Raw genomic sequence first — 287,853 nt, 5'->3', positions numbered from 1 at the left:
TGTTTTATGTACTTCATATTGTCTAACAGTTGTGGATAACAGAACTACCAAAAATAATAATGTCATAATCAAAAGGCGAATACTAATACCATCACGTTTAACTATTTGTTTAAGTCTGATATAGAGAAAAAAGTTTATTCGGCATCGTGATTTTTTGAGAAAAAATGTAAAAGACAGAAGAAAAAAGGACCATGAACTGAGAGAGAGAACGCAGAAACAAAGAGATCGAAATAAGGAATTAAAGCTGGAAGTAAAAAAACAAAAAATACATTTTATAGATTATTGCAATGAAAAGCAGTTTTTATGTATATTTACATGAGTTAAATCCTGACAGAAATAAGAAAAACTTTAATAAAGTTGAATAGACAGCGAAATGCAAGTTTAGTACGATTATAACACAATGGTGTCAGAAGAAGTGTCCAATCTCAACAACAACCCACTTCCCTTTATTATTATTTCTACTGAAAATAAATTATTTTGTGTTTCCTTCAAAAATTAAAAAATAAAATAATTTGTAATATTTCCCTTCTTGTGCCCTAAATTATAACCTTGATTTTTGACTGAAACCAAGAACAATGAAAAACGAAACTTCTCACATTTATATATAATGTCCAAACATTGTACATATTCCTTGTATATCATTTTTATAGCATTTATTCATAAAATATATTTTCGCATAGGAAAAGAGAGCAACCATCTTGACTGAAGGAATTAAAGATAAATTTGTTTTATGAATCTGGGTTGTAGTAGTGAACAACACAGAGAAGTAACGTAAACAGTGATGAATCTGGGTTGTATGTAGTAGTGAACAACATACAGAAGTAACGTAAACAGTGATGAATCTGGGTTGTATGTAGCAGTGAACAACATACAGGAGTAACGTAAACAGTGATGAATCTGGGTTGTAGTAGTGAACAACATACAGAAGTAACAAACAGTGATGAATCTGGGTTGTAGTAGTAAACAACATACAGAAGTAACGTTAACAGTGCTTTTTTATTGAAGGCATGTTTGCATTGTAAATAAAGTTCACAAAGTCATTGTATACAAAACTAAAACTTGGAAGATAATAACATCTTTTCAGTTGATAGTAATAACTATGAAGTAGTTATTGGTGTTTTCTCAGTGCAAAGGTAGAAACTAAGCTATTTGCATTCTTTCTAACGTATTCGCGTTGTAGGTTCATAAATTTACCATTGACACACAAGAGAACGTGAAAAAGTTATTTCAAAATCACAAGAGTCCTTTAAAAAAGAAAAATAATTGTTATAAGTTACATAATATTTGTAGTGGAGCAAAATATGAAATAACTACTCAAACATTGTAAGCATAATTTTTAAATATTTAAGAGAAAATCCTTTTTCGATAATGTTTGAATTCTCGTGGCTTTTGAGTATTTCGCGTAATTTTTTATAGTTTAATAATTTTATTTTTATTACAACTAATTTCAGATATTTAGCTTTTGTGAATGTATCATTAAATACGCGATGAAATTAAATGGTGGCCAAAAAAACTGCCCGATTATGACAAACTTTAACAGGTCTGAATATTAGCAATTACTATTTCACACTTTTGGCTGAGCAAAACCAAAGCTTTTTGTACTTCAAAACGCTTAAATAACTCGCTATAGACATATTTATGGAGTGAATAAAAATTTCACTATTTCAACGAATTTTCATCTAAATAAGCAAGTGACCTTTTCAGACAAGTGTACAGAAAAAAATGACGAACCTTACCGCCGTAATTTGTTCTTAGAGCTCATACTTCTTGGGTCCTAGAAATTCCTTTATTCTACCGAAAAGGACCCAAGTTCATATGTAAAAATATAGCTATTGAAAGGAAACAAACAAATACAGTAAAAAAATCAACTTTTATAAATATATATATAATATATATATATTTATATACACGTTACCTAACCAGCTATAATAATACAGAAAGATTTAATGTTACAAAAAGTATTGTAAGAAGAACGTAAAAACTGAGTAAGCTAAAACATAAATTTACAAATCCATATATAAATATCTTATATATCGATCACTATAAAATTATAAAATTAAAAATAAATTATACTTGTGTTATCTGAGCATTCTTACATGTTCAAACAAAGGTAGTATTTACGTTAATGTAAAAATGGTTTAAGCTGCCTCAGTTTGACATCACTCGCAAAATACATCAATATAAGTTTCAGAAAATATTACATTAACCACTGAAGATACCATTGATAGAACACATATTTCTAACGCAAGTGAAATTTCTATCACTGACATAAAACTTAATTCTTTTAAAGGAATGAAAAACTAAATTCTTTATTTTGTTTTCAATCGAACATCGTATTGCCATAGTAAGCTAAGTTTTCACTTCATTGATTATGAGAGAAGGAAGGGATTTAGAAAGACTATTGAACCTCGCCAATCAACTTTTAATGCTCAGCAACCATTTCTTGTTACTTCTTTTATTAAAAGTGGCCGTTTTCATAAATTGTTCAGCTATAGAACTGTTAAGAATCGTACATTTTTTTGGTATTTTTTTTCTTCTAAATATAAGGCGAGATCTGAACTGAGGAACTAAGTAAATTGATGCTTTAGTCAACTATGCTACCGAGCTTGGTATGCCGTAACTCTCAGTTTTCACTCCATTGCTTCTACCCTCAGTAACCAATGGAGTGAAAATCTAAGAGTTATGTCATTTGTGACGCAGTAGTTTAGGTGGCTCACGTATTTATCTACATGCTTAATGGGGTCGCAAGCTCGATTTTCGTGTGATCTGTTTTTTATTTATTCGGAAAAGTTCGAAGAAAACTAAGTTTTAAAATTGAGTTTAACTCTTTCTTAAAACAATAAGGAGTTGTTTACAATTTTTAGTAAAATTACAAAGGAAGATATTACATAAAATAATCAAAAATTTTAAATCTAATAAATTTGTGATAAAATATTATGGAATTTAAAAAAAAACTAAGAACAAGTATTGTCAATTTAAAATGTAAAAATATGCTCTGTGATAAAGAGTATTGTTACAATTGATAATGGTTTAAAATACATTTATCAAAATTGATTTATATTACGGTTTTTTGAAATTAATATAAGATAAAAATATTAGTGTTATGAAAAACTAGTATAAGTTGAAAATTTATGCTTGCTTCCTAGCTATAAATGCAGTGTCCATTACGTACACAACTCACTCATAAAAAAAGGATGTTATATTGTTTTATATCACTTTAAATAACTGACAGAATTATTTAAAATAAGGGGAACAAAAATAATCCAGATTTCAAAAAAAAATCTCTATAATGTGAATAATACATTGTTCTATAGATAAGGAACAAGGAGTTCACAACATGTTGTTCAACCCTTGCCTCATGTTCTGTGCTATTACGGCTTTACAGATGTGTTACTCAAAGGATAAACAATAATTATAACTAGCTATGCAACATTCTGAGGCCATTTCAGCTAGTGATGTCTGTATGTAGCAGGCACGTCGATAAAAGTAGACTCTAAATGATTTTCAATCAAAATATTACAAAGAGTTTTCCGAAGAAGTTTGCATACTTATCGCTTATATAGTCCGGATCCAAAATACTGCACAACAAGAAACATGAACATCTTTAATGTCTTACATACATTTTGTAGAGAAAGTCAACTGAAAACTCTATTAGCTTTGAAGAAAAATAACAGATGAAGATATCTAAAAATGTTCTTTATAAATTTTGTAGACAAAGAGGTCACTTTGTTTCATGTACTTTGATAAAAATATGTTTATGTCATACTATATAAGAGATCTAAAAAGTTGTGACCGTTCGTTTATAGAATTTATTAACATTACTTTAGAGAACTTACACACTTATGTACAAAATTTAAAGGAAGGGGACATATTATGAAAAACATTTATCCAATTATTTTTTAACAGAGTAATTGCATACAAGCATCCTTCAGTCTGAAAATTACTAGTTATTGTAAGAAATGTACGTAGGAACTCTTTTATGAAACATTTATTCTCCAGTACTTGAATTGATACTATAAATACACGCACATAATTAAATAAAAATATATACATACTATATACTTCTTTTATAGGTTTAATTATATATATCTTTATTCCATATTTCAGTTTTTTATAATTATTTTCTCTATTATCCCCAAGTGGGACAGCGTTAAGGTTACGGACTTACAATGCTGAAATCCAGGGCTCAATTCCCCGCGGTGATTACAGTAATTAACACAATTTGGCTTCAGTATAAAAAAATACAAACTTTTATTTATTAATTATTCCGTGCCTTGATTTTGTTTTTCAAACTACTCTAAGTTTGGGCTAGAAGAGGACATTTTATTTTGCAAGTAGAATGCGAATAGAATAAGGAAACAAGTATTAACTAACAAAATCAGAAAAAGCATCACAAGTAAATCAAATTTACGATGTTTATGCAACGCGCCTGAAAAAGATTTTATTGTTAGTCATAAAAATTGAAAATTATTCACGTTAATCACCATTAAGCTGTATTGTTTTACTTTTATTATGTAAGTTAACGTTTCTGATTGGAACTTAAGAGAGTATTTGTATAATCATAGACAAGCTTCTGTGTATGGAGATAATAGACCAATTAAAATGTCCTTTTTTATGATAAGTAATCACTTATTTACGATTTCCTGATCTTGCTTTTATAAATTAACTCATAAATTAACAATTATAGCAGAATATAGGCTAAGCTAACAGTGTAGATACTTGCCCGGACAATAATCACTGTGAGTAGATAAGATTTTGCTCTAGATTTGCGTGTTTTAGAGCTGCCTTAGGGGAAAGCGAGTAGAAATTATGATGCCATGGCACCAGAGACGATGACATTGTAGTTCCACAAAAAACAGAGTGATTGCTGCTACGCTAGATGTCATAGTTCAATTTCTTTACATTAGAGAATGATGACGTCATAAGCGGCAAAAGTTATTATGACAATGGAAGTTGTCCAGAAAATGTGTTACCAGTTCCACAGAATGGAACAAGAGGGCTCTTTGGTTGGCTGCTATGTTGGTGTAAATATAGGTATCTAGATGTATCTCTACATGTAATCAATGGCGAGATTCAGCTATGATCTAAAAGTAATATTTTCTCATTACGCATAAAACACTTGATTAATTCTTGAGTTTTACATTTTATCATACTTTCCTACATTTTCTTGTCTTTTATATTTAATTACATTACTGTAATTTTGTCCTGAAAATGACACTTATTTATCATGCAAACTTACAACATTTATTTTTCACTAGTTTACGCCCCCCGCTAGTACAGTGGTATGTCTACGGATTTACAACATTAAAATGAGGGGCTCAGTTCCCTTCGGTGGACTCAGAAGATAGCTCAATGTGGCTTTGCTATAAAAAGATACATACACACTTGTTTATTTTTATGCTATCCGAATAACCACGATTTTTATTGTCCTTGACAAAATATTTCAAATTTTCGATTCTTACAATAAATGAAAATAAAAAAACGCAACCAATTTTTATTTAATATACTGATTATAGTTTTAGTTTCTATATTTAAGGATACTTTTTAGAATTATTACTCAAAGAATAATACAAAAACTCTTATAATGAGGCAGCTGTTATAAACAATAATTTACTTTACATATTTTTGTAATACTGAAACTATTTATATGGCTAAAATATGACGTAATTACAATATCTTACTAAGGATAGTGTTACTTTAGGTAGATAATGTTTATATAGCTCAATTGAATTTTAACACATATACTTTATTACTTTCACAACTAAATGATAGAACGATTATAACACATGTATTAGTTTATAGATAATATTTACGATTTGAATAAGGCAGTTATTAGAACCAATAATTTATATTACATACTTTTATCATACTGAAAATGATTTTAATTTAATTATTTATATAATTTCGCTGCATAATTATATACTGACATATAAAACATTATAATGTCTGGCAAAACACATATTGTTATGTTAATCACCAATGTATGATTTCATTAATGCCATTTTGGTATATCTAAATTTTATAAATAAATTACTTTGTTTTTAAAGAATCTACATAAAATAGCCACATTTACTGTTCAATTGACGTTCTATGCAATTAAAACTCGTAAAACGTTGAGATAAACCTCCATCTAACATCAAAACCACTTGTTAGGAAATAAAAAAAAAGTCGTGACGTAGTCACTCTTATAAATGTGGTGAGCTATTTCAACATATCAGTTTATGACACGTTTCGGCATTTTAACTTTAAATCAAGTAATTATTTTGCTTCTTCACAGCAGAAAGTGTATTTTCATTAATAGAAACTTCATTTAAATTTATCTATTTTTAAATACATACAAACATAACACAAAATGACTTTCTTTTATAAATCATGTTGTTATTTAAATGGCATTTCCTTCACAAAGATTTTGAAAATATGTTTTGGTGACATGAATTATAAAATTCAGAGTTCTTAGACAAAACTCATGCTTTATCAAAGCCCAATATACTATCATGTAAGAAAAATTAACAAGTGTTACACATACTTAATAAAAACCAAGGCAAAATAATGTATTATAAGCATCTTAGTTTATAAATGTATTAGATTATCATTCATGCAAATTATGTTCATATTACAACTTGTTCGTCACAAATAATTATTTGAAATTTTACATAGTTTATAAATGATAATGAACAATTATTGTATTTTGCAACATTTGGTCAAAAGTTCTGTTTAATTATTATTTGATGTTACAAGTTTCATCGATGTTTCATACTTTAAAAATATAATTAACACATATAATTTTTAAAACAATCCTACGACAACGCCTGATATTCATTGTTCCTGTATATCAGAAGAAATATTACATATCAATAGAATGGGTCGAGCTTATTGACAGCCATATGACAAAGATCAGTTCTGAGTTCTTTAAGTGTATTAAAACACCTTGTTGCAATCTGTGTACTTATTCTTGAAAATAAATGATTCAAATTATACATAATCAATTTTCTCCATACATATAATTTTCACCATGCTTTAAACAGAGGTTTTGTATGTTACTGAATTTAAAAGTCACTAAATAATCAACATGTGAAATAAATGGGATTTACGATTTTATTATACAATACAACGAATTACCTTTGTTGTAATTGAAGTGTAACATAGCTGTTTTTCATTGGTATTGATAAGCTTGATCAGAAATTCAGAAATATCCTAATTTTTAATATTTATCTACAGTAAACAGGCTAAAAATGAGTGAGACTTGATTTACTTTTCAAATGAGAAAACCCTGTTCCTTTCACTACTAATAATCAGACTAATGTATTTATTGTACATAAAAGAAAGAGTGGTGAACCAGCCTTTAAATTTTAGTATATTATAACGTATATTTCTTTGCTTATAAATCTAATTTCTTTGTTTCTTTCACATGGTAACATTTCTTTTCAGTCACATTCATTTTAGTAAAAATAACGTTTTTTCTTTCATTTGAATAATTATATACTATATTATATTATATTTTAATATTTTGGGAACAAAAAAAATGATGCTGATGTTAAGGAAATGGCGAATAAAATTTAATTCAACGGAAAAGAAAAACCAAAAAAACTTGAAAACGACACTACAGCATCTCTACTCTTATACAACATGAAGAAGCATTTCATTCATCTCATGTTTGTCCTATTAGGTATCTCTACTCTTATACAACATGAAGAAGCATTTTATTCATCTCATGTTTGTCCTATTAGGTATCTCTACTCTTATACAACGTGAAGAAGCATTTTATTCATATCATGTCTGTCCTATTAGGTATCTCTACTCTTATACAACATGAAGAAGCATTTTATTCATATCATGTCTGTACCATTAGGAATGATCATCACATCATTCTCTCAACTTACGACAATTATTTGAATATTCTTTTTCGACAATTTAAGTATTTTGAAAACTGAAAACTATATCAAAACAAAAATATATATAATTTTTCATTCAACAGAATGGGAGGAATTTAACAGTGGATCTCATATATTTCCATCAGTGGCACAGCGGAATGTCTACAGATTTAGAATGCTAGAAATCGGATTTTAATAAACATAGTTGGCAAACCAGTGATAGCCCATTGTGTATCTATGTGCTCATTTACAAACAAAATTTCTAAAATATTAATACAGCTGTACAGGAATTTTCATCAATAAGACATAATCGTGTGACTTATGTTGTGTGGTAATAATATCTCCTCTATTTCTTTGCATAAGATTTGATTATAACGGTACGGAGTTTTTGTTTGTTTGAAATTAAGCACAAACTACGCAATGTGCTGTATGTTCTCTGCCCATTACAAGTATGGAAACCCGGTTTCTAAAAGGCTAAAAACATACTGCTGTGCTACTGTGAGGATAGTGATGTTATTGATCTTTATTTTATCAAATTCAGAATGGCAAAATGAAAAATTAATTGAGTAGCTATCCTTTACATGAAATCAGGTTATAAAGAAAGTTCTTATAAATCTACATAAAAACCATGTCAGATAATCACTAAAGTGACTACTATATTTATTTCTAGAGTCTTACCTTTTACATATTGTTACAGAAAGGTAAATTTACATTTATTATCTTCCCAAAATTTGATGGTATAGTAAGAAATTATTTTCTATTCGTAAGTTGATACTTTCTGTTTCGACCTAGAACTAACATATATGTAGGTTTAAGTTACCATTGTTCACAAATACAACTCACCAAGAGTTATGCATAGTCTAACTTCTTCAAAATTCAATTATTTAGATGTAATATCATTTCATTTTTTACATTTAAACGTCAAGAACGTTCTTACACGATTTACGAAAAAGTTTGAAACGTTCACTGTAGTAACAGAAATAAGTCATTACACATTATCACATCGTTAACTTTAAGTTAGTTACTTATGTTTTTACACTAAGAATAAACGGTGTCTAGCAGAGATGAATGACTGTTATCTTCTTTCAAAGATGTTTTTTAATCATTGTTAACACACGATAGTTTGATGGCAAATAAGTTAACAATGTTGAACATATTGCTATTACAGTGTTACTTGTGTCAACGAAAAGGAAAAAACAACAACACATAACCAGCGTTTGACAACAGCTTCAATGGTTCATGCTAAGACAATCCAAATAAAATATCAGACAAACACTGAGGTAATCAGAGTTTTCCCTTGTAAAGACCTACAATTTTTTTATTCAATCTACACTAAATGTACAACGACTTTCTCAAGCTACGAAAACGTTCAAATGCATGATAAGTCTGACGTCAGTGACTAATGAGACCTGTCGATAGTAGCTGTTCGTGAAGAACACAGCCCATATTATATGATGATGGACAAAAGTGTTATTTCTTTTCATGTCTAAGCAATTACATTTTCAAAATGTTAAACTATGTATAGATCGTGGTGTGTTATATTTGTACAATTATATTTAAATGACAAATCTATGAGTTCTAGATCGAAAAGACAGTAGTAATTTAGAAACAAAAATGTACCTTGAAATACCAAGAATTTCATTAAAAGATATTTAAAGGATATTTAATATTATTTTATATTGTTATATAAAGTGCACGAGTAGATAAATTTGTTTAACTGACTGTTAAACTGATTGATACATAAAATACATTCTTCAATGTCAGAGTTAAAGTGTAGTGAACATGGAGCTTATTTTGATTTTAAAGTATTTTCTGTAATTATAGACAGTGAAGGGAGTTATGAAATGCGAAATATATATATATCTTACCTTCAGAAATAACAAATTGAAATATTTTGTCTGAAACGTTTCCATTATTATCACAATAATTTCACAGATTTCGTTTGGTCTTAAAATCTTTAAAGGTAGGATACAATCACATTATATCTGACAAACCTCGGACAAAATGGACTTTATTTACACTATCCCAGAGAGTTTCAGTGATAAGACCTGATAAATTTAACTGTGCTATTCTATGATTAAACAAGATTTAACAGTAAGTGTATTCACTCTTGTCAATATGGATCTCAAATATAACCATACACACTCATCATGATTTAACATGTTAGACGAATAACGGGTTTTACTAATATATTCGATCCAATACTAGTCTTTTTTCAGTGCTTGTAAAAGAGAGTACCATTGTTCAGCATATATATAATAAGACTTTATTTAACCTGATTATTTACTTACTTTAATTACAAACTGTAAAGCATTTAAATAACTAACAAATTTAGAAACCAATACACACAAGTGTTTCAACTTTAAATTTGAAGAAACAAAACAATATCCTATCAAACGTAATATCAAATCGATATGTGACGAAAATATAGGGGGCATTATTAAGAAAAGCAATACGAGTTACACTATTCTGTTCTTCTAAAAATATTTTTTTCAGGTTTCCTCTGTACAGTTACATTAACATTTGAGATCCACTGTTTTAATTCAAGTAATACAAAAAACTATATAAAAGAAAACAGAACATAAATTGACACCTGTAAGTAACCCGACTATGAATCGTTGTAATTAATATTTAATGATTTATTTATAAAGTGGAACTGTATATCAACGTTAGTAGTTTTAAGTCGTTGTTATTATAATTTAATGTTGATCTATTCCCAATGCGTCTTCTGGCGACACTTCGTGAAACTATTACATCATCTAGACTGTAATCCATATATATACTTAATTTGACAAAAAGTAGACGTACGTGAAATGGCATAGCTTACATATTCATTCACTAACAATACAGATTAAATATTGGTTAACATGCGTGTATATTTTTATTTAAAAGAAAGACACACGATTAATTTGTACATATAATTAGTAACAGCTTTAGGAAAACAAGTAAATCCCTGATTGGTGCTGTAATTCAAATGTTCCAAACACAATGTAAAATGATTTCGCTATATACCATTAGTTTCATCAGATCTATCTATGTTTATATTGTTATTATAATTTAAAGGGGAAATTTATAAAAATAATTATTAATTAATGCAATGCCAGACTCATTATATTGTTAAAACTTTATATTTTGAATTATGATTGCATAAAAAATCGATCATACTTCAGCCGCAGTTTAATTTATCAGTTTTATCGTAACGTTTCATAAATGTATAATCTTGCAATGTTCTGCTTAATTAACCAAACAATTGATGAAACTTGGCAACTGGATGGCAACTGCCTGTTGTGGAGACACAAGTATAGAGGACGACAACAGTTTCTGTCCATTCTACAAAGTTTCATCATGAATACTCTGCCTAAACAATCTATCAAATAATAACCAAACAATTTTCATGTGCATAATAATGACATACATGAAGAAGATTTCATCTCCGGATATCAAGTAGTAGATTATCCTTCAGAAATACGAAAAAAAATGAGATGTAACTCACAAATAATATAAATAGCCATCTACTGAAGACTTTTGGCTTAACAAGTCAGCGGGTTTAATTATCAAATGTATCTTTAGCGTCAAAAACTTTACAGATTTTGTGTCACATGCCTTTCAAAAAATAATATGTGTAGAGTCTCAACTAAATGTTTGGGTGTTTTAAATTAAACAGGGCTTATTAAATTTTCTTATTTGTTTTCGTCAAGTTATAAGGTATGTAATATGCAAGAAGAAGAAGCATAGATCTAGATTTTAATATATAATCTTTGAAGGTTTTACTTCAGATTAATGTTCATATTGTACACTGAACCTATGCTGAATTCCATAATCTATGGAAATAGTTTATCTCTCGGTTCTTCTTTTATTGTTCTAAACAAACACGAAATAGTTTTAGAACCCTTGAGATTTACAGCTTTTAAAATTTTAGATCGTACATAAAAGTTCCCTTAAATCGTACTAGATTAAGTCTTGTTAGGACTAAGGAGGTTCACTAGGGATTTCTTGTCACAATAACAACAATTTTCTTCCGCGTAACAGTATTTTGCTTGACATGCTGGCAGATCGCATCTCGAATAAAAATAATCCCTGACACTTCGGGAAATGTCAGATTCTTAGATACATGGAAATGCAACGAAACTGAACGCAGAAAGTGAAAATTCCTCTTTGTCAAGTATTAATTTCGTTTCTCAAAAAATATCATTTTAGAAGTTTTTATTTTGCTGTAACAAGTTTTATCTATAATTCCATTGTAAAGAAGCTTTAAATGAATCACAATTTCAGTATTATGAAACGACAACCTATCACGAAGAATTACCATGATAGGAAGTCAAGTTTAAAATGTTTGTTAGAAGATAACGCAAATTTTTGCTGTTAAAGTCTGGTTTTAATTCATGTTTTCTGAGCTTGTTTGTTTGTAATTAAGCACAAAGCTACACAAAGCGATATCTATGCTCTGCCGACCGCCGGTATCGTTTGTTTGTTTGTTTGTTTTTTGGAATTTCGCACAAAGCTACTCGAGGGCTATCCGTGCTAGCCGTCCCTAATTTAGCAGTGTAAGACTAGAGGGAAGGCAGCTAGTCATCACCACCCACCGCCAACTCTTGGGCTACTTTTTTACCAACGAATAGTGGGATTGACCGTCACATTATAACGCCCCCACGGCTGGGAGAGCGAGCATGTTTGGCGCGGCTCGGGCGCGAACCCGCGATCCTCAGAATACGAAGCACACGCCTTAACGCGCTAGGCCATGCCGGCGCCCTCCCCCCCTCGGTATCGAAAGCCGCTTTTTAGCGGCGCGAGTTCGGAGACATACCATTGTGCCACTGGGGGGTATATATATGTTTTCTGAAAAGTAAATAAACTTCAAATTTATTTATCAAGTACAGTCCTTTTTTTTTTTCTTCTTTTGTTGCTCAAAGCTACATTTGAGCCTTCTGCACTAGCTATCCATATCTTTGAACAGATAGAAAAAAGATAAGGCTGTCTGTTACCAACAGCCAACACCTACTGCCAGCGATGGGGCTATTATAATCGAATCTAGAAATATGACATTCACTTTTGTAACGCATCTATGTCCCCAAAATGTAACCTCTTGTTAATAATTCAGCGCACTAACCAGTAGACTACTGTCATATGGCGTACTGTCACACATGGTATTATTTTCAATCTTAATTATATGTATTGATTAAATACCAAATTTTACATTTATTTTATTGTATTTCCATTCATTTATTATTATACTGCTTCCAAGGTCACAGCGAAATATCTCCGGATTTAGATCGCTAAAAACCAGGTTTCCATACTTATGGTGAAAAGAGCACAAATACTTCTTTGTGTCGCTTTGTGCTTAACTATAAATAAGCAATTATATTGTACTGACTTTTTATTGTATTTATAGATCACAACTCTACGTGAATTTTTAATTATGTACATTTCTATTATGTACTCTATCTTGTACATTTTTATTTCTGTTTTATATTGAAACCCTGTTTTCATCTTCTGCTTTAGTTTCTTCCTTCTTATGTATAAGTTTGGATGTAGCCAATGGTTAGCATTCTGGTCTGTAAATTCGAGGATTATGGTTCTTTTTCTTTATAGCCTAAAAATATATCTTTGCTCTTTGAGGCTAGGATGCATTATACTCTCTATGATGTGATCCCAATATTCGATTAAAGTACCCCAAGTACAATGACTGGTAGTACATTTGAAGACATACACGGTTTAGATACTCGTATTTGGCACAGCAAGAACACCTTATTGTGTAGTTTTGTAGCTAATACCAAACAAACATTTCAAAACTATGGAAGGCTAACGCGAATATTCTTCCTATAGCTTTTCTAAAGTATCCGAAACAAAGAAGCCAACATGTCTTACTTAAATGTTGTACATTACTTTAAGTAATAGCTTTCCTACCTAAAATTGATTTTTCTTTCAAATTGCATTATGAGGTTTTCGACCGCTTCTCTTCTGCTATTTTCGTTTAAATATTTTAAATTGTTCATGAAATCCTAGCCAGCGACATTGTCTTTGCTATTTAATCTTAATAGGAAAGTTTTATAATGGTTACATGAATTTCATATACACATGACATCAGAAGAGTATCTTCTGCGATGTAGAGCATATTCAATTTTTGCCAACATATTTGGTAAATGCCCAAGTAAAAACAGGAAAGAAAATAGCCTATGGTCGGAAAAACATGTACAAGTTGTTATTCTGGTCTGTATGAGTTGTTTTAAGCATTTGTTCATCAAACCACGCATAAAATTGTTTAGTATAAAAGAGTGTGCTTTTCGTATAATCCTTATCGAACCATATCAACGACTTGTGCAGACAATTTCGCAGTACTTGGTGTAGAGTCATGTCTCGTCACGTGCCAAAAGTTATAGGGCATCAAATCATTCGATTGTTCAAAAATAGTATATTGCAAATGATCATAGTCAGAACAGTAAGGTGGCCCCAGTGTACTGTATACAGAATCCTGAAACGTCATCGGATTATAGGAAACGTTGTTAAACAAAGTTATATTTATCGACACCGAAAATGTATTGTCAGAGATGATCGTATATCGATCAGGCTAACCCGTCAAGGTTTAAAGAGATTTTTTAACATCTTACGGCAGGAATAGCAATAATACATTGATTTTAAAATATCCACAAGGTCATTTTGCAATAAGGAATATCTGCAAACCAATATTAACCAGAAGATAGTGACGTCACCATCAATTCAAAAATAAGACACTGGTAACATATCAATTTTAAAGTGGGTTATGTTTCTAGTTTGTTAAAGCTGAGGTTAGATTCGTGTTCGTCGTTTACCTGGAGATCAAGTAAGAGAAGACTGTCCTACCCACAGGTGGGTATACAGGAAGTCATGCAGTACATGTTTGGGTAATTGTTGATCAATTTATCATGGTGAAAATCTGCTCTTCATTTCCTCCAGGAAAACATCAATAGTATCTCCTACCGGTATCACATGGAAACGACAATTTTTCCATATGCTTCGGAAAGGTTTGGCAATAGCTTTGTGTTCCAGGATGACAATGTCACTAGCGGAAGTGGACGTATTACAATATTGGTATGGCTAATGTACAAATGGTAATTCCATTAATAACTGTTGAGCAGAACTGAGCCGGAAAATTGCTAACCATGATTCTATATCAGCTGCTGTAGCTGATTTGCAGCGCATTCTAGCGAAAAGTTGAAACGAAATCGCGCTGTAATACATCAATAACTTTACTGACAATGTGCCACGTCACTCTGCGGAGATTACTAGAGTACGATTAGGACTAGCGAAGTTCTGAATATCTATTATAAGATACAGACGCTATTTATGATTAATTTATATTATATTTTATCATTACTTATGCGTTGGTAAAGTTTTGTTGTGAGGAGTGAAATGCTTAATTACACATCTTTCTACAGGTGTCTGATAAAATTGCTTACTCTACTAATAAATTGTTCACAATGTCCATATAGCCTCTCTTATTATGCAAATTAAACATTTAGATGTTTAATATAATATACATTTCTCACTTTGACAGCACCAAGTGTATTTTTATTATATCTTAATAACAATGATCTTATATATTACAAACTATGCAAATATTTTGGGAAAGACTGTATCAGCTCATTCATATTAGTTGGTTAGCTTTATTGTAATCATGCGAGCCAACATCTTTCTTTTATTTTTTATCGCTGTCATGATAGCATATAATTTTCCGCATTGCTTAAGTATTGATAACTGTCTGAATCTAAAAGAAATTTAATAATTTCCTGTTGCATTATGTTATCCGTTTCGTCTCTGTTATCTAGCTTTAAGTGAAAAGTAATTTTCTATTGCGTGAATTATTTATTTTTTAACGTGTTTCTTTAGAAAACCTTTTGGTATTATTTGGCATCATATTACGTTCTATGAAAGCATTAATCGTTCATCAATACTAAAACATTGATAACACTGCACAAAATTTTTTTTGAAAATTTTGCTTCCTAAAACGTTTTTACTGATTTTGACAGGTACCTGGTGGGTATGCACAAATATAATCTTGGTTTTGATTCGTCACGTAGGAACTCTGAGAAATAGACAGTTAACTGTTTACCAGCAATAACGTATTTAATTGCGTTCATGTTTCTAATACTCTGTTAAGTTCAACATAATTAAAAGTGTTTCGCTCCTGATTTTCGTTTGTATTCAATGTCCGGTGCATCACGTTGCAGTGTTCAACAGTAGTCACCAAGTATTGACGGATTCCAGTTGCCCTGATATCGTTTCTCTATTGTAGCAAAACTGAAGATTTTGATGAAACGGTACGTGATGGGCAAGTTTGAATGTAATTTCGTGATCAGCAGCCAAAAATCTATAAGGAACACCCAACAGTGTTCAAGAAGCAAAAACTTTGTTGTGCAGTGTAACCTACTGGAATGTGATGAGAATCATTGTTTATAACTTTGCTGCATACATCTATAACACTTGCTCGATGAACATAGACTGCATGCAGTGAAATTATCATTTCATATGACGTGTGATCAGAAGGAACTTGGTGCTTTATTCTGTGTCATTTAGGTTTAATTTGAAATATTTGCGGGTAGTGTTCCGTGTTAGTAAACGATCATTACGATTTATACACTTAGGCAGAGCTCAAGTGTTTAATGTTGTTGTCTTATTTTTATACCAGCATACCAAGAAGAAAAGCGTCAACCTTATAAATGATCAGTATGAAAACTCTATTAATAGTTTTTTGGCCTGTATTATAAAAAAACAACAACCTTCACTGAGGGGATATCAAAGGGATTATCCTTTCAGACTGTCATTATTCTACAGAGTAGGGACAGAGGGCAGATAGTTTCATGAAGTGATACCAGCAGTCTTTCTTGAACCAATTTGAATCTGAAGGTCAAGCTATTTCAAGCAGCGCACCATCAAAGGGCGCATGGATGTCATCTAGCCTCAATTTTTAATTATCGTTTAAATAATTCTGTTTTGACCGCTGCTGCATAGGTGTCAGACAAGAAGGAAAAATGTTCTTCGGTATGACGACGTATTTAAATTTACAGTATAATATTTCATGAAGTTACAAATAGGAGCAACGTGACACTATTTTTCATTTATGAATTCATTTTTCCATTCCTCATTAATAACTCTAATAATCAATATGATGCTCTTATATCGCGTAAAAGGAAGAATGACGAACCTCTCAGAAAATGTTAGTATATCGTAGTATTGTTTACTTATAGATTCATGTTTTATTTCTGTATTTTATATAATATTGAAAAGTTTGTTTCCTGTCATTAGCGTTATTCTTGAATAATGTGATTGCCTCTTACACATCATTTTAGTCTACAACTTCTGTGAGGTGAATAACTATTTATGATAATCAGAAAAATTAAAATTAAAACCAGTTGTCAAGCTGATCCAGTGAAGTAGGAATAACAAAAGCCAGATTCATAAGGTATTATATAATGTGAAGCATCCGGTTAATCTTATTAGAAATTAATGTTGTATCATTCTAGGAACCTTCAAGAACAAGGATTTTGGAAAAGAAAAAATGCATCTCACCAGGAAAGGAATTGTCCTTACATCAAGTGAATGGGTGGTTAAAGCAGTGGATTCTAACCATTATTATAGTTGTGCAAGATAAAAGTGAAAAAGTATTTTCTTAGATGAACGGAATAAGGTAGTTGGTGCTTCATATGCTTGTAACATTCCCTTTATTATGATTACGCATTATTTTGATTAACAAGATATAAAGTCTGATAAGTTTCTCATTAAGATTCTCGTTAAGGTTCTCATTGTATTATCAATTGTATTATTATGTATGAGTTAATATTTACGACGTCGATGCTAGTTTAATTTTTTGTTGTTGTTGTTTTTATAATTTTGCACAAAGCTACTCGAGGGCTATCTGTGCTAGCCGTCCCTAATTTAACAGTGTAAAATTACAGGGAAGGCAGCTAGTCATCACCACCCACCGCCAACTCTTGGGCTACTCTTTTACCAACGAATATTGGGATTTACCGTCACATTATAACACCCCACGGCTGAAAGGGCGAGCATGTTTGGTGCGACCGTGATTCGAACCCGCGACCCTCAGATTACGCGTCGAACGCCTTAACCCACCTGGCAATGCCGGGCCTGCTGGTTTAAGTACTATTGTTAATGTTCATAGAGATAAGATATTGGATGATTAGTTTAAACAACTTCTAAACCCTACTTTATGAATACTGAAGATAAATATTGTGAGATGTATGAAATCAATTATTCTAGTATAGTTTATTATACATGCATCATGTTCGACCACGATTAACATATTTTGTTATACTTGAGATCGGCAATAACATTAATTGTTAAAACTATTATCACTTCGTGTTTATTTAAACAGTAACACAACTGGATACTTCGGAATCTATTGAGAATACTTTCTGGAAGGATGGAGAGAAATAGTAATTTGTCCAAGATTTGTTCAATGTAACGTGTGTCTTCATCTCAGAATTTTAAAATCAAATGTAATCGATGACCAAAGAAGGTCAAAACGTTGTTCGCTCCTCTACGTAAAATATTTTCTCAACCCAAACGAGCCGTTTTTACATATATCAATGAAGATGCGCCACTCTTTCGAGTTACAGGCAATTCCAATTGCCTCGCACAGGCCGAATACATTGTGGCAGAAGCAGAGCCCATCATGACGAGTGAAGAAGCTTGAAAAATGTCGGTGACGCTTCCTCTGACTTGCGACTTGCACATTTTTATCTAACAAACCACACTCCTTTATCCTAGATGTCAAAAAAATCGGCATACGACTTTGTTAGACCAAGATTTCTGATCAAGTCATTGAGGTCTCTTTGGTTGGTGTAGTATGGGTTTCTGTCACCAACGGCACCTTTGAAATTGTAATCTGGATCTTCAACGTCTACCTCCTCTTCTGATTCGCTGTTCTCTTCCGAGAATGGCTACTTTCTCTCTGGCGGAGTAGGTACAGGGAGCTCAGGGCAGTGAGGCGCTAAGGCGATAAATGATTTAAGGTCCGGATACTTGATAACAGATGCATTCTTGCTAGCGCAACGTTTGTAAGGATCCACCATGCAGAAGTAGCAATTGACTGAGTGGCCAGTGGGTTCATGCCAAATTCTTGGAATAGCAAGCTTCGTGGCTCTCTCCTTCCTCTCTGTATCATCCTGTAAAATTGCAAAACATAATTGTTATTATGAAAAATAAATTTATTTCATCCCCAACTAATGTGTAAGTGGTTCATTCAAAATATTTTATATGTGATATTTTTTCTATACTATTGAAATTAAGAAAAACAAATTAAAATATATTTAAATTTAAAAAAAATCTAAAATTTGTATATAAAATCTTATTATTCAAGTAAGAACATTGTCTGTCTTACATTCTAGAGTTTGTTTCCAGTGCTCCCAGGTAAAATGAGGTGCCCAGGGTTTGTCTTGATCCCCGATAGGTATGCCGAAATATGCCTTGCTTATTTGTCTTGCTTCACATATTTTAGCAGATGCTGTCACAGAGTACATTTTCGCTGTTGTCTTGATAAATTGGCTACATACATAGCAGAATGCGTCTGGAGAATGCTTGCAGCTACTTGATGCCATCTCTGATAAAATCAGATAGGTCTATATGTTCACTTCAGCAACTAGAACTAAACTGAAGCGGTGAGTGGTGAGCCCCTGTATATAGATATATATCACTATGGAAAGTTCTAGAAAATTCTAACGAGTTCTTGAAAATTCTCGGTTCTACAAGATTCTAGAAAGTTATTGAAAATTCTTGTAAGTTCGAGAAAATTCTCTATCAGCTACTGACTCTACTTGGAATGATCTGGAAAATGGGTAAATTTGAAAATTTCATAATACAGATCACAAAAGCAAAGTTTGAAAAAAAAAGATATTTTCCATTTATTTTAGGCATAAGCAATTGGGAAATAACACTTTTTACTCAAGAAAAGGAAAAAAATTACAAATTTTGTTACATAGTATAATGTAAGTGTATTATTATTGTTTTACAACATATATGTAACTAAAGAGAGTATCTAATGAACATCTCGACAACTTTAGCGATAATATTATATGCTTATATGCATCCAAATGTGACCAGCTTTTAAAATCTGAAAGTTTTAAAGTAATACAGCACAAAAAATCTATGTAAAACAGTACTAAATGACTAGCGGTCGAGGCTTTATGTTTAGAAATAAATTTTATTTTGGTGGTTGTAATGCGTAAAAATAAACAGTTCTGAGTTTTGAAACCTTATTTGTAACTTCCTAAGCCTGCAGCCTTACTTCTGAGAAGTAAAAGAAGAAAAAAAAAAGAATTACAAAAGCTAAATCAATTCAGATAATTTGACCTATATATATGTTGTTTTGTAGTGAGTGTTTAGTTGAGCAATATTTATTAAGTTTTCTGCTTGAGAAAAAAAAACAAACAACAAAGTTTTAGACCAGAAACGGTGTTTATTTTAGTATCAATTTTTTTGGTGTATTTTTCGTGTTGGAAAACAGATTTTGAGAACACATAAAAATTATTCCAAGAAAATTGTTACTAAAATTGACACCGTTTCTTCAAAACAAACCAAACCATTTCTGACTTGTATGTGAGTTGAAGTTAAACGTTTTGAATTTCGCTAGCCGTCCCTAACTTAGCAGTGTAAAACTAGAGGGAGGGCAGCTAGTCATTATCACTCGCCGCCAACTCGTGGGTTACTCTTTTACCAACGAATAATGGGTTAAGCATCACATTATAACGCCCCCACGGCTGAAATGGCGAGCATGTTTGTTGTGACGGGTATTAGAACGAGAGGTGGGTGGTGATGACTAACTGCCTTCCCTCTAGTCTTACACTACTAAATTAGGGACGGCTAGGGCAGATAGCCCTTATGTAGCTTTTCGCGAAATTCAAAAAAATTCTAAAGCCGTCACACAACCAGTATTTTCGGTCATGAGTATATTTTTAAACAAACATTAATATGATTTTTTTAACTTCATAAATGCAGGCTAATTTCAGTAACATGTTAGATTTATGAATTTAACATTGGGTTGATGGTATATTATCAGCACGTTTTCAATAATGCGAAATAGTTGTATCTGTATGAGATTTAGTATATTTTTTCCTTACAACTGAAACAAGGTGTGTAATTACACTGAAGCTTCAATTCCACAATTTCAGACACTAATGGTTAATAGTTTTACCTTATACCACACCCCATGTAACAAATGGATAAACGGACAATTTCTTTTGTAAACCGCACTTTAACCACTAATTTCCATGTAGCATCGAAACGCTAATCATATAATTCACTGATATACCAAACATACACCCCAGTGAAACAACAATATGTCTGCAGACTTACATCGCTAGAAACCGGGTTTCTATATCCTTAATGGTTATCTATATTGGGAATTCGAGAGATTTTGTGATTAATTAAGTGTAGTGTTGTCTGAATTTAATGTGTGTCCGTTATACCGATTGTATTGATTATAAGTGCAGTCTCCTTCACAGTGGATATTGAAGAACATTTTAAAGAATCATTTTAGTCAAATATAAATTAAAATGGTTTGACTGGTTAGATCTTCATTATTATCTCTTTTGCTTTAATCAGTGACACTGTTTAAATGGAAAAACAAGTAGTTTCTGAGTTGATTCATCATGACGAGAAATTCACTCGAAGTAAAAATGTATTAAGTATTTGAAATGATAAATCACCTGTAGATGCAATGGGTGTTAGAGAAATATTAGGTTTGCTTTCAATTTAAGGATACAAGCCTAAAGATAATAAAACAGTCATATATAAGGCAATTTTCTTAACCTTTGCTTAAGGCTGCTGCACACTTGTTTTTAAGCCTTATTACTACAGGGGTTCTTTTAGATAGAATACTGGGATTTTTAAAATCCTTATAGATGAATGTTTGGTCCGACATGGCGCTCGACTCCTAATATAAGGGTCGCGGGTTCGAATCCCTGTCACACCAAACATCTTCACCCTTTCAGCCGTGTAGTTGTTATCACATGAAGCTCGATCCCATTAATCTTTGGTAGAAGAGTAGCCAAGGAGTTTGAAGTGGGTGGTGATGACTAACTGCTTTCCCTTTAGTCTCGTACTGTCAAATTAGGGACATATAATTCTCGTGTAGCTTTGCGCGAATTAAAAAAATACATATCTATCACACTTTTGGATGTTATCACCACAGATAATTTCCGTTATGACTTTAAGATTACGACTAAGAATTGGCAATGAAACTAAAAATGAAATTAATTTTAAATCTCAATTTATATTCAATTTATTATAGTTTTATAGTGATGATTTTATTCGTCTCTTTACAACTAATGCAATTAGTGTAATAATAATTCTGAAGTTATTTTCTTTACAAAAAGGTACATATAGTAAACAATATTGATGAACATGTTTTAACTAGTAGCATACTACGTCTTTTCCACCTAGACTGGTTTTGGAATGGAAGTTTTATGTACTTCAAAAACGTTAAATTATCCCATATAAAATTAAAGAAACACCATATATATTTATGGTTTCATCAGTTACAAATAAGATTTAAAAAATTACAAGAAAAATGTCATATACTTCCCATTGATAAATCTAACTATAACATTGGTTTAATTTGTAAAAAAAAAAGTTTTATGCATTAAATATGATAAAAAAGCAACAGTACACAAACATTTAAACTTATTAACCTATCTAAAAAACAGTAATTAATAATATTTCATGTTAAGGAGAAACCAACTTTAAGTAAAAATGTATTCTAAAGAGGGCTGGTATAGGTATTAAAACTTTATTTAAAATAAAGTACAGAACAACATTTCGACCTTCTTAGGCCATTTTCAGGTTAACAAAGAGGGTTCGTGATTGACCGTTGCTGAAGTACAGTTACAAGTTTCTGTCTGATTAAACGTATTCGAGTGAGCTTTTAACATTACTTTAACTACTACAACATACTGCTGGCGAGATTTGTGAACCAGCTTCAGATCACGATTTTTGATGAATGGAGAATAGTCTGACATGTTACCTTCTAACATATTTTGGTGTCTGTGCCACGCTGAGCCAAAGCAAAAAAATCCAAATTATGAGAATGTCAGTAGTCAATCAGTATACAGAAAAATGTTAATGAAAATAAAGTAACTAGCTGACATTTTGTGGGACTAAAGCTTATCGAAGTTTGATTTATTTATTTTATTAGTGATGAAACAATGGCGAATAAACTCGAAAGCAAAATAACTTTCATACCTATCAAAATAACTGTGTTTGATGTAAGAAATAAATGTAAAATAAATTGAAAGACAAGTCTGCAAGTCTTCAGTTTATATAATACTGTGCAAATGTGTTAGAACAAAGTCAGAAACTGAATTTTAAGCTATTTTTGAAGAACAAAGGAAGGTAAATCACAAATACCAAAATACTATAAACAATCATATTTAATACAACAGAAACTGAGTGGAAGTGTTTTAGTTTAGCATGCAGTGAATATTTTATGTGTCCCTCTCTTGCTTTAATAACTGCATTCAGCTCGTCAGACAATCTTGCAGTAAGTTTAATGAAACTATTCTTTGAGATTTTCCTCTGATACACTCCCATAAAGTTTTAACAGAAACTTTAGATTTGTCAAGTTTTTGACCTATCAAATCCTATATCTGCTCAACTGGTTTGAGATCGGACCTTTATGGGGCCACTGTATCATTTGAATGACATCATCAGCTTAGTTTCTTTCATAACTAAGTAATTTCTCCACAGCTTGAATGAGCATTTAGGATCACTATTTTCTTGGTAGTAGAATTCTCTAACAATAATAAGCAAAACACTGGGTATATCATGACGTATTAGTATCTAATATTTGTGCTAGTCCATTATTCCATCTATTTTGCATATATCTCCTGTGGCTTCAGAAGGAAAACATCTACAAATCATCATAATGCCTTCCTCATGTTTCATGGTAGGTGCTATGCATTGAAATAAGTTTATATCGCCTTTCTTCCGCCGGACGTAGAACCTACGCTTTAAACCAAATATTTCAAACTTGGACTCGTTTAACTATAACACTATTCAAATTATCGATAGTTCATTTTTTATAATTTTTGCACATTTCAGTCTGTTCACAATATTTGGATATTAAAGTAAGGTTTTTATCTGCTACACGACCAGATTTTCCATTCTTATTTAAACTCCTTGATACTGTAGATCTAGACACTTCTCTGACATTTAGTAAATTGTTATTTATCTCATGTTTGATAACAGTGACAGTCTTTCTTCTGTTCCGAAGGCTGCATAAACGATGATATTTAACATCAGTAGCATTGAGTTTAGGTGTTTTGCCTCTTCTTTTCCTATTTTCAAATTCATTTGACTCGGTCTTACGATCTAGGGTGTACTTGACAGTGTTTGGAAAGCATTTCCAAGTCTGCAGCAAATTGTCAGAGAGTCAAACAAGCATCATGTAAAGCTTTTATTCGAACTCTCAGCACTCTGACATTACTCAATACTCTATTGACCGTAGCATGACAACAAAACTTATTATATAGTGTTAAACACTGTTTTTACTAAGATTTATTTGTGGAGTCATTTATTTATATGCTATTTCTTATAGCATATATCGATACCATACGCTCCTTGCTAGTTTCTTTCTCTATAATCAAGACGTTGCATGAGGTACTATGACAGTTACTTTTGACCCAAATTTGATCAGTCTGTTTATTCAAGCAGAACGCTTATGACATGCCCTTTATACACGTATATAAAAATTTTAAAGAATGATGAATATTCTCACCTTGGCTCATTCAATTATCAACAGGGATTAATGAAGCATTACCATAGTGTTCAAATTTACATTTTGAAGTAGCATGGAAGAATCAGCCCCATGAAAAGGAAATAATCAGAAAACATTCTTGTATCCTAACATTTTTGCACAATACTGTATAATAATAGTTAGGTCAATATTATTCATCTAAATGAAACAAGTTTCAGTACGTAAAATAAATTTTAGAGCCTCGTCACATTGTTAACATCTGTATTGCCAAATGTTGTTAGGAAAAATAACAATTTAAAAATAGCTCTGCAGCACAGGTTCTATTACAAAACCCCACTAGTCAGGCTATCACGTTCAAAACATCCCTTCCACAGCAATTTCTAGGACGTCATTTTCTCAGCTGCGTTTCAAAAGTCTCAACGCACGAAAATGTGAATGGGTTGTGTGTTTCCCAACATGTTTTCGTTTGTAACAGAGAGAATACCCATTTGATATCCCCCATCTTCTATCTCAGATATACGTTGGTTGAACGGGCATGTGAAAGCACTCTGTGAATGCTTTTTCAAATAGAGTTCCTTTTCAATTATCTTGCATAGCGTTACCTGAGACACGACAACTGCTTCTGCCTATGACCTTTGCGTATATGAATTCTCGCATGTTACGAAACGCCACAAATTGTTTAACACGGCTGGAGTATAACTAGTTGCAGATATCTTTCTAGATGGGCTTTGTTTCCATATTTATTTCCTTTTACAGTATCGTTTAGCACAAGGAATATTTCATTTGTGAACATTTCGTTATGATCTTAGTTTGTGTAGGAAAGAGCGGTTATATACACTTCCGGGAAGTGATGAATGGTATCGTGTTATCTAAGTAACACCAAACACTCTTAAGATATAGTTCTGATACATCCTGTTTTACCACAACTTTATATCGGCTATTATTTCCACGTGAGTTGCTGATTTACATATTCAAAGTGGCTTTACTATAACATAGTCAGTCAATGTTTGCAACTGTTAATGGTAGGAAATTATCTAACTTGAATGTAATATAATTACAACAGCATCACACTTTTCTACGAGAGGTTAATATTTCATAACTTTATTAAAAGGAATATGCAATTATATTTAGAATAAAATCGTTTCTTTGTGTAGGTTTACATATCAAATAATTGACTCTTTCCAAAAATCCAACATATTTTACATATTTTTTCCATCATTTCGTTCAAGAAAACTGCGTGCGTCGTATTTTAAACTCAGTTATATTTTACGTATTATTATTGTTCTAGTGCGACTTTAAACAAAATACGTATGACGTTATATTAGTAAAACATATATACTTATTTGATGATATTCAAAACATGCACATTTTAAGTCAAATATGTTTTACGTATTATTATTATTGTTCCAGTATGACATTAAACAAAATACTTGTAACGTTATGTTAGTAAAACATATATATCTATTTGATGACATCAAAAATATGCACATTTTTCTCCTCCTGCTGTCCACGGTTGATAAGCTCTTGTCACTGATAATGTAATGCTCAGTAGACCGTTAAACTGTTTTCAAATTAATTAGTCAAGCTGTATGATTATCATTTTAGCTCATTATTATAATCACCGAATAGAAAAGAAATAAGTTAAGTAATTATATTGAATAGATTACTGGTAATTCCAATTTGCATACATGATATTGTGTAATGTACTAAACTAATTCTTTTGAAGTGCAATTAGAGAGCAATACAGTCGATTAGGTGTAAAGTTTCTAAACCAAAGACTTAAATATGACACTAGCACTTTCAAGTAATGATCATAACCCGAGAAAACTCACTATATATATATATATATTTTATATCCCTTTAGTCAGTAGTACTTTCATAGCTACGAAAATCTTTAATGAAGGGATTTTACAGTGTGACAGCAAATTTTAAGATAAGAGATATGCTTTAAATTTCTTATTCGGGTTAATACATTTTTTTGACTTATACGATAACTGTTTTTGTAGAATAATGCCAATAGTTTATTTTTATCGACTAGTAAATTTTAGCTTGTACGTTTACCACCGTAATATTTTATTTACTTGAAATTTTGTACGAGGGCGCTTAACAATTCTTATTAGTTTAGATAAAAAAAGAGATAAATCAAAATCAAAAGAGATTCAGAGGTTCTTTTTATTACCTTTGGATCAAAGTAGATACTTAAATAACTAAGAACTAAATTATTACCCTAGTAATAAGCATAGGTGACTTAATATAACGTTCCAATTTATAACGATTACAATGCGATTGGGTACCCTCACTCGTATCAATATTTTTGTTCGTAATCCCAATAATACATCACGAAGCTTCGTCAGCTTAAGAAAATTAGTGAGTTTATATTAAATTAACAATACAAAATTAAATTAACAATATATAGTAAATATTATAAATAATCCTGTTATTAAAGCTATCATTACAAAAAATTGTTACCGTTTATTTACAAAATGCAACTTCTGTAATTCTTGGTCCCTTTCAAAGTATGGCGTCAATATCCACAAATCTTTATATAATCCTCCCCAAGGCTTTTACTTGTACAAATGCTTAAGATCTATGATAAACTACTATCATACGTGATTCTGTTTAACTGCAGAATCAAATAGTAGAACACTAGTAGTGTTAAAAAAATACTGGATCCATGAAGGTCAAAAGTAACAATTATTAATAAGCAGGCCCGGCATGGCCAAGCGTGTTAAGGCGTTCGACTCGTAATCCGAGGGTCGCGGCTGCGAATCCCGGTCGCATCACACATGCTCGCCCTCCCAATGTGACGGTCAATTCCACTATTCGTTGGTAAAGAGTAGCCCAAGAGTTGGCGGCGGGTGGTGATGACTAGCTGCCTTCCTTCTAGTCTTACACTGCTAAATTAGAGATGGCTAGCGCAGATAGCCCTCTAGTAGCTTTGCACGAAATTCAAGAAAAGAAAATCCACAAAGCTTTACCAGCTTATTTGTGGAATACTCATTAATAAATGTTAATATAGTAGACATAACAAGGCAAATTTAACATTACAAGTCAATCATAATCATCACTGTTTTAGATCTTTATATTATAGCATCTTATAGAGTATAACACAAAATATAACATCATATAATGCTTTCATATTAATATCATTCTTATTAACATCACTTGAATACATGTTAAAAAGTTAACACAATAACGATATCAATCATATTTGAATGAACTTGGCATTCTATAATATTACTGGTTATGAACTGCAATTAATAGCGTGTCTTTTAAATTCATATTTAATTTTCCAATTTCATTTATACTTAATAAAGTCCTGGGCAGTTAGTTCATTATATATGATATTTTATATACTTTTACACTCTTTTCATGGTTATTATTATAATTTCGAATTTCATAATATTTATCTTCTAATATTATAAATTAGGTTTTTAGTGCTTTATTACTTGTATTATAATAGGAATTTATAATAATCAAATATTTATAAATTGTGTTAACGTCGAATAATTGATTTCCTATGAATATCGCGTTTATACGGCCTCCGGCTAGTACAGCGGTAAGTCTACGGATTTACAACTCTAAAATCAGGGGTTCGATTTCCCGCGGTGGGCTCACCAGATAGCCCGATGTGGTTTTACTATAAGAAAAACACGCACACACATTTGTACGAAGTGCGTCATTTCTGTCTAAAATTATTATTAACTTCTTTTTTTTTAAATTAATTCATTTTTTGACTTCTTAAATCATAGATTGTTTGTTTTTTTAATTTCGTGCAAAGCTATAAGAGGGATATCTGCATTAGCCGTCCTTAATTTAGCAGTGTAAGATTAGAGGGTAGTGTTTTCTTATAGCAAAGCCACCTCGGGCTATCTGCTGAGACCATCGAGGGAATCGAACCCCTAGGTTTAATGTTGCAAATCCATAGACATACCACTGTACTAGCGGGGGTTAAGATTAGAGTGAATGCAGCTAGTCATCTTCACCCACCGCCAAATCTTGGGTTACTATTTTACCAACGAATAGCGAGATTGACCGTCACTTTAAATATCCCCACGGCTGAAAGAGCGAGCTTGTTTGGTGCGACGGGAATTCCAAACTGCGACCATCAGATTACGAGTCGAGCGTCTTATCCACCTGGCTATGTCGAGTCCTTAAGTCATAAGATGACTATATATATAATAAATAACAGATTCTGCTAAAGATACATAAATAACATTATATCATAATTAATCGTAATTTTGTGTTTTAGTATTAATGTTTTCGATATACATACAAATAGACCCTGAATATCAATAATTTTCTGTAAGTATTACATCTTTTGCTGTGATATTATAATAAATTTAACTATATTTGTATATGGTGAATGAATAGTTATAGGTTACTCTTACTAGTATTCATATATATTTCATACGTACTTAGCGTATGTTCAAATTCATTAAAATCAATTCGTAGGCTTTCGTTGTCTCCTTCCATATCAACATAAGTTATAGTTAAAGCTTTAATATATGCATATTGATTTATTTTACTCTTTAAACCTATGTTTACAATACCATTAGCAAGAAGATTGAGCAGTTGTGTACCCAAAATTCAGCGTTGTTAAACGTCATATTTCATAGTCATTGAATCACTTGTTACTCAAATAATTACGTAGCTTCATCCTTTATACCAGTCGTGTATAATTCAGCCAACAATATTCTATTATTTAATACATGGAAAACATTATTTAATAGAAGTACCAATGATTTTTAATCCAATTGTAAATTTTCATAGCTTTAAAACCTAGTGGACAAGCATTGCTAAGCCATTATTATATTTTCTTAACTATAATCTGACATGTTAAGCCCTTAACTGTCTAGAATACTGTTGGTTCCTCTTAATATTGTTGTATTATTTCATGCCTCTCCAAATTGCTTCTTTAATCATGTTATAAACTTGGATCAATATTTTTGAAGTTACTGTTTTGAGTATTATTAGCCTTCAAACTTCCGCATATACTTTTAGTATGTTGAGATCTGCTTTGTGTTTAATTTGTTTTAACAATATTTCATAATATTTAGCTTTAAAATATTATGGAACTTTTAATTTCATCTTAGCCCATTCTTATTTCATATGACATGTTAAATGTTTACTTATATTTTAAAACATAGTAAATACAGTTGGATTCCATGAATCACCATCAGTTATATCAAGAGCAGATTGACGTTTTACAATATTCTCTGGGCCTCTAGTTTCAGTAAGTTTCAACAAATTATTGGTTTCTTCTACATTTTTGTCCCGGCATAGCCAGGTGGTTAAGGCATTCAACTCGTAATCCGAGGCTCGCGGGTTCGAATACTCGTCACACCAAACATGTTCGCCCTTTCAGAAGTAAGAACGTTATAATGTGATGGTCAATCCCACTATTCGTTAGTAAAAGGGTTTCCCAAGAATGAGAGGCTGAGGGCAATGATTATCTCCTTTCCCTCTAGTCTTACACTGCTAAATTATGGACGGCTTGTGCGGATAACCCTCGTGTAGCTCTGAGCAAAATGGAAAAAAACAAACAAACAAACCGTTTTCCTGAATTGCTTGAGATAACTCCAGATTTTAGAAAATATTTATCCGAAATAATTTCCGTAAATCATTTCTTGCCGTGAAGTTTATTATGAACCCGAATTTATCATGTATTACAATAAGTTATTAGGAAGTGAAATTGAAAAAAAAACTACGTTTTTTCAGGTTATTTAAAAATGATGATACAGTTTTTTGTAGTTCAGCATAAAGCTACAGAATGGGCTATCTGTACTCTGCATATCACGAGTATCAAACCCGGTTTCTACCAGTGTAAAGTCTGCGGATTTACACTGTTATAATTAATTCTTTATTAATCGGCCCTCATAGAGGGGTATAAGCATACATCATAATTTCAGAATATATTATGTTAATAACATAACAGTATAATACATAACAAAAGGCAATATTCATATCAGAATACATTGCCGATAAGAACACTGATGAGAAATTTGTTAACTAACAAGACAGTAAACACTCACATAATATTACTGGAACTTCTTACACAGTACGTATCCCTGTAGACCCTCGCTCACCAAATGACCATGATCCCTGTATATATTATAAAAGTCTGATAAATTGTCTTTGAATTTGAACTACAGGAAATCAAAATATATTTTATATTTAAATGAAACCTTAAAGAAATTTACACCACATGTCAAAATCTTATCGCGTGAAAAATATACCACAAATTTTGCCAAATACGTACAAACGCAGAACAGTTTGTAATAATGTAAATTAAAACCATGTAAATATTCAACCAAAGCCACCAGTCGTTTCTCTTTATCCAATAAAATAGAACCCAAAATTTTCCCCATCAAGCTAAACACTAGAGTCAACTAATCCTGTACATTGGGACATTGAAAAACAAATTATCTATAGTTTCTCGAGTACGGCTACAGAATGAACACAACCTTACCAGATGTCGAAACATGTGAACTAATTTTACATTTGTAACCAACACATGATACAAATAAGATAGTTTAAATTAAGGTATCGATAACCAACAAAGGAATTGAAACAGACTTTCCAAGGAGACGGCTAATCAGTATCAAATACAATGTCTTTCTAGAATTGATGTGGTACATGAGGATATAAATTGTCCTGCAATCCACAAAAAATCCTTCCCAAAGAAAGACCCTGAAATAAAGTAAACTCAAATAATTATTTTGTATAAAATACAAAACACGTGTAGGCGAACGCACATCGGAAAATAATGCAAACGTAGGTAAAGATATCCAACGTGAGGGTGACATCGAATAAATTTGACGGAAACTTGTAGTAACAAACTCCGTAACTGGTGCACTATCGTTGGAGAAAACCAACTCAGTAACAGCTAATTTCTGGAGAAAACGAGATATAACTTCATAATGTAAATTTCGGAGTCGAGTGATTTCCGTAACAACAAATTCAGAAAATTAAAGCTCCTGTTCACGGTTATTCATAAGATTAGGGTTAAAATACAAAGGTTGTTCCAAAATATAAATAAGAAAAATCCCTTGACAGATGATTAAACTCACCCGACAAAAGTTCCCATCCTTTAAAAATCTCAACAACATATGGAAGTAAAAGTCGCACGAAACCTGAGACTGCTGGACAAGAAAAGAAAACATCAACACCAAGCTGGGTATCATCACATAGTCCAAAATAAAAGTCCAACAACAACCGTGATACTGTCCCGACAAACAATTTTGAAGCAGTTACAGTCTATAATCATATTAAGAAACCTAATATCTACAAAACTAAGTCCACCCTCACGAACTGGTTTAACGAACACTGTGAATTCCACCATCCCATAGAAACGTCGTAAAAATCTCCGTAATAAAGTAAGAGCACAGACAAAATTCTGAAGAGGATGCTCTTATATAGAGGCCACTAAAGCATTAACCATCAGCACCCGACCTTCAAAAATAAATCTCTGTGACACCAGAATTTTAAAATACGAATGACGCGTAGACAAATATCATGCCAAGTTAAACCATACATCATAACACTGTCAAGATGAATCTGGATATAAAGAACCTTTACCGGTTGGGAGGATACTGTAATCCATTCTAAAGGATCCGCTCTTCGGGAACCCAATTCCCTGGCCACAGATCATTTCTCTTATCATATTAACCAGATTACCTGAAGTTCTTCCTTAAAGTTGACAAACTGAAGCTTTAGAAGTGACATCACTGAGTGTCAAAGTTGTACCGTTAGTGAGTTGATACATCAACCTCGTACCTAATGAAAATGTAAAAGCAGAAGTACTATTATGCTTAATAATCATGTTATGGAAAGGTTACGCACAATAATATTCAACAGTGCCTTTGTTAAATTGCACTTCTTTTAATCATTATTCTTTGTATAATTTATTTGCATGTTGTTTGATTTTCGTGTATGAGAATATGCATGTTAAATCATGTTTTTAAATAGCTAGACCCTGATAGTCTTAAGACATTTTTTCTAACCCAATATGCATGCACTTGGTGTCGTATTGTATGCAAAGTTTATGTATCCATGCCTGACGTGCTTAAGGCAGTCTGTTTAGCAAGCCTTATGGTTTTAAGGTAGTGTGGGAAACAAAATTAATACACAGAAAAACACGATTATAACACTAATGGTTAACCTGTGTGAAAAAGGATCATGAACTTTCATTTTGGTGTCAGCCATTGCCAAACGATTAGTTTCACTGTTTCTGTAGCATTTACAAAATGACAGTAACTTGCGATAATAGTGTGAAACAACAACTCTTGAAATATGCACAGAAAGATAAACATGAAGAATTAACTCATGATATGCTTAATATGTATTTAAAAACGGCTGGTATTGGTAGAGAAAGCACTAGTAGAGGATCGAACAACGTTTGGACCTTCTTCGGTGTGAACCTGACGATTACCGAAGAAGGTCGAAACGTTGTTCGCTCCTCTACTAGTGCTTTCTCTACCCATAACATCCGTTTTTAAATATATAATTTTCTCTACAAGTGGATTTTCTCGTCATTACGAATGACGTGCTTAGTTCTAATCAGTTTCACTTCAGACAGTAGGTGATGCCGACTAGTTGCTTTTCTTATAGTATTCTAAATCATTATTGATAGCTACAACTACGGCTGAATAATAAAAGACTCTGATCTGACAGTTAAGTTGTTCGGGTGAACAAACAAATAACTAAACTCACTATAAATCAAACGTATCTTAAGTGGCTTATTTTACACCACTGCTATTTTACTGACAAGCGCTGTTTGAAAGAAAATGGTGATTCTGCTGCAAGCTCCTGCGTGTATTTGCGAGACGTAGCCTTATTCAACAATTTATAAGCAATTTGTTTTTATTTTTATGCTGTATGCTCATTTTTAAAGCAAAACTGCATGGGTACATCGCTGGCTTTTGCCTCACACTGTTGTTTTTTTTATATCATCATCCGTTACAAGATACCGCATTTTGCTTCACAAAGCAGAAGTAAGACTAATTTTAGGTCTCTGTCTTCATAGTCCTGATAGTTCAAGCTGATCCACGCTCTTTTCTTTTCTAATGTTATTAACTACAAGAGTAATTTAAATTTCTCTATCTGAATACCTTTCTGTTGTAAATGTGGATATTTTGCGCCAATAGAAAGGTTGTAAGTATCTTTCCAAAAATTGAAAAAGTTTTCGATATCAACGAATTACATGCGAATCGGACTGTTTAACATAAGCCCTCATCTAATATGTTATTTTTATCATTTACTTCAAAACAAAAGAAAAATATGCTAACATTAAATTTTCATAGTGTTCTATAACTAAGGTGCATGTATTCAATGTTAAATAAACATTCCTTATAAATGGTAAAATCATGTTGCATCTGGATCTGATTCATATTTTAATAAATATTACTAGCACGTTTGGTGGTTTATTTTTTACAACGCTTTTAGATTAATTGGTCAATGAACGCTTGCTGTTAAGAAATTAAATGCAACTATGAGAATTTACAAGCGATAAATTTATGCAAAACTTGTTTCGGTTATCGGAAAGTTTTATGTTAAAGTTTAAAAACAAACATCAGTAATGTGGATGGATTGATATTCTAACGAAAAGTTATCCTTAGACTGTTTTTCTCTGACATGTAATTAAAAATCAGTTCTCAGAGAAGATGAAAAAAGACATAAATCAGTTAAAGAAGTTACTGACAGACTGCAAGTTTAATTCTCTGTTAGAGAGGATAATACTTAGATGAATAAAAAGACATTTCTATATAAATATGTATTTGAAAATCCTGGACAGTTGGTACAATTTTTGAAGTGGTTGTCTTTGCTGCTAGACAAGAAATGAAAGAAGGAGCAAAAGCGACGTTAATTTTTACCCTTTCATGCTACATTACATATCTCTATGGTGAAGAAGAAATTCGTCTACAGCTAATATTCAGAAAATAAAATAAAAACAAAAGTTGATGCAGATCTGTCATGGCTGCTATCGACTTTTCATTTCATGTGTGTAGGAAAGTAATTTAGTTTATTTTTTATACAAGCTTTTGATCTACGACTACTACATTCAATGTTAATATTAAAATTCAGCTTTATATATCTAATGCTTTCAAACTGAAAATCAGTATAGATATATGATTTAGAAAGAAAAATAATAATCAAACATTTAGGAAATATCTTGAAGACCTTCACTAAAGCTTTAGTATTCTGTTGTCTTTAAACATAATATATATTATATACATGAATTCAAGCAGTTTCCCGCTGGGATAGCGGTACGTCTAAGGATTTACAACACTCAAATCAATGGTTTGATTCCTCTTGGTGGACTCAGTAGATATATTGATGTAGCTTTACTATAAGAAAACAGACACACACTTCAAGCAGAGTTAAGAAACCGTGATGACGAGAAAATCCACTTGTAGAGAAATTTATATATGTAAAAACGGCTGGTGTGGATAGAGAAAGCACCATGTAGAGGAGCGAACATCAATCCGTTTTACATATACAAGAGTTAAAAAACATATCGAAGTCTGAGGTTAATAGGAAAATTATTATTATATCATGCCTGAAATTAACAAAACTGTTTACAACATGTAAAGTTAATTATTATTCTACACCTATTTAAAGACAAGATAAACTAATAATGTCATCGTAATGGTTTATATCTCTAAAGGATGAATTTGTTTCTCGTATTGCATTTTTTTAGAATTATTATGTATGATATTTAACGCCTTACACAATATTTCAAAGGTTGAAGAAATATGTACACATTATTTTGATGTTTATAATATCTAGTCAAATATAATAGCACCCCTAACATACATCAATAACGGATACTAAGCAATTGACGTCTTATTCAATTAAAGCTCAATCTCAAGTTTGTTTTAAGAATGAAATGACATACGTGTTTGACGACGTGCCGCAAAAAAAAAAAATTAATTATTATTTCGCTATCTGACTAGATCTGATCTTATTTCAAACATTTCTCTTAGGTTATATTTTTAATCTATTGATACTTCCAATTCTTTGAAATAATTTTACATATCTCGTTTGGCTTATTTCATGTGTTAAGATTAAAAATACTTTGTAATACTGAACTTTTAGATACAAGCATTACGTGAGTCTCCAGTTTATGTTCTTATTTTAAAGAGACTTTACACGTTCTGTGACTTTAATCGAGTCATATTTCGTTAACTATGGCTCTATACAGTACAAAATTTAATTGAATACCAATGCCTAATGAGCATCAATTTAGCGGAATGTTTCAAGCTGGTCCGTACTTACCCAAAATACTATCTGAATACATATGAATGACGGCGCTGCTATCTTTGAAAAGGTTTCTGTAAACCATTAGTTATACAGTGACTGAGAAAACTTCAAATTTCACTTATTCGTTTACTCATTTGCTTACAACTAAGAATAAAAGTGCTGGAATTTTACACATTTGCAACCATTAGTTTCAATCCTGAATTAATTCTTATCCAAGTCACTAGGTGTAGGTTTTCGAACGTACTTTTTGTCTCTGTTAAAAACTAAAACGTTATTGTAATATATATTAGGTACCGTTAGCATTATTTACTACATTGTGTAACTTTCAGTTCCAACGTTCAAGTTATTAAAAGGTTCCAATGGCATCACACACAGTATGTACGATCCTTCCTAAATGTGAAAGCACTTTTAATACTCAAATATAAAGCCTTACTCATGGTGAATCAATGGAAGCCTAACAGATTATCCAAACATTATCTATACAAGTGAACAGAACTTGAAAAATGCGTGTTAAGTTCACATACCTGAAGCATCTCAGGAACTTAGCGTCCCTCTTTCTCATTGTTTAATTTTCAGTGTTGGCATTGCTGAAATAACTTTACCGATACTCTAAGTTTCAGTTATTTCCTATTTGCAACTGATAGATAAAAATAAACTAGCTGAAAATTGTATTGTTGTTCACCTAAAATTACACACAGTTATTAACACGTATGAAAATGAGAGGTTAAATGATCTTACCAATTGTAGCTTGAAAACAAAAAGCAAACATTGTTTACCTTAAAGCTTCCATATTGTATTAACAAGGGTTTTCATGAGAGATAGCACTAGCAGTTTTATCCAAAATACGTTGTGAGCACTGGGAGAGTTTTAATTTTTTTTTGTTTTTAGTTCACTCTAACAGAACATCGTTTTTGTAGTTTTTCTAGCATTTGATAGTATGGTTGCAATTTTTCTCTGTTATATACATTTTCTTTAGTATACGTCAACACTCAGACTAAATTCACACGAAGCTGAATGCGAAAATTAATATTTCCAGTTATATAAATCTACATAACCATTTCAGGATGATCAAAAAGATAGTGGTTATACAGCTGTCTTCATACAAGCATTTCATCTAGCATGAATTACACTAATTACTTCTAGGTTTAGGATGCCCAGAACATAAAACCATGCTACTTAATCTGTACAGTTACTAAAATATGACATTTTAATTCTCTTTCGGTGACGTGTTTTGCATGGTTGAGTTTAACGCATACCAGAATTTTTAGTCACATGTATAAAAGGTTCACCAGGTTTTCAAGAGTAGTGCTTTTAGTGTTAACTCATATATTACAGTCTCCTCAGTTATAAGTAGCATCTGAGAATGGGTTTCTTTGATTTTGAATTTCGCGCTCAGCTACGCGAGGGCTATCTACACTAGCCGTCCATAATTTAGCAGAGTAAGCCTAGAGGGAAGGTAGGTAGTCATCACCACCCACCACTAACTTTTAGGCTATTGTTTTATCAACGAATTGTTGGATTGACCGTCACACTGTAACGGCCCCACGGCTTAAAGTACGAGCACATTTGGTATGACAGGGATTCGAACCTGCAACCCTGAGATTGCGAATCGAGTGCCCTAACCACATAACCCTGACTGACACTATGAGGATGAAGGGAGACGAGTTAGTGGACTTTATTTACTATTCTGACGTATTCAGTAGGCCCGGCATGGCCAAGCGCGTAAGGCGCGCGACTCGTAATCCGAGGGTCGCGGGTTCGCGCCCGCGTCGCGCTAAACATGCTCGCCCTCCCAGCCGTGGGGGCGTTATAATGTGACGGTCAATCCCACTATTCGTTGGTAAAAGAGTAGCCCAAGAGTTGGCGGTGGATGGTGATGACTAGCTGCCTTCCCTCTAGTCTTACACTGCTAAATAAGGGACGGCTAGCACAGATAGCCCTAGAGTAGCTTTGTGCGAAATTCCAAAACAAACAAACAAACAAACAGACGTATTCAGCTCGCGTTTCTGGTCTGTGAGTCACCAGTGAATTGGAGGACATGCGCATTTAAGTGAAAAAAAGGTTTAAGAGAATTATCGTCCATCCTAAGAAACACTTCGACTCACTAAAGTTGTTGACAATCATAGTATTCATTAACTCTGGTTGCACATCAGCTCAAGAAGTTGGAGGGAAGGCGCGGAGAGATTGGAAAAGCGATCAGCTGTGGTATATTGTGGTTCATGGGTTTTCTGGGTATAACATTATTGCCAAACAAATGAAATCAGTTTACTTTTTGAAGTCCAACTTAGTCCTTCAAAAAAAGAGAGTTAATATAAAAATTAACTTTGCTTATACAAACTGGAACGAAGCATCAGAAGAGTTTTGAAGGTTTTTCTTACTTATCGAGTGTGGGCACTGATGGAAGTAACGCTAAAGACAATTAAAATCACTGTTAAAAAATCATCCACACATTTAATTAAATCAAAAGTGGCACAGATACTTGTCTGCAAACTCTTAATACTAGAATACTGATTTCGATAACCGTGATGAACAAATCACAAATAGCTCACTTTGGGCTTAATTTGAATAAACCAAACCAGAGGTTTGATGTAACCTATTTTTTTAGTCTCATGATCAAACAAAAAAGTTTACACCCCGCTGGTACAGCGGAAGTCTATGGATTTACAACCCTAAAATTAGAGGTTCAGTTCCCTCGGTGGATTCAGCCCATAGCCCGATATGGCTTAGCTATAAGAAAACATGCCCAGCCACCAAATATCATATTTCTTTTATTTTGTGTAAAACAAGAATTGGATAAAAATATCCTATAACTTGAGGTTCTTAAATTTGAAACCTAATTGACAAAGCAGTTTTTGCCATTCATTTTCATTCTTACTTACAGTAAAAAAGTAAACAAAAATACACTTAGACAATGAGGTCCAATTAAAGGAAGAACTAACAAGAAATTAACCTTGTGGAACAAAATAAAAAAGACAAAATATTGTTCTATTAATGTTCCCCACTGATACAGCGGTAATTCTACGGATTTATAACGCTAAAATCAAGTGTTCCATTTCCCTCGGTGGACTTAACAGATATCCCAATATGGTTTTGCTATATGAAAACACACACGCAAGCTCTATTAATATTTTATTTTTGCGCCATCTATGGATACAATATTTCACTACTGCAATAAACCATAATAAACTTATGATTTGTCTGTAGGAAAAAAACTGAAAAAACTGGACCGTAGCCAGATAGTCGTAATCTGACCACCCACCACAAACATTAAGAAATTAGTTGTAATTCTCTTTACGTACCTACAGTTTAATATGCGGAAAGTATTTTGCGGTATCCTAGATTCGAATTCAGCTTGACAGAAATATATTTTTTTTAAACGCCATTGATTTCGAATATAGTCATTAGTTGGTTAGAATGTAATTGATATTTAGGTGTTAAAAATAATTGTATTCATTAGTTAACATGTCAAAATATGCTTTTTTTTATTTATCTGAACCTCACCAGCAGCTGTAGCCACGAATGATGAAGTAAAAGTGAAACATAAAGAAATAGATACATAACTTACATATCTTCGGAAATATTCCAGCACATCAACGTCTTTTGAAATGACCACCGTGAAATTTAACAGTTCTAAAGTGTTTATAAAAAGAAACAAAGTCACTTAAGGTGTTAATATAACCGAAAATAGAGAATAAGCTATCAAGTATCAACTTCTAAAGAGTACTAATAGATTAACTAGTAAAAAGTTTACTTATCCTACGAATCCTGGGAGTGACGTGCAACATGATATATTTATTGAAAAACATTGATAACATAAATTTAATATACACACTGCTCTCAGTAAACATATTTTCTTGTTTCAAGAGAAACCTAACAATAAAACTGTTTTAAGCTTTCTTATGTATATATTTTCATAAAACTGTTACCATTTTGTACAACGAAAATGCAGCTGTATTGTTTGTTTGTTTGTTTTTTGTCATCTTGAAATTATTTGCTTTTCTCAAGTAAATTCTGTTTTAACAGGAAAATAAACTCTAAACGTAATTTGTATAAATTATGGAACATTCACAATTTGAAAAGATTTCTACTTGAAAATCTGGTTTATTGTGCTAGTGGTATTCTACAAATGTTATGCTTGATAGTGATAGATTGTTACTCTCAAGTTGGATTTAATGACCCGCTGCTGTTCGTCTGAAAAACAATTTTACATACTTTAAATTTTGATTTATTGTCAAACGTAGCACATAGATGGCAGCACACGATAGAGTGAGAATTTTATTTGATCGGTGACATGTTTACTGAATTTTGTGGATTATAAGTTTTTGACACAGGGAAGCATATTTTGTTTTACCTTTAATATCGCAACAGTACAGAAATGTAGTTCAAGTGAGTCAATAATAAAAGTGCTTATATACTAGTAGCACAGAATAGATAAGCGCTAGGTTACAATAGCTAGTAATTATTTGTAAACAAAAAATTGTATCCTTTGAGTTGCCTAACTACCCGTTTTAAGAACTTGAAAAACAAAACTATTAAATCGAAATTTTATTAGGGGTTAATTTTATTTCTTATTCATAATGGAGAATGTTTACTTACTGTTAATTTACTGCGACACGCCAGTGGAACAGCGGTATGTCTGCGAACATACAACGCTAAAATTCGGGTTGTGATTAATATAATAAGCAGAGCACAGATAATCGATTGTGTAACTTTGTGCTTAATTACAAAGAAACAAACAAACTTTAATGTGACAACTTGAAATAGAGAAATGTCTATATTTTCAACAATCTGGGTAAAGGCCTGGAATTTGAAGAATATTGTTTTAGGTCACATGTACGAGTAGCATGGCGTGAGTACCCTGGTTTTGTTAATATATTTGTATTCAAAACGACACTCTTTCTCGTTTGACAAATTTGTCACACGTAAAAACAGAGATCAGATTTTTTGTAACAGATCATATGTTTGTTTGATTTTTTTTTATTTAGCACAAGGTACATGAAGACTATCTAGATGGAAGGCAGCTAGTTATCACCATCTACCGTCGACTCTATGGATACTTTTTTCCAACAAATAGTTGGATTGGCAGTCACTTTATAACGACCCCGCAGCTGAAAGGGTGAGCATTTTGGTGTGACGGGAATTTAAATTCACGAACACCATATTGTGAGTTGACCGTCCTAACCACTTGACCATGCCAGGATTGAGTACTTACAAAGGTGGTGCTCTCCATATACAACACCCTCACTATAAACAACACTATGTAGTTAAATAGCAGGAAAACTAAGTAAGGTTTATTAGCAATCATAAGCCAGTTGAAGTGGGCATGTAAAGTTATGTTTGAATCTCTTCACAGATGTGGCCGTGTATAAGTAAAATATCATATTTAAATCATCCCCTATATATATAATGTAGAATGCACGTTGTTGAGAACTTGTTTGTTCGTTTGTTGTTTAGCACAGAGCTACACAAAAGGCTATCTATCCTGTGTCCACTATTGTTATAGAAATTCAATTTTTAGTATTATAAACCTTAAGAGTTACTGCTAAATCACTGTAGGTAGTGCGTTGAAAAAATGGATTTATTGTTATTAATTTTCCTATTTCATACTGTTGAAGAAAGTAGTTGTTTATTCCATTATAAATTAGTTGCTATTGATTACTGGATCAGTTGAATCACACATATCAGTTACATTCTGTTGAATACAAACGCTTTTATAACAGGTTCCACAATATTAGACATTCTTCTCGCTTTCCTTTTGCATATTGAATACTGAAATTATTAAATTACAGTTGCCCGCTATCTGTGAAGCAGATAATTCGCACTTGTTCATTAGATACTGTTGAATATTGAACATATTCATCCATTACATACATACCCTGATGCTTTAACATATGATCTCTAATTGTTTTTAGCACTATAACTGCTCGTTTAAAAAATGTTATTTTGACATTAAAATTATATTAAATACCTGACATTTGTTATCATACTCGTCCTTTATTTTCTGTGGAACACTATGATTGTTATACTTCATCACTAGAGCCGCTATATCACATACGCCTATTACACAATTTTTAATACTAAATTAGCTGTATCATATTCGCCTATTATATGTATTAATAAATACTGGAGATGCTGATTAAAACACGTCCATTACACGTTGTTCATACATTTTCCGAAAAATTACATGATATTATAAGTTAGAGGTGTTGGTTGACTTTCTTTCCTTACATAATAGTGTTTAATGGTCACTTGTGACATATTTGTTTATTGTATGTTGTTAAACACTGGAGCTGTTGTTTGATGCTCATATATTATAAGCTACTTTACTTCGGACCTATTGCATCACCGTTACTTATTACATACTCTTAAGGCCGACTTGGCTAGGTGGTCACGGGTTCGAATCCTTATCACACCAAACATGCTCGCCTTTTCAGCCATGGGGGCATTATGATGTGACAGTCAATCCCACTCTTCGTTAGTAAAAGAGTAGTCCAAGAGTTGGCGGTGGGCGGTGTTGACTAGCTACCTTCTCTCTAGTCTTACACTGCTAAATTAGAGTCGGCTAGCGCAGACAGCCCTCGTGTAGCTTTGAGCGAAATTCAAAACAAACAAAAACATACTCTCAAATGCTGGAGCTGTGATGTAATGCCATACTCTCCAATTACATGAAATTTAACATTAAATATGATGCATAAAACTATTAGATCTTATTACATGATGTTGCATTTTAATTATTATTTCAAACATGTTCAATTTTCATAAAATGATTTTAGTTTATCACTTCCTTTATTTATGACTTTTCCATTAACAAAATTATTAATGAAATTTATTACTTTTATTAAGCTATGAAATGCTATTTAACTTAAGAACTGTTAGAAAAGATATAAATTTCTTTCTTCTATTTAGAATCTATAATTATAATATCACAATTGTTTAGCAATGAGACCTTCTTTCACTATAGGCTATATCACTTATTAGATTTATTTTAATGATTTTTACCATGCTGGAATATAGTTGCAATGGTACGTCGCACGTGTTACCATATGCAAGAATATAAAATTGGCCTGTGATTTGTAATCTGAGGTTGTGTTTTCGCGCCAGTATCTTGTAAAATACATGCTCGCCCTATAAGCCGTTAGGGTTGTTATATATTATTACGGTTACAATAAGTTATTAAACTTTACTTTTTCTTTTTTGAAACATAGAACAGTGAATAAAAGAATAGAAAACAATTATCTCTTTTATTACAAACTTTATGCTCTCTTGCTATTTGCCGTAAGTTGCCAGCTTTACTAAATAACGCACGCGAATATGAAACGAAATAATTTTCATGTTTTACAAAAACACTTTGAAAAATCAAAAGTCATAAATTACTATATAAATGCCACAGACTTCCACTATAATTTATCAAGCTTAGCACCTAAGTTGTATTTGGGTCTAAAAATATGATTTCTGAGTTCACTAATATCTTACCTTACGGATTTTAATCTAGCATGGAAGAAAACTTTTGCCATATAAAACTTTGCAGAGACCAAGAAAATCGCTAGGGGACATTCTAAACATTCTGTTGTTATACACATGTCCTTAGGAAAAGTAGGTCTACGAACGCAAGAATTTAAAAAAAAAAAGAACGGAGAAGTGGGTAAGGCCACTTTGGTTGATTTAATAAATATATTAATAACTCAGAAAATAGAAAAGGTAAGGAGCTCCTATCTTATTTGCTCGTCTCTCAATTTAATAATTTGATAATCTAATTTATAACAAACTATAGGTTATGTATTTAAGATATCACAAACGTCTAATTTCAGCCAACATTGCATTGAACATATCACGTTACAAACAAAAATTGATATTTAGAATAATTTCAAAATTTACTTTAAAATTAAGAAATTAACTAACGTATAGCACTGAAAATTGAATTATAAATTACAATTTGTTACCAAATATGATAACATACATTTATTAGATAGTAATTCAATAAAATTTTAAATTTGAGTCTACAAGTGCGATGACTTGGCTATTGATCTGTGACTCCATAGACATTCATGTTAGCAGAAATAAATATCATCTTTCTTAGCATGCGTACTAGGTCTTTCCCATATACTTTAAAATATCCGACGATAGACATCCAACAATATGATATAAATACACTCCGTATTTTAACATTTTACTCATATAACTGCAGACACGAAAAACCTAAGAAATTTAATAGAATCGCTCATAATCCCAAAGAAAAACATATATATTGGAGGTCATGCTAGGAAGACCAAAATACGGTCACTTAGCCCGATTATACGAGGTCTGTTCAAAAAATACGCGGACTGGTTGAATTGCGCGGCTCCAGTTGGTTCCAGGGGAATCCGCTTGGTGTCGCTAGGTTTGCACAGATCAGCTGATTACGACGCCATTTCTCGATTGCAGATATCTTCATTTGTGTATTAGCTACGCGGTTTTAAGTGAAGTGCGATTTTTTCGTTTGGCGGATTTCAGAATGAATGACCTGAAGGAGCAACGACTTGCTGTGAAATTTTGTGTTAAACTTGGAAAATCTGCGACTGAAACTTTTGCTATGCTTAACACGGCTTACGGTGATGTTGCTATGAAGCGTATGGCATGTTTCAAGTGGCATGAACATTTTAAGGATGGTCGACAGTCCATTGAAGATGATGAGCGTCCTGGACGTCCTTCCACGTCAACTGACGACCCACACGTCGACAAAATCAACACCCTGGTGCGGGCAAATCGACGTCTGACTGTCAGGGAGCTTGCTGAAGAGTGTGGGATATCAGTTGGATCTTGTTACGAGATTTTGACCGAAAAATTGAAGATGCACCGCGTTGCTGCGAAATTTGTGCCTCAGAACTCATGAGTTTTTGGCCAAACACTCGATCACTGTTCTTCCCCACCCCCCTACTCACCTGACCTTGCTCCTTGAGATTTTTTCTTGTTCCACAAACTCAAAAGACCCTTGAAAGAAATAAGATTTGATACGATTCCCGAGATTAAGGCAAATGCGACGAAGGAGCTGGAGGACATTACAAAAGAAGCGTACCAAGACTGTTTCAACAAGTGGAAACACCGTTGGGATAAGTGTGTGCGCTGGGGAGGAGAGTACTTTGAAGGGGTCCCAGACCTGTAACTTCTAAATAAAGTACATTTTGTTTTATGATGTCAGTCCGCGTATTTTTTGAACAGCCCTCGTATGTGGTGATTAAAAATGTTTTTGAGAAAAACATACAGCGATATGCTTCGTTTTTTTCCGTATCCGGAGTAATAGGATTCGAGAACAGAATAAATAGCACAATAGAATGTCTCATACTGCGACCCTTAAAAGTAAAACTGTAGAATTTTATTGGTCAAAAAAGTTTTTTTCTGAAAATTACAATGAACATAATTATTCGGCCAGGAGTCTTAGAGTCCTTAGTGCTATCAGAATGTTTGAAAGCCTTCTTCTCACATAAATCTGATTTCACTCTATGAGTTTACGATTCTTAGACATGTCAGCCCTTGATAATCACAGGGTGGCTTATCAAAATTACGTGCATTTTATAAACTGCTAGCTATACCTTATATGTTAAGCATTTATTATTTTTGTGGTTTATTATTTTGAAGATGATAAAATAAAATATGTATGCATTTGGCAAAATAATTGTTTTTATGCATTACTTCTGAAGAAAAAGTACTTTGCTTAGCTTAACACCTATATCGTCTATATGTGATTAGCAAATACCTGTATCAGTCAATACTTATTAAATAACGTCCATCTCTTGACTGATAAATGTTGATATCACAAGTAATAGATATTTGTTAACGTTATCCATATAACAATAACGTCAGTGCCATTTGATAAATGAATGTAACTACTTTTAATATGTAGTAAATAAACGCCACAATCTTTCACCAGTGATGACAAAAATTGTACATTTAGTGAAAATATTAAATTAATGGCTATATGCTTGAATTTATGGAACATGGAACGTATTTATATTGATGATAAAAAAGCTTAAAAACGAAATTTAAGTCAAAAGCTAAAAGAGTGTTTCTAATATTCTATTTTAGAGTAACTGAAGCATGGAGTTATATATCATCCCTCGCTTATATTCTTGTAAAAGTATGATGTGTTTCAATCTTTAGTAATTTTACTATAAAATTTATACCGCAAAGATCCTTAGAGATTTCTTTTACAATCTAATACATCTGTATTTTGTTGTATAAACGTAATAGTGTATAGTATGTTGTTATTCATTCTTTACCTTTCTAAAATTGAATTTTTGTTTGTATAGCTTACAGCCTAATTAAACGTAGTAATTATACGAATACAACTAAAAATGAAGAAGAAAGATAAAGAAAGATCTTTAGATCGTTAGGGACATGTGCCTAGCATCCTTTATTTTTGACTCTCAATCTTTGTTTTCCTACATTAAAAATCATTATCTGAATAATTACGATTAACTAGTTACGTGTCGTTGGTTTAAAGGTTTATTATAATGAAGCATGACTTTGCTCAAGTTACATTTCTGAAATTTAAGATAAATTTTCTATCCTTTTTAGTTTGTTACAATTTTATTATATTCGCATTTTGGTTTTTATTCTTATGCCCGTTAATATTATTTATATTGTATTTATTTCTGTGAGGAGTTAATTCATACCGATGTAAGCAGAACAAATTGTTGTTTCTTACTAACACCCACTACCACATAAATTTAGAAATAGGTTTTGTTTCTAATGACAGCATATTATTTTTTCCATCGCTTCTGTTTATTCGTTTTTTTCGTAAACCTGTCAGTCTCGTTGAACACCTGTATTCTATATTTCTTTCTCAAACACGTATTTAACCACCCTCTTTCTTTCTAGCTTTGAACATGTTTCCTGTATAATGGATTACAACATTTTATAATCATAAGAATGTCTTTTACTCTCCTGTTGATTGAACATAGGAAAGCGACCTCTATACCAGCCTGTTCTAATAATTTTTTAATCATTTAGGATGCTGTAATCCCTATAATTTCTTAGACATTTACCAAAGACCGACTGCTTGCTCACACTTTTTCAAGTTCAACTGGTGTTATCTTACACCTACCTAAATAACAATGACATGAATAGAAAATAAGTCATGATATGAAACATTTAAATTCAATGCTTAATTCCACATTTAATCAAATTAAAACGAAAAAAGGTAGCAAGCAGATTGCGTAATGAAAAGCGTTGTCTTAGCATGTGAAGCCATTGTTTATGCTGTATTATCACATATAAAAAGTAATTGCGAATTCTAAGCATAAACGTCACAGAATATTCAAGTATTTAAATGGGAATTTGGCAAAGAATGCAGAAAATCATTGACGTAGAAACGAAGACAAACGATGAAGCATTAGGAATTAGTGGTAAAATAAAAAAGCTATGGCATGTAATTAAAAAAGAAAGCTTAGAAGGGAAATAACCATTTGAAATAAAGGGAATGCAGCTGATCGACGAACTAAAAGAAAGAAAAACGTATGATGATTTCTGAAGAGGAGTATGGAAGACAAAAATGTGAAAAAGAATGAACAACAAACAATATCATTCTGAATGATAATCTGTGATTTGAATCCAAGACCAGCCTACAACCCATGATGATGAACATTACCATACTAACTTCTAAGAAGAGTGAAGGTGTTGAGAAGCTTATAATATGACCTCGATGATTTCGATGATTTTGTTTTATCTTTATGATTTTCGACATTAACTAAAATGTTTGATATTATGCAAAATACAAACTATTTAACGTCATGTTTAATGCTCTTCAAACAAAACACTTGGTTATTTTTTTCAATAGAGATAATTATTAGATAAATATTATGTAAATTTACGGCCGCTTATATAATATGTCCTTACAGTTGATAAATTGATGTATGTAGATCTTCTTATACATTAGGACTTACCTTAAGTGACTTTTGATTAAATGACATGCAATGCTTTGTATCAACAAATATTAGAAAATGACTGTTTCGATGAAAATATTTATGCAAAGATGCAAATATAATTCTATACGGTATTTTCAAAGAAAAGCATTGCAGTAACAAATTTTAGATGAGGGTGGCTAACCAGCCGCCTTTTTATTTTGTTCATAATGTTTAAAATTCATCTGTGCATGGATGGCATGAAAAACTGAGTACGACATCAATTTAACGACAAAATAGTAACTTGTTTAGTGTTCCAATTTGTCAATAGATGACGCGGTATTATGAATTGTTTTTGTTATAACAGGTATACAACGATAAGTTGAAATTAGTTACATAATATCGGATGTTGCACACTATTTACTTACACAACTAACCAATCTGTCGACGGTCTTGCTGGGATGGAATATTTTTTACATTAAGACAGATAACTGAGAAATTTGTTGGATGGTAGACTTCGAGAGCTAATTATATTAACTTTCGAAACTTTAAGAAGTTTCATAGGGAGTCCATGATGTATCTGAAAAGATACTCTTAAAAATATTGAAGGACCGTGTTTGTGCTGTTAGACCCTGGTTTTGACTAGGGAATTACTTTATAGTTATCACATCTGTTAAGCAAGGCTACATCTTATATCTGTTGTTGTTTGCCATACAACTGACTGAGTGATAAGAAGGACAGCTTAACACAAAGCAACACTATAACAACATTAGTTACATTGGAAAAATAGGCAAATAAAGAGGTCTTGCCTGATTTAGACTTTGTGGAATACATTGCTGTATTCAGCAAACATAAAACAGAAGCGAGGAACGTTCAAATACACTCGAATGAAACGAGTATTCTGATAAAAGATAAAATAACATGTTAAGGAGTTGTGGTAGCTTGGAAATATTTTGGACAAATGTAAGATCTTATCAACCTGCTGTTTTGTCCACATCCTATATAGATGTAAAACTTAAGCATTGACTGTGAATATTCAAAAAAGCTAAAAGCTGTGTACCAGAAATGCTTTAGAAAATCTCGATGTATATCATGGAAGAATAATATCACAAATGAGGAAGTACGTAGGAGGATAAAGCAAAGATGTGTTTTAGGTATCATCAAGAAAATATGATTAAACTGGCTTCGATATATATATCGTATGAAAACGGATAGATGAGCTAAACAGGCGGTTTTGTGCTTACTAGAAGGTGAGAAACGTAAGAGAGAAAGCACACATACGTATTAAAAGATAACTGTCCAGAATGCTATGTATTCTGCTTTATCAGTATATACGGAACCACAACAAAGTGAACGATAACAGAACGAGTGAAAATGTTGGATTGTCTGATGTATCAATAATGATGTAGAATGGACCTAAGCCTAGGCTTCATGCAATCTGTCATTCAGTTCATCTATAGAAGAAACTTCCATAATACTTGGCCATACTTGCGTGGTGTCATGATCTACTTTGTCAATTCAGTATAAGTCTGCCTCTAGATGTTGTTATCTTGAATAGTTATTACAACTTTATACTAATTATTACCATAAATACCTTCATTTCTGCTATCTATGATTCAGCCTATCTGCTAAACTGCACATGGGATTTATGTAATGATGTAAGGTATTGAAGATATATCATATCCCATACCTTGAACCCAGTATATATCCAACTCGAGTTGAAGACCAACCGTAAGAGTTGTCGTATTTTCATACACAATACCTTTATGAACATTATCCTTTAAATATGTTATTAAGATTAACTTTCGACTTGTACAAATATCCTCCTTGATACTCTGAAGAGCATCATGACCTATACCTTCAACTCACTCGCATACTTGTGGTTGCCTTCATTGGTTATCATGGTTTCATCAACAATACTTATTCTAACTAAACGCCAACAATTCTCGTGGATTGAAGGAATATATCCTGGTTCAACCTACAAAATAAAAAAAAATAATACAAAGGTAATGTATATATTTATATATATAGAGAGAGATTTGAAAATACGCAGAATTACCGTAAGGTTTTAAGTAAGAACCGTATTCCTTACAATATGTTTCTCTGGTTTGTTCGCTATAAGTTCCAATAATAACCAAACATTGGACTGTCTAGTTGTTTTAAAATAATATGTTGAAACAATTAAAACGTATACAAATGCGACAACATCACAATACACAATCCATAAGAGTAGAATACACAAAGTATGGCTTATACACAGCTAGGTAAATAAACCTGCAATAAACTATCGTTTCTAAAAAAATAGCTAAATTTAACAATCACTCTGTATAAACTATAAAAATCATAATACTTACATAAAACGTAAACTGAAACAGTCGTGTATATCTAACAATCACAGACAGTGTGTATTTTTAATTTTCTGCCATTAGTGTATGAGCTTTTATTTACATTAAACTTGGTCTACAATTATTTTTATTTCATTCTTAATTTTACGGTACTCACAATTTATTTTTAACTTAATGTATAACGTTGACAATAATGTCACGTTTCATATATTCTTCATTAAGGATATTATGATAAATTATTCTATAAACTAACATAATTACGCTATCTATTGATTATATATTTTAAATTTGTCTGATGTAATTATAACTGAAACTTAGCATTCCACCTCTCAGAGTTATAATTTTATTCAACCTTAACATAAGGTATGGTGACTCAATTGTTTTCCACCGTTTTATAAATAATACACTTCACAAAGTTAATACAAAAATAAATTATTTATTTATAATAAACGTACACACTTCAACACAATGCTAAGCATTAAACATTTGACATTTACAGTTGTTTTGAACTTCAACAAAAACTATAGTGGTACAGCGGTATGTCTACAGAATCACACTACTAGAAACCGGATTTCAATACCCATGGTGGACAGAGTATAAATAGCCCACTGTGTAACTTTGTGCTTAATTCCAAACAAACACACATTAACTTAGTTTTATTAGATAATTTATATATTTGCTATATAATATAAGTAATTATATTTATCCTAACCTTATATACTTTAACATAAGTCTAAACAGCTTTCAATGCCAAATTTTCTAAAATTATCTTTCCAGCTTTAAGAACGAATTACTTTTAGTTTGTTTCATTCATAAGATCATTTTACAGCCTGACTGCTTGAAATACACACTTTATTAAGCCTATTTTAAATACATTAATGAATTAGAACAAATAGAACTTCTGCAGTAGTACGTCAAATACATAAGGCTTTTGTAATGTTCTGTGGACATCTCGCTGAAACATTTTAGACTCTACAAATGATGTAGGTTTAATGTGTTTACCCTCCAGTGGCACAGCGGCATATCTGCGGACTCCCACCTTTCGAAACAGGGTTTCGATATCCGTGGTGGGCAGAACATCGATGGCTCATTATGTAGCTTTGTGCTTAATTCCAAACAAACAAATACATGTGTTTATGTAACTTACAATATTAAATTTAATTATTTCAATATTAATTCTAGTTATTAATAGTATTAAATACATTTAATATATGTTTGTTTGTTTGAATTTCGTGCAAAGCTACACGAGGGCTATCTGCGCTAGCCTTCCCTAATTTAGTAATGCAAGACTAGAGGGAAGGCAGCTAGTCATCACCACCACCGCCAACTCTTGGGCTACTATTTTACCAACGAAAAGTGGGATTGACCGTAACATTATAACGCCCCCACGGCTGGGAGGGCGAGCATGTTTGGTTCTACGGAAATTCGAACCCGTGACCCTCGGATTATGAGTCGAACGCTTTAACCCATGGCCTGGCCATGCCGGGCCTATTTAATATATGACATTGACCAGATGTAATAATGTTATAATTATAATTCAACATTTAAGATTCACTAAGCAGGACTTGTAATGCTAAGTACTTTATGGATGAGGCTGATAACACACCTAACAGTAAGGTTACCCAAATGATGACATACACAAAGAAGGTATATTGGATTTTATTTTTATATTTATCTGGCATTGATAATATTAAAGATTTTATCAACTTTTCTGATGAAACTATTATATCATTACATTTACATTTTTTTTTCTTTCCTTTACCCTGTAGACTTCTTGCTTTGACCAGATCTAAAATACATATTCACCTCTAAGAAAGATTAGAAAAAAAAATTCCATGTGACTCAAAGATAAAATCGTGCGTGGAATGTTATAAACTTCTACCTTGTAAGTTTTTTTACTGGAAGACATGTCCAACGTTTGGAAATGTAGGTTGGTAGGTGGATTGTGTTTGTATTATTAAAAATCAGAAATATAATTAATGGAATATTTACTGCATGGTAAGTTAAGGCGTTCGACTCGTAATCCGAGGGTCGCAGGGTCGAATCCCGCTCGCATCAAACATGCTTGCTTTTTCAGCCGCGGGGGCATTATAATGTGACGATCAATCCCACTATTCGTTGGTAAAAGCGTAGCGCAAGAGTTGGCGGTGGGTGGTGATAACTAGCTACCTTCCCTCTGGTCTTACACTGCTAAATTAGGGACGGCTAGCGCAGATAGCCCTCGAGTAGCTTTGTGCGAAATTCAGAAACAAACAATATATACTGCCTTTTGATAGGAACTAATTAAGTAAAATCGTGCTACTTCTATTGTTTTTTCTTATTTTTTACCCATCAAGACATTCTTCTTCACACTTGACTGTTATTTTAGGCTAATACTTGAACTTATCGTGTTTATCTTTGTACAATAATAATAACATTTTAACTATCAAAGCTTTAAAGCAAACCACTCAACTAAGCTCAACAAAAACGAAGATGTAATATCTACCTGCTGAGTATACAAAAAAAACTGGTATGTCTCAACTCAAATAATTTACATGTTATAGAAATAATGCGTAAAAATTAGAACATTAAAGTAGCAATACCGTAGATTTAATGATACTTTAAAACCACTATTAGTATAGAAACGACAAAAAAGTGTCCTAAAGAAAAGATAAGTGAGAGCCAATCAGTGGTAATGATACACTTAATATCAGCTTTGACAACTATTCTTATGCTTCACATCCGGAAATAATATAAAATAACAAACAGCATATATGGGAGTTCAAGTCCATACCTATAACTGGCATTTCCCATCTCGAATCAGTTCTTGAAATAGAATTATACCAAATTAAGATATAACTGGATTTGGTAATTAAATTTACCTCTTGAAGTTGACGTAGAAACAGCCATAAAGACTACAGAAAAACTAATACGTAAAGTATGAGAAAGGCTACTATAAAAAAAAAAAAGGAATACCACGGAATTAATGTATATTAAGTATAATAGTACTGTCTGTTCTGTGTCTACGGAACTACTTTGGAGGGTGTAGATGAATATTTACCAAAATTTGTGTGGAGGTTCAGTAGCTTCATGAGGGGATGCACACAGATTTTCAGTTTTGAATTTTGCAATTTGCATCACAGTTTTGCTCCCTGTAAATGAATCTTCACGATTTGGCGTGAAGGTTTGTTGGGTGAATGCAAAGATACATATAATATTTCTGTTTTGCATTTTGTGTTTTGCAGTTTTTATGACCATTTTTGCGATTTTTTTTTACAATTACATATAAAAGAAGCAACTAATCATGTCCTAAGATAACCTTTCGTTGATCATTACTTTACATAGCATTTATTCATCGGACAGCTATTCCAGCTAGTGAAATATATAGTTTTACCTCCAAATTCCTTAAAGAAGGTAGCTAGTTAGGTGAGACTCTTACTCCAACACAAACACGCGTAAAAATAGAGCATTAATAATTAGATATGTAACATGTTATGGATAGACACAATTTACAGAATTTTCATGCACACATAAAAATATTATTTATAATTCTAGCGACACTTGTATACAAAGGAAAAGTATTTACGACAAAGAAAGCATTCAGATAGAATTGAAAAACCACAAAAGTGGGGCGTTCATTTCTTTTGCAGTCTGCTACATTTCCAATCTAAAGAAATGTTTTCACTGACCTTGTTACCACTAATCTTCATATGGTAGATCTGTCTGCTGTAGTTTTGTGTATCTGTAAAGTTCATTTACGATACACAATAAAAATTAGTTAATTACTCTATTCCTGTCTACAGTTGTAAACTTTTAATTTTTTAACACGTGTTCTTCCATTATAGCCTCCCAGTAGCTCAGGGATAAGTCTAAAGAATTTTAACCCTAAAGGCCATGTTTCGATATCTGTAGTGAGCACAACACAGATAGTCTATTGTCTAGCTTTTTGGTTATCAACAAACAAACAATTCTTTCGCTTTCGATATCGAGAAAATTTAATCTCTTATTCTGATGCATTCTTTGGTGGTCAAATGGTGCATTACAGTGCCACTTCTGTAGGCAATACTTTTTTTCTTTTGCACATGATTGTCTATGTATTCACGAGTTGCTCCAACACTTCTGTACAAATTATAAATTACCATGTATATTGAATGAAGCGTTTATTTGGTTAACTCCTAACATCGAGTTACCCCATATTTTACTTACATAATGGACTGATTTGTGCGTAGTATACAATACAGGAATAGTTGCACATACGATCTACAACTAGTTCATAAACGTGTGAAGATAATTACTGTAACAACTCAGAAGACCAGTTGCTTTGAGTTCGTAAACTGATTTAAGACCTCACGTTTGGCTGGATTTTTGCTTTATATTATAATATTTGAATATCGTTTGAGCATCAGGCTAGAAGTTCTTAATTTTAGGTTAAACAGCTTTTAATTAAAACGTGAATGTAATAAGTATTTTTATTAAATTAACAAAATAGGATAAGTTCTCAAATGAAAATATTCTGTAGAGTATTATACCACCTCCCAATATCAGTACAATCAGCTTGAAACATTGTGGTTTTCTTCATGTTTATCTATATAGTTAGCACACATAACTGTAAAATCGTCATAACACGTTTACACGTTTTTATTTATTTATTTTTAACATTTTATTTTGTTAATACAATTAGAGCTCTGTTTTCTCTTTCTATTGATCGTAGAAACATCTATTAGACAATCACTCTCCATAATATTCATCTGTAAAACTTAGAGTTCTTTGTTCTTATCAATTATATTGTAGAATAACTGTGATAAATCTAGATCTCATAATTTATTCTGTGGTGCTATCGCAAATGTATATTTTACAAACGTGCATTTGTGAGGATCCGAATAAAGGGATCAGTCATTGTAGATAATACAATACTTGTAAATCACTGACAGGTCTAATGTAAAATATATAAAAGTTCAGAAAATATATAAAAATTCATTTTAAATAAGTTGTTTAGTTAGAATAGTAAAAAATGTTGGTAAATAATTATACTCTGAATTATAACAAGCCCCCCATATAACCTGATTAAAAGGAAATTGAATAATCGATTTAAAAATTACATATTGTTATTATATTAATATTGAAGATAAATGGCTTAGAAATCGGTTATTATACGTTGCGATGAGTTCACACTTCTCGACCTTTAAAGCCTTTGATGTATTTTCACCAAGTTAAATTTGATAAAATAAACATATCTGAAATCGCTATAGTCTGACATAATGGATGCATCTAAGAAGCATTGGAATTGAAATATGTGCATTTCATTGGCATTGGATCTTACATCTTAAAAATATTTTTAAACATTAGATGTGACTATTATTTACCTTGTACCAAAGATGCTCGCCCTTACAGCCGTGGGGGCGTTATAATGTGACGGTCAATCCCACTATTCGTTGGTAAAAGAGTAGCCCAAGAGTTGGCGGTGGGTGGTGATGACTAGTTGCCTTCCCTCTAGTCTTACACTGCTAAATTAGGGACGGCTAGCACAGATAGCCCTCGAGTAGCTTTGTGCGAAATTCAAAACAAACATTATTTACCTTAAATACATTTTTAGCTCATTGCAGTATACTACGTTGGCATATACGTTTAAAGGGTTTAGAATGCTTCAATGAATCAATAAATATCTGTATTTTGAATGCCTTTAATTTAAGTAGCTTATGTACAGCAAAATTTGTCTAAGGCGGAATCGCACAGGACTGAGTAAAATTTCAGGTTTAGACAGTGAACATGCATTTTCTTAATTATATATAATTTCTAAATAAAGTTATTATTTTGTTTATGCTATATTTATTAGAATAAGAACAAAAATAGACATTCATAATATACATAACTACACAAAATCTTAATCAAATTTATTTGAAGAAAGTGTCCAATTTCAACTGTTTCATTTTTTAATGGACTTTCTCTTGCGTTTAAAATAGAACACCAGTTCTTCGGCCTTTGCATGAAGTTCACTTTCCCCTTCATTTTTGCATACAATTTGATAGCATTAATATAACTTAACTCTTGCAATGAAGTAGGAATTTCTATTTCCTCACTATCTTTTCCATTTTTTTTATCTTCTGAATCTCTCACACTCTTATTATCTTGTGATTCTATTATAGATTTTAAATCAATTTCATCAGTTTCTGTTAAAACATTCCTGTCAACGTTCACAAAACTTTCCGCATTCACAAAATTATCTGCATCAATCTTCTCAATCAAAGTTTGATTTCCCTAAATTTTAAAATTAGGGAAGACAGGAATTCATCTTTTTCTTTGAGAATTATTTAAAGAGTAGGATTTTGCACTTAAAAGAAAAATATATTTTTATACATTATGAATCTAATTTAACTGCAAAAATAATGACTGCAGAAAAAATAACAGAATATATTTAACCAATACGTACTGTAATAAAATATCCGAGAATTTATTAATATTTAAAGAAATTATTAATTAAACAAGAATTTATTAATATTTAAAGAAATTATTAATTAAATAAGAAATTAATATTTCATCAAAAACATTTTTCTGCCTTACTCAGGTTCTAATGCTACTTCTTATAGATGAGGTAGGTGAAAGAAAGGTTTTCGTCCACGTTACGCAGTTTCCGCCGTATAGAAGGCCTTTTATAATAGAAACCTTAAGATAATGCTGCAAAATTTTGATATTTCCGGTTTGTACAGGTTTTCACCCTTTGCAGTTTCCGGCTTAGAAAGGTTGTACTGTATTATAAAGCTACATATGGGAATTAGTAGTTTTCGTGTTGTGGTGCCCCTTGTCAGTTTTAGCCAAACTTTATATGTTAAAGGTTCATTTCTAAATTTCTATGCATTACTTTTTCTCACTTTTATGGACATAATAAAGAATATTGAAATCGTAACTACTTTGGTAACAACTGTTCACGCTTATAAACTTACAGCTGTCAGCAGAATTGTTGGTTTTCGTTGCAAGAATTAATAAATTTACCAATCATGAAATTATAGCATAAAATTGACTGAGTCTATAGTATAATCAGTATTATTCTAAAGCAGTTGCATATGTCTGAATAAGTGGACCAAGTATAAATTTGTCGTTTACGTTATAGTTGCTTGGATCATACATTAAAGGTCGTTTAATACAATGTGGACTTATATAAAGAATGAAAAGCTTAGGACATTGACTTAACACAAGCCGGACAAAAGCAATATTTTTAGTGTATGTTAAAACTAGAATTGGCTGAGTGGTAACGAGCATCTTAAACAAATTCTCAGATAAGATAGCAGAAAAAAAAAAAGTAAAACAATTAGCTCTGTCATGCGATAAATTGAAAACACTGACCCTTCTAAGTAAATGCTAATCTAAGCCCCTAATGATACAAAATTAAAAGTATACGCAGACGCAAGAAAACGACGCATAAAAACTAAACATGGTTTACTGTTTAATATCTAAAATGTGAAATAATATATAATCAAAAAAAATTCGAAAATTATTTAACCACAATTAAAAAAAAATAGACAAGGTCTTCCGACATTATACTATAAAGTTTGGTTTGAATTTTGTGCAAAGCTACACCAAGGCTATTTGCGCTAGCCATTCCCAATTTTGCAGTGTAAGATTAGAGGGAAGGCAGCTAGTCATCACCACCCAACACCAACTCTTCGGCTATTCCTTTACCAACGAATAGTGGGATTGCTTGTTACATTTTAACGCCACACGGCTGAAAGGGCGAGCATATATGTTGCGATGGGGATTCGAACCTGTGACCCTCAGATTAGGAATCGGGTACTTTAACCACCTAGCCATGCCTTACTATGAGATAACAAATATATCGAATAACACTTGAATGGTATAATCACAAATAAGATAATCATAGATTTAACTTCTCAGCTGTTTAACGCATATTATTAGTGATAAATATTAACACTATTCGCTTTACCCAGAAGACACTATTCATATATTCAGAGATATTTCCAAAACATTATATCAAGGATATCCTACCTACATATTCGAAAATATTTCCAAAGTGTTACATCTAGATTACATTAAGCGTATGTCCTCAAAACGTTAGTTTACAATACACTAAATATACGTTTCTTTAGGTATTTTCAAAAATGTTATCTATAAATTACATTAAACGTATTTTAGGAGATATTTCCAAAACGTTTATTTCTAGAATACACTAAGAATATATATAGATATTTTTTTACACTTTTTTGTAATGAATACAATATATATTGTAATAATTACAATAGATATTTACCAAAAGATACAGATAATTCATCAGACTAGTAGAGGACTGCATTTAGAGTCAACTCTTTCTTCAGACTTTATTAAATTTCATGCACATTATTATTATAATTCACAATGATTCGTAAATTTAAACAAGTCAAAGGTCAGGGATATTTGCAACTTACATTTAGATGCTGAGAAAATTGTGGGAGTTGTTCCATTAAGGCACGGAAGCCAAAAACTTAAGGAAAATGAGTTTCATGATCAGAAGAGAATTATACAAGTAGTAAACAGAAATATAAGTTAAAAATGGAGAGAAACTCATGTGACGAAACTTACTGCATCTTAGGGTTTCAACGGTAATTCTGTAGTCTTACGATGCTAAAATTCTGAGTTCGATACTCAAGATGGAGAAAACCCTGATAGTCCATTGTGATAACAACTAAACAAACTAGAAAAATACTTCACTAATAAAAGATACGTTTATAATAAATATGTCTGTAGCCCTTAAGAGTTTCAACTTATTTACGTTAAACAACAGGAATATTCTGCAAATAACAAAGGTTTCTTGAAAGATTTTAGAGCTAAGTAAAATATATTAATATGAGAGAATAGTGAAGTGGTTTGATGTATCATTAACTCCTCACAGGAAAACAGATTTATATGAGATCCCAAAATACCTACCAATTTCACTTTCGAAAGATTTAATAAAATAATACCGTACGTTTTAAAATAATTATATTGTTTTTTATTATAAATAAAAAGCATTGTTGTTTGGATTAAAAAAAACTTTAAGAAATTAGAAATTTATGAAATCTCTCAAATTACAAGGGCGTATGCCAGAATTTAAAATATAAATTATTCACTATTTTTGCCATTTTCTTGATTATTTGTGTTTACCCCTAGCGGAAAGTCGACTAGCCTCCTCTGTGGAAAGTCCTTCGGAGGATGGCACAGAGCTTCCTCATTCTGCAATCTACTCTTTCCGCGCAATAGCTTCACGTTAGCTATTAAACGTCCTGACGACAATTGGAATCGTTCATAGCTTTACAGTTATTTGCAACTAGTTGCAATTCACTGCTACTTTTAGCTCAATAGTTTCACTGATGTTTATATTTAAATGAAACTACAGTTCGGACATTTTACATTCATCTTCTATGCAGGTCTCGAATAATATCCACAAACTGAGCAACAGAAACTGCTTTGAGAAGCGAATTATTGTGTGTTAAAAATCACATACGTTACTGTGTGCTCTAGACTTGAATGCATTAGATGAAACAATTTGGATCTATTTCTGACTTTTAATTAGGGGAATACTGTGCCCATCGCTTCCAAAGTGAAGTTGGGTTAATAGTGTCAAGTGAAGTATTAGTTCAGACAAGATTCTCAGACAGAACCAGCCAGACCGTGTTTGAAATGGACTAATGCCTTATGAATAAATTGGTAAGAATTTGTATGTTTGTTACTTTATGTGTTTTTTAAGATAGTGTGTATTTTATTATATACGCTACAGCATTAATAATTCGAAAATAAGGGAAATGTAAATATTATAGAAACATATACCATGAAATGTCATCACCTTTACTTCAATAAGGCATGCGTATGTATTCACGTTCGCCAACTTGTAGCAAGATCACGTTCAATTGTACTTCCAATGGAAATAAATTCATTCACTTACACTGAGAAATACGTAAATAACTTGTAAGCGAATGTATATCACTCATAAAAGCAGAATTCATGAACTTTAAGTGAAATAATTAAACAATTTTGTTCCCCCGTGGAACAAGTTACAGAATAACTTAAATATTTCATTACTTGTTGATATTTTTACAAATAGTACTTAGATTTTTACCTTAAAATCAGTTTTAAAAACAGACTACTTAAAAAATGAACAATAACTTTGAGTTATACCTTAAGGTGTAATAACACAAAAGTAGCGCAATTCAGTATTTTGTGAAATAATTTTACACGACTTTATATATAGATGTATATCATTTAAGATTAAGTGCTCTTTGACTTATCACACTTGCCATTAGCAACACTTACATAAATATCTTGGTGTTTTGACCGAAGGAATACTATGGGCAAATTGATCTGAAAACAGCAGAATTTCAACTAATAAGTCAAAATGACGCAAACTCTACCAAATATGTGTTTTGTAGTGGTTAGTTGAATTTAATTCTAAACACCAATTCTTTCATTAGGTGGTTATTCAAATAATTCAGCATTATATTAAAAGTTCTGCATTCATGTCTAAGGAGATTCAATGCACCAACTACATATAATTGATGACAAAATAACTTGACTGTTTTTAATTGTATGTCACCCTTACAGTGAAAGGATATTGAAAGTTAATCTTTGTAAGTAAGTTTCGTTAGAAATGTTCATGTGAGATTAGTAAAAGGTTTATTGAAACACTGATCTAAATAATTTTCAACAAACACTTTCTGGCCTCTTCAGTGATTGATGTTAAGAAAGATAAAGTAGGTATCCTTAAAATAAGAAAAACATAAAATATCAATTTACTTTTAATGTTTTAGTCTTTCTATTTTATATTTTTTATTAATTTATATTCTTGGCTAATTCTGGTAAATACACATGTAATTTTGAAATTAGTCAGTGAATGCTGACTGCTAAACTGAAAACGCCTGCTACAGAAATATGAACATTCCGAAATTGCATCACGTGCTCATATTAATATAAGTTCTACAGTGCGCTAGAAATGAAGTGTGGCACACGTACACATAATAAATTAGGGTATTAGGTCAACCCGTTTCTTATGTACAGACGTAATTTAGCCAGTAATAATAAAGTCATTATATTTATATGTCATGAAAATTCTAAGTAATTAAGTGAAACTTGCGAATAAATCCAGTATCTATAACGATGTTCACATGGAAAGTGAAATAGACATTAAGTAATTTAATTCTTGATGACGATAAACCCACTCTTTTCTTTCTTTTTTATTATCCTGAAGATGACCTCGGAAGGTCGAAACGTCGTTTTCTGCTTATCAATAAAAGAGTTAATACCTATACCAGCCATTCTGAAATACATTAAATCATTAAGTTTAAGTGGTTGGCAAATATTTTTCGTATTTATATTTGTGTTATTTCCTGGATAGTATTAAAATAACTAATACTGCATAAAATTATGAGTGACTTATTTATTCATTATGTAATATTATATGAAAAATAATAAAATAACTCAAATAAACTATAAGTTACTTAAACGTGTGACCAAGTACAACATTCGCTAATTCCATATTAAATATTAGTGTCTACATCATCAAGATGTTTTAAGTTATAGTATTCCTATTTTTAACTACCTTAACTGCTAGTGATTAGAGGGATGTTAATAAAAAAAAAAGAAAAATAAACAGATGTATGTTTTCTACATGAAACTACAAACAAGTATTTATAATGTTAAAACTAGATAATACTCTTCAAAATAAACCTTATTAAATATAATGTATTTCTCCAATAGTTATGTGATTGTAATATGCTGTTTAGGATTTTTGTTTTAGAACAAAGCCACATTGGGCTAGCTGTTATGTCCAATGCAGAGAATCAAATGCCAGATCTTAGCGTTGTTAAGTCAGTAAACTTACTACCATCTCAACGAGTAAACTGCGGTAGGGTAAAATACTAGTGTAGTTTACACATAAACCTGCAAATAGCTGATGTAAGAACATCTTTGTTTGTTTTTGAATTTCGCGCAAAGCTGCACGAGGGCTATCTGCGCTAGCCGTCACTAATTTAGCAATGTAAGACTAGAGGGAAAGCAGCTAGTCATCACCATCCACAGCCAACTCTTGGGCTACTCTTTTACCAACGAATAGTGGCAATGACCGTCATATCATAACGCCCCACGGCTGAAAGGGCGAGCATGTTTGGTGCAACCGAGATTTGAACCCGCGATCCCCAGATTACGAGTCAAATGCCTTAACCCACATGGCCATGCCGGGCCCAAGAACATCAATTCCCCAAAACTGTTATTTACACAGTTTGCCCTTGACATGGCCCAAATCAGTTAAAAGTCGCAGAGAAGATTTTCGTGCCACAGACAAGGAATGTTCATCTAAACATCTCACAGCGCTCATTACAGTACTAGAAAATTAATAATGTAATAAAATAATTTGTTAGCTACAGTTCACTGAATCTCTAGTGCAAGGGAAATAAAGCTGCTTTTGGTTTTGAAAATTTCTCATAAAAATGATAAACAAACAAACGATTAAAGAATGTAAAACTGAATTGTGGTTTTAATAAGACTTCACAATGAAGCTTTATACTACCAACCTTTTCAGATGACGCAAATACGGTTTACGTTTCCTCTAAAAAAAAGAGAGAGTTTGTTTTGGAATTTCGCACAAAGCTACTCGAGGGCTATCTGTGCTAGCCGTCCCTAATTTAGCAGTGTAAGACAAGAGGGAAGGCAGCTAGTCATCATTACCTACATCCAACTCTTGGGCTACTCTTTTACCAACGAATAGTGGGATTTACCGTCACATTATAAGGCCCCTACGGCTGGGAGGGCGAGCATGTTTAGCGCGACTCGGATGCGAACCCGCGACCCTCAGATTACGAAGCGCACGCCTTAACGCGCTAGGCCATGCCGGGCCCCAAAAGCGAGGGAATATTTTACAGGTATTCACTGTAACGCAATTTTAAAGCCAAAAAATATGACAACTGTATAACATGTTTCACAATTTACGCCAGTTTAATCGAGTTTTCTTAGCACCGATTCTAAAATATGGATGTGAAGCAATATTTTCGTACTCTCTTAAGGAGGTAACGAATAAACAACACATCTCGCCAAATTACAGACATTAATATATTATTGTTGAAACCAGGCATAACGATAAAAGCATATTTCTGACAGTGTCATTATAAATTGTTGCACAATTTTATAAAATAGGTTATGATTAAGTTATAACGGATACATGGCCAACTTATTATTGAAGAAGGAACTAATTATTCATTGTCCTTCCAATTTTTGTATACATTTGTGCATAGGCACAACTTGAGTGTTGATTTAACTCTTAATCGAATAACTGGAGAAGCAAATATTACAATTAATAATAAAATGGGTAATTTCATCATTTATCTATAGTTAAACGGAGTTGCACATACACTGCTGGCCAAAATCTTTAGTCCACTGAACATAAAGAAAAAATATGCATTTTGCGTTGTTAGACTCAACCACTTATTTGAGTAGAGCTTAGAAAGATGAAAAATAAAAATAAAAAACTGTTTTAGCATTTAATAGAAAAAAATGTGAACACTATGAAATTAGCCTAAATACTAGCTGGTCAAAAGTTTAAAATCATACCAAAAATAAGTCCTAAACAGGGTAGGAAATGTCCAATAAGAGCTTTGGCATGGTCGATGTAAGCGTTTGCAGAAGGCTGGCTGGAATGTTATTCCAAGTGGTGAAGATGGTTTCATGAAGATCATGCACTGTTTGGAATTGACGTCCATTTCTACAGACTTCCCTTGCCATCCACCCTCAGACATTTTCAATGGGGTTCAGTTCGGGCGAACACGTTGAATGGTCCAAAAGAATTACGTTATTCGCCATGAAAATTCCTTTGTCCTGCGGGCATTGTGGATTGCAGCGTTCTCCTGCTAAAAGATCCAGTCATTTCCAAATAAGCGAGGGCCTTCAGTCAATAAGGATACTCTCTCCAACATACCAATGTTGCCAGCTGCTGTTTGACGCCCCTGTATAACCTAAAACTCCATTGTTCCATGGAAGAAGAAAGCACTCCTGATCATGATTGAACCTTCTCCACTGTGTCGTGCAGAAAATGTTTTCGGTGGGATATCCTTATCGTGTCAGTAACATTGGAAGCTATGTAGACCATCCAGGTTAATTTTTTTTCTCATCAGAAAACAAAACCTTTGTCCAATTTTCTATGTCCCATGTTTGGTGCTTTTCAGCAAAGTTTAACCGAGATGTTTCGTGGTGTGGAAGGAGGCGTGGCCTTTGAAGACGTTTACGGTTTATAAAGCCTTTCTCTCGTAGATGCCGTTTTACTGTTCTGGAACTGCATTATGCGTTCGTGAGGACCTTAATCTGGCTCGACGATCGGCTGGTGTCTTGCTGAACAACCCGTCGAATCTTCCTGCACAACGCTGGCGATATTTTCTTTGGCCGACCACGTAACATGGTCGTTCGTATCCCTCAGCGTCTTTTAAGAAATTTGCAACAGCAGTTTTACTACGCCCAATCTCACCAGCGATGGTACGTTGAGAAAGACCTTGCTTTAGCAGCTCGACAATTCTGTCACGTACAAACTCTGTCAACTCTTTAGCCTTTGCCATGTTTTTACCCAATGTAACACAGGAGATGTCAGTAGGAAATGTTGACAACGCTTATGCTTGAACACAAATGACTAAATTTCGTTACGTGTTTACCGATTAATGCTTCGTTTCATGGTCTTAAACTTTTGATCAGCTAGTATTTAGGTTAATTTCATAGTGTTCACATTTTCCATATTAAATGCTAATTTTTTTTATTTGTATTTTCCTTTTCCTTATTTTCATCTTTCGAAGCTCTACTTAAATAAGTGGTTAAGTCTAGCAACGAAAATGCATATTTTCTTTTCATGTTCTTTGGCCAGCAATGTGTCTCTATAAATTAGCTGTCGTTTAACTGGTACACACTTAGTGTTTGTCTGTTTAACTGTTATGCAACAGTATGTCATTTACTGATTACTTTGGTTTAGTTGAAATTTTATAGCAAATAAAAAACTAGCGCAGACTATTAAATCTTTCACAAGTTCTGTATATATTCGTAAGGGATTACCTATACTACATGAACATATTTTAGTATTTCTGTAGTTTATATTTTAGTTTTAAAATAAATAAAACTTTCATAATTCGCATAAAGGCCCAGCATGACGAGGTGGTTAAGGCACTCGACTTGTAATCTGAGGGTTGCTGCTTTCAACCTCTGCTGCACCAAACATTCTCGCTCTTGCAGCTGTGGGAACGTTATTATGTGACGGTCAATCCCATTTTTCGTTGGTAAAAAAGTAGCCCAAGAGTTGGTGTTGGGTAGTTATGACTAGCTGCCTTACCTCTTGTTTTGCACTGCAAAATTAGGGACGGCTAGCGAGGATAGCCCTCATGTAGCCTTGCGCGAAATTCATACGAAACCAAATTATCATAAATAATATGTATCTGAAATTATATCACAAATTTGACTGATATATCTGATTTTCTAGATTAATCTGTTCCGTGAAAAAGATATATTTATGAATATATTTTTATTATTGATTGGCATTTTGTATTGTATTTTATTTTTTAAGAATGTTGTGTAGAGATAGTTTTTATAATTAGATTTTGATAAACTATTTGATCAGGTTTATATGTAAGTTAAAATGTTATCTCTCAAATACGGCAAAAACTCTTTCATCTCCTTTTGTTTCAATTATCACCTCTTACGATAACACACAAAATAAATTGGTTATCACAAAATGAAATACCAAACATATAACTGGTTATAGATTTGGAATTTAAATCGACTTTAATAAGAAAAACATATGCATCTAGACAAATGTATATAAATATGTAAAACAATAAATCTTTTCTTCATTCAAATTGAAAGGAAGAACTGTATCTCTAAACATCCAAGGATAAGCTTCAAATAAGGGCTGATGTAATCACCAACGATGCGAGTTTTGCTGCATTCATAAAGAAATTACTTAACTATATAACCTTCGTCGGGAGGAAAATGTTTCTTTCAACAGGAAGCTGTAACTCATTTGGATAGAATAATCCTGGAGAGCAACATTTCCAGCTGCTTCTAATTGGTTTCAGATGAATATCTGCTACAGCTAAGTTATAATAATCTCCCATGACTGATAAATAAAATAAAAGTTTTTCTGATAATAGTTTCAGTTTAATTTGATTTAAATAGCATCTGCCACTCCCACATTTTAAATTGACAGGTGAATAAACAAAGACAAAGCTATTATATTTGCAAACTCCTATTCTTTTTGTTACATTACCTATTAAGTACTATTTTAAACTTTCTGGGGTTACTGTATAGGAAGTAAAAACTGAATAAAGGACAATGGTAGAAAACGTTCCTATTTTTTTTTGTTATAGAAGTCACTAATGGTCTCATTGGGTGCTAACTGTGTATCTTTCTTTGTCGAAATTAATAATTGATACATTTAACTAAGCGTTTGTGAATTTAGATTCAAATCCAAAAGACTATAGATAAATAAAAATTTGTTCTATTTCAGGTTCGTTTTTTTACTGTTATCTTCCTTGGACAAAAATTGCCAAACAAGCTAGTATTTGTACACAGTTCAACTGTTTCCAGTTGCTATACAAAAAGCGATAGCAAACGAGCCAGAGAACTCTGGGTTGTACAAGTCAAAATTCTATTAAAAAAAAGAAACTTGTTTTATTACAGAGGCTTTTGTATCCTCCCTTCTCTGGCAAACACTCTAAAATCAAATAACCTATAAACAACGTCAGTCAATTTCTAGTTACAATACAATAATTTACGGTAATCGGATAACCCAGCACTGGATGGTGGATGGTAACACATAACCAACAAATGATGTATTATATATTACACATTAAGTTCTACAATAATATTATAATAATTAATAAAATATATGCGATGCATTACTTATGTAATAATTTGCCAAAAGTTTAGCAAGCTTTTTTTTTTAAATTAACAATAGTTCATGAGCGATAAATGTTAAAAAATGTGGTTTGTTTTGTTTTGAATTTCACTCAAAGCTACACAAGGGCTATCTGCGCTCGCCTTCAGAATTTAGATATAAAAGATTAGAGGGAAGGCAGCTAGTTATCACCACCCAGTGTCAACACTTTAGGATACTCTTTTACCAAAGAATAATGGGATTGACCATTGTATCATAACGAGCTCTCAGCTGAAAGGACGAGCATATATGGCGGAATTCGAACCCGCGACCTTCATATTGCGAGTCGAGCGCCCTAACCAGCTGTTGATACCTGACCCTTAAAAATGTGGAAATACGTACTTGTACTGCTAGGCCAAACGTTGCTAATACAAACTTAGATGTATCTAGAATAATAAGTTTGGAAACATAGATGCATGAAATATGAATAAATACAGTACAATTATTGCTAAATAAGTAATCCAAAGTTTAATAGATTGTTTGAAATTGAGTACACAGGAACATAATGGGCTGTCTATGCTCTGCCCAACACAGGTATCGAAACCCAATTTCTCGCGATATGAGTCTGCAGATATACCACAGTGACACTGGGTGACCCATATTTTAATGATAAATACATAGGTAATATACTTATCTGTTTCAAAACTCCAGACTTGTTTATCTTAAATTTACTTGGTAAAAATATTTTTATTCTAATATTATTTCCTATTTCTTATATCCGTCTTCTTTGATTCTTACATCTCCGAAAGGTACTTGTAACGTAATGAAAGCTAAACGCTAAGCCCAATTTTAAGAAATTTACTCCACGCTTTTAAATTAGATAACGTTTAACGAAACATAAGTTTCAGATGTCTAAGTTTAGTTTGTACAATCTGCTCGGTATGAATTCCAGTGCAACTTTCCGAGGTTTCTCTCAATTCATACTTCTTCGTATTAATGGCAGGATGTCTACACAGCAGATCTTTTTCCAAAATTGTATGACAACATTTTGTGAGTTGAAAAATGGAAACGTTATATTATTTCTTCAACTTCAAAATCCATCATACACAACACGACAGTTCCCTTCAGTGTGTCCTCAGGAATCAAGATTTTCAAAAATCTTACCATTATTTATAATAAGATATCGACCTTGTAGCCAGGCTTGTACGCACAGTGTCTACTTCAGTTACTGTGAAACGACTATGACCTCGCTCTAGAAAACAACACAGAACAGGGTCGATCAAGTGTAATCCCTAATGGAGAATCGTTGAAATACATAACTTTAGTAAATTTAAAGATTAATGCATGTTTACGAGATTTTACATCCGATTCATAAGGAGTTCCCTAAATGTACGTTGAAATCATGCATACAATTTGGAAAAATATCCTGAGTATAATTTGTTTGGAATTTAAGCATAAAGCTACACAGTGGGCGATATGTGTTCTACTCAAAACGGGTATCAAAACCAGTTTCTCGCGCAGTAAGTACGTAGACATGCCACTCTGCCACTGGGGCTATTATAATATAGACGAAGGTTATTTACAAGTCATGGAAGGATACAATTTGTTAAATTATAAAATCGTCACAGCAAGACTTCACTATTCTTTCATAAGTACGTTTACTGAAAGCTTTGCTTTAAATGAAAGGAAGGCCAAGCGCGTAAGGCGTGCGACTCGTAATCGGAGGGTCGCGGGTTCGCGCCCGCGTCGCGCTAAACATGCTCGCCCTCCCAGCCGTAGGGGTGTTATAATGTGACGGTCAATCCCACTATTCGTTGGTAAAAGAGTAGCCTAAGAGTTGGCGGTGGGTGGTGATGACTAGCTGCCTTCCCTCTAGTCTTACACTGCTAAATTAGGGACGGCTAGTACAGATAGCCCTCGAGTAGCTTTGTGCGAAATTCCAAAACAAACAAATTAAGTGAAAGTAATTTTAAAAATATCCATAAAACATATCATTATTATAAAGCTTATTAATCTAACCATGCGTAGCCGGAAGTTAATAATGTCTTAACATTTAAATCTTTCGATTTTGTTTAATTGTTGGTAAAAGTTACCAAGTAAAGAAAGAAACTTTAAAAAATCACTTGTCTAGAGTATAGTAGAAATATCAATTTTATTCATTCCACAGTTTCAAAGACGTAGTGCGGTCGATTACCGAAAAACGTATATTTTACTTTTAGGGAAGAAATATGTTTCGAAAGTATTTTTGTAAGCAAAGGTGCGCTTTAAACCATTTTAGTGTACAATCTACCTTTTTTTTTACTTAAATCCTGAGGATAAAAGAAAACGAATGTACTCAAAGCTTGTTACAATATTTTATATTCGTTTCAATCCATTTCTAGAAACAGTTTTTTTTCCTATTTACTGAAACTCCTCTTCTGTATCGATCGTTTGTTTTCTTTATGCAAACACACTACTTTTACTCTCTCTATGTTGATGAAATTAAATATTTTGAGATTGTGCTGGCATAAATCCAAAACAAATTATACTTTATAACGAGTGTTCTTATAACTCACCACATTTAGTATTTATTAAAATAACTTTTTCCCTCTTGAAAGGTTAAAAGTATATGTTATATCAAAATAAAAACTAAAAGTTATTCAAGTCAGCTCAGCCTCCAACGTCATGTAGTATGTTAATCTCTTTTTCACTCTGGTCTATTGCTTTAATTACACATTTATCTCCATAAGAAAATGTAATTTATATCTGCAGCTTCGATTCAGACAATTTAATCCCACATAATATATCATTAAGTTTAAAAATTGAAATTTATTATGTTAAACTGTTGTTTTTCTATTGTAGTTAAGCACAAAGCTGCACAATGGGCTGTTTGTGCTCTATCTACAAACATTCCGCTGTGCCACTAGGGGAGGTTACGTTACGCAACAACTTGTGAGTGCCTTTAGTGATAGGCATACCAACCGTTGTGTGTTTGTGTGTTGTTTTTTTTTTAGAGCAAAGCCACATCGGGCTATCTGCTCAGCCCACCGAGGAGAATCAAACCCCTGATTTTAGTGTTGTAAATCCGGAGACATACCGCTGTACTAGCGGGGGGCTCCAACCGTTGTTAGATATATTTTTATTTCAAATTAGTTTCTCGTCATCAAGAACTTGTTGGCGCGTTATTCAGAATCCCTCTTTATGCAATATTTGTCGTTAATTGACATCTTTATAATCTAGGATAGAAAACAAATCATGGCTACAACAGGGAAAATAAGAAAATTAACTTAAAAGTAGCATAATACTGTACATATTGAAAGGAATATAAAAATAATGAAAAGTTAAAATTCAAAAGTAATCAACCAGCTTCTAATTATTTAAACAATAAAATAACATCTTGTTGATTACAGAGGGCTGAGCACGTTATATTATAACAATTGTGGAGCCTCAAAATTCGGTTACTCTTTATTTGATAACCATTCATCTTGAAAATAACTCAAGAGTGTAGTTTCTATTACAAAACTCTTCGTAGTAAGATTTTCATGTCCAACTCATACCACTACATGCTGTGATCTTTCCGTAATCTGTCCAGTTTATAGGACGACGGCTTCTCGTTGCCCGTTTCTAGAGTTCATTCACACAGAAATTTAGAAACACTGCGTCCAACAACTTATTCATTATGTTTCTATATGAAATAACAATAATACATAGTTCATCATCAAACAGTTTGAGTTACGTGAAAGTTGAATCCGAGGTATAAGTAGAGCGCTTATTTGGTGAACCTATGCTACAGTGACCTCATTTTCGCATAAAGCCGATATTCATGTATTGTATAAAGGGTCCAGAAGAGTGAACTAATAGTAAATACAGCTGGCCTCGACTATAATATTTACTACAATGATAGCTAACTTGCCCCTAGCTTAGTACATAACAATTGTCTTAAATTCCTTTGAAAATGTTGCAAAACGTGTTGTGTACCACTTTTAGAAGGAAAACAAACGTACTGCTACATTTCTCCTGCTAGGTACTTTTCTCACAATTTATATTCCTTTCCTAGATGTGTCATGGAAGCAACTTCTGTACACATGTTTTATGTCAGAAAAGACAGAGATATTTCTTGATTATCTTGCATACTATTTCTTAAGTTTGTGAACAATATTTGTCAGTTGTGTTCATAGATTCCCACCTATTACATTTGGTTAACACTTGTTACAGATCTCGTTTTTTGGGAATATCCTTATACCTCAGTATGATCCATTTTACATTACTTCCAATACTATTAAGTTCCAGGGACTTCCCCATCTTAGACGTTCTAAAGCCCCAATTTTAACACTACGATATAAGTGTAAGGATATTTTGCATCAGCAAAAGGTGCTACATACCCTTCAAAAAGCGATCAATGTTTGGTGGCTGGTATAACACTAATTGCAAACACCAGCCAAAATGTAGTTCTGATACATGTTGCTCAAATGCGAATTCATATCAGCTGTTGTTCTAAAGCGACTTACTAATTTGCATATTTAAAATAGTTTTATATAACGCATTCAACTCTCTTTAAAGCAACGAGCAACGTACTAGACAAAATATCATCTAGAAAAACACATTTCAAACAGAAAAATTTTGAAAACTTTCTTTTGTCGACTTCGTTTTAAGATCAAGTAAAGAGAAGTCGCTATTATCTCAACACATTTGTTACAGTTTCTTGGCATTTTACATAAATGGATAAAATACGCTTGTTTTATAATGCAATGTGAAATTGAGAAGTGGAAATACTAATCAAAACAAACATGCTTATTCTATAGAAAATATTTAACATAATAATCTGCTATGGCGTTATCCAACACTAGAAATGCTGTCACTAACATATATAATTACAAAAAAAAACAACTTAACACAGACAGTTGTTACATGCATGGCTCTGACACGTTCTGATTGTAATGACAAAAACTCATTATTTTTTACGGAATTTGTTGAATAGAGGGTGTTAAATATCTCCTGTCTTTATAGTTTGTATTTTTAAATAAAAACTGAACATATTTTGAACCTTAAAGGTTCAGAAGAATTTTCTTTTTTTTTTTTTAATTTCGCGCAAAGCTACTCAAGGGCTATCTGCGTTAGCCGTCCCTAATTTAGCAGTGTAAGGCTAGAGGGAAGGCATCTAGTCATCACCACCCACCGCCAACTCTTGGGCTCCTCTTTTACCAACGAATAGTGGAATTGACCGTCACATTATAACGCCACCACGGCTGGGAGAGCGAGCATATTTAGTGCGAACGGGATTTGAATCAGCAACCCTCGGATTACGAGTCGAACGCCTTAACACGCTTCGCCATGTCGGGCCGGTTCAAAAGAAAGGAATCGAAATTAGTAAATTTAATACAATAGTACTTTTTCTTGAAACAGACACTATTCCTATTAATAAAATATCGAATTATACTCTTGAATATTTTTATAATATCTCGTTACGTTAACACTGGATTTGAAAATAAAATTTAGTGAGATTAAAGGTGTCAACAATATTTATACAATATAAAATTATCACGATAGAACACCTCTAACTTCATTTTACATTGTAACGTATAACTAAAATTTATGTATTACACCAGTATACCCTTGTAAAAAGTTTCATGTAAGAAAGTTAAAAATGCATTCATTATTCAAAATAAAAACATCTGCTTTACAATATAGCAGAATAATCTAAACTATTATATATATTATTCTTATCCTAATGCTTCAAATAAAAAATACTTCTTAATGGTTATTTTGATATTGTCAAATTAAACTACAGTAAAGGGTAAATTCGACTATGATATGTCGATATTTATAAATTATTGTTACCTAAGTGATTTTTAGTCCTTTAATCTTATCAAAATATGTCAATAAGATCTTAGGTTCTGGAATGCAAAGAAATGAAGATTAAAAACACTTAGTAATAGTGGAATGAAAATATGTAGAAAACAAACAAAGCACTTGACCCTGCTTATGTTGTTCTACCATTTAAAAATCTTGAAAGTGAAGTAATCGTACCATGAACGGTTTATAATAATTTTTCATAGTTTTTTTATTCCTCCAAGTGAAATATATCATCAAGTAAAATCATCACCTAGGGAGAGTTTTTTTTTTTTTTTTACTTTGCAGTGGAAAATAAACATTTTAGAATGGAATTATTTTAAATATCATCCACGCACACTCTAGTTGTAATTATTGAATAAGTTGACGTACTTGTATTGTACTGTTATTTTTTTTTTCAAGTACAATCACTGGTCCTCAGTCTGATTGAATATTTTTTGGAATGAAATTAAATGTCGCTTTTCCGATACAATATAATATTTAAACATGTATATACATATATACATGGTTTACATTTTTTTTTATTTCAGTGGTTGTGTTTTTGCTTTAACTACCCCTTTAATTAAAACCAAAAATATTCATTGTTGTTCAAGGAAATTCGGCGATAAACAAATCATATTCTTTGACTATTAAACAATTTGAAGATCATTTCCCTTTCATTAAAAATAATTCCTGGTAATTCAGGTGTAAGGCTATACCAGCCATTTTTGTTTTAACTACTTTCCTTAGTACAGTCTAACGACCATGTAGTTAATTATTCCAATTATGGCTTTAGTAGGTTATATAAATAAAAGTATTAAAGTATCAAACTACCATAAGCCCTTTTATGTACTTCATACACATTTTTCTTTTATAAAAAAGCTTTGATGCGACGTGCAAGAATTTCTCTTACACTGTCTGTTTGCCTGTTTGTTTGTTTTTTCTCAAAGTGCACGTATAATCGTCCTTAATTTTTTTTTTTCTGATAGGTTAGTCAGCGGCACCCACCACCATCTCTTGAGGCAACTTTCTTCTGACTATAAAATCAGATTTCACAGTACCACTTACAATGAATTACTCAAAGGGCCCAAAATACGAAGTGTATTTTTGCGACAATGGGATGTTAATCAGGAATTCTTAAACATTTATTAAGGCAGGCTAACCACTTGATCTACTACACGTTTCTTTTAAACCACAAATTTATTATATGAAAATACACTGAATATACACCATTTCTTCAAAGTGTCACAAAATATTCTTCTTTTTTCCTGAAGTATTATGTAGTGACATGATAGCAAAATCTTGTTAAATGCGTAAATTTCTTTAAACTATGATAACGTCAGACTATATGACTCTTATTAAAACGGTGTTACAGATGTAACAGTCTGCTATTTCTATTTTACGCAAGCTAAATATCAATAACACAATAATATCAATAATAAAACATCAAATTTTAAAATAATTTAATGCTTGAATGTAATACTTATTTAAAAAGACACAACATAATATTATCGTGTAGGATACGTTCATTTAAAACACGCCTTATTTTCACATTTAATTTTAATGTTTTACTATCTGTCGACGTTTAAATACTTACAACGTTAAAATTCATTTTTAACCGCTACTATTGATTAAAAACTTTTATTTCGTGTATAAAAATTATTGTTACTCTGATTACTGAACACACATATGAAAAAAGCAGCATCAGGTACAAAATGGTTTATATTTCAGTGTTATACTTTTATATTTTATATTATATCTGCTTTTATATCGTTTTACCATGGAAATATGATAATGTAATAAATATATATATAATGTGATGACAGCTGATGTGCTGCTAACATTACACACAACATACTTCAAAATTTCTGACCCGAACGTCAACGGACAAGAGTTGGCGGTGGGACTGGCCTACACTTGATAACACCCTTCCCGGCTGACATAGAGAGCATATTTGGTGTAACGGGGATTCGAACCCGCGACCCTCATATTTGATATACACTGCAGATATTATAGTATTTTGTTTTCCTGTGATTCTAAAAGAATGATTGATCAGAATATTGTATGTATTTTTGTTATTACAAAAGGAATTATAGGGTATTTAAAGAACAAACACAGATATACATACGAAACAAATGCAACACAAAAGGAGCTTTAAATTGTTGTACCCTGAATAGACTTGTACATGCTGTTCTTCTTGTGAAAAAAACAACACAGAAAACACAATAACACATTTTGCGTATTATCAACAAGTACCATAATAATAATATTAACTTTATTACTGCTGTTTACACCTAGCTCGGAATTATTAATATGATCAAATACTTCTGAGAAATAGACTTAAGCTGAAAGACACATTATGCTCAGATTCCAACAATTTCAAATTTTGTTTGGGGAATTGGACTAAACACAAGAACTAAAATTTCCAACGTTAAAATAAGTGTTATATTTGGTATGTTTAATAACTGAATACCTGCTATTGTGTTTTGTTTCTGTGGAATTAAGCACAATGTTATATAATGGACTATCAATGCTCTGCCGACCACAGTTATCTGAAGCAAGTTTTTAGCTTTGGTGAGTCCGCAGACGTACCGCTATACCACTGAGAGTTGTTACTATGCATAGATAAATAATTCTTTTAAATATTTTTTTCCAATTTACTATGCATAGATAAATAATTTTTTTAAATATTTTTTTTCCAATTTACTATGCATATTATAACATTATTTGTATTCACGGTATTTTTCTTACATATTCTTAAAATAAAATTTCATTTATAGATTGATAAGTATCCATATTTAACATCAGATAAATAACGTAGAATTTCTAATATGAGATTGAGATTGCGAACAATAATTAATTTCTTCCTAAGATAAATATAGTATCAGTTATGTTTATCTCAAGAAAACAAATTTTATGTGATTCACATTTATTTCGTTTAAATAACTTTTAAAACTTTTTAACAATATTTAAAAAAAAATTCATAAATTAGATACTGCTATTACCCTGTCCTATTTTGTATATCTCGGCCTGACATGGCCGAGCGCGATAAGGCATGCGCTCGGAATCTGAGGGTCGCGGGTTCGCATCCGAGTCGCGCTAAACATGCTCGCCCTCCTAGCCGTGGGGGCGTTATAATGTGACGGTCAATCCCACTTTTCGTTGGTAAAAGAGTAGCCCAAGAGTTGGCGGTGGGTGGTGATGACTAGCTGCCTTCCCTCTAGTCTTACACTACTAAATTAGAAACGGCTAGCACAGATAGCCCTCGAGTAGCTTTGTGCGAATTTCAAAACAAACAAACAATTTTGTATATCTCATAATAATAATTTCTTAAGCAAATAATGTTTCATAAGAAACACTATATTGAGGACACTGAATGTGCTCCTCAAGTAAAGACTTATATTTAAACAAAATAAATCAGTTTAATGAAACAGAAAACAAACACTTGAAGTTTATCCTGGTGAAATAACGGCTCGATATGGCCAGGTGGTTAAGGCACTCGACTCGTAATTCGAGGGTCGTGGGTTTCGAATCCGCATCGCACCAAACATGCGCTCCCCTTCAGCCGTGGGGACGTTATAATAAGACGGTCAATCGCACTTTTCGTTGGTAAAAGAGTAGCCCAAGAGTTGGCGGTGGGTGGTGATGACGAGATCCCTTCCCTCTAGTTTAACACTACTAAATTAAGAACGACTAACTAGATAGCCCTCGTGTAGCTTTGCGCGAAATTTAAAACATATCAATCGTGAAATAACACCCGTTTTATAGCACTAGCTTAATTTACTTACACCTGTCAATCTGTATGTCATCAGTTTCTACTCGAAAAAACTCATCTAAATATTCGTACTTCATAGCTTCTGAAGCAGTGAGAATAACATTCAAGTTCCCGTGAGAAATAACCTCACATTTTACTTCTTTAATTTCATTTTATGACTTGCATTTTATGTTTGTAAAATTAATTGTATATTTTTACATAATTTTGTCCTAATTTATAAAAAAAAGCTATAAATATAAATCACAAGTTGATGAATAATTTACTTGATTTCAAACTATAAATTAATTTCATCAAATATGTTTCAGACAACGCAAACAAATGAAAGTGAAATAAGAAACGTGTTAAACTATATGATAAATATTTAAGAGTAAGTATGTTTATGTACATATATATATAGATATATATAAAAGCACAAGAGTGAAACACAACTTAGAACGGTGAAACAACCATCAAACCTTTTCTATACGTAGACTTTGCCCTTTCTACTCCTTTTAAAAAGATCTTACATTTAGAGTGTCAACTCAACAGCTTAGATATTGCCCTTTTAGCCTAGAACTTCCAGTACATTACTTGTAAATATTAGTGGAGAATGAACATGTTTTGATACACAATACATCGCACATAATTTGGGTTGTAAAGGCATATGCTACTCAGATTTACCTACATTTAAGCTTAAGAATATGGTTGGACTCTAGGAGGAAAACATTAAAGCAATTAAAACACACCAAAATATTTTCTATAACTAATAGGAAGTCATCGTCATTGACGCACGTTCATTCAATTGAAATAGAAGTACAAATACATTGGATAATTTAACTAAGAAATATATATTGAAATATTAGAACAATTATTTAATTTATACAATGAGTGTGTGTTTTCTTATAGTAAAGCCATAACGGGCTATCTGCTGAGTCCACTGAAAGGAATCAAACTCCTGATTTTAGCGTTGTAAGTTTTTAGACTTACCGCTGTACAACCAGGGAACTTGTACAATGATAAATTATGCTTCTTTTATTAACAGAATGAACATACATAGTGAATTTTAAGACTCATCTATCCAACATCTGATTTTATTAAACATATAGTTTGACCTACATAACGTTACGTTAAATTACTCTTATTTTTAAATTGAATTTTAAAACGCAGAACAACAACAAAACAGACAATACATGTAGATTAACAATAACGCGTTTTGAGAGAGAAAGAAATAGGAACTGTGTAATGGGCTGTAATATGATACAGCTGTGGTGAGACTCCCACGAGATCTGTATGTTTAATTGTCGTTTCCCTATACATATTTAATATCCCGTATACCATTCCACTGGTCTCTCAAACATAACTTGTAGAAGCGAAAGTCTAAAGTCTAAGAGTTAAAATTCAGAAAATTCTGACTTTTGACATCTGTGGTTAAGGTCACGTAAAAAAGGTTCGTGTTGTAAATAATCCTGGCCGTATCAGCGAGTGAATGGCTGTAGGAAAACTGATTGCATAAGCGTGTGGGAGTTAGTTCGTCAATTATCGAATCTAGGTCATGATTTTTGTTGCTTGCATGCAATTTCAATGAATCACATTGAAAGGATAAATTCTTATTTTGCATGTACAGTTGTAATAAAGAATAAATAAAAATTAGAGGTAAGATACCTGATATTTTGAAAAATAAAATACACAAATACAGAAAAGTTTTATGTTAGTTATATTCATCTCATTTTCAAGCGTTTGCAAAATTTAAATATGTTCTTTAAAAAAGCTGCCACTTTCAAAATAAAGTGTTTAGATTCAGACATATATTTAGCAAAAAACTACAAGGAAAGTGTCATTTTAATAATACATCTGAGAGCAGTTTTCCATTTATTAAACAGATTAGAGTTTTATCTTTTTATGTCTTAGCAAAATTGTATATAAAGTAGATTTTCATACTTTTACATTTAAAACACCGAAGAAAAGAATGTTTAGGTGTTCCTCATAAACTGTTTACATTTTTTAAAAAACTTCAGCTATACAAAGGTCTGTGTGTGCTCTCCCTACCAGGAGTATCGAAACTCGGTTTATTGCTGTATAAGACCGCAAAAAATATTGCTGTGCTGCTGACACAGACTTTATTAGTTTGAGAGGGCTCGCGCCTTGATATTAGATGAAGTGTTTTGAGACATCTGGGTCAAATGTTCTCTGTGCCACAGAGGAGGCTTTGGATTGAAAATCCTTTAAGAAATATGAGTTCCCATAATAAGTCTCACAATTTGAACTAGAGAGTGAAATCTATAAAAAACAACAAAAACTACGTGAATTTAGCTACACGTTCTTTAGAAAATATTTAACCCTGTATTTTACCGATACACAGCAGATCAGTCAAAATAAGAAGTGGTACACATAATCTCAAACATCATGGAATCACCACAACAATTAACCATCGGTTTTTTAATGTCAACAGAGAGCGTATATTTTACAATCGTACAATTTACATTTATATAATATTACCACTAACTATATATGGTTTCAGGATCTTTCTTATAATTATCGCAACTAATAAAGTATGATAAATTAGTCACAGACATGACTTTATCAGTGCACATAAGAAACTGAGTGAAAAATGCTTATCTATGACATTTAGAAATACACCTTCTGGTCACATTACAATTATTATGAACTTGTGAACCTATTGTATTTCAAATTCTAATAAAATGTTTGTAGAATCTGTAATAAATAAATTTCTAGCTGTGGTAGAAAGCGTGTACACATTTGGCCTGTGAGTATCCTTCACCTTGTTTATTTTTGTTCAAGACATCAATGATGATTTTGGATTAAGAGGTTCTTTATCGCAATAATAACCTTCAATTATTACTTGAGATAAGATGTGATTTCGAAGCCAATTGTTATCTTAAAAACTTTGCTGTTTGAGTATTTCTGCATCCATGAAGAACATTGGAAATTCCTTTCTTTAAAATGTTCTTTCCTTGTCACTGTATCATTTAACAATCTCCATTAGTGAGTATTTCTATTCGGAAAGAATATTTTCGTACCTTCTTAGCTACAAGTACACTCAAGCAGCAGCGCATTATCGAACAACTAGAAATTATTTATGATTCAATCATTTTATGCCACTTTTTTCGGTCCAAATGAGCGATTAACTGGAAAAGATAAATTATACAAAAGAGATTTCTTCCTCCTTCTACGATGTAAGAAATTTGTAGACATTTGGTTTTACATTTTATACATACTTAATAAAATAAACTACCACATTTTGTAAATTTTGAATGGTTTACTCGGCATTTATAAAAATCACACTAATGACACACATTATAGTAAGTCTACAGATTAAAATATTGATATTGCTCATTTTACACAGAAGTTCGTATAATAAATAAACTGTCCAGTCTTAAATTGAATAATAACATGGAGTATAATGTTATCCAGCATAAAGTTTGTTAATTATGAAGTCAGAGAAAGTATAAATAAGCGACATATTACTTTAAGTAAAAGTAGGAAAGGTGTTACTTAACCCTCGTAGCATTGCATGATGAATTGGTAAATGTGACCTAACAGCTCAGTCGTTTTAAGCAAATAAATGAACAATAGTAAAGTATATCTTGTACAATAGGAATGTTTGCTTAGTCGTGGATAACTTAGCTTAGTATACGTTTTTCCATAAACTCTTAGAATTATGCTTACTCATTTCAGTACAATGTTATAGCACAACCTATCCATATTCTTTCCACCAAGTTATGTAATTCATCGGTAAAATGTCTACTTGTTATCACTTCATCAGTAGAAGATCTACTTATTATGTACTTCATCAGTGAAAGGTCGACTTAATGTATTTTTCATAAATAAAACATCTGTTGAAATCAGATTTTAGTGTTGTAGGTCCGTAAACGTAACGCTGACTCAATGCGGACGAATAAAGATTATTTAGAAGCAAATAAAATACCTGGAACACTCTTTCAAATAACAAAGCTAAAACAGAGGCATCTTTATTACAAATATGCCACGCTTCGTCGGAAGCTTTTCTATGGGTGCATAATAAATGCTGATGTACAGTGCCAATTATTAAAACCTATAATTATTATTTTTGTCACCTAAGTGATAGATCAAATGTCTTCCTTCATTGTTTTTGTTGGTTTGAACTGTTGTAAATCTCCCATTTCTTATTGAATTAAAAAAAAGATAACTCTCTGTTTGTAAATTGTTTTCCAAATTATGTCTATAGAGTTTGTAAGGTTCATAGATCTGTATCTATTAGTTTTATCCGCTTTTATTCTTTCTTGATTTGTTGTAAAATTGGCTTGCATCCAAGAAAATGATATATATTATGTTTTGGAAGATAAATCAAAACGATTGCTAAATGGTGTTGGAATAAGACTGATTTCTCTTAGACTTTGCCCAGTTAATTATTTTTATGGTGTCTGCGTGAAATAATGTTTCATTAACTATTATATATTTTGATCTATAACACCCTATTGTGTGATGTTTCGGCACGAAGGTGTTTGTTTTAAAAGGAAATTTTCATATACCTTTCGTTAAGTGTTTTGAAAGTATTTCGAATGTGTGTTTTAAACTTGTGTGATTTTTAAAGAAGTTTCAAGAACACGCCTGTGTAGTTGTTTGTAGTCTAGGAACAGAAATATTTCATCTCATTTTAATAAAATATAATTTAATGTGAGAATACTAAATTAGTCCCATTAAATTTCGATTTATTTTAAACTTATTGAGAATATCCTACCATGTGGTAAGAAGTAACCGGTTCTTATGTTTTTAGCAATATATATATATATATATATATATATATACATATGATTATAACATAATATTTTCAATTATATTTCTATTTTCTGGTGAGTCAGCGAAAAGTTTACGGACTCACAACTCTAAAATCCGGGTTTGAATTCTTACGGTAAGCATTGTTTGGGGGTAAAATTATAATTTTAATTTATTTCAGCAAACTCTAGCAGCACATTTGCAGTTGTGTTTTTGTTTTGTTTGTTCGGAAACAAACTTACGATTAATGTGTTATAAATAATTTTAAAGTAAAAATATGTTTTTCGTTTTATTATGTTTTGTTCTAATCAGTTGGGCATGACTAACTTTTTGGGAACCACTAAACTGTATGCTGCTCAATAACAGTGGATTGTGTTATCGTAGGTGTTTTTGATTATTAAGAAACATTACGAAATACCAAGAGATATTTAGTGTTATCAACTCATTACAACGTTATATTTCTTTGGATTATTTATTCTTCAGTTTGTTCTTCTGTTGTGAAAACTTAACAAAGGAAACTGTATCATCTTAAGGATACCGATAACATTGTTTATGCTTCATGCAGTGTTAAAGAAGTTTCATACAATAACATCATGATCATTATTAGACTGATCATCTTGGATTACCTAAATGATTAAAGCAGAGGACATAACTAGTTTCTAGACGTGAAAAGTTCATTAAAATATTCCACTCTTCTCAACTGTGAAAACCTTTATAACAAAAGAAAAGATAATCAATGTTACCTGTACATTATTCTTGCCTATGGTTATTTATTTTTTGACCTTTACGACTCTTACCAAAAACATTAAAGTATTTCAACATATAATGTCTGTTATTTATTGTTTTACTCACTGGAATTAATTATTTTATAGTGAGAAATGTTACAAGATCAATAACAGCTAATCCATTGGCGAATTAGGTCCTTAGGAGACTTGGAACATCTAAGCGTATTGTCACTGTTAGAGAAATTGTTTTCTGCGTTAACTTGTAATTATAATATTCAGCATAAATTTATCACAATATACCATCAGTTGAGAGAAAAATAAGACTTTGAAATGTGTTCATAGATCCATATCACATTCGTAATGACGAGAAACCCACTTGATGTAAAAACGTATCTCAAGACGGCTGGTATGGGTATTAGAACTTTTACTAAAATAAAATAGAGAACAACATTTCGACCTTCTTAGGTTATCTTCTGGTTAACCTTGAGATTCATATCATAATTCTTTGGTTAAACATCTTAGCCTGTAACAATTTGATTTATATTAGGTTTCTCAAGAAAGCACGGAGGAAAAACTTGTATTTCTAAAGTATGTCAGATATATTTTGTTTCCCATAGATACTCTGATAACACCTCTCAATATTAGTATGAAATAAAAGATACAACAATATAAAAATATTAGAAGAAGATATAAAACATCCTGCACAAACCTTAGCAATGCACTGAATAAAGCACATGCTAAACAAAAGTGTAGTTGTGACACTATACAGAGAGAGAAATGTATGTTACTGTAATTTAGTTTCAAAAAGTTATCAGTGTGTTAAACTGAGACCCATACTTCGAATGATCTTCAACTTAAATTCAGTCATATGATACTTAACTTCTTAATGAAATTTATATTAAAACTAGGTCACAATCTATTTGTGTTTAAGGTCTATGAATGATGTAAGGGAACTTCACACTGTTTTGTGAAGATTACAATCATCTATCTGAAGAAATAATAAGAATGATTAACTTAATCTAATGAAACTCAGAAATTTGATATTTTGAACGCCTGTCATTAGAATACTGTAGTTTTGTCAATGACGAAAGTTTCACTGTATATATAACCAATTATTATACTTGTAGATTTTCAACACGAATTATTGATCATGTAAATGGTGGCTGGTAAATGAGGAATCAGGCCAATCCTTATCATATCCATATACTTGAAATTTAAAAGTAATATATATATATATATATATATAAATATATATATGTATAAAACTGGATTAAGGATAATCTTTTTTTTTTCAGTGAGTGTGAGAATAACATAATATTACCCATTTAGTTTTCTTTATTTGATTAACTACACCAAAACACTAATATTGGAATAATAGTTTACTAAAAAGATTACTGTAGGACTGTGTTGTTTATTTTTGCACACGGATACGTTAGCAGTTTATGTGGCTCTCGCATTTGCTTACGCACGTGTGAATACTTGTCTTTGGTTGTACTATATTAATATATGTAAATGTTGGTTGTTTTATATTATAAAATGTGAAGTGCTTTATCTTGGTAAGAAACAGTAGTAGTAATTTCGTTGTTCTGTCATGATATATGGATAATGTTTTGAGCATGACGAATAAGCAAATGCTGTTGTTATAATTTCCATATTTTTATTTGTTAGTAAACGTTTTGATGATGGCTATGTGGTAAAAAGTTTAATTCTGATATTGACCAATTGAAATAGATTCCTGCATAAGATAGAGACTATTTTTGAAGAGTTGAGCAAAGTCATTTCTTCAGTAACTATGCTTTGCTGCTTATATTGAAGAAGATGCCATGAGAAATATAAAGGACTATGTTAATGATTTTTGGTGTTTGGGCACATGTTAAACTCTGCCACCTTGGCCTAGTATTTTCATTTATAAGAAAAGCATGCTCAAAATTTAAAACGTAGAAATGTGTGAACATGTATGTAATTTCTTAGCATAGTCTATGTAGACATGGTTTTCTACAACAAAATTAATACCACAACAGTATAGATCTGGTTTTAATTCATAATCAAGTGAGCAATATACTGTTCCATTGGCTTTGTATCATACTATTAACGTTTTGTACCTGGGTTTTCCAAGAGCTCTGCCCTGTTATTCACTCTCACACCCAGAATACCTAATTTAGGTAGGCTAAAAGATGTGATCAGACATTGACGTATTTAAAAATTTAATTTTGACAAGATTTTATCAGTAGTAGAATTAAAGAGTTATCACATTCGCAGGACCAAGGGGAACGTGCAATAATTTACACTTTGTAGACGTCGATGGCTATTGAATGCAGATACTATTAGAAAAGAGGAAAAGAAATTCCTTGTAACTTAGGAATAATGGCTGAAAGTTCACCGTTTATATGAATGATGCAACACTAAAATGTCATATGAGCTTTATAAATTGGGAAAGTAACTTCATTCTGCATCACAACATTGTAATAGTAGGGCAGAAATGAATAAAAACCCTATAACCTGCTCGCTTTAGAAAAGTGAACCTTTCTCTGCAGAAGCAAATTGTATTTTGTTATACTACATCCACAAATCTTTATTTTCCAGAATGGAAGTCTTCCTAAAAATTATTTAAGTGCTAAGAAAATACTTATGTAGGAACCTCAGCTTGAAGTCATACTGGGTGTATTCATGATGTCTGCCACAATTTTTCCATCTTACGATTAGCATCACACACAATCTTAATGGCAAAGAGGAAAAATGTCGCTCATCAATTTTTTGTTTAAAGTTAAGCACAAAGTATACAATGGGCTATCCACACTCTGAGCACCACGACTATCAAGTCCCGGTTTCTAGCGTTGTAAATCTACATACTGTACCACTTAAGGTCTGCTTATCATACATACCTCTGTTTGTAATTAAGCGATTCCTGATGTATCAACAAATTCCAGCTTTAAAATGTTATAATCAGAAAGAAGCAGTTAAGATTACAGAGGATGGACCTCTCAGATGTTGTTTTTTCCATTTACCGAAATCTCTGAAACTCCAATAAAGACGCTATCTTGTACAAATATACTCACTTTGATTGTGTTTGAACACTTAATTAAAATTGTTTTACAATATTATACACTATCATACGTTTCTCATCATTTTCAATTCAGTCAAATTTCAAGAATACTGTTTAATTCTGCATGTAATTTTTTGGTCTCACCTTCAGTTATTTTGGGAATTATTCGAAGAAAAATCAGTGCTCCTGAAAATGCTAAATTCTTAACGTGGATCTTCAAAGTTGCAGACTTTGGTTATTTCTATTATTTGATCTTACAACACATAAAGTTTCACTAATTTGCAATTTCAGGACGTTATGTGAATTGGTATATTCCACTAATGGAACACACGTGTGTGTGTGTGTGTGTGTGTGTGTGTATATCTTTTTACTGTATTTATTTTTAACAAAGCATTATTACATAAATGTTTAATAATATCGAAAAAAAGTACGTTGTTAGCCTAGAGATGATGTATGGAGACCGAAATGTTGTTCTTTACTTTATATTAATAAAAGTTTTAATATCCATACCAGCCGTCTTGAGACACATTGTAAGTACATTATTCAGTAATACTTTGTATCCAAAGCAACGTTTGTAACAGAAATTGAACACGTATTTTATAATGTTATAATTTTTTTTTCTGAAAATGACGTACTTTTATGAGGCATTAAAGACTTCGCATATCTATATATGTATGAGTGAATTTAAATTTTGAAAACTGAATCATGACATATAAATAGTACATTTAACAAGTTGTTCAAAAGCACTCACAAACTTTTAAATTTTGAGGATAAAGGTTTAAAAAAGGTGATACAACAGTATAAATAAAAGCAGTTCTGATAAAAGTGTTGTCATCGAAAGAGCATTTACACCAATGTAATGTTTTCCAATGTTTAATTTTTATTTTTGGATTCCTTAATAAAAGTATTATCCCTGCTGTGAGCGACATGAAAAAAGATATAAGTAACACATTCATTGTGAAAATTTGGTTGTTTATCTTAAAAGTAATATCTTTTCGTAATGAGTTACATATAAGTGCATAATTATCCAATAGTAGGGGATTCATTACATCAGCTACACAGGTGGATACGTAGATAAAATGACTTAAGAGTGTGGCCTATTGATTAGTTAGAGTCAGAAAAAAAAAGATAATCTGGCTAGTAACGTCTTTGTCTTATGTGTATGCATGTGCGTGGTTGCTAAGAGATCAAGGTGAATGACAGCCTCGATTGGTAACATCTAAAAAGTGTTGTAACTTTCAGACTTTATTGACATGTCACAATGAAATAATTCCAAAATAAAACTTAAGTCTTAGGAATATATATATGCAAATTTTGATATATTTAATACGTTTAAAAAGATTAAGATTGTGGCACGGAATACCACAGACTCGGAAAATAAATAAATGTGTCTATGTATATCAAATGTCATTCAAAGACATACCGGATAATATCATAAATTAATAATGTATGCTATTAATTTTAGGTAAGATTCGTCTAGATTTCAAATTCTCTCAGTAATGAATGAGCCTGTATGTTTCATGATTATCTCACAAATAAACATCCTTTTCATTGCATCTCAGAAGGTATTGATTAGGATATTGTATCATATCAGAATCTGTAAATTTTGGTGTTTAAAAAGGTTATAAACAGGCAAAAAATTCACAATTTGGTTTTGTGGTTTTCTGAGATCAACCTTGTTTCAATGTTACAAATAAAATATTGGAATACTATGTAGTTAAAAATTAAACAACAACAGTATATCAAAATGTAATTTTGTCGACAAAACTCAATATATATGTAAGTAAAGTTTCTAATGCTTCATTAAGCAAATATGTTTTTAATATTCTGTGTTTCAGTAAATTAGATCGTTATCAAATATTATAGAAAAAATTCCAAATACGTAAATATGTTGTAACTATAATAATTTAACTCTACGAGTGCGTAATTATTTTCTAAGTAATTCACTATTGCGTGTTATTGATTGCATTAAAACAAATAAAAAATAATTAATTTATTATTTACAATTTTACAATTAACCAACTGTTAAGTACAAATATATATATACATTTCAATGTTATCCTCTTTACAGCTGTGAAATTAATATTTGGGAATCCATTAACTCGGAAGCACAAAAATGGCAAATCTTCAAGCATACAGCTTCCTGAAAATTCAAACATTATTCATCATAATGTCTATCTGTTGTACTTACGTATCAACAGGTAAGTTTATTTAGCACCATCGTATCTAACAATGATACCATATGACCATTATTATATATTTTCATGTATACTTCCAATACATAGTATTCCATAACTGTGACTAGTTAATCTCTTATGATAAATCATAATTATTTTATTATTTTTAACCTTCTTATTATAATATATCTATTTAATAATCTTCAAAGCTTCGTACCAAGAAAAACAAAATACTCCTTGATTATAAATATTACATTAATGCTTTTAATTAACAAGAGACTAGTTAGAAAATAAATTATTGTTTATAATAGCTAACAAAATTATGCGTTAGTTAGTATTCAAAAAGTTATTGCTACTCAGTGCTAGATTCGTCCATCAATTAGTAATTAACTAGGTATTACTTAACATAGATATATACGATTAACAATGAAGAAAGCATGTCTACCTTCCAACCCGCTCTGAGGTTCGGCTTCTTATTTTGTCATCATAGATATGTATGTGTAAATTATTTGATACAAGTCAGTGAAGCTTAGGCAACTGTAAGTATTAAAAATGAATATAAATATTTTAATTAAAACATTTCGTACTTACGATTGTAGCGTCTTTTTTTACGGTAATCACACCATGAGAATATATTCGTAATATTCTCAGGAAAAGTTTCAACAGCGACATGTTACAAAGATAAAATATGGGCGAAGAGAAATATTTCTATTTACTGATCATCAATGAATTAACAAGACTACAATGACTGGATTTATTGACTTAATCTAGTAGCGCATTTTAATTGAAATAAACTTATTTATACAATGTGCAAACTTTCTTCGATATATTTCGATTTGCATATGGTTAACCCGTAATGGAAAGTGTAATCCAAAAGGCAAGTACAAGGCTACTAAAGTAACTACTGTGGAAAGCAACCTTGGCTTGAAACAGTGATCTCAAACAAATCCATGACTACCGACATTGATTTGACGAATACGAGGCTAAATGCAATAAACGTATGTAAAAACTAAAACAACTTAAATTCATGAACTACCCCCCAAAAAAAAAAGAGAAGTATTTTTATTCTTGTTTTAGAAGCTTTGAATCTGCCACAGCATTAGCCAGTCACATTGATTTAGTGATACGTAGTTTAAGTATTTTCTTAGAAAACAGGTATTATAAAAGCATAATCTACCGAGAATGGACAGTCTCTGGTAGAAATTGTTATAAAAATGTATCATGATAAGACTTGAGAGACTAATAGCCTAATTACTTTTTATCACGGTTATATAAAAGTTCAGAGTAAGTTGTGAAGATTGCTCGAAACATCTATCATAGAATTTTCAACGAAAGCTAAAAGGGTGTTTAGTATGTTAAAACTAATTACATCAAAATTAAGATTGTTTTGCTACAATAATGTTTCATACTGCTACCAGGTCTGCAGATTCTTTTTGGATAATTTGTTCTCATAAACAAAGGTTTAAATATTGTCATTTTTGCAGCCTCTCTCTGACCAGAAGAATAATTCTTAATATTGTAAACTATGATGAAATGTGGATGGTCATGTGAAATATAGACTTGGGTGATAATTGTTAATTTATATTCTGATATTCTACTTACTTATTAATTTTTCAATTTTCTCTTTCCACCCTCTTAACTAGTATTTTACTGCCATCTCTTCACGGATGATTTAAGAGCAAAATGTTTTTGTTTTAATTTTATTTTATATTGATATTCATTAAAATGTGTACTAATAAACTATATTTCAACGTATTTGACCGGCAAAATATAGGCTTCCACATAGCTTTTTACTTGAACTTACCTGGAAAATAATGTTAGTGCAGTGTTCTTTCATCAAGGGCCCGGCATGGCCAAGCACGTTAAGGCGTGCCACTCGTAATCTGAGGGTCGCGGGTTCGCATTCCTGTCGCGCCAAACATGCTCGCCCTTTCAGCCGTGGGGCGTTATAAGTTACGGTCAATTCCGCTATTTGTTGGTAAAAGAGTAGCCCAAGAGTTGGCGGTGGGTGGTGATAACTAGCTGCCTTCCCTCTAGTCTTACACTGCTAAATTAGGGACGGCTAGCACAGATAGCCGTCGAGTAGTTTTGTGCGAAATTCAAAAACCAAAAACAACTTTTTTCATCAAATAGGCCCGGCATGGCCAGCTGGGTTAAGGCGTTCAACTCGTAATCTGTGGGTCGCGGGTTCAAATCCCGGTCGCACCAAACATTTTCGCTCTCTCAGCCGTAGAGGTGTTATAATATGACAAATTCCAAAACAAACAAACAAATTCATACTTTCCCACCTTACTTTATCTCCTTAAATAAGTCAAATCAAAATACAGGAAAACTCCCACGTAAAGGTAAACAATCTTCAATGAGCGGGAACGAAGAAGAACCACAACGCTCCTGAATACCCCTGTTTGGGAGATAATTTTTCTCCTTCTCTAAACTAAACCTCTGCCAAGGTTTTGTTTTGTTTCACACATACTGATCTGAAGACAAAAGACGGAAGACTTTCGAAACGTTGTTCTCTACACTTGTGTCTCTACAACAGGCAGTTGCTGTCCATTCTACAAAGATTCATCATGAATACTCTGATATTAAATTTCTCAGTATTTTCTGCTACTTCTATAGTATTATTTTTCGTATAATGGTTGATTTCTCTCACATTCATTCAGAGTCACTAACATTTTGAGTGATTCTTTGTTACCACTTCAGCCGTTGTCTTACTTCTTTCGCTGATCTTTCATGATTATTTATAACTAGGGGATGTAGCTCGGAAATTCGGTCTTATATATTAATTAAGCATAATTAATGTTTCACAAACTGTCAAAAAACTAGAATTAACGTTTTAATTAACGTTTAATTTATAACAAGATACAAAATTAATATAGCTTTTATATCTTTTTATAAATCGTTTGGAGAATACATTAGTATATGCTTTCTGACGCATGCATAGTTAAAAGAAACATATATAGCACTTTGATAATAAAGTCGTGATTTATGCTTACTTTACATAAACATTAGACTGCCAATTAACCTAATAAATAACATATTTACCTTACCTTTGAGATAAACAAAAAGTTGCAATGAAAATTCAAAATAGAAGCTCTAGAAACCGTATACACTCCACGCTAGCCTTCATATAAACAAAAATGACATGGAAAATGTGAAACAGCCCATTAAGCATTTTAAATACACGTTTCACCTATTGTTCATGTTTCTAGCTAAACATTGAACAGCAGTTACATGACTTATCATTCATTATTCAATTTTGATGATAAAATTGTTTTTGTTTTGTTTCTGGAATAACATTTAATAACATAATTATATTTGTTCGAACTGTGGAAGAAACGAGACTTTAACTTCAATTCCAGTGCACTATTAATATCTTTTTTTAGCCATTTATTTTCACTGATTTGAACTAATATCATGTTCTGCACAAATCAAATAACTTTTTTATGGACATTAAAGTTTATATTTTGTTAAAATATACTTATCTGTCCTCACTTGCAATCATTTTTAAAACACCTTAAATTGTTCGCAAAATGACTTTTGCGCATAGGAAGTTAATTTAAAACTAAAAATTAGTTTCTATTGCTAACAGTTACATTGTACGTGAGAGGAGCATTTTTTCTTTTAGGAGTTGTTTTACAAACTTTTTTTTTTTAAAACACAAGAAGTTATAATTTCAAAATCTGATATAAGTCCAATATTAGTTTCCATAACTGAACAAAAAGCATATTAAATTGTAAATAATATATTTTTATCTAACATAATTTATAAATAAAATCTGTTTAATAAATACTCTAGGTTGTATACATAAAAGTTTTTTTCGTTTCAATAACACAAGCACTCAAAACTTTACTAACAAACAAACAAAAAAGTTTTTAACTGATCTAAGCGAAGAACATTTACTGTTTATATATCTCTAACTCCATTACTTACAAACTAGAAAAAAAAGTTTCCCAACTGATGACTTCCGTGTGCTTTTCACCTGAATTCATAACATGACAAGACTGAATATACAACGTTTAAAATATCATAAAAATTATGATATTATAACACTTTTGCTATTCCACAAACCCCTATGTTTTAGCTGTATTGAAGCGTTATGTGTAGCAATAGAATTAAAATTTAATAGTTCTTGCAACATGTTTAAGTTGGGACAAGAATACGAAGCCAAAATGGAGTGTCCTGCTTTCGTTATATGCTTTCTTAACGTAACTGAGATTAGGCGTAGCTTCCGAATTTCAAATGATACCAGCGAAATAAGTGTGTTTTTTGTTTCTCTTTCGGAGATTCGTTTCAGTAAAAATACTAAAACAATTAAAGCCCAAGGGGTTTAATGATAAAAGAAGGTAGAAAGTTTTCTAGGTCGGTTAATTAAGTATTTTTTTGTTTCTTAAGATTAAGGACAAAAATACAGAATCAATTACATCACTTATATATTTTTTTAATTACATGTAACTATAGCTGAATGTTATGTCAGAATATTTGTATTCATGATTTTGTTTCTGCGCATTTTCATCGGGTCATTCACTTCAGTTTATTAAACAATATCAAACATCATCTGAAGTATATTTGAAAAATGATATTTAATTAAATATTTCAATGTGTTAAAAGACAGCTCGTAAAAAACTGAGTATTGGTATTAATAGTTTAGGCTTAAAAACACATTTATATTTATTTTGTTGTAATTAAATGCTAAGATCATCACACTTAACCCTCTTAAACACAGTTATTTTTCAGCATGATAACTAACGTTCATTGAAGATTTAGGAAAAGGAATACACTGATGCATATGAAGTTCAAAAATCATTCTAATAAAGAATTTGATGAAAGTTTGTTTGAAATTCACGCAACGCTACTCGAGGGCTATATGCGCTAGCAGTCCCTAATTTAGCAGTGTAAGACTAGAGGGAAGGCAGCTAGTCATCACCACCCACCGCCAACTCTTGAGCTACTCTTTTACCAACGAATAGTGGGATTGACCGTCACTTATAACGCCCCTACGGCTGAAAGGGCGAGCATGTTTGGCGCGACCGGAATACGAACCCGCGACCCTCAGATTACGAGTCGCACGCCTTAACACGCTTGGTCCTGCCGGGCCGGGGATAGTATGAAAATGACGGGTGAGAAAGGAGAGCGAGACAAAGGCGGCACAAGGAAAGTAGGCCAGGCCGGAGCCTGCAGTACAAATAGCCGGATGGCAGACGAGACGAAACATCAACTCAAACAGCACAGTTCGGGGCCAGGCAAGGATGTTGCCTTGACTGGGATCTAAAGATCCAATGCCTGAGATTTAGTTGTGGGGAGAAACTGGAGTACCCCGAGAAAACCAACTTTCACGGCCAGAGCGCCGGATAATCTGCCCAGACCGTCCCCGAAAGTAGTTGGAAAGAAAATCAAGAAGTGTATACATTGTGTGTGTAAGGTTTTACTGTATACAGTTGTGGTGATTTGTCTTGCTTGAGTATGTCAAGAAGTAGAGGAACAAAACATTCTACCGTTTCTTGACATATTCAACAGCAAACAAGCAAGACAAATAACCACAACTGTATAAAGCAAACCCACCTACACTTCCTTCCAGTCCTATTATCCAACCTTGATGAAACGTGGTTCAATTCAATGTCTAAACAAGAGAGCAGAAAACATTTGCGATAAGACATCCATTGAAGCAGTACGCTAAAAGATCGTATGTAGAGTTTTAAACAGAGTGGTTACATCTCCCCCTTCATCAAAAACTCCTTAGGAAGGCCATGACAGAAAGAAAAGATCAGAAAGTTACCATAACTACTACTATTAACCTACCATACCTGCAACATTTCAATGAAAAACTCAAACGCATAGCCAAGAATTCAACATAGAAGGCTGGTGGAAATCCTACAATACTTTAAGGTCCATCCTGGTAAAAACACAAACAGCGACCTACCAAAGAGAATCTCAAAAACGTCATCTACGAAATTCCGTGTTCCTGCAACGATACATACATTGGAGAAACAGGAAGAAAACTCCCGATAAGAATAAAAGAACATAAAGATAGTACAAGACTCATGAAAATACAAAATTCAGCCATTGTAGAGCACGCCACATCAACTGGACACAGAATAAACTTGAAGAAAACTAGAATCATCAACACAGACTAATTCTGGAAGACAAGACAAATCAAAAAATCATTTTATATTAGCATTATTAAACCTACACTAAACAGAAATTTCGGATTAGAGGTGATTAACCTGTAGCTGCCATTAGTTAAATGTACAGGAAATTTCCCTCCAATCAGAAACCAATCACAAAACGCTCTCCAGAATCCACCAGGTCACTATAAAAGACCAATAACACCTTACACACACACTGGCCTGAAGACGAAAGACGGAAGACTTTCAAAACGTCGTCCTTTACATTTTCATCTCCACAACAGGCAGTTGCCGTCCATTCTACAAAGTTTCATAGAGAACATTAGGTACAAATCTATGAATAAGATATGAGCAAAATGGCACGAATTTTCTTAAAGAAAGTTTGTTTGTTTGAAGTCAACTGCAAAACTACATGTTGGGCTATCTGCACTCTGCCCACCAAAGGAGTATCGTATTTTAAATGTTAAAATTAAAACTAAGTTTACAGAGGATTAATTAGTATCATTAAGAATGAAAGGAAAGAAAAATTACGAAAAAACTAATTCATATTGGTTTCTAATTAATGCTAACGAATTTAAGTAATACGTCACTACCGATTACATTTTATTTTTATATTCCAATCATTCTTAGTAATTTTGAACTTAGTTTGGTTTTGGTTAAGTTCAAAGCTACATAATAGAATACCTCTCTCGTGCTTTCCTTTATTTATGCTGGACCCCCAGTGACATAGCGGAATGTTCGCAGACTTAAAACGCTAGAAACCGGGATTCGATATCTGTGGTGAGTAGTGCACAGATCCCCTATTCTGTAGATTTGTGCTTAACTCCAAACAAACAAACAATTTCTTTATTTTTATGAAAAGACGTTGAAATAATGTGTTTATGGAATGGTGAAGAGTTTTTTTTTTTTTTTAATCTAGCAATAAAGATTAGCAATAGAATACTTAAAATGTTTTTAACAGGTGAGTGAAATGTAGATAGATCCGGCATGGCCGGGTGGGTTAAAGCGTTAGATTCGTAATCTGAGGGTCGCGGGTTCGAATCTCCGTCACACCAAACATGCTCGTCCTTTCATCCGTGGGGGCGTTATAAAGTTACGGTCAATCTCACTATTCGTTCGTAAAAGAGTAACCCAACAGTTGGCGGTGGGTGGTGATGACTAGCTGCCTTCCTTCTGGTCTTACACTGCTAAATTAGGGATGGATAGTGCAGACAGCCATCGAGTAGCTTTGCGCGAAATTCCAAAACAAACAAAAAATTCAGAATAAAACAAACAAATGTAGATCTGAGAAGTTAAAATAAAACGTTTAATATGGACTTAAACATTATGACCAACATACAGTATGAAACTGATTCAATTTTGCCGTGTATTAACTGAATATGCCTTTTATAGAGCCATATTACCGCCAACCGAACAATCACATTATTATAAGGTGTGATATTTCTATATATAATTTATAAATTTCATTTTGATGGCGTTGTCAAAAGTATATTACACTTTGCTGGTTTAAAAAGTTTCTAAAAATTTGCGTCACTTGTTGAAATAGGAAGTTATGAAAGAATATTCAACTGATCTATGAAAACTTTGTTAGAATGTACAGTTGAAATGGAATATCAGTTGATAGTCTTAAAACGAATAATATATATAACATATTTGCCTGATTGGGATATTCGGATAATTAAAAATAAGGGGGATTTAATAAATATTCATTATTTAATTTATATTTGAATATTAACTGTTAATGGCTATTGGGAAATGAGGACTATTATGTAATGTCGATGGTGCTCAGTCAAATGATCACCATTGTACCAGACTCCGCTATTTCTATGTTAACAAACTTTTTACGAGTAACCGCCTTGTTAATCTTAGACAACACATCTTCACAAGGTTTTCACAGACCCTCCATTGTTCATCTATGTCAGCTTCTAAGATCACTTTTACGTAAAACAAATGTACAAACATACGCGTGCATTCGAGCGATTAGACAAGTGCATTATATATATAATGATAGCATGTAAGTCTACTTTAATTCCATATGCTTTGTTGAAACATTGTTGTGGGCTTAGTCATAGGATTTAGTGCTTTATCTTGAGGACGTTGTTGACTGTACAGTGTGTTAACTTAATTTTGCATAACTTGTATTAATTTGTTATTTTGGAAGTAATTAAACTTACCTCTTCTCTTTTATGAAAGTTGTGAAGTTTACATTTCTTATTACATGAGAACATTTTCTTTAGATTCTCTGTACTACGTTGGAAAGTCTTTATGATTTAGTCGCCCAAATTGTTTAGCAGTGTTTCAGTATAACTAGGCTGTAACCGATATTGTAACACTTAAATCTTTCTATAACACTCGGATCATTTATCTCAGAATTTTCTGCAGTTTATTTTGTTCTAAGGCCTGGCATGGCTAGGCGGGTTAAAGCGTTAGATTCGTAATCTGAGGGTCGTGGGTTCGAATCTCCGTCACACCAAACATGCTCGTTCTTTCAGCCGTGGGGGCGTTATAAATATACAGCCAATCCCACTATTCGTTGGTAAAAGAGTAACCCAAGAGTTGGCGGTATGTGGTGATGACTAGCTGCCTTCCTTCTAGTCTTACACTGCCAAATTAGGAACAGCTAACGCAGATAGCCCTAGTTTAGTTTTGTAGAAAACAATTTTGTTTTCACCAACATGTCTGGTGTAGCCATAACTTACCTATCTTTACAAAGATAAGATATTTGTGAATTACCATGTGTATAATTGATAGAAATAGATACAATCACTTTCTGGATGAGGATGGATTTCCTTAAATTTTATTTTTTTGAATTTTGGCAATGGTAATGTCAATCTTGTTTATGTGATATGACGTTCGAGTGTTATGACATTCTTTTTCCAATGTTATTAACTGAATTATAGACAGATGGTATTAAAAATCGGTATACTCAGTTTTTTTTCATTTTAATGTTTCACTTTACTATCAATAGTTAAAAATTCTCTGTGAACCAAATATATCGGCACTAAACATGTGTCCTCCAACTCCAAAGATATCATCAGCTGTGGCGGCACACAAATATGTTAGCTTATGTGAATCATTCTTATAAAGCGCTTTCAATTTTCAGTATATTTTGATGGTTATTCCTCTGAAACTCAAATGCAGAGTCAAGTCTTTTAGAGCACAAATAACTCGTCTTTGTTTCGACATTTTATAGAACATTGTCCAACTCATTCTTTCCACTTTTGTTACATTTCACAAAGTTTTGTCGCTTTACTATCGTTATTTGAAAATATTGTTCTTTCTACCTACACATTTTATATGCAACCCATAGTTCTTACAAATCCCTTACTTCTTCAATTTATTCCGTAGGAGTTTTGAATCAATTTAATATTGGAATTCTCTAAATGTCACTATAAGGAAGTTTATTTTGGACGTCGCTTCCTTTTATTAGACTTTAAATCCTCGGTTGCATCAAAATGCTCTCATGTTATTTGAGCTGCACCTTTTGAAATTCTACATTCTTTATTCGTATATCCTAGAGATTTCACTTCATTATATAAAGCAAAGATGTGAACTCAATTTGGCTGCTGAGTTCTAAATATTATTCTTATTTTTGTTTCATCTATGTTGAACCTTATAAATCTTTGCACATAGGTGGCACTTTACGTCATTCACTGTTATTAGCTGAAGTGAAAGAAACTCATCTATTTTGCATTTGAGTGACGGCTCTGTAGAGAAGTGAAATTAATGTTATTATTCAATATATAATAACATTTGGTTATTTAATCTAGAAAAAAATAAAGAAAATAGGTTGAACAGATTATTCAACATTTCGTGTAATATTTCTAATAATTACATTTCTTTTATTTAGAGAAAAAGTGAATAAGCAACCAATAATTTTTTACCTAATCTGAAATCCAAACGTACAAAACCAGTGTATGATTTATTTATACAGTTAATGTTTCGTCTGTTATCAGCAAAGATATGTTATTACGTTTAAGTGAAATTAATGCTTACACCTTCTGAGGTTAAATTGTTCTTGAGGTATCATCAAATAACGAAGGTTAATATAATATCATGGTGATTTGAACAGTTTCGTTGTCGACAGCATGTTTGCGACACATTTATTATGTTTATCAGTCATAAAATTTCATGTTAATTAAAGTATAAAATACTGAAACTTAAATACCCAGTCAAAGTTTACAGTTAAATATGGAACTGAATTCAGTTTATCTCTTCGTATTAGTTTGGTACATAATGAGTAAAGCAGTTCTAAAAGTGGCACATCACAACTGTATATAATTTGCAGGTTATCTTATAATAATAAACACTTATTAATTGCCATATTAAGAAACACCCTAAATGGATGTTTTAGAAGGAAATTAATTTTATATTAACTTTACTAATAGTATTATCAGTAAAATGTACAAACTCTCTCCACCTCTAAAGTTTTAAAACTTGCATGGTCCTCAAAACTAATGATAAAGCAATTACATTACCATATACATAGGACAAATTTTTAATACTTTAAATATGTTGGTCTTAATCTCAGGCAGACTGTAACCACATAATAATATTAGCGGTTTGTTTAATTTTTTTTATATATATATATATATATATATGTTTCTTTTAATTTTTAAGATGTGTTCCCTGAAACTATACATTCGTTTATTACCTAAGGATTTCCTTATTATAGCTGTACAGAAAAATATTTAGCTCACTACACGTATGAAACGACTTACTGTGGACTACCGCACAGTATAATGGTATCAAACACAATATAAGTCATAACCGATACTTTTGTGATAATTAGTCGAGCAAAGAATGAGTTTTACAGATTAAGGAAATGGTTATCAATCCTATTTTGAATAATCAGAACTCGGCCATAACATTTTCAAATTGGAACCATTCTAAATTTTAGAAGAAAGTTTGGAAGTTTAAAACAAGCATAATATGTAAACATATTATCATGAAAACAAGCATTTCACAACTTAGTAATTTCACTACACATTTACGGTGCTTGAAGTGAGCTGAATAAATGTTTTGTTGTAATTATAGATAAAATACTTGGTAAAGAAAACAACAAGAATTGCTTGCCTTAAGCTTTTGATCTAAAACTACTAAAGGGTTATCTAAAAACAGTGTTCATAATTGTGAACTGATAAACTAGAAGGTAGTCAAAGGCAGCTATCGCCGGCTTTTAGGCTATTTTTGTTGTACCAAACAGTGGAATACGACTGTCTTTCTTATGATGCATTGTTGGTTTCAAATATAATAACACGTTCTTTCCACAACTAGATGAGACCAACGAGGGCTCAGGTTTGCAGTCTGTGCTTGTTACAAATAGGCCTCACCCAGGCTAATAGAAACTGTTAATATTTAAACAACATTGGTTTTTATTCTCTTCATATTCTAGAACAAAATTACTTGTTTTATTTATTATTATTAAACCCAGTCTTATGAAAGATAATGTATATTATTAAATAAGTAATTATACATGTTTTTTTTCAATTAAATTAAAACTTAACCTTTAATACGCAAAGTCCTGAAACTTACCTTATTAAATTTAAAAGTGTTTAATAACTGCTAGTATGGTGTCTTTCTTTGGTATAAGTAGAATAACTGATGCTAGATTCAAAATAAATAATATGATGACTATAAATAACTGTGTTTATTTAAATTCAGGGTAGAATTGCATAATAAAATATAGTTGCTCTGTTTTTATAAAAAACTACTAAATCAGGTGTAGATTAAATTTACCGCTTATTTATAACAGCAAAAACTCCTTTTGTTGAATTTGGGTAAAATTATTATAACATTAAAATAAACTGAATGATAAATTTGGATCATTATTTTAGGCGATTACGTTACTTGTTGAAAAGCTTAAACATTGGCAAAAAAATATTTATATATCTGACCATATTTTACTTGATATATTTTTCGATATGCTAAGTATTTCTTTGAGAATAATACATTGATGTGCAATATTAATATGGCAACTAGTGATATATATATATATATAGCGATTAAAAGAGCTCAGAATAAGAGATAAATCAAAGTTCACATTGGAATAGACTACGCCTACATAACATTACGCTATAAATAAATTCTTACTTTTCAGCATCATTTTGTCTGGTAACATGTATTTTAGAACATCCATTCCCTTGCTACACTTGGCTTTCATAAGGTATTCACTACAAAATGCTATTGTAACGAACACTTGACACTCACTTTTCTACTTTAGTGATCACGTCCACTTAAACACTCATTTAAAGCTGTCTTCCAAAATCTTGTATCCCAACTTTGTATACAACATACAATCAGTAACCTGTACTTTGAAGAGTTTGTTTGTTTGTTTTTGAATTTCCCACAAAGCTACTCGAGGGCTATCTGTGCTAGCCGTCCCTAATTTAGCAGTGTAAGACTAGAGGGAAGGCAGCTAGTCATCACCACCCACCGCCAAGTCTTGGGCTACTCTTTTACCAACGTATAGTGGGATTGACCATCACATTATAACGCCCCCACGACTGGGAGGGCGAGCATGTTTGGCGCGACAGGGTTGCGAAATCGCGACCCTCAGATTACGAGTCGCACGTCTTAACACGCTTGACCCTGCCGGGCCACTTTGAAGAGATAAATACTTAAAAACAGTGTTTGTTAATCAACTGCATGTAGTGTGAAGGCATTTTTTCAGCTTACTGTTTTGTACTGTTATATGCTCTAAATAACACGCTTCTTGTGAATGTATGTATTTGACTTAGCTTTCCTCTTGTGACTGTACTTTTATATGAATTTTAACGTGTAATTAAAAATGTTTTAAAGAAGTCTCCATTAATATCTTTAATTTTTGAATTACTTATAAAGAAGAATTGTGAAACTAAAGAAATAAATTCTCACAATCCTAGTTTCTGAATGCAAGCTGTTAATCAAGTTTCTCGTGTCAATCCTTCCAGGGTTTCATGATCTTTAATTCTGTTTCTGTTTATAAAGATTTTCGTATCATTACTAACTTGTTAAGGAATTTGTGCCTTATTTTAATGTTCCATTTAAGTTATTTATTTTTAATTCAAATTAACACAAAGTTATATAAAGATAAGCAGATACAAAAAATAGATTTCATTGTTTTATTTATTTCGCCAAAACAACAAAAAAAGATTTGAATACATTAAGTGCAAATAACAAGAGACAGTGGAAGTTCACACATCATACAAAGTGATTAAGTGATGAACTTATCTCAATTTTTTAATAGGAAACTTTTTTACAGAAAATCCATTCATCTCTAATGCAAAAAGTAAACAGGGTATTCAACATTCAAAAGGATAGAGAAACATTTAATAACATGATGATTTACGATGATGATATACCAATAGTTGTCTACTTACTATTTTATTTCTTTTATAAAGATTTTAGATTCATAAGTGAGATTGAAATGTTACACGCCAACATGAGTGTTGCATAAATATATTTTAAATCTAGATGAGCTGATGTTAACTTTTCAATGATGTATTGTCCCACCTTCAACTTAACAAATCATATTCATTTGTGTTTCCATTGCAGTAGTCCAACACTGATACAAAAATGAAGCCTTCAGTTCATGAAAGAATTATTCTACCTACCATTTCAAAATAACATCAAAGCTTTGGTGCTACACCGGAGGAGTTAATTTTCTTTAAAGTAGTTTGGTAACTCCCAGTTCCATAATCATTACAAACAAATATATATTTATTTTCTATAACAGAAACTTTATAACTAAATATTTGGTGTGTTTGGTTACTTTCAATTTCATAATCATTACAAACAAATGTTTCTTTTTTTTTCTATAATACAAACATAATAACTAAATATTTGGTGTGGTTGGTAACTCCTAATTCCATAATCAATATAAACAGATGAAACTTAAATGTTATACAATTTATTATTATGACCAATCATATTTAATGCCATGTTTTCTTGAACTGAAATAACGACACTAAAGCGAAATATTTGGCTACAAAATGATAATTAATAATGCTGAGAGCAATTGTAAGTTTTACATATGTTTTGTGAAATTCAGATATCATGACTACACTTAACATGGAATAAATATACAAAATGGATAAATAGAAATATACAAGTAGTTTAGATGTTAACTTTTGGTTATAGAAAAAACGCTGTACGTGTTGAAATTTTCTGATAATTTTTATTCATTTTTTTCAAAATAACAAGGGTTAAAACAAAATACAAAATATATTTCTTTAAAGTTTAAAGATGAAAAACAAATGCTAGGTATTATTATAAGGAATCTTAAATGGATTGAAAAACAATATACATCTTGTTTAAGCTCTAACATCACTTCATAATCATACATTTAGCCTTGTATTTCAATTGTAATACAGCATTTTGTATGAGTATCTCTTTCTATTTATAATGTTAACGATTCTGAGTATTGATATCCATTGTTTCTATTTATAATGTTTAAAGTATTAGCCGCGGCATAGAGGTTCATAGAATTGCTCTGACTTTTTGTTTTTTTGTTGTATTCAGTACCAACCTTTAGGTCGTAGCTTTGTTATCTCTTGTCCAATTTGAGAGTTAATTACACGTTTGGACTCAAGAGATCAAAACATTTCATTTGATGTATCTGACCACATCCTAGGTTTTATAGATTAATTTACTCTATTCCTGCCTAAAAGAAGTTCAAGCTTCGTTGCTATTGAAGATTCTCTTGTTACTGAGTGTGTACTGTGGTCTACAAACATATATTTGATGGAAAGTTTCCTATTTCATACTTCAATGTTAGCTACTAGAACGAGTCGAAATACATCCACTTCTAAACTAGTCTTCAATGGAGATATTGCATGAGGTTCTGGTTATTTGTAGCATGTAAAGCTTTTTGTAAGCTTAGTATACCATAATTATTTGGATGAGAAATGAACATGAGTTTTAACACATTCAAATTTAACATGATAATCTCAAACTAACGAACTTTTCTATTTTTAGTGGACATTGAAATATTTCTATACCTAACCATTTATTTGATATCAGATCACACAGTCTGTAATTAACCGTAAGCTAGTTATTGTTTTCTCGGCTTTAAAGCAGAATAGTGAGTTTTATGAAAAACCTCAGTATAATCCTAATATACATTGGAATTTGATTGATATGACATCTTATGTATATATATTTTTTAAATTATTCTTCGATGGTGTAAAATGTATTTTCGAAAGAAATACCAAACCCTGAATATATTCTGACGAATGACGAATTAGTAACGTAATTAGAATTTATTTATATGTCATTTCAATTACTACTTACATAGACTGAATAATAAATCGTAAATTTGTAATATGATATTAAAGACAGTTACGTTAGATATTCATACAGTAAACACGTTTTTGTTAGTATTATTAATACTACCTCAGATAAATATTTCGATATATTGTAAGTTACTGCATCAGTCTTAAATTTACCAAGTCATAAGCTATAACATAAGTTATAAAATATGCAAAGTAAACTTACTTAGTTTATTTATTCTTTTTACGAATTGCCTGTGACTATGTAAACTATAAACGAGCTCAGAATGTCATTGTTGACATTTTAATCTTTGTTGCCGTAATTCTATTCTCCAATCAGGTAGTTTCTTATGTTCAATACAGCTTCATTCAGCGGTTGAGATTAATCTTATGTTTCCTTTTTTTTTTCAGAAAAACAGAATAAGATAATTTTCACTTCATCAAAAATAAAGTTTGATATGTTCATCATATATATATTCGATTATACATTAAAATAGTATTATTAAAATATAAATAGTAATTAGCAACCATATAATTATATTTGGCTCAAGCAAATATTAGTCAGTAATATACGTTGAATTGAAAATAATCAACACACCACAGTGTTTCATTTGGCGCCAATTTTACGTAAAGTGATAAATTTAGACTGAATAATATGTTGAAAAGGGGTTATCATTAATTGCAATAATAATATAAAATTAACTTAATATATTTTAAACTTTTTTTAAGGACTTGCAGTAGTTCCTTATAAGTTTGACTTACAAAGACCTGTTGAATCACGAGTTTTAATCAGAGCAAAATACACACCATTATTGAGTAATATTTATCAATTGTACGCATATCATCAGTAGAAACAGCACATCGTTATCAACTGGGCGGCTTATTCCTCCCTAAATGAATGTTTTAGGCTTAACCAACTTTTTTATTAATTCTATTTATTATTTGTTTTGATTTTATGTAGTTGATTACACACTTTCAAATGAAACACACTGCCACTATAACCTCTTTCTTTGCTATTTGTAGTGGAATATATGAGAACCACATACTATATATATAGATGTGTTTCTAATCACTAGAGAACCATATATATATACATATTTACTTTAAAAAATATCAAACTCTGCTATCCTTAAAATTGAACACCATCAACGACGAAATGTTTGTTGTTGTTTTTCTTGAATTTTAAACAGTTAAAATAAGCTAATACCTTTAACATTCTGCTATTTTATTTGCATACATGTTGATTTTTTATTCTAATAATAAACTGATGAATAGCAACAAAATCATCGAGATCAGAACATATACGTTTCGGTTTTTAATAAGATTTTATATTTCTGTGTATAAATCATATGCGTTTTCAGTTTTCTCTCATATCTCTTCCTCTAACGTTGAATCGCATCGTTCTGCGTATATTAAACTAACGACCATAAGTAGTTATGTTTCCATTTTCTTAAGTGACATTTTTACTACACTCTCTTCAATCAGGTATGGTTCGATGTAGTACTGTTAATTGTACCAAAAGATAACATCTACTTCATACTAGCTAAAGGAAAGGGTTTGTTTTATCACATTTACCTATTACGAAATATGTCAGCTAGAAATTATAATATCTGATATTAATCATATGTGTTCTTACTGAAATTTTGAATTATTTGTGAATTCAAGTTTGAAATGTTTTGTTTTGGAGTGTATCCCACTTTAAAACAGCTTCGAAAGGCATAGTTGTGCCAGTCACGGCTATTATAACTTATAGTATTCCTATATACCCGTCCTATGCTTAGGGCACAACAAGTATAGATATTAAAAGAAAAATGAAGGTCGTATAGATTGATTTATTCGAATCCTGTGTAAAGGAATTCTAAGTGCCGCAGCTACTGAGAATTTCCTTTTGTTTGACTTTTAAATTTGTGTTGGGTGACGTTGCCACGTTATTATCCCAAATGTTCCCATAAGAACTTTGAGTAGTCATTTCACAATCTTCTATGTAGTTTATTTGGATTTCTATGTAATTATTTATTTGTTCTCTGACCAGTATATATATGTGTTTGAATCGCAGGTCACCATAGAACGTCTGAACCTGACTTCATGCAGTAGAGCGTAGCTCATTTGCTGTTGTTTTTTTATTTCATAAAATTAATCAATACAAACAATCATTCGAATAAATAGCGTTATTTTAAGGGAAACTGGTGACAACTGAACCAGCAGTTTCCTATTTATAACTAAAACGATTTGTTCTTTAAACTTCAGTAGCTCACCGTCACCTATATCTTAATGGGTGTTAAGGTTGTGACATAGGTGACGTATCTCCTTGTAAAACTTTGTTGAAGAGTATTGCATAGTTACAGAAGGATGATCAATATAAGATAGTCTGACACATATCTGAATATATTTATATATTTGTCTTGATACTGTAAAATTCTGTTCCAAGAAATATCTTGTTTTCAACATTTCGTTATTGCGTACAAATTCTAATTAAACTGTAAATTATAAAATACTAATTTTTAGTAAGTTAGATGTAGTATTTTAACTGAAACTCCACCAAAACCTCTTGTGAAGTCAAAATATTCTGATCCATTTCGTCTTTCAATCTGAAGCATTTTTCTCATGAAGAAACTATCTTACAACAGAAGCCAAATTACAACAAGAAAACTTGTTTTTTTACATTTATAGTTGTAAATAAAGCTAAAAACGATATATTCAAGATAGGATTATTTTGTCGTTTAAAGAACGCTTAAAGCGAAATAAAAAGTTTACTGGAAAGAAAGATGCAAAAAAAGTATAGGGTCGTAAGCTGGTCGTACATAATTGGTGCTAAGTGTATTGAGGTAACGTATTTCAAGGTCTTTAGTATTTATTATTTAAAAATATTTCAGAGGAATCAAGTGCACTTCAATATATTCTCTTCGCTTCAATGTATCTAACCTCAGGTTATTCACATTTATCTTGAAGTATTCAACTTTATAACAGTGTATTCGCTAGTAGTACAGTATATACAAGTGTACCTAATCGTTTTCAGTAATGTCTCAAAATATTTGTTTGCACCTCGCTGCCTTCACATCACCTTTTGTACTTAAAGATTTGGTATATTTATGTAAGTACCACGCTAGTGTTGTTTATGATATTCATATACTCTACAGTGTATCAAGAATATCTAAGACTGCAGTGGTAACCATGTATAAAAATCTATTTAAAAATACTATGTTATATGTATAAGTATGTGTGTGTGTGTGTGTGTGTGTGAAAAGTAAGAAAAATGAGATCAGAACGGGTTTCGTGGCACCTAGTAATATCAATAACCATATAATTTCATAATTGGATAGGAACCGTAACGAACACTGCCAGTATCGATGAAAATTAATGTGACAAATTAGTCAAGAAGTTGTAATGTAGCATGTATATCAATCTTAAAAATAAAAATAGAATATTCTATATAATTAATAACATTGGAATATATTTTTAATTTACTGTTTGTTATGTTACTAAAAGTATTGGGAGTACCTCCACAAAGGGCTATCACTTTTGCACTTCTGGTGGGTAATTAAAGCTTTTTAAACTATCTTCAAAAGGCATGGGACTTCGTGAACTGTTTGTTTCTTGGGCAACACTTCAAAGCTCAATATACCATGTGACCTCATGTATATTGTGTGTATGGTTGTGATGAGAGATTAAACACTAACATCATAAAGTTTTTTGTGCATAATGAATACGCTAGTTAACAGTCATGGGTGAACGATTTAACAATAGATGTCATATTTACTTTTATGCCGATATTTACTATTCTCAACCTGAATAGTGCCTTATGAAACAGGTGCGTTCAGCAAATAGGTCAGAGTCAAACGGTTTGAGTGTACCCATTCTTAATTTAATGGGAGAACCAGTTAATAATATTCGTTGTTATAAGAATACCCCTAATCAAACACCTGAATTAACTGTTATGGTTATAATGTCCGTAATGTCCCAAAAACTGAAGATGTAAGCTATGTTCAGTGAAATATTATGGCTCGGACCTTGTATATTTTTATCCACTGCCTAGCATGCGAGTGAAGTTACTATACTACACCTGATTATTTTACGTCAGAGCTCTGAGTTGATAAAAATGAATTTTGGTTTCTCTTTGTTTATTTCAAATCACTGGTGAATTTAGGTAGTGGCATGCCATGATGTATCACTATGCTGTAAAATGTATGGACCAATTCAGTAGATTCACATAGATGTTGGTATTGCAGCATTCCTTAGAAATCATTACAGCAAATTATTTGTATCCGAAACAATAAAACAGGTTCGTGATAATAAAGTAACACTTTTCTTTAGGATTTGAGAGAAAACCTATTTTTGATATATTTTCTAGTTTACTGTTATAAGTCAAATCTATATTTAGAATAAAAATGTTTACATAGCTCAGAATGCCACGCGATGACTTTTCCATTGATCTTTATTCAAATTGTGATACTCATGATATCGTAAAACCTCATGCATTACATTTATAGCTATAATAAGAAATTAAAATATAGCATCATAGAGCTTCTTGTTGAGGAGTTATCCAACTGTCATGAAACGTAATTAAAGACCTGAGTGAATGATTTAACAATAGATGTGGCATTTAATTTCATAACCAATTTCAAAATTATACGGATCAAAGTACAGATAATTTTGTGCAAGTGGATCTATATTCTTCGTCAACACGTTGTGTGGTCTTCCCTTTATTCAGCATATATAATAGCATCCAGTAAGTTTTAATAGATTACTAACATTATAGTATTCTTTATTGTAAGCTAAATGAAATGTCTTTTAGGGATTTTTTGTTTTAATAATTTTGTACTTAAATGCTTAATCAACAAACTACTATAATAGTAAAAATTTATATATATTTGAATAACACAATGGCATTACTAAATTTAAATATATACATATATATAGTATATTATGTATCTACACATTTCATGGCTTTATATTTCTGCATGTCATATATTTTTTACTTCACCCTACAAGAGTCATTAATAATACTACCAAATTACTGTTCCTTCCAATATAATTGATTTATTTTTATTTTTTTAGATCTAAGTCTTAACTTAAAAACACACATTAGATAAACGTGCTTGCATTGTTCAAACTGCTGATTCCTCCAATTAATCTATTTTATCTTAGTATGTACTTGTAGTTGTCTTGTTCTCTTTACTTAACACACTAATTAGGATGTTAAGCTTTGGTCATCAGTGATCCTCGCTTTGTTTTCGATTCAGTTCCAAAGCTACTTCTAGTATATAGTCGTATTTCAACCTTAATTAGACGTTAGTTTTAACCAGAGAAAGATTAATTTATTTGGGTTGTATATTTGTATTTGAGAATATGTTTTTGCCTTTTTGAACATCTTGTCAAATGGTAGATGTTGGAAGTTTTACATTGTTGAAATATAGAGTTATTTATTTTTAGTTTAATGTTATATTTAAATAGTAAGGGTAACTAACTTTCCACAACTGGCTGAAACAGCAAAAGGCAGTAAGAGTTGAGCCGCCGCTCGTTTAAGTACTCAACTTCTGATTCTTAACTGATTTTCCTTAGATTCTTTCTCGTTTGATATGGGTGTCTGGATCTTATCAGATACATGGAATATCGCGAACATCTTTGGATGCCACGGCCATAGACATAATCCGTTATGAGTTTTAATGACAATAACTAGTACTAATAAGAGAAAAAAATAATTTTTATTTTTGAGTGTCTTTGTAATGTTTTTTATTTACATTAATATCATCATTATTGATTATATTGCTGTTTAACAAATAATATAATTGATAGCTAGAACAATATATTCACGAATATCTTCGTTAGTCGTACCCAACTTTAGTGAACCGTGTATCAAACTAAAACATTTACTTTCTTAATATGAGCATGACATTGATTTTTAAAACATAGATTATCTTCGTTCTTTTTTGTTATAGGTAAAGATCCATGCATTCAATGATTAGATTCCTTAAGGCAGAAAAGAACAGATGTTATTTAAGCACTAAATGTATGTTAATAATTGTTAATATACACAATCAATCACGTTTATTTTCAGGTTTCGATACCCCTGGTGAACAGAGCACTAACTGTTTCTCTGCTTGATTACAGATTAATATATCATATTAACGTTAAATTTAATTCGCTTTTAGTTAATAATTAAGATAGTTTTATGTAGTGTAAAAGTATATAGTTTGTCAACGCTTTGTGACATAATTAGATTTAAAATGCCATAGAGTTTCACAATAAAATACACTTTTATAACATTTGATAACAGAAGAAAAATGCATAATAATTAAATTCGTAACTACTTTAAGAATTCAAAAAGTATTTATTGCTCAAAAGTTTTGTGTCTAGTAAAAAAGGATAAAACAGAGGGCGTGTGAAATATTTTCTCTTATCATGAGTATGTAAGAAAATCAGACAATCAATAGGCTTTTCTTATATCATTAAAACAGTACAAAAGCTATACCACTGTGTTTTTCTCAATAAGCTAATATGTCATGGAAGCTAATAAACGAATCTTTCATATTGTACAAAAGTTGATTTGTTTTAGAATTTCGCGCAAAGCTACTCGAGGGCTATTTGCGCTAGCTGTCTCTAATTTAGCAGTGTAAGACTAGAGGGAAGGCAGCTAGTCATCACCACCCACCGCCAAGTCTTGGGCTACTCTTTTACCAACGAATAGTGGGATTGACCGACATATTATAACGCCCCCACGGCTGAAAGGGCGAGCATGTTTGGTGCGACGGGGATTCGAACCCGCGACACTCATATTACGAGTCGAACACCTTTATCCACTTAGCCATGCCGGGCCGCAAAGTTGATAATTACGTAAAAAGTAACATCTAATGTCTTGTGTTTGAGTTACACACCAATAAAAATAACTAAATCTGAAAGGTTCATTTTCTGTATAACAACAAGAATGTTTTGTTGAAATGCAAAACTTAAATAAAATACTTAAAAAAATATTTTCCTGTAGTTAAAGTGCTGATATTTAACGCATAAGATAGAAAGGAGTTTTTATTCATAATGTCAGAAAAAAAAACATAGGATCAATAAATCTTAATATAAAATGATAAATACCCTATAACCCCAGCGCCTTTGAAAGAGTTCGGATTATAGGGTTTTTGTCGTTCTATAATATGTTTTTAGTGAAATATGATGACTTGTACGAACAGCGAACAAAAACTGTGTTTATATAAAATATACCAAAACAATTAGGTTTTAATGGATTCAGAGTTTTGAATGTAGCACAAATAACGGTGAAAAGTTTATTATTATAATTTTTGATATTCAAAGGATCTTATAAAAGGCATACAATAACAAGAAACATTATATATTTAAACTTACAGTTTATAAAATGCACACATTCTATAACAATTTTTCATATCGTTTCTATTCCTGCAGAATACTGTTTATATTTTTCTATAATAATAGGTGTTGTGGAGCAATCAGCTTATTCCTGGAAAACGTCAAGGAAGTGTTAGTTCCAATTTAACTGGACAGGAATGAATTCTATGTTAAAACTTTGGTGTAAAAATATAAATGGCTGTAATCAAAATACAAAACTATTAAGAATTTTCAATTTTATTGGTTATATGAGATGTTAAAAATCGTAACTGTTCATATTACAAAATTAGCTTTTATGCATGTGTATAACTAAAGGAGAGATTCATAATGAAAACGTGATTCATTTCCACAACAATTGGGTGTATATGTATATATAACTGATTAATACATTTCTTTCCTCATATACGCCACGATCTATTTAAATATTACATTTTCGTTTAATAAAGGCCATAGAGATAATATCTAATATTTCTCGTTACATCAAATCTTACTCTATTTCCTCCATTTCTCATATGAAGAAAATACCTTCTCAATGAAATACATTGAACAAAAAATAAGAGTTCCTACATTATTTTAAATATTTTTTTTGTTTCATACCACCACAAACCTACAACTTATTTTTTAGGCTGAACTTGTGCTTATTATTTGGTAAGAAATAATTCACAACGTTATTATATAAAGCGCATAAAGCCGTTTAAAAAGAAATGAAATTTGTAATAATAAACATATGATAAGGTAAAACTTTGCAATAAAGTAATGTTAATCGATCCGACATTCGTTTTTGTTTTGTTATTTTCTGTTAATGAGGCATCAAAAAATGTAAAAAAATTGCTAATTCATCAAATTATATTTATACTGATGTCGTTTTTAGGAGAGCTACAGAGCTGAAAATGCTTCAGATTGCTCATGTATCATAACTAGACCTCTGGTAAGATACTTAATTACCCCACTCCTTTGAAGAGTCACGAAAGCTAGTTAGACAGACCACGCTGAAACAAACTTATTACAAGTGCCATGGGTAGAATTTGGAAGTACCCTTAAACCCATAATACAGCTGAATAGACTATTCAATATTGTATATTATCATTTACACTCAAGCATATGCGTCTAGAGGTCATTGTAACAACAGAATACTTGCTACGAGACTGAGTTAAATGTTTGCTAAAAATAACACGGTACACACACAGCGCGTATAGCATAAAACCGGAGAAGTGCAGCGGCCTCGTGCACATTCCAGTGGACCAACTATAGGTGGGGAAAAATCAGAATGTGTTCCCAAAACACTGACAATCTTAAAACTATTTTTCACTTCTTTATCATATATTACAGTTTAAGTGACTGTTAATAAATCTGTTTCATGAAATTAACGAAAACAGCGTCTTTGTTTTCGTACTCTCTAGAATGTTGTTTTCTTAGGGTCAGACCTCAGTGGGATGTCTTCAGCTGCCAGACGAAATACTGGATGACGTTCATTCTGTTTTTGTAGCATCGAAGATGAGTGTTGGCGTCTCTTCTCTTAAACAACAAGCGCCTCTTACCACTCTTCTTCATCCTTATAAAGACGGCCCATCAGGATGCTCAGGCCACATTTTACCGTAAAATTCTCCTTTATTACCTTATGATCCTGAATACAGGATGTTACCGTTTTAAGATATGTTGGGGGTTCCAGAGACTGTTAGCGATTGGCACTTTAGCCTTTTGATCCAGATAACTGATGGAGAATGTCTACGTTATTCTCTCCATGGCTAGTGATAGCTCTCTAGATCCTGAAAACTCTCTCTCCTAGACTTTGCTATATTTTCATACAAAATCCTCACTTCCACCGAAGCTTCACCGCTTCTGTTGTATGTTTAATGGAGTCTCAGAAAGTTACCTTTCAGGATAAAGTGATTTACAAACTTTGTTGTAAGAGAAAATGAATAGAAAAAAGAAGTATTTCAAAATAACCTCTACGACAACAAATTAGAATACAAAATGTGCTACTTTTCAATGATTTTTTGATAATTCAGGTCGACTGACATCCAACGTAAAAGCAAAAGGATCATGAAAACTGAAGTTCATGAATGTTTACTGAAAAAAAAATTAAATATGTCAATAAAGAAAACTGCGTAAACACAAATGTAGTTTGACATATAAAAATTATTTGGGAAAAAAACATTCTTTGATTGCTGGAGATATAGGCAAAAATTGAGGTGATGTCGGAAGTTAATGACAGAACACAGAAAATACCTGGCTTACAAAGATAGATGAATAATGGATCACAGTGTCACAGTTTACACGTTTTGAACGATGTTATTCACACATTCTCAAGTCAAACCAGTAGAATATGCTTATTTATTGAAAGAGATATCTTTCAAGTAATACAGAAATACATGCATGCTAAATAAAAGTTAAGAACAACCGTTGCAGTATATTACATTTAACTATGTAAAAGGATTAGCACATGCTTACTACATTTAGACAACTGGTTAACACAAGTGTTGCTAACTACGTGAAGAAATCGCGTGAAGCCTTTAAGATTTTTTCAGTTTATTTTATTTATTTTAAGACTGTTTTCCTCCATGAAGAATACAATTTACTATATTCTAATGAATACTTTAATATTTTTTTCTAAGTTTAATCATGATGTTTCAGAACAAGAATATTTAAAACTCTTGTAAATTTGTTACAATTTATTGTTTCATTTGTTTCAAAGTAAGTCTTCATGAATGGGCTATCTGCTTGTGCTCATTGTGGAAATGAAACCTAATTTTTAACGCTTTTAAGCGTGAAGTTTATCATCACTGAGCCACAAGAGGGCTTAATCATCAGAATTTACAGGCAATGAATATTTTTTAACTAGTGGTCCCTAGTTTGAATTGAAATATTAATTGAAAGGACCTAGTCAGTACCAATCACCACCAACTCTTGAGGCTACTCTTATCTGACTGAACTATCTCGAATCGTATAATTTTATTTGTTGTTATTTTTATAGTGCAATCACAGCCCCAAAAGTGTTGCCTGTGTTTATACACTAAGAAGTCTCATTATGAATTTGTCATAATTTGTCATTTGTCTCATTAAAATTTGTCTTTGTGGAAATCAGTTTGTTTCCCAGTGGCAGAAAAGTAGTTCGGTGGACTTACACGCTAGACGTCTAGTTTATTTTCTATAGCACACAAAAGTATAAACTTCTTTGATATTAATTAACTGTTAAATACAAATTTATAAAATAAATACTTGATATATTAAAATATAGTACACTGTTATACTTCAAAAAATACTTTTAATGTTATATATAATCTCGCAGTGCAATCTAAACCATGTAAACAGCTGTTTATATTATTCTGCGAATAGAGTCATTTCACTGTAATTTTCTCAACAAAGCATGGACCACACATAAACGTTAATTTTTAAAGTCCATTCCCAGAAACATGTAAATAGTTTAACGGTTTTCTGTATTAGAATAGTTTTTTTTTTAGTTTTAGTAGAACTAGACAGAAGCTAAAACTAAGGACGAACTTATACTGAACTCTAAAATAGTGTTAAATATAAATAAGTTACTAACACAAATTAAAAATGTGTAAAAAAATAATATCGAAACAGGAAAGTCCAAATTCTGTAAACAAGTACAGAAATGTTTCCGGTGACTTCTGTTAAATCGGTCCCAGTGGCTCATCAATAAGGCTGAAGACTTACAATGTTCAAGACCGTGTTTCAACACTCGTTCTTGGCACAGCACACTGTGTAAGTTTGCGTTTAAAGCATAAAAAAACAAAGAAAATCTTCTAACTCGGAATATAAACAGAAATCTTACATCTATTTGCTACATTCTGTGGGAGTTCCGTAAAGTATATATATTTCCAAAGTCCCATCCAGGTTGGTCGAAATATAAATCAATAGGAAACCAAAACTTGTGATGTTTTGTAATGTTTCACCCTTAGGTTCTAAGTAAAAATGTGTTTCTAAGTAACAACAACAACAAAAGCGAGTCCGGACGTATCAGCTCGAGGTATCTGGCTTTCAAGTTTCAAGTCGAGCAACGTAGAAACAAAGATTGTTGTTCTTTGTATTTAAGCACAAATCTACAAAAAGAGTTATCTTTGTTTTGCCCAGCCTGGGTATCGGAGCCCCGATAACACAAGAGAGACACGGAAGTTTTAATTACTAGAAAGAAGAAGAAAGAAAGCTAGGAAACATATAACCTATACATATAGTAATTTATTGTATTTTTGAAATGGAAATTGACATAACGGAAGGCGAAATCGTAACTCTTGTTCGTCGCGAAAATACACATGTAATGCAGGAAAAATGTTTTCTTTGTTTGTGAATTTCTCGCGAAGCTACACGAGGAATATCTGCGCTAGCCTCCCTAATTTAGCAGTGTAAGATTAGAGAGAAGGCAGCTAGTCATCACCACCCACCGCCAACTGTTGGGCTACTATTTTACCAGCGAATATTGGGATTAGCCGTAACAATATAACACCTCCACGGCTGAAAGAGCGAGCATTTTTGATACGACGTAGATTCGAACACGCGACCCTCAGATTACGAATCGAGCGCCTTATCCACCTGATCATGCCCAGGCCGGCAGGAAAAATAGTTATTTCCAAATTATTTTTGGGACAAAACATTTATAATAATTTTCCCACTTACACATTTCCAGTAATATTGAAATTATATTTATATAATTACTTAATTACTCTCTTGCAAGTCTCCCACGGGTAAAATAGTAAGTCTATGAATTTATATCCCTAAAATCACGGGTTTGATCTTCTTAGTGGACACAGCAAATAGCCCGATGTTGCTCTGCTGTAAGAAGACACACAAAACACACACTTTGTTGGAAAGTAAAGTGCAAAATACCAGTATATGCATATTTCCTGAACTTATAACATTTAACACTCCTACGAAAAGACGTTTCTAGTCCTGATTTCTCCAAGCCCGTTCCCCTGGCTGTGGTTTCGCTAGATAGTAGATAGGGACAGTGGGAATCTCGTTAATCCATTCATTAATGGATTTAAATGGCAATTTCATTTAAATACAAAATTATTAGCCTAATATTAATAACCTTTCAAGTTGCTCTGGGGCCTATTAGGCCCCACTTTTCGTAGGAGTGTTAATGCACACAAGCAATCATTAAATCTAAATAGTTGACTCGAGGAAGTCTTAGGTTATTATATAACATGTAGATAAACAGAGAAACTTGAATAATCGTTTCAGATCATTATAAGAACTGAACAAATAGTTATTTGCAAATAGCCATACCTAATTTTGAGTTGATGTACCAGAAATGAGACTGCTATTCATCATCACCCTACTGCTATTTAGGCTAACTGATTCACTACCATGCATTGCCTCAAAATGCAGAGCACGTTTTTGCGATCCACGACCTATTGCATTCATAGTCTGAGCTCCCTATTCACCCTGTTTATTATTGTAAACATTAAAAGGATGTAAATAGGCTATATATTTAAACAAGTTTAGACTATAAATCAGAGATAGAAAATGAATGAATAATAATAAAAAAATAAAACCTGAATTATAGAATAAATAACCAAACGTATTAGAGTGAAACTAGTCAAATTATTTGGTGTTGACGATCATTCAACTTTTGGCTTTTTTTTTCTGTTATTAAAAGTATACTCAACCATGCATGCAAACGTAACAAAAATACTTGGTTCTCTAAGTGAAAATGAAACAAATATTTCAATAGCTCAATTTTTTTGAGTAAGAACAATATTTTATCAACTTCGATTGTTCATTTTACTGACGTTTCACTGAAAAAAAAGGAAGAGTTTAGTACCTACTCAATGAACAATCAGAAATTATTGTCATTAAGAAATACGTAAAATTGAGAGCAAATTTTAATTATCTTACTGTAAACATCGAAAGTAAATAAGTGTTCTATGTACTCAACTCAATTTTAACTATAAATGAGGAATAGAAAATGAGCGAATCTTGATAAGAAAAATGGAATCTGAATAATATAATAAATAAAACGTATCATCAATTGATGGTACAGTAACAATATACATTAACTTCTCATAAGACAAGTTATGTCTTAGCGTAAAACTAATCTGTCAGTCAGTGTTGCTAATTTGCGTTTTTACTTATAAAGATAATAGTGATTCGTTTTATCTGGTGGTTACGTATAGAGTTAACAATATTTTTTACGTTAATATCAGTGAACCTTAGGAAGTTCGAGACGCTTAGAAAATTTAGTTTGTTAACAGTGTAAAACAATCTTTATAATAAAAGTATAATAACAGACTAAAAAAAGTAAAAAAAATCGATAACATAAAATATAAAATAGTATGATTGATACTGTTAATGAAGGAAATAATAAAAAAATAACACAGTATACCTTACTTATGGAACAAAGAAGCACTAGCTGTTGGCTTGAACTACTGTCGTAGAAGTTAATTGCTTTAAAAATGTAACCTTTTTTTCTCTATCTATCTCTTTCTAGCATGTGTCTTGAAAAAAGAAAACTAATTAAGCCATCCTTTCTGTCTAACGCTTGTGACAGTTTATGAGACTCATGTTACTTTTTATACAGAGTCGAGTTAGTGGCAATAATATTCTTATAGTGCAGCTGAAAACAATTTTCATCAAAATACAAAATAGTATCTAAAACATAAAATAACATATGAACTGTCCATTTAAAAGATAATAATTTGAAATGTAATAGAAACAAAATATCTTGCTAATCATAATAACTTGCGTGTCACGCTTACTTTAAGTAATTTCTATAATAAACATTCACAGGAGCTGGTTATAGAAAGTAATAAATAATATTAAATATTATGTAAAAGAAAACATGATAACTCTCTAACAGGTAGAAGGTTCGATAAAAATAATAATACCTAGAAATTAATGTCATAATACCAATTTATATCACGTAGAAAATAATAATAATAAAAACTATGCCAGTAAATTAAAGCCACAATAAAGGTGGAAACGTTATATAGCCAATATTAATTATGCATATGTGTGGAATAATAATAGTATAAACCAACAGGAAATAACACGACTTGTGGTGAATAAAATTAACTGTTTCATTGTTACCCTAAACAATATCTTAATTGAAGTCTAAAATTAAAATTTTGAAAAATCGTTATATCCTGTAAAACTTCTAAATCCGTAGTCTGTAATACAGTATTGTTGAATTTTCTATAGAGTGAATGAATTTTGCAATTAAAATGCATAATTAAAACCATGGTTATGAAAAATTAGGGTTTACAACTTTACAAGGTCTATCTACAAAAGTCTTGTAATGAAGAACAAATTTGTTTGTATCCATCAAACTAAGAGTAGTAAAAATTATGTTATAATTTGTATTAAACATTTGGGAATGAAAAGTTTATAACATCAGTGCTGAAAATGTTCATTTTATTTAAAACTTCAAATGGGTATTTTCGATACACTGGTATCTAGACTTATTCAAAATGGGTTTCTCGCTAATGAACACTTGCGTATCAGTCGTCTTTAAAGCATTGTTGCACTGTCATTGGTTTACAAAATTGTATCATACGTTGATCTTCTGTTCTTCAACTTACCAACTTCCTCATTTTATTACAAGCGTTGTTTTATACAGGTATATGTGGAAACCCATCAAGCACACATATATAACCGGTAAAATACTACAATCGAAATAGTGAAATTCGTTCTCGTCCTGTACTAATTTTTGGATTTCACTTCAATGTGATAGACTTTTCGTCGTCTATGGTTACTGTAGATACCCCTTCACCTTAAGAAAGGTTAAATAATAATTAAATAATATATAATATCACATCTGTAACAAAACTTAGGAAAACTGGATAACTTAATTATTTAGACCTCTGTTGTAATTCATTTCGAATCAAGATATCAGATAATAAAACATATTTCCACACGTTGTCTTAAGGACTCGTGTTAGAGAAATATATTAAATTTGTTTAGCAGAAAATTTTCTAAATAATTTTAAGATTCACCTTTCGGGTTTGTACATATTTATTGATATCTTAAAAAGTTAAACGTTGAACACTGACCAACAGTAATTAATTGCCTTCGTTTTACCAAACGCTAATAGGCTGAGTACTTTTTTACAAATATACTTTATATTCGGTAAGGTTTTTAAAATATATCTATCGGTTCTCTCTTGTAAAGTATATTAAATTAGGTTAGTTCAATTTATTTTAAAAGACAGTATTTTGATTTCTGGAAACACCATTATTGACTAACTCCTTATATTGTTGAAAATGAGTTGAATTATTATTATTATGAAGGATTATTTATTATAATTTCCTACAATCGCTTAAAAAACAGTAAAGCTAATTGGTACTTGTTGGTCCTTTCGAAAATCTGCGTTCGATCAGCTATTGGAATTTAACAGTTCTAGAAAAACTCCAAATGTTACTAAAAATATGTCCTGAAAATGAATAAACTACCGCGAAGGAGTGTTAGATAGAGATAAATCGTACACAATTAATAACAGATAATTTCGTGTCTCTAGCAGTTACATTGTTTTAATTTGCATACTTATTTCTAGCAGCTAGAGAGTACACTGCATGTAAAATATGTTTTTTCTTAGTAATTTCTTTCTTACTTTCTTTGCAGTGATAGGTATAATAATAATGCTATTCAACATTTCAAATTCAATGGGGCACTTAAAACGTTAGAAGCATTCTGTAATAAATCGCGAAAGATAAGAACCATGCACACGATGTCATTAAGATGTGTTTTAATGAAACACTCGATGGATAATGAGGAAAACTCAGTAAACAACGACAGAACTCATTGTATCTATACTTCTATTATACTTCACTAATAAGTTTTGGCGCTTATATACCAATATCTAAACATTACTAAACTTTTGTAAGAACAAATACTACAGAATCTTTAATGTTTATTATGAATAAAAACACAGGCTTACGCTTAACAACAAGTAGTTAACCGGAAATATGTTGACAATATATTAAAGGCATTTCGAACATCACACTGATGCAGAGCTGTGGTTTTTTAAACAATAAACTTTTCTTAACACTCTATAATCTTAGAAGATTGAAGTGTTCAGGTAATATAGACTTATTGATTGACTCGAAAACCAAATTAATTCACTCATATTACTTTAAATATGTCACAGAGTTATTTAGAAATTTAAAATTTTACCTTTAGGGATCTTTTGGCTTTGGCAGTAACTTTTTAAAACCCCATAACAAGAAAGTTAGTCAACATATTTTCTTGATGCGTTTACTGTTTCAAAGTAAAATCACAAATGTTACTAATAGTTTATAATTTGTATAGCCTCTTGTGTAGTTTTCTATTTTTTTAAAAGACAACTTAAAACTATTGAATGTTCTCTCTCTAAGTTAATACAACTGAATAATTTTCTGCCAGTTAATTCCATTACATATTTTTTCTAGTTATTTGCTTTATTTGTCACGTAATGCAACTATATTTTTTTTTCTATATAACATTAATACTTAAACTGTAGTTTTTCTTCTTTCTAACTTTTTTTTTTCATATTTGCATTGGCCATGTATCACCGAGTTGTATTATGAAGACAAACGAACTTTTCAAGTATGGTTATTTATAAATAATACAAATGCACATAATACGGTAGCTGACGCTCTCCCCGGCATGGCCAGGTGGGTTAAGGCATTCGACTCGTAATCTGAGGGTCACAGGTTCGAATCCCGGTCGCACCAAATATGCTCATCCTTTCAGCCGTGAGGACGTTATAAGTGACGATCAATCCCACTATTCGTTGGTAAAAGAGTAGCCGAAGAGTTGGCGGTGGGTGGTAATGACTAGTTGCCTTCCCACTAGTCTTACACTGCTAAATTAGGGACGGCTAGCACAGACAGCCCTCGAGTAGCTTTGTGCGAAATTCAAAACAAACAAGCTGACGCTTTTTCTGTAGGAATGCCTTCATTTCTAGCATTTGCATAATTTCTACCTGCATCAACACTCACATTTCACTTCACCTCCATAATTAGGCTTAGATGTTTAACACCTCCCCAGTTCTTGGTGTTTTTGTTCAGAGTATAAACAACATCAGCTAGTAAAACTAATTCATACAACTAAAATTTTCTGTTAGAATTTTTTTCATCATTTGTTTATTTGATTTTGCGCAAAGTTACATGAAATCCATCTGTGTTAGTCATTTCTACTTTTGAAGTTATAAACCAAAGAGAAGACAGCTGGACAATATCAGCCACCATTAACCTTTGGGCTAGTTTTGATAGGCTGAGTACTTAGATTTTACCGACTATTATAATGCACAATATGTTTCAACTCACTGGACCAAATGTGTTTCAGTAATAAACAATAATTTTAAAATTTTAAATTGTGCACACACTTTCGGTAAAAGATCGTGTCTCTGCCATTAAGGTAATTAAAATAATACATATCTTAACTTAACAGCGCATTAATTTTATTCAAATATAGTTGGTAAAGATATGCAATAAATAAATCTTCGTCTCTACCTTTTTTCAATTCCTAATATTTAAAAAATATATTTGATCCAAAATACTACCCTATGTTCGTATTATCGTTTTCTCCTTAAAACTAAGAATAACGTGACGAATTAGTTATTTTAATGAGACAAGAGATACGGATACAGGAGGCAACTTCAAAAATAACGAAAGTTTATGAGCTAAGTTTCATTATACTTAGTAATATAACGCTACTATTATAGGATTACCTAAGTTTTCGGTTTATTTAATTACTGGAGCATGCGAAACTTCCAGTGTAGTAGGTGGGATAGGTTTAAAAAAGCAAATGTACAATATTATGAAGATAAGAGACGAACTGGAATTTTGTTTTATATGCTGCTAAAAAAAATTAAAGGAACAAGTACATATTTTAGTATATCTATATCATAATTAAATTTATGTATAAAAATATATCCGTTCGTCTACAAGTGTATTGTTTTTTTAAACTTGCGAGTGAAGTTTGAAACAACTCAAAATAAACTCATCTCACTCAAGGATAATACAATTCAAGGTACCTTATATAAGGCAGTTACGTGAAACTATGCATTCCTCATTAATTCTCGAAACAAATACCAACATGGATCTCTTGTGCTCATTTTGTCAGTGTGTACCTGCATTTTGGGTACTCAAGCAGTCGGGTGCCATTTGATAGAGAACATGGTAGCCAGGGTAGTCCAGATGCTGGAGGATGGCCAGACCTAAAGGAGGATAGCACAGCGTGTCGGTGTGTCACTGATCGTCATCAATCGACTTTGGCGATGCTACCAAGAGACGAACTCTTATGGCAGGAGACCAGGTCAAGGCCGTCATCACTGCACAACAGCCAGAGAGGGCCGCTACATCGTGACTACCGCTCTATAGGATAGGTTAGCTACGGTTCGGTCACTGTGAAATTACCTTCAGCATTCCACCGGAACCCGTGTGTCAAACCAAACAGTTCGCAATCTTCTGCACGAAGGACGACTTGAGGCCAGGCGGCCTGCAAGAGACGTTCTACTTACAGCGCGATATCGTGTAGCCAGGTTGAGGTTTGTTCGTCAGCACCTGTACTGGGAACATCGTCAATGGGCCGTTGTACTGTGGACAAACGAAAGCAGGTTCGTTTTGTCTCGTGATGATGGACGTACGAAAGTGTGGAGACGCCGAGGAGAGCAATTTTCCACCTGTAACATTGGGCTAGTTGAGGCTTTTGGAGGAGGTTCTGTAATGGTCTGGGCAGGCATATGCTTGGGTGGCTGCATGGACTTACTCATACTCGGCAGGGGTGCTCTAAACGCACGACGATATAGAGACAAAAATCTGGAACCCATTGTGAGGCCTTTTACTGGTGCTGTCGACGACTGGCTCATTCTCATGCAGGTAAACACACGAGCCCAAGTCGCCAAACTGTGTATGGACTTCCTTGGCGAAGAAGGAATAAAGACTTTTATGTGGCCTGCTAGATCTCCAGATTTAAATTTGATTGAACATTGTTAGTATATTTTGTCTTACACTGCTAAATTAGGGACGCCTAGCGCAGGGAGCCCTAGTACTTTTGCGCGAAATTCAAAACAAAAACGTAGTTCCCGCTTGCACGTTCTGAAAGGAAAGGTCGTTTAAATACACCACCACTTCCGAAATTGTGATTAAAGAAGTTTTGCTTTATATGATATTATACATTATTAAGAGTTGAGACAGGTCTCGACGAGCCTTGTGAATCAAGAAATAATTCTTATTAGACAAGTTGCTTCAAGTCTTGTTCTGTTATACGAGGGCTGTTCAAAAAATACGCGGACTGTTTGAATTGCGCGGCTCCAGTTGGTTCCAGGGGAATCCGCTTGGTGTCGCTAGGTTCGCACAGCTCAGCTGATTACGACGCCATTTCCCGATTGCAGATATCTTTATTTGTGTATTAGCTACGCGGTTTTAAGTGAAGTGCGATTTTTTCATTTGGCGGATTTCAGAATGAATGACCTGAAGGAGCAACGACTCACTGTGAAATTTTGTGTTAAACTTGGAAACTCTGCGACTGAAACTTTTGCTATGCTTAACACGGCTTACGGTGATGTTGTTATGAAGCGTACGGCATGTTTCAAGTGGCATGAACGTTTTAAGGATGGTCGACAGTCCATTGAAAATGATGAGCGTGCTGGACGTCTTTCCACGTCAACTGACGACCCACACGTCGACAAAATCAACACCCTGGTGCGGGCAAATCGACGTCTGACTGTCAGGAAGCTTGCTGAAGAGTGTGGGATATCAGTTGGATCTTGTTACGAGATTTTGACCGAAAAATTCGTTGCTGCGAAATTTGTGCCTCAGAACTCGTGAGTTTTTGGCCAAACACTCGATCACTGTTCTTCCCCCCCCTACTCACCTGACCTTGCTCCTTAAGATATTTTCTTTTTCCCCAAACTCAAAAGATCCTTGAAAGAAAGAAAATTTGAGGCGATTCCCGAGATTAAGGCAAATGCGACGAAGGAACTGGAGGACATTACAAAAGAAGCGTACCAGGACTGTTTCAACAAGTGGAAATACCGTTGGGATAAGTGTGTGCGTTGGGGAGGAGAGTACTTTGAAGGAGTCCCAGACCTGTAACTTCTAAATAAAGTACATTTTGTTTTATGACGTCAGTCCGCGTATTTTTTGAACAGCCCTTGTATAACGTATAATATTATAAATATATAATTTGATTGAATTTTTAATTATAGTATTTGTGAAACGAACTAAATTGAGTTAGGTTTCAAAAGAGGATTCTTTTTTTTGTAGAATATTATATATTGTTTGGTTTTTTTCACAAACATTATTTCTCTGCTACTAAGCAGGAAGAAGATTAGTTATAAACGCTTGACGACTCACGACCAAAAAGGAAAAATTGATAAAGTTATTTTTATATATAATATATCGTCTTATGTGAAGACGATAGATCGTATATGTCCAGGTCATGTGCAATTTAAAACTGATACAAATTATATATAAATCATTAAATCAAATTCCTTATGAAATTGGAGTATATACATATACTTCATCAAAGTGGATTAGGCGTTTAGGAACGAAAAAACAAAATCAGATGAACGTATCAGATGTCTCATAAAAGGTTGAAGTTCGTTTTTTTTTAGAAACTTTAGCGTTGGAAATTTACAATACTGTATCCATAAAAAAATATATTTACAACATGTCTGGTTCGATCGCTCTTATTAATACACTAAATTCTAAGTATCTGGTTATTTTTATTATTTCAAGTGTAACAGCAGGCTTGAACACTTTATCCCTAGTTAAGAAAAAAAGCACAAGGGAACTTAACAGTCTTCATACTAATTATTTCTTTCTAACTCACGATATGTTGACTAGGAAAGAAAGTTTATATGTGGCTCAGCGGTACCTATTTAGTGGTTATAACAAAAAAGTTGATGTTCGATTGCTGTAGTAGGTATTGCACATAGAAGGACATTGCTTGAATAATAATATTATGAATAGAAAGCATGTAAATTATTTGTATGAAGTTATTCCATTCGGAGAAATAACAGTAAATAATACAGAAGCTGCGAAAGTTATATGAAAATAATATTGGAACATCATCAAGCGATAATATTTAACGTCAGCACATCTGGTCATGTTCAACTTGATTACCATGCATCTTAACAAATGGTCTGCAGTGTAGTTTCTATTTCAAAAGATACCGAAATAAGGTTGTCACGTCAAAAGCACATCACAGTTTCCTTCTTTCTTTCCATAATATATCTGGTGCACGAGAATGACGGTGTTTCAGTGCCAGTTTCCTAAAGTCCGATAACAAAATAATCTATAAATGCCTTGTCTGACAAAATATATGGTACGTCTTCATATGGAATTGCATTCTCAAACTATTTCATATATTAGAGGTAAAACAGATATGACGTGAAAATTACTTGTGTGCACAAAACGGAGACCCTTGTTCATTATACTGCACAATTCTTTCAAGTACATACAAATTCCTATTGTTACTGCCTTGTATGTTCCTATATTCTCACCTGTTACAGAAACCCGCACATTCCTTTTCGTGGGTAAAAGTATAGCCTGTTGTAGGACTCTTTCTGATTGTTTCAGGTATCCCGTGTTGGTTCTGTTTTCTTTATTTTCCACTATGAGTAAGTACAAATGATATTTCTGTTTAAGAAAGTTTAAGTTCCCTATTTGAACAGCGCTTTATGATCTGAATGTATGAATATTGTGCGTCGAGAATAGCGTTATATGCCTTTCCAAACACGATGAGTTTTCCGTGGCATCAGACTTCCTACGAAATGCTAAACAATGTCAAAATATAAATCTGATACATCATTATAAGTGCGTCTTTGTATCGACAGTAATTGTTACACAACTAGCTGACTTACATATTCTAAATATTTTTATATTACTTTATCACTCTTTTATATATTTGAATATTTCAGGAATTACTACTATTTTATAAAACATTTTCAATTGCTGGAAAGTAAAATTCTCTTTGCAACTGTACCCTGTTTGTTTGTTTATAGTTTCGCGCAAAGCTACACGAGGGCTACCTGCGCTAGCCGTCCCTAATTTAGCAGTTTAAGACTAGAGGGATGGCAACTAGTCATCACCACCCACCGCCAACTCTTGGGCTATTCTTTTACCAACGAATAATGGGATTGACCATCACATTATAACTCCCCCACGGTTGAAAGGGCGAGCATGTTTGGTGTGAAAGAAATTTGAACCCACGACTCTCAGATTAATAGTCTAGAGCCTTAGCGTACATGCTAGCCAGACTGCTACTACTCGTTTTCCAAAGATAACTTTTGTAAGAACTTTTGTCATTATAAAAAAAATATAAATCAAATTGCCAATAAATGGTTCATACTCCAAAAGTAGATTTTGTATTTATAAATTACAATGAAAGAAGGGTGCTTGTCGCAAAATAACTTGTAATCTGATCGCACACATGTTCAATCAATAATTTCATTTTGTATCGTGAAGCAGAAATTCAGAAATAAATCAAAACTAGGCACAGATAAATGTGTAAATATCTTAGTCATTTCGGTGTCATCAAGCTGAAACAATGGAACTATCATAGTGAACTTGTTTATCTGTGAAATTTTAACAGTACTTCTCTTACGCAACGCATTTTAAAAGCATTCTAAAAATTTAAGTCTTTCTTGTCTGAGGATCTCCTACTATAGTACTTTTGGCATTTAATTAACCTACTATGATTTCCAATTGAATAATAAATCTGAAAATGTCAGATTATGTATATGTAAATTAAATTTATTAGTTTTAAACATTTAACTTAGTAAAACCTGTTGGCAGCTTACTTACACTGTGAATCTACAAATTGGTGTTTCACGACCCTTCGCAATAACAACAAGCTACAAGATAAAATTAGCGAAATAGTTTAATAGTTTAAGATACGTATTCTTGATTACCTGTCTTTCCTCTAATTTTTCACTTCAAATTCATAGTGTGATGACATTCAAAACTCATCGTTTATGACGTTATAGGAAAGGTATGTAAAAGTTAGTTCCGATTCAAAATGTTCCTACATTCAAATCATAAAGATGTGATGAGATCGGGACTTTCAAGTATTTAAGAACAAGATATGCTCTGGACTTAATAAAATTGAAAGAAAGCATAATATTATGAATATTACGGTAGCTGCAAGTAAAAAACCAGGTTGGCTCACCAACGGTATAAAAGATAAAATTAAAGAAAAACATCATAAATTTACAAAATTTAAATTGAGTGGTGTTATAAAAGATTAAAAAAGTTCTCCAAACAGAAAATTAGGACATCTAAAAGTATGTAAGAAAAAACATGGCTGAAGTACAACATAAAGGGCTTGAAAAGAAACGTATCTTTATAGGTATGGGGATAACTTAACTAATTGGATAGAAGAATGGCTTGATGGAAGAAAACAGTTTAGTCAATTAATATTGCAAATTGTGTACCTAAGGACTCAGTCATAGGACTATTGCTATTTGTGATTTACATTAATGCTATAGATGAAGGAATAGTCAATAAATTGCTTAAAGTTCCTGATGATATCAATGTCTTGGGTGTTGTTGGCTGTGAATAAGATACTACTGCTTTACAAAATGATTTAGATCCTTTAGTGAGTTTGAAATATAAATGGAAGATGGGGTTTAATTATGATGAATGCAAAATATCGCATATGGGTTGAATTATAAGTATAACTTGGATTGAATAACCTTAAAAGTTTCACAAAATAAAATTATCTTGGTGTAATGGCTGATCAGTCTCTTAAACCATCCAAGTAGTTTACTGTTGCTAATGGTAAAGGAAATAGAATTTTAATTTGTATTAACAGAAATGTTAAAGTTACATCTAAAGAAGTTATAATTTCATTGTATAAGTCACTGGTTAGGGCACGTCTGGAGTATTATGTTCAGTCTTGGATACCTTACCTTAGGAAAGACATTGAATTGTTGAAGAGGGTTCAAAGAAGGGTTACTTAAATGGTACCTGCGATAAAGGAGTTGTCATATGAGGAGAGATTAAGATCCTTAGAATTGTTATATCTTGTAAAAAGAAGAGTTAGAGGAGACTAGATTGAAGTGTTTAAGGTTGTAAAAGGAATTGATAATGTTGATACATCGATAATATATTTTATTTTTAACAGTGAGAATTACAAAACTAGGGTACACAAATATAAATTTAGTCAAAATAGAAACCGTCTTCAGCTAAGACAATTTTATTTTTCAGATAGAATGATTGGCCTAGGGAATGGGTTGCTTTATGATGTTGTGAAGTCAGTAAATTTGAGTTAGTTTAAAAGAAAGTTTTATGAATTATAATGTCCGAAGCTATTTTTATTTATTTAATAATTTTTAGTTTGGCTTAGGTGATGGGATAGTCGAGGTTAACCAACAGGTCTCTTGTTGTCACTTTAACATTATGTTATGTTATTGTAAACACTTCGTAATATATTGTAACATAAATTACGTGTACACAAGCTGTTTCCACGACATTTCCACTCAACCGTCACATACCTCAAGTAAATATAGAATAAAACTGGTATTCATGCTAATTCATACTAAAACATACCGGTCAAGTCGTCGGACTAAGCACCTATGTATTTGCATATCTTCGGGCTGTGACGACATTGACTGTAAAGATGTGATAAAGCTTCAAAATCGTTTTAATACACATACTCTATCTCCGTATACACTGCCAACCAATTGCTTAAAACATTTTAGAAGATACGGTATGTGTTATAAATAAAGTAATCATTATATTTTGCTATTACTATAATATACATTTAGAGGAAATGTAATAATTACAGCTTAAGGCAACAAAAATAAAGTTATTTTAACGTAAATCCACTGCTGTTTTTTAGCCATCTGGGATAGTACCACCTTCTTTTATGAAAAAGGTTTTATGGTCAGTCACAGTCTCTCGTAATTGTAAGATATTTTTAATTTATTTTCCAAGATTTTCAGTTTATTTACTTGCTGTTACGTATAGCACAAAGATATACAATGGGCTTTCTGTTTTGTATCAACCAATATATCAAAACAAGATATTTAGATTTATAAGCTTTCAGACTAACCTTTGTGTCAACGCCACCGAAAGGCAATGTCAAGATAAACGTACAACATTGTAAATCAGTTATTCTTAAGCCCAGAAAACTTTATCATTTTCAGCATAAGATAATCTGAGTTTGAAATTCCTAATAACTTACCAGTATTATATTATACTATATAACTTTTGTTTGTTTTTTGTTATTGTGAACTTCGTGCAAAACTACTCCAGGGCTATCTGCGCTAGCAGTCTCTAATTTAGAAGTGTAAGACGAGGGAAGGGAGCTAGTCATCACCACCTCCAGCTGTGGAGGCGTTATAATGTAACTGTCAATCCCACTATTCCTTGTAAAAGAGTAGCGCAAGATTTGTCGGTGGGTTGTAATGACTAGCTGCCTTCCTGCTAAATTAGAGACGGCTCGCGCAAATAGCCCTCGTGTAGCTTTGCGGGAAATTCAAACCAAACCAAACCAATAACTATATATATACCTACATGGAGCAGTAGAGTATTGTCAGTTTAGACGTATTTCTTCAGGAACATAGAAACTCGTTGCTCTTATAAATGAATAGCGAAAGGTAAAATATTGGGTTTATTAATTTAATTAGAGCTATGCATTTTTCCCCAATGCATTTCTAACATCAACGAGTATTACAAAATACCTGAAAACAATCGACTTGAAAAATAATTTACGAAATTTAAGTATATACATCTAATTTATTTCTATCCATAAACACCTGTTCCGTTCGAGCGTAAATTTTACAAGACGTGTTTACCAATTTTCTTCGACTTACATCAGTATTATGATATTTGGAATTGCATTTATTTTTACAGTCACGCAACTACCATTAAAATGCGTGAAACTACCTATGAACCATTTATCTTTCAATATATTGTTGTTAATCGTGCAATAAATTCATAGTTAAATCACTTACCCATTTCAAGAGTACGGTATTTACACGTACAGATAAAATGAAGCTCAGGCGTACATCTCATGTTCCTTTTACAATGCTACCCACTGGCACAACAGTATGTCTGTAGACTTGCACCGTTAAATAGTAGGTTTTGATACTCCTTACGGGCAGAGCACAAATAATCCATTGTGAAGGATTTTGCTCAACTCTAAAGAAACAAACAAAATATTTTCTAATACAAATTTCTTTTAATTCCTTCTTGTATTTTAATATTTTTTACTTTGGTATAAAAAATGGTTAAATTTATTTCAAGTAGTTTACTTTTCTAAGAATATAATAAGAAAAGATAAAACTTGTTGAGCTTTTACACAGTTGTAGAGAGGAGAAATATAATATTTTATTGATTAACTTGAACCTGATAAAATTACATACTTACGTTCCTAATTAAAGAATATATTAATCTGATTGACAGGGAAATATAGTTTTTCAATATTACTTTCTTTAGCTGTTTGATACACAGTAAAAGCCATAATAAATATGCACTACCTTTAATTATACAAGTAATCAAATTCAGTAAAAAAACAAGTTTTTATTCTATAATAGAAACAAGCACAATAGGAAAAAAACAGCTTCTGAGGAGAGTTATAAACTGGTTGCATTTTCTTAATTTCCAATTGCTTAGTTTTTTACGTATTATTATTTGATCATATGTACGATGCGTTTTACAGATTCTGCTCCACAGAGATTTATAAGGGAGCCCGAAGATAAGACTGTGATTCTCGGTGAAGATGTTCTACTACCGTGTAGAGTCGAAAATAAGGTTGGAATGTTGCAGTGGACACGAGAAGGTTTTGGACTTGGATCGGACCGAGAACTGATCGGATTTCCTCGATACACCATGGTTGGAAATGATGAAGAAGGTTAGTACAAGAAAAAATACTTTAATGCTAGTTAAACCTATTCTATTATTAGAATATTTTACTGATTTTAGCTTCTACAGTAATATTTAAGAACATTATCTAAAATCGGTAATTTAATTTAAATCTGTAATCTTGTGAGGAGTTACGCTAAAAAGAGTCGTTTTAACCTCATGAAGACATGACCGCAAACTAATACAATAAAGAAAAAAAAACAGATTTTATCTAATCTCTCAAATATCCACAGCAAAACCTTTTTTTTTTATCAACAGGTAAACCTCTTACATCATGTCGTCATGCGCTCACCACATATCTATGTTACATGAGAGAAGTAGCACGTGCATAACAGATAACATGCGTTCTGCCGTACATTAAAATATTTAAGATCATTGATTAACCTGTTCAGTGCCGTAGACGAGATAACTCGTCTAAGCCGATCGGTAACATAGTGCCACGGACGAGTTAATTCGTTCTCAATAATACCTAACTTCAACGCTAGATTTCAGTACCATACATGCATTTGACCTACTTACAAACTGTTTCACTTGCGATCCAAAATGGCGTCACGAAAAAGTTACAAAATATTGTTTTAGCTCGTAGGCAACGTTGTATTTAGCCTGAACGACATGGATTGCCTACGTGACTGCTTATTGCATCGTGAGTGAAGTAGTAACCTCTAGATATTACCTGAATTACAACTGAAGGACATTACTTTGACAACCTTACATAAAAGGACGTATTAAAGAATGTACTGTTAGCGTAAAAACAAGTATTAACCATTTAGAAACAATAAAGGAACAAAGGTAATTTGAAAAAGTAAAAAAAGCTCAATTTAATTGTTTTCTCAAGCATGTGTTACGCGAAACCTGAGCATTATTGTGAAATATTATTATTTGTGTCCTGTATTTACCTTCTGAGTTTACATATAACCCAGTTACTCTTTAATACTATCCAAAGCATGACGTCAAAAAGAATAAATAATAGTTGGAATTGTTCCATTGTTTTCTCTGGTTTTTTTTTTTTTTAGTTATTGTTGCACTATATTTGTTGCTTTCTTAATACCACTGGAAGATGAATGTCTCACTAACTGGTCTTGTTTCTGAAGGAATGACGTGATGAATAAGAATGCTCACATATCTGTTAACAGTTAACAGTGTATTAACATTCAGTAGATATCCAACACTATTGGATAGTATGGAGTCTACACTTGTATTTGTTCCCCAGCATTTATACTTCAGAAAATGTTGACTGTGACGTTTCTCTTTTCTCTCACATCGAAAGAAAAAAGCACCGAAAAACTTTAATGACTGCTTGAATCCAAATATGGTCTCACCTATAATAGGAACCTCTTATTTATTTTTACCATCCCATTGTTTGATGTATGCTGCTCATTTTATCTCTTTGATTTGGTTTTCTCTTCTATGATGTTCAGCATTTACATATACAATAACACCATGTGTGCTGTATTATTTTAAAGATAGCATTTATATCTGTGATTACACCTAGGTCATTTCTATTAAATTATTATTTAATGTAAGTTTTGAAGAGCTTGAGCGCTTTTGCTGTGGCCATTTCTATTATCAAGAACACTAGTTTATTGTTTTCTAACCATGAGTTTCCATATGCTTTCTACAAACAAATACAACTTTGCCCTGTTTAATCGTTTAAAATTACAAGCCAAAACTTTGATTTCAAAAAAATATTTATGTTACACATTTGTGCTATGAGCCATAAGTGTATTCACTACGTTATTGCTCTTAATCGTGTAATTTTAAATGATTTTAAAGCAATTGCATCGGTGCAGAACTCCCTTAGTGGTTGAATGACATTCAATCTCAAAACATGTAACTTTTCTACAGTGTATTTACGTTCCATTATTTACATTTGCATGGCATAACTTTAATTACTCAGTGTAAAAAGGTATAAACTATATTTTGACAAATTCCTCAACCAATATTTTTATGAGCACAAAACCCGAAATGGCCTCAGGTACATTGTTTGAGTTTTAGACCAAATATTTATGGTAGCCAATATATTTTGTTCGTGAATTTTGATTAAAATGATCCATCATACACTCCGAAAAGTATAACGACAGGCATTATTTTGGACTGGAAGAAAATCTGGGACGATTAATTCCGTAGAAAGTTGTATGTGGTGTCTAATGTCACGACAATTTGTTTTTAAACAAAATATATTGTTCTTTATGTGTTCATTCATTTTCATACTGTTTTGCACCCCTAACTGAATCACCAACAAAACAATTATGTTCAACAACAATTATTTTACACTCCTGTTATGTAAAGAGATCCAATGTGTCGTTGGTTCAGACAGTTATTTAAACTGTGGCTTAGCTATGAATGTCTAAGACGCCACTAATGTTAATTTCGGTTTTGGTAAATTTAGTAAGTCTAAAATGGTTTGTTGTTGTTTGTAATACTTAAAGAAGTTTCGTCTCTATCGCAACTGTAGTAATATAATTTTCCAATAAAGAACTGACAATCACTACAAATGTCCTAAAACTCATGTTAAATTTATGTAAGCAGTGTAATAGCTATTTATAACGACTGTTTTGTGCAAATAATGATAACTACGTTGTGCAATTAATCTTCCACAACCATGTTTAGGCTGCGTAGTACATTAGTATTTTTAAAGCGTTCTCACATAATACCGGCAACCTGGATTCGCCAAGAGGATAAAACCCTTATGTTTGTGTGTGTTCGATGTTAAACGATTTAAAGTTGAACAGTTTGCACTTTTATCAAAACACCCAAAGCGAAAGGCGTGTGACATTATCACAGAAATATACATTCGAAGTCATAATAAGTAGAGTGAAGCTATCCAAAAAGATTATGTTAGTAAATTAGCAGCTCTGAACAATTTGTGGTAATATCTCTCCACTGCACTACTAATTATAAAATTAACCAAAACATTGGTTCATTCTTATAACGGGCCACATGAATCGTGCCCATCATTACAAATAACTCATTTTTTAATACTTTATTTAAGTGTAACTTTTCAAATTGCATTAAACAATATCCTTGTTTATAGTAGTCTTAGTTTTCAAATGTTAAAATGATTATCAGCACGTTAATGGCAATTATTACCCTGAAAAGGACTTAAGTCATGTATGTCGCGACAGAAAAAGTTTACTTCCTTATTTTTATAAATTTCGTAGTGTTTAAAATATTTTTTCATTCATGACTGAAAAGAGGAAGAATAATAAGTCTAGGCAATACATAATAAAAGTTTGTGCAGTACATCTTTTCGAAAACTATAATTTTCTATTTTCTTCAGGAGACTTCTCTCTGCAAATTGTAAATGCCCAATTAGATGACAATGCTGAATTTCAATGTCAAGTTGGAGCAGCTGAAGGAGTTAAAGGAATTAGATCCAAAACAGCTACAATTACAGTCACGGGTAGGTGCAAGCTTTTATCTATTTTGCTTTATGTATTGGTAAATTATTGTCTGAAAATGTCCCTTAATATACCAAACATTAAACAGTTTTAACTCTGGAAAAAACTAAACAAACATGAATTATACTATATCTTATAAATATTCTGTGAAACCAAAATAACGGCTGAGCTGGATTTAAATCCAGTAATATGTTTACTACAGAGATAAGCATCTCTCGCATAACAGGTTCGTAGTTTAGATTCCTTTGCGCCCCAGTTTTTGTTTATTGAACAAAAAGAAGTAAAGTCTAGGATCACGAAACATTGACCCAAGCAGAAAAAGATATTTACAACTAATAACACAACTATTAGGTATTTGACGAAGGTTCACAAAAACGTTCTTGACTTTTTTTGTTTTAAAATAAACTTGTGCTATTCAACTGTTATTTTTACTCAAATCCTCATTAGATTAAATTTTTGACACTCCAAATTTATTCTCTAAACCTTTTTAAAAGTATGATCCAAAGGGGAAGAATGTTTAAGTTACAAACTTTAAATATTAATAGTGCCGTGATACAACGGTAAAGCATGATGAGCTTTTAATCTAAAAATTTGCAAATAAATCTAATTTATCTCTAAGTTAATAATTTCATAGCTAACACAGGGGTAAACTGATATATTTGGTGACTTACCTTGTATGTTTTGCATGAAATATCGTGAATACATGTGTCATTCTTTAGCTGCTCAAGTTTTGTGATGAACTGTTCAATAAATATTCATGGATGTAACTTGTGTGCTTACCGGACTTACATTCATTTTATTATGTTGCATACTGTTACCAGATGGGAGGGGTGGATAGATCTTGGTACTAATCTTTCTGCTCCTGTATTATTACTTGTTATAAGTCGCTACACTTTGCTTACGTCTGTAGTTCAACTCTTACAGGATGATTCTGGTGTCCAAAGCTGTTTGTATTCCTTTGTTTACCAATGGCATTATGTACAGAGGATATCTGGCCTTTTAGGTTTTATATTTGCTACCTGAACACAATTTATTTGATCTGAGTGTATGGATATTTTGTGTGAAGAAATGTACTTTTTCATACTCTTCTCAAAAGTTGTCAATTTTCGATGTTATCATACTACCTAAAACACAACAAATAAACCTAAAATATAATTCTGATATATTCGTTCTACCACGACTTGACTTAGTCTTTACTTGTTACGTGACTTACTGATTTATATATTAAAACTATTCAGCTTTATAAAATAAATTGTGTATAATTGTATATTAACAAATTTGGTATTTCTAGGTCAGACATCTCTCATTACTTACTTTGACATGTAATTTAGGAATGCATGTAAATAATCACTATGGTATTTGGAATTCTAAACAAAGATTGTATATTAACTAGAAAAATGTGCCTAATGGACTTAATCAAGGCCTAAAAACATATTAAAATAAGATCATTGTTAAGTGAACTACATCCACTTCTTTGATTGTTTTTAATGACTAATTTTTATGCAATTACTATCTTCAATATAATATCGAATTATTAATATTAAATGATATAATAAGAGTTCAGAGTGCCATTATTTTCAACTTTCAAAACAATTAGTTTTGTTTTATTAACCATTCTGGATGAGTCACACTATGTTGTGAAGTGTTATTAAAATGGAATCTTTTAAAATATTCCAAAATATGCTCCACGTGAGTAGTAAGTCTATTATCAAATAATTCTATACCTCAAACCATAACTTTCAGTTATTCTTTAACAATGAAGTTAATTTACTGACGTTACTTTGTTTGTATTATTTTGGTAAAGTATCATGAATATGTTTCTCTTACTAAAACGTATGGTCAAAAACAACATTTATCTCATATTTTCTTAAAATTACATAAACAAAATAAGCTTTTTCAATATTTTGGGCAAAGTTATTATACCGATCTACACACAAGATTTATGTATGCATAGCCGACACAGAATTGAAGCTCATGAGCAAAATGATCGAATAATTTGATTTTATGGATATTCCTATAGCACAGTCACGACTGCAGAGACATACAAAACACGAACTTCCAAACCTTAATTCAGGGCAAACTAAACAATCAGTCACGCTCTGCTCTAGTTCATATATAACATGAACATAAAATCTCTAAATATATGAAAAATATATAATGCTAAAACGTGGACAATAAATATATAAAGCGATTGCTCAAGATAAGGCATTTGACATGTGGGTCTATAAGTAGAGTGTTGAAAATATTTTGGTCAGAACATAAGAGAAATGAATAAGTATCAAGAATTATGAAAGAACTGTTATCAATTATCAGTGAAAGAAAATGTGAGTCTTTGAGCATATAATAAGAAGACTGTTGTTAAAGGGCAAAAATGAACGGGAAAAAATAAGGCAGACAAAGAAATATGTGGATTGATGACATGAAAGATTGAAGGGAACATAATATAGTAACTATAATAAAATGACCAAAGAATAGAACAAGGGTGCTCCATGAAAGTCAACCTGCTTCCAATAGAAGACTCATTATGATGATGAACTATAGAAAAGGAAGCTCCAAAATGTGCATTAAGGTGATATAATGAGTGTTATAGAAATATATGCTGGAAATATAGAACGTGTATGTTTTTATTTAACAAGGATGTAATAATAAAATCCAGCTTGCGTTCCTAAAGACCAATGATATTAGAATTCAACTAAATAAAATTATGTATGTACTTATGAATTATTACTTTAATTAAGGCAAAAATAAAACTGCTTAAAGGTATCTGTACCTGAAGATTTAAATAATTTCCTTGAAATTTCAATTTTCTTGGTAATAGTATTTTACAAGTTCAATTCTTGGATCATCAAGAAACCTGCTAATTGTTTTTGTTTGAAAATAGTTATTATTATTCAAACATGAGCTATTTTCTTCCACTTCTTATCAATTTTGTCATTATTTCCTGCGGCCCCTAGTGGAACAGTGGTGGGTCTAAGGACTCATAACACTGCCATCTGTGGATGTACAGCAGAAAGTTTACTGATTTACAACTCTAAAATCAGAAGTTCGATTCCCCTCGGTGGGCTCAGCAGATATCCGGTGTGGCTTTGCTAAAATAAAACACACACACACACATAGCACTTATAGGACTCATATCACAAAAATCCGGTCTACGATTCCTACCGATGAAAACAGTAACCAGTCCAAAGTGGCTTTGTTCTAAAACAAGCAACCGTTTTATATAAACTACACTGTCATATAATTTAACTTGTCGTAACTACTTCCATAGTAATTAAATTACTCTTTTCTTTAAATAAATAGAAATACTGGCTTTAAAATGTTTTGTGTTGTTAAGTAACTACAAATAGTATGACCGTAAATTATTATGCAATGCAATTTAAAAACAAAACAAAAAACTCTTAACATATCATTCTTTAAATTCCGAATTTCTTTTCTTTGTGGATTATTGTTTGATTAGTTACTTAAATAAGGTTTATCTAATTTTGTGAAACGTAACTGACACGAAATGTAATAATAAAAAATATTTGAGTAATCCCTGAATGCAACCTCACAAGTAATAAATTTATCCCCTGTAATTTTCTTTTTTAAAAAGTTTCTTATTATTTCCAGGTCATTACTTTTCATGCTCCATTTCGTTCATTTTCTAAATATATCGGAAAATAGAGATAATCAAAACTCATTGCTTTTGTTGTGAAGACTAATTTGTTTATTACAGGGAGAGAAAAATACGAAACTTCAGTTGGTCTATTTTATAGCGCTATATATTTCATAAGACTGATTTTAAGGCACACACAAACTACATTATTATAAGTTCTCAATTGATATTCATTTCATTGGTTTGCAACTTTTTTATTGATTAGTGCCATGAAACTGTTAAACTACTTTATGAAAATCAGTCAATATTTATTTATTGTTTAAATCATAAACACATAGCACAGTTGAGTGAACTTGGTCATCTATCAATAAGTAAAGATTATTTTACAGTAGGTGGTGGATTGAAAAGAAAAAAAGATGTGTTTAAGTCTATAATAGTTGTGACATATAAGGATAATCGATTTTTTTCACAATGTAAGGAAAGAAAAGATGTACACGTACCTTTTAATTCCAGACGAGTACGTTCCTAAAACAGAAAATGGATAACAGTGAATGTCAAATATAATTGACTTACTAAAGAGAGAAATAAATGCTATAAATAATTAAAACTGATAAATATATCAAAACATTTACAGAACTATATGAAATATAACTGATCCTGAATATTCTGTAAGAAATATTGGTATTGACATGAATCGCGAACATATTAACTTCTTGACGTAAGTATAAAGACTAAGATATTAGAAATACAGTATTTAAAACACCGTGTCCAGATAAGAAGTAATATTTCTGATGAAAGGTATCAGGTTAGGTGGGTTTCTTTTGGTGAATACATGTGGGTTTCATATTATTATATAATATTTCATTAAATTGTTTTGTAAGGCTTCTTTTATTAGTCTCTTTAGGATATTTCTCACTACAAATGTAAAAATAAATGTTCTATAATTTAAAGAACAAATATTATTACCATTAAATCCCCAATTACCTGCCCGCTCTCTAGTATTTGTATTATTTTTATTCACTATAAAATTTTCATTATCTGCATTGCGTTACATATTCCCAGTATAATTACAAATTGTTGTTTTAAATGGATATTTTTCTAGCACAAACAAACAAGAGGTATGATAATTTACAAGGTAAATGTGCGCCCAAAACAAAAAGTTCAGGTATGAATGCAACCGGGATGCACAGAAAATGGTTTCTCTTCAACACCACACTGGACTAGAGGTTATTTAACAATTATTAATAATAATAACAATAATGATAATAAATATGCTAATTATTTGTTCTCGTGCTGTTTAAAGCAAGCAAAAGAGTGGAAATAACCACAGGAGGCACACTTTCGTGATTGTAGAGTACGACAAAAACAAACCCGAGAATAACCAACCAAATAGATCTATCCGGGTATTGCTTAAGCTGTGAGTCTGAAACGAGAAGTGAAAGACTTAGATGATTAACATGATATATACTAATTAATACAGATGTAAGATGGAGACTTGTTGGTGCGCCATGTACTAGATGTTGGAGCAGACACTGGAAATCGTTTTGTCAGTGTTCTTAAATTGGCTATCCAATAGTATATATTAGCTAATATATAAACTCTTTTCTGGAAACGAGATAGGACATTTAACGAATCTGGGTAAATCATTGGGTGTACTTTGGTAAGTGAAAAGCTACTAGAATCACTCGACTTTGCAGGGCTTCAAGTTCCCAATTACATTAACGACCTTCTTACATCTCACCATGCATCCGTATTCAATAAGCGGTCTGATGTATGATTTATAAATGATTAGAATGGTGTCAGGCGCATAGCCTTTCTGAATACTTACAATTTTCTCGAAAAACAAGATTCGTTGAATAACGGATTTGCAAATATTTTTGAAATGGTCAGTTCAATACGGTTTTGAGAAGAATGCTGGTGTAGAAGATCTCTGATTCTCTAGTTATCCATCCAGACGTGAGTAAAAGAGTAGTATAGTAAAATCAGCAATATAATTACTAGATCAATACAAAGATAGAACCCAGGTGTACTAGATCGAAACGTCTAGAGTCCAACTAGTCTTAACGTCATAATTATGTGGAATCATAGTTCTTTCCCAGACCTCTTCTTCATGTTACATCATATACGGTTATTCGTATCAGTATGTAATTACCAATGTTAATTCATGCTGACCATGTTGGCTTATGTATATTTCATAGGATGATTTTCATTAGTATTGCCTGATAATTTTTGTTAAAACAGTTTAAAAACATTTATAATATTAAACAGCAAAATATTTTGACAAATACTACTTACATTTTCAATGTATCAGAACTATTGTATGTGTTAAATTTGAAGCCCTCACTTTGTTTACTTTGAAAGAAGAGTGACGATTATAAACAAACTGAGGAAAAAATTAAAATTATGAATTTAACACTTCTTTAATAACTTATATAAATCTATACGCTATCTTGAATAAACGCCCTCATGGTACAGTGGTACATCTCGGGACTTACAATGTTAGAAAACAAATAGCTCATCATTTAGCTGTGTACTTCATTTGAAACAAACAAACAAAGCCTTCAAATAAAGTACAGCATTGATCTCAAGATAGTGAGGGTCCAATATATTAATTATAATTGCTACGTTCTAGTACAAGAGAAAAGAATAAATACTTTATTGTAATTACAGGGTGTTAAATTAAATTAAATTACAGGTACCAAAAGTTATTATTTCAGAACTGTAAGATATCCACATAATTGTTTTAAATAAAGTTGTTTATTTTGTTGAATAATTTTCTTTCATAAGCATATCAATTTGTTAAGTATAAACCTAACTATTACAAATCGATCGTATAATGTATTAAAAAAAATAATAAGATCGGAATCGACAGTGCCTAATGGATAGCATGTTTAATGGTTAGACTCTCGATCTGGGATTCATTATTAAAGTGACACTAAAAATCCACAATTCCATTAGAATGTTTAAAAATGTTCACAATTGACATTGTTGACTCTTTCGTTCCTCAAGGCCTGGCATGGCCAAGCGCGTTAAGGCGTGCGCTTCGTAATCTGAGGGTCGCGGGTTTGCGCCAAAATCGCGCCAAACATGCTCGTCCTCCCAGCCGTGGGGGCGTAATAATGTGACGATTAATCCCACTTTTCGTTGGTAAAAGAGTATCCCAAGAGTTGGCGGTGGGTGGTGATGACTAGCTGCCTTCCCTCTAGTCTTACACTGCTAAATTAGAGACGGCTAGCACAGACAGCCCTCGAGTAGCTTTGTGCGAAATTCCAAAACAAACAAACAAACATTCTTTCCTCATGTCTATCTGTTTACATCTAGGGACGGCTATGTGCAGTTAACCATTGTGTTTTAGTTAATTAAAACATGGAGTAATAAAATCTAATTAAACAAACAAACAATTAATTATAGATGTAATCAACTTATTTAAATACTGTAATATATGACTATTGTTATCAAAAATCCAGAAATATTTTTCTGGTAATTCAATGATGCAATTTTTAATTCTTTGATCTAAAATATACAAGCTTTTATTTGATAGAATAAGAAATGAGTTCAGGAGTATTGTAATATACCTGGTACTCAATTTATTGTAATCAAGGTTTTAAATATTTTAGTAACTGTTAGTATACATTAGTGTTGCTTCTTAACATCAATATCGCTAAAATTATATACAATAAAGAGGAGACCAGTGTAAAGTGGCATCCCACGTAATTATTACGTCAATAATGTTAATAATACCTGCTTGCATCAGAAGAGGTAGCATTGTTTGTTTGTTTTTGAATTTCGCTCAAAGCTACACGAGGGCTATGTGCGCTAGCTCTCCTTAATTTAGCAGTGTAACACTAGAAGGAAGGCAGCTAGTCATCACCACCCACCGCCAACTCTTGGTCTACTCTTTTACCAACGAAAAGTGGGATTGACCGTTACATTATAACGCCCCTACGGCTGAAAGGGCGAACATGTTTGGTGCGACAGGGATTCGAACCCGTGATCCTCGGATTACGCCTCGAAAACCTTAACCCACCTTTGCATGCCGGGTCTTAAAAGAGGTAACATAGGTATACGATATATTTTACTTTATAAAAATATCAAACAAAGCTTTTTTTTTAAATTACAGCAAAATGTGCCAACAAATTAATACATGATCATTTATGTTGTAAATGTACAGCACAAATATTCCTTTTATAATTACTTATTTGGTATCAAAATGTGTTTGAATAAACAATCACCGCATGACAGCGCTAAGTATAATATTAATTAAATTTATGAAACAAAAAACATCTTGCATGGTTACTAAACGCGTGAACAACTGTAAACACGAACTTTTTTAATAGTTCGTCCTTACTTCGATAGTGAACAGGAATGTTACAAAGCAAACCAGCATAAAGTCACTATTTTATTGTTATTAAGCTATGTTCTTTTTCTAAATTCTGTACGTTTTATTCAAATATAACGTCCAACGCTGACACAGCAGTAAGTCTATGGAATTACAACGATAAAATCAGGGGTTCGATTCCCCTCGATGGACTCAGCAGATAGCCCGATGTGGCTTTGCTACAAAAAACACACACACATACATTCAGATATAAACAGTAATCTGGTACGTATTTGTTAACTGCTGAAGCATTTTATATAGATAACAAATAACTTGGATAACGGCTCCTAGTTAAATACTTTGAAAAATAATTTTGCAGAACGATTAATTTATTTAAAATACATAGCTATTAAACTTAGGCATTTTGTAATTTTTATAACATTGTGAGTTTTTGTTCTTTAACACAGGAAAATACAAATTAAATATAATTTAAGGAAAATATCCTAGGTTGGTTTTATGAACAACTTTCTTGAAGGTTGCTTGCCTACAGCTTGTCACTAATTTTGTTGGTAGAATGACAGATACTTCTAAGCATTACAGTTATTTTTCTTGTTTAAATAAAGTTACTTTTGAACAGATAAAAATAAATGTTTTTAATACTTATTATTTACAAGCTCGTAAAATCAAATATTTGACAAGCAAAATCTTATTATGGCAAAATGTATTGGCAGCAATTTTAATTGTTCAATGCGTTTGATTCTTTAGTAGCCTTTAATTTCGGATGCAATAAATCCCGCCAATTTGTTTTTCTGATCAGTTTGTTTTAGAGTATTGTCTTAATTACGTTTTTTTTTTTATATTACTTTGCTGATCTACAGATCTGAGGTTTGAGTGTTCGTGTTCATAATATTGAACTTATTTTATTGGGTTTTCTCATCGTTTTGCCATTACGGCTTTACGGGAAGAATATAGTTTTTTTAATACGGGAAATATTGAACCAAAATAGTACTAATCAGCTCTAAATAATAAAGTAGTGAGCTCGGAAATTAGGAAAAACATATTGTTCACAATACATGTTAATGGGTAATTTGAGCTTTGTGTGTTAGATGATAAACTGCAATAATCCGTGAAGGAACACAGTGTTTCTGGTCAGATAAATGGTAATAGATAATGTTTCACGTGCTTTCTTTTTCTTTTAGAATGTTTAAACTTTAATAAATATTTTACAAAATCGTATTTTTTCAACTCTGGTTTGGCAGATCCTGTTTTGTTTCGAGCTCTAGTATTACATTAAGAAAGGATAAAAGTTTTTTTTATTTTTTTTTATTTTTCTAAATCAGACTCCTTTCTTGTTGAGGTAAGAGAGGAAAGAAATTTCAATTTAAAAAACAATTGGAAATCATTTCGTAGAAAAGAATAACACTTAATTGTAAATTTAACCAAGAAGATGATTTATGAAAACTTGAATTTCTCATTATAAATTATATTTTCAAAAGTTAAATATTTGTTGCTCACGTTTTTTCATTAGAACAAGTTTAAAGTGTTTTACATTGGTTTGCTAATATAATTAGCATTTTTCATTTTCCTTAAAAGAAGGTATTAGATAATTTCACGATTTTAACTATTTTAAAATACTTCAATTTTAGAACAATGCAGTAAAGATATAAATTATAACATAGTACATTGGACAGCAATGTAATATATTTTACTCTATGAAAAGTAAATACAATTATTTTAATTGTAAGTTTACAAACAACATTACAATGAATGCAAGAAAGATGGTTTTGCAATAAGATACATAATTGGATACGTATGGTATCCACAACGATAGTTGGAAGATGTTATAGACCCCCGCTAGTACAGCGGTATGTCTCCGGATTTATAACGCTAAAATCAGGGGTTCGATTCCCCTCGGTGGGCTCAGCAGGTAGCCCGATGTGGCTTTGCTATAAGAAAAACACACACACTTATTGCCTGGAAGATATTACCAAAGTTTTTCACCTGGAAAATATTTCACCTACTTTAAATAATTTTTCAGTATTTCGTGATTTCATTTGTTATATCTAAATTTTCTTTACCATTTTGTGGTGCTAATATATATCACTCATTACAATTGTTGTTCTAGTAAAGGTTTCATACAATGTTTATTAAATATATACACATATTTACAGGTCCGGCTTTCATTTGTGTATGCGTAGTTTTAAAATATACGAGTTTACTTACGTTTTATATGGATTGCTATGTCCTACAAAATAGTTAGAAACTGTTATTAAAAAAATATTAACGTTAAACGTATAAAGCAAATTTATATACAGAGTAAACATCTCTATTTTTCAGTTCCACCAGAACCACCTCAAATCGTACAAGGCCATTATCTTGTGACAACAGCTGGAAATACTGTACAACTAATTTGCGAAGCTCATGCTGGAAAACCGCCTGCAGAGGTAATGTACTCTTTATATTTTAAACCTAGTCGATTTATCAGTTTCCTTTCAAAATACTTTTAAACAGTGAAATAGCAAAGTTAATACGTGAATATATATATTTTTTACAGCAGAGTAAAATGTTCAGGCCACAACATTACGAGTAACAATATTTATGTTCATGGTTTCTATAAAAATGACAATAGCACTATGTTTAAGATTAATGACAGTAATTGTCCTCTTGAAGCTGTATTTAATATAGTTTCTGGCCATTTCTGGCAGTACTAACAACCTCATCTACCATGTTAACACTTTCAAACCAGTGTCAATTTCTTGATACTTTTGATTCTATCCTGTCCTTCCAACAATGGTAAGAGTTGTTAGTTGCAGTTAGGTCTAAACTACAGCTCACTAAAGTTAATAATTTACGCCTCACCATTTATGAACAGTTCATGAAAATCATCAAAACACGTCAACCTCTGGAAGAATGTATAGATCTTCTCCTTAAAACTACATCAATGCTTGAAAAGTAAGACTATCTCTAATGCCAAAATACATTGAGATAGTCGCAATAAATGGACTAGATTTACTAGCTAACAAAGCTACCAACCGTAATACTATCCTTTACTATTTTCTAAGTTGGCTTCAAACCCATATACCACCGTACGGTATAAAACTTTTGTGCCCAGATTCGAAACTTTGTGGTAAAAATGTCCACTCTTCTGAGCTCCAATTCTTAAAATTTAGGCCCACTAAGTCAAGGGACTACATTTGTTTGTGGTAATTAGCGACTTGTGAACAGCATTTGTCCATAGGATCCAAAATAAGTTAATAATTAGTGCGTGAAAGTGAACCATGCTTTTCTGTTAATTCACTCAGTGATTGTTTGAATCCACGAATGCCTGTTTCTTTTTGTGTTGTTGTTGTTGCTTTTGTTTTTCTGCAACCAAACATAGTAATGTTCGATTGAAACTAAATAATTTCGAGCGATTTGATCTATTTTCAGTAGCTACTCCCTCTGTGGCCTTACATTATTTCAAAAATACATCACAAATATAAAATTATGATAGAAATAACCCCAATATACGAACCACCAATGTGGGACACAATCACCATTCTATTATAAACTCTTATCCTTGTAGCACCTCACCTAAATCGTATTTTCTTAGTATTTGCTAAAGTTTTATAGAAAACTTTCTATGTAGAATCTTTGAAGGAATATACCAAATTTGTATGGATTTTCTATTATTATCCGGGCTTAGGATGTCGGATTATAGTTGGTCAAATTTTATAGTAGGCCATTACTTTTTATTTATTTTTCTCTCGACTTAGTAAGATACCAAATCTCCAACAAACGTAATGTTGCTTTAACTTGCTTGTTTATAGAATTAAGTTAATTGCATATTGTAAGGAAATGTTTAACATTATTGATGCTATGTCACCTGTAGTTTATCCGTTACTTCTACAGTTTTTGTATCTTTTTGATATTCTTTGTTGTGTATGAAATTGAGGTAATTTTTTTATTCTCCTTGCATTTTCTACTATGATGCTTCAAAGCAACCTGCGTGGTATGTGATTGTTATGACACAGTGTAATAACAGGACCAGAAGAAAATAGTAGAATTTTTTACTTAAAAATGTATACTTATTGTGAGCTTTTGACTTTTATGTCACATCGTTTGAGAGTTAATTAAATATTTTAGAGAAGAGAAAATTAAAGCCATAAGACGTTCAGAAAAAAGTGCTGTACTTGTCTCTTTCAGATATGTCTTAGCATTTTTATACAGTCTGAAGTAACAGTTATAAAAAGAACAATGAATTTTATGCAAAAAATGGGTATGTAAGACAAACAAACAATTACTTTTCACGAAGATAAATAGCTTTACTTTGGTAATGCTTAAATTGCAGTTGATTAACTATGGTTACCATTTTATTTCACAATGATTCGGAAGATCCAATTCTCAAGTCGCGATTTCCCACCGGACACATTTCACGCTTTCAGCTCAAAATATGTCATAACTGTTACAGTCAATCCGATTATTAATTTAATAGAGCCACAAAGGCGACTGGTTCCTCTGGTAAGAAATGGTAAGGAAGAGAAGATATGCTGACTTGGTATTTTACTCTAGTGTCATCTAAGGTGCTATTTAGGTGAAAAATGTCAATTGTCTTTACATTATTGCTAGGTTTAGCTTCAAGCAAACACTATAACTGTCACATAAATAAAGTATAATAATAAATTTTTTGATTTATAGCTCACACTATGATTTAAAACATAACACATACATTTTACTTTCCAATCGAATATTAAGTTGAAGAAACTACACAACGTCTCTGCAAATTACATTTTACAAATGTGTAAATTTATTTTAATAACAACTATGATATAAATTTTGATTGCTTTGAAAGTGGGTTGTACAAACAAGTATATACTCAGCTCTTGTCTTCAATAATTAAAGCCCGGCATGGTTAGGTGGGTTAAAGCGATGGATTCGTAATCTGAGGGTCGCGGGTTTGAATCTTCATAGTACCAAACATGCTCTCCATTTTAGCCGTGGAGACGTTATGATGTAATGTTAATCCCACTCTTCGTTGGTGAAATAGTAGCCAAAGAGTTGGCGTTTGGTGGTGATGACTAGCTACCTTCCCTCTAGCCTTACACTGCAAAATTAGGGACTGCTAGCGCAGATAGCCTTCGAGTAGTTTTGCGCGAAATTAAAAAAAACATAATCTCCTTAACACAATCTTTTGTATTGGCTTTGTATTTAAAATGTATTACTAATTTCAATGCAGGCGTTTTCGGTAAAGAGCAATGTGGTCGCTATTCCAAAACCCGGCTTTCTCAGTAAACTTTCGACACTTGTATTCTCTTTTACAATTTCGAATATATTATATAGAGTTAGCATTTAGTTTTCTCAGTTCATTGTTTTAGTTGGTTTTGTTCAATAGTAGAATTGTAGACATAGATCTCAGGAATGTAAGAAATCAATTATTTCTACTTTCCCATCTTTGCTTGCTTTGACACATTTCAGTTTCTTACGCCTTTAGGTCATGTTGGATCTCTTTTATCCCATATCATATATAACTTCACATAGCCTATTGGTTAAAACCCTTAACTCGCAACTTTAGGGCCGTAGGATGGAATCTCTTAATTAAATATATTCTGTCTTAGCTGTTGAGACTTTATAATACGAAGGTATCAATACCCCTTTCTGTTGGTAAAGAATAGCCCAAGAGTCACCAGAGATATTGACTAACTGCCTTCCTTTCTTTCATTTTTAACTTATGGACGGCTAATTTAGTAGCCCTCAAGTACTTTGCATAAAAGTTAACAAGTAAACACGTGTGATACGTCTCGTAAGGTTGTTGGTATAAGGTGCTGGAATTAGCAAAATTATGGTTTGATTGGTTTGTTTTGAATTTCGCGCAAAGCTACACTAGGGCTAAATACGCTAACAAAATTATGAATTAATACTTTACATAACGTGTCACCTTGTATTCGCAATGGTCCTTTTTGTTTATCACACATTATACCCATCAAGTTTAATAAATATGTTTGTCTTGATTGTACTAAGGCGAACATTCACTCAAAATAAGAACTAGTCACGGCGACGACTTTTGAATAGTAAATCAGGTAGTTAAGCGGTGCCAAAAATGACTCTTCAAGTAGTCGTTAAAATCGATGACTATCTCATATGACCTTTAATAATGAGTCATTTGTACTATTGTGTAGTCGGAAAATAGTCAGATGATGGTGGAAGGGATACCTAGCAGGTAATAAATTTGACTGCTCTATGATAGTCGTTATGACTTTTGTTAGGTAGTCATTCTAACCAATGCTGACTACCTGACAAGAGTCTCATTGTCTATCTACAAACCACTACAGAGAAATCATGACATAGTCAGTATAACCTTATTTGCCCAAGGAGCTGTTGTCATTATGACCATCCAACGACCCTGGTGGATAAGTTATGTTGACCCGGTCAGGACCACCTCTGCAATGTCACTGTTAGACAAAGAGACCATCGTCAGTCAGTTTTGGTCAGCAGAACCATCATTGAGCAGTCAATCCCGCTGTCATTTGATGATTCAACCTAAGTCCCAGTAACCTGCTACCATCCTGAAAAATATAAAATGCATTTTAGCAGCATCATTTTTATTCCAAACTGAACAGAAATGTATATCAATATACATGTACCAAAATAAAATTCAAAATGCAGCAACAATTTGAAAATAAACGACTGAACTTTGCACTTGGTTTTTGCAAATTCACCCTGGATCAAATGCTCATAACAAGTTACTATTACCAGATCTAATATAACCTTATGGCTTTGAACACTTTCCTCTTCCTTTACCTTTGGACGTTTTGACAGATTTCCCGCTGCTATATTTTTTGACATTCAAGAGATCAAGCAACTGAAAAACACATCTGTCTGCATCTTTTTCAGATTCGGTAATTTTCCTGGACTGATCATAGAGCTTCAGAACAACTATTTCAACAAAGTTGAACCTTTTCTTGAGTTTTGTTGGAAATGCAAAGTTAAAGATATGTAAACTCCCTACATACATAGTGAATGCTTCCACAAAATCTTCAGTAGCACAAATATCAAAGCCATCAACATATAGTTTGAATTCCTGATCATAAAACTGAGAAATTGACCCACATTGAATGTATATACTACTCTCAGCAGATTCCTTAACTTCAGTACCAACTATGATACTTTTACTTTCTTTTAGAAGAAAAGGGGTACCAAGAATGGCAATACTAGATGTAACATCAGGCATGTGTGAGGACTGTTTCATAAGAAATGCTAGCAATGGACTATTTTCTGGTGATATGTTTCTGTCCTGCAGATGATAATTTACTGAGTCCTTATATTGAGAGAGAAAGTTGACTTTTTCTGCATCATTTCCTAGCCGCTTAAAGTCATTCAACAGCTGTGCTGGTGATACCACTATGAAATTATAATGCTCTACAAGTTCATTGACAGGAGTGTTGTCAATGACCAGTTTCCTACGATCATACAGAGTTTTGTCCATAAGCAAGTCCACTTTACAAAGATCACCCTTTTTTCTGCAATGCAGACGGGTTTTCATCCATTCCTTGTGTTTTTTGGTTGAAGTTTCATCCTCCCCAACAGGGTTTTCACACAAGTATTGCTTTAAACCATATAGCCTCTGTTCTGAGATGTGGTTTCAACTGTTGCAGTTTTCGTCTTTTTCTTTCTTTCTTGGACTATAGGCAATGATGAATCCTTCCACTTTCTATTATTCTGGAATTTCTAACGAAGCCTCATCTTCCACAGCTCCTGCAATTAGAATTAACAAAATTAGTTCTATTGAGAATGAATAACAAAACTGCCCTGGTATAACTATAATTATTTTAAACAGTATTTTTTTAAACCACTTTTGGCATTTTTCAGGTTTAATCTGAGAAACTGAAAGTCATACACATACTAGTTAGTAAATCAATTGTACGAGTTCATTTTGACAATGTATTCTCTTTAGAGTCAAATTAGTTGTGTTTCATTAGTTGAGTCATGTTACATCGTATACAAACAAAACAAATATTTGAAAGTATCAAAGTAGAATTTTCTACAGCCCCTCCTTGGTAGATATATGTACTTGTGTCTATTTTAAAAAAATATAACTTCCCACAAAATTTTCACTTGTTTCTTCACTGATATTATGCAACACAAAAAATACCCTTTAATTTTTTTTTGCAACTAATGAACATATTTCTTGCAGAATACATTTACACCATTACAAGTGATGATATGATCATTCCTGTTATGCACTTTAAGACGAATTTTATTGGGCTCATTGGCTTTTGTGCTCATAAAGTCAAATGTATAGATAAAAGAATATATTTGTGATGAAAATATATTTCACAACAAACATAACATAATGCACGTGTGGATAGTACTTACACGAACACCTTAGGGTGTTAGATTTGGAGCATCTGATAGCTGAGGGTAGCGCTTAAATAATTCATCCACTACTTGGTCATACTGCTTTGAAGTGGGATATCTGGAAAATAGAGGTTGGGCAGGCTATCAAGCACAGATGAAGACATCTGAAGAGATATAATTACACGCTTGCAATCAGAAATGGTACACATGGTATTCACTGCACAGCACTTACAAGGTATAATTGGAAACCTCAGTGTAGACTGCATCTAGTAAATGTAAGCGACCTTTTTTCTCAACAGGCTTCCCTTGCGACAACAACAACGCAGTAGAACTAGGCAGACTTGATAAACATTCCAGCTTAAAGGGTACTCGTCAAGGCTTGAATGCTAAGATGCTGACCAAAGAAAATATTAAATAGTTCAAAACACTTACAAATTGGGGTTGATTGATTGCATTGAATTACTAACTGAGGCCTAATTTTCTCAAGTGAAAGATGAAACTATTTTTTAAACAGATTCAAATATCTGTTTGACATTTATTAGGACATATCCTACCATTATGATATGGATTAAATTTGTTCAGCTTTGGGACCGGGTAAAAATGCATTTTGCTTGCTTGAAGGCATTTCAGGGTTCGGTGGATTCTGTTCAAAAATAAAATTTTAACGGGTCTAAGTTTGTAATAAAAAATTAACTACAGTAATTGTGCTATGTTGAATAATGTATATTGAAAAAAATTACTTCTCTTCTTCGAAATAAAGTTTACGCAGAGTGATTTTTAATGACTACATAAATGAATATAATCACTCAAATTAAAATGGGTTGCACATTCTTACAAACGACTTACCACAACAGCTATCTCTCCGTCAGAGGCCCCAGCATTAGAAATCAGAGAAACGCGCAACTTTGCTCGTGGTTTTGGAATATCAGACCATTGAACATCCACCCAGTCCTGCCAGTCTTCCATGTACACTTGAGCTGACAAGTTGGTAGCACCTACATCCAGATTTATGTTGTCAGAAATCTTACTGAGTAACAATCCCATATCATCCACTGGCACCACAGTTTTTTTTTTCATTGTAGATAATGTGGTGGGATAAAGCCATCTCTCTGGAATATAAAAGTATGGTACTGATAAAAAATGATTTATATGTATACACATGCAGAAAAGTTGTCATTGAAGAACAACTACAAAACACCAAAAAGATATATTAAATTTCCATAAATTTAACATCAGCAGGAGTGGTATAAATCAGATAAATAAGTAATTTGGTGTTTTCCTAACAAATAGTAACCTTAAAAAGTGAAATCAAATATAAGTAGTCTGACCTCAACAGATGGTGATAATAGTGGTGATTTTGGTGCAAATATGCATGATACATATTAATATGACACAAGTTCTCTCTGAAAATTTTGATGAAATATGTCACAGAAAGGCAAAAACAAATTTACATAAAATATATCAAACATTTTGATGAAATTTGTCACTGGAAGGTACACACCAAGTTACATACAATAGGTTAAAATATACCACTGATTACCGAGTTCCTTTAAAATTTGTCATCATTCAGTCGCCACGAATATAGTGATGTAGGATGATTATATTTTCACCTTTGTTCACATGACAAGGCAATGGGTAATGATCATAAAGATTTGGAATGCTTAGGAGTTCATAGCTTCTCATTGGCTCTACAACGTAAGCATGAAAATGCCTGTGATAATCAACAGTTTGGTATTTTTGACAATACAAAAAGATTTTCCCCAAAGAACAAAGCAACAGATCACTGAAGAAAATTGAAAGCTGTCGAATTCATAGCTATTGATAAGCATTGTCCCTGTGTTGTATGTGAGGCAGTTGACTGTACAATCTGATGCTTTAGAGACAAAATCGCCTTCCCCAACAAATTCACTGAGAAAGTTTCTCTCTTCTCCGTGTGAATTCATAGGCAATCTGACAGGATTAATCAGGTCAAAGACATCTATTGCAAGAAATCCATTGCTTTCCAAATGTGAGCAGAGTTTATACTGGTGTCTCATTGCCATTTTTTGGCTAGATTCCTTTTGTTTTTGGTACGTCTTGCAACATCAACAAAAACAAACTATGTTTGGCCTCAAATCTCATGGTCCACACATTCCTCAGTAGACCAAATTTGAGGGTCATCTCTGGGTAATGGAAAGTAAAATTTTCCTTTGGCTTGAGAGTTCTATTTGAAAATTCTTTTTCATAAAGAGAATGGAACTGTTGTATCACATCATTTAAGAATTCAATGCTTGCTTATGACATTGATGGACACATTATCAATTCTACAATATCCAGCAGAGCCAACAGAACTTCCCATTTGTTGTTGCCTTCTGGTACTGTATCACCCACCAGTAATCGAAATAACCTTAAGAGATACCAAACTTGCACAGCTTTTTGCTTAATGTGTACAGACCCTCTCAAAATAACAAACTCAGGCCTATTGTTTTTATCAGTTCCTTTGTAGTGGAACTTCTTCACTCTGCCTGCAAGGTACTGAAGGCTGACGTATCCAGACAAGACATACTGATCTATGATTAAAACTAAAATTTCTGACATCAAACCAGATTTGAAAAGGTCATGTAATATATCAGGTAGTAGAGCATTTGTCACGTGAAATTGCTGCAGAACGTTCAGGGTCGATCTTTTTTTAACCCCATATGTACTTGACAAAGTCGGTTCTGTTTCGACCAATGCAATTTGGTAATTATAGGATGCAATAGATCTTTCTGGACGTTTTGAAACATCAGTCAACTTTCTTAAATCATCCCGAGTTACCATGCAGAATCTACTTGATCAGAGAGCAAAAAATGATTCAAGAAACCCTCCAATAGTATGGCTTCCCAAATTATCTGCAACAACAACAAGATGTGCACCTCTGAATTTGAATGTTTCCTCTGGTGTGACAATGTCAATGCCAATGTTTTCAAGAACAGATAGTTCTTCAATCAAAGGTCTCATCACTGTATTTAGCTCATGTTTTTCACATTTTGGTTCTTCACCAAGATTGATGAGAATATACAATGAAGCGGAGATCTAAAAGCAGGTTCAATATTGCCTAACTGATAGTAGAAAGCAGCATATTTGTAAGCAGGAGCTCGTATTCCAGCCTGGTTCATAGCTGTAAACTCATCAAAATAGTGAATGATTTGAAGGGCAAGAAGAGTTTCCTGTCAGAATGGATGGTTTTTGAAATGTTCACCATCAACGAATCTCTAAGACAATCATCAGCTGACTGGCAAGGATAAACAACCTGGCTAAAAATATCATGTTTAGTGCAGACACTTCAGAGTATCTAATAAAAAAAATACACTGCATTGTGTCATGTTTCCCATCACCAGCAATTACCAGGTCACACTCAACAGGTTTTACAAATGCCAAATTATCTTCAATGTAAGACTGGAAAATATTGTGGTCAGTAAAATTTTCAATCATGGAACGAAAGTCAATACTTTCTTTCTTGCAACCTTCCATCACTGTAACTCTACTATTTCTAGGAACCCCTCTCACTGATCAATGTTCTTTTTATGGTTTGGAATAAATGTTCATCTTTGGCAGCCATAATAGAACAGGACAAATTTGAAAAATTACTTGTAGTTTTGTAAGTTTTTTTTTTTCATTTTTACGCAGCTGCAGAATTGTTTTAGCTAAGGTTCTTCCTTGGTCTGTGACAACCATCTCCTTATTACCATCAACTGCCTCATCACTGTCAGAGTTTTTATACCTCTGTTCCATAAAGTACTCGGAATATTCACCACCAGCTTCATTATCATGCATACTGGTAGAAGCAAATCATCCATGCTTTTCATTTATATGTCTTTTCAAACATCTGATGCTTTTGAATGGTCTTTCACATCCATTAACCCCACATGGGATAACAAATCTAGGCTCATGCTCATGAACCATAGAAAAATGTGAAAGAAGCTTGCTAAAATGCCTGAGCTTATAATTACATTTAATGCAAGGGAAAATATTGAAAACTCCTGACTGTTCTGCCATATTTAAATCGAAAGTTTACCAAACTTTACATTGTCTATTAATAAATATCATACAAGACATGCATCCAAATGTCACGGGTTTTCATTCTGGAACGTAAAATGTATCTTTTATTTAACTAGATTTAATGATAAATTTCAACAATAACAACTAGCAAATGTAGTTCGCCCGCGAATCGACGGTGTATCCTCGGACTTGCCCTTAATCTAGCGAATAAAAACGTACTTCAAAATGCAAATTCTTGCGACACATCCCCCCGGGTGGTCAAAAACATTCATTGGCCAGACCTCAACCTAACTAACATATTCACCAAATTGGACAGAAATCCGAAAGGAATTGTGGACTGTAGAGTGAACACAAGGAAATCTCTGCAGACGCACACGCATGTTGATGCGTGATCCATAGTATCCCCCGATTTTCGTAAGGGTATACAATTTTTATTATTTTAACTACACAACTCAGTTGCTCGTGACTCGATGCAATATCCCCCGATTTTCGAAAGGGTATACAATTTTTATTATTTTAGCTACACAACTCGGTTGCTCCTGACTTGATGCAATATCCCCCGGATCCTACATTTCTCTCACTGGTATGGATGTGGTATGGATTATGGGAGGGCTCCAAAGTCTGAGAAAGTTTTCTGGGAGCAAAGAAGGGTTGGGGGGAATATTTTGCAGGATCACAGGCCTTCTATTCATTGTGTACGGCCTAGCGCTGCCTCCTATCTCGCACCATTCGATTTCAAAGTATAGAGTTTAAAAATTTAAATACATTTTGTACCTAAAGAGATTTCTAGATAGTTTATAATATTAAATTAAAAGAAACAAACATTAAACACAATATATGTTTCACTTTTTCGCTGCTATCAAATGATTTGTCTTGCCGCCCCCATTTGTAACTCCATTGTTGGCTGTGTCAGTGGATCCCGCCATAATACACACGTTGCATAAAGTGTGTAAGCTTTAGCATTTGTAGCTCTGCTGATATATTAAAAATAAGGATTTATTATTTACGTATTATCGTATGTCATCTTTCATTATTAAAGGTCTATAAAATAATAACAGATAAGACCCCTTTTAATGAGTATACAACTTTCATCTGTGTAGTGGTGGCCATTACAAATCTTTTTAACAGCGGTGTAGTTGGCGCTAAATTTAACAGAGCAGCAACATGGATCATTGCAGGATTTTGCTTCTACCATAGGTTATGCAATCAAGATACAAAATATGTGCATTTGTGATGTCAAGACTGGGGAATGTTTTCGATTTCATACTTGCTTCAAAACATTACCTAAATATAAATATTCCTACTCTACTACTACTATACTACAGTAGTACAGATCTACACAACGGGCAACCGTCCTTGTTTACACATAACGAGTTGTACAAAAACATACGGATGGATTCACTTCAGCTAATGTAGAAAGTTAAAAATTTGTATTATTATATTGTTTTATTGAAACATAGTATAGGAAAATAAGACGTAAATATTAAACGTTTATGTCGTTTCTATAAACGTCATATGTAATTCTCCAATGTGCGACAAAATATTGCTGTGTGTGATTTCTTCCCCCTCCGACCCCTTATTTCAGTCATAACTTAGATCGTTGTGGATTGTAATAATAAATATATCGACTATTGGATTTCATATTTGAATATTCCAGCACACGCACTCAACAATATAAAAACACAATTGTCAAATAAAACAGTGAAGAAATAGTAGTGGTCGATAAATAAGATTTATTGAGGTAGGATTTATTTTGTGTGAAAGAAATTTATTCCCCCCCCCACAAAATAAAAGTAAATAAATAAATAAATTCTTGCAAAGTTTAGGCCTGGTCACGTTTCAATTGTTGCATTTATGGAACAAAATGCATATATACAGTCATTTGCTTGAACTGCGCCTCAATGCTATAAGAAACATCAAATTCGTGAGTTAATGCTGACTATGTAGTTGGTTTTCCTGACCACAAAGTAGTCCTTAAGACTAGCATAGCAGTGCTCCTATGAAGTAGTCAAGGTGACTGGAAAATGGTCAAACAGACTGGGACATGGTCATTCTGACTGGGAAGTAGTCAAACTGACTAATTGATTAAATTGACTAAGAGTCAGTCAAACTGACTAGTAATAGATCATCCTTACTACTTAATAGTTAATTTCATATCCACGACTACTCAATGATAGTCATCTTGCTTATTGATACAATTTAGATAGTCAATTTGACAGCGACCACGATATCTCTAAAGCAGAAAATAAACGTGACTATGCCCTGGTAGTCGTAATGAACAACTTTTATTTAGTGTTTGTTTGTGACTATAATCACAGCCTAAACTTTCATAAAATATCTTCAACAATTTTGCTGTACCAAGAACGTTAAAAACCTTTCCCTTTCTCCTTCTGACGTTCTCTTTGAAATCATTAGTAAGGGTTAAGCTACTTTTTTATATTTTCTAACGGATATACATTTTAATGAACCTAAAAGGATGTAAGAAGTTTGAAAATCGAAAAAAGATTTCTAAGTGTCAGGAACTTGTGTTAGCTTAGTATATTTTTACGCATTTTGGAAGGATTTATTATAGCATTTGAAATACTGTATCCTTAAATTCTCTAAAATACTCTAAATAAAGCTCTACTTTAAAAGTATATTATTTTCTACTATACTTTTTCTTGTGACACTAAACCGCTTATTTCTTAAAAGCTGTAGTCATATTCCAGGCTGATATGTCCAAAAATTTTCATTGGCATTCAAGTACCTTCTTTCTGACAAGTGACCAGTTGTCTGTTTTCTTCACTTACTTACTTATTATTTCTCATAAAAGATATTGTCCATACATTGGCATTGTTTTTATCTGGTGTTGTCAATATTAGTTTTGATGTGTTTTATATCTTCGCTGCCTGTTTGTTAGTCAAGTTTCAAATGTCATATTTATATTATATTATTCATGTTTCAGTTATAAAATATCTTTATTAGCTGATAAAACCAATGAATGAACTGTCAATAACTCATATACTTTTGATTTCACTTAATAGTGATCTAGGCAAAAGTGTCTCAGACATAGATATTCGTATTTGAATGCTTTTGACGACAGCTTTTGGAAGTATTTGAATACTTTGGTTGGGAAAATTGTAGCATTTGTTTTCAGATTCAGTGACATAGCATTTGTATTCATTGAATTATTTAGCGCAAACTTAATAATGTAAGTATAAATATCAACTTTTATATTAATCAAATTTATTGACTATCAGTATTACATCCGTAGCACGTTATTTTGTTTTAATCGAAGTTTGTTCGAAAAGTGGAATTATTGTTATCCTTACAGAAAAAAAAAACACGTAATATAATAAGTAATTTGTAGATGAAAACATTGGCTTTCTGTTGGTTATTAATGATATAGTATTGAACGTTGGAGAAAATCATTGACACATTATAAAAAGAAGGTATGACACTTGGGTGTGGCAAGAGGGGTTTGATTTTCTATTTTATGGCTATGTAACCAACGAAATTGAATGCTATGAAAATTATGCATTGTCTTAACGATGACAAAATTATAATGACTAATTTACGTTAAATTACATACTTCTCGGAGGAGGGGTAAATAAGAAAAGTCATATTTTTCATTCTAGGGAAATTCAGTTTTTTTTTACAAATATTGCTCGTCAAAAGTAAGAATAAAATTATACTATTAAAATATGGATAATTAGTTACGACGTTATATTAGAGTAACTGGTATAACATGAACAAATCTGCATTGGTGACCCTCGCAATTTAGAAGAAATCAACCTTCTAGTTGTAACGGATTTATTATTCGATATTTATTTTAATATCTATGCTCGTTTCAGTTCAGTATATATTTAGAAATGCATATAACTCATATTGTTAAATTAATATTGCAAAAGACCCGTCTACTCTCCAAATTTGTAGAAAAATATCGAATGTAAGAGTCTACAATATAAGTTTTACGAAAGCATTAGTTTATCTATGAACACTGTTGCTAACTGAACTTTTGACAACCTCACTCTAAAAGTTTTAAACCGATGGGCAAAAAGACGTTTTTGTATTGTTGGTTTGCTACAGTCAGTATATTATAAATCTCTGAAACTATAACTGTGATAAACACTTATTATTCAGAAAACTAGAGATATTTGACCAGGAACATTTATAGATTTCGAACATTACAAATCTTTTAACTTCAGTGAATTATGTTCGGATGTTAGTATTTCTATAAAGATATCGCACAACTTTAGCGGAAAAACTCAAAAATGAAGATATAGCTAGCTTTCCGTCAAGTGAAATGCCTGTGTATAAACATAGAAACGCACATAGCTTTCGAGTAGCTTTGCGCGAAATTCAAAACAAATCAAAATCAACATAGAATTAATTCACTCATCGTGAACCGTCGATAAAATATTCAATTTCAAACGATATTTGAAGAGTCAGTATTGTTGGTAAGTTTGTAAAACCTTTGTATATAGATCATCAATTGTAATAACTATTTTTATAAACCTTTATTAAAAATTGTATTAAAATATATTTGTATTAAGAAAGATATTTGTGTTTATCCATCTTGTTGGTGAATATCGTAAATTTGATACATATCGGCATTTAATTATCTTCTAAACTTAAATTTAAATTCCAGCTATTTGAAATTAAAATACGTAACGTAATAAACTGAAAGCTCGTAGGAGATAAAGCAAAATACGTAATAAAGGGCATTGGAAGAAGAATGAAATCTCTTCTATTCTATCTATACTAGTCAAACGATTTCTGAGTGATTAAGCATTCTCTGCTCCAGTTGAGTGTTTGTTTGTCATCGGAGGCAAAACCCTCAGGTCTGATTCTTGCCGATTCACTGACAAGACATTTGAGACATTAATTTTCACAAACACAATGAACAATATAATATCTATAAGTGTCTTTTAAAATTGCTATTTGTTCTAAAACTTTGTTATTGCATTGTGAAAAAAATACTAAAATATTATTATTTGCTTAAATTTTGTCTGTTTCAGTTGCAAAAAAGTTTGTTTTATATATTGAAGGTACTGAAATTTTATCTTATTGTTTTCTGTGTTATTATTACATGTTATCTGATAAAGTTTTCATAAAGACACTTCTGTGTTTTCGTATTTGAATACTTAGCATCTTTCCTGTATTAGTTATTCTTATTCATAAAATTAAAGAGTTTTCCTATTTATATATGATTACTGATCTCCATGTCTGATGTGTTTCAACGACAGTAACTGTTTTGACTTCATTTTTATTTTTATCTGTTATATAAAATTTATTGTTGTTTTCACTAACAATCAGATCAAAAATTCCTTCCGGTCAGATACAGCCGTATCGAATTGTTAAGTATTGACCACAAAGTTTGTTTGTTTTTGAATTTCGCACAAAGCTACTCGAGGGCTATCTGTGCTAGCCGTCCCTAATTTAATAGTGTAAGACCAGAGCGAAGGCAGCTAGTCATCACCACCCACCGCCACCTCTTGGGCTATTCTTTTACCAACGAATAGTGGGATTGACCGTCACATTATACACCTCCACGGCTGGGAGGGCGAGCATGTTTAGCGCGACGGGGATGCGAACCCGCGCCCCTCAGATTATGAGTCGCACGTCTTAACACGCTTGGCCATGTAGACCAGAAAGAATTAAAACAATTAATCTTACTCACAGTAAAAAAAAAAAAAAGACGTTTTTCAACCAAATAACATGTGATAGTGTGAAATATTTCTTCTGATAACACAAATATAGCCACGAACTTTTCATCTGCATCCCGACATGCCAACCATTAGGCTACGTCTCGTCCCACTCGAAAAAGAAACAACTTTTTTGATATTATAATGAAAATAATATTCTTACAAGTTCAAGAAATCTAACGAATCATTGAAGGTTAACCCACAAAACAATTTAATAAAGATCTTATAATTACATAGAAGTAAAAATAAAATAATATTATAGTTTAAAAAGAGAGCACTGTTTTTTGTACAGTTGGCAAACTCAATTCTAGCTTAACTTAACTGGAAGCAGCTAACTTAATACTATTTAAGCTCGAAATTACGCAAGTACCTGAGATTAAAACTAAAGCTGTTTTAGATTAAGCTACATTGACATCAAAATCTGTTTATTTTGGAGCTTCTTCTCATAGTCTATAAATATAATAAATATAAGCATTTATGATAGATAATGTGATGGGAGGGTGTCATTTGATTTGCTAATGGGTTTAGAGTTTAGGTACATAAATACTACTGGCAATACGTGTGAGAACGAGAGGGTCAAAGAAATACTTGAAAAGGATTAGTCGTTTGTTTGAAATTAAGCATAAAGGTCAAAATATGCTATTCACGGATATCGAAATCAGTTTCTAGCGTGTAAGTCCAAAACAATATCATTGTGCCACTGGGGAATAATTGAAAAGAAAGCTGCGCCAGTTGAAAAGTGGAATGTATTAAGGTTTTTAAAGTATGAAATCTATAAATGGCAAATAACTAATAAAATTCAACCTACCTTATTTAAACGTTAATTTAAGGCCTATACATCAGGTACGGAATACAATTAAACTGGAGTTCTGAATATAAAGGAAAAAATAAATATAAATGCGGAAACAAAGTAAAACATTAATTGCACATTCCTACGATTATTAATGTTGTTTTCAATTTAAATAAAAGGGTTAGAACATAGAATCACACAGAAAGGTAAAGATCCAAAACTCTAAGTCTTTCGAATAGTTGACTAATTTGTTTCTGTTAATCCGGCATGACCAGAGGGTTAGGGCTCTCCACTCGTATTTTGAGGATTGTGGGTTAGAATCCCCGGTCCACCTAACATGCTCGTCCTTTCAGCCGTTGGAGTGTTATATGTCAGGTCAATCTTACTATTCATAAATAAAAGAGTAGCCCAAAGGTTGGTGGCAGGTGATGATGAGTCGCTGCCTTACATCTTTCTCACACTGCTAAATTAGGGATGGCTAGCGCAGATAACCTTCGTGTATTTTTCCTTGAAATTTTAAAATAAGCAACTTTTTTCTGTTACATTTCGTTTTTTTTTTCGGTTATTTTATGTACAAGTTTCTTTATTTGAAAAGCGTACTAATTTGCCTATATGTTGCATTTGTTTTGAGTTTGCTTGCTTATGATTATTATTATTTACTAATTTGGGCTAAGTGTACTATAACCCATCACGGAAATCAAATTCCAAATATTAGTGGTATAAGCCACCAAGCACGTTTTAATGTAAATAACACTTGGCTGGATTTTACTTGTACCCAAACAGCGGTTTCAATCATTTTGTTATAATGAACTTGTTTACGGTTAATGTTACTTTTATTACTTGAAACTTTAAATATATTTTATTTGATTTTTCATGTTTTTATTCTTACATGATTACACGTCCCAACTACAATTAATATTTGATTTTTGAAATTTACGTTGATTAAACATGTTTATCATATTGCATTTTTCAACCTGAATAGCATCTTATGGCGATATATGGGCTAAACGACAAGGCAAAGACCTCTAGGATGTAGAAATAGACAAACTGTATTTAAATCGAGTGTTCAGAAGGAAAGCAAAGAGTAAACACCATCCGTTATCAACTATTGAATAAATACTGGGATTGATTATCCAAGCTGTTACGCCCAAACAGCTCAAAGTACGAAGTAAAAATTGGTAACATTACCTGTCACCATTATAAAGTCTTTCAATAGCAGAATGTATACAAACCAACGAAAACACCCTACATTTGTTCAATGACACTATATAATTTCTGGTACATTATATTACTAGCGAATGAAGGACTTACGTCAGACAAGTTTGTCAAAATATAATTACATGAAACAATTTTCTTCAACTGATTCATTATTTTTATTATTTACGTTTCATATTTTAACCTGAAATAGAACTGTGATTTTTAATGTGAATGATATATTGTAGAAAGAAGGCTAAATGACTAGACCAGAGACTTCCTGAATACATTAAAAGCAAGTAGCTAGCTTCACCCTTACCTAATGACTAAGCTCTTTCAGCTGCAAAATAGGATTTTCGTTCGCTCTTATTTATACTTCACACACATGGCGTTATATGTTTAACGTTAGACTCCTTGATCCACAATCTGATATATTAACAACAAGGGTAAGCGTAACACATTTCAAGTTGAACAGAATTGTATGCCATAAATGGGTTATAGAACTCCCAGGTTCAGGTTTATTCATCCCTAGTTTAGAAAACCTGATAAGTAACTAAGTATAACTTGCCAGTTATGATGGATTAATTATCAACGCAACAGCCTACATTCAGTAGGAAACAATAGATAGTTAAAATACAGTGCTTAAACGGAAATTGAGTTTATAAAAATACATATTTAAATATGAACTTACATGAACATTAAATCCTGAATTATGAATATATTTTATTAATTTTTAATCAAGCATTTATTTACTAACTGAATAGACGAAATTATAGCAAAGTGTTGCTCCGTAACAAAAATTCAGAATAAACACTTGTTGCCCATGATTTACAGAACAGAGAAACAGAGAGAGAAAAGTTGTGAATTTTATTTTTTAAAGTCTAATGCTACTCAATATATATATTTTTATTGTGCTCTCCACGAGTATTGAAACGAGATTTTTAGCGTTATAAATATTTAAGATCATAGTAGAGTCACCACGGTGTTATGAATGAAATAAAAATTATCTTTGTTGTGTATTAGCACCAAGCTATAAATGGGTTATATGTGCTCTGTCCATTACTATTTAGTGTTGTAAATCGATATATTTATCGAAGACACATAAAAGAAGAAAAAAACAAAAACGAAATGGATATCTGAGATGTGCCCATCACGGGTATCGAAACTTGATTTTCAGCGTTATAATGTCCTAGGGCTTATTAAATGAACCGCTTGGGGCTGAAATAGGTTATCTGCAGTCTGTTCGCCAGGGAGAATCGATTCAATGAATTTAGCGTTTCAAGGCCATAAATACCGCATATCCATTGGGATACAAAAAATAAAAGTAAACTGCCTGTGATCTAAAGGTTTGAAAATTGTAAGATATCTTAGCTCATTTCTTTTCAACTGCGATCCCCAGTACTTTCTTCATTTACTTCTTTTTATATCTTTGTATTGCTCTAAACTCTACACCGTTGTAGTCAATAAGCTAAATATGTCACGTTGCAGCGAAACTGGTAAACAACCTTAAAGAGAGAATAAAACACTATTCAGGGTCAGATGTTACTCGAAGTTATTACCTTATTAACGAAAACTGTTCTTTGTTTATGTTCATTTACTTTGGTGCTTAACAGTTATAAGTTTTTTCTTTGCTGTGTAATTTGTATGTACTAACATAATGACAGTTGTCACATCTTTTCATAAACACTCTGTGGAAAACTATAGATAATTTACTTTTGCTATCGAATTAACTTTTGGTTTTTAAATAAAGTTACATTATAAATTTCTTTTTCTTTTGCAGAACATAATAAATAAATTCAAACACTTTTAAATTTTGTATAACTTCAACTGTATAAATAGCAAAGAAAGAAAAATGTATACACTGCTAGATCACTCTGTAGTGATGTAATTTCAACTAATATCGTGACAATGATCTAGTACATGTTGGAGAAAGTGTGACATATCTTCCACCATGATTTTTTCTGTGATAATTTTGTTCTCATTAAGAATTTCAAATTAAAATTTTCGTTTAAAAACGTAAAATATTTTATGCTTTATTTGATTTTTGATCCTAAAGAACGTGGTTGTTAGAGTTATAAGACTACTAATTATTTACAACTTAATTGAAAATTTGTGTAGCTTAACAAGGTTTGTATAAATACTATAGATTGCGATTCTGTATATCATTATGAAATTTTGATCATGTCTTTGACATAGAAATACTGTGGCGATAAAGTGTATTGAAATTAGTTAAATACATATGACAGTTACGACGTTCCAAAGTAATTTGATTAACAATATTTATTTAAAGAATGTATGCTAACATCAATACAGTCAGTGTAGTATATTTTATATTAAACAATAAAACTTCTTTATCCAATGATGGTGTAACGAGTTTCGACAGAATGCTTAAACCTCCTATCCTCATTAAGCAAAAATCAATTGAGCTATTGACTTTTGATCTTGTTTATTATTCAAATGGCAGTATATCCTGCGGAGGAAGGTATAGGTTAGATTATGGGACAGTGTTGTCTAATGAACTCACGTATAATAAGTGGTCGAAATCTATATAGTTTCACCTAATTTTCAAACATTTTGGAGATTGCTTTACAAAAAAATAAGGATTCCTATTGTAAGTTCGTTGAACTGGTTTTGTGAAAATTTCATTACTTGTATTGCATTTTATCAATAAACTAAACGGTTGTGAAACTAGGTCAAACAAATAGTAAATGTGATCAAAAAGCTTGTCACTTGTCTTTCATTAGGAAGTCTATAAGATAACTAAGGGGTGCACAGAGAATATATGTATAGTTGGAAAATATTAGTATTGGTAGGCGTGATTATAATACAATTTTGTGAAGTTTTTGCAATAATATTCTTGAATAAGGAAGCACATTGTTCTAATAAAATAATAAGTTTGCAAGTAAGGATTTAAAAGCATAATAAATTGTTTTTTTTACTGGGGAGCAGACTACATGTTTGGTTTTGAATTTCGCGCAAAACAACGCGAGAGCTATCTGCGCTAATCGTCCCTAATTTACCAAAGACAAGAGGGAAGGCAGCTAGTCATCACCTCCCATCGCCAGTTCTTGGGCTACTCTTTTACAAAAGAATGGTAAGATTGACTGTCAAGTTAAAATGCCCCCACGACTGAAAGGGCGATCATGTTTGGTGTGACGGGGGATTCGAACCAGCGACCCGCGGATTACGAGTGGAGTGCCTTAACCACTGGCCATGCCGGGCCTCGAACAATTTGTTTCCACAGGTCTAAAGAAGGCACACTGTTGTTCTGTAGAAACTTATACCACATCCCCTAAAATATCTAATTTTTTAAACTTATAAATTGTTGTTTGCTTGCCTATTATAAATACTATTTTATCATTCGTTAGTGCCTGTAAATTATACAAAATTAAAATAATAAATTACAACAAACTAACAGTTACTGAGTTAGAATACCATCAAGCGTCTTGTTTAATCGGCACTGAGTGTATTCTTCCCCATAGTGAAGAGTTTTGGAAAATATGTGTTAGATAAAGACACTAACTTAAGTTTAAAAGACTTAGAAAACGTGTATTTTGGCATGTGTAAAAAAATTATGGTGTATTAATTTTAAAATTTGTGAAACTAAGGTTCATTACTAAAGACAGCATAGAAAACCGGTTACATTGAACTTGGAAGGAGCAGTGAATAGGAAAGATAAATATTGATTCTTAACTTGCGTGCCGTTTACTTAAAGATAAGTACCGCTTTTTTAGAAGTCGCTTACTATGTAATTTGGAACTGTTATCATGGCTGGTTAACTTATAGGCCTTACAGACCCGGTCGTAATGTTTGATGCGTTAAGTAACTCGTCCATTAGAGGTGTGCTTCATTATGTTCAAATGTAAATACACATACATGAATGGAATAACAGGTGCTTTAATCTCACTTTATTGATAGTAAGTTTTAATATTTTTCTTTCAATATTAACGTTTAACTCTTTTAAGTCTTCCTTTTTTCCCACTATTTATCATGATTGGATGTTTTGCAATAGCAAAGCAACACTCAATGTATAATTAAAGAATGTCGCTTTATTACCACAGACAGCTAAGAAAAGTGAATCTTTATTCTCCCAATGGTTGAAGATGCTGCTGATTCAATATTAATTTCTGTATGGTTAGGTGTCTGTGTCAGTGTAATCCGTGTTTCTAGGGCTAGAGATAGGAGGATGATGGGATAGGTTTTGAAATCATAAATTTCTATCTGGTACAATAAAGCTCATTTCCCCTTATAAATTGTTTAGAAATTCTATTATCAGTTTCAAAAACTGCAAGCATTTTTTAAATGACTAAAAAGAAGAAAAAAAAAGCTTCTTTGCTTCCCCGGCCCGGCATGGCCAAGCGTGTTAAGGCGTTCAACTCGTAATCCGAGGGTCGCGGGTTCGAATCCCGGTCGCACCAAACATGCTCGTCCTTCCAGCCGTAGGGGCGTTATAATGTGACGGTCAATCCCACTATTCGTTGGTAAAGAGTAGCCAAAGAGTTGGCTGTGGGTGATGATGACTAGCTGCCTTCTCTCTAGTCTTACACTGCTAAATTAGGGACGGCTAGCGCAGATAGTCCTCGAGTGGCTTTGCGTGAAATTTAAAAACAAACAAACAGTCTTTGCTTCCCCCATCTTCCAAGGGAAAGGAGATGGAGCCAGACCTGAGTGTGTTTTTCTAATTTTTTCTTACTTTGTTGTAGCTATATTTTTCATTCTTCACGTAACAGTTACTTTCTAAGAATAAGGCTTTCTTCAAATGTAGTTTCAAAGTGACCTGATTTTTATAAACCTCAAAATGTTTGAATATGTCAGCTTTATTTAACTAAATATTATGGTTAAGTAGTCAAATTTTATGTTATTAAGCCTCGTAGAAATTGTAAAATTAAACTATTCTGCACATAACAGATTATTAGACTATATGAGTGCTTTTGAGCATTGCGTCTTGTGCACTTTGTTTAATCATCTTGTATTATTTGGTATTATCATGAAGTATAATTTTGTTTATTAGATACACACGACCATTAAAGTTACATGAGTGTTATATTTAGATAGCTTATGTATAGTGTGAGTGTTAAATTTATCTAATTCTAGAAGCAATGGTTTGTCGCAGGTTTGTTTCGGTAACTATACACTAATCATACGTTGTGTGGTTCAATTGTTGTGAATTGACGCTTGCTGTATTATTGCGTCATGTTAATAGAAAGTTGTTTTCGTTGTTTCAATGTAGTATTAATATTGCGTAGTCTGTGAAACGTAGTTCGATTTACTTAGACAAAGCTACTTAAATAGACACGTAGCTATAGAGTGTGTACTTGCGAATTTAATTATAAAGCTTAAAGTGTCAATTTTAAAGTGAACTTATAGCAGAATGTATTGTAATAACAGACTCTAGAAGAATTATTTGTCTTGTTAGTTGGGTTCTAAAGTTACTGAACCCATCTCTGTGTACTTTGATGATAAGAAACAATTATTTGAAGCTCTTCATAGAATTGTGGTAACCGAGACAAATGAAATAATCATAATTTTTTTTTATAATAAATATAGCAGAGGAAAATATTTCATTTGTCATTTGTGTTCTAAATTATCTGAACCAATTGTGTTCGTTTCAATAAAAGAAATAACTATATAAAGCTCTTGATACATCTGTAGTGATTAACCGTGTAATGAACATTTGTATATATTATTGACGTGCTTTAACATATTTTAAGGCACGTGGATAGTGTGCTTTTTGTTTATCATCGATATTTATCGCCAACAAGTCACAGCCATCTGTCCCCCGCTAGTACAGCGGTACGTCTCCGAATTTACAACGCTAAAATCAGGGGTTCGATTCCCCTCGGTGGGCTGAGCAGATAGCCCGATGTGGCTTTGCTATAAGAAAAACAAACAAACAAACACAACCATCTACAGTAAAGAATCCGTCACATATACACGTACCTAAAAACAGTATGGTTTATAGGTTAAACGAAGATTTGCTGAAAACTTAGTAAAACATTTGAGCAAGAACAAATTTAAAAAGCAGATTTTTTCATGAAAAAAAACAACAAAAACCTTCTTTTTGAAAAATTAAGACCAACCACGCATTGATAATAAACATAAGTGATTTCACGAGTGTAGAAAAAACTCATAATTTGCCCACTTCTTCATATTATTAAAATGAGGCCTGGCATGGCCAAGCGCGTAAGGCGTGCGACTCGTAATCCGAGGGTCGCGGGTTCGTGCCCGCGTCGCGTTAAACATGCTCGCCCACCCAGCCGTGGGGGTGTATAATGTTACGGTCAATCCCACTATTCGTTGGTAAAAGAGTAGCCCAAGAGTTGGCGGTGGGTGGTAATGACTAGCTGCCTTCCCTCTAGTCTTACACTGCTAAATTAGGGACGGCTAGCACAGATAGCCCTCGAGTAGCTTTGTGCTAAATTCCAAAACAAACAAACAATCATATTATTAATGCTCACAAGCTTACAATAAAATAACAACTGAATATTTTGCATCAAAACCTAGACAGGTATATTATGCTAACCGCTGCAAACATCTCTGACTTATTCGAAAGTTGAATGTTTTTCACTGAAAGTTGATTTACATGGTTATAAATACGTAATAGATGCTGTGTTGTATTGAGTGACTGCATTTTCTACTTGACGCGTATTAAATGAGTCTTTATAATAAACTTCGGGCAAAGTGCCACCTGAGTCGGTAATAATTATTTTAAAAGATACAGAGATTTATTTAAAGCACTGTTCTTAGACTATTTATTTTATTTCTAATGGTAAAATTTTACTTGCACTCAGTTAACGTTGTGTCCTACTCTAAGCATATATTAGTCCATTGTTGTGTATTAACATACAAGATAATTAAAAACTAATAATTTAAAATCTACAAATAGGGATCACACAGGAATTTTACAAAACAAATAATAAGTAGTTTTAAATTTAATTCGTTCTCCTTAATTTTCTAATGATGCAAAATTTTCTGTTTTTCATTTTTCGTCTAAACAGTCAGTGTTTTCCTAATGAATCAATAAATTGAAAACTACAACACATTCATTAACTAGATTTTGCTGTTGCATATTGTTCTTCCAGTTGCTACTTTTCATCCTTACTACAATTTTCTGTGTTTAAATGGAATTCCATGACCTATATTTCAGCAAGTTTTTAACAATGAAAGATTACCATAGTGGATATTCTTACTCAGACGACAATGGTGAATCTTTCTATTGTTTCTTATTCTTAACAAAAATTATGATTGCGTGTTTATGATTTATTACTGCTGCAAATAGCACCATTTTGTATAGCTTTTGCTATTTTTACATAGTTGTTTTTAAGGTAGCATTTGTAAATGTTGTCAATAGTTGTCAACTTACACTAAATGTGTCACTTGGTTTTGTTCTGCATGCGTTATTTGTGTTGTCATATTGTAACAACAGCAAGATGTTGAAGAACATACATATTTAAGCATGTTATTGCGTTTGTTTACACTGCAATAATCTACGTTCTATTATCTTAGAAGAATCATTATTCTGTTTTAATGAGATTGATTTGATCCTGCTCGTCTTTTGTTACATTACTCTGTGATAATGATGAAAGCCGGTTCTTAAATTTGTGATAATACAATCTTTGCCTTCAAGATGATCTGTTTGTTGTACAGGATGTTCGGAAAGTCACTGTGCAGTTTTGTCTGTTAATAAATATATAAATGCACAGTGACTTTCCGAACACCCTGTAGTTCCATATCAGTACATAGATTTATTCTTTGTTGTAAATTTATCATTTATTTTTAATACATTGAATGTGGTTGTTGAGTGGAAAAAAGCCGAAGCAACCATAAAATATGGAAAAACATATTACATTTAGTTGAATGCATATAAAGGTATGTATAGGAATTTTGTGCTAGATAGAAAGTTTTCTAACTTAACCATTAAATTTTCCTAATATTAAAAAAAAACACCAGTAAACTTATCATCCATTCTCATTAATTAAGTCAGATGTCTTACAGAACAATAATTAATAACTCTCTAATTAATTCTCTTAATTTAAACTATTTTATTTTTGTAAAAATATTTAATATCTCAATAGCCGCATATCACAGTTAAAATGAATATTGTTAACTTTATGTGAGGACATTATAAGGGTTTTGCAAATCGTTCTGAATTTTCAAGTGTAGAATAAATACATAGAGACATTTCTAAAAATGAGGAGTTACAGATTTCTTCATTTGAGAGTTTAAACCTCCAGCAGTTAATAAAGCCTCTGCATCTATTTTTGCATAAATAAATTAAGAAACATTTCGCAGATCAAGGAGATCAAATAACAAATATTTTAAGTAACGATTTCACAACTTAGTAGACTTTATAAAGCTTTTATTTCAATTTATTATTCGGCGCCAAGATATTAACATAAGCTTTTATTCATTTGTTTCCATATTTTTAATTAAGACTGTAGTGAATACAATCTTCGATAAATAAAACAGCGAAAATATGCCGTTGTTATAAACTAGTTGTGAAGCTGTTACTTAAATCAAATAATTGAAAACACATAATAAAGAAACACCGCTACTTAAGAATCAGGATAGGAATCGTAATTGGTTACTGTATACGGTATTTAACAGGAAATGAACTCAGTTTTGGTGATGATTCAGGCAGGATTCTGTTACTAGCATTCGCTAGTATAAATCCAGTGAGAGATTGCTAGTAATTTTCGAACTCGAATGTTAGTCACGATACGGAGGTATCTAAGGCATATTTTGAATGTTATTAACATGACGCACTAAATGAGGGCGTATTCATTACCAATGTACATAGTATAATGCTGTTTAGAATGTCGCAAAATATCAAGTGATTCATAACTCACTTAACTATCGCCAACAGAACAAGTTTAGACTTGCTGAAACATTCTACCTCCAAAATACTGATTTTACCATTGTTCATGGTTGAATTGGCAATCGTATTGATTACGAAACGAATAATAAATAGCAATATTGTTATTTTGCACTATTTTTTCTTTTAATTTTAACACTCAAGGCACAGTGCAACTGACCTTTGCATACACAATTCTTATGAATGACTAATAGACTAAAACTATCCTGCAAAAACAAGCAGTAAGGACATTTTTGCTTAATGTTTATGTGAATTCTTTCATCGTGATACCTTACTAAAGTCATCAATGATGGGTTTATTTTATGGATTTGTTCCACAATATGGTACTAAGTTTGAATCGATATACCAAAAGTAAGTAGTTTTGACAACTGAGTCTATATTTCATAATACTGCATTCAGCATAATTTACCATCTAAAAACTACTTCCGTTGTATATTTAAATATGAGAAGATGGATTGAAATGTCTAAGATATTCATAAGTCCATTGAAGCATTACACTACACATACGATAAATCAATGTAAAATTCAGAGGGTAACTACTTATTGCAACTGTGGACGTGCTTTAACCCAATATTTGTGAGAATTTATTGTGTAAGAAAGTAGTAAACTAAAAGTCAGATACAAATGATACACGATGAGAAAGATATATCGATATTTCTAACTGAAGCAAGTCATCAACAAACTGAGGTATTTTATACCTTAACTTATGAGATGGACCATGAGTTAAAAGTGGAAGATTACAAAGGTAATTTACTATATGAAACAAGATCGTATTTTACCTTTATTCTATTGTATTTCGTATAAAAGGAAAAAATCAACTTGTACAATTTGGTGCTGCAAAACATTGCAATTAAAAATAAACATTTATATAAACAAATATGTTAATATAGAGTCTAACAGATTTATGATATACGTTTATTTTAATATCTACGTTTGTTCCATTTTAATGCATGTAACGTATATTGTTAAATGTGTATTGCAAAATTCATGCCTGTTCTTTAAACTTATAGAATATTTTCGAGTGTAAGAATCAACAATATATGTTTTACAAAAGCACTAGTGTATCATCAAAAATTGTTTCCAAGTGAATTTTCTAAAATCTCGCTTAATGAGTGCAAAAACTAGCTATTGCAAGATATTTTAGAATATTGTTTGGTTTCCTACAGTCAGTATACTATAAGCCTCAGAAGCTATAAATGTGGTAAACACTTATTAATACGAAAACTATAAATATTTGTCCAGGAACGTTTGTAGATTTTGAACATTACAAATTTCAGTGAATTAACTTCGAATGTTAATATTTCAAAAAATAAGCTTGTAAACCGTGCTGTGTCAAACAAGGATAGAGCTAGCTAGCAAGTGAAATGTATCTGTGAATTTTGCGCTACGTGAACCGTCGACAAATATTCAGCTTCAGACCAGATAGAGGATTTAATATTGTTTGTAAGTTTGTAAAACCTTTGAATATAAATTAAAACTAAGTAAGTCGATAAAAGTTTCAGTTCTAGACTAGATAGAAGAGTGAGTGTTGTTTGTAAGTTTGGAGAACTCTTGTATATAAACCGTTGTTATCAATTGTATTAATATTTGTATATTAAAGCACAAATGATTAAGAAAGGAAATCGTTAGCAAATATAATAAATTTAATTCACATCGACAGTTAATTAACTTATAAATTACCATTCCGACTACTTTAAATCGCATTACGTGACGTACGTAACATAATAACTCGAAAACTCGTTCGAGATAAATTATAATACATAATGCATGTTTTTGCAATACTTTAGACTTTAACAACGTTGAATGGGAAAAAATACAAGGCCTTGTCACTTTCAGTTTTGAAATAATGCTGTGCATAACATCTTGGGCTGGATGTGGCCTCATAGTTAAGGTCCAGGAACTTGAAAATCTATGACTTGTACCACGTTGCTATTAAATGGTGTTCCACACTATGTGGATGGAGAAGTGTCAATAGTAAACAGTCAAATTCCATGTTCTCATGCTAATCAGTTCTACGTTACAGATGGTTAACTCCATGTTTTGCATAAAAAACATTTCAGGTCAAAAATATTAAATATTTTTCCTGAGTTCTAATCATGTAAGTAATATGGATCTGTAAAAAAACTGAACAAAACAACAAATGATTTCAATTATTAAACCAATCACCACAATGGACAAATAACATGTTAGAATGCATTTGTTGGTGATTTAACTCTTTTCTCAGCGCACACGGGCCCGGCATGGCCAGGTGGTTAAGGCATTCGACTCGTAATCTGAGGGTCGCGGGCTCGAACCCCTGTTACACAAAACATGCTCGCCCTTTCAGCCTTTGGGGCGTTGTAATGTGATAGTTACTCCCACTATTCGTTGGTAAAAGAGTAGCTCAAGAGTTGTCAGTGGATGGCGATGACTAGCTGCCTTCCCTCTGGTGTTACACTTTTAAATTAGGGACGGTTAGCGCAGTTAGTCCTCGTGTAGCTTTGCGCGAAATTAAAAAAAACAAATTCTTGTTTCCTTCTTTAGAATGTCAAGATGAAACCACAAACGAAAAAATAAACGGCATATACAAGTCCACTACTTCACTTTTTGACTTATTAACACCAGCATCTGACTGAAGAAACATTATGCTTTATTATAATTTAAACACTATTTTTTAGAATGCATGTTATTGTTTGTCGTAAACCACCTGCTTCTTCTTATTTCTTTTGTTTTCACAAATACTTTTCCAGTTCAATAATATTTGTATTACCAGCGTTTTCATAAACAAACAAATAATTTTCAGTTATACTACTTCATATAATATAGTAATCACTACTGTAATATGAAGAAATACGACGACCTTCTTAACATTTTGGATAATACCACTTTCCTCAACGTTTCTGTACTTTCCAAGTAGGTAGTTGTACAATAAAATTAGGACAAGGTGGTATATAAATTTCATGTTTGTACCTGATACTACTCTCATTCTAAAGAAGAAAAATTGTAAAATCCTTCATTTTCTGTGCAAAATACACAATGGGCGTCAGTAGTGGTATTAATTTTAATATTCAAAATGTTTTATTTAAATGATTTTCTTTGTGACTCATAGTTTATTAAAGACCCTGAAACATACACACTCAAACAGCTGCAATCTAAAATATGACGACAAATCTGGTTAAAACACATCTTACAAATTAACTATATTATAAACATATGATGAATATTAACATAATTAAGTTTTTGTCTCGCTTATTTTAGCAGGAAACAATACCATCTTCAATCGAGGGGCATACTTATTCCAACATATTTCAGGTTAACCTGAAGATGACGTAAGAAGGTCGAAACTTTGTTCTCTGTTTTTTTAATAAAATTGTTAATACCCGTACCACTTGACCTGTGATATTTTTTTACTTCAAGTGGGTTTCTTCATCACGAATATTTCATTTAGCTAATGGTTTCATTCTTTTATAATTAAACGTATGCAAAGACGGTTATTTTGAAATAACTAATCATTCGCTATAGTGTGAAATCACAATGAGATCATTGAAATATGTGGATTGTTTTGCTGGAAAATATAGTATTTCAGAGTTTGTTTTCTTTTCAGCTATCGTGGCTGGATGGGGAAGGAGACGTAGTAACCAGTAATACAGAATACGAAACACGTGTGCTTAGTGACGCGAAACGAGCCAACGCCATCCTGAAATTGGAACTGACACCAGCACGGAAGCACCACATGAAAAATTTCACCTGTCGGTCAGAAAATCCAGCTTTAAAACAACCAGCCTTTGCAACTATAAGACTGGAAGTGAAATGTAAGTAGAAATTACATATATATATAGTGATTTCCCAAAAAAATGTTTTTTTACATGATATTCAACTAAAGTTGAAGTTGAAATAATCGATCTAGACGAGTACAGTTTAATCTGATATTCGTTAAATTGTTTTTTATTGAAGCACAAAGCTACACAAAGGACTCTGTGCTCTGCCTACCACAGATATGGAAACACGGTTTCCAGCAGTATACTGCTGTCCGCAGACATTCCGCTGTGCTGCTGGAGAGCTATGATTCTTTGAAAACCAGAATGTCTGTTATTATTTTATGTAAGGGATTTTCAAATGTAAAAGTGAATAATTTGAATAATTACTGAATTTATACCGATTGTTTGTTTGTAATTCAGCACAAAGCTACACAATATGCTATATATGGTGTGCCCACCACAAGTATCGAAACCCGGATTACAGGGTTGTAAGTCCACAGACATTCCGCTGTGCCGCTGTGGGCTGAATTTATAGAACCATTGAAATACTGGAAAGATCTAAACTGCATCATAATAGTCATGAAGTATCCATGAATATGAATTTTTTGCAGAAGATAAATATAAATTATCTAGCCAATTTATAATATATTTGAAAGAATAATTAACTGAACCTGTTGTCATTCTTTATGAAGCACAGCTAAATTTAGATAATTCAGAGAGTATGCAACAAAACGTTACTACTTTTATACTCTAATTATAATTTTTCGCTATTGTACCAGTGCCATGACAATGTTTATTAGTTTGTTTCTTTACTGTGAAAAGTACTGTTGTTGAGTTACAACATGTTTTTCTTTTAAATAATGTTTCAGTACCGTTTTTATCAAACAGAATGAATCTGGTCTGTGGTAAAAAAAAGTAAATTCTATGTATCATGATCATTATGCCAAACATAATACATCTAAAGCCTGATAACATGGAAATTGTTTTTATTATGTGATCTTTTGGTACATTCCTTTTTATCTTACCAGGTTATCAAATATGAAATAACTAGCATATGATAAAATAAAAACCATGCGTATAATATTGTTCCAATACCCTTTTTTATTTCTTGACTAAATATAACATAACGTGCCTTAAGTTAATGAATCAAAACACATTACAACGCTAAGAATGTTTTAAACGAAATTTGATTTATGAGTACCAGTAGAAAAAGGTTTGGATTCCTTTGACTTAGATGTATTTTTATTTAATTATTTGTCTCCAAGTTGAGCACTAATGGCGTGCATTTGATATGTAGAAGACAAAATTTATGCTATCATATTAGTAACCGAAAAGTAATATGGAATAGTGGTTAATTGGTATTTGACTAAATGTTCTTTTGAGACATAAAATATTAATTGGAATTTCTCTTGTGATATTTTCTTTTTCAGACCATTTATATCATATTATCAAATATTTCAGAGTTTAAGATATATACAGTATACGAAAAAATAAGTTTTATTTTTATTAATATTTACTTTAATTACATAATTATAGAGTATATTTGTATTTTAAACGCTTTTGAATAAATGTCTACAAAATGCAGTAACAAAGTTAACAGTTTTAATATTGTAAGTTTGTTTTTTTATTGAAACTGTTTGAAATACTAAATAAAAAATCAATATCTACTCCTTCAAACGAAAGGACAAACATAAAATAGCATAGTTTGGACGTAGAAACAAATTATTAAAGATGTATTATCTACAGAACTGGCTTACTTAAAAAATACACAGTTGAGAGACTATGTTGATTCCTCTGTTATCTTAGTTTCGCTTCTAGATAATTCCATGATACTAGTCACACTGTTAAAATGTGTTACCTATAACAGTATAATATGGTGTGAAAGCTTGAAGAAATTTTTACTCACTTTTAATACCCGTCATATTTTTCATTAACAATATCTACTGATGAAGAGAGTTTAATGTAATAATAGAATAAACCTTTAACAAATGTTTTACGTTATTTTTTTATATTTATAACATTTCACTCCACCCATTAGGAAACCCGGACATCTGAAAAAACAAAAAACAAACTTCTCTCCAAAAATGGTTGATTCATGAAGTTCGTAACTTGGTTAAAGCCATTAAATTTGCACCATAGCGACCGTTTAAATTTGGAGCAAAGATCCACGTGTTCGCTAGTACTCTTGTCATATCCAGAATATAAAACTTTTTAACGTTTGTAGTACGGTACTTTTCGCTTAAAACAGAACACAAACTATATATATGGTTAGTATTTAATACATATTGTTTTAAAACTATTTTATAACGTTTACCTTAGTTCCAACATAACCAGTTGAAAATTGTGAAACATTCAATCCTAAAACATATAAAAAAATCATTTTAGAAACACACCAGTAATATTTTAGTTATGGCAAGTAAGACCTATTTTTCAAATATTTATGTACTGCACATCAAAGTAGTTAAAACATCTGTAATAGTAGTGCAAACAATCGATAATGCGCAAGATGATTTTTTCTTAGATGTCATTTTTTTAATGTCAAATAGCAAAAACATACTTGAGAAACTGCATATATCTGTATAGATATGTATATTCCTTCTTCGACTTATCTACAGCATCACTTCATTTAAATTTCAGATGCTCCAGAAGTGAGCCTTTCAGCTCTTAATGCAAACCTTGTAGAATATGACAATGTTCAACTATACTGTGAAGTGGAAGCCAACCCTATGGATGTTGTTTATAAATGGTATAGGTACGCTAAAAATCAGTTATATTTATGAATGACATTTTCACAATTTGAAAAGGAAAATGATTGGAAGAAATCTTAAAGCTGAATTTATAGTAATTTAACGAACTCTATTGCATAAATTATTTTAGTTTGCTTATACGAACTTATTATTTCAATCTAGAAAAAAATAATTATTCCATGATAAAATTAGTAACATACTTCATAATGTAACGTAATTTAAAAAAAACAACAACAACATACTAATATAAATTAAAACTTGGAAATCCAAGTCCTTAAAAACTGGTTAGACATTAATACAAGGTGATCTACGTAATTTTATGAACTTTAATTCTAGGTATTTGGTTTATCCTACTGTACCTTTATTATATTATTTATTAAAAATAATTAACCAGTAAAATAGTTAACATATTTATTATTATTATAAGTAAACAAAATATTTCATTTAACATTACGTTTCACATCTCTGAAGCTAACTAACAGTTTATAGCTTAATCAAAGCAAAGTTATTATGTATGTAGAAACGGCTGGTTTGGGTTGAGAAAACTTTTATATAGAGAGCAAACAACGTTTCGACCTACTTCGGTGAACCTGACGACGACCGATGAAGGTCGAAACATTGTTCGCTCCTCTATATACAAATTTTCTCAACCCAAACCAGCCGTTTTTACATATATATTTTTCTACAAGTGGGTTTTCTCGTCATCACTGATTAAAGCAAAGTTATCGCTTTCAGGGTCAGTTGGATAAAGAGACATAAGAAAAGATCGATGTAAACATAGATCGGTTTACTTAATGTCGTATGAGCCTTTTAAAAATGATTAGCATACAAAATAATTTTAATTAGTTTTGTTTTTGCAACATGTTTAAAATGCGTATATAACACTAAATGTGAAATTTGTTTTAAAAAGTTATTTTCACTAATTTATATATTTATTCGTAGAACCACGTACTGAGCCTTTGATTTGTTACAATTACATTCTGATGTGATACCCATATGCTGCATTTCAGTTCTGTATTTAATATGTGGAAAATGTAATTCCTTAATTTAAAAGTTGTTGCTAACGTTTATATATCTTATCATGCGTTTCTAACACCTCTTCAATAGAAAGTCGGATTTCACAATGACTGAACAACAAAGCGAGACCATTGAAATGTGACTGGCTCATCGTTCACTTTTCGTAAATTGATTTTCACCTTTCTTAATTTTCAAAAATATTGCATTGCTCAACATGTCGTCACAGAAAGAATAACAGCTTCGAAATAGTTCTTATGTTACAATAAAAGACCCCATCCATTGTAACCAAGCTTCAAATGTTTACATAGGCTTTCTACAACCGGATTACTCTTCTCTCTAGCGTTTACAGAAATTGACTTCTGCTTTCAAGTTGTTCAACTTTCCAGAAACATCTTGCTCATACACATATACACAATGAAGTATTTGATTAACATGGAAATAATCTAATAATACAGATTTGAAATATGCTATGATGTGGTATAACACAGTAGATTTTCTTCAGTTTTATTGTACACTGGCTTGAAAATTTCGTACCAAGACATAATATGCTTGTGGGTTAGAAGAACTGTAGTTTAGCTTTCTTATATGCCCGAATATATAATTATTTTATCATTTACGTCTTCAAGTCTGCAGTACACACTATTGAAAATTACACCAAACCTCTCTGTGAGTAGAGTCGTGAAGGTTTTCACTAATCTGCAAAAAACAGAAGACACTGATTCCTAAATATAAATAGTTGACGAGATAGCTGAACCTTCACTGACACAATAAAGTAAAATAATTCTAATAAATACAAAAACCATATAATTTAGTGGAATAAAATTTTAAACACGTAATTCCTAGAATGACATAACAGCTGAGAGTATTTCTTCGAATGTGAGGATAGATTCATGATGACATATCGACTTTGTTTCACAGATATACTTTCCTTGAATCAAATCTTGGGCTCTTTGTGGCTTTCTGACGAACTACAATTTTCATTATAACCTGAATTCTAAGAGATTTTAGAGAAGAATTAAACATTGATAGATTATCAAATGTTATCTGTGAGGGTCCTCCATTCATTAGATGTACAAAACTCACAAATAATAAATCATTTATTCATTTCATTTCATTCATGTTTACATATCTTGTATGGTTAACTTTAACTTTTCAACTCCACACAACTGTTATTTTTTATAATTTTTATTCTTTTCATACTTTGTCTTCAGACGACTTAATTATATCGCTTCAAGTATTTTATCTCATGACATTGTTTGAAGAAGTACTTAAATGATATTTGAACACCTGATCATCACCATCAACTCTGTATCATAATAAGGTTGTAAAGTCACATTAAATTTGATTATTTAGACTTAAACTTTTAGCAAATTTATAAAGTTTAGTTCCCCTTCATCACATTGCCTCCTACGTGCAGTATTTTATCAGTCACGTACCAACACTGTTTGCATAAATGGAACAATGTGCTTATGGCTCCAATAAACTGTCTTATTTTAGTGGTTATTAAGTCGAACTGAGACATTACCCACCTTCTTTGGAAATCATTTTTTACTTTCTTTTTATTATATATGACAGACTAATTGAAGTCATATCTTATTTAACAAATTTTAAGCTCATGTTATGCTATGTGGCTTCTATGTAAAGACTGTGAGCAAAGTGTTCCATTAGACCGAAACAAATACACGGTTAAAAGCGGTACTCTTTTCATTTTGTAACTTTATCTCAATAATGGAAAGTATTGAAACGAAATGAATATATTAAACATTTTTTATGACTAAACAGGTACTGTTGAAGGTGGGAAATAATACTTAGTTGATGAAGTCTACGGTTTTATTAATTACACGTGCACATCGTTATCTGCTAGATATAATATTTCCAGCATAACACTTTCCCACACCTGCAATTACAGACGTAGTTGGGTTATTAGGCATTATTTCTTATGCAGGTTCATGTTATAGTTGAAATCGAACCTTAAATGTTAGGATTAGGCTTTGAAATTGATTACCTAATACTACATTCTCTCAAAACTGTTTAAACATTTAAAATAATAAACCATTTACACGAACTACATTTGCTATACCTTCCTTCCTACTGCTTACTGTTTATGTTCTTATTATTTATTTCGAAAACCCAAAATAATTGGGGTATTTTTCTTTTTAATAGGCATATTCACAGTTTACGTAAATACAGTCACGATACTGATTACTCATGAAACAAACCGGTGCACTACTTATGCATAGTCTTCACTTTGTATTTTAGAAATCCTAGAAGATTTTTGATTCCTCGAGATGATTATTTACTTTTTTTCACATTAGTATAATTTTCAAAACGTTGTGAGAACACATGTAATAAATCACTGACAAGTTACTTTACTGGTACAATGTCTTTGTGTGTGTACAGTAACTTAATTTTCACTTCACATTATACTTATAAAGGAATTATGAATGAACAATAAACTGTGAATTGCAACTCAATAGGCTTTTCTCAAACTATAATATAGTTTCAAGCTTAATATTTTTTGGTTGATTTTTCGGCTATTTGTTATATGTTTTGGATATTTTAAAATATTTTTAACAGTAAAAAAAATATACATAAAATGCATAGCTCTGTTTCTTCCCTTCAATCAATCCCTGTTTGGATTCTGAGTTTGGAGAAAGTTTAGAAGAAGTAAATAGTTTTTATTATTTTAAATTCGAAATTACTTTGATAACATACAAACAAATGTCACTCAGAACAACACATTAAAATATATTTTTTTATTTTAAGAATTTTTTTCTATTTTTAAGATGTTTTATTTCTAGAATAAACCAAAGTAAAAAAATTTAAAAAATAGTATCATGAAAAAGATACGAATGTGTTTATTTATTCATTAGATCTGCACATTTCTGGAGTAATTCAGTAACTGTATATTTTTTTTTAATTCAGAAATAACGAAATAATTGTTGGTGATCATACCACTCATCTCTTGATAAACAGACTTGGACGTGAATATAACAACAACAACATCAGTTGTGAAGTCAGCAATTCGGTTGGCAAGAGTGGATCTACAGTAGTGTTGAATGTATTATGTGAGTATCTTTCTATATGGCAGCAATTATCCTTGGGATCAGTACTGAATAAACTACTAATGCATTTGTAATTTTATTAACAAATATTACACAGATGGAATGCAATTACTATTTAGTTCCAATTGAAATAGTGAATGACATTTCATGGAAATAAATATAAACAAGCAACTTCTGGATAAATAACAATTTGAATTTCTTGATATTCATTAAAATTCCATTCCAAGAGTAATGACAATATTATATTTTATAGATTTGTAAAGAAAGTAAGAATATATATATTTTACTCTCGAAGAGGCATTTCAACTTATGTGTTTTATTTACCTATTATTTCTCCATGAAGGTCTACGATCACATACCTAAGATTTGATTTTTAATTTATTCTCTTAGTTTTTCAACAGAGAACCTCAATGTATGTTTCACTTATTTTTACCTGTTTTAGCGCAAAGCTGCACAATAGGCTACCCGTGTTCTGTCCCTCAAAAGTAAACCAAATTTAAAAGTAAGTTTTAAATCCGTAAACTTACTACTGAGCTCATTTAACAGCTATCTTGAGGGTTTTTCTTTCAAAATTACATCATATAGAAATTCGAATGATAATGATCTTAAAACATCAAAGAAACTTTAGGATATATTAATATTAAACGAAATATAAATGAGGTAACAAGTTATTGAATATGCATTTAACATGTGGACAGCGAAGTAGAACGATTTAGTCCAACATAACATTGTCTAAGTACATAAATATTTCTGATATTGATACGTAGTGAAGAGTAAACACAAACACGGACTTTTAAGCCTGGTCCGATGTGAAGTACAAACATAATAATAGCTTCTCGGTCTACGTATATTGTAAAACAAAGCAGAATTAGTGATCGAGTATAATAAACACAATCATGAGCGTACAGTTCACTATAATAAAGACAAATATTGTTGCAACTTTTCCAGCGTCATTAAGCATGTTTAAATAAACTTAAAAAACAACAACACTTATTTACAAAATAAAAGTACAGCATGTTATTCGACTTTTATAGATGGCCCCAAGATTAAAGATCCTATAAGTATTGTAGCCGCTGACACTGGTGATGAAGTTTCTTTACACTGTGATGCTGATGGTAATCCAAAACCTGAAATAGCATGGATTCGAGAAGATCTCAATAGGATTGTAGGAGTAGAACCTATGCTTGTAATATCCGACGTCACAGCGGAAAAGGTGGGAAAATATACGTGCAGAGCAACGGTTGCTGGATTTCCAGAAACATCAACACATATAATGGTCTACATAAAAGGTAATTTATTTTTCGCCATACTAATTTAATTATTTCCATAATCAAATATTCTTAACGGAGGAAACAATTAATGACTTACAAACTCTGCCTTTATCTGCTGTTTTACATATGATCCTTTAAGACATTTTTAAATATGTTCTGTTTTCAGTAAAGCTGAATATTACTACTTAAGAAAATAGAATGATCAAGCAAAAGTGATGATTTATTATTCATCTCGTTTCAGATCTAATATTCAGAATGCGAGTTAATGCTTTGCAAACGATATACGAGGGCTGTTCAAACAATACGCGGACTGACGTCATAAAACAAAATGTACTTTATTTAGAAGTTACAGGTCTGGGACCCCTTCAAGGTACTCTCCTCCCCAACGCACACACTTATCCCAACGGTATTTCCACTTGTTGAAACAGTCCTGGTACGCTTCTTTTGTAATGTCCTCCAGCTCTTTCGTCGTATTTGCCTTAATCTTGGGAATAGTCTCAAATCTTCTTCCTTTCAAGGGTCTTTTAAGTTTGGGGAACAAGAAAACATCGCAAGGAGCAAGGTCAGGTGAGTAGGGAACGTGGGGAAGAACAGTGATCGAGTGTTTGGCCAAAAACGCACGAGTTCTGAAGCACAAATTTCTCAGCAACGCGGTGCATCTTCAATTTTTCGGTCAAAATCTCGTAACAAGATCCAACTGATATCCCACACTCTTCAGCAAGCTCCCTGACAGTCAGACGTCAATTTGCCCGCACCAGGGTGTTGATTTTGTCGACGTGTGGGTCGTCAGTTGACGTGGAAGGACGTCCAGGACGCTCATCATCTTCAATGGACTGTCGACCATCCTTAAAACGTTCATGCCACTTGAAACATGCCGTACGATTCATAGCAACATCACCGTAAGCCGTGTTAAGCATAGCAAAAGTTTCAGTCGCAGATTTTCTAAATTTAACACAAAATTTCACAGCAAGTCGTTGCTCCTTCAGGTCAACGCACTTCACTTAAAACCGTGTAGCTAATACACAAATGAAGATACCAGCAATCGGGAAATGACTTCGTAATCAGCTGATCTGTGCAAACCTAGCGACACCAAGCGGATTCCCCTGAAACCAACTGGAGTCCGCGCAATTCAAAGAGTCCGCGTATTTTTTGAACAGACCTCGTATAAATATACCTGACAAAGTACTAGAAAAGTGATCTGATCTAAGAAGAATATAATAAAACTACTGATTCAGAGTGTTTTAAAACTTTTCAGAAGATCTGCAGCAAACGCATTTTTTTATTTCTACTTTACTTTAAATTTCATAGTTTGAGAAGTTCTATATCCCAGTGCCTGACATGGCCAGAAAGTTAAGGTTCTTGACTCGTGATGTGAGGGTCACGGATTCGAAGTTTCCTCACATCATATCCGAGGATCGCGGGTTCGAATCCCTCTCACACCAAACATACTCGCCTTTTCAGCTGTGGGGCCACTATAATGTTACAGTCAAACCCACTAATCGTTTATACAAGAGTAGCCCAATAATTGACGGTGGGTGGTGTTGACTAGCTGCCTTCCTTCTAGTGTAGCTTTACATGAAATTGAAAAAAAACAAAAACATAAAAATAATCAATATCACAAACTCCTCTCAGTTACACAGTGTCTGCGACCTTACAATACTAGAAATTGGATTTTGATACGCATAGTGAGCAAAGCACAAAGAGCCCATTGTAGAGCTTTGTGCTTAACTTGAAACAGAAAACTGTATTCCATGTTTCTATAAAATTAGTGATTTATCATTTTAATAGCAGTGAATGCATTATTTATGTTTTAATAATGTAGGAAATATTTGAGTTTTGCAAAAACCAGAAATGTATTATCTAACAACGAATGTATTGCCGATGTTCTATTAGTTGGCACCAATAATATCTTATAAGTTGATAATTTAAGACACTTAAGAAACATGTTTAACTGCTTAAATATGTATTCAGTAACTTATCAAATTAAAATTAAGAGCATTGACTCATCTTAAATTCATGATAAATGCTTCTAGAATTTACTACTACATTAGATCCTCCATCCCCACCCTATAACTCATCGATAAATTAAGGACTTACAACGCTAACATTTGGGGGTCGAGGCCAGTGTTTAGACAAAAAATAAAATCAAACGTAGAGTTGCATTTATACTCAGAAATATCCGTATTTTGTATAAATGGTCATTGATATTTACTTTAGGAGAAAATATATTACACATGAGATATAAAGATATTTGATTTATCACAATACGAAAAATTAACTTCATAAAAGTCAAATATAATTTTATCTTCCATAAAAGATAATAAATCACATGATTTTGCATAGACGAAACGAGTGTTATCGTTGAACAAAAGGAAATTAGGTACAAATCTTATCAAATACTATTTACTGTATATTTTCCTTCTATTCGTACTTCTTGCAAAAAAAAAACAAAAACATTCTTAATGTTCTATATATTAGTAAATTTATGAATATAATTATATACAACATGCTGTCATAAATGCTAGTGGTAAAAACACCTGCTCTGCCAGATCCATTGCTGAACGGTTTCACATAAACTGAATCAGCGAGAATATGCTTAATAATGTAATGGGAAACTTTTCTACAGAACACCGTCTAAAAACTGCAGAGATACATCTTCTCGAATAGGTACACTAATAGATTAATTCATGTTTACCTTACCGCTTAACACAATTAAACCTGATGAAGGAATGCACACTATCCGAAAGCGCTCGGGTTATTGGATTTCTTTTTTGAAACTGAACACACTGAATCACCTAGGCAGAACCTCGAAGATGGAATGGGGAAATACTCAGCAGAGCGTAACCTTAAGACAAGTGACGATCACAGCAACCTGGAAGAAGTAAGTTGATCATTAAGGCAGACATCTCCTCTGTTAAAGAAGATAAAAACTTAAGATATCTCTACTGCTGACACCCTTCAGATAACATGTTGCTGGAGATTGTTTGGAACTAAAAATGATCACATGTCAAGGGGACTTATGTGTAACAGTTTCTTCTTTATAGTTTGTTACTTTTTTATTTATGATTTTCATTACGACTAAGGTAATAAGTTTCACTTCTAAATATTTCTGACACAAACACAACAAACATTATCTGACTCATGGTTTATATTATCTTCCTTGAATACCTTTTAATGTTTTATTGCTGAATATTCTGTAACATTATGAGAGCTATGAGCTTGCGAGAAGGTACATTTATATATATATATATTTAGTTAAACACGTTATATACTTTTGAGATATATCCTTTACATATCAAAAGCAGATAGAAAAACAATGGAGAACACTGTATTGCTTCTGGATAAGTCATCGCATACAGTATCTTTAGCTCTCTATTCGATCGGATTGTTGAAACAGGTTCCAGGAAAACATTATCCTTGTACGCTAGGTAGCTTATGGTAAGCCCAACAGATGGAGACTTTGGATTTAAACGTGAAAATCTTATGTTGCAACCTTTATCAAAAAAAAACCTGACACATAGGCTATTGTGAGGACAAAGTATGACCGCACGTTTAGACATTGTTTGTAAGAGGATAAATTTGCAACTTATCGGTGCATAAACCAAATAAATCACTAGTGTTTGTTTTTTACTAATATTACTTTTTGTTCCTGAGTTAAAGTAAGAGGTAACTTTACAACACCGGTTGAAACACCGGTTGCTATTTTTCTGACATATTACGCTTAAGTATCGCCATTTTTCACCTCTGCGTGATCTGAAATGGAGTTCACTATATACGGAGGAAAAGAGAAAAAAACACACATAATGCTTCAAGCTAGGTATCTCAACATACTGGCTTACTGTGTAGTCTTAAATCCATATTTTTTTCTATTATTTAAGGCCCACCAAAGGTCCAAGGAAGTAGCATACAGTACGGTCAACTAGGACAAAGAGTTGAGGTTGAATGTGTTATCTACTCGGTGCCAGACCCTGTCCAGATAAAGTGGACCAAGAACTCACAGGTAAGCATTTTTATATGATTTTCAATCTTTAACAGATACTTTAATGGAATAAGACACTTGAAGTACACCGTATCTCACCTGTCTCACTATAAAAGAACATTTAATTAGCTAATTATAATATTTTTTTTAAATTTTGAAATATGAAAAAATAATAATAGTTTCATTCTTCCACAATACATATTGTCTAGTTTTGTCTCCTTTAAAGTTAGATGTTACATTTAGGTTTCATCTCTTAATTATACGATTTTATCACAGTATAAAAGATTCACATCTAATGAGTTTAGCCAAGATAGCAAAAAACAACAACATTATTTCTTAAGTTAGATAGCCAAAATGTTCTTCTACAAATAACTAGTCAGTTAACACCTCATTTTGATGAAAGCAGCTGAGAGGATGTAGAGGACTAACTTGTGAGCGCCTATCCACCAGGAACATGATGATGATATAAGCAAGTCTTCGATGTCTACATGTGTTCTGTAACCACTATGATGCAAGTAATTTATCCTGAAGCAGTCAAACGTAGAAAAACAAAACGTTATCGTGTAAGCACAATGTCCCTAGCGATATTGTACAATATAGATGCCAAATCTTTGTTTCAGTGTTTTATCAGATAACTATTTTTATTTTAAATCACTTCTAACTCACTCCTGTTTGAACCAATAAAGAAAATCAACTGAATTATGTTGTCCTTCAAATAATAGATTTCCTAACTTAAAAGTTATAAAAAATGGAAACTTTAAGCATGTAAATATAACACTTAAGTTTGCTTTCATCAACGACACGACCATTTGTCCCCAACGAAAATTATCCTAAACGTCGAATCAACTTAACAATGAACAGTTTTACTGAGCTAAAAGTAACATGTTCCTTTAACTTATAAAAATAGTTTATATTGACCATGGCAGATACGTATTATGCTGTGGTAGTAAACACTTCGTTTATCTTACACTGTTTGCTTCTTGTTGGTCGTTTTCTTGCACTATTCCAAATGTTTATTTATTTTCCAGGTGGTCAATATTGACAACTCGCATGGTTATGAGATTGTGACTCAACCTTTGCCAGCAGGTGCTCGACACCTTCTTATTATACACAATGCTGAAAAAAATGATTTCGGCATGTATAACTGTTCAGTCTGGAATGACTTCGGGCATGATAGTATGTTAATATCTTTAGAACGTCAAGGTTAGAAATTGTTTACCTTATTCGTGTTTTATTCGTGTACCAATGCTATATCATTCACAGTTAATTCAACCTATAATTTCAGATAGTCACGTTTTTATTTCTATTAAAGAAAGCGAGAAGTAAGAATATAAATGTAGCCTTACTGCATTTTACAATTTTGTATATCCTTTAATCCACAGTGTAAGGCTAAACATTGACATTTCAAGAAGCTATAACACTAAAAATCTCCCTGCTCTGTTTTAGAGACGCAAAACGTAGATATGTATCATTTGTGATACGTACACCAAGTTCACTAGTATACTTTGCATATTCTGTTTTTTTTTCTACTGTACGTTCTACATTAAATAAAGACGTCGCATTAAAATAATTATAGCACGAATAAAACCCTTTCGTTAATGTCTTATCTTAACGTTATAAATTGTACATTAAAACTACTTGTTTAAACTGTGTGTGTTATTTTTTCATTAGTTCATTACTTTAATTGTATTTGGCGCGTTTGTCAATCTACTCAAAATAAAATGAAATACTATTTGAGTAAGTTAGCAAAAGAGAGGTTATATAAATCCCCAGGATTCACTAAGCCTTAGACTTCATGCCAGTTCAGTATAAACGATGCTAAATGGAAAAAACACCTTTGTTTTTACATAATTTTTCTTCATATGTCCTGCAGTGTTGATGTACCACTTAGTTTTTCCACGACGTCTTTGAAGTGATTTTATAAACAGTCATAATAGCATGCAAGAATGTAAGTTATATAATATTATACTTTTCTATAAAGCAAAATGAAATATTTAAAATTAATTTTAATCGACGTAAGAACATCCATCTGTTTGAAAAGCACATAACTTGAATATTTTAGTTCAACGAAATATATCCTAATGTCCATAAAATATCAACATTAATAACCTTCCATTCCCCTTGTTTTACAATAAATAAATATCTAAACCTTATTTTTATCAGTAAAGTAATGAAAATATTGTCTGTATGTCCTCGTATTTTAACGTATTTCAGATGCCTTCCACGAATATAAATACAGTAGCATAATTTATTGTTATTGTTTAGGTGTAGTGAAGAATAAGCTAGCTTAATGAGAAAAATAAAAGTATCCAAGAATTCCTCACATCATTATTTATACAATTAACGACTTGTAGAATTAGAAAAGTAAGGAAAAGCAAGATAGGGAGGCGATCAATCTTACTAACACATTATCAACATGAATTCACTTTGAAAACTTTTCACTGAACAAAAATCATAGGTCTCTACAACTAAATCCCTTTACTGAAAAAGTGGGAATAGGAAATCTTCTCGCTTTTCGCATAATATTTGACTGGTGCATTAATCATTTGAACAATCATGCACTAAACTCGGAATATTAGAATTTCCAACCTTTTATTATCATGGAGCGATGTTTTATTGATCTTTGATTGGTAACAACTTTTCTTTTTTGGAGGCTACCGGAGGATTAGTATTGGTAAGTTCAAAGTTCATCTGTTAAAATTTTTCTAGCAAAACCATTGTGATATAAATGATAAAATAAGTGTATTAGGTAACGTATCGAATGAGAGCGAATTTCTAATTAACGATAATTTTCAGTGTTTTTTGTGATATTGTCTAAATAATTATAATGACATTCGAAGAAACTTTAAAGCTTTTAGTATATTCTTATATATCTTGCTGTAAAGAAAAATCTGTTGCTATGAACAGTAAAATATATAAGAATATATATAGAATATACATATAAACAATATTTGTGACTTTTCATTGTGTTGAAATTCAACATTTTACTATTCTTCTTCTCTAAAACAATAAAATAATTTACTAAAGATATCACAAGATATTTTATCCTTAGCGTATCGGCTCGGCATGGCCAGGTGGTTAATGCCGCTGGTTCGATTCTCTGTCACATCAAACATGCTCGCCTTTTCAGCCGTGGGGACGTTATATAGTGTTGGTCAATCCTACTATTCCTTGGTAAAAGTGTAGCCCAAGACTTAGGGGGTGGTGGTGATGATCAGCTGCCTTCTCTCTAGTCTTACACTGCTAAATTAGGGACGGCTAGCTTAGACAGAACCTCGTGTAGTTTTGTACGAAATTGAAAACAAACCAAACCTTAATATATCGTGAAATTTAGTAAAATATTTTCCATTTATACAGAGAAAAATATCGTCTCGAACTCATGTGTTTTACCTGAATCAAAGGAAAATACACCAAATGTTAAATACTATAAAATCTCAAAAACACGGCAGAAATGGCAAAAAAAAAAAAAACGAATAGAAACACCATGAAAAAGAATCTTACCATTAAGGTCAACTATATGACGACAGCTATTATCTTGACAGGTGGCTAATGATTCTGTTTCCCTTTTTCGTAGAGCACATTCCAACTTTAATCGTCATTGCAGGAGTTATTGGTGGAATATTTTTTGTAGTGTGTATTACTATAATAGTAATATTGTGTCTACGGAGGATTACTCTATCCAAAGGTAAATTGTATAAGTAGAGTACGAATGCATATTATCGGTTTTATGGTTCTAACCAAATTATTTTAAAGTTACTAATGTTATTTTTAGAAAAAGCCTCATAAATCAGCACATAATTATATTATTTTTATGATCCAGTAGAAGAATGATGGCATGTAATTATATTGAAAATAAAGCAACATTTGATTTCATTATCTCATGCTTATCACAAATAAAATTTTCTAGTTCGAGAAGCTTTTTGTAAAGACAATTACATGTGTATATTTATACATTATCTTAATAGTAGTTTTTGATCGTAGGCAAAGAATTCGGGTCTGAAAAGTATGGGAAACCGTCCGATACTATGTCATCTCGAGAATCAGACCTTAGAATTGACGTACATACAACCTCCTCAATAACGAACGACAATGACCGTAGTTGGGATGAAACAAGTAAAACTACTCGAACAAGCGACACACATGACTACCATAAATATTCAACGGATTATTCTGAATCAAGTTTCCCTCCTAGTATTGTAAGTACGGATTTATAGCTTTACTATTAACTTTTTTTCTTCCTCTACGATTTGTAATTCTTTTAGCTGGGAACATTGCAAGTTATAATAACTATTTTTATATATATACAATTAATTTTTCTTTTAACATGTTTATTTTTTGTAATACTTTAATAATACCAAAATTAATGAAAATAATAAAAATATATAAAACTATTAATCTCAAAAATATTACAAAAACTAAATTGAGATTATTTTATTTTATTCTAAATACATTCTGGTAACTATAAATACCTGGTAACATAAACCTGTTGTGATAGGAATACCTTTTACCATTAATAGAGGTCGAAATATGTTTAACCTCAAATAATTGTTTCAAGCCGAACTTCATGTTCATATGTTAATACGTTTTAAACAAAAATAATAAATCATATATATGTCACAAATATTGGCATAACTATCAGATCTACGTAATAAAGTTACCATACTAGAAAGAACTATTAAAGGCTGATCAGAAGTAACAAAATTAACATACTTGAATCTTTCGAACCCTTTATAGTAGCTTATGATGAAAAAGTGGATTATGTTGCTAAAAACACTTTTATTTGTTAAGAAAGTCTAGGAATTGTACATTAGGCAATAATTAGTGGATTTATAATGCACTTTATTACTTAAAGTGATACATTTAAGCCATCTAATATCTCTTTTTGGGGCATATTCGTGTATGATTATAAGACTTAAGTCCTAGTATATAAAAATTCCTTAAAATATTGACTATTTAAAAACACAGATTTTAACTTTTTTAACAACACGTGTTCGGTATTACTAATAGAAATACAATAGTTCAATGATAAATGTAAGATCAGCAAGAGAAATACATTTCTATATTCTGACCATAACTCTTCAGTGGCACACAAAATTATCTGTATTACTAGAAAAAAGCCAGTTTGATTAAAGAACACAATCATGCTACTTGAATATAAATTGGCTAGCTTTGAAAATGTTCGATATGTCTGGAGACGTTATTTGTTAACATAAATCTGCTTCTACGTGCAACCATTATTCAAGCTTCTGCAGATAGTGGATAGCATCTAAATAGTGCATATAAGCAGATTAAAGCATTGTTTATATTCCGTTTGAATATCGTCTGTAAATTGAAGTAAATGTATCGGTTACATTTATTGTACAATATTTACATATCTATTAAAATACGAACTTTAGTTTCAAACCGACGGTTCTTAGCTAATTCTCTCTTAACAATGCGTGTTATTAAAATATCCTAAATATTTCTTGGAATTAAACTTCCTTTGTAATTCTCTAACGATACCCAAATATCTCAAGGAAGCCAAATGCCCCATCATCTAATTAACGACTCGCATGAATGGATTAACGAGTTTCCCACCGGACCTATCTATTATTTAGCAAAACCACAGTTAGGGATTAAAGCTAGGGAAAAATAGTTATTTTCTTCTATGAGTGTATATTGTTATTTGTTTGTATTTAACTTCTATATTATTTTGTATATACCTGTGCTCAACTGTTTTTAAGTGTTCACGTATACGTGATTGTATTTACCCGTACAAAAGAATTTGTTTAATTATTTCTCTTCAACTAATAGATTATCGACGAATATCGTCATTTACTCATATTTATGTATATCTTTGTTATCCTACTTTATAGTTCTCAACTATCTACTTCTTTTGTTCTTTACGTTAAACTTTCATTGTATTTCATTCAATAAACCATCACAATGTTATTAGCTATTCTTCAGTATACGTTAGCCTTAAACATTTAACACGTCTAGGTTGACCTTTCGAACATCATAATTTAGTTATTATCAGGGTTGAACAAATACCAAGTTGGGCTGTTACTACAAACGACAACAAAAATGTTAATTAGAAAAACAACCTCCACTTTCCACATAATAAAAAAAACTGTTTTTACTGCAAGTTGTAATGAGAGTACAAAGGTAAAACGATAGTTGAAATGAAAAAGATTATTTGTATACTATAGGCCAATTGGAATGAGATCTAATAAACTAAAATTATGAAAAGTTCAGGCATTTACAAAAACCAGTGTTAAAATTAGGATTTGAAATCATATATTAACAGATCTCGTCGAGTGCGTTCCAAAACATATAGTTTTACACATTTTTCTGTTATCTAATAAAACATATAACAAGTTAACAATACTGTTAACGGAAAAGGCACTTTTTGTCCACCCTCTGTAGCTATATCTAATTACTTTCAAAGTCTTGCTGTGTCTAAGTCTCTAATTATTTATATATATATATATATTCAATTAGACGTACATAAATAAACCTAATAATTTGTTAATATTTTTGTCCATATTTACCAATTTAAACGTATTTTATGTAATAATTCTAAATCTCATAATTTACACCAATTTACTGAACAATTCTTGATTGTGCTAAATGTAATTGATATATGATAAATTATGCTAGTTTTCAGGACTTTCAAAATTTTGAGTTCGGACATTTCTAAGGATTCGACAGGTACAACTTGGAAAAAATGGAGTATTACAAAATATAATATTTAAGTGACAGATATATATTATTTTACATGTTATATCTATGTCTAATAATATTCTTTTTTTAATATACAAATTGCATCATTTACAAAGGTTTTATAGTGTCAATAATTTCTAACTTAGTATGTGATTATAGTTTCACAGCTTACACGTTTCATGAGTAGCTTTTAACATATATTTAGGAAACACAAAATATCAACACCTATTCCCCTTTCATGGACTACTCAGAGGAATATCCACAAAGAATCACTGGAAGTTCAAGTCGACCATCGTACTATCTGGACGATACTGGCATCCGTGATGGAGGTTATCAGGCAGGTTCTTTTAACCCCTACATTGGAAGTTCTCACTCAGACCTCCTTCTGCCACAAGTTGCTCACCTCACCACACGGGATAAAACAAAACATTATATCACATCTTCTAGTCAAGCTGGTCAGAGGACTGCTGCCTTGGGAACAAACGTATGATGAACTCTCCTTATTTGAAGTCTATGAGTACTGTGAACCTTCTAAAACCAAACACTTATATATTCCTGAAATGATTGCATCGTCTACTTTATCCAGTGTAAACAACTTTGTCTTTTAGAGTATTATCATTCAACAGCGTTTTATCTTGTGCTGAAAGTTGACGAAGAACAAACGTTCAAAATATAAACAAGAACTCCATAAAATTAGATTGGAATAGATAATATATTGATTATCTGAGATCTACTCTGACATTAAAGCGATAACAAATGAAAAAGATTATGACTTTTAAAAGACTAAGGGGATTTACCTATTACTTTCAATAACACAACAATGGAACTTAAACAACTGGGAAACTAAATAAAGAAATAATGTCAGAAAATTCGATACCTTGATGACAGGAAAATTATCCAACAAATAGGAACAAACTTAGTCTCTTATTATCGTTTCGAAATATTTCTCATGAGCGTGATTCATCAGTATAAGGATTTTGTTTTCCTATAAAACATGTAAGTTCTACTTTTATTATTAAAATATTATGTAACTATGTGTAAATAAAAACTACAACGTTACTGCGAATTATCATATTGTTTGCCTTTGTGATAAGCATAGATATTTATAATGCTAAAATTCGGAGTTATTTCCCTGAAGAAGTTACAAAGCAGCTATCCGATCTTGTAGGTTTTAGCTTAAACAAAGATTAATATATCTTAGTTATTTATGATAAATGATACGATTGTTTAAATAATTAACTCAGGTCTTAAGAAATCTATCAAAATTTATTCATATTTCAGAATTGTTATTTGCATTTATCGTACGTTTTCCAATGTTTTTCACTCGGCAACACCCTCTGCATGAGCAGTAGCCGGGTGTGGCCAAATGGGTTGGATAATATTCTATAAATTTAATATCTTACAGGTTATATATTTGTATCATATAAACTTTTTTTCTAAAACCTCCAGATTACTTTTACATGTTATCTCTGAACAAAAAGTTAGGTAGCTCATAACTCCATCTGTTTGCACGATTGATGAATGTAAACATTACGATTACGATTTCATTTTGTTTCAATAGAAATTAAAATTTGAAACGTGTGTTATAAGAAAGAAACTAAAATCCACATTATATGACACAATATGTAGAGTTCCCCTGTAGAAAACGAATAAGAATTAAACATTTATGTTTCCTTCATATAAAGAAGGTCAGCTACACTTTTTTAAATATTATTAATTTCACTAACTGTTATTGAATTCAATCTATTTTTTTAGAACGATCACTCTGTATCTGATCTTTCTAGTTCTTAATAATGGCCCTATAATGACATTTCCAAGACATTAGGGAACAAAATTTCTATGTTTTTTTCCTTTTCTTGTGAAAATTTCTATAAATCATCTTACTCTTTAGATCCGCAAGTTATAAATTCACGCTTTAGCGAATCAGAGGCACACAGTTCCATTGTAACTGTGTTAGTGTAATAGAAAGGTTAGTGATAAAATGAGTTTGTTGTTATTCCAATTTATTTTCTCTTTTTTTTTCTCATTAATGCAACCATTTATTCCAAGGTATGGCTTCTGAAAATGTTTTAGGAAGTGGCTCTATAATACTTATCGATTTTGCAGTAGAGTAATTTATCTAATAAAAAAGGTATTCAACTCAGTGTCCCTCCGACCTCAAGTTTTGAAGGCACATTGTAAGACATTCGGCATAATTTATATTTATATACGAGACAGATCCTATTGTTCTAGAATCGTCCCGGTAATTATATAAGCGTTTTCTAAAATCCACGCAAATGACTTTTTATGTGTAATATCTGAACAAACAGTAAGGCAGCTCATAACTTCATCTGGTAGCATGAATTTCATTTCGTTTCGTTAGTAAGACTATTTAAGCGACTTGAAACCATTGAATCGTCTAACACTTCTTGAAACAGATTCACTTACTTTTTTTAAAAATACAACTGTTATATTGCAAGGGTCTAACATGTCTCATTTGATTTAAGTATGTAACTCTAGAAAATGTATAAAATGTTACTGCAAGTTGCATCAAACTCACAAGTAAAAGTATTATTACGCTTAAATTCTTCTTACCATTATCGTATTATTCTTCTGATAATCTTCTGGAAGGATTTTATAATAATAAGTCACATTTATCATCGCGTATTGGTTTCCGTACTACTAAGTACAAATTAAGAGTTGTCTTATTTAATTAAGCTGATAGTTTTATAATGTTAAACCTTACTTTTCCATGTGATTTTGTTTGTCTTATTTTTGAATTGGTGTGCACACCATATTTATTTTAAAATTAAACGTCATTGATTGAAAAGCATTACGACTACTTGTACGTATCTGCTATACAATATCCATTGAAAATACTTAACAAGCTCTCAAATTCGTATACTGTATGTTATTGTTTATAAGTCCATTGCTATTGTTCTCTAATACAACAAATTTCTTGCACGTCTCTTTAACAATCTTTATGTGTGCATATTTGATATATTGTATAGAAATCGACATTTAAATGACTCTTTAATGTTATTTAGTCAATCGAATAACAACGTCATAATTTATGTAAGTGTTTTCAAAACTTTTTCATAAAAGTTGCGAAAGAAATATTTCAATTTGGTAATTAATTGTTTCAATAAATATCTTTCTGCATTTATTGATTCCTGAGCTGTTATAAATAAACCGTGTGTAAGAGTTAAAAGTCTCTTTTGGCCGAACAATAAAGATTGACTCCTCGCAATGAAATCCTCCAATTTAGTTTGCAGTGATTAACTAGAATTAACTAACAAGGTTGATTTTTGTTTTGTTTTTGAATTTCGCACAAAGCTACTCGAGGGCTATCGGCGCTAGCCGTCCCTAATTTAGCAGTGTAAAACTAGAGGGAAGGCAGCTAGTCATCACCACCCACCGCCAACTCTTGGGCTACTCTTTTACCAACGAATAGTGGGATTGACCGTCACATTATAACGCCCCCACGGCTAAAAGGGCGAGCATGTTTGGCGCGACGGGGCTGCGAACTCGCATCCCTCGAATTACGAGTCGCACGCCTTAACACGCTTGGCCACGCCGGGCCGAACAAGGTTGAAAGAACTAGTAATCACAAACTCAGATCACATGCGGAATGATAAGAATTCTCCTGTATGTGCAAGTAAAAATATTATACAAAAATCACCAGTAACCAGGGTTCATCACATAATCCAAATAAACTAAAATGAACTGAAAATAGAATCAAACTAAACTTTAAAATTAAACATGAGTAAAAATTAAATTGTGAAATTAACCATTAAAATATAATATAATAAGAACTGTAATACTAAAATGGATATTTAGAATTTAATTTTTTTATATACAGAAATTGTCTGGTGAAACGAGGATAAATCGTGGTATTTGGGTTTACTGAAAATTCTCAAAACATCTGCAAAAAAACATTTTCAAAATTGCTAACCGAAGAATAAACTGAACGCATTATAAAGGAAAACAAGAAAATATAATTTTAACTTGACACAAAAAATTATGTCATAAAAACACAAACACAGTGTTTTGTTATCTAGCTGGTTAGGCCTCTTATTATGTATTTACTGGCTACTTGGCTTAAAATAAACAATATAAATAAAGATAAAGACATAGAATTATTGACATATTTTATTTAAATTCTTTAATGAAACAAGGGAAATCAGATGTTTATTGTGTTTCATATGACAAAAATTAATACGCAACCTTAAGCCGAGTCTGATGTATTTGTTTTTGTACTGTTTTTTTAGAGAGGCTTCTTTCCAAGATATCCATATATATCCACATACACACAGTGTAAGAATAAAATATAAATATTGCTTTATATATTCCTCATTTGTGTAAGGAAATTAGCACTGTTTTACGACCTTGAGACATCACGTCAAGACTTTATTATCCCTCAATTAATATATATTCGATACTTGTTCTGGAAGAGTGAGAGTAACGTGCATTTTAGTCTTATTAAATTTAATAAGTTTTGAGGCTTAAGGATATTCTTAATAAATTTATTTTTATTAAACTTCTTCCTTCCTTTTCTGTGATACGATCTCGATTGAGTTTTAAGATCGACGCAAATAACTGAATCATAAATGAATAACAAGTCACCAGAAGTGGTGATAATTTACTTCAGGTAACAAGCTCAAAATACCAACTATAGCATATAAAAGCCCAGCAGTCAGTTATATAAACTAAAATGAAGTATAACTCCAAAATGGTAATAACAATGAAACTCAAAATTCAAATTACTATAAATCATTATCATGATTGACAGTAAAATATAAAATTGAATTAAATTAATCGTTGATAAGAACACAAACAGTCAGTTACTATAAAATAAAATATAGATGTTACAAACGAGAAAGATATAAAACTAGATTCACTTTACTTGAACATCAAAAATTAAAGTATCAAATAAAACTGAAAAGAAACATGAATAAGTAGAAATACAGCGTAATCACAATAAACCAGAATTTAACAGATAAACACTTCTTTAAAATATAATTAATATTTGTCAGTCAGTTCAGCTGCTGAGCTTTTGTAAGGTTGCTCTCTCAAAATATCCATTTTTGAAATTGAACCTTGGTTGATCCTTAACCATTCATCCATGCTGGATACTCTACACAATCATCTGATAAGGAAGCTAATTGAATGGTGGACCGCACTTGCGACCTGAGTTTCAAACAAGTGTTATTGGTCATGTCAGTTTAAGGTTTTATAACAGTTTTCTCCTGAAGCAGTTCTTCATTAGATATTTTACAGCTCTATGTCTCCATTGACAAGTCAGAATTGAAAACGTAAAGTCCAATTAACATAGAAAATGCCATAAATTTTTCAGTGATGTAAAATTAAGACGTCATAGTTAATTTGACCATGATCTCATCTTTCATAGAAATGTTAAATATAACCAAGAGTAGTATGAGGATTACATCTGTATAATAAATGTACTTATCACTAAGATCATAAGAATATATTTTTAGAAGTATTAACGAATGCACATTTTACTTGACATCAGTGTAACAGTGCATCTGAGCTACCTTAGCCAAACCACTGACCATGCTAGACCATGACGTCACACAACCACGAGTCAGTAAGCTCAGATATTTTACATACACTTCAGTTCCTTCACCAAAAAGGATGATTCCTGATGCTTTGTGTAAAACTGAAATAAAACATCTCACATGAGTAAATGAACTTAGACCAACTACCTTAAAAACAGCAATCAATAGTTATGACCTCTGTAATAGAATCTTTTAATCTCGATTCTGATAAAAGTTAGATATAACCAGAATAAATAATTAAAATTATAAAGACTGATTTGTTTAGAAATAAAATTTATATTGTACATCTACTAACTCGGAACTGTTTAATATATATCAACTAAACATATTTCAAAGTTAAAACTAGTCAAAATCAATATTCACAATATTTTTATTCCATTTTGTATAAATAGATGGTATTATGATTTTACATTTCCTGACACATTTACAAATATTTAAATATATTCATTTGCCAAAAAAAAATTTACTACAGTTTAACTAAATAAATTGAATAATTTTATAAAACATTGTGACGTATTTCTGCCACCAAAATATTACTTGGTACTTCAGAAATAGGGTTCAAAACAGTTCTAAATATCAAATAATTAAGTATATAACGATATCTACTGCACACACACACACATATATATATACTTTAGACCAGTGGTTGGAGGTACTGAACCCTGGAAGTTTCGTACTTGCATTCACCGAACCCTTCGTAATTGGAAAAATAAAATATGATTTTTTTCAAATTCAAAACATAAGTAGATATTATATTAATGCACAAAATGAACCATGCTTCAGTTGCACACAATATCACTGTGTTCAAAGAACAAAACATGAATTTCACACAAAAACAAAAACATAACTCAATGAATATATACTGCAAATCATTGTGACTTTTGCTGTTGCCTTTCAGAGACAAGTTCAGAAATGCGCGGCTTCACCTTGGCAAGTGCCACTCTCGTATCATTTACGCAACAAAGTCTGTTTATTTTCTTCGTTTTTATATCTACCATCCTCGAAAAGGACTGCTCGCAAAGATACGTTGTAACAAACGGTATGAGTATCTCAAGGGCTTTCTTAGCAACAAGAGGGTACGCTACGAACTGGTGACGCCAAAATGTTGAGAGCGTTGTTGTTCTGAAAAGATGCTGTGTAACATGGCTCTGCTGAAGTTCAAAGATTTCGTCGAGGTATTCATCATTGACATCTACCGTCGCAACACTAAACGTGAACGGCTGTCTCACCCATGCTGGATATGACTCTCTGGTGGGGAAGTATCCGTCGAGAGACTTTGCGAGCTCATCTTAGTGCATGGCAATTACTTGCTTCAGTTCCCCGGGTACAGAAATATCTCTGATTTCAGACACATCTTCGATCTTACATACATAATCGTCCAGCAGGGAAAAGTTTGTGAAGTTATCATTTTCTGTTCGTCGTTTCCATAACAGTAGCTATTTTTGAAAAGCTTTCAGGTTTTCTTCCGCTTCGATGATGTTGACTCCACCGCCCTGCATCTGTTGATCGAGACGATTAAGAGCATTCAAGATATCGGCCATGTACGCCAAAATGAGTATGAACTCAGATTTTTCGAAGCAATCTGCATGACAATGTTGGTGGTCTCGCAGAAACAGGGCTAATTCCACACGCATGGCAAAAACACGATTCAGTACCTTTCCCCGGGATAACCACCGAAGCAACGTGGGAAGCAAAGCATTCAATAAACCTATTTGCTAAAAATCTTGGATAGATATGTTTAACAGGGAAGCCAAAGTCTGGATAAATATGTAACCTATATCTTGAGATGGGCAGAAAAATTCTACGGAAAATATGTAAAGGCTTTCATTACAGGTGGTGTGTATTGCGCATAGATAAAAAAAAAATATATATATATTTCGATTAAATGTTTAAAAATAGATTGAATACTATTTTACTCACGTTTTAAAATTATATATTAAGTATGTTCCCAGTACTCTCTCGAACATGAGAACCACTCAGCTATCTCAATAGGACTAATTATTTTCCATCTATCCCATTGTAGAACTACCAGCACTAGGGCCACCATAAGGACTACTGCTGTCCTTGCATCATGTATACTTTGAATACTATTCTACGCTTCTCTGACACTCTGTAAGGTTTTTTTGGACATAAATGTATTGTTCTTTTATACTGTCTTATGTTTTACTTTACTAATACAACGATTATAATCACCTCTTATTGCAAATAAGTCTCTGTATTCTTCTACTTAGCTCAATAGTCTATATATATATCTACTGATACATTATCCTAATGAATTTGACTTTTTTGAACGTTTCTTATTCAAACAATTTTTTAGATAAACTAGAGCTACTTTCTCTATGCTTTCAGCCTTACCTGTTTCTAGATATATAGAAACCATTACTTTAATCTTTTTATACCTAACTTTTTTATAAATATCATGTCTCTCTTAGACATTTTACTTATACACACAGCAATATATATACGAGTATGTTTTCTAGTTTATATATTATGTATTTCAAGTAATACTTCATTTAACTTTTCTTCATCTTACTTATAGTTTTCTACTCTAATTTCAATGATGATTTAATATCTTTCAGTTATCTTTGTAACCTTAACTTATCTGATAGTTAAACGTTGTAGCAGAAAGCCATTTTCGTCTTTGTTAAGTAGGACTTCTGGTGAACTGCACTTTGTTCAAATTGCTTATTAGCTTTTGAACTTTGACCTCTGATCAACTTTCTGACGTTTTTCGAGATTACGCTTTCGATTGAAGGGTATTTAAGTGCATTCATATTTCTTGTAACTAACTAAATATTTATGCAGCATCGTTTGAATGTATCACATTTTAAAGTTCGAAGTGATATATAGGATTACTAATTGTACGCGACGAACTCATCTATTATTAAAGTCTCTTTCGAATGGTTTAGTTCGTCTTGCCTTCATAAAGTACACTCCTGTCACATAATAATTTACAAACTTCACTATAAAGACAGAATACAATCTTAGTATGGTACTAATACCTGAAGTTACCTGTTATGCACTACATATTTAAAGGAGATAAATACAAGACTGTAGAATCATGACAAGTGTTTTTTACAACATCGTGAAACAAACAAGTGCATGTCTACGAATCAAGTGATGTAGTTTACAAACTTTATAACTTTCCCACACCATTTTACGAAGATAATGCTAGTTACAAACAGAAAATGTTGCATATATGCTTGTATACACATAAATAAAACATATTATATAATTCTTTTAAGAATTGTGCAATATGATTGTCATGTTACACTAGAAACCCCTCTCTTTATACAACTTAATAATGTTGAACAGCAGTGAACCTCAGTATCATACAGTTAATGACTTTTTACAACATTTTAAAATATAATTTGGTTCTTAGTTGCATATTAAATACATTTAATTCATACCATATATTAGAGTTTAATGAATAATCAAACAAACATTAAAACACGACACTATAGATTTTAGCATAAAAATATGACATTAGAAATTACAAATGCAAATAAAAAAAAATTGTATGAAAGTCAATCAACCGAACGTATACTGTTCCTATATTGTGACAGTAGCGTTTAATTGTTAAAAACAATAAAATTAATGACTTTTGCAATTAAACAACTATTATTCCCGTAAATTTTTAGCCTTGGTCGGAAATTTTCATAATTATGCATTCATATTAATTTGAATCTTCAAGTCTATTGGAATATAATTTTGCAAAGTATATTGCGTTAGCATACAACGTATTCAAATATCACGAAAATATAAGTTTTCAACCAATGAAAACTACAGTAGTTTCAACAAAATATTTTCCCCATAATCATAACTTTATTTGAAGTCATTTTTACCAATATCATTAGGAAATAATTAATTTGGAGTGTTTATTTCTTTTTCCTCCTTTACTTTAAGTATAATATTTAATAAACTGAAAATGCCGAATTTTTTCCTGCTATTCATATACTTGTTTGAGGGTTACGTGTGAGAGATAAGTTTTCAATCACTCTCACCAATTCATCTTAACCCTAAAACGATGGCCATCATCGATTGATGCTGATACCTTCAACGTTCCCGTTGTTTAAAGGTTAATAACTTTTTTCAGTTTTCTTTTCTTATAATAGCTTTATATTAAGATAATCCGAAGTAGTTTTAAATGTAGAAGACTGTGAGCTTGACCACCTATATATGTATATATATCATCTTGAAAACCTTTTTTTTTTCTTTAGCTCTCGATACCAATGTGATTATGAGAGCATGAATAAGTTTCTTTCCTTTTAACTTCGCGCAAAACTACACGAGAACTATCTGTGTTAACTAATTTAGTAGTGTAAGACTAGTTTGAAGACAGCTAGTCATCACCACCCACCATCAACAATTCGGCTACTCTTTTACCAATGAATAGTGGGATTGACAGTTACGACTGAAAGGTTGTTGTTGTTGTTTTGAATTAAGCACAAAGCTACACGATGGACTATCTGTGCTCTGCCCACCACGGGTATCGAAACTCGGTTTTTAGAGTTATAAGTCCGCAGACATACTGCTGAGCCACTAAGGGGCTGACTGAAAGGGCGAGCATGCTTGATGTGACGATAATTCGAGCCCAAGACCCTCAGATTACGAGTCGAACGCCTCAACCACCTGTCCATGCCGGGCCAGAGAAGTGAACGAAAATGCACTAGAACACGTCCTTGTCACTATGATAATTAATAGCGGATTATATTACGATGCACTTTTTAAATCATATAAAATCTAAAATATGAAGATTAATGGACACAACACTACAATAAGCTTGAAAACTCATGAATAGAAACACGAAATTTAAATTACTTTTACTCTTGTACTGATGGATGATCTAAAGTAGAAGAATAAAGCCAAATTTAGGACGAACGCACGATCATCTGATTACGAGTCGAACACATTGACCACCTAGCCATGCCGGGCCAGAGCAAGAATAAATGAAAGTCAACCGTATTTAGTGGGTGGCTTGTTATGACCAGGTGGCTAGGATGTTCGACTCGTATTCTAATGGTAGATGGCTCAAATCCTTGAAACACCAAATATACTTGCTCTTTCAGCCAGGGGGACGTTATTACGTTAAGTTCAATCCCACTTGTTTTGGTAAAGGAGTAACTGAAAAGTTGGCGGTAAGTGTGATGGCTAGCTGCCTTTTCTTTTGTCTCAAGGTGCTTAAGTAGGAATGACTATCACAGATGGCGCTCTTGTAGCTTTCAGAAAATTTCGAAGTGAAATAAACTTACTGGAGCAAATTATATATTTAATTACTGGAGCAAATTTTGTTCTGTCTATATTTGTGCCCTGGTTTTAGTTACACATTTTTCATATGTAATGTACTACTTCATTTTATCTACTTGTAAGGAAATGACTAGGTGTAATGTTTGTTCCTTATAAAAATATATATATTGGAACATTGTAAAAGCGCAATGAAATATTTAAAAAAAAATTATTTTGTTGTCCAGAAATAAATGTCGTTTTTGAACTGCAAAGTTTGTAAAAATATAAATCAGTGTTGTTAAACGTGCTTTAATCAAATTAAGCACCATTTGCTTCAACAAACATTTGCCAACGTGCAACGATGTTTTTTATGCTCCTGTTGTAGAAATCAGTTTCTATGGTCAATGAACTCCCTGAAAGCTTCTTCTGCAGTTGCCTGGTTTTGAAAGTGTTTATTGTTCAAGAAGTTGTAAAAGTGCTTGAAAAAATTAAAATCTGTAGGGAAAATATTTTGGAAATAAGGTGAATGAGGCAGAACCTCTACTTCCAATTCGTTCAGCTTTTGGAGCGCCATCCTTGACAGGTTTCATAACTCAAATTTTGTTGATCTTCAGTCAGCTCATGTGGAACCCACTTATCCAACGTTTTTCTTTTTTCCAATCGCACTCATGTGATTGGCAATGCTTGATTTGCTTGTGCCTAGCTTTCTGCAATCTCAAGTACTATTGTGCGAGGATCTGTCTTAACTGCTTCCCTTAATATGTTTTCATCTAAGAATGGCTTACTTCCAAGATTGTCGTAGCCTTTAAGACTTTCATCTCCCTGTCGAAACCTTTTGAACCAACCCTGAACTGTACGTTCAGTAACAGATCCACTACTGTATTCCTGGTTGATGTACCGTGTATTTTTGGCCAAGATTGAAGCCGTAGAGAAAAATCAGACGAAAATCTTTGTCCATGCTGCCTTAGAGGTTTTAAAACGTACACTGAGTGGAGTTGAAACACCAGACAATAAATACATCTTGTAAGCGACAAATGTTGGATTAAACTAACCAACCAACCAACGATATGTTTCTCAGTATTCAGCTTCTAAATTCTAACATTTATTTCTGGACAACCTAATGCTTAGAATTGAAGGATTTTGAACCTTAAGTATACGCTACACTTAAAGGCTCATGAGCCATTTTAAGTAAAGAACGGAGTAAGTTGTCTAGAAAGTATTGGTAAACAAATGTGTGAATTGTATACAAAACTATGATAAATATACATTATTTAAGTTGCCTTTTCTAGTTTACTAACTTGAGTTGAAAAATATTTTGTAAATAAAATATTACGGCCAATTACTACTATCACCAAAAACAATTTTTCGAATCCGTCTGCATTGAATCACACGCTTTGCTTTTATGTTGACAAACAAACACAACAGTGTCTGCATTGTTCTTTAATAGCTCTTCAACATTGTGAACGACAACTCCAGGTTTGATTAAGAAAGGATACCTACGGAATTACTTTACCATATGATTTTGATTAAGTGTACGTAAAATATGGCGTTATTTTATGTGATTAAAAGTCTATACCTATAGCTTTTACTGAATTCATGCAATTTTTGGAAGACATTTACCATACTACTTCATCCTAATGGAACTACCAGAGTATATCTACCACGTGACTTTATTTTAAGCGAATGTAGTACAATAATACTATTGATGCACGATTTCATATGATGTTGTTTTACTTTACAGCTGCATAATAACACACTTGATACAACTACCTAATTCCTATAGCATAGCTTCACTCATTTTATTATTTTGTGTTCCATATACGCACGAAGAAAAATATCAGATTATTTACTATTTTAAATGGGGTTTGTTTTGAATTTCTCGCATAACTATACGAGGGTTGTGCGTGCTAGCCGTCTCTAATTTAGCAGTATAAAACTAGGGAATATGTAGCCAGTCATCACTACACACCGCCAGCTCTATTAACGAATAGTGGTATTGACCATTATATAATACTGCCACCACAGTGGAAAGGGGCAAAAATGTTTGGTGTAATAGGGGTTTGAACCAGCGACCTTTTAGGAGTCGAACACGCTAGCTACCTGGCCATGCCGTGCCGCTAAATGTGGTTAACGAAAATATACAGCCTGTTTCATAAGCAAGCACAAAATACATAATATTATTTCAACTCGTGAGATTACTTTGCTTTTGCAACCTGTCAACTTAACTACATCTTATTAAATCAAACACCTATAGCTAACGGCTATATAATTAATAAGTAATGCTATTCCGTCTTAATAAACGAAATATTAATCAAACAGATAGGAGAATAATTTCAAATTTAAAATAAATATTATAAATATATTTAAAAAAATACATATTAACGTTTTTTTCCTGAAGTGTAACAAATTGTTCTTGTGGGATTTCATTTCTCCCTAGATCAGTTAACTGATACCCAACCAAATTATTATTCTTAAAGTTTATTCTTCAATCTGATATCTTAAGTTCTTATAAAAGAGGAAAACAGCATAGAATTTTAGAGATTATCCAATCATATATTTATTGCCAAAAAACATAATTCAGAAATAAATATTCCAATTTTCCTACCTTCATAATGGTAGAAGGCTCGTAATATCAAATTTGCATAGATGAGACAAAATACCGAACGAAATTTTAAATTTGATACCAGAACAAAATAATATTTATTTTTAAGACAAATTTGAATGCGTAGAGAATACTGCCTGAAAATATACACGTAGTCGTACACACTATTTATAAGTTAAAAAAAATGCATTATCACAAATATTTTACCTTTCTCGATGTTTTGGTGTTTGACAAACTCATAATTTCCTTTTTCATATTTCTTCTTCTCGTAGTTTAATTGTCATCGAGGCATGAAAATTAGTCATAAAGATAAGCTAGTATCGGAATTCTTTGTTTAGCAAGGCAATAAATGTCTAGATGAGGGTCGGAAGGAGAAATATAAAGTTGTTTTTTTGACAGCAAGATAAATTAGATAAAAAATAAATATGGGAAATGCTACAACTGCTCGTTTTCATTCACCGTCTATTTTGCAAAATTTTATAATTTTTTAACCACCTCTGGTGTCTGATAAATGACACGCTCATAATACAAAAGTAACCTCATTTTCTGACTTCCGACTGTCTTCTGATATGAGCACCAGATGTTTCCTTTCTCAAAAATAACGATATATAATTACCGGCTTCAAAATTATGCGATATCTTTACTTGATTTCACATATTTTATCCCACAAAGTAGAATGTGAATTAGATGTCAGACAAAACAGTAGCGCAACATTCGAGTGAAATATATCCTTTTCTGCATATTAATTAATTAAATATGGAATTTCTTTAAAATAGCTATTACATGAACAACATAATGATTGTTTAGCAGTTTACAAGTACATTAGAAATACTTATTATTATTTATTTATTTTCTACCGATTGTTATACGATCCGGCATGGCTAAGTGATTAAAGCGTTCGAATCATACATAATCTGAGAGTTGCGGGTTCGAATTTCCGTCACACCAAACATGCTCGCCCTTTCAGCCGTGGGGGCGTAATAATGTTCAATTAATCCCACTATTTGTTGGTAAAAGATTAGCCCAAGAGTTCTCAGTGGGTGGTGATGACTACTTTTTAACGTTTTGTGTTTTTAAGAAGAAAGAATATCACTATTATTTTTGTCATTAAAAGTAAGATGCTGTTGAGAACTACAAGCTAAAAAAAAGCAGATGTTTTTACAACAACCTGAAGATATTACTGAAAGTTAATATAGCTTTAGAGGTAGCTATAAAATCAGTATCATCATCGTATTGTCGAAATTAAATAGTGAACTTCGGTTTAGGCATAGCAACAACGTCAATAATATACAAAAAAGAACGAAGCCATGAGGACCAAAGTGTCGAGAAAGATACTTATGAAGAAAAATAGTTGCAAGTTATCCATGTGGGTGTTTTCTGGTAGCAAAGCCACATCGGGTTATCCGCTAAGCCCACCGAGGTGGAATCGAACTCCTTATTATAGCGTTGTAAATCTGGAGACATGCCGCTGTACTAGCGAGAAACATACCAGTTATCCATAGAGAAATGAGGTGATACTTCGGTTATGTTATTCTTAATATTAAAATTTGTAGTTCGTTGATTAAACAATAGTGCCAGACAAAGACTGTATCTTGTTCATGCAAAACCAAAAATAGCATGAAAGAAGGTAAGTTAGTGTTAAAGTTATTAGAGATAAAGTCTAATAATTTTTTGATTTGATCAATTGTCGATAACTGTACATAACATGTAACCTGAGTAGATAACTAGAGTTTATGATAAGTTTAAATATATTCAAAAGATCTAATAAGAACTGTGGTAAGACTGATAGGATGATAACAATCAACATTTTTGAAGGCGTATCACACCTTAATAGAATAATAGAAATTTTCCAGAAAAATTCAGAAATTAGCGGTATAGAAAATCCAGAGTCTCAGATATTTTTTTCACACACAAGTCACTACCCAATAGGTTTGTGTTTATTACCACAACTTGCCAGATAAGAGACAAAATATTCTATGAAATGATATATGTGTGTGAGTGTGTGGATTATAATATTTTAAATGTTAGATTTTAAATGCCGAAAGAAAGGAGGTTGAAAAACCAATAGGTCTAAATATTCTTATAAGACAAGTTAACTAAAGATATTTTTTCCACATTTGTTAGAGTCAAGATCTGACATGTTATATTTGTACACCTCTGATTTCGACCAGCAATGTAAAAATTACGAGGAATATGAAAAACAATTTCGCTTCTTTCTTCATTTAAACTGTAAGTCTTATAGATACAAATTATTATTAACAATAAATTTCAATTAAAAATCTAACTGGATATAAACAATATTTTGAAAATATATAGAACATAACTGGGTGAAAACGACGCAATATAAACAATACACAATATTCACATTTTCTTTAAGAAAAGACAGACAAACTTAAGTGTTATCTTTATGGTTATTATATTTTACTGTTATATGATTTGTTGGTAGTAAACCATAAACTACGTAATAGTCTCTTTGTGCTGTGCCACCACTAGTAGTGATATCCTAATTTTAGCCATCAGATGTATTTCCATGCCACGGGGGTCAAGGAGGATATTAAGTAAACTCAGTTCTTATCAGTATATGTCCATTTATTTTAGCATAGATTTAATACTTGGGTATTATACTTTGTTATATTTTCAACATGAGATATTATTTAATCTTAAAATTACAAAGCAATAGTATTTCAAAGACAAGATATATTTGCATGTTCTTCTTTTAAAGTTATGATTCATTTAATCTGCCATCAATTTTTAAAGGCATTGTATGTATTTTATTTACTATAAACATCATTGAACGCACTAACCCATTTTAATAAACATTTCTTTTTAACAATGTATGTCTATGGACTTACAACATCATAAACCGGGTTTCAATGCCAGTGGTAGGCAAAGAACCTATTATGTAGTTTTGTGCTTATTTTCCAAACAAACAATGTACAATACAGTCATTATCTTCACTTAGAGTTTTCTTTTTCTATTATGCGCCTATCTCATTGATATCACCCCTAAATATTGTACTAGTTCACTTAGCTATCCTTATTTTAATCTTCCTTTCTTGATTCTTTTGTACATCGGCTGTCATGTTGTTCCCTTCATTCATTCACTCACCTCCTGTCTAGCAATGGTACCTGTATATTTTCAACCATTTTCTGTTACTATATCAAGTAAATATTTAACACGTATTTTTCTCTTTGACGTAATTTTTTTTCCTACCAATTTTGTCATAGCTACCGTATATTCCTCACAATTTTAGCTATTTCTAATTTTGCTTTCATTTTCTATAATAATCTCTTAATTTCACTCTTTTTAAGTAGACACATTGCAATTTTTTTTTCTTAGAAATTATAATCCAGTCTTCCATATACTCTCCAGCCATATGTTATTCTTATTTGAATTTATACTTTATGTTAATCATTTGAAATATTTTCGACAGAACTTAATAAATTCCTTGATCTCCTTTCCAGCTACAGTTCTCGTTTTCTTTTTTACAGCACTCATAAGCACCACTTTTGTTTGTAACATGGGTATTATCAATATAATTTTACCACATTATATTTAGGCTCTTTATCCATTATTTTCAATATGGACAGCAAGCTCTCAAAACAACCCCACCTGCATAAAAACCCTATTATTCAGTCCTATTTCTTAAATGTTACCTCTTGCGACGCAATTAACGGTTTAGAGAGTATGGTATATTCTTTGTAATCGTGTCTCTCATTAAGAGCAGTTAATCTTCATTTACACATACCTGCCAGAGACAGCTCTCCGTCTCTTTTAAAAGTATACGCGATTTATTAATAATTTGAAATTCATCATGGAGCACATTTATTTGTACACGGCTACTAAATAGTGCTACTGGTTAGAAACACTTATACACTGCTGGCCAAAATCTTAAGGCCAATGAACATAAAGAAAAATATGCATTTTACGTTGTTAGACTCAACCACTTAATTGAGTAGAGCTTCGAAAGATGAAAATAGGGAAAAGATAGTAAAAATATTTTTTTTAGCATTTACTGAGGAAAATGTGAACACTATTAAGTTAGCCTAAATAACAGTTGGTCAAAAGTTTAAGATCATACTGAAACAAAACGTTAATCAGAAAACACGTTTCGAAATTTAGTCATTTGAGTTCAAGCATTAGAGTTGTTAACATCTTCCACTGATATCTCTTGCGTTACATTGGGTAAAACCATGGCAAAAACTAAAAAGTTGACAGAGTTTGAACGTGGCAGAATTATTGAGCTGCAAAAGCAAGGTCTCTCTCAACGTGCCCTCGCTGGTGAGATTGGGCATAGTAAAACTGCTGTTGCAAATTTCTTAAAAGACCCTGAGAGATACGGAACGATAATTTCAAGTGGTCGGTCTAGGAAAATTTCGACGGAATTGAGCAGGAGGATTGGACGAGTTGTCTGGCAAGACACCAGGCGATCGTCGAACCATATTTAGGCCCTTACGGATGCAGAATGCAGCTCAAGAACAATAAGACGGCATCCACGAGAGAAAGGCTTCAGAAACCATAAACGTTTGTTTGTTTGTTTTTTGGAATTTCGCACAAAGCTACTCGAGGGCTATCTGTGCTAGCCGTCCCTAATTTAGCAGTGTAAGACTAGAGGGAAGGCAGCTAGTCATCACCACCCACCGTCAACTCTTGGGCTACTCTTTTACCAACGAATAGTGGGATTGACCGTCACATTATAACGACCCCACGGCTGGGAGGGCGAGCATGTTTAGCGCGACGCGGGCGCGAACCCGCGACCCTCGGATTACGAGTCGCACGCCTTACGAGCTTGGCCATGCCGGGCCAACCATAAACGTCTTCAAAGTCCACGCCTCCTTCCACACCACGAAACAGCTCGGTTAAACTTTCCTGAGATGAAGCAAACATGCAACGTAGAAAAGTGGAAGAAGGATTTTTTGTCTGATAAGAATAGATTTAACCTGGATGGTACAGATGGCTCCCAACGTTACTGACACGATAAGGATATCCACCGGAAACATTTTCTACACGACACAGTGGAGAAGGTTCAATCATGATCAGGAGTGCTTTCTCCTTCTGTGGAACAATGGAGCTTCAGGTTATACAGGGGCGTCAAAAAGCAGCTCGCTACATAGGCATGTTGAAGAGAGTATCCTTATTGACTGAAGGCTCTCGCTTGTTTGGAAATGACTGGATCTTTCAGCAGGACAACGCTAAAATCCACAATGCCCGAAAGACAAAGGACTTTTTCATGGCGAATAACGTGATTCATTTAGACCATCCAGCATGTTCGACCGAACTGAACCCCACGAAAATGTTTGGGTGTAGATGGCAAGAGAAGTCTATAGAAATTGACGTCAATTCCTAACAGTGCATGATCTTCGTGAAGCCATCTTCACCACTTGAGATAACATCCCAGCCAGCCTTCTGCAAACGCTTATATCCACCTTGCCAAAGCGAATGTTTGTAGTTTTCGCAATGACGGCCATGCAATTCACTACTAAGACCTCTTGTTGGGCATTTCCAATTGTGATTAGGACTTCTTCTTGGTATGGTCTTAAACTTTTGACCAGCTAGTATTTAGGCTAATTTCATAGTGTTCACATTTTCCCTTCTTAGTGCTAATTTTTTTTCCCTTTTTTATTTTCATCTTTCGAAGCTCTACTAAAAAAAAATGGTTGAGTCTAACAACACAAATGCATAATTTTTTCTTTATGTAAGTCGCTCTACTTTGTAAAAAATGGATTACTCAATTTATCCTTCTAGTCACGAGAATTTATCTATTGATCAGTTATGTGGTTTCTATAGTCAAAACAGCTCTTTTTTTAACGGTTATTAATAATTTCACATTATATGTTGCCAATGTCACAGGAGCAATTTACCTGTAATTTTGATTTCTGTTATATTGATTGTTTGTTTTGGATTATGCGCAAAGCTACGCGAGGGCTATCTGCGTTAATCGTCCATAGTTTAGCGATGTAAGTCTTCTAGAGGAAAAACAGTTAGTTATCACCATCCACTTCCTGAGGAATAGTGGGATTGACCGACATATATAACGCTCTCACGGCTGAAATGGCAAGACTGTTTGGTATGATGGGAATTCTAGCCACGACACTCAGCTTACGAGCCAAACGCCCTAACCACCTGGTCATGCCGGGCCGCTGTTATATTGAATCTCTTTATATATATATTTTTAAAAGAGTTTGAACAGTTTGTTATTACCTGGTGGCATACCAAATAAACGAACACGTTTAAATAGGAATAAATATAAACATATACATAAATATAAACTTTCTAAGCCTTTTAACAAATAGTAATAGAATGAGTTATTGAGAAATATGAAGCATGATACATGTTCATTAAAACTAAATTTGCTTTTTAACAGAAATAATAATTTCCACTTGAACATCTGAATTCTCAGTCTTCATTATATGCAAGTATTTGATTATTTGTAACCATACCAACAAGATTGATTACAAATTTATTTAGTTACTGATAATATCTGATTTAAATTCATTAAATGCCTGTACTATAATTATTTCGTGTGTTTTTTTAAACAGAATCTTGATGATACACACTGAAAATGTGTCAAGCATTCATACTTTTCGGTGTTATCACTTCATTGCTAACAATAGGGCCCGGCATGACCATGCGCGTAAGGCGCGCGACTCGTAATCCGAGAGTCGCGGGTTCGCGCCCGCGTCGTGCTAAACATGCTCGCCCTACCAGCCGTGGGGGCGTTATAATATGACAGTCAATCCCACTTTTCGTTGGTAAAAGAGTAGCCCAAGAGTTGGCGGTGGGTAGTGATGACTAGCTGCCTTCCCTCTAGTTTTACACTGCTAAATTAGGGACGGCTAGCACAGATAGCCCTCGAGTAGCTTTGTGCAAAATTCCAAAAAACAAACAAATGTTAACAATATTATTCACACGCTAACTTGTAGTTATATCAGATTACCATATGCACTTTTAAAATATTTGGTTTTAGATGAAATATTCTGATTTGTATTAGTTGACAAAATTAAATACATATATATACAAAAGATTCATAAAGGTATTTATCCGTTGGCCATTACATAATTGTATGAGAAATGACAACCAATTTCACAAATATTTATGTGTCTAAATTTTTTATCAAATTAGATGAATTTTTACGATAATAAATATTTATAGAACATTATTTTAATTTATACCGAAATAGAAAGAGGCGAAGTTATACTTTGTTTTTATTCCCAAAACATAAATTGCATTATTTGAGTTAATTATATATTGGCTCATCCCTATTAGTTTTACATTTAGAAATAGTTCTCAAGAAAATGAAAAATGTAAACAAATATTTTTGGTTAGTAGTAGTTGTTAGAAAAAGATTGCAAATAACTTAAACTAATTTTATAAACCTAGAAACACACAGAATTCTTCAGAAAAATACCAATAAAATTCCTATTAAAACAATAATAAACTCCGAATTTGAAATTTTACACACGTTTTCATTTCATGCAAAATAAAATAATTTTAGTGCTTTTTGAATTTTATTTACTGTGCTACAACAAATATTTCTAAATCCTAGTATGTATATTTTTCCTGTGATAGACGGTTCTTTAATTATTCAACAACTCACATCTAAAATATAAAAACTAAAGAAATTCTTTACAACAACTAACACAAAAAATCGGAAAATAAACGAAAAGCAAAATTGGAGAATAAAGGTAATTATTAATTATAAATTCCTAAAATGTATTGCTTGGGTATATAACATTTTAGAAGTATATTGTTTGTTTTAACGGTAAAATGGGGGTGTTAATTTAAACATTTATAAGTTGTTATTATTATTCATAATACATGTATGGCAGTAAGTCTACGAATTTACAACGCTAAAATCAGGAGTTCGATTCTCCTGAGTAGACTCAGCAGATAGCTCAATGTTCTTTTGCTGAAAAACACACATCATACAAACACAGAAAATTTTATTGTGAAGTAAAAGATGTGTTTTGTTGTAGATCTCTTTTCTTTTGTTAATTTCTATACAAATGTTAAAATATTGACTTTCTCATTCAAGGAAGTGGAAAATTCGTGAATCGAAATGATGCTATTAAGTGGACAGCCATTAAATTTCATAAGGACCCTCAGTGGAACTTTTACAGTACTGTATGAGAAAAGCATGCAGCAAATACTACACACCACATTCTCTGATTTTTGTTATTTAGAGTGAATAATCGCACTTACTCATCTATACCAAACAAATTGTTTAGTATAAGATTTTACCAATACAGACATAAGTAACTAATCATTATGACATCTTCATTTCCTTAATTTACTGTTTTTTGTACGTTATATGAAGAAACTAAGAAAATAAAGTATTAAGAGCTAACTTAATGTTTTATTGATCTAAATTTATATATATTCTAACATATTTTACACCAATATATCTATCTCAGTAAAATTATAAAAGAAATTACCGTTAATTTATCAATAATTTGGAACTTAGAGTTTGTTAAAACTTACACATGCCAAGTTTTTAAACATTACATATGTTATTTTTATTGTTTAACAACCTATTAATTTGCAGAATGGTTTATATATTTTTAACCTACTCAAGTAGCTCAGAAGATACAAATACAATAATAGGGACTTATAAATATGCATCAAAATGTTATTTACAGAACCAACAAGTCACGAACTGGATCTCAGCAATAAAATAAATTTTTTTATAGTTTTATCAATTACAAATTACAATAAACTTGAGATTATATTTATGATAAGTCCACTTCTATTTGAAAAACCAAAATAATATTTACGAAAGTTTTTAGCATTAAAGCATTTGTTTATCTAATTTTTCATATAATCGGTAATTACGTATATCAAGTTGCAAATAAATGGTATTAAGTGTGCTAGAAAACGCTACATAATTCTTAACTCAGAAATGAAAATAAATTTTTGATTAGTCATGAAATGACATTTAATGGCAATATGTTAAATATATTTTGATCATTAATAAATATTTTTATATGTGTGTACGTGTGTGGATTGTTGTATATAATTCGTATTTTTTATTATAGATTTTTATTAATAACTTTAAACATTCAAGTAGGAACGTATTAAAGAAACCAATAATTTACTCTCAGAAATACTTTGCGAAACCTTCCTCTTGAAGGGATATTTACTTAAATGATTTTTTTTATGAGAGTAACATGAAATTACCCATTATGATTTAGTATTCATCGCGTACAGTTTTTTATATTCTTAATCATTAAGTCTAACAGAATGCTACTTCTCAAATAGACTATATATTTGTAATGGCCTAGGGCGTTAAGGCGTGCGCTTCGCAATCCGAGGGTCGCGGGTTCGCGCCCGAGTCGCGCCAAACATGCTCGCCCTTCCAGCCGTAGGGGCGTTATAATGTGACGGTCAATCCCACTATTCGTTGGTAAAAGAGTAGCCCAAGAGTTGGCGGTGGGTGGTGATGACTAGCTGCCTTCCCTCTAGTCTTACACTGCTAAATTAGGGACGGCTAGCACAGATAGCCCTCGAGTAGCTTTGTGCTACTTTCAAAAAAACAAGACTATATATTAATTTTCAGAATTACCATACATTAAAAATATTGCGCCTTAGAAATATCTTAAGGTAATAATGTATTCTTTACACAATTAACGATTTAAATAAAAAGTGTATTTCTATTTTATTTTGTTATATTTTTGCCCATATTCGTTCCGATGATTCTATTTACTTTATCTTTCTTGTTATGCGACAATTTCTTCGAATATACACCAACTATTCACCCATTCCATGTTTCAAAACATTCTATAGAATTCATCTTTGGTGTTTCATAAAGAAATCAATACTCCGTCTATGTTGTAAAACATTCTGCCACATTTGAGTCTAAGATGATGTCCTTCGGGCCATTTATTCTGTAAGCGGGCACACACAAACTGCGATTACTTGAACAAAAGCTTTGCACGACTGTAATCTCGAACACTCATTTCGACATCTTGTGAAGCAATAACCTCCAAAATATTATCGACATATTTCTAGAAACTCATTTACACTTTTTCGTATTTCCACAAAAATAAAGGTGTTTCAATAATATTCCTGCAAAAGTATTCAGCTAAGCAAAAGTATACGTTTTTATTCACAATTCCGAGTTTATCTTTTACTAAACTTTAGAAAAAGTACCTAATAATGTTTAAAAAGAGCGTTCCAAAATCTTTGGTATAGCAAAAATTATCTTATTAAAACTTCTTAGTTATTTGTTAGACTGAAGTGCACACTAGAAGAATCTAGTCGTTTTAGTGTTTTTGATTTTTGACAGGAAAATACTTCTATTTATATCATTTTGATTAACTTACGAGTGTTACGACACAAAACAGAATTCATGTTTCTTGGTATACATAGTGACACATAGTTGTTTAAAACCTTTATATAACAATAGTATGCTTTAACATTTATTTTTCAATTATGGTAATTACATTTATAGCCATATTTCCCTATTATATATCACTACAAGCCCTACAAATCTATATTTAGGCAGCATAGTTACAATCAAAAGGAAGACAGTCATAACGTATATGCAAGGCGGTATCAATGGAACTGTCTCATTAGAATAAAAAACAAAATCTTGGCTAAAACATGCATTTGTTCATATTTTTTTCCATAATCTGGATGAAAATCCTTTATCGTGTATGTGAATGTGTAAGGTAATGATGAAAGACGATATACTTGATCTGACTTATGTAATTTAAACTTTGAAACTCCGAACAAAGTGTGGACTATTTCAACAACAAACATTTCACCATTGGACACAGTTTTGATCGGCTTTCTTCACCTCATCCTAGGTCATAATCATCATCAAAATGTTTCCTCTATGACCTTTTAAATTTTTTTTTCTGTATGAAAGAAGTTTTTATGTAATTTGAGATTTCGTTATAATTACTATGACCGTAGAAACCGCTAGAAACCAGGTTTCGATTCTCGTGGTGAGCAAAGTATAAATAGCTCTTTGTATAGCCATGTGAATAATTCCAAACAAACAAAATAATTATCACACTGAATATGAACATGCTACGTTATAAATTGTATCTGTGAAAACTGCATTTTATCTCGTTGTCAGTTATTTTAAATTTAATACAACTTTCTTCTTTTTCATTACAACATTAAACATGAATTAAAGAAATTTAATGTTTCTAAATACCTTTATGGCTTAGATGTAAAACTTCCCAGTAAAAACATAAGTTATTTTATAAAATTATAACTTTTAGATTTTTCGTTAATAAATTGTAGAATGTATATTAAATTCGATATCCAATTGCTTGCGTTTTACTGAGATAAAAATATATTTCATTTCAACCATCTCCTCAAAATAGGGACTAACCTTTTACACTATTCGTTGTATTGGATTTGTTCGCGCCCGCGTCGCGCTAAACATGCTCGCCCTCCCAGCCATGGGGGTGTATAATGTGACGGTCAATCCCACTATTCGTTGGTAAAAGAGTAGCCCAAGAGTTGGCGGTGGGTGGTGATGACTAGCTGCCTTCCCTCTAGTCTTACACTGCTAAATTAGGGACGGCTAGCACAGATAGCCCTCGAGTAGCTTTGTGCGAAATTTCCAAACAAAACAAAACTGTATTGGATTTAGTTTCTTTTCATTTAAATGTGTTAAAAAATTGCAACTTAAATTATACTGAAAATTTTATTATTCAATATGGAGAAAAGCACAGATTTCACATCGAGAGCAATTTGGATAAAATAAAAAGTTGTGATCCAGGATGCTAACATTAGAAATGTAAACGCCATTACTTTAATGTCTTACCTGCTAATTTGCAAACTCTCTTAAAAATAAAGAATAATTAAACACTAAAAAATAAAACCAATTTCGAAATATTACGTTGTGTAAAAATAATATTTAGGAAGTTCATGGTAATTTAGTAAATAAACTTAAGTCAACACTTTAAATATTCAGCTTTATTATTATTTTATTGTTTGATTTAATATTTCCTAACACTACTAACAGATAAAACTGCCATTTTGAAATATGTTCATAATTCGTAATCTGAGAGTCACAAGTTCCAATCCACGTCGCACCAAACATGCTCGCTCTTTCAGCTGCGGGAGCGTTATAATGTAACGGTCAATACCACTATTCATTGGTAAAAGAGTATCCCAAGAGTTAGTCATGGCCAATGTTTACTAGATGCCTTCCCTCTAGTTTTACACTGCAAAACTAGGGAGGGCTAGCGCAGATAGCTCTCGTGAAACGTTGCGTGTATTTCAAACACAAACAAAAACATAATTCATGGTGTAAGCTCTCCAGAAAAACATTAGTTTGATAAAGACGAATATTTTTCGCTAAAATTGATAATAAAAAGATTTAAAGAAATATTTTTTAGCAATTTAATCTGTGAAATATAGATATTAACTGAATACTTGTAAGTACAAACGCTTTTGAAATCTAAAATACAATTGAGTATGCAGTTATAGCATAACAAGATACACTACACAGCCAAAGGTATGTGGACACCCCTTCTAATTAGTAGGTTCGGCTATTTCAGTGACATCCATGCTAACAATTGCATAAAATCAAGCATACAGTCATACAATCTCCATAGACAAACATTGGCAGTAGAATGGGTCGTAATGAAGAGCTCAGTGACTTTCAACGTGGCACTGTCATGGGATGTCACCTTTCCAAAAAGTCAGTTCGTCAGATTTTAACTCTGTTAAAAATACCCCATTCATCTGTAAGTGCTGTTATTATGAAGTAGAAACGTCTAGGTACAACATTATCTCAGCCACGAAGCGGTAAGTCACACAAGCTCACAGAACGGACCGTCGACTGCTTCAGCGCGTAAAATGTGTCTGTCCACAGTTTCAACACTCACTACCGTGTTCCAAACTGCCTATGAAATCAATGTCAGCACAAGAACTGTTCTTCGGGAGCTTCATGAAATGGGTTTCCACAGCTGAGCAGCCGTAAACAAGCCAAAGATCACCACGAGCAATGCCAAGCGTTGACTGGAATGGTATAAAGCACACTGCCATTGGACTCTGAAGCAGCGGAAACACGTTTTCTGGAGTGATTAATCACGTTTCACGATCTGGCGGTCTGACGGACGAATCTGGGTTTGGTGGATGCCAGAAGAATGCTACCTCCCTGAATGTATAGTGCCAACTGTAAAGATTTGTAGAGGAGGAATAATGGTCTGTGACTGTTTGTTATGGTGTGGGTTAGGCTCTTTAGTTCTAGTGAAAGGAAAGCTTAATGCTTCAGCATACAATGACATTCTAAAGAATTGTGTGCTTCCAAATTTGTGGCAACATTTGGGAAGGCCCTTTTTTGTTTCAGCATGACAATGCCCCCGTGCACAAAGCGAGGCCCATAAAGACATGGTTTGTCGAGGTTGGTGTGGAAAAACGTAATTGGCCTGCACAGAACCCTGACCTCAACTCCATCGAACACCTTTGGGATGAATTGCAACGCCGACTGCAAGCAAGGCTTTCTCTCTTGACATCAGTGCCCGATGTCGCTAATGCTCTTGTGGCTGAATAGGAGGGAATCCCTGCTGCCATGTTCCAAAATCTAGCAAAAAGCCTTACCAGAAAAGTGGAGGCTGTTATAACAGCAAAGAGGGGACCAACTCCATATTAAAGCCCATGGTTTTAGAATGAGATGTTCAACAAGCACATGTGGGTGTGATGGTCGGGTGTCCACATACTTATGGACATGTAGTGTGTGTTACTAATAGTCTTTTTTGAGTATTAATTTAATGGTTAACCTTACACGTGCGTAGAAATAAAAACATAAACAGCCAACTGGCGGTAAAGAATTTATCTAATAAAAATTACTGTTGAACTTGATTTGGACTACAAACGCTATCTTCAAGTTTAAGAGAAATTACTGTAACTGAATGTACAGTGCTTTGCAATAAACTGAAGTTGGCATTTTTTATTCTACTTAAAACATTCGAAACGAATAAGAATTTTTATTATGATTTACTTTTTTAATTATAGTATAGTTATCATTAAAAATATGAAATAAACTATTTCTTTCACAGTTTTAGGTAACTTAACAAATTTGATATACAAAATAATTTCACGATATTGCTGATATATTCAATACCATTGCATTAGTTACTGAACTCTATTATACACGAAAACGAAAAGTATTTGTTCTCAAATGAACAAAAAGTATAAGTTCAACGAAAATCTAGTTCAGTTACATTTCGTGATCAAGTAAATTCTTTACCAGTTAAGTTTTGAATATTTAAGAATAATATATTTCTAACTAATAATTCCTTTTGCACTCTTCATTTGATCTAGTTATTAACTTTAAATATGTTATTGCTGGAAAACTGTTTGTTGACATTTCTTCAAACTATTCACTGTTGTTTGTTTAAGTTGGTTTAAGAATAACTGCGCTTATAATTATTTTTAATTTAACGTAACGGATATACAAACATACTTCTTCTAAACATAACGCGAATTCTAACTTTAGCCCTTGCTAGACCTGATGGAAGTAGTATACGTGACAAACGCCCATTGATAGCGAAAGCCCGTCTAAGAAAATTATCGCGTTTAATTAATGGTGATAAATAGGTTTTACGTCAGTAACCGTTCACTACTAATGATCTGTCAAACTTTAGCTTGGCCTGCAAGATTGGTTCAAAACAGAAATATGAAGTGTTGTGATAAGAATGTATAAGTAACCTGCACCTATTTATTTCATATTTATAAAATCGTAGTATAATAAGGCCGAAATAAGCTATTAATAATTACATTGTAGTAATATATATATATATATTAACAGAAAAAAAAATCCATGCAATAGCTTTCAGTTTCAACTTTGAAAATATTTCATCACAAACACAAAATGAAGAGGAATTTTGAGGAATTGCAAATCTATTGTATAAATTATTTCAATGGTCTCATTTATATTATGTCCAACTGCCGCACAAAAAAATATATCTGTTATCTCTTCAAGGAAAATTACCAGAAAAAATATATTTTCTATTTTAGTCTTTTACTAATGTATTAATCAAAATATGTACTGTTGCTTAATTTACTATTTATATACATAAAGATAACTACTGTAATTACATAGAACCGCAATTTAGGGTTTCATTAAGATCAAATAGTAAGTCAGCAATATTTTGAGGAAGATAGTTTATAATTGTAAACAAATAATTTTAGGTTTAAGTAGCTGTTGTTGTTGTTTTGAATTAAGCAGAAAGCTACACAATGGGCTATCTGTGCTCTGCCCGCCACACGTATCGAAACCCGGTTTTTAGCGTTGTAAGTCCGCAGACATACCGCTCAGCCACTGGGGGCGTTTAAGTAGTAAACAAACATATTAATGTTTTTGCTCCTTTTCTCTCAAGGAAAGTAATAATTTCATTTTTTGTATAGCTAATAAAAACCAAAACTTTGGAAAACATTATACTCGACCGTTATCTATCTTGTAAATAAATTACGTAGAATTACATTCCTAACATATCTTTTAAAACATTTCGGATTTCTACCTCAAACATTTCTGTGTCCTATTTCCACGCTTGACACGGGCTATTTCGGTCCTGGAACTTACGTTATTACTGTTACTACCATGGATAATGTAGCTTTCTGTACTCTTATCAGATTTATAGAATATGACAACTAAACACAATGTAAACTACCAACATGTGACTACACTCTTGCACAGTGCGCTTTAACATGATAAAGTGGAGGAATTTCAGTGTTATTTGTCTTTTATACCTTCCCGCTTACTTACTTATTTCCAATATCGCATGTATTTGTATATGTGTGCGTAGCCCTCTTGAAAACTATGAATAATTGACTGAATATATGCGCGTTTTGTTCCAGTTCTCTCAAGTAACTTTTGCTTGAATTTTTCGAAATTGTATTTTATCGTGATATGCTTTTACAATTTTGTACATAGCTATGCTAGTTTGAGTATAATTCATTGAGTTGTCACTTAAACTCAGAGTAAGTGAGGTGACTGTATGACCTGTAATCCTCTAATAATAGGTGTCCATACTGGGAAGTAACAATACATGGTGCATAGAGCACCAGTCGCTTATGTTAGAAAAAAACGTAACAATTGATACTATAATTAAAGGGAGCATTTCGTTTCAAGAACATAAAAACAATTTTGAATTTATATGAATTGACAATTACCGATTCAAATCTTAACAAAGTTTATTCTTTTCGCGTTTTTGAGTTTTTACAGAATCATTCCTTTATATGACAAATTACGCATATTCTGAAATGTTTATATATATGTTTTTTGTAATTAATATACAAGGCCCACTTACTTATTTCATTGTTTATGAGTTGGGTTGGTTTGAACTTTACGCTCAGGTACGCGAGGGCTACCTGCCCTAGCCATCCCGACTAGGCAGATAATCATTCGCCAACTCTCGGTGTACTCTTTTATCATCAAATAGTGGGATTGGCTTGCCACATTTAATGCCCCCACGGCTAAAAAGGAGAGCATGTTGGGTGTGAGAGGGATTAGAATCCGCGTCCCTCAGATTGCGAGCGGTACTCTCTAGCCACTAACCATACTTGTTTATAGATATTCTCATAAAGCTACTCAATGACTGCTTGCTCCAGCTGTCCCTAATTTTAAAATTAAAAAAAAAATGTAAATTTCTAGAAGGTCATATTTTATTTAAACTAAAAACAAAAACGTTTGGGGGCCCGGCATGGCCAAGCGTGTCAAGACGTGCGACTTGTAATCTGAGGGTCGCGGGTTCGCATCCCCTTCGCGCTAAACATGCTCGCCTTTCAGCCGTGGGGGCGATATAATGTGACGGCCAATCCTACAATTCGTTGGTAAAAGAGTAGCCCAAAAGTTGGCGGTGGGTGGTGATGACTAGCTACCTTCCCTCTAGTCTTACACTGCTAAATTAGGGACGGCTAGCACAGATAGCCCTCGAGTAGCTTTGCGCGAAATTAAAAAAAAACAAAAAACAAAAATGTTTGTGCAAGATTGCGAAACAACATCCATAATATGAAATAAAGGTGAAAATGATAATGTAAAATTGGCATATCAAGGCACAATAATAACATTAAAATACCATACAATTCAGGAAAATAAAGAAACAAAACTCCAAAAGAAGAAATTTCAAGTAAACATTTCTGATAGTTTTATAATACACTTCAAATAAACAAATATGAAAATAAAACAGTGAGAAAAATAGTTAGGACACAAAACACCTGTTTTATTGTTTAGCTCAAATTAATGGTTCTAAGCATTCCTATTATTGTAATAAATGCATTTGTTATATGTAAAACTAATAATTCTCTTAGGTGAAAAGGTTGCTTTATCCATACGTAATGTAGTTATCCGTATGAACACAGCTATGCTAGAATATATTTCTTGTTTTAATTGGTGGCATAATTTATTTTTGTTTAGTTTTATGGATATATGTAAAATAGAATAAAGAATTAGATTAGTTTTGTGAAATAAACTGGTAACAAAATCGACTATAGGTTTCATCTTGATTCAAACTCAGAAAATGTAATTTTGGTATAAGATGTCTTCAATAAAAGAAAATTATTGTTTGGAATTACCTGACTTTTTTTTAGCTTAAATTGCTTATCATAACGTGAAGAGTGAGCAACTGTGAATAATGTATCGTTTTGAAACTTGAGGTTTACGGTGCCATCAATGCACTGGAAGGTGGAGCTTACTTCTTCTTGAATCATTACAAGATTACTGATGTTATGCATCTCTAACACAGAAATCTGATTTTTTTAAGGATGTCTGGAACTTCTTTTCCAACATTGTAAGGTGCCTCTAAATCTGGCAATTCAGTTATATGACTTACATTTCTTTAGTAAGTACAGAAAATATTAGCAAACATATATATTATTTACCAGAACAATAATGTAGTGTGTAGCTAATATGTTTCAGGTTAAATATGAATAATCCTTCACATGGTAATGGTAGTCGCAAAGGATAGATCAATTACTCCAAAACTGGAACAGAAAAAGACAGTTAATGATGTTGACCTCAAAGATACTTAACATATCCCTAATTTTGTAATAATATTAGCATCTTTATATTGTACTCTTCCACAAGTAGCTCTTAATTAATATATTTTCTGAACTAAGAAATCGTGCACTGATTTAAAATCCTTGGAAGAGTTATGCATTTTTTAAATTGTGGATAACATTAAGATATGTTTATTGTTATGAGCATACAATTATTTTCTCGAAATCGTACACTTATTCGTGCATCTTCAGAGTTAATAATCGCTCTTGACAGTATTAATTTTTTTCTTAACTATTTCACCCCCGACCCGGCGTGTCCAGGTGGTTAAAGTACTCGACTCGCAATCTGAGGGTCAAGGGTTCGAATCTCTGTCACATCAAACATGCTCGCTCTTTCAGCCGTAGGAGCGCTATAATGTTACCATCAATGCCACTATTCCTTGGTAAAAGAGTAGCCCAAGAGTTGGCGGTGGGTGGCGATGACTAGCTGCCTTCCCTCTAGTCTTACACTGCTCAATTAGGGACAGCTAGCTAAGATATCACTCGTGTAGCTGTGCGTGGAAATTCAAAACAAACAAAAAATATCGACCCGTGGTAAATCAAAAACTTATTACCTGAAACTTTGGTTTTAATACTCGCCGTGGGCAGAATGTTAATTGCTTATCTTTATAGTTAAGAAAAACACAAAAAATCTTTTTTTTTCACTTTAAAGCAGCTTAATAGCTTAAATATTTTACCTTCTTGTATCTTTGTTGTCAGTACGTTAGTTTCTACTTTGAAGCTACAAAGTACAAAACAAAATCCAAATTTCCATTTATTACTTACTTATCGCTGCCTGACATATCAAAAACTGATAGTAGAATATTTTCTATTTATTCCTAAAAATTAGTTGTACTGCCGCTTCATTGAAACACAACTGCTCTTGGTAATTTTATGTTAATGTTATTGAAACAATAAGCACCCAGAAAAATCAATATAATAGTAACAAAAATATAGACAAGTTAGAATTAAAAAGTTCTGGTTAAAAAATTAAGAATTATTTCACATGTATAACACTACTTGTCTGTAAAGTGCTCTACTGTCATTAACTTTAGATTAGAACGCAGCAGGTAATGCATTTTTTATCTTGCTATATGGTTTTCTTGTAACTCGTTCGGCATGGCCACTTTTTATATAAATGTAAATATTTCTTTCGTTATTTAAGAATCGTTGCTGTCAGCCGTTTTGTATTTCTGTGAAGTAGGTGTTTAGAATGTCTACAAACCCAAACCTTTAAATTTATACGTCACAATATGTACTGATAATGCATGAATAAACAGAACTACAAAACACGATAACTAAAATACTCAATATTAACTAATGTATTTCAGTTAATTTACTCTAGATACTACACTTACTTAACAGTTACAAACATATTTTAATGTACCTTAAATTATTAATAAAAGTTTTGTTTATTTCACAGGTATTCAAAACTAGCTTCTTTAATGTCACCTTTCTCTGCGCTTGCATTAATCTTCAACGTGTATTGAGCTACTAACACACCATAATCGCCTAGTGCATACCAAATAATCCTTACATCGTCTTTAGACCTCGGATAATTGTATTCCTTCATACGTTCTCTTTGTCTTCTCGTAATGGAACCGATAAAAGTGGTCTGAAATGTTAGATAATTGTAAATTATAAGTGTAGCCCTTATCTAAGTTAAAGCTGAATTCGAGAGGGTGATTTAAACACGAATTTATTTGGATTTATGGATAAACTACTATAATAATGATATTTTATTCTTTTATTTGAAAAGAATTAGTAACCGTTTTGGTAAAATTATCAACACTGGCAGTTTGCTAAATTGTAGCAAGAACAAATTAACTTTACTAGAAGCCCCAGCATTGCCAGGTGGTTAAAGCACTCGACTCGTAATACGAAAGTCGCAGGCTCGAATCCCCTTCACACTAAATATGCTCGCTTTCAGCAGTGGGGCGTTATAATGTGACAGGCAATGCCACTATTTGTCGGTAAATAAGTAGCCCAACAGTTGGTGGTGGGTTGTGATGACCAGCTGTCTTCCCTCTTGTCTTACACTGTTAAATTAGGGATGGCTAGCGAAAATATTTGTCGTGTAGCTTTGCTCGAAATTCAAAACAAACTCTACGAGAAAGAGATTTATGGAATTCAGCTACTTTATATTTAAACAGCCTTTAATAACCACTATTGATAGCACAGAAAACAAACCAGGTTTGTAAATTTTTGGTAATGCGCAGAGAAGTCCTGAATGAGTTATTACTGGTTTAATTCTGAAACTTATCCTGCTAGTAATGTTGCTGGATTTTTTTTTTCTCTTCTAACAAGTTTCTGTTTCATTTACTATTTTCCTTATATTGAAGGATTATTGGTTAGTCTCGTAGTGTCACTGCCAATATCTTAAACCTTTAAATATGATTTCTTTCAACTATAACCACAGCACAGTTACCTTTACTCGGCTTAGTGTTGGCAAACTGTTTGTTAGTTTATAATTTATCAAAAGTATATTTCCCTTCCTTGTTGATGTTAAAAGTTTTGGTTTGTTTATCCACAATTACATTTTTTTTTTGTGTACCTGTATACTTAATGCTGCTGATATATGTTTTTACATTACTAAAAGTTCTACCAGATGAAGAATAGGTTTCACAGATCTTACATTATATTAATAATACTTCAAATGGAATGATGTGATAATAAAATTATATTTTACTTGGAGCAGAGGCAAACCTAAACCACTTGATAGTGTTCTTTTTCTATCCATGGTAATGTGTAAATAAACAGGTTAGTAACATCTTTGTTAGACGTGTCTAATAAAAACTATTCTTTTCTGTTGTACTTATAACAGAAGCTAATGTGCTTATGTTCCCGTAAACAGTTTGTCAGTTTCTTATTCTGTATCAAATGAGAAAGAAATATTTACATTAATGAAAATAATTTTGTATACACATTTACTACGTAAAATTAATGATTAACTTTAAAAACTTGGGATTGTACACCTTTAACAATAAAATGCTGAAACAAATAAGTGTAAATGAAACTTGTATTACCTTGTGCTATTCGCTAATATTTTCCAGTATTGTTTGTATTATTACAAACAATCTGACCTTATTCATCAAGATCTAAGTATTTTAGCGTCAGTTTTGGAAATGAATTGTTTTAAACACGTTTTATTATGTGTAATTTTGTGATAACGGTAAAAACTACTTTCTATTACATCGCATTTAAATAAAAATGTTCCCAAACTGTTAGTATCCATAACTATAGTGTTCAGTCCAGTAAATAAAAACTGAATTTTATAAAAATAATTGTTTACAAACCAAGCAAAGAAAACATTTCATTCTGATTTTCACTCTTTTCCATAATAATAAAGCTATAGAGGGCGTATGAATGAGTTTGTTTGTTTTTGAATTTCGCGGAAAGGTACACAAGGGCTATCTCCCCTAGCCGTCCCTAAATTAACAGTGTAAGATGAAAGGCAGCTAGTTATTACCACCCATCATCAACTCTTAAACTACTCTTTTACCAACGAATAGTGGGATTGACTCTCACCTTATAACGCCTCCACGGTTGAAATGACGAGTATGTTTGGTGGAACAGGGATTTGAACCCACGACCCTCAGATCACGAGTCGAACGTCCTAACACACCTGGCCATGCCGGTCCCCGTATGAATGAGACCAGTAATCTGAATTTTAAGAATTATTAAAGTATGGTTTAACCAACGATAACTTATGAGATGGTATCTAAAAACATGTTCAGGATAAATAACAATGTACAGAATGAAATACTTCTAAGCAAAACACCGATCACACTAAATAACAACAAGCTGCTTTATAAAGTAAGAATATGAAAAAGTTGTTGTTAATTTATAGTTTCATACCATTACGCAGGTATTTTAATTTTGAATAAAATATTAATTAACTGACATCTAATTAAGAATCCGTTAATAATGGAAGTATTGCTAAATTATTTGAGAAGGTAAAAATAGAAACTTGTAACGAATTGAATAGATGAAACCACATTTGCAAAATAAAAGTATATTATTTACTTTACACACAACTTTAAATTACAAATTTAAAACATACTCTAGCACTATAAAAATGGTAAAATGAGTGGAATAGTTATTTGACTGAACGTGAGAAATTAAAGGGAAATTAATTGAAGGACCAAAAGAAAAAAGTAAACCTGCGATTATACATTTAAAGATGTAGCACTAACGTTTTCATTAGGAAAAATTAGGACAACAAATGTACTGGAACATACTACAGAAAGTTCCAAATTAATTTTTAGCCTAATAAATTTCAATGAATATAACCAGAACATATCATTCCTCTAGTTGCTTGAGAGAACCATAAGAAGGATGCGCACCAAAGAGAGGCAAATCACACAAATGATATCAGTATATCACTTGATTACATTTAGAATAAACTTATAGATCTAAAAAAAAACTATTCTTCAAACAGGAACTAACAAATTAGAAATGTTGTTGCCCATAAGCATTAGAGATAAGGAAGTAAATTTTGCATGGAACCACCATACCTTTTCCTTCCACTATTTTCCTTAAATCAATTAATATAGAGTAAATAAAAATCGAGAAATGAAACATAGTATTTACATTTGAAGTTATCCTTAGCAGACACCCCAAAATCAAATGTCCATCAGATCTCACTTAATAACAGTATTAACACATCTGGTAGGAAATATAATGCTTACCAGATACTTGTCTTTTTTATGACAGGAACAAAATAAAGATAGAGCAAACTAAAGTATTTCAAAATCAATTTTTTACAGTAATATACATATCATAAATACATAAGATTTATAATTAAAATGAGGATAGCAAAAGAGAAACATTATTAAAGAGTACATCAGTTAAATAGTCGTTTTAAATACGTAATTATAAGAGAGTAAACGTCTCATGAACTTTTACAACACAACAAACTTAGTAACAGTAATAAGTAAAACACATCATAATAATTATAAAATAAAATTTTATATACATTAAAACCCATCCTTTTTCCATACAAAACCACAGATAAGTAGTCTTTTATATCACTTGTATGTGCGATTTTCTAATTCTTTATTTGATTTTTTGCATTGAAAATAGAGAGATCCAGGGCCTTTTGGAACCTATTGAACCCTTCACTGTCCTTAACAAACATAAAATTAAAACTAAATACCTCATTCATTATTATTTTAATTTTTCTCATCAAATCTCAATTATAAATTAAATATAGAAGTATTATATGTTCCAAAACATATTAGTCTATCCACCATCAACATGTAAAAGCAATGGTTGGTTTCCTCTATTGTTTAACATCTTATGCTGTCCCCAACTGGGACAGCGATAAGTCCACAGATTTGCAACGCTAAATTTAGAGGTTTGATGTGGCTTTGCTATAAAAAAAGCAACCCAGCTTATGTCACATTGTAGCATTTTCCACATTACAAGAAAACTAGTTTGTAAAAACTACATCTTTTGTAACATACTATAAGATTTATATAATCAAAATTATACTTTCCAGGTATGCAGTTTTTAATGGTATACTGTTTACATCTCATTTCCAATATATTTACTACTACATTTTATAGAGTTTTACAAAATTTATTACAGTAAAAAGTGATAAAATGGGTAACAGAAAGCTATCCAATATTTCGATGGATATTTCCTTTATTAAAATTCAAATCAGTGGTGTTGTCTTACCTTTTTTTTGCTGAAACCGTCTTTTAACTGCAACAGAATTATTGTCCAGTCTCCATCATGACCTCAGTCTTAGGCTTGAGATTGTAGATCCTACAGTTACGATAGAATGTGTTCGTACCCCTGCGTCCCGAGTAGTTTTTTGCTCATAACTTAAAACGTATCACGATAATAGACATATGGTATATTATAAATATTATACTAACACACATCTACATAAATGTTTACGTAAATTAAACTGTTTATAGACAATGACCAAAGATAGGAGGAGCATAAAAGTGTTCGTACATTACAGCACGTGTGAAAAAACTGATATTCCCGTAAAAGTGTTGTTTAGTTTGGCAAATAAACTATATTATACCATTCCATTTACACTGGGTTCATAATTATTGGAACTTAGCAAGCAAAAATTTACTTCCAGAAATTTAGCGCCGTCTCCGTCATTATCCGCTTGGTCATCATGGCGAACAGGAAACTACTGTCCAGTGATTTAAAAAACCAAATTATTGTAAAATACAAGTCTCTTTCCGGTATTGCTACATAACTTAATGTGCCGAAATCTACTGTTCAAAGCATAATTGCCAAGTTTAAACTTACAGGATCAACTGCTAACTTCCCTCGTTCCGGACGCCCCACCAAAATTTCAGAGAGAACCAAGAAGGCTCTGAGAGAAGATAGTAGGAACCCTCGTTTAACACGTAATGACATATAGAAACTGATAAGAGACACTGGGGTTGAAGTAAGCACCTCTACAGTTACGAACATGTTACGCTCTTCTGGGTTCAAAGCATGCCGTTCTTGTAGAACTCCATGTTTAAAACCTCTTCATTTAGAAGAACGATTGAGGTATGCAAGAAAGCATGTAGATAACACCGTTTACCTATTGGAAGAGTATTTTTTGGTCAGACGAGCCTAAAATCGAGCTTTTTGGCCACAATGATGTTCGCAATATTTTCCGTAAGAAGGGGGAACGAAATCTTCCAAAGAACACCGTCCCTACAGTTAAACACGGAGTTGGCTCGATCATGCTATGGGGTTCCTTCAGCTCCTATGGTGTAGACAGCCTTCACCGCGTCAACGGAATAATGAAAAAAGAAGAGTACGTTGAAATATTACACACTTATATCAAGAATGATGATCGGAACTTGCGGCTTCGGCGTCATTGGATCTTCCAGCACGACAATGACCCTAAGTACACATAGAAATATGTGCAATCCTGGTTGCAGAGGAACCATATAATCGTTCTGGGTGGCCATCGCAGTCACCCAATCTCAGCCCAGTTGAAAACGTTTTGCATGAGCAGAGGACCAGGGTTCATCAGCATTATCCGAAAAAATTGCAAGAGTTGGAGGCCTTCTGTAAAGAAGAATGGCAGAAAATACCAGTCGAGTACTGTCAAAATTGTAATTCCAAGGTAATTTTCATAATACACAATATATAAGTCATATACGATTTCAATAAAATTACCTATAGTCATATAGTTAAGTAAAGTAACATTATATAAAAAAAACATTCTATTTGTACATCATATTTGAAATTATTATCTCGAACCTTCTATATCGCAACCAAAGAAACTAACATCACCAGTATAGCAGACTATAAACATCTTAACGAAATATTTCCGTCCTTGTGTTGCGAGTTATAAACTATTAAACCTTACTAGAATGAAACACAGAATATCTAATAACTTCAGGTGATATTTATCAAAAAGTGTTTTTACTATACTTTTTTTCCTGGAGGAAGAATCAGGTATGGAGCATATAGTGTTCCTGTAAAGTCGGAGATTCATAATTCATTGCAAAATATTGTGCTTTCGTTTTAGGAGTCGTTGTTGAATTGCAAGAGTTGTGGTCAAATCCTGATATTTGCTCAAACAAGAGCTTTACTTTAGCAGCACGTGTGTTGAAGACTAGTGCATTTAAAGATCTGTGTATTAGTTCAAAATTAGTGCAATTAGTTTTTGAGTAGCTTTATGCAAATATCCAAAACAAAACAAAAATTATGCAGTAAAAATGAGAGCTTATAACTTTAAAATTTTGGAGCTCAATCCCTGCAATAAGCGCTGCAGAAATAATACTGGGCTGCAATACTAGTATTTTGAAGATATATATGTTTTATTGTGTCCTATCAAGGAATAATATTGATTGTTCTTCATTAATCACAAAATTACGCATTGGACTATTACTGGCATTAAAACCAGTTCTTTTCAGTAGGAATGGTTTATATACAATATGTGGGGGGAGAAAACACACTTTTGTTAAGCCACTGAGAGGCGAAAGAAAGTTTGTTTGTTTGCATTTCGCGCAAAGCTACTCGAGGACTATCTGCGCTAGCTGTCCCTAATTTGGCAGTGTAAGACTAGAGGGAAGGCAGCTAGTCATCACCACCCACCGCCAACTTTTGGGATACTCTTTTACCAACAAATAGTTGGATTGACAGTCATTTATAACGCCCCCACGGCTGAAAAGGCAAGCATGTTTGTTCGACGAGGATTCGAACCCACAAACCTCAGATTACGAGTCGAAAGAAATAGTAATTTCACTTATAACAGTTTTAATGTTAAATATTTGTTACCCATTGAATAAATAAATTAGAAATAATGAGCATAGATTTTTACAAAGACACTTTACTTATTATCAATGTCACTTAATCAAACATCGATAATAATATTTCAAACTTCTAAAGCTCCTGAATTTTTTTGTCTTAATGCGACTTTAAACCACCGCAATCTTAATTATGTAACAATATTTTAAAATTACACATCTCTCAAGTTTTTCATCCTTATCATCGATGTTTGATTAAGTGACATTGATATGTAGAAATGTACACAACTTTAAAGGCGGAATATTTTCAAGGGTAAGAATTAATAATAAATGTGTGTACATAAATACTAGTGTAACGTCAGTATTGTTGTGCATGGTTAAATTTTTAGAAACTCTCCTCACGCTTATAAAAGCAGCCAGCTTGACACCCCAAGAGACATCATATATTAATGTTTTGCTGTAGTTGGTATACGATAAATCTCGGAAGTTGTAACTGTGATTAATGCTCATTAATCGAGAACGTTCACTAGAAACGGTTATAAATTTGTAGCACTACAAACCATTTAATTTTAGCGGATTCATATCAGACACTAGTATTTTTACAAAAAACATTATGTAACTTTAACAAAGAACAGGTCTAGCTAGCTTTTTGTTCAGTGATATGTACTTATATCAACTCAACATTAATTAATTCCATACCAGATAGAAGTTTAAATATTGTTTACAAGCTTGTAAATATTTTGCATATAAATCATTATTTTCTAATAACCATTATTGTAAATTGTTTTATTTTTTGTATACTACATTATATTTTTATCATAAAAGAAGGAAACTGTGTGTGTCATTCTTTTTGGCAACTATAATAAATTGGATACATATCGACCATTATTTAACTTCTAAACCGAAATTACAACTTAACTCAGTTTTTAGCTGTTAGAAATTGTCATACATAACATAAGAAGCCTGGGGCTCTTGTCCGAGACCTAAATCTTGGACACACTTTGGTTTAAATTGAAATTGTAATTGCAATGCAATTTATATTTATCAATGCCAATAAGATTTGATTACGTCTGATTATCAAGATTTTCTTGAATTCGAAATTGCCAAAGTTTTAGAACTAGACATTTAGAAATCAATGAGAAAAAATGGACTAAAAAGCGCATTATTGAAATACTAGTCCACGATGATTTGTTGTCTCAGTTAGCATTATGGGAACACTTTAGTGTCTCCTCTGGTCATTCAGAGCTGAGCGATAAAGATAAGTTAGGGATTCAGCTAAAACTCAAACAAATTGAGCCTGAACAAGCTGGTATTGAAGCCGAGAAGAAAAAAAAAAGAATTTGTATGGAAACCAAAAAGGAAATAATCTGGAAGAAAAGTAAATTAGACTCAACTACAATCGACAAAATGACAACTTTGGTCATAATCGATATATTAAAGTACCATCATTTAATGAAATTGAAGTAGATAAACATCTCCAAGATTTTGAGAAAGTTGCTCAAACCATGGACTAGCCCTTTGAAAAATAGTCACTATTATTACAAAGTGTTTTAGCTGGTAATGCACAAGAATCTTGTGCCTATATCTTTCTCTGAAAGATTGGGTGAATGAAGACATGATTAAAGCAGTTATTCTCAAAAGATATCAGTTAGCACTAGAAGATTTTCACCTAAAGTTTCGAGATTATTGCAAGCAAAATAGTTAAACTTATATGCAATTCGTCCACTAAAAGAGAGGTTTATTTTGATCAATGGTGTAATTCTGTGCATATTTGCAACACTTTCGAGGAACTAAGGCAATTATATCTAATTTAGGAATATAAACGTTGTGTACGTAACAATCTCAAAACTTACTTAGATGAAAAAAAGTTAGAACATTACAAGAAGTAGTGACTCTTTACGATGATTTTACTTTAATACATAAAACCATCTTAATAAACAGAAATTTCAACAAACATCTATATCTGTTCAGTCCACTAAACTTCAGGATTCTTTTTAAACAATCCAGCTACTTTGGTTTCAAATATTCTTACATACGGAATAAGACTTCATCAAAACCTCTCTTCCATTTCTCTAGAAAACAACAAAAAATGGTGGTATTGTAACCGACGGTTGGAGTTTGAAAAAAAAAACGAAGGAAAGGGAGGCAATATCGAGTGCGTTTGTGCACACAAGTGAAGATAGTTTATTCATATCAACCGATGTTATCTATTCAACCACTGATATAAAACATGATGTACTCCAGGGAGAATTTAAACGTTTTTTGTCTGTTGGCTCTGAATCTTTCACAAATGACACTGCTAATCCCATATCCAAACGTTTTCTACGTGACACTCATTCATTGTTGTTAGAAAGTATACTGCTTTTAGATTCGAGTTTTGCTGCTTATGAGTCTGATACTCTTCAGAGTACTGAGTGTGACTTTGTTTATATTCCTCTTCTTAACATTTATTTAGCATCAAATCTAGTTTCGGGACCGGTTGTGGTTGGAGTAAAATCTACTTTGACAATTAAATGTGTATCATTATTTTTAGGAAACGATTTGACTTGGAGAAAAGTTCTTGCCGAGACCAAAATATCTAGCGAGACAATCATTCTTTCACTTAAGGATGTTGTTGACATTGAGAAGAATTCTGACTTGTGCTTAGTCCAAGATATTCGTACAAAAACAAAAGTTAGACATTTATTCAGAACAAGATATTATACTTTATATCAGATAATTTAATCCGACAGGATCTTCTGAATAACTATCCTAATGACGATTCGTTGCTGAATGACAATGATCGACGTAAGTAACCTGGTTAACCTTGTGCGGTTCGATTTCTAGAAGTAAACTGAGCAATGAGCAGAAAGTCCCCACATCTTTTGACTATTTAAGTATGCAGTCCCAAAATATAACGTGGAGAAAGTTCCAAATAGTTGTTAGTTTTTTTAATGAACTAGAAACCATAAGATGTGTCAGATTCAGAAGAATGGGCTTTTGACTGTTGTTTTAAAACAATATAATTGGGAAATATTGAAAGCTGTCAATGAACTCCTCATGAGAGGTCATTTAGTTGTCAAAAGGCATCTAATAAAATGATAAGAAATTCCTTTTGGCCAAAAATGAAGCAATATGTTTGTCATATATGTGTAAAAATGGCTGGTTTGGGTTGAGAATTTTTTTTTATGTAGAGAAGTGAACAGCGTTTCGACCTTCTTCGGTCATCGTCTGGTTCGTTTGAAGGGGTTGTGTAACTGAGTATAGGAATGCACCTCTTTCTTTCTTTGTGAACCTGACTATGACCGAAGAAGGTCGAAACGTTGTTCGCTCTTCTACATAAAAAAAAATTATCAACCCAAACCAGCCGTTTTTACATATATATTTCTCTACAAGTGGGTTTTCTCGTCATCACTGAATATGTTTCTAAGTTTTGTAAAAACTTGTATTATCTGTCAGGTGGTTGAAAACCTAACCATAAAATTCCTGTTGCTTTTTTGAAACTTGTATCAGTTTTTGAAGAACCCTTCAGTCGTGTAAAAGATCATTTTTTGTGAATTATCTAACTCTTATTAAGAAGAAAATTTGATGAATATTTTGAAAACAACAGGTTTTCACAGGAAGTTTTGTAAAATTTTTATTGACGTCACTGTACCATTAACAAACCTATTGAAGAAAAAATAAATGTTCAGGTGGTGTGAAACATGCCAATTTACTTTTCAAAGATAAAATCTTTATTGTGCACTTGTCGTTTATGGAAGACACATAACTTTGATAAACGTTTGTATTAGCTGTTGACATCGGCGATTGTGATAAGGGAGTTGTTCTATTGCAATCAGATAACAAAGGTATTGAACACCATGTTTGTCATTTTTTCCAAAAAGTTTAATACTTATAAATAGTGGAAAAAGAAACATTAACTTTACTTTCAGAACATTTCAATGTGTATGTATTTTCACCACATCAACTTATTGTCATTTATACAAATCATAACCTAATGACATTTTTGAACTGTTAAATTGAAGTTTATCAATACAATAGCATTATTTGAAAATAATCTACTTCAAAAGGATTAATGATAACTGAGCTGAAGCACTTTATGGTGCTACGTAATTTTATTCTCATAAAGTTATTTCTATTGTTGATGCTATGTACTGTCATGGTCATTGAAAGTTTATAATTTTTTGATAATGCATTATATTTAATGTAATGTCTTATGCTAATTTATAATCCTTTAAGTTTATTTGTTTGTTCTTTGAATTTCGCACAATGCTACTCGAGGTCTGTCTGTGCTAGCCGTCCCTCAAATTACGAGTCGCACGCCTTAACACGCTTGGTCATGCTGGGTCTCAATCCTTTAAGAAGGAAGATGGTGTCTGGTTTACTACGATATACCTATATCAATAACGACGTTTATTTAAGTTAAATTTATATTTGGAACTGTACATAACTTATACTATTAAATCCTTATTGCTAAATTTCCACCTATTCATTAAAGCTGTAGAAAATTCTCGAGTGTAAGAATCAATAATATATATCTGTACGTAAACACCACCGTATTGTCATTATTATTGTGCAGGCTGAAATTTATCTAAAATCTCCTCACACATATAAATATAACCAACTCGTCGCACCAAGATACAGTATATATTATTCGTTTGCTATAGTTGGTATACTATAAATCTTGGAAGCTATAACTGTGATTAATGCTTATTAATCCGGAACTTCAGATATTTTACTGACGAATAGTGGGATTGACCGTAACAGTATAACGCCCCCACGGCTGAAAGGGCGAGCATGTTTGGTGCGACGTGGATTCGCACCCGCGACCCTCAGATTACGAGTCAAACGCCTTAACCCACCTGGCAATGCTGGGCCAAAAAAGAAATAAACCTAATTATCATCTGAATCTAAATTAGATCTTAATTTAGTTTTAGGCTCTTTGAAACTGTAATATGTAACATATTAAACAAAGAATTGAGAACCATGTAGATTTAAAATCATAATGATTAGCGAAGACTTGACATTTTGTTATTTGACAAGAACTTTGAAGATATAAATCTTTAAAATACTATTAAGTAATAATGAAATGAGAGCTGTGTTATTTCATAGCATCAACTGGGTTATAGAAGTTTTAAATATTTAGTAGGAACCTCTTAGAGTATAAAGTATTAACTACTATTGCATAACAAAGATGTGGAGATTTGTAAAATATAAATAGTTAACAAATTAAAAGTTTCTTTTGATTAAAAGTAATTATAATATATAAAAATCTCAACCCGAAAGTAAATTAAAGATAAAATGAAGTGTATATTATAAACTCCCTTTTATGTAACAACTTGGTTGGATTTGGTAGCAACGTATAATCAGTTGCAAATAACGGAATAAATGTGCAGAAACTTTACGTCCTGTGAACTTAGTTTTTTTTAATTAACACATTTTTTATAAAACATTTACGTTTGTAGTTCTTTATACGATTTCGTCAACTTTTTAAAATTGTTGGTATTACTAACCCATCTGACAATGAAACAAATGTATGATTTTGTAGTTCAACAATGTTATTCCTCAATTTGTGACAGGAACAAACAATATTTCAACAAAAACAACAAAGAAAATGATCCAGACGAATTATATAGAAATAACGTATTATTAATATTTATTTGTTTTAAGTCTACGATAAACGTTCAGTTGGAAGACTTTACACAGGTAATTCATTTAAGTATTCATTACTGCCTTTCAATTTTTATAGTATTGTTTGGTGTTTTATACCAGAATTGTTAAGAAACGATTTTAATCTCAGAAAAAAAAAGTATTAAAACATACTCATTGAATTATATAAAACTTCGTGAGAAATTTTGCAAACATCAAAAAGGAACCGCAGTATTAGGTTATGCGATATCTAAGCTTCTTAAGCTGTGATAGATCTATTTGTCGGAGCTCACAATACATATAGAAAAATAAATTAATTTCTACATTCTCTTTTATCTCTTTTGTCTATTTTAGGCAATATTCTTTGAATCTCATTTCAACTTTTCAAATAATTCACTTCCAGATCAAAGTTTGGTTTTAATTATGATTGTTTGTTTAAAAATGCCTCCAGAGCAGCAACATTACCTTGAAAGGAAAATACCTGTACTTTCTTTCTTTTTATTCTAATGGAATAAGAAGGAGGAATATTTGAGAAAAAAAATATTTACAATCAGAAAATACAGTGGATAAAATGTGGAACATAATTGATTATTGATTTTTCTGTTAGTTTTTTTAGTTCTTTGCGTATATTTCTGTTCAGAACATTTTAATACCACTAACTTAGAAATATTCATTAATAATAAACATTACTAAAGGGGTACGTGCTAAGTGGTTGTAATTATTATTATAATTTGGTTAATTAAATGTGTTTGTGACGAGCGTATTAGTTTGATGTGGGAGTTTACGTACAGCTGCGCTAATTCAATGCGATTACATACGAGAAGAGCTAAAACAATTTAAACATGAGAGTTGTTCATAACCAATATTAATATCGTATCTACTTTCGCCCCTTAGTAGTTCACAGGTAACTGTAAAGTCTTATAATGTTAAAAACTAGGTTTTAATACCTATGGAGGGCACGACACAAATAACCATTTGTGTGGCTTTGTAATTAGAAAGATATATTACTTCTTGTTCTACTTGTAGCAGAAAATTTAAACCTAAACACTGATAAAATAGTAAACAATCATTAAAAGATAATAAGAAATATACGTTATGCAATTTAAACCTGCATTTGTTTTAAATTTAAACATAATAAAGAAAATGTATTTGTTTCTTGGTCTCAGATTTACAACGCTAAAATCAAGGGTTCGATTTCCCTCGGTGGACTAATTAGATAGCACAATGTAGCTTTACTATAAGAAAAACACACCAACACACACACACACCCTTCAGTGTGGGTTTTTGTACGTTTAATGAAATTATAAGGATGAGCAATTTAAGTTTCTCATAAGAGTGTGAGATAGTTTCATTATTAGATAGTCGTGAATTACTCATGACTATACTCTTAAAACATTATTTTTTAAAATTAGGATCTACTTATCAATAGCAAAATGTTTCTATTATATTCATAAGTAGGTATTCTTATAATTTATTCTATGCGAGATTATAATTCACCAAGAAATATCAAGTAACTCTTTATTCGTTCATACAACAAATCATAATTCACTCATGAATTAAGTGAATGATAAGAATCTTAATATAACATGTATGAAACACTTATATTTTATGTGTAATCAATTTAGATTGCTCTAAACATTGTCTGTAAGATATAATATAATTCAGCAAATTATCATTAACACAAATTGATGACAGTTGCTTTTCATCTTCCAATGTGCTTACACACCGTGTGTAAAAAAAATCATATCGCTGTAAGTTTATATTCAACTTCGGGCTTTACAGTTACCTTTGTATGTGGCTATAAATTGTAACAGCTTGTTTAGAAAAAACTCGGATGAAACGTAAGTTAGTTTTATTGGAAGATTAAAGCACAAAATATATGGAATATAAAAATATGTTAGATTATCATAGCCACAGTTTGCTCTTTTTTATTTAAATATTCAACCACAATTGAATTGTTCAAGAGGAATTCTAAAAATTATTTGCCCATTCTTATCAGTTTAGTAAAACCATTGAATATCAGTATCAAATATAGTAAGACGGTTTTATTTCCTATATAAAGTACTGAATGATGTTTTGAGGAAAATGCTGTGAGTTTTCTTTTTTTAGCTGAACTTTCACGAAAGTCGGATGATAACTTAGGTCATCATGACTTTTTACTCTCTTGTGATATAATGGAGGCTAGCTGCTCTACGTGATGTGCGTGCGTATCACATAAACCCACTGCTGTTCTCTTTTAGTATTAAACTTGTTCGTATGCGATATTCAAATATATCAAATATTTTGTATGTCATTCACTTTTCATCATCTTTAGTGATATAAAAACTTTCTCATGGTTTTCTCCATTGTTGGTCTGACATAATAACTCTGTAGTTTTTTCTGTTAAAGTATGACTTTTTGGATCAGGTGCTACTTCTTGTGCTGGCTTAAAAGAATAGCTTGTAATCTCTAAGCTTCCAATGTTAAGAGAGATTGAAACTTTACGTGGTGACTCCAGTGAGACAAAAGAAATTAAACGTTTAGTGAGAGTGTGAAACAAAACCTGTCATTTATGTTTGAACATGTTGTACATTTTTCATACACAACCTTTTTATTGTCGTTGTTGTTTCTGTGTTTGCAAAAAATATTGTTGTCACTCTCTTTAAAATGCATTCAATATACTTTTTTCTTATGCAGCTGGAAAATTTAGTCATGTTGGCAGATTCAAATAATCCAGTTAACTTTCTGTTCAACCTTGCTGTTATTAGTGATTCTATACCATCTTTGTACTGGAAACTACATTACGAGTACATGAGAATGCTAAACCTACTTCACTGTTCGACCATAGAAAATGTTAGAAAATTAAGTTTTAATAACTAAAAATTGTAATATATGAGCATTTTATTGCCATTTAAGTGCCAAACTGCAACGAATGACCTTCATTGTTCAACATATTGTCTTCATATCTTTGGAAGTCAAGTGTGACGTAATGATATTGTGCAGAGCTGTGAATCTGAATCCAGGATTCGCTTTCCACAACTATTAAATTCGAGATACTTCGGGGCAATTGCTCTTCTAACCTATTATTTCAAATTTAAGGACGGTTAGAGTAGATTGTCTTATGTGAATGTGGAGCGAATATCCGAAATACATAATCAACCATTTCATGGAACCGTGTACTAATGGTGTAGAAGCACATTGCATTGTTTTTACATTTTCTGATCGATTTTGTGTTAAGTATTTGTATCACTAGTTTAATATTCTCTAATAATACTTTTATCCATACGCGTTTTATTCATAACTTGATATATGTTGTTATTTTAGTAAAAAGCTACATTCCCTGGTGGAAAAACGGTGATTTTACAAGCTTGAAATTCTAAAATCCGGAGTTCGATTCACCGTGGTAGACAGAACAGGTAACCCAGTATGATTTTACTCAGAAGCAAACAAATAAGTGTATACAATGGTGTATATATATATGAAGCAAACAAATAAGTGTATACAATGATGTATATATATATATGAAGCAAACAAATAAGTGTATACAATGATGTATATATATATATATGAAGCAAACAAATAAGTGTATACAATGATGTATATATATATATGAAGCAAACAAATAAGTGTATACAATGATGTATATATATATATATGTACAAATAAATATGTATAAGGGGAATCGAACTCATGATTTTAAGATATGTTCGTAAGCTTATCTCTGATCCCCCGTTGATACAGCGGTAAGTCTACGGATTTACAACGCTAAAATCAGGGGTTCAATTTCTCTCGGTGAACTAAACAGATAGCCCACTGTAACTTTGCTATAAGAAACGCAAATCCTCTGAGGAATAAGCATTTTAATAAAGATGTATTTTTAAACAGGTTAGAACAATGCAGGAAACATACTTTCAGAAACAATGACTTGACGTTTTGTAGAGAGAAATGTGAATTTAGATAACATGAGCTATAACGTGGATTAAAACATGCAAATGAGATTTAATAGAATTTAATTGTTTGAAATATTCTTATCCTTTTAATATTTTAAGCACACCAGATGTAGCGTAAGGGATCTCATTGACATCAAAGACAAACTCATAAGTAATATAAGATACAAACTATTTTGACAATTATTTTTCACATATCCTCATTAAAGCAGATGAAATAAAACCGTAGCACTGTTAATTAGAAGGCACATTCAACTCTTCTTTTTACGTGATCTTGATTAATTATGTGATATCAGAGAAATTAGTATTAACAAAGTAATATCTTATTTTAAATTTTTTCATTACTGTTTAAACAAGGTAATTTGTTGAGACTAACTGATTAAACAGATTATTGATTAATTATTAAAATGCATGCATCTTATTGTTAACAGAACAAAGTAATAATATTACTAGTACATAAAAATTTTATAAAGTATTTTAAAATAAAATATTGATAAACCTGTGTCAAAACATAATTCTTTACTTTAGTAGTACAGTATAGAGAACAAAGCATCAAGAAACACAACCTTAATATTTTGTTGTAAACATCATTAAAGACAAGGTTTGTCTAAAGATTACAAAAACATTTAAAGATACTTTCTATACACAAAATTAACGAGTCTGAACGGAAAACTTTTTCCTCGTATAAATGAGGCTGTATTTTATTGCTCATAATTGTTTGTATTGCCTAAAGTAACTAACATTGTTACATTGAGCATAAATCAGAAATTGTATATCATAGTCCCTATCCACTGATGTTTTTATACACTTTCTTTCAATCTAATTATAAATTATATGTTCTTGAAGTTCTTCACACAAACAAAATTAAGTGGCCTGTAACGGATTTGCCATCATACATTTATTTTACACCTACCTGTTTTTCAGTTTGATGTCTGTGACGTATACTGTTAGATATGTATTGCACAAATCCCGTTGTTCTCTAAATTTATAGAAGATTCTCAAGAGCAAGAATCAATAATACGTGGTTTAGATGTTTTCTAACATTATTGAACATTCAAAAATTTGCGTTATTGGTACATAAAATCGACGCGCCGAGAGACATTATTTCTAGTTGTTATCTACAGTCAGTATACTATAAGCCTCGAAAATTATAATTGTGATTAAGGCTTATTAATCGGAAAACTACAACATTTGAACAGTAACTTTGAAGTTTTATAGATTTCGAACATTATAAACCATTCAACTTAAGCGATTTACTTCGGGCATTATTATTTTTATAAGGACGTTAAACATCTTTGCCAGAGAAAGTCAGCTTATAATTTGTGTGAGACCAATCAAGAAAAGATAGCGGTAGATTAGACGAGATATAACAATGTCAACTCAAAATTAATTTTCTCGTTGTGAACTTATAAAATATTAAATTTTAGACTGGATAGAAGACTGGATATAGTTTGTAAATTTGCAAAACTATTGTATATAAATCATTATTTGTGATGACTTTGTAATAACCGGTATTATAAATTGTATTGTTGTTTGTATATTAAAATATATTTGTTTTAATACAGAAAATGGTGTGTATTAATCGTGTTGGCAAATACCTTAAATTTGATATATGTCGAAATTTATTTAACTGTTAAATTCAAATTCCCGGCTTTTGAATTCGTTATACGTAACGTATGTAACATAATAAATCGGAGATTCATCCGAGAAAAAAATTATGTTACATAACAGACTTTACAATTTTAATATTCTATTCAATTAAACTAAGTCATTTAAGCTTTAAATAATCACAGAAGTAAAAGTTGTAACGTATCTTCACGAAAAAAGAAGAAATTGCTCAGATCACAACGAAATTTTAATAGCGATTTTCCTCAAATTAATGACTTGATTAAATTAACTATACCAAAGTTTGGTATAACTAGATGAAAGGAAGATGGAAATACTTACGAAATTTGTTTTTATTGTAATGCCACACAATGGACGATCTGTACTATCTAAACGCAATTATCCAAATCCGATTTTGAAAAGTTCCCAGATTCATCGAATAGTAAACCTTAACCCCCAGTTTTATAATTGACCCACGGCCCTTAAACGAGTATCTCGTTTTTGATGTAAGAGAAGGCAAACATGGCCCCTCAGATTCTTCTTCCACAATGTATACTATTAGACCACGAGATCGAAAAAAATGTCCAAATATGCATAATAACAATAAACAAAATTGTAATACTAATGACGTTAGTAGTAATAATAATTAAAAAATAGAACTAAACTTGAAATTGATATCCTAGACTTGACTGTACCTTTTATGCCTATGAGCTAAAACAACCTAGAACAGAAACCAAAGGAATTCACATACAGTCGTCCATAACTTCAAACTGTTGATCAGAGAAATTGTAGTCAATCAACATTTTGACGTCACAAAAGCTTTTACTGTTATTTTGATGAAGGACTTGCCGTTAAACTTAATCAGTTTTAATGTTAAAGCCCGAGGTCATTCGAATCTTTGGGCGGCCCACTAGCCATCAAGATCTGCCAAGTCTGCAAAAACTTGGATGAACGAATCTAGAAATAAGTTCCACAATGCACTTCGCAAAATTGTGAGCAGTACAGTAATATTTAATTGCATAATAATATTAATAATAACTTTTTGTCTCTCTGTATTACCTCATAAATGTTCAAACTGATCTTTAGGACAGCCGCCACGCCTGATATTCATAAGATAAATTGACTTTAATTGAACTTACATTTCTATTGATTTGATTCAATTTCCTATTGTGCACAGATATCAATAAACATAGCAATCGGTTTTAGCTGCAACATCAAACTATGCGATAATATTGTCCTCAATGATTTTCTTGAAGACTTACATAATGATACTTTGAAGGCATCTAAGCCAATGTGACTGAAACTTTGTGATGCATAACTTATGGTCCTACTCTGGTAGAGCAGCAAGTCTACAGATTTACAATTAGGGGTTCGATTCCCCTCGGTGAACTCAGCAGATAGCCCATTGTGACTTTGCTATAAGAATAAAACACACATATATACAAACATAACTAATGACTTTAAATTCATGATAATTATCAAGAATTTTAAATTTCTCTTGACAATATGTGCATGGCATAAAATACTTGTGAGAAAGAATCTTAAATATCACGTGAGTAAAACTGTTGTTATAATGTTAGTTGTTTGTTTTTGTTTTTTGAATTTAAGTGTAAGACTAGAGGGAAGGCAGTTAGTCATCATCACCCACCGCCAACCCTTTGGCTATTCTTTTACCAACGAATAATGGGATTGACCGTCACATTATAACGCCCCCACGGCTGAAAGGGCAAGCATGTTTGGTGCGACAGGAATTCGAACCTGCTACCCTCAGATTACAACTCAAGTGCCTTAACCCACCTGGCCATGCCGGGCCCTGTTATAATGTACATAGCAAAAGAAATTACTGATTTGTATATAATGAATCTTATTCATTTAATTTATTAACAAATTCACATCATATAAAACATGATTGATCAAATACTCTTGGATGACGAGAAGGTTTGGGTTTCTAGATAACCATAACGTATATCTACATCTCATAAGGTATCGAACACAAAACTTAAGGTAATGAATGTTGTACGAGTATTATTTAAAACAAGTTCTGTGCCAGTTTCTATTATATATAAAATATTAGATCGACGTTACTGAATTTACTTTTCTTGGAGAATGAATGAACTGACAAACATTTTTTTTCATCTATCTCAAATATTAAACTTACAAAAAAATGTACGGAGTTTACGTACGCACACACGCGCATAAGCAAAGAAAACCACACAAGGATGTTTTAAAATACTAAATATTTAAATAAACGTGATCCTTGTTATTCCAATATAAAGGTTTCGCAGAATACAGTACTTTAGAAACACTTGCGTTTATAAGTGCAAACAACTAGAACTTTTTCTCAAAAGATGAAGTTGAAAACAAATTTCTACTGAACTAATTAATCATTAATGTAATAAGAATTTCTAATTATCGTTATCATCTTTATCAATCAAAAAATACCTAAGATGAAAGATGTTTATTTGAAATTAAGATAATTGGTATGTACAGGTTCTAACATATCACATGCTTCGAAACCCGGTTCCTAACGTTGTAAGTCCTCAATCACACCTCTGTGTTATCAAGGGTTCCAAAACGACTAATAGACCATTCTAAAACATTTTGAAAAATACTGAATCATATTTGTAGAAAACATTAAAAAATATTGACTGGATGTAACCAAGTCTCCTCTTGATATGTTAATTAATTATAGTTCTATGTGCAAGTTTCTTAAAATAAAATAAAAAACTATTTTATATGTAAAGAATTAATTAAAATAAAAAAATATATTTGTTAGAATAAAAATATTGCTATGTCACAGTTACCATCATGGATTTTTAAATATCTTTACTGTGAATACATTTGTTAAGAAACAATATTTTTTATAAGCATGTTTAGTTGTACAGGTTTTAGGTGTTTGAAAGGAAATGTGGTTCCAACGACACTGACGTCATAAGGTTATTTATGTGATAATTGTAAATTGAAAGAATAAAGTTCATGTATATATATATATATAAAATCACGAGCATTTGAGTTTCTGTAGCCGACGTACATGATTACTATTTTATTTTCCTCACATAATGCTTCCTGGCCCGGCATGGCCAAACGTGTTAAGGCGTGCGACTCGCAATCTGAGGGTCGCGGGTTCGCATCCCCATCGCGCCAAACATGCTCGCCCTTTCAGCCGTAGGGGCGTTATAATGTCACGATCAATCCCACTATTCGTTGGTAAAAGAATAGCCCAAGAGTTGGCGGTGGGTGGTGATGACTAGCTGCCTTCCCTCTAGTCTTACATTGCTAAATTAGGGACGGCTAGCACAGATAGCCCTCGAGTAGCTTTGTGCGAAATTCAAAACAAACAAACATAATGCTTCCTGTGTTTTTTTTCTGTTTGGGGTGAAGTGCAGGGGAAACAAAACCTTAAGAGTGAACGTACTACATGCAGGATGCTTGTCATATACAGAAACAATCAGTACATAAGCTTCAGGCGGTTAAGGTTATTTGGCTGAAAACTGATCTTTTCACAGAAAACTATTAATATAGAAAACAGAAAAATATTAGATTCACTAGAAAGAACGAGCTTCACTGCACGACACTTGGCATTAAATTGCTATCAGCTAGGCTATCTGCGCCAAACGACCGGTAAAAAGGTAAAAATAAACTAAATGTAGTAAAATACATAAAAGGAAATGATGGTAAAACATAACAGCATTGAAAAACAGAAAAAGCATAAAAACCAATGTTGACACCTAGTCTACAATGTTAAGAGAGAAAACAGCGTAATATAAGTTGTAAAGGACTTTCTCTAGCATAATGGTAATGATCATAACCTGCCAGGAAAACTAACAGGTAAGTACGAGAACCACCGCCAGTCATCTGAAGTTGGCCTTTCCAGTCCTGGTTTCGGGTTATGTGTCATAACAGCCATTATCAGAAGGTAAAATAATAAAAGTTTGAAAAGACAAAAAGCAAAATCGTAATAATAATTAGCCAAATGTCCGGTAAAAAGGTAAAAGTAAAGTAAATGTAGTAAAATTCATAAAAGGAAATGAAGGTAAAAGCAAAACAGCAATTAGAAACAGAAAATGGCATAAAACCAATGTTGACATCAAGTCTACAAAGTTGTAAAGGACTTCCTGTAGCAGAATGGTAATGATCATAACCCACCAGGAAGACTAACAGGTAAGTACAAGAACCACTGTCAGTCACCTGAAGTTGGTCTTTCCAGTCCTGGTTCCGGGTTATATGTCATTATGGCCAGTACCAAAAGGTAAAGTAATAAAAGTGTGAAAATACATGCAGCAAAATTGTAATAACAACTCGCCAGGACGACTAACGGGTAGTTTAAATGGATAGTTCAAACACTAGCGTTAATCACCTGAAGTTGGCCTTTACAGTCCTGGTGTCGAGTTATTTAATGTTCTGGCCATTTTCAATTTCAAATTGAACTAGAGAGATTGAGACTCTTAAAAGGGAACCACAATTAAAAAGGTGTAATGAATAAATATCAAACACTTAAATGAGATTAAAAAGATTAATGGCCATTAAAAAACTAAAACTTTTATCAAGGTGGACAGTGTCACCATCACCAATAACACTGTCCAATGCTACAGACAAACCCTGGGAAAAAACATGTTTAAAATAGTGCCGTCCTTGAGAGTCATAGCGATGGCAAGAAAGTAAAATGTGGCTTACAGTGATTCGAGTGTGACACAAACTACACACTGGTGCAACAGTTCCAGATAAAAGAAAATGATGAGTTAAAATACTGTGGCCAATGCGTAGTCTAGTTAGAACAACTTCCTCCTTCCGAACCTTACGGAAGCTAGACGGCCAAAGCCTAATATAGGGTTTTATTTGGAAAAGCTTGTTGTCGCGTTGCTCACTCCAACTGCCAGGTGGCACGGAGACGAGCCTTGAATACAGGACCACAGGAACGAAAGAGGGCAACAAATACACTCGTCCTTTTATTCATCAGAAAGAAGTTGTGGTGGTTATAATTAGACGATCAACCTCTCTAATCGATCGTAAAAAGAGAAACCGAAGGGTTGACGATGGGTGGCCTTCCCTTTGGTTAGCAGTTCAAAATGGAGAAAAACGGTAGATCGCCTTAGTATATTTGGATTAAAATATTATATATACACACATGTTTACCATTAACAAAGAAAGAAAAGAAAGCATTATAAAATAAATAAATACTTCCCAAAACTCTCATCAACTGTAGCTCTTTAAATAAAATAATCTTATGTTCTTTTACAGGAGATTATACAAAAGTTTACGAAATATATAGCTATGTTTATTCGTTTGAAATACGAATATATCTTCAAGGAAAACAGATCAGTTCTTCATGACACTCATTGAGCAGAATGGTGGATGTAAACAGTATATGATTAACGTCTGCCTTTTTCGCAGGGATTACGAAGCATATATGTTTTGCAATATATATTCGAATGTCAAACCATCCCAAATAATTATATGATTATTGTTAGACTGAACATTATTGAGTATAAACTTAACAGAAAATTAGTCACGGTTCCTAAAGGATATAAATAGCATCGATTGGTCCGTTGTTTGTTTCAGAACAAAGCCTCATTAGGCTATGTGCTGGTTCCACCATGAGGAACCTCATCCTGGATTTTATCATTACAATTGCGTATATATAGTTCTCTCCCACTGGGAGACGAATAGCATTATGGTTGTTAGGCTTTCATCATAATATCTCCCTCTGAGTTTCAGTTTACAGATACAACTCCTTTAATGATATATTATTTTCAAATTTTTTGAGGTCGTAAATTAATTTGTTTTCAATATTCCTTTTTCAAGTTTTACTTTATCGTAGATAGAGTCTATTCTGTGGACTGCTTATATTGGAAATGAAATATAATGTAAAACTATTTTTGCAGAACCGAAAGTAAACTATACTTTTCTGAACATTTTTGCCAACCAGTGTTACAGCGGCATGTCTGCGGACTTACACCGCTAGAAACCGTATTTCGATACCCGTGGTGGTCAGAGCACAAATAGCCCATTGTATAGCTTTGTATTTAAGTTCAAACAAACAAAACTGCACATTTTTTTCTTAGTACAATTCCACTAAAAGTATCCCAACGACAATAAATTTCGTTTTTTTAGTTGTTTTTTAAACCAAGTTTATGAGTGTATATGGCTTAAGCAGTCAGCAAATTAACATAACTCTATAATCAGTTAAGTATTAGTTTAAAGAAGTAGTAAATGTATTTATTCGTTTACTGTTGAAGTTACTTAAATGACTAATACAAAATGTATAAGTTGCATCATTCAGTAAGAAATAATTTACTAGACTTGGAAATGTTTCTCTTTAATATTTAATATTAAGAATTAGCTCCTAGAAACTTCTCAGTAAACCATTTTAACTTCAATCAAGCGTTGTTTAAAACATGTACACTTACCTACTTATTATACAAAAGTTCAATCAATGAAATGTTTAAGCCACAGGATGTCTTATTAATAAAATTTCAAAAACATATTGGTACTCTTTTAGTTTTTGCATTATTTTCGAACTGTTTAATAATCAATTTATTATACATTCAACTAGACTTTCTATTTCAAGTAACACACAATAAATAAAAATTCTTTAAAATATCAAGTAAAAAGCATAACTTTTGTAATATAGTTATAAACATATAACTATATTTACTGGCATATTAATGTATGTTGTCGAACTCTTGTGGAGCCGATAAGTTTGTTTGATGAGAAATATCAAACGTTAAATAATATGTTTACCATTCAAGATTGTAATGATTGGCATGACAATTACAGATTTGTTTAGGTATAAACAAGGAAGATAACGCATAATGTCGTGTGTTATATATACCATTGTTTATATTTGGATATTTTATGCACAGTGTAATGGCAGTCACATGTAACACAATTATATTTAAAGTATCATATAATATTTTAAATGTTTGTGTTTTTATAAGTATTACGAAAAATATTACCACTAAATAAACAAGCTACGAAGAGCTGGCTATTGAACTTCAATTTTTCCCCTGTCGTTTTTCGACATAACACTCGATCCAGCTAATGGTTACATAGCAAACTAAGCCGTATCAACTTAACATGGAGAATTAAATCCCTACGTTACTGACTTCTTGACTTTGCCTATAGAAAACTTGGTGTTTGAATAGAATGTTAGTTTTCGTCATTATACATTTCCTTTATTTAACTTTAGAATACTAATTTTATGACAATTATACAGTAGAGTAACATTTTACGACTAGAAATTGTGGTTCTTTCTGTTTTGTCAGTGAGGGAATCAGTAGTATAAAATTTTATTCTCCATCTACTCTCTGTTAAACTCTCATTAGCCTGATCGGTGATATGTCCACCTGCATTCTTATCTTGTTAGGTTTTTCTTTTTCAAGTCTAATAGCCAGTCCCACAATTTTTTTTTTTTTTTTTTATTTAACGATAAATTTGTTTTGTAATACTTGTTTTTTTACAAAATACAAAACTTTGTCATGAAGTCATATATTGTATTCTAAAATTCCATAAGTGTTTCCTAGAATGGTAATAAAAGATTTTCAAAATTTTGTTGTATAAAATAATGATCAAATTAGAGTTACTGCTAGAACTAGGTAGACGTTAGGCCTGTTGAATAAAAATGATAATGATGGAAAGTAAGAGATCTCGGTTTTGGCTATTCGCATTTCGGGATGCTCTTGATAGCTGAAAAGCGACATATACACCGCAGATGGAGTGACTATAGCTGGTAGCTTTTCGTATCTAGCTTTTGATGACCTGTAGAGAGAAAAATCCAGTTGAAATTTGTTTTGCTTTGATACGGAGATTCTTGCTATCACTACATACAGAGATTAGCGTACTGTCCAATATTATATTAGTTAAAATGCCAGAAATGGTAAATAATTTGATGAGTCAAACAACATTCAGTAGAGTCCACGGATGCTCGTCCTCTTATGGATCACCGCTAATTTTAGTGACTTTCAACTTTAAAGCACCAAGTTAGATTTGCTATTATGGACAGAGCGCAGATAGGTTATATGTCTTTGTGCTTAAAATAAAAAATAAATAACGATAGATGTTTTGTTCGGTAATAGTCCATTAGTCGTATATCAGCAGTATATTACTCTAGTGAATGTGGTTTTCAATTTTTAACAGTATCCATCCTAATCAATACATCATGATTCAAATAGCAAAAAGATAAAAATCATTACTGTTTTCTTTTAAACCAATGGCAAAAAAACAAATACTACAAATTGTTGTAAAATCTTAACATATCAGATAAAAATATCATTATTGTGGTTTGCAAACAATCAAAAATGTTCAAATTCAATTCTGAATGTTTCTTCCTTATTTAAAGATTGTAATAAAACAGTATTTGCCTATTCTTTTGTGTCACTTCTAGAAATTTCTGCTCTCAAAACATATAAACAGTTAAATCACTCCATTGTCAGTACATTAATAAGTGAAAAGATAATTATTAAGTCACATCATATAATTCCAGTTATTATTTTTCCACATTTTAGCTTTAATAACCATTAAAACTGCATTTTATTAATTTTTCTCACATTAGTGGATTTTAGAATATCTGTCGGCTACTTTGACAGTTCTATTGGAGTGCACATTTCTGGTAAAAGTTAAAATGGTCAATTACTATCACATATTGGAATGATCAGTAAACTGGTACATGATCCTATAAATCTTGCACTTTCTATAATCCGCACAATCATATTTCTATCGGACTTCTGCACAACTGACACAAGTGGCACAACTGAATGTCTAGGGACTAAAATCGCAAAAACTTGGTTTTGATATTCGTGTTTGGCAGAGCACACACATAGCCCTTTGTGTAGCTTTGTGTTTATCTTCAAACAAGGAAACACTGTTGGCACTGTGGTATAGCTCAAAATTTTGGAAACAGTGAATCAACTTTTGAAAACGTGTAACTACACAAAATTTCTAGTATTTTAGTTACCAGCAGTTACTGGATAAAGTGTTTACTAATAAAAAAAAACAAGTTCTCTGTCGTGTAACATTGTGAGAAAATCTGAATAAATAAGGAAGAAACAGTTCCTATGTGTGATTAATATTTTACAATTGCACCATTATAACGTCACTATGAAATCTGGAAGTATGATATGGTAACACGCGAGGAATGATACCAGTACTTTTTTCTGTGCTATAGGACCCAACCAATCACGTGACACATTCTGCTATCTGGCTAAATTTCCATTTAGAGCAAATTGTAGTCACAGTTGTAAACAATGTTTATATCACTGGTTGATAAGTATTTTAAAATATATCTGTAGTAAGGTATATTAATGTTTGTCTGTTTGTTTGTTTGTTTTTGAATTTTGCACAAAGCTACTCGAGGGCTATCTGTGCTAGCCGTCCCTAATTTAGCAGTGTAAGACTAGAGGGAAGGCAGCTAGTCATCACTACCCACCGCCAACTCTTGGGCTACTCTTTTGCCAACGAATAGTGGGATTGACCGTCACATTTTAACGCCCCCACGGCTGAAAGGGCGAGCATGTTTGGCGCGACGGGGATGCGAACCTGCGACCTAATGTTTGTTTTTGTTTCTAAATTACATGCAGATTTTAACATTTAGTTAGACTTATTTTTAAACCGGATAATAAAATTACTTACATATGATTTAATCCTCCAGTTTAGAAAAAAAAAAAAAAAAGATATGCAGTAGCGATCAACTCGCTTTGATCTTGTGTCTGTGGCCACACTCTTGGACGATCTCAATTTTTCTACCTTGAATATGCCACCTTGAATAGTCTTTGACGTAGGCAATTTATATAATATGGGATATCACATATAGACCTCTTTGTTTCACTTCAATAGCATAGTTATTATTATAATACCCCTTTTACCTGTTTAGTGTGAATAAGGATGAAGAGTATTTTATGTTCTAGCAGCCATTGATAATTCACAATAAAAAGTGTAATTGAGAAGTTTTATGCTGAGCATTTCATTTTAGTGATCTTTTTTTTTTAATATTTCTCCACTTGTTTTTGCTTTTTCCCCTTTACATTCGGTGTTTACTTTATGTTCTACGTGCTGTATTTCGAGTCCTCCGTCAGTACAGCGATAAGTCTACGGATTTACAACGCTAAAATTATAGGTTCGATTACCCTGTGTGGGCTCATCAGATAGCCCGATGTGGTTTTACTATAAGAAAAAAACACAAACACACATAACGGCATAAAACAAGTTAAATTAGGATGCTCTGTAACATTATTTATAAAACATCTTACAAAAAACACAAAGAAGAGATAGTTATACTATAAAATTTATGTTTTTGGATAGCGTGGGACTCAGCAAATTGAGTTTCTTACAGAATCACATGAAATGAAGAGAAACAGAATTTCACATAGTCAGTATATTTTACATAATTTAAAGCAAGCAAAAGTGACTTGTGTGGCTAATTTTACTGAAAATAAATTTCACTCAATAAATAAAAGAAAACAAGTTGTTTTAATTTTAATTTGATGATATAATCTTGTACTTTCCTAAAAGTAAACAATTTTTTACTTATCACCTCACTAGTACACCACCTGAAACTTTTCGTCTTAATGGTAACTTAGGCTGGGTTTGAAAGTAACTACACGTGTGTTATTTGATGAGAGCACATTCACCTAACATTAAGGAGAGTTTGTTTGTTTTGGATTTCGCGCAAAGTTACACAAGGGCTATCTGAGCTAGCAGTCATTAATGTTGCAATGTAAGACTAGAAGAAAGGCAGCTAGTCATCACCACCCACCGCCAACTCTTAGGCTACTCTTTTCCTAACGAATAGTGGGATTGACCAAACTTATAACGCCCTCACGGATGAAAGGGCGAACATGTTTGTTGTAACGGACATTCGAACCCGCAACCCTCAGATTACGAGTCAAATGCCCTAACCACCTGATCATGCCGGGCTCAAAAGGAAAGACATTCGTTCACAGCTTACGAAAAGGAAAAATGAAGACAAATGTACAGTTCGAACTCACTCAAGCATTGTGTAAATGAAATGTATTCACGTGATTGTGCTCCTTAAATGAAGTGGTTAAATCGCCATTTCCTGAAAGGAATGGTGCAGAACACAATTACTACTAATAACACTCCTAATAGACAGAACCCACTACTAATACACCTCTATATAATTTTATAGACCTGTGATATTGACCATTGTATGGCAGAATAAATGTACTATAACTATATCATTACATTTATAGGGTTAGGTTGATTTGTTGTTTGTTTTAGAGCAAGCTACACTGATCTATATACTGTGTTCACTGCGAAGAATCAAACCCCGCATTTCAGCGTTATTAGTCTGTAAATTTGCTCGTGTTCGCCAAGGGACATTTATAGGATTCATTCTGTTATTTGATTAACAAACGACCACTTTTCTGTTAATCTGATTTAAAATGTTCACTCAAAGCTACAAAGGGCTATCTGCATATAACCTTTCATGATTTTTAATTCATACACTAGTAGGAAGGCAGCTAATCAACTCTATGGTTACTATCTTCTGTTTGAGTAGCAAGGTTTCTTTGACATTCTTATAAAGCACCTACAGTTCCAAAGTGCAGAACGTTTCTCCGTCGTAACAGATTGCGAACCCCTCTTGTACCATTGTGCGATTAACCTTTACATAACCATTAAATATTCATGAAACATATGGGAAGTTAGTGACATATTAAAACATAATTATAAAATATTATTCACCAAGAGATAAGAATGATGTATAAACATGATTTCTGTCTAATTTTATACTAATAACTAAAGATAGATGCTTGAAGAGATTTCTTAGCATGTTGATATAAAGCTATTTTAATTGTTACATGGCTTTAAAAGCCAGAAATTCGATTTTAACTGGATGTATATGCGAGTTTTTGCTCTCTATTCAAAACTCTGGTGAGGTTAACGTTTGTTTTCAGTCGATCACAAAAATACAGAACGAGCTATTTGCCCTATTCCTATCAAGGATATCGAAAATCACGTTTTAGCGCTACAAGCCTTCACGTTTGCCAATGAAAATCAAAGACACTGGCCAACGATATGTGACGTGGTTTTCTATGCATTATTAGTCAGGGCAAGTGCAAAAAGAAACGCATTTATGATCTTTCCGGAGACTTGTAGCCATATTGTAATGTAGATTTTCAATGGAAAAACTGAGTTTGTTCTCGCAGATATTGCTAATATATGTATATACTTTCAACACAAACAGTTGCTGGTACACATTAATAACATACTTGGATTCTTCGAAGTAATTATCGTTGAGAAGTATGTATGTGTGTGTGAGTTTATTTATTTATTTATCTATACTTAAAGCAAGGTTAATTGTAATGCTGATAACAGTAAAGCAGCAGTTGCTTTATTATTCAGGTGAACAGAAATGCATATGTAGCTCTTGATAAGGTAAATATGTTATTAAATTACATTATTTATTCCCTTGCGAGTCCTTCATAATGCACCGTGACATGTCCTGTGGGATTGCTTGTATTATTTACATTATAATAAGCACAAATGGGTCTAACATGTTACGTTTTATATAAATATGTATTGATAAAATTTATTTAATAAAATGATCTGGGCGAAAGTAGGCCTAACATTTTACGTGTATGTTGACGTACTTGTATCAGTGTTGAATTACATCAACAATTATTAGACTAAGTGGAAATGTTTAAATGTAAATCGTTAAAATAATTTAAGCCGTACCTTATCATAGTATTAGTTTATACTAACAAAAGATATATAAATCACTTATTTTATTTGTAGTTTACCACTTGCTTATGTTATTAAAAGTTACGCAAGCGCATGCGCGAACACACGTGGATAAGATAAATAATATAAAACCCTGATGCACAATCTCATAGTTCACTTATATTTGTTACATATGGAACTGTTGCTTTTCTATGCATTTTTTGTTGATTGCTGGCCTCGCTAAAGAGATGTACACGCGCATGCGCACACATACACGCACACACACACAGAGACACACCCCTGTATTGTTATAGATTTTGTACGAATAATTTAAATGTTAACACAAAAACATTTTATTACAATTGAAAGTTGTACTTGTTTTAAAGCTTGTATTTATGACCACCTCTATAATATCACTGTATAATTAACATAAATGACTAAGAAACAAGTTTTGCTTTTGTGTTTTTCGTGTAAATGAAGACAACAAGTAACCCGGTATATTAAGTTCTTGTATGTTTATATATAATCCAAAACCAAGATAGATGTTTTCGGTGTTTACATTATATTACCTACAAAGTAGGTTTGGTTTGGCTTTAAGTGGATTGTATACAACTATATTATTCAACCGAAGAAAATATACATATGTAATTAACGTGCTTACTTTCAAATAGAAGTTTAAAACTCTCTAGTAAATTTATAATGTCTCTTTGTATGTTGCATTAAAACTATCTTGGAACTTTGCCAAATCATGACAAGCCATGATGCCACATTCAACTATACTTTAACTAATGACTGTTTCGAGAATATAGCTCAGCAGTAAAGTTTCCATTTTAATCGGCTCTGTTGTAAGACTGTCGTGTTCAAAATATATATCGCTCTTTTTAGCGGGATTTTTATAGGCCATCTAGTGAATAAGAACGATAGTTTTAAAACGCTGTTTAAAACAATTCAATTTAAAAGAAATCCATTGGCGCTGAAATACGAAATAGAACGAACATCTGATTCATTATCCAACTGCTTTAGATATATTACGATTGAACAAATATGTCGTGGAATTAAATTTGTGTTGTTTTAACAAACGAATATCTTCCTTGATTATGTTGCGTAATGTTGACTAGGGCATGTGAAAGGTTTGTGCTACTGATCCTTGTGTTCGTGGAATCTCCTCTAACAAGGCTGAGATGTGACATGGTGCGGATCTTTTTATTAAATGCTCATGAAATTCCAAAATAATCCACATTTTTATGTTATTAACTAAGAGGGATATTCTTGTCTTAGTAACTTTAAAACTCGGAGGTGACTTACATTTCTGATCGCAGTGTATTAACATTTTCTACTGATAAGAGCAATTATATGTCCATCCCCCAAGCTATCCATTTCTGATAGTATCAGATTAACTAAAAAACGCCATGTCATATCAAAATGAATACGTATACACCCAGTTCGTCGAGACATTATACTTACAGTGAATGTCATGCGACTTGTTGATAAGCATAGTCAGAATCATTTAATTAAGAACGTACTCAAACCCCTGTAATAACGTAAGTTATTATTAAAATAAATATAACATGGACAATGATGTTACAGTTGTATTAGTGATAAATCATACCATCAAGAGTTAGCGTAACTTAAAGTGATTAGATCTAAATCATGAAATATGATTAAACTGATATTCATGTAAATATTTTGCTTAAGATACTGAAAAAACCCCAGTAACTCAGAGAAAAGTCTTACAAAAGAACAGCACAAGTACTTCATTGTGTAGCTTTGTATTTAACAAACAAACAAAGTAACCATTAAGATGTTTATAAGTCATATTTACAAATTAGTCATATGCCTGGAAATAGTTGATTTTCATTCAAATCTTATCCGTTTCAATTTCAAACGTGAGTTACATCTTTATAATACCTCCAGTAATTGTACTGGATGATCATGAATAAAAAATGCCTTTTACTAAACCTAACATGCTATTAAATCATTTTATTTTTTTCTTTATAATTATATGTACGTGTCATAAATTATCTTAATGTGAAAATCCCGACGTACGAAAACACACAGGAAGACATAACTTTTTGCAGAATTAATGTATAGGGAGTTGCTATTAAATATAACGTCGTAAAAGTGTTTGTAAAGTTCGCGCAAAGCTACAAGAGAGCTATCTGCGCTAGCCGTTCCTAATTTAACACAATAAGACTAGAGGGAAGGCAGCTAGTCATAACCACCCACTGTCAACTCTTTGACTACTCTTTTATCAACGCAAATTGAATTGACTGTCACTTTATAATGCCCCCACGGCTGGAAGGGCAAGCATGTTTGGTGTGACAGGGATTTGAGCCCGCGACGCTCAAATTAAGAGTCGGGCGCCTGAGCTATCTGGCCACGTCAGGCCTTACAAAAGTGAAAAATTAAAAAAAAAACGATTTAATTTACAGTACTTTAGGGATAACTAGAAATGATTGTATCAATAGAGATTATTGTTCTGAGAGCATAAAACAAAAATATTTTCTAAGTATGGACTAAGCCGAAATATTCTATGGTTTGAGTTATCGAAACAAAACTATAACTGATATTAATTAATAAGCTGAAAGTACACCTAAACGAATTGCTGAGCAAATAATATATAACGTATTCCTACCAATTATATAAAAATATTAGGAAGGCTATCCGAGAATATTAAAATTGTATAATCAACTGAAACCACATTCATCCACAAATGTACCATAACAACCAAATGACAAATAACAGAACAAAATTAGCATAGTAATTTGGAAGGCATTCAAAGAGTTTATTCAATCTGTTACCTGTTCCATAAATAGATTAGTACAGAAAGTAACATAAAACACAAAGTGTGTATGAATGAGTCCAAAAGTTTCTGGCATTACATTAGGCCCCTTAAGCGTCTGGTGTATAAGAAAGTAAGCTCCAATGAATGGTCAGTTTGTTTTTCCTCTCTACTTTATAGATCAATGTCTACTCATAGAAACTCCTACTGACAAAAAAAAAAAATAAATGCTAGATGAAGTAACTATACGTAACGACCTGGTGTGGTGTGCGGCCTTACGTGTATGACAGTCGTGGAGGGACTTTTCTAGTTCATACCTTTCTCAAACCGAATGTGTTGGAAGAGACCTTTCAATGAATATACGTCTATCGCAATCCAAAAACAGAAAAGAGCCATCAAATGCAAGGATCTTTATGCCTTGAGGTACCTTCATATCAATATGACTGCACACACCACAGCCTTGTCAAAAATGACCAATCACCAACAGGAGCTTATCCAATATCGCTGTGCCCATAAGAGGTTACCATCTTATGGATATAACGTCAGAGGCCAAGAAGAAATGCATTACAGACTTTGTGGTGCGAAGAGTTTATAAATCGCAAGCCTTTGAACCAGAGGTCGTAATACTAAGCTCAAAATATCAACTAATTTTAGTCTAACTAATATCACATTCTTGTTAACCTTAGTATTAATTCGTATAGGGATTTGAACAATTCAATTCTTAAATATTTTATTTTTTTCTATTTTTACACACCTGGAAATAAAATATGAAGGAAAAGCTTATTATTCACGTAAGGATAAAAATCCAGAATAAATCAATAAATAATGAATATATAGTTTTTCTCTGATATCTCTGCTAAAGCTGAGATTTTCTGGTGTGTTTTGTTTGCCCACAAAGTTATAAACTGTGTAAAACATACGGCTCCGTTCAGAAGCTAAATAAGTGTTTTATTATGCTATTTTTTAAAAAAGTGATCCAAAATCAACAATATACAAATAAGTAAAATAGTTATTGGCTACAAATAATGTAAGATATAAGATGTTGCTGTATAAAGTAAATATTCTTGAGAACAAACAATATTTTACGTAAAACATAAATTTGAATATTAAAACAAGTGTTTTGATACGAAATCTGAGAAAGAACTTCTAAAATTAATCAACGACTTCTATACTTGTCTCCGCTTTGTGACAATAATAATACAAATTCTACATTTACTTAATAGCTTTAACTGTTATACGTTTGGTTACTGTATTTGAAAAAACACATATTAGAAGATTTTTGGTATGTATTAGTTATGTAATACATCCTATTACTGCCTTTCAACCCATTGCTATATGGTTTTATCGAAATAAAATTTAATTCATTCATTCATTCACCACTCGATTCCATTAAGGAACAAAGGGCCGCAATCACTTGCGGATTCTTCAACAGGTTTTTAAGTGAGTAGGTTGTTAGCCCACTGCACCGAGCCGTCCCTAATTTAGTAATGTAAGACTAGAGGGAAGGCAGCTAGTCATCACTACCCACCGCCAACTCTTGGGCTACTCGTATACCAACGAATAGTGGAATTGACCGTCACATTATAACGCCCCCACGGCTGGGAGAGCGAGCATGTTTAGCGCGATGCGGACGCGAACCCGCGATTACGAGCGCATGCCTTAACGCGCTCGGCCATGCCGGGCAAATAAAATTTAGTTACATCTTATTATTTTGCTATGGTAGTCGAATATAAACCATACTGAATATTTCTTAACATTCTTATCAAGTATAGAATCTTTGGAATTACTGCCATATTCCTTGAAGACAAAAATATGTAGAACATTCGAAACGACGGAAGTAATATCTAGACTGTCAAGATTCTGACTGTACCTATAAATGTAATATGTACCCATAGCAAGTCTATGATGCTTTTTAAATGTAATATATGCTCATAGCAAGTCTATGATGCTTTTCAAATGTAATATATACCCATAGCAAGTCTATGATGCTTTTCAAATGTAATATATACCCATAGCAAGTCTATGATGCTTTTCAAAATGTAATATATACCCATAACAAGTCTATGATACTTTTTTTCAGGATAAAACTTGTTTGGTTCATATTTAGCATAACAAAATTTAAAGCAATTATTCGTTATTCAATTTTATTTAAAAGCCATTCTAATGCATTAACTGATGCAATCTAGGGCTGGTAAAAGAATTATGAAGGAGAATGGACAATTGCAATGATACTATTCTGCAAGTAACAAAGCTTTGTACATCAATAACTTTAATTTGTTCTACAGAAATAAGGCTAATTATTACGTAAAGAAGATTACATGTTAAAAATATATGTCTTAAATGTACTACCCAATGAAAATAGCGCAATAAAATGGTTTAAATTCACAAATATTTGCATTTAAATCATTATTCTAAGCGATGCTAGTTTCGTTATATTTTTAAGAAGACAATTAAATAAAAGTAACTGATGTGCATAGATTGAGTACAGAATAAGATACCTTTTTCCTTGTTTTACTATAATATTAGATAGATCATCGAATCATTAAAATAAACGTATACATATTAAAATTTAATGTTAAAAACCTGTTCCATTTCTTTAAAAAAAAAAAAAAGTTCTAACAGGTTACAATTAAGTATCATTTTCTATACATTTTTCTCTCGAAACTCCTTTATTTTCAACTTATTAAATTGACTGTAGAAGTTTGTTATTTCAGTTCTGGGGTGATTATTATGAGTTTAAGATTATTCCTTTTGATACCGACAACTTCGAACACATCAACATTATTGGACATAAATCTCTTGGCGAAACGTTTTCTTGCCAGATACTGAATCCGGTTCTCTTTCGTTTACTAAACCAAATTCCAAATGATTACTTTTCCGAAAAATGTTCAAGTTGGTATGACAGGAATAATTTCATAGAGTTAAGAATTTAAATTTACGTGGTTTGTCAATACTTTAAAAAATAATATTATGAAAATGCATAGCTGGGAATGTCAAAGTATTTGAAGAATCTGGGTGAACACATTGCTTAAATTAGTAGTTTTTTTGTTATTTTCAAAGCATTTCTTTCATAATAAACGAGAGAAAGAAAAAACTTTACAAAACGAATACTGGCAAAACATTGCAGTAAAATGAATTATGTATATTTCTTTGTTCTTACCGGCAATAAAAATGGAGAATAATTTATTTGAAACGCTTCCGTAACTTGTATAGCTTCAATATAAAAAAAAAAAAAGGCAGTCGATTATACTTGTTATTTCCCTAGCGGTGTTTTCTACCCTTATGTATACTTTAGTGTATTAAATTGTATTATACTATCATCGACCTGGGTCGTAATTCTAATTTTACACCTTTTAACTACGCGTGTATGTGTGTGTGGATGTATGCAAGAATAATTATATAAGGTTAAGAGAACGTGGAATAGAGCGAAAGGGAGGTGTTAAAATTAAGAAGTCTGCCTTTTATTTTTAACACCCTTGAAAACTCTAATGGATGGAATTCTCCGATAATGTCAGCTGTTCCATTCATGCATGTATACCAAACGGTCACTAGACAGTAAGCCCCATATCTTCTCAGAGACATTTATATTCAAACAGGCGTAATAGGCTTCTTTATTCTGCCACACCAAATCACTATAAAAAGGTAATTTAGAGAAAAACAGACCATCTAAACGATACGTTTTATCCACTAGTTATTCCTTATCATCAATCACGATAAAGCCAAAATTTCAGATCAATCGTTCTGTGGATTTAAAGAAAGTTGGAAAAATGCTAATGTATCAGCCGATCTTGTCTAGTTCTTTTCTTATGTTCATGCGAAAGTAACGTACTTTCGTAAAGATTAGGTAAAGGCTTAGGACTTGTCTAAACAATGTTCTGGGTGAACGCAGCTTCGTCAGTAAATGATAACAATAATAAGTGGGTAAAGTTAATCTGTCAGAAAATACTACCAGACACTTCCGTTTCGTTATAATAACTGTGAAGATATTATTAATATTTGATAAAGCTTCAACGTAATTTCAAGCTCATATTTGCTAATTGTGTCCTTATCTTATTCAGCTGGCATATCACTTTTTCTTTAATACTTTAAAAGTTTTCAACTAGTATAATTATTTACTGTTATTACTGTATAGTACAACTGTATTCATCATGAATTGTTAATCTTGACGAACAACAACGATATAGTTTTTTATTCGAAATGATGATTGACGTTTACAGTGAAAGTGTGTATTTGTATTTGAAATAATTAAATTCCACAAGTCAATTACTATATGAAAAGCCTTATCTTTTTTTAAAGATAAAATGTATGAAAAACGTCACCGATTTACAGGAAGAACCGAAATATTTATACTCATGTGCTTATTTATTTATTTTCCAAGCATCATTTAAAACTGTTCATTGACGTATTAAACTTTAAAGTTTTGACATATTTGAATTAAAAATACAGCTTTTATTTTTCTTCAGTGATTTTGCTAATCATTCGAAATATAAATAGTGTTTGCAACTAAAGGAAAATATAAAAAGTTAATTATTCTAATCAACTCGAATCTTTACAATAAAACTGTATTAATTTTTCTCAAATAAAGGTTACGAATGTCTTAACGAAATGTAACTTAACAAAACGAAAACAACATAAACAGCAATATTTACATATTGAAAACATTTACATATCTTCTGTTTATTTTAAGCATTTAACAATGAAAAAATATTTTATTCCTCTGCTTTTTTTCGTAAAAAAACCGTAGATAAATTAAGACATCTGCACAATAACGTAAATACAAAGTTAGATAGAACCACTAATATGATGCCTTTAATAAAATGTATATCATAATTTATTATCTTTATTACCACAGATAAAGGTAAAAAATAACTTAATGTTTTTTTTTTTAGTTTGTTTCACTATGTTAGTGAAAATTGCAATTTTCGTGTTGGGAATTTTCTAAAAAATTGCACTGACGTTTTAAAATTTTAAAATGTTAATTTTTAAATGTATTTTGCTCATCATTATTTTTTTATGTTTAAAGAAATAATTTGTTCAGTAATTGAAAAATTAATCTTTTTAATTATAAGTTTTTATTTTATTTTTATTAGAAGCCATCACTTTCAGACTTGAAGTCGATGTGACCGAATTCAGGGATTCGATGGGATACAGAAGTGTATCACGGCTTTCGGTGAACAAACTAAACAAATGTACTCCAAAAGAATTGGTTGGTTTGTAGGATTTAATGGGGCAAGGCAAACTGGCTATCTGCACCAAACCACCGGTCTCAAAATGAAAACGGAAGGTGAAACTCTATAAAAATTAGACCATTATCTCCTGAAAGGCTAAAAACACAATCAAGCTGGAGAGTGGTTACATCGTTTATTACATCGTCCAACATCAAGGGTAAATATGTTGAAAACATGTCTAAAATAGTGCCGCGGCTGGCGTTCTTAACGGCGAGACTTTAGTAAAAACTGGGCAATTATGATCTACATACTACAAAGGCTGGATCAGTCTTACATAAAAGAAAACGATAGGTTACAAACTGTGGGCAGTGCATAACCTAGCCAATACAACTTTCTCCCTTACGGAAAATAGAAGACCAATTAACAACTGTCGGCTTGATCTGGACAAGCTTATCATAAAGCTGCTTACCCGAAGTTGATTGACAAAGCTGTGTCCTCAGTGATGTCGAGAAACCCACTTGTTGTGTAACTGTGTGTCGAAATGTAGAGGGCGACACACAGTTACACAACCCCTTTCAAACATGTGGTCAGCTTCCGGTCAGTTACTTCTTTCTTTGTGAACCTGACGATGACCGAAGAAGGTCGAAACGTTGTTCGCTCTTCTATGTAAAATATTTTCTCAACCCAAACGAGCCGTTTTTGCATATAAAGCTGTGTCCTGACCACAGGACCATAAACTATAAATAGAATACGCAAGTCTGTGACAGAACCACTACAGAAGGACTTAGAGTCAGCAAGCTCATTCCTACGAGTAACGCAACGGTCAGAAATACAGAAGAACTGTTTGAAAGAAAAGACAGTGGACAGTAAGACAGTCGTATCTGAATATGGACTATAACAAAATAAGAAGTTATATTAAGCTATTCTAAGGTCAACTGGGAGATAAGAGAACCGTTGTTTTATATTAAGCATAAAACTACGCAAAGGGTTATCTGTGCTCTGCCCACCACACACAAACAAACAAGACAGACGCCAGTTCCAATAACTGATTTTGTGAGTATCTGTTTGAGATTCCGAGCAGAAACCATCATAATACTGACAATGATGACTTGATATGCCGCATTCTAATTTTATAAATATTGGTAGTATATGCCTTAGAAGGCGATTTACAATGCTCCTGTTGTGATGGTTTTAGTTGATTAAAGCGCTTTTCTAGAGTCATCTATCTGGTTAACCTTTTATCTCAGATGGTAGAGTACTCGCATAGCATACGAGTGTTTCTAGGCTCAGTCCTAAAAGCAGAAAATCTAAAATAAGATTATCACAGAAAAAAACAAACTTTCAGCTAGTTATCTCACTACAAGTCCGATAACACTGTAACTCAAATAGGAAAAGCTTATGTTATTAAACAATACCTTAGACACAAAAGCTAGAAAGATGGCACTTTATCTCATTTTCTTGAGCATGGTTGCTGTGCGAAAGGTTACGAGTTCAACTTTATTGGCAAAATATACACTTGCTTTTAACTGTTGAATAATGTGTTAACTTAGAAACTTTGCATGTTTTCAAATTAACATTACTTTATATTTTGCTTATTCTCCTTTCTTCCATGCAATCACAAAATATTTAGGTGTGCTAAGTAAAAATATTATGCTTTGTTGACTTCTATAGCTTTAGGTAGCTCGTATCGTTCTAGATCCAACGATTGACGTTTGTGAACAATGCCATCTTGAAGCTTTTTCAAATTACTTCTGCTACATGAGATAACAGAAAACGTTTACAGATACGTCAGCAAGAAAATATTTTCAATTTTAAGAACACAACAAAATCTATGAATCATGTCTGAAACACACATATGAAGAATACCAATAGGACAAAAATTGTAAAATTGTAAACGTTCTGATTGAAAAATTTAGTTAAGGCCTGAAAAAAAAATCATATTATAAAATGTGAAAGAAAACCGTTCGTCTATGTAAATATGGAAATTTCCCGCAACACAAGTTTGGTTGTTTATTCATTTGTTTTTAAAAGGCTTAGAATATAGATTTTCATGCCATAAATAAAAATCAAAAGATACGAAAGAAATATTTGAAAACAACACCAAATTGTAAAACCTATCTCTGTGTCTAGATATATACATGATTTATTCACAATTCCCTGTCACAGATAAAAGGCCAATTAAACTGAATTCTTTCTAAAAATGAATATTTTGGTTAAAATAATGTCACGTTTGTAATTATGTAGAATACATTTTGAAACAAAATAACCTGCACTATAAACAATAAAGCAACTAAAAAATATAATGACTAGCTGAGAAATATTATTGGCTTTAATGGAGAATAATTTTCCTAAAATATTTTATAACATGAATTTTACTAATGGACATAGTTAAATGATATATTGGCTAATTTCCTAGCAACGTATTAAAAAAATAGAATATTATAAATTAAGAAAGTAACAAAGTATAATAACCTTAATAAAGAGACATTTTTTCCATATTCGAGTTAAACAACTATGTAGTTATGCCAATGTAAAAAAAACAAATACCATTGTGTCATTGTAAGCGAAAGTCTCCTGATAATAAGAAATCGCGCAAAAGAAAACTTAATCTCGACGAATTTCTTTATATTAAAAAAAATCTTATACATAAGTTTGTCCTTGAAGTGAGTATTTTAATTTGCTCCAAAACTTGGCCAGTGGAAATAATGTTATATGTCACTGATAAGATAAAAAAAAAGAAATAGCAATGATACAGCGAAGTCCAAAGACACTTGAAATATTTCTGTACAAGCTTCTCGAATATTCGAAAATAATCATAATTACTTCCATTCTACAATATCATTAAAAGCAATAGCTGGTAGCAGTTAAAAGAAAACAATGGAATATAATATGAACAAATCAAACCAAGATGTTCCTTGGGAAGCATAACTATGCCTGTGATAAGATTGTGGTGTGTAGCCAAATATTTATATGATAAAACAATATTTTTGCGTAATATGGAAAACACAATCCTACGATTTAAAACAATTAAGCTAGGAACAGCAAGATATTTTTCATATCCTACAACAGTGACAAAAATCAAGTTATCCACAAATGCCTTAATCGCATTCATTTTAATTAATTTGTAACCGATTTTAGAACTGAGGCATTTGTGTTCCTATGTATTTACTTATTGCACAAAGACATCGGGCTAACTGCTCAGCCCACCTAGGGGAATCGAACCCCTGATTCTAGTATTGTAAATCTGCACACATAGCGCTGTACTAGCGAGAAACTTGTAATAAATAAATTAAGATAATATGCTAAGCCACTCATGTTGTTTCAAAATTAGGGTTAATTAAATCTGTTTGAACAACGCTTGAGGTACAATTCTTCTTTCGGAACTGCTTCCTCTCTCATTAATTGCACTCATTCTGCTATTATTACGTATCCAACACCACAATTTATACCACACTTATATAGCTGTTGAACATATTGCCCGGTGTGCTATAAATTTAACCAAATTTCCAAATATAATTGGAAATTAATTTAATAAAATACAGATTTTATCAAATTCAAATACACATAGGATACCATTCAACACAGAAATAACATGTTTATTAAGCGATAAATTTAACTTAATCATGATTATGATATTATTTTTTAATATTCATACAAACAGCTAGTATTAGTCATAACAGTCATTTCATAGATGAAAAATATATTTTTGAGCTCAGGACACTTCACGATACGTGATATTTGCCCTACATTTAAATTCATACCTATAAATATCATTACCTCAAATATTTCTCATTACCTAATATTTTCTGAGGATATTACAAAACAAGTTTAAAATAACTATTCATTTTATAAACAGAGCAATGGTTAATTAACTTCCATTAAAGGTAATTGAAAATCGTATTCATGAAATCTATTATTCAATGTGCTACTTGTTATTATTACAAGAAATATTAATTTTTTCTGTTTAAAACTGTTTCTAAAACTCAACAAATGGATGACAAAAATATTCTTTTTGACATATATGTTATCATTATTCTTTTATTTAGTCAAATCTGATCTATTTGAAATAGATTTGGAAAACGTCAATTTGGAATACATTATCCCACACTAAATTATCCGACATATCTTAGAATTAGCAGTCCATACCATTTAGTTATTTTTTTTTACACAAAGAGAAGATTTTGTTGTTTAAGTCTCCAATTCTAATTTAATTCTTTCACGCAGTATTTTAAACTTGTTCATATAAACCCCTTAACAGTTTTGTATAGTAGAAGAACAAATGCGGATACGGGTCAACCTTGAAACAGTTGAACTTTTTTCCAAAAGGGTTAGGTACAATAAAATGTTCTGCATTAATTTATATTATTCTTTTCTTGAAGCTAAGGCACTAATTTTAAATGAATACAATAATACTGAAATAACTATATGCAAGCACTCTGTCAATTGGAACATCCATGTGTTATAATATAATAGGTTTTAACATCATGTAGCAACATAAATTTTCTTTCTTCGTCCATATTTTTATTTTGTTTACATTAGATTCAAATGTAAAGCGAATATGAATTCTGATATAAAACATTAATTAAAGCATTTTTTTCAAGCGTTAATGCAAGTACTGTAACTTTAATTTATTCCAATAATGAAAATATTGTACTTCTATACTAAAGTTCCGTCACATAGAACAACTAATTGTGGAAAGTTATGGAGCCTACTCTTACTTTAAAAGTACTCAACACAAGTATCTCGCAATATCACTTATAATTAATATATACATATATATTTCATTCTTATTTTATGCTAATATGTTAAATTTAAATTCAGAGTTTAAAATAGGCGAAGCTTTGGGGGTTTGTTGGAGCGTGTAAGATCTGCAGGTTAACTGTCGGTATTCTATCTACTGGTAATCTATTCTAATAATTAGTATGGTTCATAAAATAAGATTGTTGCTCTGGCTGCTTAATCTGGCGTCATTCTTGAACGAACTAAACACAGCTCCTGCTTCGTTTCTGTGATAAAGTTTTCAGCTTGAGTTTTATGACTTTAGGAAGTATTTCAAATAAACACTTGAGAGTCCATGGAAGGTGGACGTCTGTAAAAATCTTTCAACATTACTGTACTATACAGTATTAGAAAATATGATCAAAATTATTATACAAATATTAACAATATTATAATTTAGGAGAATAAAGGAAGAAACACGTTGGGTTTTGTTTTTTTTCCACACTAGAAAAAAAACAACAACTTGTTACTACATTAAATTAACCACAAATAATAATAACTTATTTATTATTACTTAATAGCACTTAGGGCGCAGCTAATAATAAATATCTTATGTATACAAATTAAAGCTAAATCTTCAATAACATAGAAGGTTTGGTAAAATAAGTTCAAGTTTTCATGTATCTTAGAACGATTAGTAAAAGTGTTAATACCCATACCCGCCATTCTGACATACATTTTTGTTTCAAGTGGATTTCTCGTCATCAAAAAGTTCAAGTTATCAAAACGCATAATGTTTCACAATTTGGTATTATTGTCTTTTCTTAGAAAAAGAAAAAAAGTTAAAAGTGAAATTAACTACCAGCATGTGGTTATAGTAGACAAATTAGGTTTTAATGACATCAGTAGATATATTCGCTTCTCAACAATTGTTATATTTAAAGATATTCTCTGAAAGTCATAGTGCTTAGACATTCTTTAAAATCGTAATTTAAGCTCAAAAACATTTAAATAAGAGCTATCTGAACCAACAGTTATTTTTTTCTGTTGATAGAACAGAGTGAAGCTGCTAGTCTCATTTAATTTTATAATGCTTTTAACATTGCAGTGGGTGGATGGTAATATCATTTTTCGTGAAGGAGAAACGATACCTGTATTCAGAACACGGAACTTCTGCTCCACAGCCCAGCACGCCAACCACTGGATCACGCTCAGCCCTAAACTGCATAAAAACAGAAAATAAATTGTAACTTATAATGTCTTTTCTCTACTTAATATATCCGTTATTTTTCATTATGCCACTTGAGCTGGGAGTTTAAACGTTCGTTAGTTTTTTTAGTGTATTGTAAAGTATTCTAATAAGTTGGTATTTTAAATACCATCATTTCTTCCCAATAGTTTACACACATTTGAGACAGTACACCTAACGGTTTTTGCTTTTATTTTGTTAGTATAATAAAGTGGCATCCCACTCATTTTAAATAATTGTTTGTGCTTCAAAATAAAAGTAAGTCAGACATGGAAAACTTTATATGTTTATAGCCTTCTGTTTAGATGAAACATAAAACATATATACATATCTTTTAACCAGGCACTTCCTGTTAAACATTACACTATCTTATCTGACATATTTTGACTTATTAGAAAGTATTTAGGTGTAATATGGAATATATGTAGTGTGAAATTATCACATAACTTTGTATTTACAAAACCAAAACAATCATCAAGTTACTCATCAGTACTCTGAAGATTCATAACGCTAAAAACCGGGTTTCAATATCCATGGTAAGCAAAACACAGATAGAATATTGTATAATTTTGTGCTTAAAAGAATGAAACAATCAAAAAAGGTAAGTTTTCTTAAAATTAGTAATAAACTTATAATAAGATCTGTCGTTTGAAATAATACTTCATCATAGATTAGGCATAATAGTATTTAAGAACAATCAATACTTAATGAGATAGTAACAAACAATCCAAAAAACATCTTTGAAAGTATTCAAAATTGCATTTTTGTGGCTCAATATATCATTGAGTATCGCTTTAATCAATTTTTTCTTTTATCTTTATTTAGAATGTTTTAAAAAGGCATATATTGTTACAACCAAAATAAATAAATCTTGCAGAAAATTTAACTTTTCCTTTAATTGTGTCAGCACAATCGGATAATACAGCACAAGTTTTAACATCTTATACAATAGAAAGGCTCATAAACTGGCTTACACTTTTGTGGCACCTGTATTCTACATTCAGTCACTTCTTGTCAAAGTCTTTAAGGACTGCGCATAACTTTTTTTTCATGTATTATGGAATACAAATATTGAAAAAAATCAAACGAATAAAGCACAATCTTCAAACTTTCTGTCAAAATTCGTTATTACAGATTATCTCAAATGTACAATCTAAAATTCTGAAAACGGATAAAATGGTTTTCATAAATGATTTGTTTTACAAACTTTAGAATATTCTAGACACATATAAGCAATTCGAATTAAATAGTGAGCGTACAAAATCTTTTCAAAATGTACGTCTTGTGTTGACTACTCGATAAAAACAATCCAAAGCCCAACCCACTTAACGATAACAAAATCGACATATTTCTTCGTCTTTAACGTACAAGTTCTATAGAAAAAAATTACTAATGTGTCTAATAACAAATAAAAGTAAACAATCACTTATTTATTGATTTTCCACAGTTAACTACAAAACAAACTCAAAGAAAACTACAGCATCGAGTTAACAATCTAACGCAATATCTGATTGGCTGATTCAATAGTTCACTTAATACTCACTCGTGATTTTATATACCACAACATTCTTCACAAAACATCTTCTGAATTTGAAATGTCTTGTCAACTTAAACTTTGAAAAACTTCTGAATGCTTCATATCATTACATCAAACTAAAGCCTTTTCCAAAAGGAAAAGCATGAAAGGAAGTCACGTAGTGAGCTATTTGAATTTTTAATAAATCATAATACTTTACAAAATACTTCGAGAAGAATATTACATATTCTATGAGGTTTAGAGTGTAATTTATGAACAACAATTGACTGAAGATGTATAATGTCTCTTTCAGTATTACTATTAGTGGCAAAGTAAATAGCTACAAGAGGTGAAAGTTTTAGTAGTAATAAGTAATTATTATGTTAAATCTAATTTATTTGATTAAAATCGTTAAAAAATAACAATATACTATTCATACAAAAATTGATCATTTATACTTAATAAATGCTTTTTAAAATCTACTATCTAAAATGAAAGTAATTTGATAACAGGAGTTTTATTGTTTTTATATTTAAGATGCATGTTGATAAAAACGATTAGATCTACTTATTTTATCATAAACGGAGCTAGTCAAACCATAATATGTGTTAATTAAGTATTTAATTTAGTATTTCATTTGCATGGCCAGATGGGTTAAGAAATTCGACTCCTAATCTAAAGGGGGCGGGTTCGAATCCCTTGCGCACCAAACACGTTTGTCCTTTTAGCCATGTAGGCATTAGAATGTAACGGTCAATTCCACTATTCGTTGGTGAAAGAGTAGCTCTAGAATTAGCGGTTGGTGGTGATGAATAGCTGCTTTCCCTTTAACCTTACACTGCTAAATTAGGGATGGGTATCGCAGATAGCCCTCGTGTAGCTTTGCAAGAACTTAAAACAAACAAATGAGTATTTCATTAATTTATTATAGTAAATATAGTTCATGATACTAAAGGAACCTTAGGGCTAGCCTTATGTTTACTTTGATTTGTTATATTTTCTTCCCAGACAGCGAAACACACTATGCGCTTTCCATTGCATCTTGTTCTATCTACGTAAAAGCAAACCTCTGAGTGACTTAATGATTGGAAATGATAAAACTGTGAATCCAAGAGTTAAATAACGGTTGATGTCCTGTTTTGGCAAAAACATACTTTACACTGAGTCTGTGAGTGTGTTATAACAATGATAAGCAAACCCGCTATTAAACAACATAAGAGTTTTTCAAGAGCCTGTGTTATTGAATAAACACGTTTGCTCTTGTCTATCAGATAAAAATTAAATATGACGTTGAAGTTTTGTGGGAAATTTTGAAAACAAAGCATAAAAGCAAGAATGTTAGTGTTCAAAGAATTTTAGGGTCATAGAATACAAGTATCAGATTTCATAACCAAGTCAACACCTTTTCAGCAAGTTATACTTACAGCTTTTACGTACAACATAATGATTATTAAAATGCATCTAAATAAATTAGTAAATAAAGAAATTTATTAATTTATTTTAATAGAATTAGAGGTAACTGTTAGGAATTTTTAAAAGATGTACATTTTATTTGATGTCAGTCACCCAGGTAGAATAAATGTGAACAAAAAATACGGCCGGACTAACTAATGTTGTTGTTGTTGTTTTGAATCAAGCACAAAGCTGCACAATGGGCTGTACAATAACTACTGTATCATTATTATTAATCATATAAGTGTAGCTACCAGTTTGGTTCCTTTCCTGTAAGTGGCAAACTCTATCTTTTATCGGCTACACCTTCTTTATATACCTAAAGCATTTTGATGAGATCAGTATATGTGAACCAATTATACAGCATAAACAACAACTGCACAACAATTTTTTGTCAAAAAACAAGAACAACAAAAGATTAGGCCTCACCTATTCTAGACTTTTGTTGTGCTTAAAGATGTTCTATCCGTATATTAAGCGAGGTTTCTACTAAAATAGTTACTCAGGGCAACAACGATGAAAGTCTACGTTTGATGTTAACAAGTATACAGTTACTGTATTGCTGTCCTGTTTTAAGCATTTTTGATTAAATATTCATCTAAAGAAAATCTAATCTATAATCGCAAAATTAACATATTTATTTCTCTTAAAACTGCTACTAAAAACAAGTGATTTTTATGTTTTTGGAATTGCTGTAACCTAAAATGATTTTTTTTTCGGCTTAATTCACAGAAAATCGTGAGATCGGCTGCTTACTAAACACATTAATTCAATTCCTTTTTCACTTTGTAGTTTCGGCAAATTAATTTTCTTTAGTTTAAATTATGTTATTTTATATCTGGTATTTTATTTGTATAATATTTACTTATTCATGCTAGTTGGCATTGGGTAAGAAATAAATTTCCACTCTTATACTGAGAAACTTCTGGTTCAGAACACACAAAACAAATCGTGTAATTTGCACTAATATCGACACAAAACAGCAATTACTTTTTGCTAAAGTAATTTCATATATATTTTTGGCTCGGCATGGCCAGGTAGATAAAGCACTCGACTCGTAATCCGAGGGTCAAGAGTTCGATTTCCCGTCACACCAAACCATGGGGATGTTATAACGTGACGGTAAATCCCTCTATTCGTTGGTAAAAAAGTAGCCCAAAAATTGGCGGTTGGTGGTGATGACTAGCTGCCATCCTTCTACTTTTACACTGCTAACTTAAGGATGGCTAGCGCAAATAGGCGTCGTTAATCTATGCGCGTAATTCAAAACAATTTTATTTCTTGCATTCTAATCGTTTCGAAAATTAGAAATGCAATATTTAATTAGAATATGACAAGAAAAACAAGTTTGCAGAATGAAAGGTACTCCAGTAGTATAACGGTATGTCTGCGGACTCACAACACTAGAAACTGGCTTTTGTAATCCATAGTAGGCATAGCACACGGAGTTCAATTTTTAAATTTAGTGCTTAACTCCCAACAATAAAAAGAAACAGTATGAAAGAAATGATTCAATGGTACTAACCGACAATGTATGTTTACTCTGTAAAAAACTAACATTTTAAAGTTATCAATTTATGTGTCCGATTTTTTATTCAGTTATTACATTTTACAACATTATTTAGATCTAACTGCTCAAAGCTAGTTTTCTTCTATTTTCTCTTCTTAAATTTGTAGTTTGGGCTGTGACGGATTTGCTATCATATATCAAGCTTAACATCGACGTTTGTTTAAGTTAAGTTTATGTTTAGAACTGTACATAACTTATGCATTTAAATCTGTATTGTGAAATTTCTAATTATTCACTAAATTTATACAACATTCTCCAGTATGAGAATGAACAATATACACTGATGGCCAAATTTCGGCCTACACAACAATATGGACATTACACCAGTATTAACGTACGTACATACATACATACACTGCTGGCTAAAATCTTAAGGCCAATGAACACAAAGAAAAGGGTAAACAAAAATAAAAAAAACTTTTTTTAGCATTTAATAGGGAAAATGTGAACACTATGAAATTAGCCTAAATACTAGCTGGTCAAAAGTGTAAGACCATACTTAACGAAGCGTTAACCGGTAAACACGTAACAAAATTTAGTCATTTGTGTTCAAGCATTAGCGTTGTCAACATCTCCTGTGTTACATTGGGTAAAAACATGGCAAAATTAAAAGTTGACAGAGTTTGAACGTGACAAAATTGTCCAGCTGCAAAAGCAAGGTCTCTCTTAACGTGCTATCGCTGATGAGATTGAGCGTAGTAAAACTGCTGTTGCAAATTTGTTAAAAGACCCTGAGGAATACGAAACGAGAATTTGAAGTGGTCGGCCCAAGAAAATTTCGCCGTCGTTGAGCAGGTTTGTCCGGCGAGACACAAGCCGATCGTCGAACCAGATTAAGGCCCTTACGGACGCAAAATGCAGCTCAAGAACAATAAGAAAACATGTACGAGAGAAAGGTTTTAAAAGCTATAAACTTCTTTAAAGAGACGAAGAAAAGAGAAAGAAGGTTTTGTACTTTGATCAGAAAAAAATTTAACCTGGATGGTCCACATGGCTTTCAACGTTACTGGCATGATAAGGATATCCCACCGGAGACATTTTCTACACGACACAGTAGAAGAGGTTCCATCATGATCTGGGGTGTCTTCTCCTTCCATGGAACAATGGAGCTTCAGGTTATACAAGGGCGTCAAACATCAGCTGGCTACATTGGCATGTTGGAGAGAGCATCCTTATTGACTGAAGGCCCTCGCTTGTTGGAAATTACTGCATCTTTCAGCAGGACAACGCTGCAATCCACAATGCCCGAAGGACAAAGAACTTTTCCATGACAAATAACGCGATTCTTTTGGACCATCCAGCGTGTTTGCTCGAACTGAACTCCATTGAAAATGTCTGAGTGTGGATGGCAAAGAAATTCTATAGAAATTGACGTCAATTCCAAACAGTGCATGATCTTCGTGAAGCCATCTTCACCACTTGGAATACTATTCCAGCCAGCCTTCTGCAAACGCTTATATCGACCATGCTAAAGCGAATGTTTGAAGTTATTCGCAATGACGGTAGTGCAACTCACTACTGAGACCTCTTGTTGGACACTTCCTACCCTGTTTAGGACTTCATTTTGGCATGGTCTTAACCTTTTAATCAGTTAGTATTTATGCTAATTTCGTAGTGTTTACATTTTCCCCTATTAAATGCAAAATTTTTTTTTTATTTTTTTTTTATTTTTTCTTATTTTCATCTTTCAAAGCTCTACTCAAATAAGTAGTTGAGTCTAACAACGCAAAATGCAATTTTTTGTGTTCATTGGTCTTAAGAATTTGGCTAGCAATGTATGTGCGTAAGTTAATACTGGTGTATTCTCAGTATTGTTGTTTAGGCCGAAATTTCTAGAACACTCCTCACACCTATAAATGTAGCTAACGCGACATGCCAAGAGACAGTATATATCCGTAAATCTAACGATGACCGAAGAAGGCTGGAACGTTGTTCGCTCCTCTATATATAGCTCTCTCTACCCATACCAGTCGTTTTTACATATATAGATAGTATATATCTTATTGGTTTGGTGTACTTGACATACTATAATTCTCAGAGGTTATAACTGTGATTAACGTTATTAATCGGGAGGTTCAGATATTTGATCAGGAATGTTTATATATTTCGAACATTATAAACCATTAAACTTCAGCAAATTCACATCGAAAAATAACTTTATCTTTTATACAAAGACATCGCATAACTTTAGCAGCGACAAACTTTACGTGTGATGAACGTAGAACGCATCGCTAGCTAGCTCCTTTTGAATGACTTGCATCTACATCATCTTAAGATCAATTTACTCATCACGAACCTACAATAAAATAACAAGGAAATTCTAGACCAAATAGAGGACTCAATATTGTATGTAAGTTTATGAAACGCTGTACCTAAATCATTATTTGTAATTACAGTTATCGTAAATTGCGTTATTGTTTTAATATTAAAATATATCTGTATTACAAAACCTGCGTCAGTCTTGTTGGCAAATATCATAAATTAGATACGTATTGAGATTTATTTAACTTCTAAATTCAAATTTTCATTTAACTCAGTTTCAAGCTATTTAAAATCGTAATACGTAACATGGCATGCTAAATTTCATTGCAAAAAAACAGAAAAACATTTTCCTTCATTTTCTGTAAATCATTCACCAACCCAATTCCAAGTGTAAATGAGCAGTGTCGTATGGTATGATTAATGTGTGTTAAAAGTTTTCTAAAGATAATTTCCTTTTGTTATTTACTAGTATACAAATTATTTTTGCAGGAAAACACAAAGGAAAAATTATTTAAAAACCAGCCAGGATTTTGAAATTTTCAGTATATCTTAACCTTTCGATATTCACCTGTAGTAACAGATAATATAATTAATGGTTGTCATTCTGAAACTATTTTTCATACCTAAAATATAAAATGTCATGTTCTTCGTCATACGTTAAGGGAAATACGTCTTAGAACGAACTTACCATTAAGAGCATAATCGTTATTAATTGTTCATCAGAAAATATGGAAAGTTGTCAATTTTAATTCTTTCAATTACATCAACTTAAGAGCTGACACACATACAAATGTTTATGAGCATGTAAAGAGCTTATTATCTGGGCCAGAAATAACCACTCTTCGCATAGCAGAATCTTGATGACTAGGAGCTCATCATGGGAGCTATCTAAAATCTATTTATTTTGATAATTCTAACAACAAATGTAGTGGCGAAATGTGCATATTAATTTATACGTGGTGAGGTCTCAATTCATTGGCATGATTGGGGTTAGTCTTGTGGGATGTGTTAAATAACTTGACAATTTCTTTTATCAGTTGTACATATATATATATCTGGAAAACTTATTATATCGCAATCAGCATATTTTCATAAGCTCATATTTCGTTCAATATAATCTTCAGACATCATCACAGAACCGGTCAGCGTGTCTTACTAACCCCATCTGAAGGAAAACAGAAACAATCACTTCCCACCACTTTGCAACATGGAGTAGTAGGTCGTAATACTGATTCTCTGATCATTGTTAAACACCATATAAGCAAAAATAAAAGTTAAATAATTTTCTTCTTGTTCCTTGATCAATTGTCTCCTAGTCTGAATACTGTCAGTTTTACATAGGCTGTAACGTAGGTATACTCGTACATATATAAAATACAGATGTTAAACGTTACCGTGTATTTTAAATTTTAGGATCTCAATAATTACAACCAATTGTTGTATTCTCGTCCAGTTGCAAGCATATAAATTAACTTACCCAGTCACCTGGATAAATCTACAAACAAACTAGCATACAATATTCTTTATTTTAGAAATAAATTGGGCAATATTTTAGAAAATTCTCAGCCTTACATTTTGTCAGAATAAAAAGTGTATCACAATAAAAAAAGCTTGTAATTACCCTAACATTGGACTGAATGAACTCTATATGAATGTATCTGAAAACCTAAAACAATATTGACATGGAATTTACAGAGAGTGTTATCAAAAATGAACAAACAGAAATATTTCGCTTCGTAAAACACATCACTCTGTAGATGACAACGAAACTAACAAAACACACACTCCTGTGGGAGAAGATGACAAGAAGGATGCACAGTCCTTTTTGTATTTGTCAGTTACATAGTTTGTGGCAAAGATAAATTGAGTGAAGTTGAGTTATAACCAAGAAACTGGTGAAGTGTATCAACAAACAGACAGAAGCCACCATAAAACAAGTAATCATGAATGAATAGCAATAAACTTTTAAGAGAAAATAATGATTCAAATCTTATTAAATAATAGCTTTTGATAACATATTCCAATATATTACATTTAATGATTCTAATACTGAACTTTCATCCAAACGTAAATTTATAATAATACAATGTCAAAAAAGACCTCCGCTGGTACAGGGGTAGGTCTACAGATTTACAATGCTAAAATCAGAGGTTCGATTCCCCTCAGTGGAATCATCAGGTAGCTCGATGTGGCTTTGCTATAAGGAAACATAAACACCCAAAAACACAAACAGGAGATAAATTGAAAAAGTAGTTTGACAAACAATTTGGGATCAAGATCAAGCCATTGACTTCTAATTTGGTATATTCTAAATAACTTCCAACTCATCAAGCTATAGACGCTGCTATGAATTTGACATGTTCAAGTGATAAGAAATGACGAGAGAAGTTCCGTAGTTGCTTTTTACTAAGAAGTTGTTCTATTAAATTCTAGACACCTACATCATACTATTTTCACTACTAAGCCCGGCATGGCCAGGTGGTTAAGGCATTCGTCTCTTAATCTGAGAGTCGCAGGATCGCATCCCCGTCACACCAAAATGCTCGCCCTTTCGGCCATGGGGGCGTTATAATGTTACGGTAAATCCTACTATTCATTGGCAAAAGAGTAGCCCAAGAGTACGTGGTGGGTGGTGATGACTAGTTGCCTTCCCTCTGGTCTTACACTACTAAATTATGGACGACTAGAGCAAATAGTCCTCGTGTAGATTTGCACGAAATTAAAAACAAACAAGCAAACTTAATTATTGTAACCAGTTGCTAGTTATCTGTGTCTTTCTTGTGTAATATATATTCACATTTATTAAATTTGACTACTCTCAAGACCTCTTTGCCGTTTTTGTTGATTGAATTTCAGAGTAAAATACTTACTAGCTATGATAATAATGAAACACTGATGGATGTTATTACGGATATCAGTTGTACAAATAAATTCACATTACTAAAGATGTTGTGCTAACTTTATAGTGATGCAGACTATGCCAATAAAAATAAATTTTTCATTTAATTCAAAGTTTCAGTTTTAATTATCAAATGACGTATGACCAAATATAGCAAACTTTATCAGCTTTTATAGTTTTAATGAACAGATGATATTATAAAATATATTGTTAATATATTGCATATTATAATGTAAATAAACATGTAGTTACAATTTTTATAACCTGTCAGATCCAATTTTTGATATTTTTCGATGAATAAAATATACTTTGGTCGTGATCTGATTCATCAAGCAGGCAACTTTTATAAATTAGAATACAAGCTAAAGTGGATCGACTATATCTGACCCACCGTCTAATTCCTTTTATTTCTTGAGCTTTGTGTATTTTATTTTTTTAATATTATAGATGGTTGTTTTCAGAAGTTACCAAGGATAAAGTTTAACTATAATACTATATGTCTTATTTGAAGAAATTAATTTGAAGTTAATGTACTTTACAATAGTTTTGATCAATTAAATTTTAAGTTAATAATTTAATATCTATACTTTAAAGAGATTTGGTTATTCTCTTGCATTAAAATGTATATTTTTTATAGATTAAGTCATCAAAAACAAATGGTTGGTGTTCTAAAGATCAAATGTTTTCCTAAATTTATACTAAATGTTCTGTGTTGGTTATATTGTTGCTTATTAACCAGACGTTTTTGATAATTATTATATTACTGAAAAAAATCAGTGATGTTCTAAGTATAGTTCCTCAATGAAATATTTAGTTAAAGAACCAAGTGCTTGCAATAAAATTGTATGTTATGTAGCTTTGGAAAGTTAATATTTCAAGAAGATAGAAAATATGGACATAAGTGATTACAGTAATGGTTGGTGAAAACTATTATGTGCAGCACAACCATTACACTCTTATTTTTAGTATTAAATCATTCAATCATCCATTTATATTTCATTTTTATAACTTCTGAATACACTTTTTAATGTTGACTTAAGTTGTGGTGTCCCTTGATAAGTTTCAGTCCATTCCACATATTAAAGGTCAAAGTGCAATGAAAAACTGTTATTGTATCTTTTTTCAACTCATTTATCTAAACGTCTTTTTAAACTTTAATTTTATTCAAAAATTATAGTTGATGTGTCAGGTTAAGGTAACATAGTCAAGGCCCGAATATACAAGAAATTTGATGGTATTTCATACCAAAAGGGGATCTTCATATTAAACAAATTTGCAGGTACTGATGTTTTACGTAATATTCTGTATTACGTTCGTTACTATCTGATCAATGAAACAACAAATTTACTGCAAAGGAAAAGTCAGTATAGATATATTCACATGAATCCTTTTGTGAGTTTTACATAAGAATTTCAACATAAATTAACATAATTGCGATCATCAAAACACATCAAAAATTTAGGATAAACTAACACCATAGAAATACAAAAATTAGTAAAAGTTTAAGTAAATGATAAGTATGATTAATTTAAAGGTAAGTTTTATAAAACGTTTAAGCCCATTTACCAAATAACTTCTCCTTTCAAGAGGAAATTAAAACTCTTAATGCTGCGAAATATTAAACTATTGATTAAAAAATAATATGACAAGAAATGTAAGTAAAAATAAATATATCAATATATTAGGAAGTAAGTCACAATAATTTACAAACAAATAGTGAAAATGTATTGATTTTTTTAAGTTATCAATTATAAAAGAATATGTAAAAAGTAATAAAGTATTTAACAAAAATATTAGTTATTTACAACCAAATGGTAGAAGTTTATTAAGATTACGTAATAATTTGACCATTTATGTATAAATTTATATAAAAATCATTTATTATTCCTAATTAACACACAAAAAAACTGGCTAAAGTCTTCGGAATTTAATATAATTATTTCCATTATCAGTTGGATTGATAATGTTATATATATTTAGAACTAAAACAAATACAATCAGTTTTGAAATATTGTTTTCATTTCAGTGTGGTTTGTATTATGTTAGGCCTAGTTCTTATACAATAAGGTAATGTATGGTTATTAACATAAGCTTTCAGTTGTTACAACTTTTATTACTAGTATTTAATAGCTTTACACATTAAACGTTTTAAAAATCAAACATATATACATACTCCTTAAAATTCACACTTGCATAGCTTAGGTAATGTCATTATGTCATAAATTCTTTTCTCATTGAACAACTCACAACATACCACAGAAATTACTTCACGACACCCCAAAAAGAAAATCAACATAAAACAGTAACACCTAATGTAACTGTTACAATTACCCCCTATTTATTTGCTTTCAGTGAAAAGATTCGTACTTCCTACAGTTACATGGACTACCAAGGTTAAACTCTATTATGGGGTACTTAGGATACTCTTTTTTTGACACTACATAGAATAATATGCCATAGTTATTTTCATTTACGTAAGCCTGCAGTTTGGCTCTGATACATAGATTACGTGTTTTTTGTTGTGTTTTTTTTTACTTTACTTATCAAGATGTGCAAAAAAAGTACCTCTAGCACATAAACAACTTCCTTTACATTGGAAACTAAAAACAACTACATGATAAAATTTATAAAAGTTATCATCAGAGGATCTCCAGAAGACTTCACCATTAAACTTCAGTGAAACAAACACAAACAGAAGAAATTACCTAAACTATATTTTTTATCATGTAATTCACTAGAAGCTAGGCACTCTTAAAAAGCCTACTAAGTTTAGTACACTATAAAACATCGATAAAGAAGTTAAGTGCTTAACACAAAGCTTTACTAACATTAGCCAGTACCCTGCTAAAGTAATTACAAAACTATTAAAAGATTAAAACAACACAGGCAAGAAACAACTTTCAGCTTTTCTTTCATGTAAACTACTTACATCAAATAAAAAAATGTGAAAAACTGACACATACGTAAGAAAATAAACTACTCAGAGAACATATACTTATTTTGTTTAAGGAATGAAACTTGTTATATAATACGAAACTAATGTTAGAGGAGATCTTAGGTAGACAGGTTGCTCCTGAAAATTATGCTTATATGAACTCAAACTTTCAAATAATGGTAAGATGTCTGGATACAAGTGTTAAAACAATCCAGGAAAGAAATATTATTATTCTTAGAATGAGACACTTCAGCACTAAAGCTAATAATGTGCCTTATGGGGCGAATATATGTGTTACTCCAGTTCTTTACAATTTATCGTCAAGGAGATAAGAAATGTCCAACTTTTTTTTTTCCAAAAGAAAACCTTTCTTGTATATAAAAGCGAGAATAGAAGATGCGACCAATTAACACGAAAGGATGAGAATGATTTTGTTATCAGTAAAATATATGCATAATTTCCACAGGTATCATAACAACAGTATTTATCTAACGTTGTCGGTGATTCTTCTGAGAAAACAAGAATATTGGTAAGTAAACATGAAGAGGGTGTGAGTGTATTTTCTTATAGCAAATCCACATCTAGGTATCTGCTGAGCCCACGGAAGAGAACCAACCCGCTAATTTTAGCGTTGTAAATCCGCAGACTTATCGCTGTTCCAGTGGAGGGCAGACAACACGAACCCATTAAGCCTAACGTAATACAAGTCGAAATGAATACCTTTAAATAGTTACGGTAAAATAATTACTTGGGTATTACGAAAGTTGATGAAGATAATGCTGTTGTAGTAATGAATTATTGTGATTAATTGAGTAAAATGGATGAAATATTTATTAATCAAGAGCATTATACATTCTTAAGTAACAGCTCAACTAAACACATAGAAAACAAAGTGTACCAATTCGTATTCGATTTTTTAAAAACTTATTAAATGATTTTCTTTAACTTTTTGAGATTTAGTAATGAATAAACAAGATGTGCTAGTTTTGTTGCTTTGGGCAACATGGTTTTGTCATATTATGCTCAGTTAATGGCAAATTTGCAGCATGTTTTAGTGTATTGCCATCATAAATAACCTACTAGTTCGAACATTTTTGACAGAGGCTCTTCCAAAGAAAGATTGTCGTACAGCAAAATAGAAAATACACGCGACGCTCAGGACACATCACTTTCAAATATGATCGTATACGATAACGAATAATCTCAGCAACAAATGTATATGATGTGAAACAACGTAAGTACACCTCACCATATGCATAACAGCCATTAACGTTCTTCAAGTTTGCATTCTGATCGTATGAGAGCTCTCACTCACACCAACACGCACACTTGCAGAAAGGGATTGTTAACGAAATACACCAATACACTCTGCACTATTTAAATTAGAATGATTTTCCCATTTTAAAGAAACCTAAACCAAGTACGCATAAGCTATTATTACTGTCATATTAGTTTAAAAAAAAGACACAAAAAACATATTAACTTGCATGATAAATGGAAGTTTATTGCAACATTGGAAGCGATCTAGACGTGCTTGAATGGCAAATAAACGGACATGGCTCGGCATGGCCAGGTGAGTTAAAGCTTGCAACTCGAAATCTGAGGGTCGCGTGTTCGCATCCCCGTCACACCAAACTTGCTCGCCTTTTCAGCCGTGGTGGCGTTATAGTGTGACGGTTAATCCTACTATTCGTTGGTAAAAGAGTAACCCAAGAGTTGTCGGTGTGTGCTGATGACTAGCTTCCTTCCCTCTAGTTTTACACTGCTAAATTAGGGACGGCTAGCGCAGATAGCCCTCGAGTAGCTTTGCGCGAAATTTAAAAAAACAAACAAACAAACAATAAACGACAAATTTCTACTGACCACGACTCGACAGACTTCTTAACTTTCAGTATAGTTCAAGGAATGTAAAATGGGTTTTTTATTATGCTTTAGGATTTATACACGTCTTTCGTATTAAGACAATTAAACTACACCACACTCTGAAACAATCATAGGTAAGCTCTAGTAGTTGTGAGGAGAATATATAGTGTCGAATAAGCAAGATGAAATGTTTATTAAGCTCTGTGATCTTATACAAACCTTAAATGAGACTGGTGCTCATTTACTCTCTCTCTTTTTATACGTGTCAGCTTTCATCACTGCTGAATCATCCACCATTATGCAATAAAATAGCTTAAACGTAGTCTGAAAAGACAGTATTCGTGGAAAGTTTAGGATATGATTATCTATTGCACAACCTTATTTCAATAAAAACTGTTGTATTGGGTAATAGTACGTAATTATAGATATTAGGATAGAAACAATGATCTTTGAAGGTAATATCCCCAGTAGCAGTGTGAGTTGTTATTGATGTAAGTCTTTAATGCAAACTTACAATGAGATAAATGCACTTTGTTCAACGAGAGGAAATCAAAGCCTAGATTTTAGGATTGTAAGTCAGGAAATTTAGCGCTAAACAATCAGGTAACAGGCAACGTAAGACCTGGTACATCCTTTTCTATATTCTAAACATAAATAATTTCAGACAAGTTGAAAATAGTCAACACTAGGTAATGTTTGTTTGAAGTTCAGCACAAAGCTGTGTTCTAGTGTTGTAAGTCCACGGACAAAGTTGTGAAAAGAAAAATTATACATTCCGTTTCGCCAACACCAGTGAGTGTGTGGTTTATGTTGGGAACACGCCGTGTGTAATATCAACTTTATTTTCACTACCTGTTTTCATTTGTCGTGAATTTCCCGCAAAGCTACACTAGAATTATCTACGTTAGCTGTCCCTAATTTAGTAATGTAAGACTAAAGGGAAGATTGCTAATAATCTTCACTCACTGCCAAATTTTGGACTACTTTTATACCAATGAATAGTGTGATTGGCTGTCATATTTTAACGTCTTCATAGCTCAAAGGACGAACATGTTTGGTGCTATGGGAATTCGAACACGCGACCCTAGGATTGAGAGAAGAGTGCCCTAATCACCCTAGTCACCTGATCATGCTGGGCAACCCACCTATTAGGGCTGATTTTGATTTATATATATATTATCAAAATAACGTAAGTATTGTTTGCAAAAGAAATCAAAGGATTTTCAACAAGATATATAGCAGTAATGACAATCTAAGTCTTTCATTTCTTTATACGCTTTGAAAATCCTAAATCTGGTTTAAATAAATTTTCAAAAGAAGAGTGACTTGTAAGAACGTAAAACTGACAATAGTTACGTTTCAGAAAACTGGAGCATGTATCTCTGCAATGTTCTAATGATGTGGTTATGATATAGATGTGCAACATCGAATATTATTTTACATATTTATAAACATTCTATTATGAAAGTTTTAAAAATACATGATTTATTGATCGTTAAATCTATTACCTGCTTTTTAATGATATAAGTATATATATATGTGTATATTATTTAGCCTCTGACTTTAACATGAGTGTTTTATTTTCAAGTGCAAAATATGCCTCGAAGATGCACAGTTTCTGATTAAGTTTCACATAGATGGTATATAGGGCTGGCTAGTCAAAGGAGATCCTTAATTTTCTGGTTCAAAAGTTAAATACCTTAAGCTTTCTTCACTCATAGTCAGACGTAAGCCTATCTACGTCCTAACTGCAGAGCTTGTAGAAACAACAACATTGTTTTATTTGCATTTGGTTCGACTTTAGATATTATGAAAGTTCAATATTTGCATTAAAAAAACTAAACATGTTTTTAATTTAATATACCTGATTATTATAGCTTCTAATTTATGCACTGTGCTTTATGCTAAATTGGAATTCGAAAATGATAAAAATATATAGACTGGCGGGAGATAAAATATAACATTGATGTTAAATGTTATTTTTACTGCTCCCTGATGTTGAGGCGAACTGAAAAAAATTAATGAGAAGTGCGGGAAAAAAACTTACAGTTAACTTAATTTTGTTACAATAGATACAATTAAACTCGCACCATTCATGATTAAAGCAGGTTCGGAAAACAAATGCTACTTAAGTTTTCAAAACATCCAAAATTTGGCAACCTGTATGCAGAGAAGGTGTGTTTTGTTCCTGATTAGATATTTAGAACCAATAGAACCCAATATGTCTGTCGAAGGAGTGATGAGAAGCTTAAATAAAATTGTTTACAGTAAGCTGAAGATGGTGAGAAGCTACATAAACGAATAGAGCTTTTTTAACAACAGAAGTTGCTAATAAGTGGAGTTTTTGATTTTTTCTGACTAGGTCAAGTAATGTCTGGATGTCGCTTAATAAGAGAAAAAAACAATTTGCTGGTATAATTTGATCCCAAATATACAGTGAATACAGTAAAACGAAGATTGAATAGAAAGGAAGCAAATGGAACACTAATACACAAGTGTGGCCTCTGGAGATTCCATATCATAATATTGTTGAGTGTGTTTGTGGATCTATCTTATTTTAGAAAAAAAAAAAGGCAAATATAGCTCTGGGCAGTACGTGAAAATGAGCTGAAATTGAATTTTTATTGATAGTTCCCACAAGTTTGAAGAAAATATTCCTTACTAGCTTCAGGCAGTGATTTCAGCTGGGGTATTCACTCAAAATATTAAGAAATAAATTCTAAGTTTACTTTGTTTGCCATTGGTATGCCTTTAGGCATTACAAAACTTCAATTCCTGCATTAAAGTAACTCAGAATATTTTGTTCATTTAACATACATGGTGTTAATTAAGTTTAATTTGAATACAGCATTTTATGTCTGTACAATAAACAGTTATGTTAGTTTTAACAGTTAAAGGAAAGAAAATGTAGCTCAACTACGTCTTCTCCTTACATGATACTTAAAAGAAACTATTTTAGTAACTAGGTGAAAATGTAAATTTGTCGTAACTAGATATCGTAACGTTCTTTTATTTTCATACGAACAAAAATATATATGTGCTATCTTGTATATTAGAATTTTAAAATTATAATAAATGTATACATGTTCTTCTTTCTGATGTAAATATTTAACTTAAGAGTATTTAGCATTATCAGTAAAGGTTGCAGTAAATGCTAATTTTTCTTAATATCGATTGCACATGTTTGGCAGAGTACAAATAGTTTTGTGTAGTTTTGTGCTTAATAATAAACAACAACTTAATATAGGTTACTTCAGCTATAGAATCCTTGCATATTAGTTACTGAATACTAGTTTTAGATGTGAAACTTTGTGGTCATGAGCACCACTAAAAATTGTTTTCTCGTTTTAATTATTTACATTTGTTTGTCATACTTTTAGCTTCATTTCACACATAAAGTCCGTAAACAGATATTATATATAGTAGATTGTATATTCGTACTATTTTGTGTAAACTATTTCATTATAATCCTCTTATATTTTAATATGTTCACGTTTTAC

At 32.0% G+C, this 287,853-nt stretch overlaps 1 protein-coding gene across 3 annotated transcripts; it reads left to right on the top strand.

Moving 5' to 3' along the window:
- Positions 1-59,250: 59,250 nt before the first annotated feature.
- Positions 59,251-195,724, top strand: LOC143236991 (irregular chiasm C-roughest protein-like). Of its 3 annotated transcripts, XM_076475766.1 has the most exons (15): positions 59,251-59,752; positions 81,357-81,406; positions 87,110-87,239; positions 129,556-129,747; positions 133,039-133,161; positions 143,410-143,516; positions 173,556-173,763; positions 176,347-176,461; positions 180,399-180,541; positions 181,573-181,827; positions 185,688-185,809; positions 186,817-186,991; positions 189,363-189,473; positions 189,770-189,984; positions 192,696-195,724. In XM_076475766.1, exons 3-15 carry the CDS (start codon positions 87,155-87,157, stop codon positions 192,978-192,980), a joined length of 2,136 nt encoding a protein of 711 aa, XP_076331881.1. In that variant the 5' UTR covers positions 59,251-59,752; positions 81,357-81,406; positions 87,110-87,154; the 3' UTR covers positions 192,981-195,724. The 3 variants fall into 3 exon arrangements, with proteins under 3 accessions (XP_076331881.1, XP_076331882.1, XP_076331880.1); XM_076475765.1 differs by lacking the exon at positions 81,357-81,406 and having other exon boundaries at positions 59,253-59,752; XM_076475767.1 differs by lacking the exons at positions 81,357-81,406; positions 87,110-87,239.
- Positions 195,725-287,853: the final 92,129 nt, after the last annotated feature.

This window comes from Tachypleus tridentatus, chromosome 13 (genome assembly GCF_004210375.1).
Source record: "Tachypleus tridentatus isolate NWPU-2018 chromosome 13, ASM421037v1, whole genome shotgun sequence".
NCBI lineage: Eukaryota > Metazoa > Arthropoda > Merostomata > Xiphosura > Limulidae > Tachypleus > Tachypleus tridentatus.
This window is presented reverse-complemented; position numbering and strand designations above follow the sequence as displayed.

Coding starts and splice junctions, on each gene's coding strand:
- LOC143236991 (XM_076475766.1), top strand. CDS start 87,155: ATGGCAAATCTTCAAGCATACAGCTTCCTGAAAATTCAAACATTATTC. Junction 133,162..143,409: donor AGCTACAATTACAGTCACGG/GTAGGTGCAAGC, acceptor TCTATTTTTCAG/TTCCACCAGAACCACCTCAA. Junction 180,542..181,572: donor AGTAGTGTTGAATGTATTAT/GTGAGTATCTTT, acceptor CGACTTTTATAG/ATGGCCCCAAGATTAAAGAT.